At 36.3% G+C, this 288,358-nt stretch overlaps 3 protein-coding genes across 4 annotated transcripts in view; all 3 read left to right on the top strand.

The window, feature by feature from the left end:
• adgrl4 (adhesion G protein-coupled receptor L4) overlaps positions 1 to 10,579 on the top strand; it is a 14,840-nt gene extending 4,261 nt beyond the window's left edge. The window contains exons 3-16 of the mRNA XM_023339158.1: positions 1,071 to 1,220; positions 1,799 to 1,948; positions 2,186 to 2,256; positions 3,157 to 3,336; positions 4,604 to 4,787; positions 4,898 to 5,008; positions 5,597 to 5,796; positions 7,505 to 7,684; positions 8,397 to 8,600; positions 8,799 to 9,019; positions 9,535 to 9,601; positions 9,729 to 9,820; positions 10,020 to 10,188; positions 10,321 to 10,579. Of these exons, the coding sequence (XP_023194926.1) occupies positions 1,071 to 1,220; positions 1,799 to 1,948; positions 2,186 to 2,256; positions 3,157 to 3,336; positions 4,604 to 4,787; positions 4,898 to 5,008; positions 5,597 to 5,796; positions 7,505 to 7,684; positions 8,397 to 8,600; positions 8,799 to 9,019; positions 9,535 to 9,601; positions 9,729 to 9,820; positions 10,020 to 10,188; positions 10,321 to 10,383 (2,042 nt within the window). The 3' untranslated portion in view covers positions 10,384 to 10,579. The remainder of the gene's footprint in view (positions 1 to 1,070; positions 1,221 to 1,798; positions 1,949 to 2,185; positions 2,257 to 3,156; positions 3,337 to 4,603; positions 4,788 to 4,897; positions 5,009 to 5,596; positions 5,797 to 7,504; positions 7,685 to 8,396; positions 8,601 to 8,798; positions 9,020 to 9,534; positions 9,602 to 9,728; positions 9,821 to 10,019; positions 10,189 to 10,320) is intronic.
• A 1,524-nt stretch (positions 10,580 to 12,103) lies between these two features.
• Positions 12,104 to 25,257, top strand: LOC102229228 (vitellogenin-like). The gene is made up of 28 exons (XM_005800479.2): positions 12,104 to 12,182; positions 12,619 to 12,639; positions 12,734 to 12,885; positions 13,517 to 13,768; positions 13,855 to 14,016; positions 14,112 to 14,260; positions 14,336 to 14,486; positions 14,593 to 14,750; positions 15,952 to 16,117; positions 16,224 to 16,349; positions 16,533 to 16,751; positions 17,610 to 17,827; positions 17,908 to 18,005; positions 18,089 to 18,213; positions 18,307 to 18,408; positions 19,230 to 19,349; positions 19,453 to 19,642; positions 19,750 to 19,837; positions 20,226 to 20,411; positions 20,653 to 20,746; positions 20,858 to 21,026; positions 22,567 to 22,676; positions 22,771 to 22,857; positions 23,102 to 23,296; positions 23,416 to 23,561; positions 24,569 to 24,707; positions 24,815 to 24,926; positions 25,112 to 25,257. Exons 1-27 carry the CDS (start codon positions 12,143 to 12,145, stop codon positions 24,902 to 24,904), a joined length of 3,753 nt encoding a protein of 1,250 aa, XP_005800536.1. The 5' UTR covers positions 12,104 to 12,142; the 3' UTR covers positions 24,905 to 24,926; positions 25,112 to 25,257.
• A 57,381-nt stretch (positions 25,258 to 82,638) lies between these two features.
• On the top strand, positions 82,639 to 254,869 carry negr1 (neuronal growth regulator 1). 2 transcript variants are annotated; one of them, XM_023340076.1, is made up of 8 exons: positions 82,639 to 83,455; positions 138,651 to 138,889; positions 170,577 to 170,702; positions 183,762 to 183,893; positions 197,544 to 197,664; positions 201,165 to 201,313; positions 221,932 to 221,973; positions 250,974 to 254,869. In XM_023340076.1, the coding sequence occupies exons 1-8, from the start codon at positions 83,286 to 83,288 to the stop codon at positions 251,072 to 251,074; spliced, it is 1,080 nt and encodes a 359-aa protein (XP_023195844.1). In that variant the 5' UTR covers positions 82,639 to 83,285; the 3' UTR covers positions 251,075 to 254,869. The 2 variants fall into 2 exon arrangements, with proteins under 2 accessions (XP_023195844.1, XP_023195845.1); XM_023340077.1 differs by lacking the exon at positions 221,932 to 221,973 and having other exon boundaries at positions 82,648 to 83,455.
• Positions 254,870 to 288,358: the final 33,489 nt, after the last annotated feature.

Below are 288,358 nucleotides of genomic sequence, written 5' to 3'. Positions count from 1 at the left end.
CTGCCAGCCCAAAGTTCATTTCAAAGTAACACTGATTGGAGGTTCAAGATTTTTTAAAAGGCTAAATACTTGTGTAGGACAATTCTTTGCTTGTTGTAATTTATGGTGCTATTTTTGGACTCAAACAGTAATCTCAACATGAGCTGCTTTTTGTGAGTTACTAATGATTACCATCACTTTTTTGTTGTCAAAAAGCAGGCACACTGTAATAGGCTGGTCATGTTGCATTAAAGCTCAGCAGTCAGTAAGATATTAATTTACTGAGGAAGAGGTAGAGCCAAGATTTTGATATCTCAGCAGAGTAAAATGCAAATCCTATGTCAAAACAAACTGCTTCTTAATGAGGAAAAAGACAAGTGCGATAAGGCTGCATATTGGCCATATTATTACTGGTTACAATATGAAGCCGAGAAAAACTTAGCAGAGATGCCACATGTACAGATGCTGACACGTCCAGGGGGAAATAAAACAGTTTATTACTGATACTTGATTTTCTTTTTGTTTTACAAATCTGTTTTACGTTGGTGTTCAACCATCCTGAGTAAATCATTTGTCAAGCTGCCTCCCACTCTTGATCTTTTCAGAATGTGTCGCTATCAGTTTGACTGGAAAATTTTGCCCATTACACTGAAGCTCGGGTTATTTTTAGTGTCATTGTCCTGCAATAGCATTCTTGCTGCCTCTTATAGATTTTATTTCTTAAAATCCAGGACGCAGGAATTTTATAATTATTAATGGGTGACAGAATAAAGGGGTGCTGTTTACTTGTTTTAGATTTTAATTTTCAAAAAATAACTTTGAAAACCCTATACTTTTTTTAATTTCAAAATTGTGCACCCCTTTGTGCTAATATGTGTTGTAAACATGCAATGCAATACTTGAAAATTAGACATTATGATATGAAAAAATGCAAAAAAGAAAAGAAAAAAAAAAGCACTTAGAACTTAAACTGTTTCAAACTGCTTTGTATAACTTACCAAAATATTTCACTGCCATCCCTCCTACAAATTTGCTGTGTAATTGTAAATTATTCTAATTGTACAATTGTCTACTCTGTCTTCTCACCTCAGATGACAATGAATGTCAGAATGTGACTAACATCTGCGGGGACAGGGCCCAGTGCACAAACACAGAGGGTAGCTACTACTGTACATGTGTCCCTGGATACACATCAACTGGAGGTGCCCAGTTCCAGCCCAATGATGGCAGTGGATGCACAGGTAATCTCAGGGGAAGTTTGTAAATATGTAAAAAGAAAAATCCCACACAGGGATCTGTAGCTTAAACTAAACCGTACTCTCGGAGGACCTCAGTACAAGTACCCAACACGAATGTGTTTTAATGCAGTTACCTCGCAGCTGCGAGGACGTGAGGTCTGCATGAATGTGTGAACTGTTTTCTTTCTCACTGGAGAGAGGAAGATAAATATGCTGAAGGAGATATTTTTTTTCCTCTTCAGCCTCTTGCTACTTCTTTCCCATCTGCTGCCCTGAGAAACCATCTGAGATGTTTTGTTTATTTTGCACCAGGAAAAAATCAGCACCTTTATTGTTAAGCTGCAGACTGAAGAATTCCTGCAGAAATCCAACCGGATGTCAGGGAAACATGCAACAGACGAGTTCTGAATATCTAGCTGCAAAAGATGCTTACAAGAGTTTACTGCTTCGAGGTTTATCGGTCACTGACATAAATAATGTGAAATAAATGATGTAGAAGCAAGTTTTATTCTACGTTGGTGTTGCTTATATTATAGTGCAAGCATTTAATTAAAGCTCTCTGTCTTATTTGCATCCTTTAGATGTTGATGAATGTGAATCAGAACCGGTCTGTGGCCCAAACTCACGCTGCCATAATACAAATGGATCTTTCTATTGCTCCTGTAACCGTGATTACATCTCAACTTCAGGCGATAAACACTTTCATCCAGCGAGAGGTGCAAGATGTAAAGGTCGGTATGAGAATTCAAGAACTCGCACAAAAGCACGCAGCAGCAGTCCTTTGATATGTATCTTCTTTCATCCTATTTTTTAGTTTCTTCAACACAATTTTAACTTTCTTTGAGGATTTGCTGTGTAACATGTTGACGCATTGTGAAAATTTCAGGTTTTATGAGTGCAAACCGGAGAACGTTATACCATGCTCTCTGAAACCTTATTTTTTCATAAATGAAATTGTTGTTTTTCAGAACATCCTCAAAAAGATTGCCATGACAACATTGGATGCATGACACAGGCTGTTAACAAAACACTCGAAAATGTAAGTACCCCTCAGTTGAGGGACAGTAAAACTAGACATGATAAAGCTGCCCCCTGTTGGAGAGAGTGAAGAGTAACATAAGGCAGAACAAGTTAAAGCCACATCACGTACAGCAATGTGCATCATCAGACTCTGTGATGTAAAAATGATCTGTGATTCCAACCTGCAGCTCTGAACTCTTGGTTGTGCATGAGAAATAACACTGAATCCATTTGGAAACATTAAATCACATTCCAAAAACAGCTTCAGTTGAATTGTGACTGGCTGCAAGTACAATAAAAGGAACAAATTAGCTGTTTTGCTAGAAATAGGGCTTATATATGGCTAATTAATCATTGAAATTGAAAGTTGGTTTTAAAACTGAACATAAAGAAATTCTCACATTTAGATCAGATTTCAGCTGTACTAGATGTCTATATGGAGAAAGTGTCTTTATATGGACATACTGCAGGATTACTGGCTATGTGATCAATAACTTTAGTATGTATGACTATTATAATTTATACAATCTACATTTGAATCAGTAAATATGTTAATTATAGATATATGTGTATGTTTGTTTTATGTGTATTAATTCATATATTTTAAATCAATGTGGTGTATACACATTCATCACAAATAATGCAAAGATAAGCTGCTTCTTGTTCCCAGAAACCAACCAAGCTATTTTATAGATAACAAAAATAAGTTAAACATTATTTTAAGTTCAAATCACACTTTACCCACCAGTGCAACATAATTTAAAGATTTTCACAAAGAAGCCTTCGGCAGAAATTTGTGTATATATTACCGAGCTGTCCGCAAGTTTCAACATACTGAAAAGATTTGAAGTCACTTTAAAAGAGTCATTGAAAGTTTAACAGCATTCAGACGTCAAAAAGTACCTCTCTCCCACTTTAGATGAGCAACCTCACGGAGCCACAAAGCCTGCTGAGAGAAATTGCCAACAGGACGTCTGGTGAACTTACCTCAGTGGAAGTGATCGCATATGTTGAGGCCTTGAGTCGATCCGCATCAACACTGGCTGCTGTGGAGAAGGATTACACTGTCAAGCCATCTGCCGTCAACTCCACTCTTTCAGTAGGCTCTGTTTACCATTGTTGTTTCTCAGTCAACACTTGGAGCTATGCCGAAACAGCAGCCATGTTTTGAACTGGTTTAAAAGAACTACTTCTGCTACATGTGCCCTCTATAAAGACTTGCAGTCTCAAATCATTGAATGCCATCATGAGATATATGTGAGGCGTTGCAAAGGTGTTTATAACCCCTTGAACTTTCACATTTTGTTGTGCTACAGCCACAAACATCAACATATTTTTTGTAGTAGTTATCTTTACTGACAATAATCATGAAGGAAACCAGCACATTTGTGTGAAAAATCAGCTAAATGTAGTGCCTAATTTTGGTGTAGAAGGTAAAAGTTCCATAGTTTTCAGTATTTCTGTTTTTGGGAAGAAAATCTTAATTGTGAAGTATGCATTTGCATTCAGCCCCCTTTGCTCTCATCTAGTTAAGCCAATTGCCTTCAGAAGTCACATGTATTTTAAATGGGTTGTCAGTCACTTGTGCTGTTTACCAGAAGCCAAGTTAGGGACACAGCAAATGTGGAAGAGGGCACTTTCAGACCAAGATTCTACTTTCTGATCTATATGAAAATTGCTCGTTATTGGGGAAAACCAGCATTGCACATCACCTTAGACACATTATTTTCACCCTAATACATGGTAGTGGCAGTATAATACTGTGAGGTTATTTTTCTTCAGCAGGTGGTTAGAGCTGACAGGAATATGAAGGGAGCGCCACAGAAGAGTTGTGATGAAGGTTGTAGTAATATATTGGCCCGGTGTGGCAAGACCTGGAGAAATATGTTTACAAGTTTTCTCCCTCCAATTTTACTGATCTTGAAAATGTTGCAAAGGATAGGCCACAAACTTCAGTCTTTATTATATGCAAACCTGTAGAGACATATCTCAAATGATCTGCATGGGTACAATTCCCAAAAGATGCTTGGTTCTGCCATGCTTTGACACACAGGCATTTGATGCAAATACATGCCACACTTTTCAGACTTTCATTTTGAAAACCATGCATCCATTTTCTTCCGCTTCACATTGTTATGTTTGTGTCACCAACATGAAAGAATGTGGAAAATCTAAGGAATACCTTTGCATTGCAGAATGTAATACATAAACACCCAGAGGCACCATTTTTTAAACTGGTTTTTATTGCCTCTCTTTATAACTATAATCAAAATAAAGATGGCTGTTACGTTTAAACCACAACAAAAATCACAGTGCAGTACAAATAAACATTACATCCACATATCATAAAAATTCTTGTCAAACAGAAATTAGTGAAAGCAGTGAGCAATCTGGTGGAGAAGGATGAACTAGTGGCTTGGAACAGAATGAAAGAGGAGCGGCGTGAACACACCATCACCAAGCTGCTGCATGTTGTTGAAGAAAGTGCTCTGTCATTGGGCTCCAACCACAAAACTCCAACTGAGCTCCAAATCAAAGAGTCTGAATTGGGTGAGGCAACTGTGACAGAAAGTCTCAAAATTCTCTCTTATATGAAACTATTCATCCTCGGGTGTATATTTAGATATTACTGACTCTTTTTTTATTTTTGTTCTCTGCAGAACTGAAACTCTTCACCTTTGATGCTTCTCAAACAAAGGCTACACTTTCTGTTTCAATGGGAGGAGATCGCATAACCCTAAACCAAAAGACGAAACCAGAGAAAATAAGCGGTAAAGATGCTAACTTTCATCGTATGAAGCGGAAAGTCACTCTGTCATGAAAAATACTTTCCCTCTTACAAGCTTCTTCTGTTTTTGTTTTTTGTCACCATCATTCTTGTTAAATGTTTTGTTCATTTGTGGATAATGGCTCTCAGTGTGATTTGCCGTAGTCTAAAAGCCTAAAATTTAATTTGTTACAATTTCCAGATTGATAAGTGGTAAATGAACTGAACATATAACGTTTCTTACTACTTAGATCTATACTTAGAGTGCCTTTACACTAGAGCCACATTTACTGACAAGAAAACACTCTCATGCAGATCAGAAGGTCCCTGTCCCAGGAATTAATTGGAATGTGGCAACTAAAATCAAAATATTCAAAATATTATTGAAAAGACATGATGATTATGAGATTTTGGATCTGCATTAAAAAGGCATTTTCACAGTTTATCCCAGAGAGCCTTGAGTAATGTGAGCCAATTTTCTATTATAAAACTATAGGTGCTGACTGGCTTTCTTCACGTAGCTAAAAGTTTGACAAGCAGTACAGTAAGTTTCACTCCGTCTTGTCTTTTTTCTGCCTGTTTTGTCCATCAGGAAGTGTGTCAGTGGTGTTTGTGCGATATGACAGCGTCAGTGACATCCTGAAGCCGAGCAGCGACCCAGGTGTCACTGACTACTCGCGCTACGCAGGAACTGGGGAAATCACTGTCAACTCCCAAGTCATGGCAGCAGCAGTCAAACCTGCTGACGTTTACCAACTTGACCATGTCACCTTCACTCTAAGGCACAATGAGGTAAAAACGAGCAGAGTGCTGATGCCAGTTACATTGTTATTTCCGTCCTCTCATATCCTGCTGTCCTTTTAAAATGAACTCCAGTGGAGTCTGTTAGTAATGAAGAGAATGCCACAGAGGACTCTCTTTACCTAAAAATGTTGACTTGCTGGTTTTTGTTATTGCTCATAAAAAAGATTTGGAGACACACTTGTTCAAGAACACATGAATTATTACCTAAAATAAAACCTATAATGTGTTAAAGATTCGGGGCTGTATTAAAATGTAAACTAAAACAATCAAAGAATTAAAACCTGCCATAATAATAAAAATGAAACATAATGTAAAAACTCTAACGCGGTGTGGTAAAACACTAAGAAACAGAGACTACATCTACAAAGGCAAATACTACAGAGGCAAGAAAGCTTTACGAGCTACATCAACAAAGGTTACAGTGCTGCATCTTGAAATGAAACAAAAACTAAAAATGGATGTGAAATGTTGAAACAAGATGACAAAAATACTAGAAATCAAAGTGAAACATTTACAAAAATAGACCACAAAAGTGCTACAGAATAATACAAAATGACAATAACAAACGGCAACAAAAAGATGAACCACTACCACAAAGAAAATCAAAATCGGCTGCAAAGGAAATCAAAAGACGAACAAAAAGAGACAAAGAAAGCAAGGAGAGACACAGCAAATGATTGACTGTGGCAAATAATTAACAAGATATAGCAAACAACCAGAAACACATACAAAATGAGAAAAGAATTGATAATACAAGGAAGGCAAAGTGTAACTTTTTTCAGACTTGCCACTCTGTCAGAGGGGCTCTCCTTCATTTTTATTTAAGTGGTTCAAGGCTTGTCACATGTTAGTTTATCTGTGAAAAAAAAATCATTACATTTCACTTCTGCAACTTGAAACCATCATTTTTGGGTCAGTTGGACATTTTTGAAAGGTCATTTAATCTTGTTTAGTCAGTTCTTATCTCACATTAATATTGGGCTTGAGAGATATTTGCATTTCTCTTGTTGCACAAATTCTCATCCTCTAGTGTTGTCCTCAAGATTTACATTAAAGTGAAATCTTACCCCTACTTAGCATCTTAGACCATCTTTCTTGTAAAACACAAACAAAGGTGAAAAAACTGAGTGTACTGAGATAAATTACCCTGAAAGTTAATGTTCTGCTATTTTCTTTTTAGATAATTAAAATGTATGAAAATGTAATATCATTATTTTTGTTGCCCCCTAGAGTTTTAAACCCAATGAAGGTGGTGTTGATTTATACTGAAGAGGGAAAATTATCTTTAAATTGCCTTTAAAGATGAACAACCAATAATTTCAGTGACATTCCTTCCTTGTTTGGTATTTTACGCAGAATTTTTTTTTTAATTAACATGTTGCAGATTTTTATTCATTTACATGTTTTTATTAGATATTAATCTAACAAAATGTATATTATTGAGAGAAAATAAAAGAGGTAATATTTAAAATAAAATCATTGAAGCCAAAGCTATGCATTGAAATTATCAGTAGAACTTGTCATAAAACTGAGTCACTCAATCAAATGACTGAAACAGTCATTTGCAATGCCATTTTGATGAGACCCGCACAATCAGTTTTTATGTGGCATCACCACGCACCGCAGTGGTAAAACTAATAAAAACGGCCTCTTCCAGAGTGATAACACTTGCTCTGCTTCTCCTCTGTCCCCAAAGCCCATCAACACTAAAGTTGATGTGACGAAGTGTGCGTTCTGGGAGTATGAAGTGGCCAGCCTGCAGGGTCACTGGTCCACTGAAGGCTGCAAGACTCTCCACATCAGCAGCAACTCAACCGACTGCTCCTGCAATCATCTCACACACTTTGCAATCCTCATGTCATCTGGAAGAGCTAATGTGAGTAATTGTGTTTTTAAATACATGACTAAAGGTTTCCCTGTTTAACTTGTCCTCACAGTGTTACGTTTAATGCAGCTGGAGTTTGATGATGTTTCTCATACTGACTTTGTTGCACCATAAATGTTTGAAATATTCTTGGCATACTTGAAGAGGCAGTTCCTTTCCTTTAAGAAGCCTGATTTACACACACACATACAGTATGTACTATATATATATACATGTATATATACTGTATATATATATAAGGGGTTTCTCAGACTCATAGGGTTAGGGTTTTAAATTATTTTTGTTATGAAACATGAAAACATTGGGAAATTTAACTAAAAAGGAAGATGCTTGCTGTTTTTCCAAAGGCAATACTGTTTTACTGCACTCTGTGGAGTCTTAGACCAGTAAGGGGTTTTATAATTATTATAACTGTAATTTTAATTGCAGATGTGAACAAAAATTTGTCACAAGGTACATTCTTTTAAAACATGGACTAAGCAAAATCAGGGCGTTTAAACTCAAAAGAGTAATTCAACAGAGCATTTGTCTGATATTTTAAAACCAATATAAACCCAATATGTCTACAAGCTGGCATATTGGGGTAACCTCTGTCTACATCTATGTTATATGAAGCGATTCCAAGCAGAAAATGCAACAAATTACAACTCCAACATACCATGAAACTGCGAATGAAACACCTCCCTTTCCATTTGCTTCCCAGCTGGCAGCCCACAATACCATCCTGACCCGGATCACCCAGCTGGGGATGATCATCTCCCTCATCTGTTTGTCCTTGTGCATCTTCACCTTCTGGTTCTTCAGCGAGATCCAGAGCACCAGAACCACCATACACAAGAACCTGTGCTGCAGCCTGTTTATGGCTGAGTTCATCTTCCTTGTGGGGATCAACATGAACTCACACAAGGTGTGAAGGCACTTAAAGAGCAGATATAATCATCTGTCTGACAATTGTGCAATAACATCTGCATTTTATTTATTTATTTATTTTTTATCTACACATAAAAACACAAATTAGATGTTGGAAGTGTGTTGCAGATTTATAAATCTCCCCCATGCAGTACTTGTAAAATCTCTCTCTGTCTCTTGTCTCTTTTCCTTGCAGCTGTTCTGTTCTGTGATTGCAGGGATGCTGCACTATTTCTTTCTTGCAGCCTTTGCCTGGATGTGCATTGAGGGCATTCATCTGTATTTAATAGTCGTCGGTGTCATCTACAACAAAGGCTTTCTGCACCGGAACTTTTACATTTTTGGTTATGGGAGCCCTGCAGTCGTGGTGGCAATTTCAGCGACACTCGGCTCAAAGTATTATGGCACAGACAGAGTGTAAGCAGCAATATATATATATATATATATATATATATATATATATATATATATATATATATATATATATATATATTTTTTTTTTTTTTTTTTTTTTTTTTTTTTTTTTTTTTTTTTTCATCAAATTTGTAGGACAAAAAAAATAAACTTGCAATTTGTTTTTGGTAAATAATGTAGATTTTTTTAAAGCACGGTAAATACATAAAAATCTGGCAGTAAGGAGTAAGTTACAATGTCTCACAGAACATAAAGTATCTTACTACCTTTTATTTGAAAAACGTAGATATGATTAACGTTAGACATTAGTCGTCTCTAATGTGCAAGTATGCAAATCATAATTAAGAGACTTAGAAATAATAGCAGATTTTTTTAATTTTAGAAGTTGTTCTTTCTGTACAGTTTTTTTTTAACCTTAATACTAATAATTAAAAAAAATACAAACAGTACCGGTAATTAATTTGTTGTTGCTATTTTTAAATAGCACCAACATCATTTTCTCAAACCTTGTTTTTCAGGTGTTGGCTGAGTACAGAAAATCACTTTGTGTGGAGCTTCATTGGTCCTGCATGTTTAATTATTCTGGTAAAACAAAGAGATGTATCAGCAATAAACTGAATATGTTGAAACATTCATTCCACAAACAGAAGTGTGATAAATATTCATTAGACTCATTTCTTGTTTGTTGTGTTTGCCTTGTTTCAAACTAAAGGTTAATCTTTTGGCCTTTGGAGTAATCATCTACAAGGTGTACCGGCACACCGCTGTGAAAAAGCCTGAAATCAGCCACTATGAAAACATCAGGTAGGAATATTTATTTTTATGTAGGTCAAAAACAACAATAACAAAAAAATAACTTAAATAGAGTTCTTATCTAATGGATTAGTAGGTGGCACTGCCCTGTTAGAATGATGTTGTATTATAAATAGGTTCTTTTTCACATTCAAAAAGAAAGCTTTCAGCGCTGTGTGCAGTCTAGTTAAATCAGTAATGTTCCCGTCAGGTCCTGTGCCCGTGGTGCTATGGCTCTGCTGTTTGTGCTCGGCGCCACCTGGACTTTTGGAGTACTGCATATTCTCCATGAAACCACACTGACAGCTTATCTGTTTACCATAACCAACGCTTTCCAAGGAATGTTTATCTTCATCTTTCTGTGTGTGCTGTCTAGAAAGGTAAGGTTCTTCCCTCCTTTCTTAGTTTTTTTCATTTCTTCTTTCTTTCTTTTTCAATGAGATTCATATCAAAATTCTGGGTTTAAGTCAACATATTGTATTTATGTAAACCTTTTCCTGCTTTTCTTTCAGATTCAGGAGGAATACTACAGACTTTTCAAAAATGTACCCTGCTGTTTTGAATGCCTAAGATGAAACCTATCAGCTAAAGCTCAAGCATCTGAACTTTAACAATAATATTTGATAGTACAGCTCAGTGATACCTTGTGATTATTATTATTATTTTTATTTTTTTTAAATCATTGGGAAGAAAATACAAATGTCTGATGAATGTAGCATTTGCAGATTTAAAATATTCTTGGTTTTGTGTCTAAATACTAATGATATATATATATATATATATATATATATATATATATATATATATATATATATATATATATATATATATATATATATATATATATATATATATATATATATATATATATATATATATATGATATTTTATCTGACCACATCACAATCTTTATTCAGTACAGTTGCACAAGTTTTTTTTTTACTTTTTTTCCCGCAAAAACATGTTTTAAAAGAGTAGTGATTGTACTTTTGTATTATGTTGTTTCTTACACATCATGTTTTTACCTTTATTTCTGAAAATAATTTCTTTATTTCTAATTGCCTTTATAATTAATTAGTAAATCATATAGAGAAATGTGTCAACGCGTACACATTGCTGATAAACGCTGTCAAAGCATAGCATTGTTCTGATTTTATTGGCCAAGAGCTCCCTCTCCTGGACATGATGAGAAACCTCGAATGGATTATAACTCGTGCTTTTATTTCACAAATTCTTTGCATTGTTTGTTCACTATCATAAGCTGTATGCTTGAGAATAATATTTTTTATAAAAACATGATTTTTTTTTCCAATTACAAATAAATAAAACCGTTTAAAAAGCAGTCTTATGATATGTTTTATGAATACAGTGCCTGAAGCATTGGAAGTTTTACCTTTTTAGTGATTTTACAAGTCAGTCATGATCAACCTAATCTTTCTTCTTAAAAAAGAAAATGTTAAATCAAACACATTGAACATAATATATATTCTGGGTTCTCAGTTCACATGTATCATAAAACTGCTCTCATCGCCCTCTTCTGGCTAATGTTAAAATAAAACGTCAGATAAGTTGACGACTTCAAATGATGCTTGAGAAAGAAAAGGCTCTGATAACCCAGGTAGTTGCCTGAGCATGGTTACACAATAACATATATGTTGCTTTGACAATGTCACTCTGAAAGTCAGCAAGACTAAACATTTGATGTGATTGCTGCTTGATTTCATCACCCTGAAAGTACATTTTAGTGAGGAGCATTTTTTTGGGAGCTCTTGAAACCAAGGCAGATTTTCAGAGCTGGTATTAAGAGAGAGTCACAGCGTTGCTTGTTTGATGAAATAGTTTTGAAAGAGGACTTTTGATTGAGACATGTACTAAAAGTGGGTGGAAGGTATTTTTTTCATTTTCTGTAAAGCATGTGGTCACTGCATTAATCTAACAAAAGATTTTTACTTTATGAAATAGGAAGGCATTGCCCATTGCCTTTTGAAAATTTTTACTGTTTTGCAGAGAGGGCTTTGCATAGGAAACCTTGTGATGGGTTGAGTGCTAGCTGCTGTTAATTCCCTCCTGATGTGTAATTTATTTAATTCTTTGTTGCCTTTGGAATAGTTACCTTATAAAAAAAAAAAAGTTCAGTGAACACCGTCTTTCATCTGTTGTTCGTGTCACTCTGACAATGTCACAGGCTGATGTGACCTAACATCAGAAAACAAATGTTTACCCAGAGTAAGTCAGTTATCCATGCATGTGATCTGTTCTCAAGGCTGAATGTGAAATGAAACTGCTGCACTTATTTAAAGGGCCAGGTGAAACAGTCGCCACTACTCTCTCACCATGCGGGGTCTACTTCTCTGCTGCCTTGTGGCTTTGGCTAGTAGGTTTTCATTCACTAATTTAAACAATGTGGCCTGATTGTCAGATAATTTATGTGTTGGTGTTAAAGCTAAAATATAGTTAATTTTTCATGTAATTCCTATGCTTAGTATAAATTCAGAATTTCCTAATTTAAATGATAATTTCAAATGTCTAAAAAATATGCATTTGTAGAAGATGAAGTAAGGAAGGGCATTTAAAGCAAAGAAATCTTTAATATTGATTTTACTTTAAGGCATATGCATTTAGATATTTACTATTATATGTATTTATTCAAGGTGTTTTTTGCATCCTTTTGAAAATACTTTGACAGATCTACAACATTTCACTCTTCAGGCTCTTTCATTGTACACAGCAGGCTAGCCTAAAATCAGCGTTATGTGACAGTTTTCTTTACAAAAATTTTAATTTTGTTTGTTTCATTTTTAACCTTTCAGCAAGCCAAAACCTACGATATGGTGAGTCTTTTATTGTATCAAATTGTATTATAAAAATTTCACAAAGTGTTTTACAAGTAAGAATGTTAAGTTTAATGTTGAACACATCTTCCAGATAACTCCCTGGACCAAAAGAATACCTATGAGTACAAATATGAAGGAGAGGTAAATTTTGGACTTGGGAAGCCAAACCTGGCAGAGTCTGGGGTGCGAATTACCTGCAAGATCTCAATCGTCGGTATAGGCGAACAATTATTCCTACTTCAGGTGAGAGAGAAAGACACCATAGGTAATGGTCTTGTATTGGATAAGTGGGGTGATACAATATATGGATGGATGGATGGATGGATGGATGGATGGATATGTTAAGTTAAATATATTAAATTCACAATAGTTCAAATAATTTGTCTTCCATTGGACTTTGGCTACTTTTTTACATTTATTTTGCTTATTTTGATGCTTATAGCAGAGCCAACTTATACAAGGATAGAGCAGTGCAGTTAATAATAAAGCATGTAATAGGCTACTAGTGCTAGGAGAGCTTTTCAGACATTTATGTTCTCTGAAAAGTAGTAGTTAGTTGACTAATTAAGGATGATGCATGTCTATTGTTAGGTTGCTGGTCTTCCCATTTTCCATACCTCTTTAGTAACCCAATAGTTATTTTAGAAATTGATTTTCCATTTTATGTTTAAATCAGCAATATGTATGGTGTGATGATCGTGGACATGGAGTAGAAAGATATTCAGGTTTATTCTTGTATTAATACAGGATGCCATTTCACATTTTAGGCTACAAATTTCTCATAAATGTTATCATAGTGGCACTTTTCTTGTTGCAGTGTCTCATGCATGTGATCCAAGCATGACAGACTTTTTTGTTTGATTTTGGTTCAAAGGTCTCCGAAATGGCATTTGCTGAGTATAATGGCTTTGAAGACAAAAATGACTATGAATTCTCCCCAAAAGTTACCAAACGTCTTGCTTCTGAGCTTGCAGAACCTTTCGTGTTTGAGTATGCCAACGGACACGTTGGTGCCATCTTTGGATCTCCTAAGGTTTCCACTACTGTTGTCAACATTATTAGAGGTATACTTAGTTTTTTCCAGGTAACTGTGAAGACTACACAGACCGTCTATGAGCTGAGAGAGGTAAACCATTTTAAAATGAACAACTCTATTCCACTGGTGATAGGTAATGGTCTAATTGATGTCAGAGATTTTGATTTTGTGTGCAGACTGGAATCCATGGCCAGTGTCAGAGTAACTATGCTATTGAAGAAAATGAGGAGACAAAGGATTGGATTGTCACTCAGGTTGTGGATGTGACAAACTGCTGGCAAAGGGCAGCAATGTACAGAGGAATGGCAACTGCTGTGTGGGACAGACTATCCAAAGAGGTTTTTATTCTTTTCTCATTTTAGCCTTCTTTGCACTTGTAAGTCAAATGGATCTGTGTCAGCTCTGCTTGTGTCTCTTTGTTCCATCAATCTAGAAAGGAGAATCTGTCATTTCAGCCATGAAGTATAATTATACCATCAAGCCAACAGCAAATGGAGGTGTCATAACCAGAGCTCAGGGGTTTGAGCGACAGCACTTCAGTGCTTTCAATGTGAAGGGTGGCAGTTTTAAGATGGAAGCAACGTAGGTGCAGAGAAATGATTATTTTTTTAAATATCTGCAATATAAATATTATGTATTAAAAATTTACTCTGGCAGGAAGAACTTGGTGCTGCTTAGCATGAACAACACAGCCAGAGGAAGAACATATGGACCAATAGAAACGAAAGGCAACATTATCTACAAATTTGAGGATGTGGACATTAATATTCCAATTATGATGCAGAACCTAGATAACCCAGTACCAAAGGTGATATGCCTGGTTCTGTATTATGCAATCTTATAGTCAATAAAGTTGCATTTTACAACTTTTTTTAATTAACTGTACAAAATATAACTTTTATGCCCCTTTACAGGCTATTGAATTGATCAAGCGCTTGAGTGAGGCTAATAGTGGCACTATTGATAGTGCCACCACTGAGGACTCTATGAAGCTGTACCATCTCCTGCGAGTGACACCCTTTGAAGAACTGGAAAACATGTGGAAGCAATTAGCTGAAAATCCCAAGTATAGGTGAGCATGTTGTAAAAACACAAGATTAATGTTTTATAGAACAGCAATGGACAATTCCACCAAAGTCAGAGTATGATGCCAACAATCAACAAGCTTAGGCCCATGCCTGCCACCAAACCCACATGACACTCAGTCATGATCCTTCTTTCCTGGATGGTGAGCCCACCTAGAAGGAACTTCCCTCATGTATCTTGAATCTGGCTGCACCTCAGGAGCCATGGCTCATTCATCACTTGCTCTCTAGCAAATTCTCCCACTAGGCCTCAGGAGGGCATCCCGGTCTTCCTAATCCCAGCAAGATCTGTCTGCCTTTATGGCCTTCTATTTATCAAGATTATTGAACCTCAAAGCCTCGAGCTGTAGAGTTCAAGTGTATGGGTGTCTTGTACATTTGTAATGGCAAGGAGGATCAGGAGATGGATTATCCTTTTGAGAACTTGTCTGGAATAATCCAGAACGGTTTAGCTAAATATCAACTCTCCTAATTTATCAGTCAATTCACATTCTAACCCTCATCTATGGTCTAGAAACTGGGATCATGACCAAAACAATTAGACCTTGGATATAAGGATTAGAAATTAGCTTCCTCCATGAGGAGGTTTCTCTCTGCATTAGAGATAGGATCGGCTCTGTCAAAGGGGGGCTTGTAGTAGAATTCCTGTTTCTCTGTATCAAAGGAAAGGGACATGAGATAGTTCATGGTTCTAATTAGGATGTGTATATAGTGCATGTTGCACTCAGGGCCAAATAACCAATAGATGGTCCTTAAATTCTTGCTGGCAGAACCTTGGGATAATCCACTTTCTCTGGGGAGAGGATGTTTAGGTTTCTCTATTGAATCAGTTTTTTTCTGCTAACCAGTTATGGATATACAGTCAAACAGGGAAAAGATAGGTGAATAGTTAATGGACAATGACATTTTATAACATCACACTCACATCACAGCCACTTTCCTTTGAAGCCCAAAGTGGCTTCAAAGTAAACTTTCTGTTCTACGTCATTTTTATGATCATAGTATGCTTCCAGTCAGTGTGCACTTTTCTTTTCATCCAAACAAAATATCAGTATCATATCAGTACAAAAAAAATAAAGTTGGACAGTAGTATTCTCCATTTATGAATTAATGCAAAAATTCTCAATTTTAAGGCAAACCTTACTGTAAGTATTGACTTGTTCAAATTATTATAATTCTCTTTTTCAGGCGTTGGTTTTTGGACTCAATCGTTGAAATTGCCGATGTCAAAGTTCTGAATTTCATGGAGACAAGATTTAAAGCAAATGATTGGACGCCTTCTGAAGCTTTGCAAACCATCTTAATTGCTTTTCATCATCTTGATCCCACACCTGACAATGTTGGAATGGCTAAAGTGAGTTAGGCTATTAAACTTTTCTTAGAACTTATTACTCTTAAAATCAACTGTAAACATTTTGGAAAAGATAATGTAAAAATTTCCTTCTTTCTACATTTTGCAGGTTTTCCTCAAGCTGCCATTCAGTAAATCTAACACCTATCTGTGGCAGACTGTGGCACTTTCCTATGGCTCTTTGGTGAACAAGTACTGTGTACATTATTTGCCATGTCCAGTTAACCCTCTTCAGGTACAAAATTCATAAGGAATCAAAATTCATTTGGAAATACACATCATAAGTAGATACAAATATTTATCCTATGATAACTGAAGAGAGTTTCACTAAGGCTTAGCAACATTAGTACCTTTTCTTTTTCTGAAATTTGAAAGTGATAACCATCTGAAAGCCAAATGTGTGTTATATTTGCACTAGCCCCTGCTGGAAATGGCCACAGAGGCTCTGAGGAGTGGCAACAAAGAAGAAATGGTTATCGCTCTGAAAGCGCTGGGAAATGCAGGGCATCCTAAGAGCATGAAAACCATCATGCGTTTCCTTCCTGGAATGGCTGCCTCTCCTGTGGATCTGCCTCTTCGGGTGCAGAGTGCAGCTGTCCAGGCGATGAGACTCATCACGACCAGAGACCCTCACAGTGTAAGAACATAACATAACTTATCTGGTGAAATCCAAATGCCCTAGAAAGTCAGCTGAGTGACATAGAATAAAATGCTTTAATCTTCAATCTAGACAACAAATCTTGCTGCACGCCAAAGGAAATTACAAAATGGAATCAAAGTGTAATCTAATCTTACTATGAATACACTTCTTTAGTGAAGTCTTCAGCGCAAGGGACAAATCAAATGCGGCAAAAATTATGTTTGGTAATGAAACAAAATTCTAAACTTTGAGTATTTCATGGAATGCTTTTCAATCTATCATCTGAAAATGGAAAGAGTATCGTACACAAAAATCATGCTAAATAAGTTTTCTCATGACAGCTATGAACTGTATTGACCAACCCATAATGCCTTGTTTCCATTAAGCTCATGGTGGTTTGGTATGCTTTCTCTTCTGTTTCCATACCACCGACCTGTATCGCATCATACCAGGGCCTCCATCAGTTCTCCACAAGATAAAGGCACAATATACAGTAGTTAGGGTGGAGCTACTGCAGTCACATCACACAGTCCATTTATTGGGGAATGGAAAAACGTCACCACTTGCAACAAGCATGAGAGATACCAGTGCGTCACATTTGTCATCGTACCAGTATGTTGCCACAATAGGTGTTTTATTTTATCCCCACCTTCTCAGTGAGAGTCCATATGCCTCTGGAAATGCTCTGGACCATAAAACAGCATGTCAAATCGTACCGACCCCTGATGTACCACTCAATGGAAATGAAACTAAAAGTTTCTCTAACACAACAATGGAAGAAAAACTCTCTGTTTTAATAAGTTTGTGGTAGTTTTGTCATTAAGTAATTAATTTTAAAAGTAATTTTGCTTACAGGTCCTAGAGGTCACCCTGACCATGTTTCTGCACAAGCACATTCCAGCTGAGGTTCGCATGCTTGCCTTCAAGATTCTTATTGCGTCTAAGCCTTCAATGGCTCTTGTGTCCATCGTGACAGCTCATCTGCAGGACGAAACTGACCTTCAGGTTGCAAGTTTTGTGTACTCTTACTTGCATGATCTTGCCAGCTCCAGGACTCCAAACAATCACTATCTGTGAGTTAATCAAGAAATCAAACTTGTGTTTAACTGGAAATTTAATGTTAAATGTTAATTTTTAAAATTCTTTCCAATAGTTCGATTGCCTCCAGTTTGGCTGTGAAAATCCTTGCACCCAGATTTGGCCGTCTCTGTCATTACTACAGCAAAGCAAAGCATGCAGACTGGTTCGATGGTATGTTGGAAAAGGACAGTGACACTTTTGTTGAAAAGCCATTTCAAAAACCTTTCCTGAAGATGTATAATTTTTCAATCCAGAGAGGTGGCTAACTGGGATAACATCTGAATTCTTCATGCTAAGAAATGCAAGCAACATCATTCCCTCAGAGATTGTGTCAAGTGGTAAATTCCACATCATTGGTCGAATTATTGAGTTACTGGAGGTAAAGTATTAAGCATAACTGCATACACATGCATTATGTTTGGATATTTCTCTCAAAAGAAAAAAGCAATCCTCTGTCTTTCCTGTCACGTAGTTGGGTGTCCGTGCAGATGGAATAAAGGATCTGATTGGAGCTGGCATTCCTGGATTTAAAGGAGACTTTAGTATGAGTGACCTTATGGCTATTTTCAATGTGGTGAGTGATATATTAGGCAGTTCCCCACAAAACACACATTAGCTAGCATAGTGAAGCTGAACAACATAGTAAATGTATACTATTGTTTACAAATCAATCTCAGTATGGTACTTTTTTTTTTATGTCATTCTGAAAGCTAAAAACTTCCTTTTCATGTAGAGATCTCTGCCAGACTGTAACAGAAGCAGCATGATATCTGTAAAAATTCACATGTAAAAGAACAGCTAAAGTACTTATTCAACTGAATTTAGGTGTGAAAATGAGTAGGAACCTGGAGGCACAAATATATTCTAAGTTCTAACATTTAACTTGAATGTAAGAGGGAAATAAGAAGTTATAATGAAAATCAGAATCATGGGTTGTTGCTGGTACCAAACAGCGTCAGAGCACCTTAGTTTTAGCCTGAATACTGCTGATTTGTTTCCCCAGAACCTGGCAAGGTCAGGAGGTTTTCTACGAAGGTTTTTCTTCTGCAATCAGAAAACCTCTTCTGAACTTCCCAGATAATGAAAATAACAGCAGTCACACAAGACATAATTATTATCTAGTTAATTAAGTTGTTACCACATTTATCCATTCTCCTGTAATTTTAAGCATGTCGTTACTTTGGTAGGTAAAACACTGCAATCCCATTCAAGTTTGACACAATTAATAATAAATATTCAAATATATGGCTGCATATAATTTTTTGACCAAGCTTTCTTGTTGTTTAAATCTACAAATCTACAATTTTTGGCAGCAGATAGTTCAAAAATCATATTTGAGGTTTGTGCGTGGGCGTGTTTTTACGTGTAGTAATCAATACACTTTTTCATTTTCAGCTTCAAAAGTGGGAGAGTCTGGACAATGATAAACCAGTCCTTTCAGTTTATTCACGTATTACAGGGCAAGAGTGGTTCTTCGCTGACATGAGCAAAGACACCCTCCGAAATATCATCACTGTAAGAAACAGAGCTGACCCATAGTTTGTCTCACTGTAGTTTATGAAAAAAATGTAATAGATGGTGAAGTCGACAAGTCTTGCAATTCTTTTTGTTGTTTCAGGCCTTCAGTCCTGCTGCATGGAAATCAAGTCCTTTGAGGGCTATGATTGAGAGTTTACAGAAAGGAACCTCATGGGACTACACACGGGCATTTTTGGTCTTGGAGGCTCGTTACTTCCAAGCCACAACCCTGGGGCTCCCAGTGGAGATCAGCAAATATTATAATACAATCACTGCATTCAACATTAATGGTGAAAAAAAAAAAAAAACAACAACTATAAAACCATTATGTGATGTATGAATGACAAAAATAACTAGAATTTTAAAATAATCTAAACAATGCCTATTTCTTTTCTAGCTAAAGTTGCAGTTAATCCCTCACCCACTGAAAGCATTGTACAGCTCTTGAATTCTGAAATTACAATGGAAACGGATGGATACGCTGGGTAATTATACTTAAAGTAAACAAACATGGCAGCACTTCATATGAGGTATGCTTGTATCGGTGTGTTGCCAATTTGTTTCTAAACAAACACTTTCACATGGACAAACAAAAATGCTCAAAATGTATGTATGTTCCGCATGAATTCTGCTATAGCCTTCAATTGCACAGGTTTGTAACGCTAGTTAATATTGAATGAACTGTCATTAATAAAGAAACATTTCTTTAGGTTAATTAACTGCTTTAGTGATCATAAATTTTACAGTCTTGGTCACATTAATGTCAGACATGTCAAGGTATACATACTTTGTTTTTACATTAAGCAATGCTATAATTGTTGACACTGACACTTATTCTTCCATTATGTTATGTTAAATGTCTCTTTTTTCCAGTTGCACCAAGGACTTTTGGGTTTTCTATGGGATCAACACAAAGCTCTTCCAGAGTGGCTCAGAGTTAAAGATTAAGAGACCCTTAGCGGTACCATGGAAGTTGTCTGCCAAGATAAATGTGCCAGAAAGGAAATTTGAGCTTGATTTCCCCCCTAGCAAAAAGGAAATTGAACTTCTTTCGATTAGGTAATTTTGCATGATGATAAAATGATTGATTGAATTTAATAATGCAAGCAACATAAAAAAAATATTTTACACAGGGGCTATTGTGAACCTTAATCATGACTTGGTTTACAAATTCCATTTGATATATTTTGCATTATAATTGTCTTGCGACGCAAAACTTGAAATTCAATCAACATTTGCCTATTCAAAACATTTTTTATCACCATTCTGATGTAAATCTTTTTTATATTGTTTTAAACAGATCCGATTTGTATGCAGTGTCCAGGAACATTGAAGAGCCCGATTCAGCCAAAATGACTCCAATCATGTCCCCCTCTGCTGACCCCAATGATGACGTAGGGCTTGAGTCACAGCAGATACATTAATTGCTTTTGATATAATCATTCATATCAGTATAAACAGATTCATGTTGTGTGGATTTATTTATTTGTTTTTTGCTCTAGCAGGTAATAGAACCCTACACCTGGCATCCTTCTTCCAAAATGTGTTATGAATACAACATTTATGGAGTGGGTTTCTGCATGGAGTACGAGTTAAAGCGACAGTATTTCCATGAGGAGTACCCACTGTACTATTTCCTTGGATACAGCAACATGGCATTCAAAATAATTCCAGGTATGCAAGATTTTTGTTGTGTGTAAGTGCTTTTAAAAATACAAATATGGCTTTGGGAACATCATGGATGTTTAGCAATTGTTAGATAAAATGATGCACATTTTATGTTTGTCTGTTTTATCTCTCTATTCACGTTCCAATTATAATAAAATATTGTATCACATTAACGCAACTCTGCTCCCTGTGGGTGGAGGAATGATGCAGAAACTTAAATCAACAGAAACATTTTACAAGAATTAATAAAGAACACTTGTTTGCAGAGGTTCTACCAATCAATTTTATTGAAGTAATTACATTATAGAGGAAACCTGAAATAAAATAATCTGCACTTGGTCTTGTTTAGACACAAGCAAGACTTAGAGAAGCTAGGTGCTCCAGGAAGTTAGAAATCAAGAAGTTTAAGATTTGAGTCGTTGTTTAATAAACAATTTACCACTTTTTGTCATGTGGTAGCCATCTGGCAATTATATAATTTAGCATGTACAGTATTTTTAAGTATAGGTCTTGCTGAGAACAAAAGACGAGCATGTCTTTGTAAAACTATATCAAAAGATTTTATGTAGTAATATACACTATGGGTCATTTTAGTGGGCACATCTTTCCTGTACATATAAACCCCAATCTGCCCACAGAACTGCTTTATTTCTCTGTGGTATAAGTTCAACAAGAAGCTGCACAGTGGTACAGTTGTTAGCACTGTTGTTTGTACCATGCTTCTCTCCGGTTTAGCACTGGAAGGAGCTTCTGGTACAACTCACAACCCTGTAAGGATTAAGTGGGCATAGAATGTGGATCAACTTAAAACAGTGTCTGTAACTTTGGTGAGCCTCTGTGAATTGACATTTCAGTCTTATGTTCTTAGCTGACAGGAAAGAAACCTGGTGTGGCCTTCTGCTGCTGCTTCAAGGTTCAATGTGTTGCCCATTCAGAAATGGTATTTCTTGTCCTTAATTGTAAGGAGTGGTTATTTCAATTTAGCTTTACAACTAAATTTGATGAAGTAACTAAAAAGTGACCTTACATTTCCTGAATGTAAAACTTTGAATTTGTTGAAAAAAATGTTATATCGTTCATTAGAGACTTTAGATTTGATACTGACTTGAGCAAAAGACTTAAGATTTGACCTGGGCTTGAAACAGAATACTTCTGAACATCTTCATCATCATTTTTTGCAAGAATACAACAGCAACTACATTCTTAGAACAAAATAAAGGGTGTGGTAACATGGGTTCTTGGCGTCTTCCCTGGAAATCATTTCCTGGATTGAATATGAAAGAAATCCTGATATTCACAACAGCAAACGACCTATTCCTCTTCCTGTTAGTTTGGAACATGTCTCACCTTAGCAACCAAACTATATGTCAATCAAAACAATATTTTCCTTTTCCTTTTATTTTTAAAACAGCTTCTTAAAGAATTTGGCAAAGCTATCATTCAAACTATCATCTCCACGAAAACAAATCTAGTGCTACTATATTCATGTTATTTTGAGACCATTTTTTAACCCTCTGTGCTAATAAAATCTCTGCACTTTTATTAGCTCAGACAACAAAAGCTGTTGAGAAAATCCACTTTGAGCTTGACGTTCTTCCCAGCAAGCATCCAGTGAGTGCACGCCAACTGCTTGGGACTATGAGGAGTCTTTCCAAGGTATTTGGCAACACGTGCAATGTTATTATCACAGCACCTGTTCTGGTGGGTGATCCCATCAAATTTTCAAACTGTTCTAAAATTGTGTTTACAGGAAGAAACACAGCAAATTAATCTATCTTCAGACTCATCTGAAAGAGACAGAGACTTTCCTCACAGACACCACACAATCCTTCTGGAAGTATGGCTTCTATAGTTTAAGCTGAGAAAGCTTATGAAGGAAAATATCTGAGCTGTTCTTTTGCCTCCTCCATAACTTAAAAAATAGTGACCCTGGTTGACCTTTTTTATTAGCATTTATATGACATGTGACAGCCTAGGTGACATACAGCATGCATTAATTTAATTTTACTATTTGCAGTGATGAATATTCTGCATCTATCAAGCAGCAGTTACATGTTTTTGTACTCATTTCTTATGCCCAGAACTCGACAACTGAAGCCATCTTCAACTTCAAAGCTTTTGCCATTTGTGAGAACCAGAAGCCTGAGGGTTATGACGCAGTTATGTACTATTCACCTGAGGCAAGCATTAAAAATGCCCAACTAATTGTGTCCCAAGTTGGAGCGAGCACCAACTGGAAGATGTGTGTTGAAACCAGTCTGGATGCTGAGGCAAAGGTTGGTAAGAAAAAAGGAAAAACAGATCCTTTTTACCATTTGATTTATCAACATTTTAAAATCTGCTCCCTGGTTTGTGCAGTTTTTTTTTTTTTATCATTATCACTTTCTTGTTGTAGGCACACGTCACATGGGGCGATGAAAGTCAGACCTATGACATGTCAATGGAAGCCACTGCTGCATATATTAATGGTTCCAAGCCAGAGCTCAAGGCCAAAGTACAATGGAGAAGGATTTCAGAGTACATGACTGAGCTTGGCAAAAGGTGATTTTTAAAGGAACGCATCAGTAAAGAAAGAGAATATGTTGTGTACAGATGAATGCATAATCAGTATGACTCAGAGAAGGAAAAATAGTGAATTGAACAAATTGTGCTTCTCAGTAAATATATTTATAATGGGGACACTAACATTACACTACAATGTAATGTCAGTACCCGATAATAATGTAATGTACAGTAATGTCAGTACACACTATAAAAGTAAATAACCAAGCAGTCCACACAAAGAAGTTAAAACAAATGAAAAAGTTATTTAGAATAATGTGGCAGTAGGTATTGGAGCTTTATTTTATATTTATGGGAAATTTGTATGAAGCAGAATTTCTTAGTGGCATCTGAGAAATATAGGAAACAACTACTAACACTTATTTTTCTAGTGTGATTTTTGGCCATTTTTCCAAACAAATGTTCTTTAAATCTTGAAGGGTCTGGAACCGTCTTCACTCTGACCTTCGTATTTGTCCACAGATCTTTGCTGAATTTAAGTTGTGTTAAGGACAAGGCCATTTTCACAGCTTTATTTTCTTCCTCTGAGTTGAGAGTTCATTGATTATGTACTTGATATCATTGTTCACATGTTCCATCTTCACATTCTCATCAAGAAATTCCTGGCACATTTAATCATTCCTCTTCATTCAGCTATATGGAGACCAGTCCCTACCATATGCTAAGAAAATAACCTGACATTATGATGTTCCCGTCTTTAAATTTCACTGCCAATGCAGTGCTTTTGTTATGATTTATTATTTTCTCTTCAAAATACAATTTCTAGCACAACATTTTCTGTGTGATTCTGATAATGAAGATATTCACGTCTTCATTATTAGTTTAATTTGTTGTCATTTTTGGGGGTGAATTACTCTGATTCCATGTGGTATAAATTTCACTTCAGTGGTTCCATTGTGACAATATTTATTGAGGAATATTGACTTTTCACATCTGAATAAGGGAACTCAGTATCTTATTCTTACTGCTTAATCTGCTTTTTCTAGAATTGAACGGTACATCCCTGGTGTGGCATTACTTTATGGCTTTTCTGAGAGAAATGAGAGAAATCCAGAGCAGGAAGTGTCTGCAACAGTTGTTGCTGCCTGGACAGACAGCGTTGATGTGGAGATTAAACTACCTGAGGTACCATTAAATATTTCAACTTAACTCTTTGTGTACATTAAACATATATCCTTATATCATATATAAATATTTATTTGCATGGATTATGTTTTCTTCTGTTTGTAAAGTATACAGTGTACAACAAAGCTATGTCATTTCCGGTCCTATGGAGCAGCCAATGGCTTTATCAAAACATGACATGCTCAACAGAATATTAGATTGATATAAGCATGAAAACATGTAAGTACTCTTAGCTAACCGTCAGTGAAAGTGTTCACTGTGAAACCTTTTTTTTGCGTTTCTTTGATGAAATTGTGCCTGTGCAATTGTATGTGTATCTCTGAGTTTCCTCTTAAAGGTAGATGAGAAAAGATTAATGCCAAGAATCTGTTTTGTTTTTCTCATAAAATCTGTTTTTCTTGCAGAAAAACTGCAGAGCCCAGATGGCAGCCAGATGCCTGATGTACCATTGTGGAAGAACAACTGCAGCCAAAACCAGCATTTTAAGCCTATTATCAGACTGTCATCAGTTTTCAAATCATTACTTTGTATTAAACAGCATGTTACTGAACATATTTTCTGAAGAATTGTTTAATCAGACCATTAAATGTAGAGCAACAATTGTGTTTCTTTTGCAGTCATTTTGTGATTTGACTCTGCAATCGCTTGCATCTTCCCTACCATTTGTCAATGGAATAACGGTTAAGAAATCAGTGCAGGCTGGTTAACAAGTGTCTTACAACAATATAGAGTTGAACAATGATCACTGAAGATGATGAAATGGTTGGAAATATCTAAGATGAAATCTTAAAATGTTGCATACGGTATGTGCTGCAGCCAGGGCCGGCCCAAGGCATAAGCAAACTAAGCAGCTGCTTAGGGTCCCAGGGCAACTAAGGGGGTCCTTCAGTGGAGATGATTTTGTTTTTTTGTTTTTTTTAGTAATAATTTCTGTTCTTATAATATCAAAAACACAAAATTTCACTATGAAGTGATTTGTTTTTAAAATAATATATATTTGATAATGTATTTAGAAATCATTATTTTATGGATAAAAAGGGGGAAAAAAGCTCTCCGGGGCCCCTGGTGGCCGCAGTAGGTACCACGTGCTTTGCCTGTAACCTGAGCTGCCGTGCAGAGCATCCACACGTCTAAAGCTCCGGTCAGAAGTTAAGTAAGCAAAACAATGTCTCAAAAAAGGACTTATCCTTCAGGGAGGGAGAAAAGAAAGGGGAAGAATAGAAAAAAGCCAAGATATACAGAGCCATATACTGTACATTTACATATACATATACATATACAGAGCAATGGCTCTGTATATTTCTGAGTTATTTTTGGCTTCAAAACCAAAAATGTGGTTTGATTAATGGACAGGTTTGATAACAATAATTAAAACTTGTCAATGTTTGACATTGCCTAGCAAAATGTCGATGAAGTTCTCTATGCGGTAGTTGATATGTTGTTTGCTGCTGGACATAATCATTTTGTGACTAAAACAAACATTATTTTTACATCAACTTCTAAGTTATGTGAAACTTCTGTTAAAATCATTTGAAGGCACAGTATCAGTCCAGTACCAATCCACATTCTCAGGGGAGAAAAACTCACCTGGTATAAATTACATTTTTAGCTATTTGAGTAACGATTAAGAGAAATTTATTTAATCAAAGAATGTCATGAATATGTGTGTAGAGCTGCACCGATTGCAGTCTTCTGGCTGATCCCTGGTTACCGATCTTTAAAAAGCTTGACCTGCCGATTCTGATTTTGGCTGATATGAATTTTTTTTTTTGTCTGAAATGTTGCTAAATATAGCAAGAAAGTCACTGAGTTGGCAACAGTGGGGTGAATATTGTTAACTGCAAATGTGCAGACCTGACCTGGTGGGCCGGTCTGTCAGTCAAACCTCTCACTGCAGAGCAGAAGAGGACAGATGCTGATTTTTAAACCTTTGCTGACGAAGATAAGATCAGGGGACAAGATGGGCTTCACATCGGCCAATCACGATCTCCCAAAATTAAGGAAATCGGCGCCCAGAAATTAACTGGTAGATAAATCAGTTGGCCAATAAATGCACCCTATGTTATACATGTATATAATGTAAACAGCACTGACAGAGATGCAATAAGTTAATAGCAGGTGTGTGAATGATCTAATGATCGGACTGCTGATTACAGCCGGTCCACATTGTCAGCAGAACTAGAGGGCCCCAAAACCACATTTCGCTTAGGGCCCCATGGAGGCTTGGGCTGGCCCTGGCCACAGCCCTTTCAAATATTTTATTTTGATTGAAAAGGGAATCAATTTATATAATACTCAGTTTACAAAGCATATTTAACCTTATTAGATTTAAGATCTGAACTATAATCTGTGCAAAAACCAAACAAACCAAAAAAAAATCAATATGAATGTTTTTCTTTTTTTGTTAGCTGTCCTACTTTACCTGCCAGTTTGGCAGATTTAACCTTTTTGTTATCATATTCTCTTATCATCTAAATATGTGTTATTAATGAAATTTGGATTTGCAAAATGAATCCTAAGTGCTAATTTCTGAAGGGATGCATAAAGAACAGGGTAAATGTTTGCCAGGTCTCCATAACCCAACATGTTTGTCTGATAGGATGACCCAACAGGACTGTTTGTTTGTTGGAGTACAACAAACAAGATACAGATACCCTGAAAGTTCACTGTCACAAAGGTGCATATGGATCTTTTGCAAATACACAAATAGTGGACATTTTGACTTACATATATCAGCATAATTTTCAGAATGATTATTTGTTTTTTTTTCTATAACTAGTCATATAACTCTGGTAATAGATGACATGAGATTAACATTAAGTGGAACTCATTAACTGGGCAGTCTCATAACAAATGGGTTATGTCAACGTGCCAAAACCAATGATTGCATTCTGAATGAAGACTGGTTGTTCTAACAGCTTCCAGCTCCCGACTGCACAGACTTAGCCAGATGGTGTTGAATTGCAAGCAAAGGCATTGCCATCAAAAGCAGAACGGGATGAGCCTAATTATAACGACAACAATATGTTCCTATTTTCATCTCTTATATCCAAAGGGCTATAAAGATGACAGAGAAATCTGCCGCACCGAGGGCAAGATGCACATCACCTTATGGTTAGGTAACAGATCATGGCAGCCTGACCTTGCATTGATAAAACTTCAGCAAGTGACATCGGCCGGGTGGAGAACATTTGAGACTGACTGATCTGGTCATTTGGAGGAAGTGAGATTGACTGCCCCCTTTTTTTTACTGCCACTCCCTCTGTAATTGTAGCAAGCCTCATTAGGTTGACTATAGGATCCACATTAAAACCCATCTGAGAGGAGCTGATAGGAGAACAATGGCAATGTTCAGTCCAATTGCAGCTCCATGCTTTGTGCACAGAAATTAATCAAAGCTTTTATTATGTTGTCAAAGTGATTTCATATTATAGGAGATAGCGAACGTTACATTAAAATACCCCTTAATTTAATGAAGACTTTGTTTTTGTTGTTGCTTTATTTATAACTATAACTCTGAATTTGAGTCATGAACATATGGGTGTGGTTTAGAATACAAACACTAGAGGGCGCTGGTTTCCAAGTCTTAAAACATAGCTGGCACTGTTGCTGAGAGCTTGGATCCCATCAGTATTTGTTCACAGTTCACAGAGAGGGCTCTGCAGAGGATGTTGACATTTTGAGAATAAATAAATATGTGACTTGGCATATTCAAAGTGCTCCTCTCTGTGGACTTTAGTGAAAGACACATTCTGAACAAATGCAGTCATGAAAAAAATATATAAGGTGTACTTTTTTATTTATATTTCACAATAACACACCTTTCAACATTACATCTGCCTTATAATGACTTATAATATTATATCACATAATCTGCAATATTTTTTGTTCTTATTTTTACCAGTATTATTACTGACATTTTAACTGAAGTTGACTCTGACCCAATACAGCCGACTGTGAGCCTTTCACTGCATGCACATCATTTCCCTCAATAGTTTTACTGCCACATTCACAAAATGAGCTTGTTGCCATGTTCTCCAACAATAATGGGAAGTAGATGTCACAATGTTTTCAGGGGGAGATTAAAAGCAAATTCAAACTGAGAAAAGCTTCGGAAATCACACAGGTCCTTGAAGGAAACTGAACATGTTATATGTTTATGGCCATGTTAATGACATAATTCTCACTTTTATGCTGTTTGGCGTGTTGTTGCACTATGCTACTGCTTTCATTTCATAAAGCAGCCTCTTTAAGGCTTTTATATAAACAGAGTTGGCAACAAAAGTGAGTTTAATGTGGGATCTTGTGCTAAAGTCTGTGAAATTGAAGGCAGCACAAAGGTTGATTTAGATTTGTGCATTACGTCATTGTATCTTACCAGTTTAATGTTTACTGGAATCTAATTCAACTGCAAAAATTAACAATAGTAATAATAATAATAAAGCAGTTTTACATGCCCACAAAGTGTGTGAACCATCCTGGTCAATCCTGTACTGTGCTTCCTTCCTTTTTTCTTTGCGTGAATTGTTTTTGACTCATGAATAGCTGAATGTTAAAAGTAAAACTACAGTGGCAGAATTGTAGGCAGCTTGTGAACCAGCCTGGCCTGTGGTACAACTGAACATAAATAAGGATTAAATATAAGTTATAAGAGAGTTGCAGGAGTTTAATCAGATTGACATGAACCTGTCCATTAAGTTGTATGTGAACCATGCCTGTGTTAAAAGACAAGCTGAAGCACTCTAGATTAACTACATGATTAACTAAAAAAAGGAAAACCTCAACAATACTACAATGGTTACAATAATTGTACTGGAATGTAATAAAAACCTGAATTACCCTTTTAAATTTAAGCTTAAGAAACACTGAACTCATTTGTTTTTCATAGTTAAAATAGAGGGAATGTACGTTTTCTATTTAGACACCAAATATAACAAATTATATTCTTGGTTCCATGTTAAAAATGCAATCACAGGTTTTTTAAATTTTAATATTAGACTTTGACATTTAAACTATAATATTAAAATCAAAGTACTTTAGGTATAACTAATTGGGACTGTTTCTTGTTGCAGTAATTTGTTTTCTAAGAAACCCAGAATAAAATTCCATTATACTTTCTTTATGCATTCTTTTCAGCTAGAAAATTTATGTGGATGATTTCATGAGAATGTATATTTTGAATCATTACTTACTCATCCAACTGGAAAAAAGATGCCTACATTTAATTAGATAAAGTTAAATAACATTGAGATGTAGAAATTTAGTCAAAGTCTGAGAAGGAGACAAACATGGATATACTGACAGGAGTGTCTCCTTCTTAAAATTTTGCTAGAGCAGTCTATGGTCATTATTTTTATTTTGTGAACAGATTTAAGAGCTCTGAAGCAGTTTACTTTGATTTTCCAAGAAATGATTTTGTGAAAGCAGATTGACAGTTATGTTTTCCACCTACAGTTCAGAGAAAAAATGTGTGAGTTTTGAGGAAATGTGTTTTGGCAGTTTTAAACAACTGTATTGTGTGAGTGGCTTCTGAATCCTATCTAGAGTCAGTAAATCCATGAACAGTTTTTCCCAGGAAGCTTTGGCTACTGTAATGGTTTGGGATTATCCCCGGCTATCCAGAAAGAAGATCACAATTCTAAAAACCCTCCCGGTGGTCAGGCTAACTTTGAAGTTCCTTGCAGCTAGTTTGAAGAGAACGACATTAGTCCCTACAAGAAAATCCATAAAGCATGTAATATCAAAAGAAAAGAAGCCATGCACACCTCAGACACAGTTACATGCAAATGCAATCCACACTCACATGTTGCTTTTCATTTCAGCCTCAGTTATTTGAGCTCCATAATGAATTATCTCTATCTCTGTTTTAAGAAGTCCCTCAGAAAATTACATTTAATTACTTAGAAAAATGGCAGGAAAGTGCTTTTTGTCACCCACAGACCTTTCCTTAGTGTTTCTTCTTCTTTATTCAGAATTACCTCTTTAAACAGTAATAGAATATTTTTTTGTTCCAAGAAAATGGCTCTAATAATTTTAAAATTTCTACAATTCAATAAAACTCAGAGCTAGAATTAGGATGAACAATAAACATGAGCTGAAAAGATTGTATCATAGTGTTTAATACATGACATAAAAAATATGAAACAACTCTTTGTGTTTGTAAAATTACTGTACAGAGCTCGAATTTGCAATTTAGGGTTTTTAGGTGACAGGTCACTATATTAGAAACACTGAACCTCTCAAACAGTAAGTATGTTCTCAAGACCCTACAATGGCAGCAATAATACGGGTCAATAATGCAGTATTACAAAATATTCAGCAAGTGCAACTAAATCTAGAGGAAAGATTGGAATGAAAAATGAAATATAAAGTGTGATTTGTGAATTTATTGGTTTACTTTTTGACCTCCTTGCTACTTCATCACTCAGGCTCTCATTCACTACACAGATCAACCGGATGGTGATGGTGTATTCACTCAAAAAATGTGGCACGGCAATATATTGTATGAATAAGACCCTGTGTGTGTGTGTGTGTGTGCGTGTGTGTGTGTGTGTGGTGAAATATGGTTCATACCTGCAAGGAAACATACAGTATTGGACATCTTTTAATCTTTGTTTGCACTTTAACCTGACTGCCGGGTCAAATTGATCCGAACAGTATCTATGTAAAAAGTAGACCTAGAGGTTGGTACAAATGTGTAAAATGAATAAATTTTCAATTTATATGTAGAGTGCACCTATTAAGACAAATAAAAAAAGTTTCATACAAAAAAATACTTCCAACTATTTTTTAAAAAATTTCAAACTTTAAAATGGGTCAATTTGACCCGGAACATTACAGGAGTGTTAATAAAGAAAAAAAAAACATGTATTTTTTTTATAGTTAACAGTTACTGAATGATTTTAACTTTCAATCCACAATCCCTTTAGCCTTGTGTAAGTATATTGTTTTTAAATATGACTTTTTCTGGAAAAATATTGAGAAGGTACTTTAATATTTCAACTTTCAAAGGAGGTGGTTTTAAATAGATTGGACAACTTAAATGTGCAAGTGACCAGAAGGGGGCACTGTTGATCTTGGCAATGATGCAACACTATTCTCCAGCAGCCCTCTCTTCTATTTTTACTTTTTGTGATAATACAATCTCTTTTATCCAGACTCAATGCCATTCTCCATTTTTACCGGTTTGACCCACCAAATGCATGTATACGTGATGAAACAAGTGTCTTAGAAAGTCCTAAACAGTGACTAATCAGTAACCCAGAGAGAATTCCTGCAAGTTGTGTTGATTTCAACTAAGAATACATTTGAGCATCAGTCAGTATGATAATCCTGTAAAGCTGTTTTACTGATTTTTTTCCAGTACTGTATACATAGAAAAAATGAAAATTACAACATCTTCCTTCCCTCTCTTCAAACAGATTCATAGATAAACTGATAACTGAGCAACAGAAATAGAAAAGCCTGTGAAAGAGTAAAGGTGATTTAAGAAGCTTTAAGCTTTTAGCTGCCAAGAACACAACAATTCATTCAGTGCAGTTCTATTAGCTCGGTGTCTTCGGGAAAAGAAGGCCACTGATCTCTGTGACTGTGAGGAGTGGTTACCATAGCACCCTCACAATTTATCAAACCGGCGAAGAGAGCGTACTGATATTCCACACATAAACACACACATACAGGATGTGGGCTACAGTGACAAGCAGCAATGCTTTGAGAAACATTTTTGTAAATTATGAATTTACCCAATCTCTCTGTTCAGCATGTGAGATGGTAAACGAAAACATGACTGCATTCCTAAATTATATCAGCAACTCTATCCAGGAGCTTATATTGTAGTGAGTAAACATTTACATACTGAGTTGAGCAGGTGGCAGAGCGACAGGGTGATTAGAGATTAGCTATGAGTGTAGGCATACAGCTTTGATTCCTGCGAAGATCAGAATTTATAGAGAGCTAATGTTGCGTTTCATTTAGTCATACCATAACAAGAGCAAGTCATTAAATTGCTACAACAGCTAGAACCAAATGTCTTATCTAATAAAAGCTATAGTTGAGTCAGGCTAGAAATCTTACTATTTAAAGTTCCTTATGTAGTTAGTGGAGTAAAGTGAAACAGCTATTAATGAAATGTGCATTTGTATTTCAAGCAAGTGACAAAAATAGCAAGATGGCCGGTACTTGTATGTTGCTTTATCAAGTTCAGAGGACCCTAAAGTGCTCACATTCAATCATTTGTGCACACATTAACACGCTGATGGTGGACAGGTACATTGTGGCCACAGCTTCCCTGGGGCAATCTGACAGAGACAAGATTGTTATACACCAGGACCACTGGGACCTCTGACCACCACCAGCAGATGAAGTATCTTGGGCAACGACACAATGACAATGACACAATGACAGAGATGGACGGAGCAAAGCATCGAACCAGCAACCCACCGATTCAGGGATGAACCTATCGCCGATCACCACTATCTCCCCTGGAAATGTCACATTAGCATGGCATGTGGTGCTTCTAGATTATGAATTCAATTTATGGTGGCTAAGGAGCAAAATAAATTCAACAAAAAATTCACACAAGCAGCAGAAAAGAAACATTAGTATTAGATTCTAACTCTAAAAGGGCAAAAGAGGAATTGAAAAAGATGAGCTAAACTTAGTCTCTGTTCATTCTGTTATGGAGAAGTTAGACTTGCAGCAAAACTAGTTGCTACAGGAAGTAAGAAAATTAAAGAATTTCTGCAAAACTCTTGACTATTTGCTGTCATGCTACCAATTACAAGGCGTTTTGTGAAGTTTTGCCCAGTAACAATTAAGACAAGAAGTAAGATTTTTGAGTCTGGTATATTAATGTTTTGTTTAAAAGCTTTTTGGCATTTGGCTCTAATAGAAAACCTATTTCTCTTCAAATTATCAAAGAAAAAAATATTTATGTGTTAAGGAACAGGGCTGATGTTTTGCCCATTAAAAAGTTTGATACCAATTCCAAAAATCTCACTGTAGCTTTTTTTCTTGTTTGAATTTGATGATTTAGTTTTAAAGAAGCAAGGCATTTTGGCATTTTATTTATTTAATAAACTTAGCATCTTAGAAAACAGGGTGGGATCCCTAGGAGACGAGATGTGGGATTGCTATGCATCTCAACATCTCTCTGGATTGAAATTACTTTTTGTGATGACAAATGTTTCTAGTTAAGGAACTTTTCAGTAAAAAAGGAAATTGCCAAGTTTTCATGGGTACAGCCCACCTACTCTACCATATAAATAAGCCCTCAAATGGGATGTTCTTACAAATAAAGCACCATTTAATGGGGAAACAATTAGAGTTTTCAATAATGTATGATTTATTGCCAAGAAGAACTGAAGCAGCAAAGAACCCCCCCTCCACACACACACACATTTTTTCATAGTTTTGTTGGGTATTATTTCTCTGACAATAAGTTATGTGCTTCCAATGTGTACAGGATTAGCGAGTGTGTGAAAATATGCTTCATGCTCACATATGCATCAAAGGTCTGCTAGTCCTTTATGAAAACTGTTGCTGAATTTTTCCACAACCAGTGTGGAGATGGTGTTATATCTGTAAGCATGCATCCTACAATCTTGTGGTGAGGACAGATACAAATAACCAGAAATAAAGCATATGTAAGACGCAATAACACACTGAAGAAGGGGAGGAGGACACAGACAGCCAGACTCTGTCAAGCTCTCATCTTTAGAAGACTATGTATACAGTTCTGCTCTCTGTTAGCATGTCGAATGCATTCCCACTTTCTATTTCTCAAACACACACCACAAACCCAGTTGTGTATTAGTTGTGTATTTTCCTTTCTGTGTGGGAGTTACTTTAAGTATAAACTCCACTATAACTAGTGTGACTGCTCCTTGTCATTTCTACACGGCTAAAGAAATAAATAATCACCGAAAAAGCATGACAAGCATAACGGGTATACGCAGTGTGACACCTGAGTTCATCTCGCAGTAATTGAGCTGCTCAGCTCACAGCTAATGGAGTGAGATTGAGGCTCAGAAAACACACTCAGGCATTTATTTTGGGACCTGTATGGAGTATTTACCCTTCTTCCTGAAAGATTTTCAGAACAAATGCCGATTTCCTTTCTTGTTCAGTCTTGCATTAAGAGGAAACCCAGCCAACATAGCAGTTGTAGGACTCTTGCCCTTCATCTTGTCACAACAACAACAACAAAAAAAATGGCGTGTTCAATTTGGCATAATTGACAGAAATTACAGTATTTTTAGCCTCACAAGACAGTGCAATAGCTTGAAACCTGCCGTCTCTTTTAAGATATGAAGTGTTTTACTCTTTGTCACAGGTAAGGCAGGTGGTAGCCCTTTTGAGTTGCTACAGATAGCATTTTTCTTTTGCAGTCTTCATAAATATTTTAAATGTGAGCTGACAGCGCAGGCAAAATACAGTGTGCTTGCCATTTTCAGACAGCAACAACCTTCAAAACAATATTGAGATGCAAACATGCTACAAATATGTTCTACAAGTCAGCTTCATTTGACACGGAGTTAATGAGAACCAGCACCATAAATTATTGTGTCACCCATTTAAAAATAAATGAGGAAATTTCAATTTTGTAGCTAGCAAACATTTTTAGACACGCTGAAAGATGTGTCTAATCTGAACTGTGGCTGGCATCTCACTGCAGGTCTGCTGTCATGTCTGCTCTCTGTGAAGCAGAATGATTAAAGAAGCAGCAAAATAACACTCAAGACAACAACCTGACAAGCTGACTGTGGTGGCACTAGCTCAGACGTAAATAGGTTTGAACTGAAAAAAATACTCACACCAGGGTAACTTTTAAAAAACAACAAAACAAACACCCACCTAAACCTCCTGACATATAAATATCTTTATATTCTTACACAATGTAAAGACACAATGAGCTCACCATTTAGGCATATAAAAGAGGTAATCAACTGTGTGACAGTGAGCACTTGTTTTTTTTTATCCCATCAGGTTGTTTTGTTTTCCTGTATGGTATTCATAATCTCCCGACTTGCAGATACAAAGCTAAGCAGCATCTACATTCTGTTTTAAACATGTGTCTCTTAGAGATTCATAGTTCAAATCCCAATCAGTCCCACTGACAAGTTGTCAAGTGCATGGGGATTCAAGTGCTTAAATTGCTTTCCCGTGTCTCAGTGTGCAAATCATCAGGATTCATGCTAATGTGATCATTTTCAAATTCAGATTGAGAGCATTAGTTTTGATTCAGCTGCTGAGGAAATTCCACTCCAGCCCATCAGGTGGCAATAATCAGTGGATGTGAGTTCTCATCAGAATGTGATGCATTTTTTGAGTGAGAGTGAAACTGTCCCACGACAAACCTTTGCAGAGATTTTCCTCACATTACATTTTGTCAAAGCAAGAAATCAAAGTTTGCTCAGACTGACACTGCAGACTGGCAGAGGAAGGATATTATTTTAGCCAAAGATAGTAAAACTTTTTCCTCTACTAGAAAAGCACATTTTGCTTGTATCTTCTTTTTAATGACTCAAACGAGGTTAACTTTTGTCATTGACAAATAAAGTCAACATTTACAGCACATACTGCTGACAAAAAATATGGGTTTGTACCTAAAAAGACATTGCTGGCTGATGCAGATAAAAACTTGCTGCCTTGGCTTAAAGAGTCAACTAGACAGTCAAGCAAATACAGAAAAACAAATGGGGTCTTTGAAACTATTTAATTTCTTGCAACCTTATGCAAATTTATATAGGCTAACAGATAACTTTAAAATCTCATAGACTGACAATTTTTTGTGACAACATTAACACATAAACATTGATGGCCTCCCCTTGGAAAATGTAAATAAATCATACGGTGTGGGTGAAAAATAGGTTCAGACATATATCTAAGACACAATAACTGTTCATTTATTGTCACATATTGAGTTGTTTGTGTCTATGATCAAATGATTGCATTGTATTTCCATCTCTATTAGTTTTAAAGGCTTTTAGTGGTGTCCAATGTAAAGGTCACAAAGTATAAATAACAGAAATGTAAGTCTCTTGGAAGCAGCAAAAAAAATTCAGTAGTGATGTGGCTTTTTTTCCCCAGGAAACATTTGCTATTACAACTGTGTGTCCCAGTTAGACTTCTGTGACCCTTTAATTTTTTTCATACAAACTCAGACCCAACAGTTTTGACATTAGTCACTAAACATCATTCACAAATTACTTTGGCTCAAGCTATTTTTTCAATGACATTCAGAGCATGCCCATTACTGTTTGAATAAATCTAGAAGAATGACAAAAATTATTTTTGGTTTGGAAAAAATGAAAGAGAGGCTATCAGTTTGATTATCCCTCTGTTTCTGTGTTTCCAAATAATATATTTTAATATAGTCACAGTCACATAGAAGCTTCTCTCGCTTACATATTTTTTTCTGTTTGTGTTGCCAGTTTGCATTTTAAGTCTGAAAATCAAAATGTAAATATTGGATCAGTTCATTAGCAATAGTCACTGTCTTTTTTAAAAAGTTTAATTTTATTTAGGCATGGTGTTAGTCAACAAATTATACATTTACATAATTTGAAAATACTGCCTCCACCGCTAATTAGGTTTTAATTACTTGTAGAGTACCAAGAGAAAAGAAAATATATGAACCACAATGCCAGAAATCTCCAGTATCCTCCTGCAAGGCTAGATCTGGACTAGGACTGTGTTCACACAGGTTGCATGCAGAGGTAAGTAACAGTTTCAGTTTTGATGGCGATTCTTTCCTGTGGTCATTGTTGGTTTAAAACAAAGGGAAGACCCCCTCAAATATAGGAACATTTGGATCAGTCCCACTCACAGCAGACCACAAACACCAGCTCTGGTCAGCCAGGAAAAATGCTGTGATAGCTAAAATCTTTTCCAAATTATTCAGGTTAAAGGAATCAAATAAAGCATAGAATTTTGTTTAATGTCACCCGTGAGCTGAACTCTGTTCAACCACAGCTGTAATAAACAGTGTGTATATAAAAAACAGAATAAAAGTGTATATAAAATATTATCACTATGCATAACACTGACTCCTTTTAGCATAACTGGCACATGCACTTAAAGTGAGCACTGTCTTTTCTTTCCTTTGTATCACATTTGTATTGTCTAGAAAAGTAAAAGAAAAAAAAACTTCATACATTTTTATCAACTGGATCCATAGGGTATGTGATTGTTTACTCACAGGATCACTAGTCTCATCTGTAGTTCTCACAGTGCAATCACGATTCTTTTTTATGAAATCTGGGGAGTATAATTTGCTTTCAAGACCGAAACAAACAATCACATGATTTTTCAGTGTTGGGGCTTTAGCCCACTAAAAACCAAACATCTCACCCACACAGTTATATAAGTTTCCCATGCGTTATGCAAGTTAATCAAGTCACCAAAACTGCAGACAAAACAAACTAAAATTTAGACATAAAAGCCTGTAATTATTTTGTGTGTCAATGTTCAGAATTAATGGACCAGTCGCTAATTGTATTTCCCCCTGATTGTCTTCACTAATGTAAGCATTAAGCAAAAAAAGAAAAGAAAAAAAAAAACATGCAAAAACCATGTGCACAAACGGACTCCAGTATAACTACACTGTGTGAAACATTTGCAAACTCAGTTGAATCAGTGAATGTTTACTTTCTATTCCAAATGCTGTATGAATAATATAGGTTATTTGATGGTTTGGTTATTTCCAGCCTATGCTGTTGTCGTGGCTTGTAGGAAGATTCATTGTTTAGAGATTTTTCATAATATTTACAAATGAGATTAAAAAATGCATAAGGTATGCACGGGTAAACAAAAAGTCCTTCTTTTGCTTTCTCTTGGATTTTGAAGTTACACATACAGCTGAAACCTAACTTTTCATACACTAAATTATAAGACACATATATCTTTTTTTCAAAGTCTCGAATCATATATGTCTTGCTTTAGGTCAGTTAGAACTACACAATTTATTCTTATCTCCTAAAATGCACAATAATAGAAGTGTATTTGTTAATTTCATCTCTGGGTATGCTTAAAAGTGGTGGTACTCAAACAGCAACTTATATTTAATATAAACTAATTAAAATGTATTTTAATTAGAATGCATTTATCTGTACAAGAAACTCTTAAATGTTTTTTTGTTTTTCTTTTTATAAGCCAGACTTTTTTTAACATCGCATATTTTCTTCAAATGCAGTAACTCTGTTTCAGTACATTGAAGAGGGCAGAGGGGAAGAAACTTCACAATTCTGGAAAAATCAATGAACAATATCAAACTTATAAATACTCTTAAACGATGAAGTAATAGAATAAACAGCATGAAAGTGAAATTGATCAGCTGCTTCTGTTCAACATAAGTAAGAATCCAGCAGTCAGCCTATCAGTCACACGACTTGAGGGGTAATTTTGCTGCCCTTCTATTTATAGATCTTCACAGAGTTTTTAATACTGTTGATCACATCTTTTCCTGACAGCAAAGGCCTGATATATAAGCCTTGGTTTGTACGTGATGACAGACTTGACTTGATGTTTTTCCTTCACTGATTTTCATCTGGATATCAAAGAGCATTGTTGCTGTTTAAATCAATAAGTCTCTAACAAATTTACACTGTGAATATATCTGACAAGCATTAATTATTCATGTTGATAATACATATGTAATGTAATAATTTAGCTTTGTAAATGATCTAAACTATAAGCAGTTTTTTGAACTTATGCATTTGGTTTGTATTCTCTATCCTGTGTGGGGGAAAGATTTTTAACTGTGGTAGAAAGTATCAGTTTTATCCTTCTGTTCAATATTAACTTGGAGATATTTTAGAAAAAACTCTTAAACTTCTGTTTTTTTCTGTGAGACCGTTATCAGATCCATTTTTTATGCATTAAATAAACATTTCAAGTATGCCCTTCCTTCATAAATTGGACAATCGAACATTATTTTACAACATTCAGTTCAGTTTATTTATATGGCACCAATTCACAACACATGTTGTTGTCTTAAGGCACTTTACAATAAAAACAAGGTCAATTCAATCCAATCATATAGAGATTCCAAGTCAAGTACATTCATTCCAATTGATCCTACTTATCAAACAGGGCAGTCAATTTCAATTTTATTAGTGTAACCCAGTCCAAAATAAGGGCATTTTGTATTGAGTTAAGTTCATGGAAGGAATAATAAGTTAGAATGTGTTAAGCATGTTTGCTTAAATATGTTAAAATTGTTATAAATAAGTGTTAACAAATAGAAATGTATTTAAAACCGTTTTATAGGAAAGTAATCTTCGCCATATTTTATTTTGAAGGGCTTATGTTGTAAGAGGAAGTGGGGTAGAACAAAGCAACTTACTGTTAAAAATATCAGATATTTTGGGATATTCCTCTTCCTCTGAATATTTATGTTATTTCATAAAATTTCTTAAGAAAACTAAACTGATAGAAAGGATTTAGTGTTTTTTTTGTTTGTTTTTTGGGGGTTTTTTTAAGTTGCGTTCTGATCCACACTCCATACCAGTAGGTGGCGGTAATGCACACCATTAAGTTGCTTGCCAACCGCCATTAAAAACAAAAAGAAGAAGAAGAAGAACAAAGCAACTTCACTGGTTTGTGGCTGGCTGAGGGTCAAGGAGAGACAGGAAGTAAGAAAAGAAGAAATGAGAAAGAAATAGGTGAACCGCGCTGAAAAAACGTGGCGGAGTTATTAATAAACGAGTGTTTTAGCAGATATTTAGGCTTTCAACTCGACAGCTATCGTTAATAGCTGTTAATAGCTATCGACTCTACACTCCTGTTTGCAGCTACTGTGATAATTTCAAACCGGAATTCACTGTACAGTAGGTGGAAAGTCATATTTAATGCTCGCTAACGCATTAGCATTCATTAGCACAGTGAATGGACATTGAGTACTGGGAGCTAACTCAGCTAACAGAAGACTTAACGAAGGTTTCCGTCGTGGGAGCGTTCCAGAGTTGAGCTTAGTGCAGAGAGATGAGCTTACACTGAGAGTTTTGTGTCTGCGTTGGATTTTCCTGCCGTTTCCTGAATCCTGTGGACCGAGGGACTGGTGAAGGAGCTGAAGACAACTTGCCAACTGGGACTAAGGACAGGTGAAATTCCAAGAAGGTTCAAGATTTTCCTTTGGAGTAAGGTACCAAATTCCGCGCTTCGTCATCACATCAGGCCTGCAATGGGTTTTTTTTTAATTATATTTTAGTTAGTTATTGCCGGCTTAGGTGAACATTGAAGTGTGGGCCCACATTAATTAACATAGGTTTTGTGAAACCAAAAGACTGAAACATTTACCCTTTCTGTGAATTTATTACTGTGTTCAATATATGTTCAAAATCTCATACAGGTGTGTGTTTGATTTCTTGTAGAATAGTATTCGGAGAATATTATTCTTGCTCAAAGCTATATTATTGGGTGAAAAGAATAGAAAAGTACTGGTGTATTATTACTATAAAGTGAAACTTAACAAAGGGTTAAACACGAGAGTGTTATTATTTGTAATTTAATGGGTTTAATGAACTCAGGGGCCCTTACCTACTTCAGACCGGTATAATTGGGCTACATTAGGCAAAATGTTTTCTATCTATCTATCAGAATGACTTGCAACATGTCTCAGTTCTAGTTGCTTACATTGTGACTTTGAAGCAGCTCCTCATGCTGAGAATGGAAAACGGTGGAAAGGAGCAATCCCCTTTACCAGGAAGAAACCTCCAGCAGAACCTGGCTCAATCAAAGCAGCAAAATATTGAAGAATTCTGAAGGACAAATGGTTTCCGTCTGCAAGAGAACAACAGATGTAATGATTTATTTTTGCAAAATGTTTGGAGAACGTTTATTTTCCAACCAGACAACAACCTGAAGCATCCTGCTAAACCTACACAAAAGGAATGGTTTGAAGACAACGAGGTGGATGTTCTGAAGAGGCCTAGTCAAAGCCCAGGCTTCATCACAACAGATCATTTTTGACTGGGCATCAACAGGACTGTTCACAGCCAATCTCCACACAACCTGACAGAGATGAAGAGTTTTTAAAGGAAGAACTGAATAAAATTGCATTTTCCAGATGTGCATACCTCATTGAGACATATCCACAAAGAGCTGCTAAAAGTTCATCTACTAAATGCTGACTTGAAAGAGGGAAATTTTACCCTAGATTTACACTGTATGCAGCCTCTCTGCTGCGAACCCCAGAGGTGCTCTGATAAGAATACTTGAGAAATGTGAGATTGTACCACAAAGCTAGTGATAAAAAAAGATGAGTGGTGTCGTATAAAATACTGTAGCTCTCAACTTCTAAACTTAATCTTTCTTAATCCCTTACTCTGTCACTTCATCTGACTAAATAGAGTTCAGGGGGGAAAAAAATCCACATTTTGTTTGTATTTGTGCATAGTCACAAATTATACATTTTGAGAGCATATATGTGTAAATATATCCATATTTTATTGTCGTGCTTGTTCATTTTAGTGTTGGTGTCTGGTGATCTTTGTTTAAATGTGTATCTAAGCATGTGACTGAGATGTTGAATACATACTAAAAAACTGTCACACAGTAAAGTTTATTTTCATTATCTTTTCCTTTCTTGAACCTTTGTTAAAAGTATCTATGTATCTGCCTTAGCAGAGGCTGTGTGTTTATTTGCAACCCCTGCTGAGCTAGTTGACTAAACTGTAAAGAATCTCTGCTTTCCATCTTGTTTTCTCTCTGGTCTCCAGGGGGTTTCACTCTCTCTCTGAGCTGCATGATCTACTTTAGCTGCCATAGAACTTCAATGATGCAGCTACAAAGAAAGCCTTCATGGTATTTCTGACTGCTAACAAGTTTAACAGAGGACCATTATCTGGTCAAGTTGATGGTGTCTGCACAATCCACACGGACATCAGGAAGCTACCAGAAATTTATCTTACATACAGAAAAGGATTTGCATTTCAAACATCATCTGTTATATGTGCAAACATTGACCACATGTCTTTCTTTTCCTTGATATTTATTGTAATACTATTTATATTTATTAGTATTACTTGGAGTGAATTTCTCAGCACTTGTTACTCCCACCTTCTATGTATATAATTACAGCAATTTTTGTTATAACTAACAAGGTGTTTAGTCACATTTAAATTTATTTTGAAGATCACTTCATATCCTATGTTGTTATATGTTTAATATTCTCTACTTTGCTGATAGTGTCTATCTCGTTTATTTGCTCCCTTATAGGTCACTGTGAGCTCATTGGTTCAGAAAACACTGAAGACAAATCTGTCCTCCCATCAATCAGCAATTAGTAGACAGCAGAGGTAGGAGAGGCAGTGGAGCAACATGAAACTTGGCAGTAATATTGTAGATCATGAAATAATCTAAAAAGTATTTACAACATCTTCTTAAAACTGAAGTTGCTTACAATTTATGCTTACCTAAATGTAACCATTTGACTTGGAAAAATTACGCTATTCATTGTTTACATTTGGCCACAAACCACATTGTGCTTATGCACAGTGCACATGTGCATAAGCTACATGTGCACTGTGTTTACCTGAAGCATGTGCATCACACTGGCCTCTGTTTTTCTGTCTTGTGACCAGATCAGGTTTCCCTAAATAGAATAAGTTTGGATTCATACATCAAACCAATGTCAGGAACTTTGAGGCAGTGGCAGGGCCCTCTGCTGTGTCTCCTCACGTTGCCAGCTTCTGGGAAAAAATAGCATTGAAACACCCTTGCAAAGAGGACACCCAGCTGACAGTATGGATCCATAAATACATCACTAGGTTGGGTAAGACTTGTTAAGCAAAGCTTTGTTTGAATAAAGTTGTGTGAGAATTTGCTCAGTTTTTCTCATAGCTTCAGCAAGAGATGCTGTGACTGTGATTCAACATCCTCCACCACTCTGATTTAAGAAATCATTTAAAAGTAATTTGAAAATAAATGTTGGCCAATACTAAGTCTTTCTCCAAAAATGTATAGTAATATATGCTATATGTATGGTTGAAAGTTACTTTAAAAGAATCCACAATTAGTGGTAACAATAGACTTTATTTGAGAAATACACCAGTTTGATCGGGAGGAGTGTCTCAAAATTTCTGCAAACTACTGTGAAACAACATGGCGATATCTGTGTGACAACATTTTATTTTAATTTATGAAAACCAAACAGCCTGCGGTATTTTTACTGTTGTAGGGATGTTGTGTTTCATTCCCAACCTCCAAACAATTCAACATTACATCTAAGCTTGTTTTTGTCACATAATTTCCAGAGCAGGCATTTTTTAATTTTAAGGGGAAAGTATTTTTACTGATATAGTAGGGAAAACCTCCTCACAAGACGCAATGCATCTTAAGCCAAAGAAAAAAAAAATCACAAAGACAAGTTATCTGTTTCCCTAGATGTTCAAAGACCTTGGACTATTACTGCCTTGAACTTTGCACTGTTGGACTTTGCTGACCAAAAGCCATTTCAAAGGGAGATAACACTGATGGAGGCCATGCCCTCAATCATTTTTAATTCTTCTATAAATGCTGCTGCAAGTTGAAGTAAAGTAGAGTTGTTTTACCTTTCTGTCCTTGACTTTCATTGCAGAGTGCCTAAACCTCTACAGGCTAAACTGCCTCATGTTTGTACAATAGCACAGCACAACAATCAGCTGGCCTGAACAGTTTGAACTCCTGTGCTTGTTTTATGAGAATATATTTGAATAAATCATATATTTATTAAATCTTCTGAAATTGGATAATCCTGGTGTAAAACTATATAGCATACTTTTCTGTTTTATTCTGAATTTACATTGTCTACTGTTAAGTGTTGTTTTTTTTTATATGGAGATTATGTGTTTTAGCAGTTTATTTTACATTTTTGTAAAAATAAAAACATTTTATTCTATTCTATTTTATTCTATTATATTGTATTATATTATATTATATTCTGTTGTTCTCTGTAAATGTGTCCTTACTGCCCCATAGCTACTCTATAGAAGCAGAGTTTTCCTTTGATCTAATGCTGTCGTAATGATGCAATGTGAAACTTTCTGTGCAACATCTGAGATCTAAGAGATTTCAGAAAAGAAAATGTCATTACTTCAACCAGTTTCTGGTTGTTTTTAGGCACTAGTGGCCTTTATTTAACAGTAATTGTTAAAATAGGAAGGAGAAGGAAGAGGAAGACATGCAGCAAATGGACCAAGACCGGGAATCAAACCCAGGACAACCACATCAAGGACTACACCTCAGACACATGGAGTGCATGTGCTACCAACACATGCACTCAGGGCCCAGATTCTGGCTTTTATGTGATGGGTTTCTGAGTTTCTTGTGGTTGCAAATAAAGAAGTTGATATTCTCTTGAGTGTGGGATGTAATGTTGCCGTAATGCATGCAGTTTGATGGAAGCCAAAACATGCACACAAACACACACACAAACAACTGAGTATACCCTTTTTGAAGACTGACTGTGGGTAGGTCCATTAAAAGCATCACATCTTCAGATACTTTCACTAAGAAGATTATGCTTTCCAGTTTCTTAAAACGTTTATGTACTGCAGTGGTCTCTGAAGGATATAGAATGGACATCTGAAATTGAGTCTTGCATCGAAATGTTTGGATTTTGCAGAAGTTTATTCCACTGTAACTTCCATTTAATGTGGTTGTTCCACATCAGCTATCAGTCCTTTAACAACATCATCCTGTCTTTCACCCATTGCTGAAAACTGCAGAAAGAGGCTGAAATGAAATTTGCTGTTCTAGCGTCCTTGAACGAACACCAGCGCGGCTGAGTATTTGGAGGATAAAGGAGTAGTGAAAATGGATTAATTACTCCGGTCACTTTCCACTTGCAGCCCAGGGGACTCACCGTGGGACTGAAAGACTCACACAGACTCCCACTGCTGCTTCCATCTGTCGTGTCACACCTAGTGTTTACAGCTAGTGCACCACAGCTATTAAAAACCCACAGGGCACAGGAGCAAATTAGAAATACTTGGTTTGGCACAGGATGCAAGAAACTCTGGGAGTAGAACAAAGGTGAAGGCTAAGGGTTATATGCAGAAAGGGTGAGGTTAAAGTGTTTTGACAAGAGCTCTAAACCCAACCATTGTGTGCGTGTTAGTCGCTTCATGTGAAAACCCCACAGCGTCTGACATATCTTTGACAGTAAGCTCCCCACCCGAGTGAGAATGTCAATGCAGCAATGTGGTGTCCTCTGGCCTCACTGAGGTTTGTCAGTCACACAGCTACCCCCCTCTACCCCCCTCCACGTGATAACACACTTCAATTTTCCCTTTTTCTCTGGTTGTACAAGAGTTTTCAACATGGCTCTCCAGTGAGTAAAACATTCGAGTGTTCTCGTGTCAGTGCCTTCACATTTTGGCACTGACCTGAATTGAGAAAAGACCATAGTTATCACAGTCCCACACATCCCAACTCTATGATGCCCTCTTGCCGCATTAAATTCAGAGGGAGCTCAATCACTTCTTTGTGGGTTATAATATATTGCAAGAGTTTAAAGGACATGATGTAAGCTGTGATAATCCTTTTCTGAAAAACATGTTTTCATACTGTCTGCATCATTTCAGTCTACAAATGTTGCCTCTTAATGTGGTTTCGATAATTATGTTCGCTATGTTTTGGCGGGTTTTTTTCTCTGCCACACAGACCAGAATGTAGAAAACCTTATTCCAGTGTCATGTGTCTAACAAGAATCGTATTCAATTGGCTGTCGAAGAGAGGGTCTCCTTGCATTTTATCATCAATAGCTATGATGGATATCAAATCCTCTAGGCAGATATGTTTAACATAAATAAAGAAAAAATCAAGTCCTCATTGATTACTATATATTCTTTCAACCATGTGCTGCCACCAACGATTTCACCGAATAATCTGCCAATGCAGTATTTAGTGAGGCAGTTCTTTTCCTTGACTCTACTAGGTCAAGTAAACACAGGATTTTTGCATATACTGTAGCTTCGCAGGTCAAACGGATAGATTGGACGTAGCTTTTCTCGGGCTAGAGCAGCAAGTCCCAGGCTTGAGATACTAGCCCCCTCTAACCATGAGGTGGTAGGAAACTTGAGAGGGTGAAAGTTTCAATGCTTAAGACCCTTGTAATATGCTTGGCACAATAATAAAAAAAACACAACTCTAAATAATGGTCAAGTATACTGTACAGATCCATAGCAAAAGAATTTTCATATTGTGAAAAATGTCAATTTGTTTTGCTACTCATTTCAGCAATGAAAAATCACATGTTACATAGATTTATTACACAATTAAATATTTTACAATTTCATTGGCTTACAGTTACTGAAAACTCCACATTCAGGTTGCTATAAAAACAACTTTGGCTTCCAGAACATTTCAGCTGTGCCACAGACTGATCCACCAAATGCCACGCCACTGCAGTAATTCATGCAAAATAAGACCCAACCTTGAGTGCAAAGAAAGGAAACATACCTTTCAGAAGTCTGACATTTCTGTTTAAAATATCTTTTTTCACTGACGTTGTGCAATATTGAATTTTGTTTTGTCATTATTTGGAAATCATAATCCTCCAGAAATAGTCTTGAAATATTTCACTCTATGTGTAATGCATCTATATATGAGTTTCACTTGCTAAAAGGAGTGGCAAAATATCTTGAGCTTTTTATAATATTACATTTTTGTAGATATACGGTACAGACCAAACGTTTGGACACACCTTTCTAATTCAATGGGTTTTCTTTATTTTCATGACTGTTTATAAGGCAAGAAATCCCACTTATTAACCTGACAGGGCACACCTATGAAGTGAAAACTATTTCAGGTGACGACCTCTTGAAGCTCATCAAGAAAATGCAGAGTGTGTGCAAAGCAGTAATCACAGCAAAAGGTTGCTACTTTGAAGAAACTAGAATATAAGGGGTATTTTCAGTTATTTTACACTTTTTTGTTTAGTGCATATTTCCACATGTGTTATTCATAGTTTTGATGCCTTCAGTGTGAATCTACAATGTCAATAGTCATGAAAATAAAGGAAACTCATTGAATTAAAAGGTGTGTCCAAACTTTTGGTCTGTACTGTACCTGTATATGATTATTTTTTTCTTTTTGTTTTAACCAAATACTGTTTACAGCACACACCTGCTTTTCCAAAGATGATTTACTGGATTTGACATACTGAATGCATTCACACTGTAACACTATCCCAGTTACATTCTTGATGAGAATACTTATACACATTCATATAACCAGAAAAACTTTCAAAATGTAGAAATGTTTTTGAAAAATGCATGTCAACTATTATCTCCCAAAATTCTTGAGTATACGTCGTCTCTCCCATGTGTGTAATAGCTGTTGTAGTTGTATGGCACTAACTGTATGCATTAGAAATGCATTTCTTTCCCTACATCTCCAGATAGCATGTAACATCGCAAATACTAGTTGACTTGACAGACAAATTTAAACTTCCCTGATAGCAACACATTCCTGAAAACCTCAGTTTTCTCAGAGAAGTGGGGTTCATTCATGCTCGCAGCCTTCCTCTTTCTGACAAAATTACATTTTGCATAGCCTGGTTGATTTGCTCTAAACCAATAAATGGAAACGTGTCTAATTCCCTTTTTTTCTCCTTTCAACATTTAAAAGATTTTCTCAAGATTTGCATGACAATTGGATGGAGTCACAACTACTGTCAAAATAAAACAAACCTGCGACACCAGCTAAATGCTGACATCTGATCCCTGGATAGAAGAATGGCAGCTTAAGGTTGCAGTCAGTTTTGAGAAAACTGCAACCTTATCTTAAATGCAAGGGTTCCCTTTTTCACAATGAAGGGCTTACTTATTAGCCCTTCTAATAATAAGTGCCTCTCTGTGGTTTATTTGTTGAAATCAACAAATAAACATTATCCTTCCTATGTTGCCATGAGTAGATATCTTTGAAAAAAGTAAAACTGTGAGGTAGTATTGCATTTTCCATTTATCTTTATTCAAACAAGAAAATAAAACCTAAAATGTTATTTGAAAAGCTGAGCCAAGACATGGTGCAACATCATTCTTTCACCAAACTAGGATATTTGTTGCAACAAACAATAACTAAAATCCAGCTTTTTATATATATATATATATATATATATATATATATATATATATATATATATATATATATATATATATATATATATATTTTTTTTTTTTTTTAGCAAAATCCTTATTAGTTGAGACACTTTACCACCTGCCTGGCTGCAGGAAATACCTGCCAGACAGATAATGAGTGAAGGTTTATACACTTTGAGAAAACAGTCAGAACCGCTTATCGGCACAGCTGTCAAAACAAGGACGCTCGTTTATGTGAAAGGATTAGAAACGTGTCAACAGTCGTATCAGTAAACACAATACAACTTTCATGATGCAGTAAAAACTCTTTAGACCTGCTCAGTTAGCATTTGCTTGGCATAAAACATACTAATAATGGTTATTGGTCAAAATATCCATTCTTTTCATTTTGCCCCACAAATTGATATCAATGTGTTATGAAATATCTTCTTAGTATTGAGAAAAGGCGTAAGGATATTTGAACCAGAGAAAAAGATAAAAACCAGAGAATGAAGAAACTAATTAAAACAGATAACATCATATGGTGTAACTCATATGAAAACATTTTAATAATGTCACTTATTCTCGGATTGCACAGCCTTGTCCATTCATGCATAAACAGAGCAAAAGGTCGCAATGTATGTCACACTGCTCAGGCCCAGTCGTGAGTAAAAACACTGGTACACCAGAACAGATGCTAATTAGTTATTGTCTGCTGTGTGGTGATAAAATAAATACTCATCTAATACACTATATATATGTATATATATAATGAGTAAAACACATGGGACCAGCTGCCGGATTTTTTCCCTCACAAAAGAGACTGCTAAATGATGGGACATATCAGTGCCATCACTTGTTTGAATTTCATGGCGGTTTCAGAGTTAGGAGAAAAATCAGCTTCTCTTTTGTTGCTGGGAGATAAAGTCCTTTACTTTTGGGGACATCGGAAAATAAAGCCTGCAGGGAGACTTCAATCGAGGGAAGTGTGCCCTCACCGCAGGCAGAAATAAACCCTGACACTCTTCACCAGCTTAGCTCACCATGACTGTCTATGACACACGGTGAAAGCTTTCGGATCGCTGGGCCACCACACCGCCAAAATAAACACTGCAGGTTGCTTTTGCAACAAGACAACAAGTAAAACAAATGGGACCAGCTGTTGGTTTTAACATGCTGCACATTATTAGGATTATTGATGTTCTTGTTTACTATATAAAGTACAGTAAGTATTGTTTGAGAATTTCTAATTTCATAGGGCAAAAATATTTCAGATTTACCATTGGATCTAAGGAAGGTAAAGCCATAACACATTTATTTGCATATTTAGTTATCTACTAAGGCTGCCTGGTAACACACTTGCTGTACCAAAAAGCTCCCAAGTTTGAACAGAACCAGAACCTTTCTGTTTCCATGTTCTCTCCACCCATGATGTTTTTTCCCTATGGGGAAATGGAGTATGCTCCATTTAAGGTTACTCCAGGTGTTGAGGAAAAATGATTATTTTTAGTGCTTCATACAGTTAATCTTACGGCATGTGTAAAAGGTATATTGAACATTCTTATTTTGAACAAATTTCTTAATTTTGAACAGGTTTGTGTTAAGGATTTAAAACTAAACTATTGATGGGTAAGTATTCAAAGACTTACCCATCAAGTCTTTGAATAGGGTAGTAACCAAACCAGCATTTGGTTACTGTACCAAATGCAGTTTGGTTACTGCATTTGGTACAGTAAGCAAATGCAGATCAAAGGGGATCTCTCAATGAGGCTCCTGCTGTGTTACCAGAGGACAAGAGGCCATAAAATTAGCATCTCCTGCAGGGCACTATCACTTGAGCCTGGAGGAGAGAAGTCTGTTTGGTTCACAGAAGATCAAAAGTCTTCCAGAACCAACATCTGGGATGGTGTAAAACTGAATACAACATAGAATGTTGAAACCACTAACATTTAATTTCTAAGACATTTTTCTAAGTACTAATAGCATGTTTTTAACGAAGAGTGTATTATCTAATTTTAGAACTACTAATCTAGTAAATGATGAATGTATTTGAAAATTGTACTATCTGTGACAATATCAGAATCAAATGGAAATTGTTTGAATGAAAATGTTTTGTTTAGTATTAGAAAATTGCTCAGGATTTATGCTAAATGGGGTTTTGTGAAGATAACCTTTCCTCGAACCAAATTACTGGATTTAAGTTTGTCCTGAGAATTTATGTAAGGAGAGATAACGGGAGAGCCTCCGGATTCCACAGGTATCTGTGAAATCTTATCTTATGTTTTTCTTTGCCCAAATGACCGTAGAACCCAGGAGGCCAGGACGCAGCTGTTGGCTCTTTTGTTTTACCAGAGAGCAAATGGCCTTTGATCTTTGGCGTAAATTAGGGGGAGTTCTAAGTTTCTCTGAGTGTCCAAGGTAGCTTCCAGTTGGTCAACCAGAGGTACGCCTTAATTGAATATATTAAAAAGGAAAGACACACCTTCAGTATAAGACTTCGTGCACAGGACTAAAAATTCAGACAGCTGCCACTATTTTGCTTTTTTGCATCAGCTCTCTCCAAAGACGCGTCTTTGCCTTTTCTTTGTTTTTTCTTTCTCTATTTTTTCCTGTCTCGGGTAATGAATGTATATCTCTGTTCCTCTGCAGTTTTGTTGTTAATTCATACGTTGCTTTGTATGGGATTAAACTCTGTAATTCTGTGACGTCAACACGCATTGTTGTTTTCCTTGTGGCCTCACGTCGCCCGCTGAGAGTACCTGGGAGTTTGAGGAAGAGAGAGAGCCAAACTTTTTTTCCAAAGTTAATTTATAAATTATTCTTCCTTTACACAGGTTACATTTCTAAATTGTCTTTATTGTATCCAGAAATGTTTTGGTTTTTTGCCCTGTATATGTCCAAAGCATTTCTGCAAAGAGTTTGCATGATTTCCTTGCACATATTTGTCTTCTTTCCATGTACATCTTCTTGCCACAATTTAAAAACATGCATTTGGTTGATTGAAGACTTACATTTTTTTAAGTGAGTATGCACCTGGATTTATAGCTGCTTGTTCTGTTTTCCCTCATTTCTTTTTGCTGTAACAGACCATGTATCCAGTCCAGGTCATACCCTGTCTCTTACCCATTGATCACTGTATACAAGCACTTCCCCTGACCCTCATTATGTTGTGTGGATTAGATGTAGAAATGGACTGATCCAGTTTCCTGCTCCCTAAACCTCTGCTTCAACTTTCTGCCTGTATTCCTTTCTTGCAGTCAGGTCACCTTGAGTTCAATTAGTTGAGTTCTGAACCTGCCTATTTGTGCATTTTCTTCAAATCCATAACATGTGCCATTAATATTTTTGCACTATTTTACACTGAAAGATTTGTAAAATTCATGAAATCACAATTATAAAATCATAATCACATTACTGCTGTACAACTGCAACTCACATTTAATATATAAGGTCTGTAAATATCCCAGAAATATGTCCCAAGAACAGAGAAACTTTTTTTTATTTACTCAAGGTGCCAAGAAAAATTTTCCTTTTGGCCAGGACATTTCATTTTTCTCAAGTGAAGTAGATTTCCTGAGAAGTCCTCATAGATCCTACCTGCAGCAGCATATATCAATTAAATAAACACGTCCGTTATAATTTTTTGACCAATCCATCAATATTGCAGAATTAAAAAGTTCTGCCCAGACGTTGTATGAACAACAAACTGCAAGGACTTCCTATCCAGGGCTTCAGACAATGTTCTTTGGCATTGAAGTGCTGGGGAATGACAAAAAAAAAAGATCTGTTCCTGCAGAGCCTGTACTGGCCTAAAGATGTGAACATTCACAGCTTCTTTGTTGGAGGGCAAGTCAGAGTTTGAGCTCCAAGCATGTCAGATGTCTTTTCTCCCATTAAGATGCATGGAATCTTTTGGAGTCTCTGAGGTTTTGTGTTGTTTTATTTGAGTACTTTCCTTCTGTTTGTTTTCCGTAAGATTGTTCTGGGTTGGAAGTTTGTTGTGTACTGTGATATTGTTGTTCCACATTTTGATAGCTAGTTTGTTTCTTCATTAGATCTGCTATCTATTCTTCCTCTCCACCTGGTTCTAATTTACTGATTGTACCACCTGCTGAGTGTCTGTCATTATATTTCCTCTGCATCATTGGTCCTGGGTTTGTACTCTGTCAAACTGAATCTCCTGTTGTTATTGGGGGGTTTTTTTGTTTTATTTTTTTTTTTGAGAAATTTGGAGCTTGACATAATTCTACAGTAATCTTTGTTTCTTTTTATTGACAAAAGGTGAATTACTGTTTGCTTTCTTGCATTTGAATCTTCTCCAACCATTTATAACAAAAGTGTCCAAAGTTTTTCTGCTTCAAAAGTAGTACTACTTCTCCTTATAAATGCATGTCGTTCTGACACACAACATATACACTGAACAAAAGTATAAATGCTCCATGTGAAATATAAGAGTTTTATGAACATTTGGGTTACACAATATATAGAGAAACTCAAAATATATTTTCAGTCATTACTGATCTTGATTTCGGCATTGATAACATTGTGGAATGGCCATTTGTGGCGGATTGACAGTCCTTTGAATATGATATGGATCAGCTTGAGGAATTTGCTGAACATTCAAGTTATCTTCTTGTAGGCGGTTATGGACAGTCTGAGGTGTGATGCGTCTGTTGTGCAAACCAATAGCCTCATTAGCTATATGTATCTCTGGTCTTAGCTGATCCCACAGATGGACGAGCCGGATGTGGCGATCTTGTGCTGGAGTGGTCACACGTGGCTGACAAGGACGAGGTCGATTTACAATAGTGCCAGTCTGTTGAAAACAAACTGTTTAACAGCCTACAGTCCGATTATGGACATTGAGCCTTGCAGCTACTGCCCTGGTGGACATCCCTGCATCCAACATGCCAATGGCACGTGCCCACATAACTTGCAACATCTGAGGCATTATGACTTGTGACAAAATTGGACATTTTGGGGTGGCCTTTTATTATCCCCAGTCCAAGGATTGTCCGGTTGTTGCTCATTTTGTCTGATCACCCAGTGGACATACCCACCCATGCACTGAGTAAAAAAAAACAACTCACTGAGTAATGCTCACTAAGAATCAAGTTGGATTAAAAATTATACACAAATGAAGAGAAATATTACTTTTGTACAATAAAATGTTCATTTACAATTGTTAATAACAAATGATGGGAAAAATATTTGACATGGGGCGTTCATATTTTTATTGACATTTATATATTTTTAAATTAATTCTAACAATTTAAGTTATTAAATTTCTGAAACCTTTATGTCGTGGTAAAAAAAATGCCAGTATTCCAGTAAATACCTCATTATTTAATATCCTAAAAACATAAAAGTTCTGACCCATAATCATGAGCTGACTTGAAGGACTTTGAAAAAAGCTCAGTAGAGCTCGTAAACATAAATATGTCAATATCCATGGGGGGCCAGAAGATGGATATTGATATACTCACAAGGAGAAGTATCCATTCTGCATTGAAATGCTGATAAGCAACGAGCCTCTGAAGACTTGTAAACACTTTGAGTGATCACGGTGTATTACAGATAGCGCTGTGTCAGCTGTCATTAAAATGTGTTATGGTGATTGTTGGTGAGAAGAAATATGCCAGCTATAGCAAACAGCTGCTTTAGAATCAGAAGCCACCCTTCCCAATCTATACTATGTACAACGTGATCTGGATATGTGTAAGTAGGAAGATGTGGCATAATTTATCAAAGAAAAAACTCAAAACATATGCTAAAGGATACTCCAAACAATAATCAAATGAGATTAGTGCTACTGAGACAAAGTTAGAAATGTTTTCTCCTGACACATAAATGGAGAACATTGTGGAGATAACATTACAAACCTGATATATGAAGAACAGACAGTAAGATATGGAGGAGAGAGACCTGAGGAAAATTAAAAGTCTATGTAACAGAAATACAAAAGCCCTCATAGGTAAGGGGATGTTTTTATTTTAAAGACCCATTTTTTAAGCTTTTCCAAATGTTACTTTACTTTTGACTTTAAAAGTCACGTGGAAGTAGAAATATAATTACTATGTGCAACATTTGATCATTTTTTTTATTGAATATTTCTGACTATAAAAAGATAGTTCTTACATTTCGACAGTAAGTAATCTACTGAATGGAAAAGACAAATATTTTTGTAAGTCTTATGTTTTTTTCCTCACTGAAGTCCTGAAGGGTAAGTGGGAAAAAAAATCTGTCTTGTGATTTGTTTTTAGGTCTTTTTTTTCTTCTAAACAGGAAAATGAAATGCATGTTCAAGTTTTGTTTTCAAAGTCTTCATTTTATTTATTTTTTTGTTTAAACCTTAAATAGCAAGTTGGGAAAAAATATGTATTTTTTTCTTAAGCAATATGTTTTCCCTTTTCTTGTGTGCTGATTGAGAGCAATTATTATGTATTATGCAAATGATAGCAATCTGAGTGCATTTTGTTTGTGCCGATCACATGTGGAAAAGTCAGACGTTGCTGGAAACTGCCTTTTAATGCTAGCCTGTTACCCCACAGTGGAAGGAAATCTGATGTATTGACTGGTCGTGCTAACTGTGCCATCTAGAATGCCAGGCATTACTTGGCTTAGCGCTCGGAGTGATATATCCAGTTACCTATGGATAACTTTACAGAATTATGTTGTTCCATAAAGCAACTTCGAGCAAAGACTTAATCATTTGTTAATTAATTCAAACACATACCTTTTGATTAATCCAAACACCTGTCTGCCAATTTAAACCTAGAGATGCTGTGACTGACTGTAAACAGACTGTTCAGGCTCAAAATCTCACAAATGTGGCTGATTTACAGCACTTCTGCAAAAAATAATTGATTAACATTCCTCCAAAGCCACTTAAAAGATTCGTCACTAGTTATCACAAATACATGATGGCAGGTGTTGCCACCAAAAGTGGCACAACAGTTGGTAATTTTAGTGTGTTGTCCATTTTTCAGGAAATCATTTTATAAATAATATTTTTTGGAAAACTTGTTATATTTACTCAGCGTTTAGCCAGCCATCCTAATTTGTTCGCTGATATGGAACATTTAAATGACAAAACAGCAAAAACAAAGAAAATAGTCTAGGCAGAAGGATTACTTCTTTATCTTTATCATCATCTTTACAATGCAGTCTAGGAGATAAAAACCCATTAAGGTAGAAATCTGCTCTACTTGCACGGATGTCAAAATATGCTGCTGTTGCTGCTCCACCAAAAATTCTCGAGTGTTGATTTCAGGGAGCAGACATTTCTTTGTGCTGCTGCTGGTTCAGAAATTACCTAACCTGTATTTTTCTTCCAAGTTTCTGGTGGCATTGTTAAATTTGAGGTTTCTGCTCCTTTAACCTGTCTGCCACCAGCTGAGTCTGTTTTGAAAGATTGGGTCAAAACAGGGGCAGCTTAAGATCCTCCTAACTTAAACAAGGGAGCCATTTAATTTTTAGACACAGAGAAGGTCTCTGTGTCTAAAAATGACTGGTAAATGACTGGTTTCGGTGGCACTGTGTTTTCAGCATAAACATAGGCTCCTGTCAGCCTTTTTTTTTGTACAGTCCCAATCTTTTACTTGTCAGACTCGACACAGTTTGATTAAACTTGTCAACACTTCTTGTCTCCGCAGCTTCCGATTCATGATGAATGCAATCACCACTTGGTTCCCCCACCGACACACACACACCCACACCCACGCTGCTGTCGATCCCCTCATCCCACCTCAGGTCATTCTCGAAGAGCACTGCTTTGTTCCTGCGTTGCTACAGCTCACCTCAGCAGCACTGGATATACACTATTATCATATTATTTATGAGGGCTGGCCTTCGGGGATGCAGCTCAAGCAAGAATGCCAATTGAGCTCTCCTGCTGTCCTGCTCCCAGGCCTTCCTCCTGGGTTAGGCACTTACACTTCTCCTCCCCAGGTAGTGTGTTATCTTCAAGCTGGGGTTCAGTGGGTGTTATTTATTTGCCATTTAAGCAGACACTGTGTACACACTTTTACTGCAGGTGTCTTGTTGGTGTCCTGCATTTGTAACTTGGAGGGAGAACAAACAAGCTCGAATCTTGTGTCTGAGACTGTATCTTGCGCCGGATGAATCCCTCCCGGTTAGTTTTCTGTTAATATGAGGATTCGGTTAATACGCCTGACTTTCACTGTGTCTCCCTAGTGGCAAGGCATGGATATGATGTGTTTTCTGTCATGGCTGTGGACAATCCACCAGTCTGTTCACTGGATTGTGAAACACAAAGCTTTCCCTGGTGTTTGGACCAGCAGATTACATTGTTAGCTGAAAGTCATTATTTCCAGAAAGCGCACTAATCTGCCGTGGCTGTCCGAAAGCAAGACCTTTACTCAGCCCCCAGCTAGACGATATTGTTTCAGCCTCCACACTTGGATGGATGTAACAGATGTGACTGAAATGACGTCAGCATCTGAATCCCATTTAACAGCAGGAGTCAGGCGGTTCTATTAGACATTAATACCTGCTGGCTTTCCATCCTGTACTGCTGATTTTTTTATGCATCAGATGTCAGCTTATATCACTGTTCTTTCCAGTCAAATACTTTAATGCAGTTTTTATTAGACTCTAACTCTGTTTTAAAAATGCTGGCATTTTCTTCTTTGCTGGGTCAGAAAAAATACAAATGCATTCATTTTTAAATTTCTTTGTCTTAGAAAAATAAGAGCTCCAAATGTTAAAGTGTTCCCTGCAGGTCTTACTGCACAGGAGTTGCACTCATTGTTGACATGAGTATCTTCAGTGTCTTAATTTTGGGCTTTTGACTTGTTTGAACTATTCTTTCAATTTGCATTGGACTGACAATACACACAAATTTATGGATATGTATTAACAAGAATTTGAAGAGGTTTGAAATGACTGTGAATTTTCTCTGATGGACAATTGTGACAACTATTCAAACTTAAATCCTTTCACTATTTGGATAAATGTACCAGACCAATTTGCAGACAAACTGCAAGATCCTTGATAAATATTCTAGTATTATTTTATACACTGTGCGAAATGAACTCCTTACATTGGCAGCAGAAAAATAAAAAAAAGACAAAAACAAAACAAAAACAATTTTAAAAAATCCTCAGCATGATTCACTCACCAACATGTTTGGTTTAAAAGATTTACATTGACTTCCCTGCAGAATCTCCTTATCATGTTGCAGCTCAATTATCTGACCTACATGCCAAAACAAGTCAGGAAATAGTTCTCAAATGGATTTTTTAAGTCTGTGCACCCACTTCTGTTTTTTAGAACAATTAAAATCATATGTTTGTCTAAACATTAATCAGAAGATATGCGTCATTAAAACTCCAAAATCAACTTTACAATGATCTCTTATCAGTGTATGCAAACTCTTAAGCAGAATGGTAACATCTGAAAAAAAAGAATGAACATATGCAGTGTTGTTTTTGTGCAATGTCTCTTAGCATGGCATCTCTCAATATATAACTACTCTGAGTCACCAAATTGTCTATGCTTGACATTTATTGCCAGCTGTATCTTTCATGTGATTGCTCATGCTCAATGAAGAAAAGGAATCCAGTGTGTTCTTCTGCACAACAAAGAACTGACCTGAAATATTTACATGGCTGAACGGTCAAACTGAAAGGAAATCTTTGGCTTTTTGGAATTATTCACTGAAGAAAAGAAAATCCACTGAGTTCATTGTGTGGACATATGCTGAGTTAAGCTATTGGACAATAGTTTTCAGAAAGACAGGAAGGTATGTGTTATATGCCCTTTGGAAAAATTTGCCCAAATTGGTTTAGTGTCCGCAGTGATGGAAGCTCTAAACACTATAATGATTTTGTAGATATGTACTCCTCATTGAACCTCTTTCTGTTCCACAGCCCCATCACACTAAACACAAACCATAAGCAGGCTGTATGCATGTCACACAGGATGGATAAATGTGTTGCAGGCACTTTGCAAAAAATTGCCTCATTCTCCTGTGAGCTTTCTCTACAACTGTCCTAGACCACAAAATGCAGAAAAGCAAAAGGTTGCGTGGTGGGAGTGGCGTCTTGGGAAGAAGACACTGGCCCCGGTAGCATGTCTTCCCTTCATGCCTCATTCATTCACTTCATCACCCCATTAGGTGAATGTGAAGGTTTGGAGCAGAAGCCTTGTCACCCTGAGACTGAAAGGCAGAAGCTGCACTCTATCATCTCCTCCCCAGGCTCAACTTGTCCCCTCAGATATCGAGATGGATGCGGAGTGGGATATTCATCACTAAGTGATGCACAACAGAAATTGTTAGTTATCTGCAATTCTTGGTATGAAACAATCGAGTGAAAACTTTTTCATAGCTGCCTGTAAGGTAATTGCAAATTCTCTTTCCAAACAACAAAGAGCATGTAATGTGCTGTACCGATCATAAAGCCTTTAGCGGATTTTGGGATTTATGAATAAGAGACATCCTGACTCACCCATAATTATCTTTTAATTTTTGTCATTTTATTTTTATGGCCTTCATTTGTTCAGTAAGATTATACATTGCTTCACTCAATATCTCTGATATTTCAAATTATGCTCACCCAAATGTTATCATCTCACACAGTTATGTCAGAGGTGGAAAGCAATATCCCAAGCAGATGGTGCATATCTTATTCTGGCTTTGCATAAATCCTGAAGCACTTGTAACATAACATCTTTTGGGATACAGCGTGCATCTTAAGCAGTGTTTAAAAAAACAGAGGTAGCAACTAAGTTAGTATATTGTAAAAGTAATTAATTACCAGGGAACGTAACTACCACATTATTTAAACAAAATAGTGTTTGAATATGTCAAACTATTTTGGATTCCCTCTTAGAAGAACTTTAAAATATATATGAAAATGTTTAGCACAAAATGTAATCAATAAATCAGCACTTACAAGCAGCAGTTACGAACAGGAAACTGTGTACACTAATATTGTGGCCTCATTATATCAGTGAAATCAAGCTTAGACAGCTTGGACAGCTGAGTTGGGTGACGAGCTATACTGTATAGGAGCTGTATATAAAAGAGTCTTTCATCTTCCTTTTCCAAAGAAAAATATTTATTTACTTATTATAACCACTTTGTTATGGAAAAGGTTGTATTCCATATTCACAAATGGGAATTCTCTGTTGTGTGTTTTTTCACTAATCATTCAAAACAACAAATTGAATGCCAGGAGTAGAGAGAGATGTAACAAAGACAAGGAAAAAATGCAACACTGACTCAGTCAGAGACAAGAAGACCTGGGTTTGATGTTTCCTGTTAATGTCTTGCAGATGAGACAAGAATGCCGAATAAAATAGCTTAACTCATTTGATGTGGCAGAAGAAAAACAACTGGAAAGACAGCTTACTTCCTTTAGCTATGCTCAAGCTACTCTATAAATGTATTTATTCATGTATTAATTTCTTTTGGCGTTTTTTTTTTTATTTTGCATATTTTTGACAATTCCAGAAATATCAGAAGGAAGCCTTGGAGTAATTTAAAATACACAGCTAAGACCATCTCAAAAAGAAGCACAACTTAAATGCCAAAGGAGAACAAAGAGAAAGTTTCCTTAGGAGACCTACAGGGATGGGCAGCAACCCTCACCAAAATCTCCATCACCATCACCACACACATTGCCACATTTAGTGGAAAAATAGACAGCACCCCTTCAGATGTTTTTGGCGTTATCTGAAAAAAAATAAAAAATAAGCCAATACTTGAGAAGTAATTATTTGTCTATTATCCACAGAAACCTAGAAAGAAGAAAATATGCAACATTTTCTGATTCTCACCAGCGACAGTCGAAGCAAATTATAATAGTAATAAAGGCAGACAAAAAATATGAAGTGACAATATGATAACCCATTTCTTCCTGGAAGAAATTACATAGAGGTTGTGTTTAACAAGCAGACTAATCAGGTGGAAAAATGTATTCCGTTTTGCAGTGAATGTTTTGTGCTTTTAATTATGTTTTGTATGATGTTCCAGGTTAGACTGATTGGAGGATCTGTAATCAAACTATTATCTGCCTGAGGTTGTGCTGACTCAGCATTGTTTTTGGTACTTAATTTGTACCTTGTACCATCTAATAAAATACCCAAACTGGCTTCTATAACTGTAATGAGCTTTATGAGCCCTAATTTGCAGTCCATTAGTCATTGAACCACAAACTCATTTCTCTGTTCATCTTGTCCGGACATAACAACTTAGACGAATTAAAAACAAATAACAGCCTAAATTTTTATTATTCCTTTTATTATTTTTACTTTGTCTCTTGCAGAGAAGCTGTGTACGAGAACAGAATAAACTGTTATGATAATGAATTGGCTTCAGCTTTTTGGTGGAGTCAACAAATCTAATTGTTTAAGATTATAAAGTCAATAGAGCCAAACATGATTAAAAGAAGCATAATTGCCAATCTCCTCTAAACTTTTAACCTGTGGCTGTTTTTGGTTGCTTTCTTTTTGACAACACACCACTCAAAAGAATAACATGTAATCCATGCAGTATTTTGCTAGTTGCACCACCGGAAGATAAAAAAAAAAAGTTTAAATAGTCATAGTTCAAATGTTTTTCAAAGAATATTTAAAATATAGAACATTTCATTTTGCATGTAGAATAATCTATGAACTTATTAGCTGTAAGTAATAAACAAATCAGTCTTCAAACCTAATGGTGAAGATAACAAAAAGGTAAAATTCTCTAATTGGCAGAACATTTCAGTAGAACAGCACGCATCAACACATCCAACTTCAGACTTTAATCAATACTTAACTGGAATTTAATGTCTCTGGATGTGATTGTGGATGGTTTTATTGCTTTCTTAAATAAAACTAACACAGAAATTAAGGAAATTTGTATATGAACAGTTATTTTTCTAGGTTGTTAGAGTGTTTTTTGTATTTTTTGCAAAGTCTGTTTCTGTTAATTTCCCCTAACATGTTGGAAATCATGAGGAAATTGCCTTTGTTGTTTAGGCAGAAGAGGTGAGTATGTGGGTTGCACTGTTGAAAAAGAATCCAAATCCAGTTTGCAGCTCCCTAATAGCTTTTGATGAACGCAGTGTGATGGTGAGGGACTATGTGCTTAATGGAAAAACAGGGCTTTAAATCACTGAAGATTAGTTCAAAACAGAAATAAGCTGAGTTGAGATTCTAAAACCTGTGAAAATCCGGCACCAACATAAGTACTTTTGGCTGATTTATAGCTACAGTAATGTGACAAGACTACTGACCAGCATGTTGTGTGGTGTTTAATATCCAAGTTAACGGTTCTATTATGCACTAATGAGGCTGCCATTTAATATAACATTACTATTACGTCTAGGTCTTTCACACTTCAATCATCCAATACAAGAAATGGCAGCAAATCAAGCAAGTCGGTTGCAGAATTAGCTGTTTAGCTTTGGAATAGCAAAGAGGATGTGACAACATTTTTATGGATACAACTCACTCTGCTGCTCAATTCACAAATGCTCCAGTACATGGCTAAATATTACCAACATCAAATTTTCTAGTGCTGTTAAAATTTAAACTTTTATAGTAAAAAATCGCTTTTTTTAACAATATAGTGTTGTTGCAATGAGAGAAGAAAGTGAAATGTATAACTAATTAATTATGTTTCTAGCAAAGTATTTTTTCACAGTAGTATTTTTTCTGCAAGCTAGCACAAAGTTTTTTGAGGGACGTTAAGTTATGAAGGTTCAAGTTAAGACTTTTTGTTTCAACTAAGAAAATAAATTCACCATAATTATTAGGTTAGTTAATGAAAATGACACGATTTACATATATTCCTCAGCTTAGTTAACTTTTAATTTGCAGTTTTTGTCACTTTGTTAAAAAGCACCACAGAAAACAAGCTGGCACCTAGAAACAGAAATCAAAAAGTGACTGTTTCTTGTTAAAGTGATGAAATGAGGAGCCCTTCCATACATTTCAGTTTTAAATTAACATTTAAAGCTAAATTATTCTTCTGTTCCAACTTCAGAAAGGTGTCAAAGTAATTTTAAAGTGCTCTTTATATTTCTGAAATAGTTCAGAAATCCATTAAACTGAAAGTATTGTGTGATGAGGAAATATGTCCAATTACACATTGGGCAAGTTTAATTAAGAATACATCCGCCCAAAGCAACAAAAATGGTTGGTGTTGCTGGAGAAAAAAGATTTATTGTAATTGTATTTAACAGCAGAAGCATAGATAAGGACAGTTTTAATTTCAGAATTAGTCTTTGTGGTAGAATGGCAAAGAAAAACTAACCCACCCAGAAACCAAACTGAGTGATCTCTATATTACGTAAAAAGTGTAACAGAAAATGTATGTATTTTTTTAATTATTATTATTTTGTAAAGCTATTAGACTATATGACCGGCTTACATCAGAAGTAATGCAATTAAAAATCATGGTTGAATAAAAGATGATAAAATCATCTTTTTAAATTATGTGTCGAATAGAAAATGTTCACCTCCATGGTGAAAATTATTCTTCTGAATAATGGCTGCCTCTGAGCTAAGTGATTGTATAATTAGGTTGGCATTTACAAAATATCATAATCATTACCACCTGGTAGGTCTTCATGTCGGTGTAATTTAGCTAATGACTCAGACTTTAGTCATTTGGTGAATTGATTCAACCCAAACAAAAAAAAAAAAATCTTTTGACACCAGTAGCCTAAATTGTTCCCTTAACCCATCCTTCTAGCAGTAATATTCCAACATCACCTTAATGTCTTAGTGAGCTTTGACAGGTTACATTACTGCAGTGCTCCATTTCAGTGACAATCTGCTGTTGGTGAGCAACTATATTTTTCAAAATTAGAAATAAAAATAAAAAACGTATTAATTGCTAGTCCTGATGTATGACTTGATCTGTAGATGTAGTGGGGGAAGTTCACTAATGTGTGTGGATATTGTAAGTTTAAGAAGAATCTCATAGACCATTTATTGGGCATCCGATCTCTTAGACCATTTCATCCAGTTTCTTAGGTTTTCCTCTGTGGCAATAGTGCTTGGCCTGCTAATATATAGACCATTTTCTTCACTTGGCTGTTTTCTCTTAGAACTCCCCATTGGTATAATGTTTGAAATTAATTAAACCTATTAGCTTTTTGTGTATTTTTTTTCTTTTCACACAAGATATGTGATTTTGAGTTTAGCTTTGACTCTTTCCTGAATGAAAGTCAATGGAACATTTGACACTTAACTTTAAGTCTTTCTGTCTTTCTTTCTTAGAGAAATAACTATTGGCTCAGTGCCAACTCAACTCTCTTTCCTAAACAAAACATTTATAGAAGATATTGCTACCATTAGGCCTTTGTACTCTTTGTTTTTCTTTTGCTCACAAAGTACTTCTGAAACACTGTTTATGTGTCTTTTTCTCTCATTTACGTTCTCTCAACTACCGGCTGCTTAAATCAAGCCTGCTTCGCCTCTGTTGCCACATCTATGCTTATAGGAAATGGCAACAAAGTAAAAAGACCTTGATACAATTAGTTGGACTTTCTTAGATAAATAGGTTTTTACCCACTGACTTGATGTTGATCTGATAACTGTATGTTGAACTGGAAGTAGTGTTGTAAATGCACACTCAAATGAGGAAGTTAAAGATTTCATAACCGTACGCTTGCTGTTGTGTAATAGAAATAGGCCAAGCATAAAACACCTAAAGGGGGAAATCTCATGAGAACAGTCTGCAGTTTTTAATGTGGCTTGATGTTACATCAACTTCAGAGGTCATTATAATCATGATTTTGTGATGTTATTCCAGGTTTTTTTTGGGGGGGGGTTCTTCTGAAAGGCACTTTACTAAGGCAGTGACATCAATTGCTAGTTACATTTGTTGAAATTTTATATGAATGATTAGGTTATTAATTATGAAGTAATAATAATTAATACAAATCTGTATTATACCTAGGACTTAACAGGACTTTATGTATATGAATATTATAATGTTGGATGTATTTGGATTGTTTCAATTTGGACAAACGTAAATAGATTATATTTGGGTGTGAATTGGTTCTGATTCAGAATTATAATCAGAATGCATTTATTGTTATTGTACTGCAGCACAACAAAATTAATTTCAGTTCAGGATTGTTGTCTAAAGTTGTTTTAATATATTTATTGTGATTTGCACTTTGGTATAAATTAGGAATCGCATGTTGATAATGTGCAACCATTACTATTTACAAACTAAAACTCATGCACAAAACTTTCCCCCCATGATGGAAAGAATTTCCAGTCATTAATTTTTTATTAAATGCAAATGAGCAAATATGTGATTACCTGCTGCACAAACACACTATGTACCCAACAATAGGGAGCTTCAAATATTAATAGAGCATCTTAAGTTCATGGCAAAGTGTATTTACTTGGGCTCCTGTTGTATCATTGACAGAATTTTGTTTCTGATTTTTTTTTTCTTACTGTCAGAGAGAGAAACAAAAACTATGTCACAAAGGACTCATAAATCTCAGTTGCAATTCTATAAAACGTTTGACAATAGATGAGACAACTCATTCCAAAAACCACATTAAGCTGATTTTAGCTTTGCATTAGCTGTAAGATAACGAGCAGAGGGAGCAGAGGGAGATGATTCCTTAGATCTGCGATTGCTGTGCAAACAGAAATCACTTTCAGAAAGCCCTTCTTCACCACTTTCAAATCTGAAATATTAGACTGTCCTCTGTGGAGGCTGAAAAATCTCTGGTGTACCCTGACTGCCTTCTGCTTGCTTCTTTCTTTGATAGAAAATCAAAAGATACTTAATTTTAAAATGGTGACACTAACAGTAAGAAATTTTACCATGGCAACCATTAAAGCTAGTGTTTTAATATCTAACCCAGATCCACAGAGAGATTCTCTCAGGAGCCTCTGAGGCATATTTGATGGTTCATTTTATTTTGTCTTGGCTCATAATATTTAGCAGGAGTAGGATTTGTACAAGGCGCAGGCACCAAAACCTTTATGTGTGTAAGCTCATGTCAGATTGCCATATAATCCTTAAGTTACATATTTTAAAGCTGTCCCGGAAACTTGAGATGCCTGCCATGTCAACTTGCAACTTCCAGTCCTCAGCCAATGAGGACAGAGAGGCTGGACATTACGTTTGTTCCAACGATTTGGGTGCTGAAGACAAGATGCCCTAAAAACATTTTCTGCATCTAGGTGTAATACCAGTGGCAGTGGCCTTTTTTCAAGGTTTTGCCAAGCTGATCTGTGTGTTTTTTTCCAGGACAAAGTAGACAAAAATATCTCATAGAATAAGATGACAAATTTGCAACAGAAATGCCACAGAATAAGCTTTTCTTTGCTGACATAACTGTTAGCAGTGACATTTGTGGTGCGATACGATTGATTTAATCTCGCAAGCAGAAGCAGTGTGGTTTCTTCCAGAGCTCTGATGCTATTTTCAGAGACTCTCATAGTCTATTGTGTATTTGCTAGTATACAGAAGCAAACCATTTGTGTGAGAGGGGGTCTCCAATGTACAACTTAGCTAAGCAACCCATCACAAGCAAAACAACTGAACGTCAAGTCAGCATAATAAACTCAGACTGATGAATGATTTGTTAAATTGAATTTATACCACAGAAAGGCTCTTTAATAGGTTGAAAGAAAAACACATCACAGATGTTTAGGGGAAAAAATTCAGAATTGTTTGCTTTGTCTTTATCAAAGTTCTCTGTATGCAATCAATTAATCTACCACCCATAAAAGCACTGATGTTGTTGCCCAGGAATTTTCTGTAAAGTTTGCCAACTTTTTGCAATTTGTCATTGTGTGATTCATGAAAGCAACATCATTTTTGTGTCAGAGACAATCAGAAAAGAATGACAAAGATAGGAAAGCTTTTTAATTCAGTCATCCTGAAAAAATCATTCAGGATAAAAGAATAATTCTTTTATTCTGTAAAAGAAAAGGCCATTTTATTGAGTACATCGTCCTGGTATTGGGTTGGTGCACTTTGACCTTTGAAACTGTCTTTAGGGGTGCTATTAAGTGAAACAAACTTTTTTTTAGTTTTATATTATGTTGCAACGTTATTCCTTCAACAAAATACCTGGGGCATATATCTCCATGGGGCACCCTTTCAGGGATGCCTAATAGCTTGTTCGCACAAAATTCTGCCTATTTCCAAAAGGTTCCTCCTTGGAGATGTAAGCCTCTAGCTGAGCTTCTGAATCACAGGCCACATCTTCCAGACTCTGCATATTAAGAGATGTATTTTATAAAGAGGTACAATTGTCTGTGAATACTTATTCTAAACACAAGATCTTGTGCCTTGCTTCAATTATTGCTCAAGACAGCACAGAGAGCTGTGCAGAAAAAATTCTAGGTAGAAATTTGCCAGATATTTATTTAATTTCTACTGATTGTGAGAAAACACCATCGATGTAATAGCCATGTTGGCATTAGGATGGTCTTGAAAATGCATGTATAAAGGTTTGTGCCAAGTCTGCTGTAGTGAGAATGTCTATCTTGACATTTAATAGTTTAACTTGACGTGCAATAGTAACTCTGTGACAATAGTAGGTTAACCATCACGTTCCAGAGCCTTGTCATTATTATTAGGTGAATCAAATTCTAGAACTCTGACCTTTAAAATATTAAAAAAGATCAATCTCATGCAGAAAAAAAAACTAAGAAAGATTCTTTTAACCAGAAGCAACAATTCCAATCATAACAACCTCGTCTAATCTTCCTCTCCCCTCTTCTTCGGAGTTTGACATTCATTTCATAAACAATGTCATTAATCTGGCAGAAATCCCTGCAATAAAATCATATTCTTCAGGTATTAGGCCTCATCTACATTCATTGGCCATGAATAAGGGAGCTTATCTGAAGTTCAGTCACACATAAAGAGACATGGACCAATTAGTTAACCTCGTTTGAGCTGCTCTCTCATGATAATATTCCCTACAGCGACAGGATTTCACCTGGCTGACAAACGTCTATGTTTTCTCAAAGGTTGCTTCACAAAACTGAGTTTGCTGCGGTGTTGTTCCTCCACGACTGGCGAGCCACATAAAGCAGGCCTGTCCCTCAGGAGACAGAGAGCATTTCATTTCACACTGACACATTCACCTCTATCCTCTCCGTTCCGCTGCGGGTTGCAGGGGTTGTCGACCATGGGGGAAATGAAAGGAAGAATCAAGATTTTTGCCAAAAACAAAACAACGTGAAAACAACAGTTGTGACTGCAACACAATGCTGACAGATAAAATGCTTCCGTCTCTTAAGATGGAAGAGTTGCTTATATGGTTTCATGTCAGGGTGCCTGTTCTATCATTCAAAAAGATTAACTTCATAATACTTTAAGGAATCATAACACCCTAAAGTAAAAAAAATAAGCACAAGAGTTACATGTTATAAGTACACTTTGCAAAAGGTATTAAATTATGATGTATCACCTCATTTTCTATATAAATAAATGAATGTGGGAACAATTCTCTGTAGCTTTGTTTGTCTTTGGTCAAGTGGAGGTCAACCTTCTAATAAAGCACCTAGGGGGGCTAGCAGCAGTCAAATAAATTGGATTTTATATGCTTGTTGTGAATATGAGGCTCATCCAATCTGGAGGCTGCTTTGCACTTTTTAGAGCGTGGATGATACCCTCAGGCTTTTCATCACCAGCAAAGCTTAGGCATATCACTTCTCATTATTTCTTGCTGAATCCTCCAATCTCACCAGTTCGAGGTAAAACATAACTCAGATGTGACTCCCCTGAGGTTGAATTTTTGAGGTATACTGGGCATGGGAGAAAAAAGGGCAATATGTGTTGTTTCTGGTGCTATTTATTTACATAATTTGTTTTTTCCTCTCTTCTCTCAACCTCTGTTAATGAACAGGAAGTCTGTTGTAACTATACAATGTGGTAGTATTTTTGTTCAGCTATGGATGGTTGTTTTTAGAATCCTATTAAATTACATTTTGGTTCTCATTCCAAGTCAGGGGTCTCAAACTCCAGTCCTTGAGGGCGGCAGTCCTGCAACTTTTAGATGTGCCTCTGCTGCACCACACCTGAATAGAATAATTAGGTCATTAAGGCTCTGGAGAACTGATCTACACAAGAAGGAGGTAATTAAGTCATTTCATTCCAGTGTTTTGTACCTGTGGCACATCTAAAAACTGCAGGACAGCGGCCCTCTAGGACTGGAGTTTGAGATTCCTGTTCTAAGTTATACTGTTTATTGCATAGGTGTAATTGATGCAAGAACTGTGTGAGGACATTTATGTACAATGACTTTCAAGAGAAAGAAAAAAAGACATATTCTTTGAGTGTCAAATAAAAATTTGATGGACATGAGTGGGAAGTTATAAAGGAAGTCTTTGGATCAAAGAATGTTTGGGTAGTATAACAATCCAATCAAAGTGGACATAAATCCAACTGAGAATTGCTACTTTGAAAAGAAGATTTGGCACAAATGTCAAGTCTAGATTTGTGGAGTTGGTGAAGTAATACCATGAAAAATTTGCATCTGTAATTGCACAGAAAATTATTTTAGAAAGTAACTCAGGTGGACTGAACACATATGGACAACACACTTATGGTCTACTGTTTTGCCTTATCAAATGAAATCCCAATAAAATACTTTAAAGTGTGTGGTTGAGACAAGACAAAAGGAAAAATAAAGCTTTAAAAATAAAGTGTTGTTGCAGTGTTATCTTTTGAGAGAACACAAACCAGTTCCTATTTTGATATGATTAGCACAGATAAATGTATTTCTAAAGCACGGTCTTCATGTTCCTAAAATAGAAAATACTCCTAACAATGTATGTAAATCTGTAGTTTAAAGGGCTTATGGGTATGCATGTGGATCTGCAAGGAGTTAAGTTCTATTTATCTGCTTCATAAGGTCATACAGATTAAATCCTGCTATGAAGATACCCATTTCCCATGACAGCTCCCTGCAGGAGAGCCGCACAGCTCTAAAATCAAGGTTAAAATAGCCACAAGTGTTCGAGCTTGAAGGTTGAGCGTTTGCACAATGCCTGTTCTCAATTCAATCTCTATCATTATAGCATTGAAGTCTATATGAAAGTAAAAGTAAAGTGATGGTGCTCTCTGAAGATACCAGTGGGCACATTTTTCTTTAAATTAAATAGCACATTTGTCAAAATGGCCAAAAATGAAATCTACTTTCATGTGCCATACAATATAAAGCCCTATAAGTCACTTGAAGCCACACTAAAACACAGCTTCTTCTAGAGAAGAGAATTTCAGTCGAGTGGGTGCTATATTCCCATGTGAACCCTGAGTTTTACTATGCAAGCACTATCTGTTTTTGTCAGCTTTTGAATGGAGAAACATCTCCTTTAGAGGATGGTATTTTATTTCCATTATTTCAATGCGTGCATTGCATTGATTTTACCCGAACTTAGCTGAGTTGCATAATCTGAGAAGAAAATATTCGCAACTACTATTCACTCACTTTTACTTGTATTGTTTTTGTTCAGGATAATAATAATCCTTTTTGTAAAAATAACACTGACCACTATAGAAAGTTATTTCAATCTTTGACTGAACCTCCCTAGTGACTCCTAGTGATTACCTTTAATTATTTGAGGTGTTTTCTTTAAGCATTAAAAGGTCACATCTATCTGTTTAGATAGATGTGACCTTCTATCTACACAGAAGGTCTCAAACTAATTAATTTTGATAGGGATATTTTTGTTGTTTTCTTCAGCCAACCCAAATTGACTTTGATTTTTACACAAGTCCTTTATCACTGAATTTCTGCAGTTATCTGATCATTTCAGTTGCCTTGCCATTTAAACTGATACTTAAAAGTTTCATTTTCACAACTAATTTAACTGGAAACTGAAAGTTTATTTTTAAACTACCTTGAAAATGCCCGCTTCCTTTAAAAAAGGTCACATAAGTCATGGCGTATTGTTTTATTTTTATCATTGGATATCCACCCCTTCACTCTAACAATGCACCCTGGAGTCAGAGATGTTTTAAAAAATTCATGCAGATCTATCAAGGTAGAAATGAAGGGAATAAAGATGTTCACATAAAAATCTTCTCTGTGAAGGAATCAACTGCTTCGAGGGTTGCAACATGTAATATTAACACTGCCTTGAGGCTCAACATGCTCTAGTCAAAGAAACCTTCACTGCTGCTGACAGCATCAATGAAATCGAGTAAGATGTTTTACTCTTTTTTTGCTCGTAGGAAACTGTACACAGAAATAAATTATAATGAAAAGGAAAAATTAAAACCAGTTGAGAGCAAAACAGTCTTCACCCTCACTTTAGACGGATACTATATTTTTCTAAAAGGGAAGATGCGCGCAAAATGTCAAGGGCTACTACTGATTTTGTTTTAGAGTAGGAATAGAATAAAAAATATCCTTTATTTTCATGTCTCTCACTGGGGGTTTTTACCAAAGTGAAGCTTTCCGCTGGTTGAACAGCAGCAAGATTCTCTCTGAGGATCATATTCATGAAAGAACAGGAACATGATCCTGACAGTGCTTGTAGGCTTCTCCAGGTGGGTCAGAGCTCGGTGCAGGAGGTAAATGATTGCATCATTACTCCAATATCAAGCTGGTAAGTAAACTGCTGCAGATCCAATGAAGACCTCACCAGTGGATGGATATGGTTGAGGAACAACATCTCAAAGGTTTTCATCAAATGTGAGTTAGACGATAATGGCCTGTAGTTTGTGAAGTCCTTTGGATATTAGGACTTTGGCATCGATACCATGCAGGAGGTTTTCCACAACTGTGGTACTTTTCCAAGCTTCAGATCCTTGTTGAACATGTATTCCATGATGGCACACAGTTGGTCTACACAGTGCCTCAGAAACCTAGAGCTGAAGCCATCTAGACCTGCAGCCTTTTGTACCCTGATTTTATGAAGCTAATTCCTAACCTGAGGTATGGAAAGAGACAGGATCGTGGAAGGGTAGGCGAGCTGTTGAATGGAGTCCTCTGAAGCAGTGGGACTGGATGATGGCTGAGGGCTGAGAGGTGTGAAGTTCAGGGAAGAAAAGCAGCAGTTGTTAAAGATAAGATGGTTTACAGAAGGGGTGACTGGCCTGAGGGAAGAGTGAGTGTCTGATCAAACCTGTAGAACTGGTTCAGATCATTAACTGACTCTAAGTCCCCCACAGCCTTGGGGGCTTGGTTTGTCTCCTGAAATTGTCTTCAAGCTCTTTGAAATCCCACTGATGTTTTTTTCTGCTACAGTTGGTCCTCCATCTTCTTTTTGTAAATGTTTTTTTTTCATCCCTATGTCCTCTCTGTTTCAATTTGCCAATACTTTCTATTGTGTGGTGCCTTTTGTAAGTTAAGCTGGACCAGCAAGGTTGAAAACCGCACTAGAACGCCCCCTGGTGGATATTTTGTTATGTTTTGGTGACGCTAAAAACGAAGATAGATCCAAGATGGTGGAACGCAACACCGAACGGTTCATGGATTAAGCTGATTATTATCCTTATACATTGTGTTTCAGACAAGATTTGTTCGTAAGTATTGGTTAATTTCGAAAGCAATAATTGTCTCTTTGTTTTATGTAACTGTGGTGTAAATAATTGTACGCTGGAGTCATTTAGGAAAATGTTTCTTTTATTTTTAGCTAGCAGCAAGAATGGCTAATTTGCAATGTTCGTTGGCTAATACTCAGTCTTGTATGTTTCAGTTTACGATGGCCAAAGTGATGGCAGTGGTCAGAGGCCACTCTTCAATAAACAAGTAGAAAATAAACAAGTTTGGTTATTAGAGCGTTGTTGTCTGGCTGTCTAACTGCTGAAAAGTCGAAATTTCAGGGCGAGGACAGCACATATTGTTTTAAGCAACTGGTATTTTGTCCCAGCAGAAGTTTTTTTTTTCTTTTTTTTTTGCTGGACATATTATATTTCAAAATTGGGTTAACTAGGTTTGGAAAACTACTGTAATTTTATGACTGTGAGTTAATTTGTTTTCACATACAAATTGGAGTCAACACATAATGGTGCTGTCTTCATAAATTTCTGTCTGATTCTGCTGATGACACTTCCTTGCAGGACAGGCTGCTGAAGTGTTGATAAACCTGCCTATAACATTTTCTGTGTGGTAATGGTTAATTGTGTGCACACAAAACATGGATAAAAGAGTTTATTTTGCTTGATAAACTTTGTTGTTTGCTTTAAACAACCTTTTTACTGACCTCTAGGGGCCGTCTTACTGGAAGAGAGTTTTTGCTTCTCTCTTGTTTGTTCACAGGCCTACTGACACAGGCTGAGGCACAGCTAGAGTTACTACCGCATCTGCAGTGGACTGCAAAAAAACTTTAGCCATCCAGTGGCATTACCCTTCCTCTGATGCATCTGTGATGTGTTTGACTCTGTAGCTTAATTTATAGGTTGCTTAATATCTGAAAGTAACTCTATGGTTAGTTCCTCTGGTTTAGGTGAACTGTTTTCCTTAAGATGTTTAGGTGGTTATCCATCATATTCTTCCAGCATGTTTCCCCTTGCCTTGTGGCCAGCTAGGAAGCTAAGCATTGTACTTTTGTTAGATAGAGTTTCTATTTTCAGCCAGGATATTTTTGTAGTTTTAGCCTTGAAGACCCTAAAATGTATTGCTTTGCTTAAATTCAAGTCATGTGCGAAACACTGAACTCTGAAAATAAGAGTTTTATACAGAGTTGGGGTTTGTTCAATATTTTAAAGTTGCTGATGGCTATGTTTATTTTATGAATTTTGTATTACGCAGCGTTTCTTTTTGACTCATTGTAACTTGATGAATTGGATTTCAGCTGGACTTTGTTAGACATTTGTTGGGTATTTGATCACAGCATGTAAAACAGATCAAATGATACAAAGAGAGAGCTGCAGCACCTAATCTCTCTTTCACGTTTATATCTTTTCATATTTGAAGAAAATACTTTTGTTGCTGTTAAAAGCACATTCATTAGATTAAAAAAAATGTACCTAGGATATATTTTGCCTACAATGATCTCACCTTAATGGCCTGCTCACTCAACTGACTTGTGTGTTATGGCTCAAGCGTGTAATGTCTAAAATTATAATTACCGTTAGCCTCCATAGCCACCTGATGAGGGAATTTAAGGCAAAACACACACTTGTGTGCAGTATGTGTTTAATGCATCTCCGTTTTCATCATTAGCAAACAGTTAATGAGACAAAACAACAGACGGGACTTCAGTCATAGTTTCTTCAGCAGCAGTTATTTATAATGGAACAAAACGTGAAGGTCTCACACAGTACCAGTGTGTTTAATCTCTTAGAAATTCTCAACCCTACATTTGTGTAACACTCTATACTGACCCTGCAGAGCTCCACTCCATGTCACCTTTAGTTTCTCATTACAGGCTTGATTTTTGAAAGCCCCTGTGTGTGCGACATTTCATTTATACATGACCAAAATGCAGCTCAAAAAGGCTTTAAAACCATGTATAGTAACAACAAGTACCTGGAGTTTGGCTTAGTCAGACTCCAATATCAATCATTTCAAACCACCTTTATTCCTGTTTCACTGCAGCATAATGTGTTGTCTGAAAACATAAGTGGTAAAAAAAAAAATCAAAACCTTCTTCTTTGTGAGCACCTTTTTTTTTATCATTTTCTCTGTGATCAACACATTTGAAAGCCCAGAATTTCAAAACGTAGGTATTATAAATGAGAACCAGCCTATAATGTAGCTTTTTATAAGTGTCATTAAGTAATTTATAATTTCAGAGAAAATTATTTTGAAATAATAGAGGACTAAGAATAGCACTCTTTTTGGCATCCGCATGTGTACATTCATTTATCTATAGTCACAAAGAAAATGACGACACCCTATGGACACCTCTGTGTTTTTTATGTATTTGGATATGTGAATCTTTCATGTTGATTTCAACGTACTGAAGCTTTTACTTAATCTAGCCATTTAATTTCTCACACCAAGTCAACAGTCACATGATTATTTCAGCCATTCTCCCCCTGATAGATAATTGAGATCCACTATTCATGAACTCTCCAGCGTTTCAAAAAAATGTGGTTGTTGTATATCACTGTGCTCTTCTTTTCATGACTAACGGTGACTTACAAATACATCACTGCACCTTGTATGCTACAGTAAAATGTCCGTCTTTGAATGACCGCAGACTTTCTCACTGGCTGGTTTTTATCTATAAATGCATTCTTGGGCATTTTCCTACATATTTATGTGCACTTCTGTCTAGAATCTTCCGCCATTATGGCCTGCACTCTTAGGACATCATTTTGAAGCAGGTCCTAAAGGTCAGAACTGACTGGGTAAAAAGGCATTAAATTTTCTGCCCCTGCCACCAGGAATAATCTGCAGAATGACTTAAAGTTATCATCTCTTGTTACCTTGCAGCAATTCAATTCAATTTTAAAGGACAGAGACATCAGATCTCTTGGATCCGGTAACTGCCCTAATGTCTAATTATGTGATTTCTCTTGATTTTGTATTTTGTGTGTCTGGGTTTGTATTTTGGATTTGCTGTATGTTTTACACTACTGTCTCAGCAAGGTCACGCCTGGAAAAGACATTTTTAATCTCAATGGGGGTTTTTCTGGTTAAATAAATGATAAATACATGCAATATCTGAAGAAAATAGCATTTTATAAAATGTATTTTAAAGCATGTATTTCTTATATCTAATCAACAAAGACCTCCCCCTCACAGAAAATGGATGAACACTATACCATCACATCATGTGCATATGATAAGAACATTGTTACTCAGCATTTTGAGGAAGGCTTGCCCTGTTTGAACCTCAGCAATTTAGTTTTGTGGTCAGATGTGTTCCTGATTGTTGAAGTGAGAGTGAACTTAGATATAAGCAAAATCAAAGAAGGCCTTCATAAAGAAGACTGTAGCAGTTTTTGAGCCTGGTTAGGGGTTTACACGGATCTCAAAAGAACTTGAACTCAGTCTTTTCACTATATGGAAAATTGCTTGCCAGAGAAGAGGACATTCAGAACAGCAGACAAAATGCCCAGGTGTGGTAATCTTAGTAAGTTCACCCCAAAAGCAGGTTGCACGATGCTAAAAGTAGTTCTTAAAAATCCTAAAATCTCAATTATAGAAACTAAATCAGGTTCTTGCTGCTGCTGATTAAAAGTAAATGTCTGTACAAACAGAAGAAAACTGCACAAACCTAACCTCCAAAGGACATGTGCAAGCATTAGACCTTTGATCTCCAAGGTAGAACGAGAAAAGAATTAAGAAGTAGGAAAAACAGACTGATGTTGGAGACTGGTTGAGTCTTACTGAAGAATTACACCAACTATTAGGGGCTAGAATAACCTCATTCTTTCTATCATTCTTGCTGATAAACTGTTTAATTACAAAAAATGGGAACCGTTTTGTAAATAAAAAATAAGGTTGGACATGAACATGTTTCTTGATGAATAACCAAACAGTTAATGCAATGAACTATTTTTCACATGCCTAAAATTCAATAAAACAAATAAGGAGACCAAATGAAGTGGAACTTTATTTTTATTTTAACAAGCAATTTTTATTTTTTACTTCCAGTAATTCATCATTCATTTATGTACTAACAGACACGTAAAGTAGAACTTTGTTGAAGACTGTATGTGAACAGCACTATTGTGAATGTCTTACCTGCAATAGAAAACACAAAGACAAATTCTAGTCTGGAAGATTCAATGTGGAAATGTGGTCTCCAATGATCCTTGCTTTGAGTAGCTGATAGCCTAACTTCCACTATAAAAAAATGTCCTTGATTTCTGTTCTGATTGCTGTCTACCAAAAGTAAAATATATTGGCAGCTCAGAAGAACTGCACTGCACCCAGCTTGTCTTCAAAAAGACTGAGATGTGACTCTGGCAGTCTCAAGTGTTTTTGGAAATAATCCACAAGTCTGGTTCCCTCTTCTTTAAAAATGTTCTTCCTCTTTCAATAATAATAATACTAGCTATTATTATTATTATTATTATTATTATTATTATTATTATAGTAGTAGTAATAAGAAGAATGTTTTTATTCCAGGTCCCAAGTCGGAAACGTTTAACTAGAGAGCAAATAAATGCCTAAAATTCAAATATTATCAGTTGAGAGTTAAGATTTATTCTGCAGCTTCATTTATTTCTGGTTCCCCAAGTCTCATTATTATGTAGCCTAAAGCACATATAATCCACCATGGACTTTTCTGCATCCTGCCAACTGGGCTGTTCTAGACAGCTGTTTCACATTTAAGGGATGACAGTTAAAAACAAACTCAGCAATATCCTATAGGAATTTGAATAATGTTTAGAGATGCACACTCTCAACATATGCTTTCACATAAAGGAATTATTCAGTCCCTGGCTTTGCTATATTTTATATGTCTGGCCATGATGCAAACCCTGAAGAAAGTTCAGAGTATTTTCCAGTCTTGGGGCAAACAGATCAGACTCCTGCTATATGTAATCACTCAAGGGACTCGGGAGAGCTTTTTGAACTACCCACTATGTATAAAGTATGGTTGGTGCTGTCTGAGAGTGCAAATCAGTTATGACTCATAACGCTGTAGGTTTCATGCCATGCCATGTGTTCAATCCAGGAAAAAGCAAAGAAAGTGTTGGCTGAAAATAAATCACTGCTTGTGAGCCGCATATATCAAATGCCATGGTTCATTACAAATATATTTTGTTCACTATATCTGTAAACATTTGAAATCTAACAGTAGGGTGGAGATTGAGAAAAGCATTAATCTCTCAGCAAACAAACAGTTGAAATCAAGTACAATAGAATTTTCTGTACAATGAACTTAAGGGAAAAGAAATCAGATTTTCTGCCTTCATGGGTTTTTTGAAATTATTTAATCAATCAATCCATTGTCTACACCTTTGTATCCTTGCGACAGAGTGTTGGGATCAGTACTTATGTCCCACAGTGTTAGCTATTGGGTGAAAGGCAGGACACACCTAGGTCACTAGACAATCACCGGGAAGTAATGTTTACTTTAAGTTGCATGATTAACAATTGTCTAATGAAAAAAAATCACTATTTTCTTACAGAGAAACATGGGAATGTTTGAACTCCCTGTATATATACTCCAAACAAAATGTGTATATGTAATAGGTATACCTACAGGTTGTCTGGACGTGATTTGATTTTATGACTCTAGAAACAGTGCAGTCGGTGAATTCTTCTGCCACTTTTCCCAAAACAGCTTAAAGTTTCAGTGTCTGACAATTATTCAACGTTATTGTGTGTTATTGTATCCATTGACAGGGCAAACCTCAAAAGTCAGTCTGTGCTGACAGTACAGATCAATTCAATAAATTAGAATATGATTGAAATTATTTATTTCAGGGGCTTTCTTACACAACACATTAGATTAATTGCATAAAGAATGATGTTTAAAAACTTTTATTTCTGGCAATTATGATGATTTTCCACTCAGTTAATAAAAACATAACATTTAGAATTATAATATATCAGACCAATAAAAAAATATTTGAATATAGAAATTTAACCTTAATGACAACAGTGTTTAACACCTACTTATTGATTGGCAATTTTCAAAAGGTACCGTACTTAAATAAGCCTCATCAGAACACATATTCTAGTTTAATAAATAAGACTGGAGAGCTAATAGAAGGAGAGCTGATACAGAATAAAAAAGCGCTTCGGTCAAAATATTGTGAACTTAAATGCTTTTTGATGTCATTGAACTAAATTTAGAATGAGTTCTTTTAAGGGTCAACTGGCTCAAGACCGTCTATAACTATATGTTGTCACAAACAAGTGGTTGTGGCAGCTTTTCAACTCCTTTTGTTTCACTTCTTGGGGGAAAATAATGCCAGCTTCTTCTCCCAGAAGAGAAATGAAAGTACAGACTTTATATGAGACATGTACTTGTTTTTGTTTGTTTGTTTGTTTGCTTGTAATTTTTTCCCCATTTTTAAAGAATTAAAGATAATAAAACATGTCGTCATATCTTTGTACAATGATTCTGATGATAGCATAATTTTAAGATAGCTTTAATTATTATTTGAGTCATTATTTATTCAGTGGCTTTTGTTAACTTCAGCAGTAGGGAAGCATTAAATACAATTGTTTTGTATTTTAGCATTCTGCCCGATCGATTGACACATTTCCCTGCTGGAAGTCAGCCATTATCATAACAGTCTACAAAATCACTAACTGAGAAAAATGGCGATGTACATAACAGGATACAATATGCTTCAATATCTTGCATTACTCTGGCTGAATAAGTTTATTAATCTAAAGCAAACCTTTTATATCTCATAGAAAGATGGGGGAGGAGGGCGGGAATCAAGTATCGCTGTATTTAAAAAAAAATTAAGCATAACTTGGTTCTCTAATACAGTATAGCAATATCATCAGCAACAGACAAAATGTATAACTAATATGTAATAATACTGTATCCGAGAAAGGTTTCAGATCTGACACATCTTTGTCACTTTTTTGTTTTCATGCACGAGTCAAACTGACACTGTTGCCATGAGAAGTTGATTGGCTTTGAAAACTCAAAGTAAAAATAATAGCCAAGGTATCCATCACTGAAAAAAAAGCACTAATGCTGCAAAGATTCAGACCCGGTAGCTTTCATTTTGTTCATAATTCCTGAGGTTATTATGAGTTGAATATTAGAGGCTGTCTAAATGGAGTTATCGTAATTACAGGTTTTATGCATGGGAAGGTACATTTTCCCAGGTAATTTGAAGGGCTCAGAACTGAGGAAAAAAAAAAAACAGCAATAGAAAATATTTGACTGTCGGAGCTCCCAAGCTCCTATGATACTGAAGTATTTCTATTGATGGAATTATCATAGCTATTAACAGCAGAGGGAGCTTGAGTTATGCAAATTACAACAGTGTTTGGAACAAGATGAACTTTTCATTCCCCCTCTTTTATTGTTGCCTGTCATGGAACGCTGTTTTTTTGACTCACTTCCAGAACACTGAAACATTCCCTGTTACCTTTGGAAACCATTATGTTTCTTTCTTGTTTACAACTAACCAGGCAATTAAAGTTGTGTCCCTGATGCACTGTAGTAAAAAAAAAAAAAAATTATAATAAAAGAAGTGTATAGTAAAACTGGAAGCAAAACTCAAGTACAAAGAATGAATTTAAGAATGTATAAAGGTTTCTTTCATGGCTTTAAACCAAAGACAAAACTAAGGCTGGTTTCAGTGGAAAACTAAAGCAAAGATTCTATTCCAGATCTTAACAAACCTGCAATCTTGACGTTGTGGTCTGTAACATTTCATAAATATATTGTATAAAATACCATATCAGCATTAGAAAAATGTAAAAGTAGATCTGAAGCTCATACTTGCAAAAATATAATCACAATCAACTGCAAATTCATCTTAATGGGTGTGCAGATCTAAACACAAAAGGGATTTAATTGTGCCATAATATTTGTTGCTTTAACAACAGATATTATACGAGGGGATGTATACCTGGGACAGTTCTTAAACTGGGTAATGCAGTTGGTCTCTCAGACATCGTTCAGGCTGAATGTTCTCGATTCGACGCCTTCTGTTGTCACACTAAATGCTAAATGTTATGTCCATAATGTCATAGTGTAAGTCAGCCGTACCACGCAAACATGCTGTCTCATTGAATGTATGTCATTCCCATGGTTACGGCTGTACAGTCTGTCAAGTATTATGTAGGTTAAGTCAAAAGGCTTAGAGCAGAATAATGCAGAGGGGGGCTGCTCTAAAACAAACTTTGCAGTTAAATCCTCTGTCTCCTTGTGCATATGTGTATATGTTGGAGTTTTCCAAGCCAACTGAAATCCCCATAATACAAACTATATGGACCTTAAGTAGTGTCTTAAACATTCCATGTGTCCAGACCTTACGTTTCAGTTTGAAAGCAGAATTTCATCTCTCTGCTCTCAAAAATTGTAATTGTTAAACTCAAAACTTCTGCTCTTTATCCCCCCTGATTTTCTCCTCGCTCTCTGCATGGATCAAATCTGCGCTCGCAAACCACTCTGCTCCTTTACGAATTCTCTTCTGTTTTCTTACAGATCGAGTATCACTGCTTAGCAAAATTTCCAGCCAATAGTATGACAGTGTTCCACTGGGTGCACTTCATAATATCTAGAGGTTGTGCTTGTGTGGCTACAATAGATAGCTGCATCTCCTCTTCTGGCAATGTATACAAAAAAAAAAACTTCATCTTTCTGCCCCTTCCTCTGTGTTACAATGGTCAGGAAGTCATGGCATGTTTGCAAAAAGATAATCGTTTGTTTTTGTCAATTTAATGGTTTTCTAACAGGCAAAACTTAAAGAAAGATTTTGGCCATATCGCCTGCTATCATCTGTTGTGTAAATGGAAAACTGATGACATATCTGTGTTCTCTATAGTTAATATATACTAAACCCATCTTAAACACCTACTCCTCATTTTACTGATACTGTTTTAGACCACTTTTCATACAGCAAAGAATGTTTTAGTCCTGCAACCATGTTGGAAATGTAGCCAGTTAAAATAGTAATTTTTTTTTTTTTTTACAAGGTTTAAATATTTTGGACAGAGGTAGGAGGTTGCCCTACAGTCGGTGGGTTGCAGGTTCCATATCTGTCGTTGCATCCTTGGGCAATTTACTTCACCAATTTGATACTGGTTGTGGCAACATAGCAGCCTCGCTTCTGATACACTGCAAACCAGTAACATGGTATTATCAATGTGTGAATGAGTGGATGAATGGAAATGACTGATTTCATTGTGAAGTGGTGCTGCGGGTCCTGAAAAGCACTATATAAGTGTAATGTCATTTCATTTCATAAGAACAAATGGAGTGCAGCATCAAGAATGTAGCTCAGAAACACTGACAACACCCACTGCATCTAAAAAATATCTGTTTATGATGTATTGATAAAATGTTGTTATATGACAAGTAGTGAGAGAGATAGTTGACATAGTGAGTAAGTACTTTTAAATGCTAGTGGTGTCGTGGACCTTTTTAGAATGAGGTAGCCACCATTATAAAACTTTTTTCCCAATAAATACTATCCTGCCAAGGACAGTATTTATTCTTGGCAGGACAGAGAAGTTGGTCTGAGTTGATAGATAAACTCAGATCAACTTCTCCTGCCAAGGATATTATTTATATCCTTGGCATATAAATAAATGTAAATGGCCTCAGCATAATTTTATTTGGCCTCAACTTCTAATTAAAAAAGAAAAGCATATATATTACATCATAGATTAATAGGATGTAATATATTGATTTATTTCACACATTTTATTTATGCTAATTTTCGTAGGTGTTGTTTTTAACTAATGATTATCCAAAATTCAGTTAAGATGCAAACTGGAAAATTACAAGAGACCAATAGAAAAATATTTTTTAGTACAGAAAAACATTATGCTATAGAAGCTGTCTCTTTGCATAGTACTGTATGGAAGCATACTATAGGAAAATTTTGTGGAAGGAAAAAGTAAGATAACAGAGATAAAGCAATAAGGATGTATGTGTGTGTTTTCTTTAGTAATATATGAACATGAATTTGGGTTTAATCTATAGGGTTGGAGGATTAAAATTACACAGAAATAAATGTTTGAACTCTGGTGAGTTTTGTGTACTGTAAATTTAATCAGTTTTTTTAAAATTATATGACACATAAAGAGTTTTACTTTTTGAATTGAATATTTAACTGAACTTGAGAAAACTATCTGATTGTAGTGTAAAGTGCTTTGGCGTCACCTGGACTTGAAAAAGCGCTATACAAGTATAGGAGTATATCACTTATGGTAAAAAACAAACAAACAAACAAAAACTTTTACCATAAGTTTTTGGATATTTGTTTCAGTTTAATAATGTCAACATGCACTGATAGCTCACATGAAACGTTAACACTTCTCCTGGAGACCCAATGGCTTCCATACATTCACAAAACATTAGCAAAGTTTACTTGTTCCTAAGGCCGGCCCTGCTGCAGGTGCACATGTCACTGGCTACTTTGACCACAACCCCCCTTGGTAAAAGGGACTTCCCAGACTTCTCATCCAAGAAAAAAAATGTCCAGAGTTTTCCTTTGGGATAAGTGCCTTTACGTCACTAGACTCCATTTCTACAAATGCGCGGACTCCTCATTTCCTTACGGAGGGATAAATAGAGGGTGGTTCACAAGTCGATATCTTTAATTGCTCCTGGGTTGTATCAATATCTACCGGTTTTACTGCTCCATCACAAGCCACTGGGAACGGGTTGCCCGGGAAACGGCCGCATGGCAACAGGATCAGAGCCTGGGGGTTGTCTGCTTCTAGGTCTGCTCCCATTTTACATCGCATTTCCTCACTAGATGGTGTGCAAGCCACTGGAGAGAACACTTCCCCACACAGCGAGCTGTACATCCAGCTAAACAAACCTGGGAAACTATAAACCACGGAGCGTTTCTTCACGGGGTTCCGAGGCGGAAAAGTCTGGAGTTAAAGCCGTCTGTCGCTTTTCTCTTTCTTTGAAAAAAAAAATTATAAAAAGAAGAAGCTTTTTTGGGCAACAACTTGGGAGAGGAAAAAAAAGCGACCACAAAACAGCTGTGATGGACATAATGATTGCGGTGCAGGATGCTTGTGTCTCTGGTCAGTGGCTTACTGCGATCATTTTCAGCCTGTGCTGCTTTCTGCCGTCCTGTTTGCCAGCCGGACAAACTGTGGACTATTCTTCGGTGGAGAATGTAGTGAGCAGACAAGGCGACACGGCTCTGCTGAGGTAAAACAAGCCAACACAACTTCACTTTCTCCCGCTCTTCCTCTCATCCCTTCCTGCAAAGTTAAACACTCAAACACGGTCGTCCCTTACTGGTCTTCCATAGATGTCCATTAAGTACTTTTTAAGGCGCTTGGTACATGCGATATCCAAACAATAGATAGTTTTCCCTCCATCCAGTCGATGTTTTTCTTTACGGGAGGGGGTCGTTTGTGCAGCGAGCCCCTTATGCAGGACGCTTTGCACAAGTGCATGTCGGCTGGCTGCTAACAAAGTTTTCATTGATGGTTCCCTTCGAAAACAACAGTAAGCATTGAATAAAGAGGTACAAGAGGGGTCTGGTGTAGTTCTGATTCTCCCAGACTGAATTACACCGTTCGCTCTGTGCTGTCTGTCGCTTATGTAATTTTGATTACATTATGTTTGCGCGATTTCCACCGTTTTGAACGCGACGGCTGCTATATAAGGGGACTGACTGTGCAAGCTGTGTGTCAGGTTTAGGAGGAAACACAGTGATGTCGCAGTTTCAAAACCGAGGCAAGAAGAGTGTGGCCGCTGCTGATCTGAATCGAGTTATGGCAGTGACGCGCTATCTCCCTCATTCTCCCCTTTCCTCCATCCATCTATCCCTTCATCCACCTCCCCTTCCCTTCATCACGTAGGCTTCGGTGCCAGCTGCCCAGGTAGCTGCTCATTAAGGCTTGAATTAACAGCTCTGGGTGGGGTTTCGCTCCAGTGCACGCATTTTTGTAGTCAAGAATCTATTCCAACACCCCCCCCCCCCCCCCCCCCCCCAAAAAAAAAAAAACCCACTCAAAACAAATGCAAATAAGTAAATAAGTTCCAAACTCACTTTAAGTCATCTCCTTAATATCAGTTTTATTTTATGTTTTTAAACTCGTGCTAAAAAACACAAGTTAACTCAATAAAAAGATGCAAAACCTCTTGGTCTACCAGTAATAAACTGAGAGGACAGGCCTATATTTCAATATTAATTCTGCCGATGCTGGCTGAAAGATTCTATGTGTGGTGCTGAATACAGAACAGCACCACACATCAGCTAAATCTGCTTGACTTTTAGTCATTGTTGACTCATACTTGATTGTTGAAGCACTGAGGGGCATCTGTGGCACAGGGTGATCTCTGGCAGCCACACTGAGATGAGTATCATATCACAAAGAGAGTAAATATGTACGCAAAGCTGCAACAAAGTGTTTGAAGCAACATAAGTTCTGCCCATATTAAGGGTGTGACAGTACATCCCTGTTAACAAGATGCTTCACAATAATGGTATCATCACTACTTGAAGGGATTTTAGCAATCTGTTTGGGAATAAGCAATTTTCATTTTGTGTTTTACAAAAAGAATAATGGCTTTGTAATCTATAATGGTGGTTTTAAAGAATCTTCATACAATGCAGTATTGACTAGTTTTGGTTTAACAGCTCTTTTAGATTTCCAACTAGTCCTGACAGGAAGCTAATGAAGGGAATGCTAACTTTTGCACTGGCAATGGTTAAAGTTAGCATCTGATTCACTAGCAGCTAACTTAAGTGTGAGCTGCTAATTTTATCCTAACCTTTATTCCCACAGGACTTATATTTAATTTGTTTACTGTCTTACACTTCGTCTTTTGTTTAATTGGGTAAGAAAAAAGTTGATGTCTGGACAATATAAAAGTGGTGTACAATGAACAGCCAGTATTTGCGGGGGTTAAGGACCACAACCACCTAAGAATAATTGAAATTGGCGAATACTTGAGAGTCCCTTCTAAAAATATTTATTTTAATAGTTCAAACACCACATTAAAAATCTTTTTAATGATCCCAAAGTAAAATTAATTGTTGTTTCTCATGTTAATTCAAGGTTCTTCAAAGAGTTTTTGTAGATGGTGATGGCTATAGGCAAAAAAGACCTTCTGTAGCAGTTTGTGTTACAGTGATTTTGAACGGGGCTCTGACTGAAGACACCGTTTTTCTATGACAGTCTCATGAAGAAAATCCTCAGGGTTGTCCTTGATTTCCCAGGATAGAAAAATTAGATTGTGGTCAGGTTTTTCCAGAGGAGGTCTGGTGTTGGTGCAGGGTGGGGTCATATGGCTGAGAAAGTATCATAATATAAGGATTTCATACCAGTCGATATCAATAATTGATTTGTTTTTTTGTTTTAAATATCTTAAATACAGTCAAACTGGGAATGTGGCTTTTCCTTTTATATTTGCAATTTTCTCTTTGGTTCTACTAATTTTCTTCTTTCTCCATGCTGCTGTTTTTTATTTTTAAGCGGCTGCGAGGCACAGTGGCGAAACCTTAAACTCTTGATGCATCAAATTACTCAACAGGTTGTTGCTAGGTCACCAAAGACTGAGTGAATTAGTTGATGTCACCAACCTATTGAATTATTGAATATTGTATTGGATGAATTATCTATTCATATGGATAATGTGTTTATCACAACATATGTTGTTGTGATAAACACGACAATATATGTTGTTGTCCCTCTAAACAACAACATATTGTTTAGAGGGACAATATGTTGTCCAACCCTACTTGGAGATATAGGAATCTTACCAACAACAGAACTGATGACTTCATGCATTGTCAGCAACAGCCAAGGGTGAAATGTAACCGGTAGCCAAAATAACGAATAATGATGAGCTCTCTTTGTAAATAATATGGACGGAAACTTACTGCCAGTAGTTCAATGTCTGGACTGCAGATACAACATTTTATAGTAACACATCCTGGATAACACTATCTGTTATTGATGAGCACTGCTACTCCACCTCTTTTGCTTTTCCAGCTTTACGTCTCTGAAAAAAATCACAAATACTGAATCGCAGATTGTCAAGGGTTTATTTGTAAATTTCTTTGCTGCCCATGTAAATGAGTTTCCAGTGTAGGTGTCCAAAAAATCACAGACAATTTAAGGAGAATGGAAGAAAACCAGTACTGCTTGTTGAGAACAAATACCAACCCACAACACCATCCTTCACCTGCTGCACAGGGCTAGTCAGCTGACTGAAACAAGGCTACACTTTTGTCTCGCTAATAAGAAAGATATTCGACTGCTATGGAAAATCCTGTTTGGGAAGTCACTGAATGGAACCATTCCACTTATTACAGTTTACGCCATTTTAAAACTTTTCTTGTCAAGCTACTAGCATGTCTGTTAGTTTCAGACTCTGCCCGAGCAGATAGCTAATTAACAAGCTAATATTAGTTTGCTATTTATCCATTATTACTCTGTGATGAGCAGAAGAGTAAAAGGGGGCAATATTCCAAGGACTTGTAAACAACTACTAGCCTTATAATTTCTTACATTTTTTATATCTGTATATCAAAATTTGAATTACATTAATTAAAAAAATATACCCTCATGGTATAATATTCTGAAGATGATCATGAGAATCTTGGTCCATCTTATGCCTAGATTTGCCAGTGGCAAATTGGATGTCTGATTCTATTCAAGAGGAAGTCTAATTCCCTGCTACCAGTCTGGGTTGGCAGTGATCAGTGGCAGGAGATTTTCCTGAATCCTGAGGTTTATTGGTTCAGATTATCCCTTTGCTATGAATCAGTCCATTAAACAAGTTGCCTCCCAACCCCCACTTCCCTCAATAGGGCCACACTTACTCTCAAGCAGGTCATCGCAGCAGTAAATGCCACCTAGAAATTTAGATGAAAGGATGTACAGGAAACATTTTCAAGATGATTTCATGGCTAGACTCTCATAGTTAATTAATGGGTCCTTCAGTGCTCACTGTAACCATTCATTTCCCTTTTTTCATATGTTAATGCTGCCAGTATGACGTTAATGCTTTGCTCTGCTTGGACATGTAGACCATATGTAGATGCTAAACATTAATGTTCTTAGTTTGCATCTCATTGCTTAACATTTTCATCAGGGTTGTGGTGACAAAAGCCCCGCTCTGTCTCTGTACTGTCATTTTCTCCAACCACAAGGAAGCAATGCTCTATCATTTTCCCTCTAGATTGAGAGTGCAGCATTGATGGATGAATGAACTATCTCTTTAGGAACTAGCTGCGGAAACAGTGCCTGCCTGTTGAATTTCTCCATTGTTGAGACCCTGGCTGGTAAAGGGCACTTTTACTGTGCCTCAAAGCTGATTGCTGGCTAAGAATGTGAGCATTCTCAAAGACTGAAACGCCTAGAAGCATGCAATTATTTACTGCTTCTGGTTTATGAAGTGGCTCCTGAGAGATACATCTGCTCTCATGTTTATTTCTCCAAACCTCCTTGATTCTTGTTGCTGCATTTTTGCTGGCCTGATTCATGCTTAATCCTTTTGAGAAAGAGTAGTTCACAGGTACATCATCTTTGTAAAGGCCCAGCTTGTGAGAGAGTATCGGCTTTCACAGTGTCTTACTGGTGTATGTTAAAGTTTGGCAAAAAAGGTAATTCCTCTGTGTCTATGAACTTTCTGTGGGGGCACATTGTTCAAATGTTTCAGTCCAGACTTGGTTTGCAGGTTTCATGTTGTTTGGACTCAGATGAATGAACTATTCTAGTATATGACTCAACAGGCTGAGATTTGAAATGGACTGCAAAATGAAAGGGTAGTTTTCAATGCTGCCAGGAAATGCGCAGCATCAGTGCTTGTCTCTTCCATATAGAAAAACAATTGTAATCAACAGTATAAAGCTTATCTGTGTAAATTTAGTTCAAGCAGACTTAGTTCTTTTAAGATGGGACTGGGTCGTACATGAAACTTATTACATTGCAGTCCCTTTTTCTTGTATACTTTGATTTGTGTAAAGCTCCTTTATCTTAACTGCGATTAAAACTCAACTTGATTACTGTTGTGGGTGAGATTTCTATGCATTACAGTTGAAGCAAACAAGGACTAATTACAGAGGTTCCAAATGCTTAATTATGTTTTAACTTTACTTCAGACCCCAAAATACTTTCATAATAACAATATTGTAAAGGGATTAAATAATTGTGATTGACTTTTTTAACTTTTACACACAAAGAGTTCATCATGCATTGTCTGTGTTGACTTTGTGGACTATGTGGCATTCCAATCATAACTAATAAGTAAACTCCCTGGGGGATAGGTAGATTTTTTTTCTGATTACAACTGAATATGGGCTAAACAAAACAAAAAAATTGTAATTTAGCTTTTAAAGCTTTATTTTAAGTTTAAAGCAGAGTCAAGAAATGCAAGAGAGACTATACAAAGAATAACAAGATAATCTTGGCTTATTTATGTTATTTAGTTTGACAGCTGGCCCTCAGCCACAAATAAGGCCTGCACCACAGGCTTTTGTCTCTGTAATGGTGCAAAATTGACCTGTCACTTGTTTGAAAGTCTGGTATTCGTATAAATCTAAAATTATTGCCACACGTCAACAGGCCGCTTGATGAAAACCTTTTTGGGCTGTACACAATTGCTGCAAAGACTGGTTTTGTAGCTCTATCCTGGACAAAAATGGTGCCATGCATCACTTTCCTTTTCTGTGTCATTATTACGGCTTTGAAAGGTCTTGACATTTACTATAAGCACTTGTGCCAGAGACGGCGCCTATTTTAAATGGCTTACTGCCTCCCCCCACACATGTACAGATTCTAGTGGGATGGAATAAGATAATATTAAATGACTGTTCAAGCTTCACAGGATATAATTTAAAGGAGGAATTGTTGACTGTCTTCCTAACACAGACCAAAACTAAAGCCGAAGAGTGTGCTAACTACTTTCAGAAATTCAGCACTTTTTTAATTAGGCCAAAGCCACTTCTCTGAAAGCAGTATCAACAGTATGAACTACTTCATTTCCAACAGCTGGAAAGGTATGGAGCTTATATTGTGTGCTATGAACACATTGGCTACCTGGCAGATATCAGCAGTACCATGCGCTCGTTTAGGTGAAAACCTGTTTTGCCTCTTACGACACATCTGGGGGCACACCTGAGTCTGTCACTGTTAATTAAACGGCAAAATCCTCTCTCCTGTTCAATGCGGCACATGTTTAACGCAATCTGTGCTGCTCTCAGCACAATGTTGCCTTTCTTTCACAGCCTTTCTGCTCCTCGCAGTCTCCATTCCAAGAGGAGCCAATGTTTTGGTTGTCATTTGATCTCTCCTCAGCTAGGGAATAGCCATGATCATGAATAAAACTGTGTGCATGTGGGAGGGGCTCCCAGATGGAGCCATCTCTAAATAGATATTAGTGATGATGGGAAGCTGACTGTCTCCGCTGCCAGAAAGCTAACATTAGGGAGTATCTTCTGTTGCTTAAGGGAGGCTGACTAACTTACTCATTAGATTCATTACTCTGTCTTCTTTTTGTAAGTGATAAGTATTAGTGAGAATGGAAACTAGCTGTCGATGTGACATACAAAGTTTGCCATGGTTTGTGTTTAAGTCCTCAGGAAAACCATAAAAACATGTCTTCAGCAAAGTAGCAAAGTATATTATTTGTTTTTAAATTTTTTAGGTTTTATATTTGAGTAGAAAGGGCTGCACAGTGGCGCAGTTGGTAGCACTGTTGCCTTGCAGCAAGAAAGTCCTGGGTTCGATTCCCGGCCGGGGTCTTTCTGCATGGAGTTTGCATGTTCTCCCTGTGCATGCGTGGGTTCTCTCCGGGTACTCCGGCTTCCTCCCACAGTCCAAAAACATGACTGTCAGGTTAATTGGTCTCTCTCTCTAAATTCTCCCTTGGTGTGTGTGTGCATGGTTGTTTGTCCTGTATGTCTGTGTTGCCCTGCGACAGACTGGCGACCTGTCCAGGGTGAACCCCGCCTCTCGCCCGGAACGTAGCTGGAGATAGGCACCAGCAACCCTCCCGACCCCATTAGGGACAAAGGGTGAACAGAAAATGGATGGATGGATGGATCTGAGTAGAAAGGGGGTAGTAAAATTCCATAGGTTGTCAATACTTTATCAAAGATTAAGTGCCTGCTAATGGGCTAAAGACTGATCTCATTTATCTCATCTCCTAAGAAAAGTACAGTTTTAATTGTTTTGTTTTTGTTTTGAGCTGAGAGGATTTTGATGAAAGTTTGTAGCTTTGTCAGAAAAAAAGAATTATGTTATGCTGTTTACATTTGTCTTTAACCTGTAATTCTAACTGTTGCATAAAAAAGCTACATGTTTGAGTTTTTATGTGTAGATTGACTCTGACATTCACTATGTCAATGATGCAGGGTCACAAACAGCAATGCCTTTAATTTCATCAGTTTTTGCAGATTATGAAACTGGCAAAAAAAACTTTATGGTTTTCATTATATCAGTCAGTAAGTTTACTTAAAGAGTTTTATAAAAAAAAAAAAAATAAGAAAAAAAAAGTTTTCTTCATATGGAAACAAGGACCATAATCCTTGATTAGTCCTGACTAGGTAGTAAAAGTGAAAAATTTTAAAGTTAAAACTTGCTGTAGAATTTATTGTGAATGATATATTGCAGTATTTTTGTCTCAGATTTTGAAATAGCATTTTCTGCATTTATTTTTATGGGAGTGGTTCGGTTTTAACTAGCTTATGCATTGTTTGCACACAGTTTTTACTGTTTTCTAATAAAAGTTAAATATAATAAAATTGATAGATAGATTTTTTCCGCTGGTTTGTTCAGTGCATTTACAAGTTGCTACCTAAAGGTTTAAAAAGGTCTTCATCTATATTGTGCATTTATATGCAAAATGCAAACAAAAAAAAGACCTAACAGAAAGCTACAGTAGGTCTTTTGTCATTCTTGTCTAGAGATTAGCTTTGAACTGCCTGTTTCTTTTGTCTTCATTAGGCCTGTCACGATAGCAAATTTTGCTGAGCGATTAATTGTCTCAAAAAATTATTGCGATAAACGATAATATTGTCTGAAGACCTTTTTACACTGATTTAATGGAAATGACGTAATAATGCATGTGATTTCCTGCCAAAGATAGATACACTTTATTTTCAAAAGAATATTTAACACTGGAGCTGATAAACAAAATAAACAAAACAACCAAAAACAAAAACAAAATGGATTCTCAGTCTCCATTAACAATAAATGTACTTGATAAAACTAAACAACATAAAGCCAAAGTGGAAATAAATACTGCATTCAACCTAAAGATTATGAAGTCTGTATATTATGTTGCCCTTCAGTAATAATTAGATTTAAATAGAGAAGATGGGCACATCGACTACCTGATACAATAATTCACACTACAGATTTTTTGCTCCTATTTTTCCCCTTATGACAATCTTAGATGTTGATCTTTCTAAGAGTGTGTGGTGTGTTACGGATCGTCGTTGCCGCTCCGATCTAAATCAGGGTTTTTCCCCGACTGGGATCTTAACGCAGCCTGTTGAATGTGACAGGTAGCCAATCAGAAAGCGCGGATTCTCCTCCATGTTTTCTGAGGGGAAATTACGGAGGGGAATCCCAAACAGCTGACACGGCTCAACCCGAAGTCCAGCGGACATTGGAGATGATATGGGGAAACAACATTAATGTTTATTCAACACGCAAAGAATATAGAAATGACAAGAGGAGGAGTTGGAGCGAAATTGCTACCGCAGTTGATAAACCCGGTAACTTTTCAGCTGTTCTTCGTTAACGTGAGTAAACAGGTTATAATGATTTTCATTCAGTCAGGACTTTAGCTGACACTAACCACATGCATTGCAGGTAGATTGTAGTAAAGCATTGATTAATGCCTGATTTTAAAATTAGTTCACTGGACTTGCAGCCATTATTTTGTGCCCATTGTTGGACACCGCAGGACCGAACCCGATCGAACCGTTATATCTAGGATTTCTGTCGGCTAATGTTTGGTCTGTCAGGTTTTGAAAATGGGCCGACAATCGGCCGACAGCTCTAAGATCGTGTAGTGTGCGCTGGGCTTTACAATAAGGAAATGAGGAAGGAGGGTCAGTGGAGAGCACCGGAGTTGAGCCTTTTTTCATTCGGTGTCATCAACAGAAAGAGAAAAAGGCCGGAAGAGATGATAATGCCGATAATTGAAATGACGTCGATAGTTTTAATTTATCGTACGATTAATCGATTTATCGTTTATTGCGACAGGCCTAGTCTTCATTGACAAATGGTCCAAATAGTCCCAGTCAGAATGGAACGTTATTTCCATGATTAATCATGTTTTACTTAAAGATTGGAACTTGGCCATATATTAATATATTTCAAAACCATAAAAAAATAAATCTAGTGCTAAAATTAGAGGAGAGAGACACTTAGCTTTGTCGGCATGCAAAGCAAAATCTAGCTTTCTATAACCTAATGGTAAAACTATGAAGTGCCACTGACATGCATAAACGAACCAAATTTACACACTATGAGCATTTTTCAAATGGATTATATTTGTGGCCATGATTTTGCAGACAAATCATTCCATTGTACTTTCTGAAAATTAAGCTTTTCTATTTCTAATGTATTTCAATTAGTTATAAAGTGATTGAGTGCCCTGGTAAATTAAAGCCTAAATAGAAATGCTTTTTCAAAGTAATTTTTTCTATGGAAATAGATGCTATGTTAGGCTTTAAAGCATCTTTCTAATACTCTTATAATCACTACAATTATGGAGGATAGAGGAAATAATTTGGGATGGAAAATGGAGCTTTCACACATTTGAGGCTCTAAGCGTCCATATCATTATAATAATTTGGCACTAAAATATCACAGAGGCATTTTTATGCTGTGTAAAAAGGCAGTGCATTGGAATTGAACTCAACAGAAAGTGTATAGGCACTAGCAGATTATATCATCAGTTTAAGTTTAGAAAGAAGGAACTTGAAAGATAATTTTTCTGAAGTTCATGTCTGCCTTGTTGGTATACTACACTTTCTTGTAATGTCAAATACACTTAGAATGTTGTACTGTTAAAGTAATTGGGGCACCATTTCTCCATTTGCTATTTATATCTACAGTGCAAATACATTAGATCAAGTGAAAGGAGTTCTTACAGACTGCTTAAGAAGATAGTTGGTGTGGACTGACTTGCAGAAGCTGAATCAGAAATAGCACTGTTTCTCTGCATGTTCCTTTATTGGCAAATCATTGCTTTGTTGTAAGATTTTGCTACTCTCCGATGGCTTCTGCAGAGTAAATTTGTTTTACCAGCTCCTTGTTGAATGCTGCAAAGCCTTCTTAATCATATGCCAACTCTTGCAGCCTTTAATCACTGAGAGAACCCATTCCTTAGAGCCCCTTCAATTACAATCCTTAATCAATCAGTTAGCATCTCCTCGTGTTCCATGATAATTAGTTGTGCTACTCTGACAACATTTTGTAATCTCATCACTCCCTCCCCAGTAGAGCAGTATATGGAAAGCCTGGTTATGTAGCTCATGTTGGCAGGTCATTGACAGCATCTACCACCATCCACTGTAAAGTTTAGATGCTCTGACCTGAGATCCACCACACACTTGTCTTTACTTTTTTCAGTGTACCTCCGTGACCTAGACACTAAAGGTGGGACTTTTCAAATTTCTGGAAAAATATCACCTCTGCTTTCTTCATGGTAATATTTTTCTCATGCTTGAAATCTTAGATATTTATAAGAAGTGGGTGTGAGGTGGAATCACCATCAAGACAATAAATTTCCCTGTATAGTGTGGCCTATGACACTACCAGCCATGGTTGATATTTATGAGTGAGCATGGCTGGAGGGAATGGAGCCAGACATTAGTCTCGTCCCATGGGAATATTAAATCAGATGTGTTGACACATGGATGTCTTAACGATGTCCTTCAGTGAATTAAAACCAGCTAAAGAGATTTGAGATCTAAGCTGGAATGTTCTTGTGGTTTAATGAAATTCAGTCCTACCTATATATCTTGGTTTTACATTATATTATGCACATGGATAAGTGTATCTTTAATACCCTCCAATGATGTCCTTCAAAATATTAGAGATGGCTTGAAGTTTTCCCACAATATGTTGGCTGTAACGTGTCTCAGTTACATTAAAATGCATTTAGATGCCTTTGAGCTTATCACTGTGTACATCACAGTGGTAAGCTCAAAAAGATTAATACCCTTGGCAGATTCAGGTTTAAAGTAATCTTATCAGTTTTCATGATTCCTTTGACTTCATTCTTAAGCTTTGATTGCTTCCATTTTACATTTTGGACTTGAAATATTTAATTTAAAGTAAGGCTGTCAATGTTAATGCGTTAACGCTAGAGGTGTGCCGATCGATCGGCCACCGGTCATCATTGGCCGATTTCCGTGAAAAGGTGTATGATCGGTGATCGCCAATTACGCCAATCTTGTTGCCGATCACCTGTATCTCGTTCGCAGCCTGCGTGTGCAGCTGTCTCCTCTTTCCTTCACACAGCGCAAGCGTGCAGCAGTAAATCCTAAGCAATGTGGTGTGGAACTTGAACGCTCTGAGAGTGAACGGGAAAGTTTGCGTGTTGCAGTGGAAAATTACCTCCGGGGTGAAGCATGTCAAAATGCATCAACACAATAAATCTAATGTGACATTAGAAACAAGCACTTGACAGAGTTTGGCTATACATCGAGGCTCAATGCAGGAAAAGAGGACATCCGGAGCGGCCAGTAGCACAACTACTAACACTCACCCGGATTAGCATCACGGTCAGAAAGCTAAACAAATAACCTGAAAAATAATTTAAATCTTCGAGCTAGCGGTGTAAGATGCTGGTTCTGTTCTCGTTGTTGAACTGCTGCTACGCGCTACTGGTAGTAATATTTCACAGATGTAACGCCGTTTCTGCTCCACCTGCAGTGAACTCTCATACCGAACTTCTGCTTAAAGCTGCAGCACGTAACTTAAAAAAAAAGAAAAGATTTTAGATATGTATTAAAACTTTCGCTGCCCTAACACAAAACAGATCATCTCTGAAAAAATAATCGCTGTCTTCTGCCTCCTCCTGGGTTCTGCAGAATGACTTTGCTCGGTCAGAAACAACCAATCAGAACCAACATTAATCAGCTAGCCATGCTATCAGGAAGGATCGTTTATTTTGATGCAGCCTGCGTTTGACTTTGAATGAGTGTCTCCTTTTTTACTTGACATTATTTGATACAGGCAGCATTATGAGATTTATTTGATTTATGTATAAATTAGGCTGTTGAGAGCCTTACTGTTAAATATTGTTTTACTGATTGCAGGTTTTTCAGTTGTCCTTTTGACTGAGTAGCTGCTGTATTGCGCCTGCAAGTATGTTGCATGTTTTATGCCTTATTGCCAGATCATTTTTTTATTTTGTCAGATCACATAGTAGCATTTATACCTAAAACAAAAAATTAACAGTCAATCCAGGTGATCGACAGAGATCGGCCTCATTGGTGATCGGAATCGGCAGCAGAAAACCTGATCGGAGCATCCTTAGTTAACGCATGCGAATAATCTGAAAATGTCCTCGATTTAATATTGCGTAATGCAGATTTTGACCTAAAAGTTTCCCTTCCGCAGAGGGTTACCTCGTTCACAGGAGTGTGTTATGGGCTCGACACATGGGATGTGAGAAACAACAATGAGAGATTAACCTTTTACGCTGATGCAAGCATCAGGCATCAGGAAGGAATGGGACACCCAAGAACTAGAAAATAAAATATGTCACATCTGTCAGTTGTGCCCTGAACAAGTTTGTTACTACTTGTATGCATGTGTAGTGGAGTAGGTTTCCCTTAGTTGCTGCTGAATACTGGGAGGCTATGTTACCTGCTTTCTGCTGAAAAACAAAATTAAAATAAGAAAAAAAGTAATAAAAGAACAACAACCGCACTCATATTTATATTTCACGATTACAAGTTTAGGCATAGTGATTCATTGTGATTAATCACAGCGTCACAGTGTGATTAATCTGATTACATTTTTAATTGATTGATAGCACTAGTTTAAACATAAACAAGAACAAAATAATTTTCAATATCTATGTTGTATTTGCAAAAATAAACACTTTAGACTTGTCTTAGACTTGTGTTCTAAAGTGTTGAGACTTGAATTTAAGGCCTGGAATTAAAGTTAAATAAACAACTATTTAAACTGTATTTATTCATTGCTATCATCAAGAAAGCATTTAGAATAAGGAAGCCACAAATGGCTGCAATGATTTTAGATGTAAACTATTTTCTATTAAGAATGTTTGATTTATCAATCTGGAATGCTTTTGGACAGTGGACAATTTATACCTGAGCAAAAAGGAAAACAAATAATAAACAGCCCTTGGAGTTTTGAATACCCATGCATGGCTGAATGTTCTGAAAAAAGATAACAACTGTAAGATGTTAATGGTAAAATTATGCTTAAGGTTTATAAATTGTGTCCAGTCTTATTGGGAGAGAACACAGCATGCATTTGATGTGAGGATTTTTTTGTTATTCAAGATTTGACACTTGACTTGAGCTGGAAGAAACTGGCTTTTCTATGGCTAATATATGATCACTTTAAAAGACAGCTACTTTCTTTTCATTTCCAGTTGTCTATCATCGACATTTCCTCAAATACAACTTACAGACTGTAATCACTTGTACTGCAGTCATCTCTGTCATATTTTCACAATGGCTGCTCACTCACAATGGAATAGAAGCCACACCAGCTAAAGGAAGTACATATTGTCATAATTCATTTGTCTCATTGTTGGCATGGCTAAAGAATTTTAATTGGAGTTGTTCTCAGAAAGTTATGGTGATGTTTTTTTTTTCTTCTTCTTTGCAGCTTCATAACGTGCCAGGATTTCTGATTGCTGTAAATGTTTGTTAGAGCTGAGTAATTAGAGAGTCTGTGTTGATAATAATTAGTAAACATAGATGGAAGTGGGAGAGCGAATCAGAGTCATTGAATGGTTCTACATTTTGCTTTCAAAGGGGTGAAGATAACAGAAGTGTGTAAAAGACTCAAGAGCTGATTAAGGAGAATTTATCTTGGAAATATTATAATACAATGCTGCAAAGGCTGGAATCAACACTGGATTTGAAGTAATATTTCAATTCATTTTTACATTTTTATTTAGTGTCCAACAACATTTTTAGAATCACAAATCATTATTTTTGTCAGCTACTATGTTTTATGGAAGCTCCTTGTGGAAAGAACCCAGGCCAGGACTCAAACACAGGATCATCTTGCTGGTAATAATTTATAAAGACTACAAAAGGGCATTCCTGTGATAAATATTATACCACTTATATAGTCACACTTCGACCAGTTGAGGCATGAATGAAGAACGTCCGTGGCAACCCAGAGCTTACTGGTAATGCTTTAAGAACAGATCTACTGAGCTTTCTAGAATGTAAGGTGGAATTTCTGTGGATTGAGTTTGGTATAAGAGGGACAGTAGGCAGCATATTCTTTTACCCTTTGTAGAATTGAGGAAGTAATGAACAAAAATTTAAACATGCAGCTTTTACTAACAAAGTATAGTATGGTTTAGCTTACCAATATTATATTTGAATATTTGAATTAGATAAAGTGTAGTAAAGCGTGTTTGACCTTAAATACATTTATTCAGCCTTTTCTTTTCGTCAGACCTAAAGTTTTCATATCACAAAGCACAATTTGACATTTGATAACCTAAGTGAATACAAAATATCTGTCATTCTCATGCTAGCACACAGAGGACATTAGACAGCTTTATAATAGGTATTGTTACCCATGTTTTATTTTCTTATTTTATGTGCATAACATAATCATAAAACACTGTAGACTATATGTATATAACCATAAGTTTGCAGTCTCGTTTACCTCTAAAATTTATAAGAGTGATAAATGCCCCTGCTGCGTTCAAAAAAGCTTTGATAAAATACATAGTGAAGGATTCAGTTCATTATTGCTCAATAATTACCGAAAGTCACAGGGGAAGAAACAAAAGTCGTTTCTACGTTACGTCGTGCCCTCCGCTCAAACTGACTGACAGGGCTGACATGTTTGGAACTATTGAGAGCTATGTGAACCACGTTATCACGTATCACCTAGTTCAGAGTGACATAACTCTCTATGGTGATGCTTAGTCAGTTATCAGGCCTGGGTGTAGCTTGCAAAATTGATCCAACTTTCCATTGTGTGCGTAATGTGTTCTTTCATGTTTTAAAAAGGATAATACAATCATTTTAAAAGTAGATTTTGTTTTTACACAGGCTATATTTGCGATTAAAATGTGTTTTAAGATTAAAACATGTAACTGTGACTAAAATATCTGTACAAAATATGTACTACTCCAAATGTGTTTTCACATCATTAATATTTTTCACTTAATGAGGACCTATTATCTGCTATAATCGCTGCTCTCACACATGGCATATTTGAAACATATTTTAGTTCAAAGCTGTAATTTTGAAGTTGAAAAAAGGAAGTTGTATTGTTTTTCTGTTTAATACCAGATGTGCAATGTTCAGATTGTACACATGGTTTGTTACTGTAAAATTACACAACCGCAGAAAAATAAAATAGCTGTTTTTCTATTGGAATGCAAAACAGGCCCTTTAGAACTTGAGATATGTGGCAGCTTTGAAAGAGGTCATTAGTCAAATGGTCAGTACTGGGCTATTAAAAAGTGTTAACAGTATTATACAGTATTCTTACACAAAAGTTTGACAGTGTTTTATTATAATAGCCATCAAATCACAGCATATCATTTAGTGTAATGAAAAAAACACTCTACAACAATGTGCACATGTTTAATAGTGAATTAATCAACTGATCCATTAGACTGCTGCTCATTAGTTTTCTAATTTTAGATGAGGGGGTGATGGAGAGCTAGGCTTTTAAGATTCTATGATTTCCTCTCACTTCTGTCTTTTTTCAAGCTCTTTGGCACAGTCTGATATACTTTTTTATTTTTTATCTGTCTTTCTCACTGCTGTTTTCTCTCCCTAATTGCATTCAGAGGTAAGCAAATGCAGTTGTGATCAGCTTCTACCCAGTGATGGATGAGCTGTCTGGTGTTCTCGGTGAACCCTCCAGAGTTTGTTCAGTTGTATTTAGTGATATTCTATGCTGTTTTGTTCTGTCTGATGCTTAGTTGAGAGGAGAGCAGACTATCTTTGCAGTTAAGAAAAGCCTTCAGCAATGTTCTTTGCTCTTCAGTCAGTCAACAAATACTCCAGAGTTTTAATATTACAGACACTTAAGCAGCATATACGCATAGCTTCAGGCTAGGGAGGATTGATGGTGATCACGCAAATCTCAAGAGAACCCGGCTGCTTCACAAGATAATTAGAAAGTTTAGTATTCATCCAAAATATGATAATAGCTTATCTAGATGACACTATTTTTCAGACTACATTCTTTTGGGCTCGTGACATTAGTTGGAAGTTTTGAAGTTACTTGGTTCGGAGAAATGCAAAAAGTATGCATCCATAATCAAACAAACATCCATGTACAAACTCAACTTGTGACCATATTTTTTTAGTGCAATTTCGCAGCTTGCATTGCTAATAGTTGTTAGAACCTCAACAATTATAAAATCCCACTGGTTTTTATGCAACTAGAAAAAAGCAGAGCGCAATATGAGAAAATCTTTCAATAGCTTCCAATGCTCTCTGTAGCATTGAGCATCATCTGAGTCAGGAAACGGCATCTGATGCACCAAGATTTAATTCAAAAATTGAATTAAATTTCTAGAAATTTAAAAAAAGTATTCCCATGGCTATAGACTAATTTCTTGCTGTGGTTGTACTGGGGCGCCTAACCTTTTTTCATATGGGCATCCAAATTTTCTACCACATCACTTTTAATATTGTAAAGTTACTGGTTTATTACTATTTAAATTACTGTCCATAAATACAATATTGACTTGTTATTGATTAAAGCTGCAGTATGTAAAATTACAAGTGGAACATTGTTTTTTCATTGAAATCTGAATTATTTGTATATAAAATAGTATTATTAAGAAAAACAAAAATAGACTGAGTTAGAGTTCATATCCATGGATTAAATCATGGATTAATTCATTTTAGGTAAAATGACTTGTGCTGAACCAATGTTTGTCTTAAATCTTATTCACATAGATATAAAGCATGTTTAAAGCAGGATGAAGGAAAGTGTATTTGGACTTCTTCATAAAGTCCTTACACCATCACATCCTATACCAGTATACAGATAAAATGTAACAAAGACAACTTGTATAACCTTGTAGCATAAGGTAAAATGATCCCCCTTTGAGAGAAATAAATGAAATAAATTGAATGTAGTTCCATTCAGCAGCTTAAAAAACTGTAGTTTCCTTTTTTTTAAACTCATCAGTAGCCTTAAGGTAAGCCCCTTGAGATACTCATGCCTGGAGCAATGAAACTTGCTGACTGTTTAACCTAGGGATGCAAACAGTTAATCAACGTACACTTAATTGTCGAGTAACGGCTTATTAGATTAAAATTAGTTCCATTCGATTAACTAGTAACATCACATTAGATCTTCTTTCAGTGGCCACCATCCAGGACATGATCGTTATTCAATCGATAAGATCACTCAACTTTAAATTAACTCATTAATTGATAACTTACATCCCTAAGTGCACAGCAGAGATGCATGAGATGTAAACCGGGTGATAGACAGGCGGGCGTGTTGCATGAAGTAGTAATACTAAGAACATCCGCCAATCATCATCATCGATTACAATGATGAATTTTTTTAATTGAGGCAGAGGCAGGAGTTTAATGTTATTAATGCTAACCACACTAGCATTGTGGTTAACCTCTTAGATGTCTTGGGCATCTAGTTTCTACAAGATCCCCTAGACATCGTAAAATGTCATCTTGATGTATTTGTTCTAAAATTATAGTCAAACTCTGCTTTACAATGCCTCCTGTTTCACACATCGTATGGCATCACATCTGTTACCAACATTAGACATTTATGAGAAACAATGGTGGCTGTAGACTGTGAAAAACATATTTTGATTACTGTTAAATTAATCTGCTGGAATCGGTACTAACAGGTCAAAGCTTTACAAAACTGTCAAAAATCTGCCACCTAACTGATCTTTGCATCTCTTTCTACAGATGTAGATGTAGATCTTTACAGACCCAACATTAAATTACTCTGAGTGCTTCACAGCATGTTTCAGTTCCACATAATACCAAGTTAGTGTTATCAAAGGAAGGATTACACTCCAAGCTAATTAGCATTCAACCCTTGAGGTAGGAAATAATGTATTTCTATGTTATGCAGTGTGTGCAGCTATCATTTCCTTGTCATGTAAAAATGTTCTTGCCAGTTTTGGATTTCATACACATACTGATTCATCTTACTGTATTTTGGATAAAACCCCATTTCACAATAATACTTCCCTTAAGCATGCAATCAGCTCCCAGCTTCTATAGCTCATGGTGCAATTTCTCACTCAGATGTCTTTCTTGGAAGTGAGTAGGCCACATCTTCTGCCTCAAACCTCAATCCAGGCAGCGTCTTTGATTTCAGTGCAATGCCCTAGCTTTTTTCTCTGCACCGTTCGAGTGCCACTTTCATTTCAGAATATTCACCCCTTGTTATTACCAGTGCAGTTGCTAATGGGTATGCTTTTCAAAGCCTGAAGATGATAATCCTGTCATCTTTGTTTTCATGGTCACCTCAGGGCTATTCAACAACTTCAAAAGAGAAAGAAAAAAAAAAACCTCAGCACTGTAGTGTTTGAGGTTTGTTCTTGCTGTTGCGTTCCATATCTGCCATGGCAGGCAGAGCTTCATGTGGAAACAGGTGCTTTGCCGAATGACTTTGGTGGTGTGCACTGGCTCACTTAAGGGAATTTGTGGGCCAGATGTTTTATTATGTTCTGTTAGTGTTGTTGTCAGTGTTCCCCACTAGACAAAGGAGTAGGGGCAAGACGTGGCTTGCTTTAAAACACTTGCAATCTTTAAAATAATAGCTATCAAAATTATTTTTTTCCAATTTCCTTTTTCCAGTGCAACACCATATAAGGCAATCGAAGTAAACATGAAACCAATCAGATATATCCAAGTTTATGTCACACGTTTGACTCAAAAAAATTGGCTGTATTTCTGTTTTTGCATCACCTAGAAGCAGCAATTTTTGATTTGATTGTAAAGACACTGGGAGAGGAGAGTCTTCTTAATTTGTTTTGGTGAGTAAATATTTGTAGATTGCATGGGATACATCCGTGAAATACAGATGCTCAATGAATCTTAAGTGTTTACAGTAAATACAAACCAAGGCTTCTTCACTTATCTTTGTACATGACATGAATTCTGACACTGACTGAATTAACTTTAAGACTCTGGAACAGAGAAATTGTAAATGTATGCTTTTCTCTTCACAATGCACACTGTGCTCTTGTTTCACTATGACATTTTATGAGTAACAAGTCTTCAGAATCTAGCGGCTGTTCATCAAAAAACACCATTGTAAGCTCAATACAGTGATTATAGATTTTTGTACCTGCGCATGCATTTTACTATTTATATTTTATGAAGAAGACAATGATATACTGGACAATAATGGTATACAGGTGTGTATTGAGGACAGTGTAATTATTATGTTTTTGCAACAGTAGCATGATGTTTTTGAACAGCTGGGGAGCCACTTTGCTGAGACGATAAATATTTGATATTACACATCTAATTTGCAATTTGACATCAAAATTGATGAAGATTTTCTTCTCTCTTAAACGCCAGAATTATAATAACCAAATTTTTATACAAAAAATCTGATAAATATAAAATAAAGGTAATATAGTACAGTGAATTAAGAATAATACATTTTTTTCCTGTACAAGCTCAGGTTTCAAGGTTAAACAACTGCTTGATTTTGGAGTTTGAAGCATTATTTACATAGATATTGTTATAAATTGCTGTCTGATTAATTAGGATGCATTTTAATCATTAAAAAGAGGTCTGGATGTTTTACCTTTAATGAAGATCACTCCACTTTGCTGTCTATTTGAATATGTGCTCTTGGCAACAAAGAAATCTTGATTTTGGATTTCCATGCATTTTAATGAAAAGCCCCAAAAGGCTTTCAGACTGTCTCTCTCAAAGCCTAATGCACTATTATCTTTCTTTGATAGTTGGACTTATTTTAAAATTAAAGTCATTAGTAAGGACAGTTTATTTTATCAAAGAAAGTTAATTGGAGATGCAAAAAACATAATGAAAAACGTTTTATGCTTTATAATAGCTGTATTTACCCATTTGTTCTTTTTTTGGGTATAATCCTTGCATCTTACTATTCTAATTGATGTGACAAAAAAATGCACTGTATGGATTACATATGTGTTGTGCGTGGTTCCTACATTTTTCTCTTATTGAATGAATGAATCAGTATAGAGGAGCCGTCTCATATCTTGGAAATTGTGAGTTTGATTCCATCTTCCTCTTACGATGTGTAAGTTGCCTGCTAACTTTGTATCAGTGTATGAAGGCGTGCACGTTTATGAGTGCAAGTATGTGAATGTGAGAGTACAACGAAATAATTGTTTTTTTTATAATTGTGTCTTTGATTTGGTCTTAGATATTCGAATTAGCAAAGACTAACTTTAGACATGAAAATATAAGGACTGGATAAAGAGCTGTAAGAACAAAATAGTGTGCTTTATGGTCTGTGTGTATGTGTTAATGTGTGTGTATACTGATGTCTGTCTCCTCTGTGTACTGTAAACATGTATTAGCAGGACGGTTTTGAATGTGTTGACTGACAACTACTACATGCTATATTTGTGCTGTACTTTATCTAACAGAAAACACAATTAAATAATTAATGTTCAGAGCACATGCAATTGGCACTTACCAGTTGCTTCAAATTACATTTCTTTTAAATCTTCAGATTACGTTTGTACTTTTCTATCAACTCAGCTGTCATTTGACAGACTAATTTACTCCACAGATTTATTTCTTATCGGAAACTTAATGAGTAGACAGAGACTATATACTGCCCAATGAATAATTCATTCATGGCTTTATAAATTTTAAAATAGAATTTAGAAAATAATGCTGTAAGCTTTTGTAAAATGCCTTTAAACTGATAATCAACTAGCGATCCTGTATAAGGCAAGTCAACAGCTAAAATGTTGAGCTGAGCTTCAAAGGTGACTGTTAAGCCCAGATGATTCAGACAGAGTAAATTTAAAGGTCTCTTTTTATATTATCATCACCTCCTCCTCGATCTTAATTCTTGTGGTTTTTCACTTGGATGTGACACTTTGGAGCCTCTCCTGGGTTATTCTGGCACCAAGGAAGTGACAGGTCCTAATTATACAGCCATGGTGCAGAGACACTTAAACATTAACAATTAGGTAGGGATGAAAGCAGAACATGAAAGAAGGGTAATAACGAGTAGGGAAAACGAGAGAGGGAGAAAATGAATAAAAACAATGCATTTTGATGGGTTTTCTAATATAACAGGCAGGAGATCAGGTTTGTGGAGGACAGATTTGGAATTTTCATTAAAAATCCTAATCAAATTTTTAACCACATTCATTAAATTTTACATAAAACACTTTGTGTGTTTTTTGGTAGTTGCCAATGCACTGCCAGAATTTCTCAGCCCTTGTGTTGAACTTTTGTCCTTCATTGAGAACCCAATAACATACAACAGACCGTTATTAGATGCTTCCCAGCCATATGGTTAGCAAGCATAGTAATTGCCTCATTCGGCATTAGGGAACATTGTGGATGAATCCGTGATCTGATAATGCCGCGATGTTTAACAAACAGTTCGAAAGGACACTGGCCTTCTGTTTATGCTGCCAGCTGTAACCCTCCCAGCTCTAAATGGATTAATGATCCCGAGGTTGTCAGTTTAAACCCGGGCACAGAGGATACAGCTGATGTGTCCTTGAGAGAGTCACTTAATCTAAATTGTGTCAGTTAATATCCATCTCCGTAAAGGCTTTACACACATATCATAGGTTATGTAAGTCGCCCTTTATCAGGTAAGGAGAAAAGAACAATGCAACATCATTTGGCCACTTGGCTCAACATGGTCTTGGCAGTGCCAAGCAGCCCTGGCCAAAATTAAACTGCTTTGTCATTGGAGCTATAATGTATCATATATGCACAAAGATTTTCTTTTTTGTTTGTTCATATTGTTGATACAGTGACTCTCATAACTGTTCACATCTCTGTGATAACAACAACAACAAAAAACAAGATAAATTTCAGACAGATTTGTTCCACAGTGTGTAGTTTGGTATAATGCAAGTGACAAACAGAATTTGTTGTTTTTTTCACTTTTGCACTATCTGGCTAAAGCAATAGTGTGCAGAGAGGGTAGAAAAGATCAGAAGGATGTCATGTTTAAAAGTATTAATCAGAAGAATGGCACAATAAGCTATATTTTCGTACTGTGGTGCACAAAAAGACATTCAGATAATCACCTGAAGAGAGCTGAAGGCGAGACATTTTCTCACAATCTCAGAGATTTGGACCTTTGCAAGATGGGGAAAATGCCAATGCAGATGTGGCATTTTGCTACATTCCTACCAATAAGGCTGTATTGCTAAACTTAGTTTAAAATGTGTATAGATGCAGTCAGATTTATGCATCTGGGTTATTTCACCATTATTGCTTAAAATGACTATTTCTGAAAGATTTTTGTTTCTCTGTTGATCTGTAGTTACTACAGTATATGAGTTAAAAACTCATAGAAATGATTCATCATGGTCATATTTCTGTATGTCAGACAAACCTGGGGTCTGGGGTGTATACACATTCAAGAGCCAGTTCATATGCTTCACCTGTTCCAAATGTAAACTCACAAGTACTTCTCTTCTGTCACTATCATGGCACAGTATCTGGCAAATGTACAGTACACAGTAAACAGTCCCACAGTGTGTTTTCTGTGTGCAATGTTTAATCAAAGCAGGGTAGCTCAGACACTTTGCTGAGTGGGTGGTTGGCTCAGACCTGGAGCCCACATACGCAGGGCGGAGAGTTTGCAGGGTTGCCCAATTAGTGCTGAAAAGTGTAGCACTGTGAGAGCGTGTCAGCAGGGAAGTGTGCACCGGAGGAGGCGTGTCATCAATCATCACTTCAGCTCCGGGCTTTTTCCAACCCTTTCCCCTGTCTGGCAGGAGGAGAAGGAAGGAGAGGCAGGAATGACAGCGGCCAGACCATTCCAACAATGACAGCAATGACGGCTCTGAAAGTGACTGCATTGAAGACTAACTCTGGGCATCAGAAAGGGACAGTTACATCTTCTGTTGGTCCTTTTTATTGTTTAAGATACTTAGGCTGCGGTCTGAAAAATAACAGTTGATTTGAGTGTGAAGGATGTCGGTTTAAACTGGAAGAGCCAAGTCCTTTGAGCCATGTGACAGTTTTAAGGGAAATGAACAGATTTTCACCTAAGCATTAAGGGCTCTTCCTTTGTCCACATTCTACATCTCAGCTATGTTTAATTAAATCAGGGCTGGTAAATTTTGCTGACAGCTACACAAACTGACAAGTAAAATGCACTGAAAAGATAGCTCAGCCTCAGCTCTCACCTTGGGCAAGGATTAAATCAGCTCATTCACATTTTTGCACTTGGAGGCATATGGCTGAATACTTATTCACATGTAATTAATAATTCATATGTACCAAATTTCAGCACAGTTGAGAAACAGTGCCATGGAAAAGCACATATATCCCTTGAATATCTTCAGTTTTTTTATATTACAACCACAAAACTCAATGTATTTCATTGGGATTTTATTTGCTAATTATGGATTACATGGAAGATTTCACCTGAATTAAATTTTTTTCACAAATTTTATAAGAATGAATTGCACTTGTCTTCAACCCCCTTTACTCTTAATACCCTAAATGGAATATAGAACAACCATCTGTCTTTGACAGTGGATCTGTTTGTAATTTATTCTTAGTATTAATTACAGCTCTTCTCTGAAAGCTATGACATATAGAGTAATAGTAGAGGAAAACCTGCTAAATCTGCTGCAAAAATAAATTGAGACGGAAATATTTTCATCTTTTATCAGACTATTGGGCAGAAATGTACAGCTACAGTAATGGAGGGCCTTAAGATCAATGCATAGTCATGTGCGATAATGTCCTAGGCCAAATCCTGACCTTAATTTGGTATTTGACACATTCATAATTTTCAGACACTATCCATCCATTCTACAAGTCTGAACTTTTTTTTTAACTGATTCAAACATCAGTTTCTAGATGTTTTCTGAAACCCACTTAACTCTACAAAATGTTGAAGCTGAGAAGGCAATTCAGTGGAAACTCTAGACAAAAAAAGGCAGTTGCTAACAGGAAGAAAATCTCTTTTTTAGCCTTCTTAAACATATTTGTTGAACAAATATGCAGAATTTTGAGTGCAGTCAAAATTCTGTTTTAGAGTATGCAATACTGATGAAATAGAATAGAATAGAATTCAACTTTATTGTCATTGCACTGTCACAAATACAAGCAACAAAATGTGGTGTGGAAAGCTTTTATCTGTAAGGGTTTTCAGTTTACAAGTACATTACTCAGATGTTAAATATGTGCAACCAGATTTTCATTTAAAAAAATATTTTTTTTCCCCACACAGAATCTATACTCAAGTAGAAAAGAAGTCCAGATGCAGCACAAAATATTCACTGTGCAAAGTTTGGTGCTTGTGTTGATTTGTACGTGCCGTTAGCATATAGAGCAATGTGTACAAGAACTGATTGACATTGCTAAGACCCTCCTCCTAGATCTGATTGGTTGTTTCTGACCAGGAGAGGTGTATTTCTGAAGATGGTAGTAGGACAATAGGGAGAAGGCAGAGGAGCTTGGTTGTTTTCCACAGATTATCTGTCATGTACTGTCATGTACATGGTGACAGTAGTAGGAAATATGTAAAAACATGTTGTTTATAAAAGTTATATACTACAGCTTAAAATATGTAAAAAAAAAAAAAAAAGAAAAGATAAACAGGCTTAGCGAAACACAATTCAAACCAGGAGGTTTAGAATATTAATTATTAGTTGAACCTGACTGGAATTATACAGAAGCCATCATAAAACATTATGGGACTGTGAAGTGTGTGCAGCCATTGTTTGTCTTCAGCAAACACTGTCAATATGCAACACCATGCACCATGACCTCTGACAAATGTTTTAAATTCAACCTGCCAAATGTTTACACTGCCTCTCCTCCCTCTTGTGTCTGGTATCTATAGCCAGCTGTTCCTCAGGCTCAAACACTGACACATAGTGTCACACCGGTGCAGAGATTTGTAATGTTTCCAAAAATTGGAACTTGGCTCCGTATGTAGGGTATAATGATAATGAAATGTTCATCATCTCGTTAAAAGCCTCTCATTTAGGCAGACGTCTCGCTGCGTTGTCACAGTCTTTTACAGAGCCAATTTCAGCTAATAAAAGCTTAAAAAATCCTCTGGATGTAATCTTCGAGATATTTCATCATATAGGAACCTGTAAAAATGCTTTTCATTACAATTAAAAGTATGGTTATCTTTCCTGGCACGTGTCTTTTTGTTCATAGTGTGCTCTAAAAACCTCTACAGTAGAAACCATCGATGTGGAAAATGCTTTCAGGTAATCTTTCCTTTGGGAGGTGTACATTGATATAATACGGGCCCTCACATAAAGGGCTGTGGAAGTGAAAGGGGTTTGCAGTTACAGGCTAAACCAGCCTTTCACAATATTTGCATAAGTGTAATTAGAATTTTTGTATGTACGATCTGGTCCTAACATGATCTGTGGGTTAGTGTCCAAATGTCTGACAACTACACTTCATAAACCATTCATCCATTGTAGTGAAGCATTTTTAAATTTAGTTTTGTTATTCGGTTTCTCTGTCAGGAATCTTAAATGTTTTTTCATCATTATATAATTTGCACTAAATCACGGAAAATTAAGCTTCATCACAAAAATTGTATAGCAGTGGATCTCTGCGTATTAGCGGATGAGTATTCACTATTTTTTTTTGGAACGCAACTCTAAATTTTTCAAGGAAAATTTGCTTGTAAGCTTCTTAATACTTGACATGGTATTATTGACTGGTGTTTACAAAGTAGATAATCCAAGAGTGTCATTAATTATTCCTTGGGGTTGATTGGCTGTACCCCCAAGAGAAGAGATAAGAAAGACCATGGATGTTAGCTTCTGCTGGAAAGCCAAGACAATTTCATCTGTGCCTGTTAATGTTATGTCCTGGGTTGTTTGGGTTGTTTTTGAGGTTTGATTATTCTGTGTTTCTCAGTGTCTTTCTTTGATTAGATCAGCCTCGTTTCTGTTTTACTTTAGTTTACTCCTTCTTAGTGTTTGTAGTTATGCTTATTTCTTATCTGTAGTTGTTCCTTGTTACTCTAATTTAATTATGTTTCTTCAGTCTTGCTATTCTTTAGTGTTAGATTCATTTCCTAGTCTCTTGTGTACTCTTGCTCGCCTCCTGTGACATTTTCTCACTCTCTCCTCACACCTGCAACCGGTTAGCTAATCAACCCAGGTCTTTCTGTTCCAGCATTCACCCTCACAGTATTTAAACCCCTCTCCTGCTCACACTCCTTGCTGGTTCCTCCTGTTATACCCTGTTATTGTCCTGGTTTGGCACTGTGTTTCCTGTTGGCAGTTGTCTTGGATTTATGTCTTTTCCCTGCTTTGGCTTCCTGTACACCCTGTGTGGTTTTTTTGTAAGTTTTTTTCATATTTTTCATTAAAACAATCAACTTGCTCTTTTCTGCATGCACAAACTCACTCTTCATGACAGTTAATACATGTTAAAGTATATTTGGTGTTTGAAGTCATAAAATAGGCAGCCATGCCATTTTAATTGTTCACAGGCTGTTGTCTCTAACTTGGGCAAATACTGGGAATATTTGCTTAAGTTATGGCAAGTTATTTATTGGAAGCTCAAAACACTGTCCTGAGCCGTATGCAACGAAATTTCGTTCTGTACACACCCTGTGCATGCAAAATGACAATAAAGTCAGTCTAAGTCTAAGTTATTTGCAAGTTGTATGGTTCTTTCTTTACAAAAAATTAAATGACCAACATTATGCAACTTTTTGGGAGGTATTTATTTTTTACCTTTTTACATTATTTGTTTCTACACAACTTTATAAGCTTTTAGCCTCTTGTCATGAGACATTGTAGATTAGGAAATGTTAGCAGTCATTTTGGTAATATTAGATTTATCTATGATTTAAAAAAGAAAAACGCATACAAGACTGTTTTAGTATTGCTAGCTGCACTAATGTTGCTGTCAAGAACAATTTTATAAATCAACTGCAAATTATTTTGTTTAAAAATAATGAAATCCTATTATGACTGCTTACTTATACACACACTGTGTGACATTAATTTTGCTCTAAATGTATTTATTTGGTGACTATTTATGACAAGATGACTATAAAAGAGATATATTATGAATGCCGTTTTTACCTCTTATTTTTCATAAAGAAAACTTGGAATCACATAGAATCTGGAATAGCAGGTTGAAACGTGAGAAAACTAGAGATATCACTGCAAAGTTGTGATCGATGAAACTTTTTTTGCCTTTATAGTCAGTTTGTATGTTAAAGATGTTAAAATACCTTAAAAAAACCCCAAATACATCAATGTACTGCTTGAAATCTATTATGGGGGCAGAAGCTTTCTGTTCTCAACAAAAAGCGTCTGTCTGGGGGGAAAAAGAGCTCGGATCTAACTGGTTATAACCTCTTTTTTAACTGGCAGTTGTAAAAGGCAGAAGTGACCTATATGCTGTAAGGAGGATTCCTGCTCTCTTGTTAGCGTGTACTGGTGTGGAATTGAGGTCTTTTCTGTCAGGAGGTGATACGATGAAGCTGTGGACTATTTCAGCAAAGCCCCAGGAAAAAAAGAAAAAAAAATAATGAGAGCAAGCTCTGAGAGAAGGGGGCAAACTGTTTTTAGTTCACGCGTGCGCTCATGTATGGTTGTGAGATGTTTGTGTGGTTGCAGTGTATGTATGTTGATGCATTTGTGTAAGAATCGAAGGTCTGACTGGCTGCCCTATCTCCCACAACTCCATGGAGCTCCATGCATCATTAATAGTTGACAAAAATGAGCATTCTGCTGTATCCTTTAAAGGCTGAAAGACTTTACTGCCGTCTTTTCCCAATTGTCAGCCTGTGTGCATGTGCGTCTTCTTTATTCTTTGTGTAGGTGAGGACTCACTATAAACTTGAGGTTTTTGACCTGTGTGTTTGGTCCGTTGCCACTATGATGGATGACATGGTTATCAGAATCTCTACTTCAGGATGAGGGCTGTCCTATCATGCTGTCAAGGTCAGTGGTTACCAGGCTCATAACAGAGAGGCAAACCGGTGAGATCACTAAAATACACCCTATGTTCCATCCAGCATCCATCATGTCAGATGTCAGATTCAGAATGGGGTTCAACTCCAACAAGTAAGCCTGCAATTGGGAAAGTCTGACCCTGAATCGGTGTTGGAAGGTGTTGACCTGTAGAAGTGTAAATAATGGCAGTATTTGTGACACCCATTAGCTGGAGGACATTATAGTGAATGGATTTGTTTTGTAAATCAGATGTAATAAGGGGAATTTATACACTGGCTCCTTGTACATTACTTGTCAGAGTATTGCTATTTATCCAAAGTCTAACTTTGGGAATTGATCTGATACTGTATGAAGGTACACCAAGGCGCTACAAATGGGATAAAGCTCCAGTGTTTGAGGGTGAGTGTTCTGCAACATGTAGAAGTTGCAGAACACTCACCCTTGGGTGCCTATAGGTGCTTTATTACACCTGATTAGGTCATAAGTGACCTGCATGTTGGTAATTTAGCCATTTGGTTTGATGCATGTTTGACCAGGGACAAACATGCAGACATGCGGACAAACATGGTAGCTGCTAAAAGTTGCAGTCTACCAGCCCTCAAAGACTGGAGTTTAGGATTCCTATTCTAAAAACCAAATTTTATTCAAATAAAGGAAAACCATTAAAGAGCAAATTTAGAAAACACATTTTACTGTCACTGGTAGTTTCTGTATTAAGATCATCTGCTTTTTTGATGTACATTAGATCTATGGAAATATAAAGTTTTAAATTAACAACAAACTATGGACATACTGTACATAAAAATAAACGGTGATGTTTGCGCCATCACTTTCAGCTTATGTGTAAGAGGGATGTTTTTTGACAGAGGCACATGATTGAGTGTCTGGTGTTATTAGGACTCCTACAGTGTTACTTATTGTTTTTGGCTTGATTTGAATTTCCTCCATGGTGCTGGTTAAGAGCAAAATGTGACCAGATTTGTACTACAGTTTTTTTCTTTTTACCAATTAAGTTTACATTCAGATGATGCTGATTCCAGTGAGTAATTGAGTGCAACATCGAGCAGACTACATACAGTGTTGTTGCATGATGCTTTCGATTGTTCCACTTTGTTTCCCCATCGTCTCTGCAGTAGAAAGAGAAATTTAACAGCCGACTGGTGGGGTGCTCCTCGTTGGGGCTTCCCATGCTGTTTTGTTTTATAGCTACTATATGTGTTACATGCTGCTATTGTTTTGTATTAATGCACAGAGAACAGTGTGGCTCATAAGATATCAGTATACGTGTAACTCCACTCCCACCCTCCACTTAATATGAAGGACTACTTGTTCAAAGAATTTAGGCTGATCCAACACTCTCTGTAGGATTTATTCTGAATTTACATGGCATTACAATACATGCATAATTCTGGGTGATGCTCTTACGGAAGTTTTGATTTGTTTACTTCAGGTACTTGCCCAGAATTGTCTATAGTTTACATGTCCTGATACGAAGACTTGCGCATGTTCTCGCCAATTTGTTTTGACAAATCATACTTGTCAAGTTGATGACAGTGTGTGCTGCTGTGCCGAGAATGCACAGGTGTTCCCGCCAAGAGGAGAAGGTGTTAAAAGAAAATCTCTGCTTGTGTAAGAGCTTGGAATAGCTTTAAGAAAACATTCTCAAACTGACTGCCATCTCACTTTATTCTTAATTTACAGAAGAAAACCTAAGACAAATCCGTAAGTGAACATAGTGTTTCAATAACTGCTGTTCCAACATTTTTGCAGCTGCTTATATTTCATTCATTTCATTTTCATTTCATTCAACACTGTGATCTGATTCTGGAAAATCTGTTTTTATTGCAGATGATAGCTCTGAAAGGTTCCCCTGAGTGACCCTGAACAAGATAAAACGAGCATAAAAATCTGAATGCATGTTATGTGACTATATTAAGCTTCCTTACTCATATATGCTGTCTAATCTACAAGTATTTAAAATATGTTTCAATGTAGTTAAGCTGAATAGTAAAGGCTGATAAAGAAGAAGAATCCAATTTACAGTTGTTGTTTTTTTTTACTCTGAGCCAAGGTGCGTTTGTAACATACCTCTATGAATCCAGGCTTGTCCCTTGTTGTGCTTTGTTGTAACAACAGAAAAGTATCTATTTGTCATTTGCAAATGACACTCCTCTAATTATCAATAGGTCTGATTGCTTGTGACTTCTGCAAGCAACCAGAAGTCACAACTCTGCTCTCATAAATGCAATTTCTGGCCAGCTGCATTTTCACATGCTTTTGAATTGAACTGGTTGCTGTGTTTGGTGATCAGTACATTTTTGTGATATCACCCACACAACTGAATACTTCCAAAATTGCTATTTCTAATTTGCGAAGAAAAGCCTGACTTCCCTGCTTCAGCACGGCAATATTAGTCATTAACAGAAAATGCCAGTATTATATATCATTTGTAGCCTTTGTGTATAAAATACAGAGGTATAATTTTTTGGGGTCATATCACCCCAAATGGTTATCCATTCTGCTTTGTAAATTTTAGAATAGAGGTTGAATGGGATCATTGAGCTATCCCTGGTATGGTAGGATTGTAGCCATGGATGTAAGAATTAATGGAACTGAGCACTCAAGCATGGTGGCAATTAATATTAATGACAACTAATTATTTGTACTTTCTTTTTAGTTTAAAGAATGATTTCAGCGTTGCCATTTTACTTCAATACAGAAAATACAAGTTTACTTTTAAGTATTTAGGACTATCTTATACATGTTTAGGTGTCATGACTGGAATTTCATGTGCTTTAATAATTGTATGGCAGTAATGAAATGGCAATCCATCAAATTTAAAAGCATGCATATTTGGATTGACTGTTACCAAATAAAAAAAAAACATTTTTTTTTCAAGATTATACTCTTAGGTTTTAGGATTTGTTCACATTAACAAATATTTAGCAGAAATATTTGTGTTATTGTATTCTCTGGTTATTTAGAGACTATTCAAAACAACACAGAGGTCAACCTTGTTTGGGCCTGTGATTACATTTTATTCTGGAAAGTTCAATGGTCGAGCTAGATTTAGATTTCTTTTTTTTCCCCACATTTCTCTCCCTTTCTTACAACCTATGTTCCCATTAACGTTTAAATATAAGCGTACGTTAGTAATATGAATGAGAGGAAAAGGCAAATGCAGGTCTGCTTAATAAAATAGGAGTAAATATCCCAAGTGCTGTAGCACAGGTTTCGGTTTATGTGATTCAATGTTCTGAAAAGTGTGATTGACACATATCTAAAGTAAAAATGCTACTAGAAGACAAGGTATTCAATAAATAAGTGGAAACATTACTACATTGTATGCATTTTACACTTTTTCTTTTAAGAGGTTTATTTCTGTAGAGGCATAAACAGAAATAAATCTCTTAATTCTGAGGTTTATTTCATGGTTGGTAGGTTATACCAACCATGTACAATATAACCTCACCTACTGTATTTATTTGGTACTTTCAGATTCTCCTATTTGCAGCTTTTTCTGTGGAACATCACTCAGAATCATTTTTTTGTAGAGCATATATAAAATATGCAATTGGAAATACAGGGTGGGAAGCTGTAATACCTAGGCACAATGTTATTGGGTGTATTGCAAAGCAGCCAATATAGGAATGACATTCATGTTGCTGATCCACTGTATCGACCTAGTATTCTAGGTCGATACATGATTTCTGATGTGTGGTGCTCATAGCTTAATAAGTAAAAATATAATTTATATCAGCAGACTGATATGAACTAAGTGCACAGATGTATGAATTGCAGTATTTGTAAATAACACAAGGAAGCTGGACACATCTTCCATTTTTTGATTACAGACAGTGTGAAGAACTTGGTTTGTTGATAAAATATCCTAGCCCCCCAAGCAAAAAGCAGCCAACCTATACTGTTAGCTTCATCTGTTCTGAATTATTTCTAAAACAGATTCCATTAAGCCCTGATTTTTCTATTTTTCATAGTGCAGATATGATTTGTTTGGTAATGTAGAGAATGAACGCTTGCAGTAACTCTTTCTCATCAGCAAGGCTAGGAAGATTGGCCTCTGGCTCTTTAACCACCAACCATCTGAGATTTATTGTATGTTAATTATAGCTTGTGCAGTGCTTATTCTTTAATCCATTTCTTCCCTCTACGTTGGTAAATTTAATCCTTAAAGTAACAGCATTGTTTCTCTTCATAATTTGCACTGTAACTATATTAAGAGTAAACGTCTGACTTTTGCATTTATAAATTGTTCCAAACAACTTTATCCAAAAAACGGTTATTTAATAAACCTTGGTACCATCTCAGTTAATGGCAGGGTTTATAAATTCATATGAAAAAAGTCAGAGTATAGAGTACAGTATGTAGCTCATACATTTAATTTAGAAAGACACACTTCTTTAACAATCTGCTTAAAGGGCTGAGTTTTTTCTTAGCAGCTTATGTATTCTATACCCTGGGGTTTGCAGGGTTTGATTTAGTGTAGAGAACATACACCGTTTCTGTGATCCCAGTCATTTATTTTGTGACAAAGAACTCGTCTAAATAACAAAATCCGTTTACTGTGGTGTTTTCCTGTCAGTGTCTTGATGAGTTGAGCTTGTTGTATCATGTGCAGAATCATCAGTCCTTCCCCTCATACCCCAGAGAGCACAATATTGTTTGTGTGCATGCTCATTTTCCATTGGCTCGTTTGAATGTGTGCAATGTCGGTAATGAGCAGGCAGACTTGGTGAGGCATAATAATGCCCAGGGAGGGGAGGAGATGGATTCTCTTTTGGGTGTTTCAGTTTTACCATTATTATCCTGGTTGCCAAGATTTGAAAGTCCCGGATGCTGCAGTATTTACATGGACTTAGTGAATCTTCTCACTTAGACATGCATTCTCCTGCTAGTTTCCCTCGCTACTGGCACATGGGTAGGAGGACAAGAGCCCAAATCCATCATTTAATGAGCTTTAGATAACATCGTAATAGTTAATATTTTTTCTTGCAGTTTGGTTCTGCATTTTAAGTGATGGGTGTGTTTTCGCTTTTGATTTGGTAAAGGCAGTCCAAGTGACCGAATGTTAAAAGCAAGAAAAAAAAATTCTGAATTTCTGATCGGTTTTGCCGTTAAGTAGATTAAGGCAGAGAGTAACAATTGATCAGGAGGTTATTGAATTAAATCAGATAATGCTTGACTGCACTTGGATTATTTTTGTTTTAATGAGTTGGAGGATTATTGTCACTAATGGAAAACATATCATACAATTTGCTCCCCTACTTACTGTCATTACATTTATTTCCTTAATCCAGACACACTGGGGCTTTCTCTGGGAAATATTCCCAGACAATAGAAGCAATTTCTTTTTCAGGACAATCCTTATTTGTCTCCAGCTTTAATTCTGCTCTGCAAGGTCATTTTGTAACTGGCATTTGTCACTTAAGTGACAAACGGGGATTTGTGTTAAGACCATCCTCACTTTTGAAATGGAATGACGTTTTTATCGAAGAAAATTTCTCTAAAACGCTGCTTTCCCCTTTGGTATTCTCTGACAGTAACAGTATGGTTCAAAGCAAACTTAATTGCTGCTTTACAACAGCTCTGTGCCATGTCAACAAAATACTGGACTAATAGCTCCTAGTTATTCTCACCCAATTATTTTTGTCAAGTTTTCTATATTTTTATGTCCAGGGCAAACACTTAACCTACCTTCCTACAGTAGTGCTTGTTTGAAGAAAAGTCGTGGACAGGCAGAGAAGAGGACAAAGAACCAGAGTAAAAGCTCTAGCCATAAGAAAAACACACACTTGTCTGTCTGACTAAACTAAGTTTCTAGCTAAATTTTGGGTCATGATGTTTGTCAACTGTATATTGGCTGTATCTATGGCAGGATAAAAATTTGCATTTTAATGCATAAGTAGGTTTTTGCATTTTAAATATGGGATTCAAGAAATATCCTCTTGGATATAACAACTAATATAGATGTAAATTGATACAAACTGAAGTACAGATTTATTTTTACCCCAGTAGATTAACATTACCATATGTTTTCTTTATTTAGGTAAATACACTCACCTACCACTCTATAAGTTACAAGTTAAATAAAAATGTTGAATTAGACCCTGCTTTGCCCTCAGAACTGCCTCAATTTTTGGAGGCATGGATTCAACAAGGTATCAGAAATATACCTGAGTTTCTGGTTTATATTGACATAGTGGCATGATGTAGTTGCTGCAGATTTGTTAGCTTCTGTTCTACCAAATCCCAACGGTGCTCTATTAGATTGAGTTCTGGTGACTGTGACATACTCTGTAAACCAGTTTGAGGTGATTTGATCTTTATTACATTGACTGTTATCTTGTTAAATGTAGCCAATTGAAAATGGGTAGACTGTGGTCATAGAATGATGGATTTGTTGAGCAACAATTTTGTGGTAGACTGGCAGATATGATGCTTATTCAGTACTAAGGGGCCCATAGTGTTCAAAGAAAATACACCATTACACCACCAGCACTAGACATTGAAGTAGTCTAATGTTGTTATATATATAAGGGAGCTTAAGAGAGCAAGCCAATAAAAGGTACAAGCAAGTTAAAGCTAGACTTCATTAAGCTTCAGTGATCTTTGCTGACATGCTGGAGTGGGTTCATTGAAAAGCTTCACATGTGACCTTTTGATCTAGACGGTACACAGGCTACCATTGCTTTGACGTTAATACAGTTGAAAAGTAAACAAGGGGAAAACTCACCCAGGAAGCAAGTAACTTAGAAATCATCCCCCGTCCATCATTTAACTTAAATTGTTTGGTCCTGCTTGCCTTGCACGCACCACCTGGAGCTTTGGATTGTTTGATTGCCTCCTTAAAACTGTATACCAGTGTTGACACTCCTAGAGGAATTGGGTTGCTTTTCACCCTGCTGACCACCACTTCAGTTAGTTAAGTGCAATATAGACTCTGAGTCAAGGTGGAGTGAGATAAATAAGTGCCTCTCTGACCCATGTTGTGCCCCCTGTTGGCTGTCATCTGGAACTCATGCTCAGACCCTTGGACTATTAACTAATGTCTTACTTATTTGTTTCGCTGTGCTGTCAAGTATATCCATTTAAAACCTCTACGTTCTCTAGAGATAAAATGACAGCTTTAATTAAACTAATTGTACTTTACTTTTCCTGGTGTCTTTTGTGGTGATCTCTCAGTGATTAAGACAGTCTATTACTCTATTAATAAAATTAGTCTCTCAAATCGGTGTTATGAATCAGAGACCCTGTTTGTTGGACAAAACCTGAGCTGTACATAATCCTTGCCAAATGATCTGGCAATTAGCTTAACTCAGGACATTTTGGTTCCTGCCAATGCACTGGCTCTGCATTTTAAACAGAGGAGCATTCACTCAATTTCTGTATTCATCCAATCTTCTGCTGCCTCCTCCCAAACAAACAGACTGATGTGCAAGCATATACATGCACAAATTAAACCATAAATACTGAAATTTACTCTACTAATTATATTGCATTTAGTTAATAGTCTTGATACAATAAGGTATTGATTTAGAAGTCAGCTGAATTCTGTCATTGCAGTTAGCTAAACTGGTCTCAGAGAATCTATACACATCTCTTTTATGCTGTAGGATCTTACTGTTAGCAGTCCTTCAAGATGATGTATTCTGTAATGTTCTGAAGTAAAAGCAGGATGTTGGAGCATTCCATGATGAACAACCCAGTTCTTTCACCCTCTCTGTTACCCAGTGGAGGAAACTTGCGTGCATGTGTATGTGTGTTATACCATGAGCCAGACAGGGGGAAAAAAACTGAAAAGTCCCTATAGAAAGCCAGGAAGCACAAATAGGGCATGTAAAATATGACTTTACCCAGAGGGACTTCTCCTTTGCACAGTGTATTTATTCCAATATTTGCAGATGACTGAAAACAGTTAAGTACTGTGGCAATTGCTTATTTCCCTTTGTCAGAGTGATGGATGCGGTCCCACCTATCGTACTGTGCAGAGGTTCCAAACTGCACTGACAGTGAAGGATTGTCCATTTGTGCCATGGACAGAGCACATCAAAAAGGCTGGATAAAGGCCTCCAGGAAGCAATTATAAACCCTGGCTTGTTACAGTTGTTGTTTATAATAGAGTTGGTTTAAAGTATGGCATTTTCCATGTCACATGTGTCCTTTGAAGACTTGACACCAGATTACACTTGACCAGACATGCAAATATTTGAACAAATATGAATTTTTAGCTGCCTATATGTACGTAACATACATTTGGAGCAGGAAATGTTGTCAGTAACTGATATAGCTGCTTTTTCATTTTGGACTGAGAGCCTGCAATGTTTTGTATTTGCTAATTCGTCATATAGATTTTCTTCAATACTTAAAAGTGCTTAAACAGACACCTTGAATTATGTGAAAAAGCACAAAAGGTATTTGGGATAAACATCATATATAAGTGATTGGTAATTGTGATATTATTTGTTTAAAAATGGGGGGAAAAAAAATTCCTGTGACATTATTGATAAATTCTAATTAGTATTTGCTGACCTACCCAAAAACTGACAGAGCTTAAAGAACAAGATCATTACTGAGTCTTGTTTATTTATATATATATATATATATTTCAACATATGATTAAATGACACTTCTCAGCACCACGGTTGTGCTATGTGGTGAAACTGTTATAGTGATTTACCATTTTTGTTATATTTGTTATGTATGATTGTTTTGACTTATTTTTGAGGTTTGATTATTCTGTGTTCCTTAGTCTCTTTCGTTGATTAGATCAGCCTTGTTTCTGTTTTACTTTAGTCCTTCTTAGTGTTTCTAGTTATGCTTATTTCTTCTCTATTTATTCCTTGTTACTCTAAATTAATTATGTTTCTTAGTTATTGTTATTCTTCACTGGTAGATTCATTTCCTAGTCTCTTGTGTACTCTTGCTCGCCCCCTGTGACATTTTCTCTCTCCCCTCACACCTGCAATCCGTTAGCTAATCAGCCCAAGTCTTTTGTTCCAGCATTCACCCTCACAGTATTTAAACCCCTCTCCTGCTCACATACCCTGTTATTTTTCCAGTTTCTTTCCTGTGTTCCCTGTTGGAATTTTTCTTGGATTATGGTTTTTGTTCTGCTCTGGCTCCCTGAGCTCCTTGTGGTTTTTGTAAGTTTTTCAATCGTCACCTACAAGCTGCCTCTGCCTCCCTGCATTTAGGTCTACCATCAAACATGCATATCATAACAATTTTTGATCACCAAATTGAATTTTTAGAGTTGTATTGATTAAAATCGGTGATGTCAAGTAGTCATTTATTTATAGCCAAAAAAGTGCATTCACTTTTAAATTATCTTTAACATTAACTTTTAGCATAAACTCATTAAGTACCACAACATTTTGTGTTAATGTGTGTATTGTCCTCTTCTACTTCATGCACAAAATATATTGAAATCATTTAAAAAATACCGTAGTGTTCTAATGAATGAAGAAACTCAAAACTTTTGTGATATTGAGTTTATAGGAATGAGACTGAAATTTAACAAAATTTGCTACTCTGATGTCTGCAACACTTGGCAACATTTTTTTCTTACAGAATTGCTCTGCCAGCTCAAATTTAATCTCCAATCTATTGATTCAGTCAAGTTTATTCATTTAGTGTTGATTCACAAGAAAACATTCTCTCATTGCACTTTGCAAGAAAAACAGATCCAATTCATATACCAACATACATGGTTAGTTCAATCAAATCAACAGATTCAAAGCTAGTTACATATATGTTCCAAAACAATTGTAGTTTTAAATGCAGCCAACTCCAGTTCATTATGCCAATAGGTAAAAAGCTTTCTATTGATGGAAATCCAGTCCCTATTATTTTTCCAGCAATCCCTCCTGACCGAGCAAATAGCAACAGTGGACAGTTGTTTGCATGCAGCAATTCCTAATACCTACCATGCATGTGACAGTAGAGAACAAAACCCTATTTGAGATGAAAGTGGCTGGAATTTAAATAATTCCAATAACTGTGCAGTGTCTATAAATGTGCTTGGTCAGAGTAACTTGGTCTGATTTATTAAATAAAAATCTTTTCTTATTTGAGATGTTATTTTATTTAATCATTTACATTAATATTTGACCATACTTAGTTTTCTAGAGATTGATGATTAATGTATCTGTGGTCTGCATAAATACATTTTATGCAGACCACATTTTATGTAGACCACAAACATTTTAATGGAAACATTAAAATGTTTCCATTTTAATGTTTTTTTTAAATCATTTAAGGAAAAATTCAACAAGAATGTATTGCGGAAATGTTTCTATTTATTGACAGGTTAGCTAGACAGATATGCAAAAATTTATCAATAAAATAGTTGGTTTATTAGGTATTCTTTATGTGCATTTGTTGCCTTTTTTTTCTTCCATTTAGGAGTAAAATACATTTCAAAAAATTTATGTACCCTTATTGGTTTACGAAGTAAACACAAGTGGTTGTGACTCATCTGTTTCCTCTCAGTCAGTAAGTGCTGTTGTAGAGGGCTATAAACTCATCTGTAAACCCTAGTGGTTGCAGGCAGTGAGTGGCAGCATACCCCACATCCAGCCTGACCTATCCATCTGACTCAAGTTCTCCCGGTCTCCCTGGCACACTGCCAAGCTCGACCTGTCACTTGGGTAGTGAGTTGTGAGGGTAGACAGCAGTGGAATTCCCAACTAAGAAGATGCAGACATAAGAAATCACCTCTGATGCTCATGCATACTTCAAAGCACGAACAAACAAGGTGAAGAGACTGATCTCTTTATTTAGAGAAGAAGGTGTTGGGGTATAACGTTATTCTATAAACGAATCCATGTTTTTAAATTGTCTTTCTCACTAGTTTTCAAAAATGATTCTTTCATTTTGCTAATAACTTTTGATATAATAGAAAACAAATCCTTTCTACAAAGGCAAACAGTAGTTTGGTATCATTTACTGCTGAAAGGAATTGCTAAATATGTAAAGGATAATATATACAGTATATATACAGTACAGACCAAAGGTTTGGACACACCTTTTAATTCAATGAGTTTCCTTTATTTTCATGACTATTGACATTGTAGATTCACACTGAAGGCATCAAAACTATGAATAACACATGTGGAAATATGCACTAAACAAAAAAGTGTAAAACAACTGAAAATACCCCTTATATTCTAGTTTCTTCAAAGTAGCAACCTTTTGCTGTGATTACTGCTTTGCACACACTCTGCATTTTCTTGATGAGCTTCAAGAGGTAGTCACCTGAAATGGTTTTCACTTCATAGGTGTGCTCTGTCAGGTTAATAAGTTGGATTTCTTGCCTTATAAATAGTCATGAAAATAAATAAAACCCATTGAATTAGAAAGGTGTGTCCAAACTTTTGGTCTGTACTGTATGTATTTTTTTTTATCAGTCATGTTTCCAGGAAACATTAAAAAGTAGCAAAAAACAAACAAGCATTTACCATAAAAAAGTTTGTTTGTGAACAAAGTGTTTGTATTGTGGTCCTTTTCTGTCTTTCACTTGAGTTCTAATCCTACTGTTGCCTAAACTTTGCATGTGTATGAGAGCAAATATGTACAGTCTGCATTTGATGTAGTAAACATTCGAGCTGGAGGACGACATTTGAAAAAGGAGAGCGAGAAAGCTTGACAGAGAGAAGGGATTAGGAAGACCTGGGCACAGATGGCTGTGGGAGGCAGATGTCCCTGCTGAGCTGTTCAGGGTACTCCCTGCCAGCCCAGAGATAGAAACACAAGTACACAGAGCAAATAGACTAACGCAGAAGAGGAAGACAAAATTTGTGAAAACAGATGCTGAAAAATGTGTTTAATGATCGCAAATGTCACCAGTAGCATTATGGCGGAATTAAAGCAGCCCCTTACACTAGAGATTTTAATCCCCTAAAACACAAGCAGAATAAAAAATAAATAAATAATTGTAATACCTTTTTGGGTTGTGGTAAATTAAAAGCTAAGGGCTCATGTTGTTAGCTAAATGTGAATTTAAGCATTTCATCTTCAGTTATATAATTTACATTCAAATAAATGAAAAGCAGTTGAAAGACTATTCATTGATTGTTCTCTGAGAAGTTTACACGATTTTAATGCTTGCTAGCAGCAGTGATGTATAATCTAGATCAGGCCGACTCAAATCCAGGATTCAAGAGCCTGTGTCCTGTAATGTTTGGACGTCTCTGCTTCAGCAAACCTGGGTCAAATAGTGAGGTTAGTAGCAGGACTCTGGGGAACTTCACTGCATACTGAGGAGGTGATTCAGTCGTTTGATTGAATCACCTGGACCAAAGACACCTAAAAGTTGCAGGAGACCAGGCATGGGGGCCTGGATTTGAGAACCTATCATCTAGATGATACAACTTTTTGTTAGTTCTGATGAGCAGCAAAGGTGCCTCTGTGACCGTCTGGCTTGTGTTAGTTGTTTGTTTACTGTGAACTTTAATTGGATCTTTGAATCAGATTAAACGGGCTTTGGGGATTAGATGTTTTTGGTCATTTCTACACAATAGTTACCTTCTTACCTAAGCCAAACCTTTTCTAGTGTTTTTCTTTTGGATTTTGAATATCAACATGAATACTCCTTACACTTTATAACATTATGTCAAATTATAACCAGAAACCATCTTGTATTTTGATGAGGCTTTAGATGAAAGGCCAGTAGAAAGTAACACTTTTGTAAAGTACAATGATTTTGACATACAGTTTTTACAATAGTACTTCATACATATACATATTTGTATACTATATATGTAATATTATGTATTAACTTAAAATTAAAATAAGCAAAGTAATAACAGACAAGATGTCCCAAATTACCATTGCTTGTTTTGCAAATCAGAAATATAAACAATAACCACAAGTAAACAACATTCTTTGCAGGAGGCTTTGCTGTGGTCTTTTTTCCAAGAAGATTTATTTAGTGTAGATTCACTAATGTAGATAGGAAGCACTTTTGCTACTTCTGACTTCAAAGGTATTATTGTGATATCTACATGACTTTTTTTGCGACATCTGAAAATTAACTTAGATTGCTCTGTGCTACCTTTAAATACAGTATTTAGCTCATCTTTCATCAGATGAAACAACTTCATTGCCATTTTCTGTTTCCACTTTACTACTGCAAGAACCCAGTAATGGTTCTTCCTTTGAGGTGTAAGCTTCAGCGCAGCATAGTGAAGATTGCTATATAAAGTAAATGCTTTTTGAATAAAATTAAAACAAACCAAATACCCAGATCAGCAGACACTACTAGACAGATCTTCTGAGCATGTGGTCGCATTAATTCAACTTAATCTGGTCAGATCAGCTACATTTAAGGCAAGAACATGTCTGTTACTTTGAGTATTTGAAAATGGAAACAGTTGACAAAATAATGAGACAGGGAAAAAAAAGAGAAAACACAGTAAACCCTCGTTTTTTGCTGGGGCTGCGTTCCGAAAAGAACCCGTGATAGGCGAAATCCGTGAAGTAGTTACCTTTATTTTTTACAATTATGATGCAGCATAATTCAATACTCTACATTGAAACCAAAGAACAAAACCTGTTTTCAGGCCCAAGCATTTTTTAAACAAATAGAACGCTTTCTTACAAATGACTACAGTGAAATAATCATCTTAATCATCAATACGAAGTACAGTAGGACAAATTGTGATTCGCGTATTTCACTGTTCCTCTGACTGTGACGCTGCGGCCTGACTCCGCTCTCTAGTGTCTTTTTCTTCTGAAGCCAGTGGTGCAGGTGTGTTTTTTCGAAAGAAGGACATAGTTATCGGTAGTTGTTGTCATTCTTTTCTTCTGGGCAAAAACATTTAACAAAATTTTCTGCATTACGTTTATTTAAATACCGTTATGTTATTGGCACACAGGTAGAGAAGAAGTGCAGAGACTGTTTAGCAAATCAGGACGCAGAATACATTGCACTGTGGAAAAAAAAAACTGCACAAAAAAATCTGCGAGGCCGTGAAAGGTGAACCGCGTTATAGAGAGGGTTCACTGTACACAACTCATCCCAGCCTCTTATTAATGGCAGTCTTAATTATACAACGGATATTTATATGGGCAGCATTACTCTTATGTTCCACTTAGTAGTGGAAATCTGTGGTGCTATCACTGGTGTCTCATGAATACAAACTGCAGGAACAGAATGATAAAATTATTTTATGGTTTTTAAATCATAACTTTTTAGAACCTTGGTACTGATTCATGTAAGCAGTCCACATGAATCCTCAATATCTGTGAGTTCGTTGAAAATAATAGGAAGATTTATCATTAAAAATGAATGAATGACTTCAGTTATGGAGGACAGAAGCCTCACTAAGTGATCTGGTGTTCTGTTTTCTGTCTGCTTCTAATGGCATTTTGGAAATGAAATAAAGCGTAATTAAAGAGCTCCCAGGGCCCAGACTGTATTATAGCACCCAGAACTCAAATGTGTTTGTCTGGGATTTGTTGGCCACCCACGGCTTGCCTCGGTTTGATCTCTGGGTCTTTAATACGAGGCAGAAATGCAGTTATTCACCATATTTGCATTCTTCCCTTTTTTCCCCCCCTCCTGCTGTCGCATTAAATTCCATCTCCCTTATTTCCATAGGAGAGACAGAGTCTCTCATTGATAGTGAATGTCACATTCAGTCATTACAAGCTCATAATGAGGCATTTATGAGACAGTGTAAAAACGTTCTGGTGATAATGTATCAAGCATTGTCAAAGAAAATGTAGTGAGCTTTGAGGATCTATATCTGCAAAATAGTTTAAAAGTGTGTCATGTTGAACAGCATAGGTCAGCGGTCTTCAAGTTCCGGCCTTGAGGGCTGGTGTCCTACAACTTTTAGATGCGTCTCTGCTTCAACACATCTGAGTCAAATAATGAGGTCATTAGTAGGATTGGAACATTTGATGACATACTGAGGAGGGAGTTCAGCCATTTAATTCAAGTGTGTTGGACCAGGAATGTATCTAAGTGTTGCAGGACACCAGCCTTCTAAGTCTGGATTTGAAGAGCCCTGGTTTAGGTAACTGTGTCATGTATGAGTAATCACAATCTTCACTTAGCTGTGTGAATACAACTAGATGACATATTATTAACTGAAAGCCTTTTTCACAATTTTTCCTTTTGTGTTGTGTTCAGGCTTGTGGCAAGTCCCATTCACATGGGCAGCTTTTTTTAAATTTATTTTTTATAAAAAGTCAAGGTTTTAACTGCACAGAAATAGTGTTTTCTAAAGTCTAAAGAACTAAAGTAAACATTTAATCATTTCCTATTTGAGTGGAAATATGTGGACAGCAAAATTTCCTCTTTTCAACCTCAGATGCATTGTACATAATACCAACAACAATGGCGGATTGTATGTTCATCTTGTAGTTTTTTGTAAAATTTGTAATCCAACACGACACGGAGCAGTTAGATTTTGTTGTCACTCCACAGACTCCACTTGTGCTTTGTTGTTTGTCATTCTTGTATACTTTTTGTGATTACCGTTAACCTTGTGTGGAGGCTTTTAGTGTGTGTCTCATACTCCATGTGTAGCACCACTTACAAGCCTTGGGGAGTTAAAACTGCTTTGGTCTGTTTTCAATGCTTCCATGTGGATGAAAACATTCCCTGAAACAGTCCCATGTTGATGTAGGTGTTTTTGAAACCGACAATCCGTTACAGAAAAAACGATCCCATGTAGACAGAGCCTATGATGGTTTTGTTCATTTACAGGACAGAAATCAAGAAACATCTGAAAAATTGTGAAAGATGGATGTAAACAAAGAGCACCAGAGAACTTGGCTGTAAGTTGCTAAAGAGAATGACACATGGGCAACTCAAAACAAGTAGTGAAGTCTCCTGCTCCAATACCTCATATGATGGTTTAAATGGCAATTTCTTTTTTCTTTTCAGTGAAAAGGGGGAAGTCATATGTGTGTTGCCTGATAAAAATAACTGGGAGACATAACAAACCAGCAGCCTATTCAGGGATTCAAGAGCTCTCACTGAAAGCCCAGTCTCTGTGTGATTCACCAGAGTGATGAATGAGGGCTTGCAGCAACATCATTACATTACATTACAATTCTGGCTTCATTCAGGTTCAACATTAAATGTTTTCCCAGTTCAAAAAACCATTTGTATGCTTCTCTAGGACACCAGCACTCCCATTTCTCTAAACAACTTTATGCTGCGATTGTGCAAGTCTTCTTTTGTACATGTGGATTGATCTGTTTTACTTAGGAGGGTTTGGCGACTACATTAATTTAACTGTCAATGTTATTTCAAAGACATCATATATTACACCATTTATGCTCCATATAGTTTTCCTACATGTAGTAATTATATTTGGCCTTTTAATATTTTATTAATTTAACAGTATATGTTATGAAGATGCAATTTGTGTCTTAAGTAGGTATGTTTATTCAGGTCCCTCTGGTGATCTCCAAGACATGTCCAGTGTTCTTTCTGAAACTATGAATTGATTCATTGTTGACATGTTTTTGCAGTATGTAAATAAACTATTGGAACTAAACTATTCCAAAAACACAAATCATTAAAGGAAAGTATTTGTGCTTCTATGAACTATCTGTTAAAATTGTGTATACACAAGTCGTGACAGTCTTAACTTAATTGCCAGTCCGAATTTCTGCTGTAACCACAGGAGGTTGGAAGTGCCTAGTGTTAAAGCAGCAGTTTTGAAGGACAAGATAATTTGATTTCAGAGATAATGTACACTGCAGGTGACTCTTGCAGCCAACAGAAACCCCAATCTATTCACAGATAGCTGAGTGAAAACAACTCCGTGCTCATTTTGTGTATTTTTGTAATATCTCTTCTTTGAGGCTGGCACATTAATAACTATATAATTGGTATGTACATCCTGAAAAATTTGAATAATGCATACAAATATACAGTATGTCTTACCACTCATCTCAGAAAGTGAAACTTCTATATTATATAGAATGGTCACACAGTGATCTATTCCAAGCCTTTGTTTCCTGTCATTTTGATGATTATGATTTACAGATAATGAAAACGGCCAATCCTGCTCTAGAGCACTTCATGCCTCCCTCTGCTGACAAGCTGTATGGAGGTGCTGCTTTTATGTTCCAGCAGGACTTGGCACCAGCCTAGCCTAACCATTGCCTTCCCATGGTATTCTGCTTGATTCAAATCTTGCTTCATAGCTTGAAGTCTGGGAGAATTTTAACCAGGTCAAAACAGAAGGAGAAGTTGTAAATTATGAAAAAGATTTTCTGTGGCATCTTAGACTTGTAGCCTGCCTGTAAGTTTAGCAATAGCAGCAGTGGCAGTGAACAAAGCCGTTCAGTCCATGTTGGCCACACTTCCAAATATTGTATTCATATTAACAGCCGCCTCGTTCGGCTTGGCACTTCTCTCTTTGCAGTGAAGGTTGGTTGTTTACAGTGCAGGCAATTTCCAGTAAGCTTCATAGCGTCGAAATGGCAAATTCCATACATCACGGGCAAACGTTAGCAATCGGGTAAAGTTTAAAACTTCAAGACAATCTATTCCTCCAGGAGACCATTGCTTTTTTCAATAGCTGAGAGAGGAGTCTTTGGCCTTCAGCCATATAATTCAAGTATAACTCTGTATGAAGCAAAGCATAGGACAAGAGCCTGGTTTTTATCAGGCTAGCACCAGTCCACAATGCCAAAGTTTCCAAAATGTGGTTCTTTGGTCATGGTGTTTAGGTTCTTGATTGGCCACCGTCTTGTCTAGAGGAAGATGAGACACCAGCCACAGCAAGGCAGATGACCCAAAGGCAGCTATCAAATTCACTTGGGCTTTCATTACACCAATGCAGTGCCACAGGCTAATGGCGTCTATGCCAAGGCACATTGATGCACTAATTCATGCAAGAGTGCATTGATGCACTAATTCAGTATTGAGTCCATGGAAATATACATAGTTTTCAGAAGTCTGACATTTGTGCTTAAAATATCAATTTTTAATTGGTCTGATGTGATATTCAGATTTTCTGACACACTGAATTTTGAAATTCTTTACCTGTAAGCCATAGTCATTAAAGCTACAACAAAATAATGCTTTTATTCTATGTGTGTGAATCTCTATGAAATTACTGTTTCACTTTCTAAGATGACTGGCAAGAAATATGATACTTTTATGCAACATTCTAATTTACTGAGATGTACTAGCATAGACTCTGGTGATAATATCAAAGGATATCAATCAAACACTTACAAAATGAAAATGTCCTTTTTCATTCTCTTTCAGGTCTGTTAATAAACAATAAGCACGCTGAGGGAATATGGCTGAAGGCCAAAGACTCCTCTCTTAATGCTCTCATCTGCATGGATACAGAGTACATGGTGGATCTTATAATTTAAAGTAACACAAATGAAGTGATTTAAAGTGGGCTCTCAGTCTGCAGGATGCTTTATTTTCAATTTGACCAAAGAAACAGGACCATTCATTTCCCCAAGTGCTCAGTGTGACAGTGTGAGTGAATGTTTAAATGAGAACTGTTTATCACTAAATTTAGTCAGAGGCCACCGTGCCTCTCCTTAGATTCTGCCACACATTTCAGGAAATAGCAGTACTAGCAGTAAATTTGAATGATGATTTCTATGTTATATTCTGATGTGTACTAACTTCAAGTGTTTCTTTGCCATTAGCGATGCTCCTGCCTCATATTATATTGCTTACATTTTATTTAGAAAATGCATCCAAAGACAATTCTTTATTTAACTCAGACTGTCATCAAGAGAGCGACTTATTAATGTTTGCTTTGCCGTAGTGTGACATTTAAGAATGGGTGCACCAGCCACAGTTCTATGCGCTTCTTTTATACTGATTCAAATCAATTGTCTGTGCAGAGGAATAGTGGAATGGCTACTGCCTGTCCTGTAAAGACTCCGGTTCTAGACAATTTTGCAGCTGCTCATTTGTGAACCTCATTAATTTGTTTTTCTCTCAAAATTGTGTGTATGTCATCAACAGGAACGCTTGAAAAAAATACCAAAACAACAATCAATAATGTGAATTAATCCAGAGATTACTCAAGTAGCACTTTGAATGATTTTCTGTACTTGAATTATTTGTAGTGGAAAGACTCGTGTTGACTTGTTCTCAAACTGACACAAACAGCTTGTAAAATCTTTGTGTCTGTGGTTGAAACAATTAAAAAGGAGCTACAGACTTTTACTTGTATTTCCAAGTGGGAAATAACTTTGTTGCAGAACTTAAGCACATATGAGCAGTTCACACAGTGCTGTAAAATAAATAGAAAGTGCCTACAATATCTTGGAATTGCTGCTATAGTAACAACACACTGATTATACCTTATGTGTATGAAACATTCTGATTGATTTCATTATGTTTGCCACAGTAAGGAGATCTTTCTGTTTGGCTTTCAGAATAAGGGCGCCTTTCAAAAAGCACTTAAGTTAAAGTGACATTTTGGAAATTTTAATTGAATAGTGATGAAAGAGTATCTGTACTCCCTCTGTTTCTGTGACGTTAGATGCTTTCTTTCATCGTTGTGTCTATGTGGATTAGAGCTGGAAAGCCTTCCATGTGTCCCTTCGTTGGTCACAGTCGGACAGATTATATTCGGGATTAAGAGCTTGATGCTCTGTACCTCAATTTTACAACACTGCACAATGTCCTTATTCTTGCAAATCCGCTGACACATCCTGACTGCCAAACTTTACCATGTGAAAAGTTCCCATTTAAAATAAGTGTAGAGAAAATTCGTTAAAGTAACATCCTGCCAACATCTGAGGCATAAACTGATTATCTATAAAATCTGTGCTCTTATGTTGTAGTTATCATCCTATAAATTTTTAAAATGATGCTGAGGGTTCGCTGTCAGGGCCACGTTGAACCCTCACCAGACAGGAGCTTGATGCCTGTGCATTCCAGCACCGTCTGTTTTGTGATCACATCTGTTCACTTCACCTATTCTTTGCTGATAGACTTTATTTTTATTTTTTTTAATTGATTTAAAAAAATATATATTTATACACACCACTACAGGTGCTATCAATTTCTCCCCTTTGTCCTTGTTTTGGTTTTCCAGGTTTGTTTAGATAGAGCTGTCTGCTGAGGGACACTTTGTGCAGAACGTACACTTATTTTTACCTGCCAGGGTAACAATTCAGACCTGTTTTGATAAATGACAAACTAAATGTATTTTCTACAATCTGCTCATTGTCTTATGTTAGGAAATTGAAGTATATGGACTTAATAAATACTGTCTACCAGAAGGAGGTTAGTTAGAGTTACTTTGGTTTCATTTGAGGTCACGATTTCTTATAATGTAACGTAGGTCAAATGGGGATGAGGACCATAATAAATGGGAATAGAGTGCAACTCAAGCTTTTTAGATATTAACAGATTAAAATCAAATATTAGTGAGATTTTGGCATTTTATCTATATTTTTATCTATTTCTCACCTTCATAAATTCTGAAAATGCTTAAGTACAAAACAAAAAAAAAAACCCTGATATGCTTAAATGATTGGCTTAAAGGTAAAGGCATGGACAAAGGAAAGGATGAAATTGCCACTGTCTATGTACATATTAACAAAGGGACAAATTGACCCTTAGCTGCCATTTAAAATCTTTGTCACTTATTCTGGTAATGATATGCAAAATCTCTTCAAAGACATTAATCTTTTTTTAAAGAAACTGGGACGTAAAATTGTGTTAAAATCTGAAAAATGATAATATTTATTCAATCTGTGATAGCAAAAAGCATGACACCCTTAACAATTGTTTTAAAGTAAATGTAGTTTTATGTTTATAATTTGACCAGTGATTAGGAACGTCCATGTCTTTTATCACATTTTATCACATTGTCTTTAACTGAAAATGTAGAGAATTAATATCTTTCCACTTCTTTGAAAAGGGCAAGACAAGAGAGCCTGGTGTTCACATTTGGAAGATTAGATGATTGGTTAATAATCAAATGATTCAAGCTAATCTATTGATACAAATAAGATATGAAATACAAATATTTTTGTATCCACTATTTTTGTTAAAATTACTTTCTCGGCAAAAATATATCCATTTTGCTCATTTCACTGAATAAAAGAAGGCCTTTTTTTAAAGACTGATCACTCCTGGTCTCCTTTCACTTGTGCTTTAACACCCAGTCAGTCAATATGAAATGCATTTTCTCATTTGATGATTCATTGCACTCCAGGGCAGCAACTTGCTCCGTAAGCTGTGAAGAGAGGGGTACAGTCACCTTTTATGTGTAAAATGCCTAAAATTCAATGGACCATTTCTCTTTAAAGGTATAAAAGTATTTCTTCCACAAACTAATTTTTGTTCAGACTATACATGAAACTGGTCTTGATGTAATGAATTTAATTTTTTTTCAGACAATTATATTATGAAATTAGGATCTTGACACAGAACAAACAAACCGCCACATGCTATTGTCATGAGCCAAACTGTTTTTTAACTGTATAAAACCTTTGATAACTTTATATTTTATTTATTAAGCAAAAAAAAGTAACATTACCTACTTTATTTTTAGTTCTAGTTCTACTGTTGTGAAAATATACTTTGCTAACATGCATGTATTTCTTACAAATCTGAGCAAGGCATAATGGTAATAATATCTGTTTTCCTTAAACTCAAGATTCATAAAGTATACCCGGACAGTGTTGAGGTTTAAACAGTACGGGTTATGTACTTGGATAAATAGTAATTAAAAGGACACCTAATAAAACCTAGAGACCTCTCCTTAAATATAGCCATTTACTCTGCCAATTGTCTTAGAAAAATACTGCTGACTGCAAACTACGAGACTTTAGATGAAACATGAGAAATCTGTTTACAAGTGGATATATGTGGGGTTGGTGCCAGAAGGATATTTATTCCTCAAGAATCCAAAAAACTGTTTTATTTAGGTAGGAATCTGGGTCAGAATACTCTGAGTGTTAAAAATGGCATCAAATCAAAGAGATTCAGTGAGTTTAGCTAAAGGAATTACAGAGTGTACCTTTTACCTGCTGCTGTACTGTAATTAATGGTTTGTACTCATTTGGTATTAATATAAGGCATTTTAATACCATCTTATGACTTTTTCTCTCCATCATTTTAGTGTAATCACCTCCTGATCTCTGTTCCAAAATCTAATATATTGTATATATTTAAGTTTTGAAGAAAATGTCTTGTTGTAAGCCTGGTGCCTGAGCAGTCACTCACATGAAGCAGGGATGAATAAAAGTAGTAATTAGTGCATGCTACAGAATGGAAACTTCGATGCCTGAGGACTAATTGGGCAGAATTTATTCAAGACAGAGGCTCCTGAAAGAGAGATTGATGAAAGCAAAGACCACCAAAGTTATCGGTTCTGTGCTGCTATGCGTGACTAAAGGGAAACCCCCAGAGAAAGTGGCTGAAAAAGACTTACCTGATGGCAGAACTGTGGTTTGAAACTATAATATGCTTATTTATGTGGTGGCAATATTAAATGTCACTTTTTGGAAATGTGATTTTGGTTTTAATTTTATTTTTAGCTACAAGTATTATAAAAAAAAGTCAACAGAAGAATCAAACGTAAAAAAAAAAGTCCCTTTAATTTTCAGTGAATATCTTATATTTAACTAGTATTATTGACATTTCTACGGGCAATTTTCCAAATTGAATTTTGTGCTATTTGTATCACTGAAGCAGTCATGCACTTGGTCTCAAGCTAAACTCCACTATGTTTGAATAGCTAAGGCAGAACAGAATGATAAATATGTGTATGAGTACCTTATCCTTTTCCATTATAGAAAAAGTCGAGTATTGTGATGACTTTAGAAAAGTAAATTTACTGTATCAGCAGCAAAGTGCCAGTTAAACTGAAGCACACAGATACAGATAAATGTACACAGTGTACACATAAAAAGAAGCCTGAGACTATAAAGTGCAATCAAATATACAAATAAAGAACTTTACAGTTGTGAATGGTAGCAGATGCAGATTCTAAGAGATGTGCATGTAAATAAGATAATTGTTTTTATATATTTAATGAAAACATAACTTTACAAATATATGAACACCTGTGTAGATAGTAGCTGGAAAGTAAACAACTTACTGAGTTTTTTTGGACCAGAGATGATTTGAAAAGTTATTCTACAGTAAGACACAGTTTGCTAGAGCTTTAATTTATATTATTATAGATCACAGAATTATAAGATAAGGTATGTAGATGTTTATGGGACACTAGCCTGTAACTCAATGCTGGCCTGAGTGCTGCAGTGTGTCCTTTGATATGCAAAACTTTTTCTGTGGTCCTGGAAATCCTTTTTTATGCTAAGTCAGTGTTAGGACAGCAAAGCTAAAAAAATCAGGCCACCTTTTGTAAAAAGTTGTCTTTTAAGCTTGGTAATTGGGGTAGTATACGTTTTTTGCTTTCATTTATGTTAAAGATTTGGCACTTCTTCATTTCATATTACACCCAACATAAGTTGGTTCAAGCATGTTGTGCAACATTGACAATTGTTGTTATACGGATTAGAAAGTGCTTTCGACCAGATTTTGCTCTAAGATTTTACACAGATGATCATTTCAGCCTCAGCTAGCAGCGCTAGCGTCATACTGCTCTAAGTAAAATGTGTGTTTTTGGCTGGTTTGATGGACTATGACTGGCTGTTTAAATACATCCATCTGCATGACTCTGTGGTGAGAAATTTTCAGAAATGAATGGACCAGAAGTGCTAACTCAGTAAGAAAAACATCAAAGAAAGATTCTTCAAATGTTGTATCTGACAAATATATCCCTGAAAGTTGGTTTATAAATGCTTTTCAAAACTACAGAAAAGCAACAGCAAAGAGCAAGTTATTTAACCATCTTGTTTGAAAAGTTTGGCATAGTTTGAATAAATTTGATTGGAATGGGTTACTCAAACTTCATAAGTTTAATTATTAACACTTCTCTCCACATACCTGTCATGTATTTAGGGCCACTACTGCTGTAGCTTTCTTTGAACAAAAATAGTTTTCAACAGTTACCCTTAAACCTTAGTAAGAGAAAGTATTGCCTTTTAAAGAAATGTACTTTGAAAAGCCGGCAGAGAAATCAGGTGGAATCAAACGAGACAAATGGAGAAAATTTATTTTATACTTACGGTAATAATATAGTGATAACAGCCCAGCAAGTTGTTGAAAAGTTATTCTTGTCAGGCTTTGTGCTGAACAGAGGTCAATGGTATTTTTTACTTTCTCTTGCTCCCTCACCTGCCTTTTAAATTACGAGTCCCTGAAGATGTGTGGTCAGAAGTATGGGTGGCAAACCTCACCAGAATGTGTGGTGATCCAAGTACTACTTAAAAGCAGGAAAACACGTAATTGCAAAATTAAAATATGTGGAAAATGTCATCACAGCAATCACATGCTTTTTATAATGCTACGTAGCATGTTTCCACAGGTGTACGGATGATTTAAATCTTTGGTGATGAGCTCCAAGTCTTTGAGGTTTGAAAGTCAGCCTTATATTTTGCTCCTGCCATGTATTCGGTGAGATTTCAGTTTTTGCCCTGCTTTTGCCACTCAAAACATGTTAATTACTTGGAGTCAGAAAAACATGTATTCAAAAATAGCTTGCTTAAAACTTTAGGCTGGCAGGGAGATGAATGATTTGATGCTTAACAGTATATTTTGACAATAAAAATTGTCCTTAAGCATTTGAATTCAGATAAAATGCTGAGGAAATATGTTATTGGCCTGTAATGTTTTAACTCATTAGACTGGTCACTGACCACAACAGATTGCAAGTTGCACTGGTTTTCTTATTTGTATCTTCTATTCTCTGTCATAGGTTAAATATCAAGCACATTGTATTCAGCGTTTTAGAACAGATTAAAAAAAAATGTTGCCTTAAGGAGAAGGAAACCTTAGCTCAAGGGATGTATGAGTGTCTGCATTTCTGTTCCTGACTTAAACGTTCATTTAATTTTTCTACCTGTCCATTGTCTATGCTCTCGGGGGAGAAGTTAGCTACATAGACTATTGTCCTCTATCCTTCTTCCTGACAGACGCTTTCTTGGCTGATGGAATTGGTGCTTTGTTATTGTGCCAAACCGATTTCCTTGGTGGCTTTTCCACCAGTGCCGACAGTCCTGCATGGCATGTCGACAATAGCTCAAGAGCCAAACTTGATTGCCTTTTACTGCTCATTATCACAGTATTTGTCATGGAATATGATTGGATTTCTTCAGTTCATACCATTCTGAAATTTCTAACAAAGCAAATGTATATTGACCAAAGAGGTTCAGTGTTTAACAGATTGTCCAATTTATTCAGTAGCTTCTATAGATAACATAGCAGTTGCATAGTTAGACTGAAACTTTGCAGAGCTTTAGCAGGTTTTATATTTCATACTGTATGTTGTCGCAAGTTAGAGACATACTTGTTCAAAACTCAGAATGTACACAAAAACTTTGTCCAGTCATGTTTTCATAGGAATACCCTATTGCCATGTTTTCTTGTTTGCAGCCTAAAAAAAACTGTCTGTGTGGAGCTGACAGAAATATCTCAATTCCTGAAGCGTTTTGCATAGCAGTTTTTGGAGAGGAGCTAACAGCAATGATGTGCGGGTGCACATCATGATGAAATATGGAAAGCAACAGAAACTTTGTGTTGGTGTGGCATGATGCAGTTTTTGCTTTGGTGCTCTGGAAATAGTAGTGCCTTCCCTGCAGAAGTTTGTCTTTCTCCAGCTGCTAACACTGCTGTGAGGGTCACATTTTATTCCACAGTGGGTTATTTTTTCTCTGTCTAGATCCATTATGTGATTTGAACAATTATGTTTACTAATAACTACTAATTTGTCATGCTGCCTTTTAATTAAATTTTTTTAAATGCCTGTTTGTTGTGCATAGCAATTTTCTTTATTTTTCTGAAGTGGGAAAAATATGATCAATGGTGTTGTGTGCATTTAAAAAAAAAAGTCAGATGAATTAATACATTTTACACCTTACTGTCTTGTGAATTTCTTATGATTTCATAATAATACAGAAAATTAATCATGAATCACCTGAAGGTCCAGTGAGGCTTCAAATGTGTCAGATGTTTAAATTTATGTTAAAATTAAGGGAACATTCCCTGTCACCTTTCTCACATAAGACATAGAAATGTCCTTAATAACCTGAGTTATTGAGGGTTATTAGTAATTATCAAAAGAAAAATAATGAATAATAAACTATCACAACTAATAAGTTATTTTAACAAAACCAAATTTACTAACAAATGATTGTCCTAAGCTACTTAAAGCTACATGTTTTTTAATTTAGAGAAATTATGTTCCATAAACTCCAGTCACTTTTTGACATCTTGTGCCCATTACAGGACATCTTGTGCCCTATATTGGACACAGAGTCCATTACAGGTCTCTGTGTAGCCCTGTCATGGATTGGTGACCTGTTCAGGACATACCCCTCTTCTTGACCGATGGTCGCCGGACATAGGCATCAGCTCCCGGCAGGAAAATTGTTTTCAGATGATGGATGAATGGAATTTTATTTGTAGATACTTGGCCGTGCAAAATTATTCATACAATTTGAACTTGTCCAAATTTTGACGGACAACAACCACTCACTTTAGTGGGATTTGTGCAATGTTCAGTATTTTATGGTCTATAGGCACCACATTTGTACTTGAGAAAGCAGTTTTGCTCATTTCACTCATATCTATAAAAATAAATCACTTTTCACTTATTTTAACTGAAATTTCGGCATGAATTTAGATTATTTGATCTACGGCATGTCATTTTAGGACTGGCTGTTTGTTTGATATTGCTGTCCTGCTGGAAGATCAAGCTGTGCTCCAGTCAAGACAGATGATTTTCCCCATGACTAACCATTATTTAGCTTTATCTTTCACTTTGTCTGAAAAGCTTCACCATAGAATGATCACAGAGAGTGTGGTGTGTAATAATTGACAATGCGCAAACAAACAAATAAAATGGACAGATGGATAAACTATAGTTTTAACTTCAAACATTGTAGCCATATGTAAAAAAAAAACCAAAACAACATTTTTGTTCAGTTTTATTTATTTCTCTCAATCCAGGTGCTACCTGTTGGATGGGATCTCTAAAGGAGCCTGGCTGAACCGCTCAAGCATCATTTTCGCAGGGGACGACAAGTGGTCTGTGGACCCACGTGTGTCCATAGTGTCCAGTGTTGGAGACAAACACGAGTACAGCCTTCAGATACAGAAAGTGGATGTTACTGATGACGGCCAATACACATGTTCGATTCAGAGCGAACGCAACCCACGGCCGAAGCTACTCAACCTCATCGTAAAAGGTACATTGGGAAAGCCTCTATTTCTCTGCTGTTGTGTATCTTCTGAAAGCAGACATTTCTTCTTTTCATCTACAGTGTTGAAATTCAGTTGTCTGCATGTCTGCCATTTGTGTGTGTGTGGGCGTGGGGCGTGTGTGTGTGTGTGTTTTGAAGCATGTGCTTCTTTTTATTATTCCTACCCTATGTCCTGTTTTTATTTTAACACCTTATTTGTTGCATAGAAGAGCTGCTGCGGAAGAAAGCAAAAACAAAGTGACATGGTGCCTTTAGGCTACACAATATAAAGTAGAGGCTTGCTGGTTTAAATGACTGGAGGCAGACTGCAGCTTTAATCAGACCTCCCTGGGTTTTGTCACAGCAGGTACCTCAGAAAGATGTGATTCATATGACTTCAGACCTGTGTGTTGCACTATCATCAACATGCTATAAACAGTGTTATGACTGAGTTTGTGTGTCATTTGAGAGTGCTATAAGCTAGAATCCATAAAAATCAATCTTTTTTCTTGTTCTGTCTCTTTAATAGGTTGATATTTTTTTTCTTTTAAAGATTTCCTGACAATCTGTCAAAAGAAAGCACGTTTTTTTAGGTCTCACTGTTTATTTCACAGTACAGGAAACACATTTTTGCAATTTCACTTTTTTTTTTTTTCACAGCACAGTTTGATGGCTCAAATTCACCGCTCAGTCGCATAAGTTATACTTCATCTATTCAAAAGAAGCCAAGCTTAGTGTAACTCTGCAAAGAAACACAACGTTAGAATAACATTGTATTAATCCAAGGTGTAAGGGTCGGGTTTGCATCTTGAAGAAATGTCAGCAGCGCTGTGTGATGTAAACAGGCGTCCAGCTGGCTGCTCTGTTACAGCATATGTTCGGTTGTGAAATCCATCTTCGTTGTGTGATTATACTGTACCAGCAGTTAGTTTTGTTTGGTGTAAATCTTTGTAAATATATTTGGCTTAGTATTCTTTATGGTAAATTACATCATTTCAGTGGAAGCCTTTCATCCAGTATGAAACTATTGTCGAAACAAATCGCTTTTCTTCTGTGGTATTTGCTTCTTCTTAGAAAGTGCCAACAAAGGGCCAAACATGAGTAAAAAGCAGAATGCATTCCTGTTTTTTCCTGTTGCTTCTTTACCTCAGCAGTTTTAAAATTGAGGCTGATGTTTTAAGGTGGAGATGACAGCTGAAGTGAAAACCTTTCATTATCTTGTTTCGATTGAAATGTTCTTGTAGTTCTTGGCATCCACGTGGATGATACAAATGACACATTACTGACACAAGACCATGCACAACCTCACTCTGATTGGAGTGATCTGCCTCAGCAGGTCAATTCACCATGCCACCCCAGGAAACAGATAAGGAATGACTCAAAGAACATATCAGGATTCTGGCTGGAACAAGCCTGGATTCTTGTAGACCACACCTGGCTGGCAAACCAAATAACATGAAGTGTATTAAAAATGATGAAAGATCTGAACATTTGAGTTGTGAAAAATATGGAATTTTAACATGAAATTTGTGTTTGTAGGTAAGACTCTTCTTCTGGAGAAGTAATGCAGTGTTTTGTTTTAGCTGTCAACAACCTACTTAGGCCTATCTGACGCTATAACTAAATGTACTTTTTTTGACTAACCTTTTCAGTTGCTTGTTTAAGATCTCCAATATCAACATTTTCCAGACTACAGTTTAGGTAGCATAAGAAATGTGATTTTACACATGAATACCCGACTTAGTATCTTTCAGAATTTTTGAAAATCTAATGTGAAGATATTTGCGAAGAATTTATGGAATTTAAAACAATGCAACATTTAAATGGGTGCTGCATTCAAGCAAAATGTGGTCCAAGAAAGTACTTTATTTTATTATTTTTCTTCTCATTATGGGCTGCAGGTGTACCTTTGCTTGTTCACCAAAAACAGAGCTCTAATTGCACCCACTGGCTCTTTAGAGTGCCACTTCAACTTTATAGTTACAGTAGCCTCTGTTTAAAAAATCAGACCAAAAGTGGTAGAGCAAGTATGTGTCAAACCCAACAGCACTTTAACTTGCCACTTCCTGGACTTAACAGGGACTTGACTAGGGCTCCCTCTGGGCTTGGGGTAGGGCTTTCAGCCCAACAAATAGCCTCAGGGTAGAAGGAGCAGACTCTGATACAAAGTAATGTCAAGGTGAAAGGTGACATTGATTGATATGGAAAATCATGTTGCAGAAGAACGTCCGGCCGCTCATCAATCTGATTTTAAATTTTGCTTCAGGGCAGGTTGAAACAGAATCTAGTATGAACTGATGTCTTTTCCCCAAAGCTACTGTTGTAGTATTTTTGAACTGTACTACACCACAAATCTAGCAACTTGGACAAGTGAGGAAATTTGAATAATTTGAATGGAACTCTAATTATTCAAAGTATTTTTTTTATTTATTCAGCAACCTAAGAAGTTCCTATTTTGTTGCATTTTATAACTATGTCTACATTTAATAATCTGAGAAAAACACTATTTTCTGTTTATTCAGTCAGTATGCAATACATCTTACACAAAGAATATGTTGAAACACAGTTATCTTCCACTTTTTTTAATTCATATGGAAACTTTAGCCCTTGAAGCTTGGAAAGACAGTTGACCCATTTTATACTATAAAAAACTCAGGTTTTTAAGAAAATGATTGCTGTAATTGTTAGCCAATCAATAAGGTCAATCAACTTTAGACCAACTCATTAATCAATTATCATCTATCAGGAAATGTCCTGTAAGGTAGTTAAGGGGCTAAGTGCCTGTGTGTCTGCAGTGTTGCTGTGCAAAACTGTGAGCCAGCTTGGGGACATGATAATGGCTCAGTCTATATTGATTTTGGTATAAATGAGCATCTTAAATATTTTTCTTTGGGGATGTTGGCTAACATAATTATTATTATTCTGATTATTTTTTATCACAACCTTTTAGCTCATCAGGACTTTACTTTGTGTAACAATACATTTCTTTTTCAGTATTTAAATTTTATGAGCTGACAGACAATGAAAGTATCAGACTGAGAGTGGGCACTGATAGAAACTTAACCTTTAATGGCTAGGATAATTGCTGGACATCTACATTAGAACGCCCGCAGTCTAAACTATTGTGTTTCAGCTGTTACAAAACCTACCCACTTTATTTAAACACACGGTGCTGATATAAAGTCCAGCATGCTTTTTGCTGTGCTGCACTCAGACTTTACAGGTGCTCCATGCCTCCAAATGTTGTTGTGATAAACCTGATTAAGCTGTTTGGCAAGCAGTAGTGGTCACTCCATGACCATCTTGTTTTTGGGGGTGTTGGCTTTCTGAAGAACGCTCTGTAATTTGAAACCTACCAGGGGTTTTTCAGGTCATGTCAGCTCCGCACCGCTGCCCATATGTTCCCAATCAAACAGAGGCAAATGTGCCAGCTGTCAGCTGTATATTATGTTTTGCAATGGCTGTGCTCCTGATTATTGTGACCCAGCGACAAGGATCTGGCACGAGGTTTGCCCTGTGAATACCAATTGTTTTTCTCAAAGGGTAGTTTTAGTTTGTGATGTTGGTAAGCTATTCTCGCAAAAAAAAAATAAATAAAAAAAAAATCCTAGTTTGGATAAATAAAGCAAAAATATTGTAATATTTCACCTTTAGCTTCATATTTATTTTAGTCTTTTTTTTTTCAACCACCATACACTACTCAGTAAAATATGATTTACTGTTGCATTTATACAACAATTTATAAAAAGTGCAACATGATATATTCGTTTAAAATCAAAAAACTAACTCCTGCTAAAATATTACATATTGGGTGTCACAAGGCAATGTTTTAAATATATTTACATATTTTAATATTTTACTTTTTATAGATTTAAAAATAGAAAATTAATTACTGCCAAGTTTAGTTTTATTTTTAAGTGTTTATAATACAGACTTTTTTTTTATCTGCTGTCTATAGGTCAGCATAGCAAGCTCATACTTGGCTTGTTACAGTGCGAACTGGGAAGGCAGATTTTCCAGTCCTCCCAGTCGTAAGGACAAAAAAAAGACCACAAAATCAGAATTCTAGCTGCAGAAAGTCATGAATTGTCTTTCAGCCCCAATTTCTGCATTGAGAAATGTAGAGTAATGTAGAAAATAGTGAACATTTTAGGTATGAACTTGAGGGTTTTAAATGACAGTAAGTAGATATATTTTGTTATCTTGACGATGTTCTTCTTATCCAAGATGCTACTTCAGTTCTGAAATCAGGCTTTTTCAGTTGTTTTGCAAAAGTTCTGCATCTAAGACATCAGATGCATCAGACATAAGATGCCAGTTGTTTAGACAGAGCTGTGTACTGGAGTGGTATCTGTAGGCAGGAAGCATGTGAAATACAGATGGTACACTCTAAGTGATAGATGCCTACAGTCAGGTTTCTGACAGCCTTTGAGGTAGTTAAATTTTACTTCCACTCACTCTGAATCATAAATGTAGCATTTTCCCTTGTTGTGCTCACATGGCATCTCCATAGAATCACACTTAAAGGTACCTTTGCTTATTTGCTTTGTCAAAAGCCAGTCGTATTTCTGAAACATTACCTGTCACTGTGTGGCACTTGTGTACACATGCTTAAGCCCACTCATGGAGAACACAAGGATTACTTTACAGATGAGATGTAGCAGGGGGAGCAGCACTGTTATGTTGCTGAGGCTTCTGGGAGCATCCACTTTTTTTCTTTTTTTTTATCTGCTGGAATAAAAGAAAAAAATGCAAAAAAAATGAGCTGGCACTTTAATCTGGGCTTTTCAGTCCAAGTACACACCATCTATTAATACTATGATACGACAAATGTTACAGTTGTTGTAAAAGGATTTCACATTATTAGAGGTTTTGGCACTTTTAGCTTTGCAAGATTGCGCAACGTGAGGAGTATCTTGGAAAATGGGAACAAAAACAGATTACTGTATACGTAAGAAAATGCCAAGGTCTCAACCTATTTCAGTTGGATGACAGGATCTCTGACTCCCTGATCCACTGAGTGATTATACTGATCTGGAAGTCATATCTTGTCCTGTTCTTAAAGATTAGTCAAAATATACATTAAAAAAACTGTTTTAACTTGCATAATAATCATTGAATAGCATGGATCATTAAAAATATAAGGGAGAAACTTTTTCAGAAAACTATGTTTTTATATTTTACTGGTAATAAAAGAGGGAAGTAAAATGAAATCCAACAGTGATAATGATGATGATCAATAAAAACAAATCACAATTTGCAAAAATCTGATATTAGATATAAGACTAAACAGGTTTACAGGGTGAAGTGTGGACTTCTACAGTTGAAAACCTGATATTTACATACCCCGTTAAAAAGGCAGCTTTTCCCCTGACTTTCTGACATTTCAGACTACAGTTTCCTGTTTTAGGTCAGCTGGGATTATTAAAGCGTTTTCTATTGGCTAGAATAAGGAAAAAGATGTGACATTGCTTTTTCCTAATTCTTTCCAGTCATTCCCATCTCCACACTTTTATATGTTGCTTTAAAGAAAGATTTTAAGATCTTTCTAATATTATAACTTCAATGCTTTTCTATAGAAAACATTCTTGTTATACTAACACATTGTAGCGTCACGTAAGTCCCTACTATAAATAATAGTAGGGACTATACTATAAATAATAACATAAATAATTCTTTGTTATTGTTTACCGTCAATAACAAAGCCAATGAATATGACATTTTCCAAGTCCTTGATAATAACGACTTGGAAAATGTTCACGTTTGCACATGAACATTAAAAATGAGATTTATCCTCCAATCCCATGTAACCAAGAACTTCAAATAAGAAAATAATCTTTACATGGATATACAAGAAACTGTTTTTTTCCCCCACTGTAATCACATCCCGTGGGGTTTCTCGTTTCCAGCAATCTTACACAACAGGAATCCCTTGTTAGCATCACCCTTTCCAACACCTGAATTACCTGCTGCTGAATTAGAGATGATGACTGTTACTTCTCTGGCATGTCTTAGAATAATTTTGTCACAGTGTGACATTTATCCCCTCGGAGACCTTATGTCACCGTACCCGATTCCTGTGAATAGAGCTTAGTCAAACATGGCCCATTTGCAGTAATTTTACCTTACAGCACCACACTAATACTTTGTTGATTCAGATGCTCTTCAAAGCTCTAAAGTTGGGGTATGGCTGTGCACATATAATTCTCTTACATAATCTCCGCCAAAAGCAGAAAGCCGTTGTTTGCTGAAATAGCCAAAAAACGTCTACGTTTTTTTGGATATGTTTTTGACATGGTTTAGACACGTGTCTAGTCTGTGGTTAAACCAAACTGTTTGTTTACTCTTAATGAATACTCTGACCCCTTACATAGCTCATCTTTTTTCTTTCCTGATCATATTGTACAGCTGGTCTTCATCTGTATATCCTCATCGCTGCTTTCACTGACCTATTTACAGCCTATCCCCAGCTTTATCTGATGAAGGATACAGAGGAATGAGAGATTGGTATCAGGCCCAAGCAGTCCTTCCGTACATCACATGACTGTCTTCCCTCTCAGCTTCTATTCTTTTCCTCCCTCCAGCTTAATTAAGATTGAAAATGTGATAATGCATTAAATATGCACAGCACCTCTCATCTAAGAATATCTTGTCCTGAGGAGAAACTGGGAAAGAGGCATTCTTTCCTCTTTTCCACTTGTAAATGCTTGCATGACTGTTGGTAATTTGTTTTTACCAGTTATGGTTATGGAATGCAAACAAGAGTTAGGATAACTTATATATATATATATATATATATATATATATAGCTACTGTCAAATATTCCCTGATAATGGTGCATATAACTAAAAGGGTCTTCAATTAGGCCATACATCTAAAGATTTTAAACTTTCCACCAGTGTTGTTTTTGTCACTGTTTAACTATTGTGCAAATAGCTTGGGATCTTTAGACACTCGTAAATTCATATACTACTGTAACATAATATATGTTACAGTAGTATATGATTACCCACTTAGCCACAAGTTTGGTTTTTTTGTTTGGGTTTTTTTGCAGGGAGGAGTGGGAGGGCACTACAAAAATCTTTGACTACTTGTACCCATCTTATAAAGCGCTGTATGTGCCAGTTACATAGGGGCTGTGCAAATTTTGCAGCAATTAGTGTATATAGATTAAATCTCACTCTGGAAAATGCTTAAAAGTTAATCTAAAAAGAAACTAAGAATAACATTGAAGCATTGATTCTATGGCATAAATTCAATTCAAATTTTGAAAAACATGTATTATATTGACTCAATATACACGTTGGTGTTCTGTATGAACTAAAATGTTTTGGATGTTTATATGGATCAGAGCAAATCCACAGTGGAAGTTTTTTGCCCATGTTTGAATACTGAGTCAATTTAGATAGAGAATTTGTTATTAATAAGTGAAATGGAGAGTTAAATCTGCTCCTTGTAGCGTGTATCTTTAACAGCAGCATAAGATTAGAGTTTATTTACAGAATACAGAATTTTAAGTGTTTTATTATAAATATGTTATAAAATGTTTTGGTCTGCATATTCTATATGTCCTCAGGCAATCATGAAACAAATCACCAACATAGTATGTTACTTTACATTTGACAGGCTAGAGCACCTTCCCTATTTCTATGGAAGAATATTTTTTTTTTTTTATTGTTTTACATTCTAGTGACACAATCGATGCCTTCTGATGAAAAATAATCCACTGATATAGAGTTTCTGCAAAAGGAAAAAAAGAATAAGCCTGTTGTATTGGCTGACTGATTAATCAATCACATACTCTATCACTTTCAATAATAATTGCGGGGGATTCTTGATCACCAGAGTCCAACAGCGCTGGCAACTACCACTAAAGCAGCTCACTGAATTGATCAACTGAAGTAAGACCTTCAAAATGTCATTTCCCTCTCATTTACAGCCAAGAGTTTCTCTTGTGTATTAGTGGCATCAATAATATTAATTTAAAGAGTAATTGGACTTTAGCTCAACCTTGTACTTCACACAATTTAAAATTGATTCCACACTGTGAACATTTTGTTGAACAAATTTCCATTTAAATTTGGTATCAAGTCACTTTAGAAGCTTAATGTTAAATTCTCCATATTTAATTTAAACTAAAACGTATCCTGACATTTCGTCAAAGGTGGCTGTTGCTCAGTTTAATTGTGGTGCTGCTGTTCCCTTGATAGTTTACTAAAGTAGTATATAAATGTTGTGAAATTAAATGGCTGGAAAGTACATTTAACTGAATTTGGATGACTGCGAATTAGTTGCTAGATTCATTCTTGCAAAAAAGATTTTCTGGGTTTGATTCCAGCATTAACCCCAAGTTGCCTACTGGTATGCATATTGGTATGTGAATGTAAAGCATTTGAGTTGCCACCAAGACTAAGAAAGTTCAAAACTAAGAATATATATTCACAGTTTAATAAGAAACTGTTTGCTGGTTGTGAATTGTTCCTTACTGGATGACCTTTACTTCATATGAATGCATGTAAGTCATTATGTTGATTATTAAAAATTATACAACTGTTTTTTTTTTCTTTTGACAAGCAAAAGAACATTTACAAGATAGTTAAGTTAATGTCTGAGAGGTATTTTGGGGAAAAAAAGTAAGACGTGTAGCTAGTGATAAAGAATGCCTTTATTTAGAATCGATATGGAAAAAAGACAGACTCCTTGTGTCTATGTGTGATAAGACTTTTTTGTGTTGTGAGAAGAGCTGAAGTAATTGTGTATCAGGAGTGTCAGTTGAATAATTAGCATTCAAACAATGTGTTGTGCCAGTGGTATTACAGTGGAAAGTGTACAGAGAATGTGAGTGTGTCTGCAGAAACAGATTTGCTATTATGCCGAGTGACATTTAGTCAGCCACTAATCATTGTCATTTGTGTTTTGGTGTGTGTGTGGGGGGTTGGCGTGAGGGCATGAGTGAGTTTGTGAATCCTACTCTGGGTCTCATTTTTTTATCCTCTGATGTGTTTAGACATGCAACCAGCACTGAATGTGTACATTTTTGTTCAAATTTACGCATGGTTGAGGGTGTGTTTATGCACGTTAATGTGTCCTCATCACGTAAATAGCTGATATTAGCTCTGGTTAATTAAAATGAGTGAGGACAAAGGTCAGCCACTCAGCTCTCACGTCTCTCTTCTCTAGAGAGGGAATAGATACAGCTTGAGTGGAGAAGTACCTGGCAGCTTTTATTTGGGCCTTTGTAATGGTCTTTAAAGGTAAGGCTTTGAGAATTTAAATGCATGTTCCTTATGTAAATTGAAACTAATTCTGTATACAAATATACGGCAAAAATGTCAAAGTGATCTTTTGGAGAACAGTTGATGCAAATTCTAGACCTAATTTATTCACTATAAAAACATCACGTTCTGCACACTGTTTATGCATTTTTGACTTGCACATCAGTAGGAGCTTCGGATTGCAGTTATAGAATTGTCTTTAAACAGAAAATGCAGATTTATGAAAGGGTATTTTTATATTGTCCACACGAATGCCTCTTGTTTTCCAAACCCAATATTTTCTACCCAGTACTTGTGGATAACAAGCAGAAACAACTATAGCAATGCTAAAGAAGGTACAGAAGCTCACATGGAAACACATATTAAAGTGTAACTGCTTAAAACCTATTAAAAGACTGAGGTATGTGTAAAATAAACTATTTAGTTTATTTCTAAAACTAAATAGTATCTTAATTATTTTTTATGCTTTCATTGACTTTAGTAAGTAATTATTTAAGGAATGTTAAAAGGTGACCAGCGCTGACTAGGCCTGTCCCGATAAACGATAAATCGATTAATCATACGATAAATTAAAGCTATCTACGTCATTTTAATTATCGGCATTATCGTCTCTTCCGACCTTTTTCTCTTTCAGCTAAGGCGACTGAATGAAAAAAGGCTCAACTCCGGTGCTCTCCACTGACTCCTCCCTTCCTCATTTCCTTAGTGTAAAGCCCAGCACACACTACACGATCTTAGAGCTGTCAGCCGATTGTCTGCCCATTTTCAAAACCTGACAGACCAAACATTAGCCGACAGAAATCCTAGGTTTAACGGTTCGATCGGGTTCGGTCCTGCCGTCTGGTGTCCAACAATGGGCACAAAATAATGGCTACAAGTCCAGTGAACTAATTTTAAAAACAGGCATTAATCAATGCTTTACTACAATCTACCTGCAATGCATGTGGCTAGTGTCAGCGTAAAGTCCTGACTGAATGGAAATCATTAGAACCTATTTACGTCACGTTAACGAAGAACAGCTGAAAAGTTACCGGGTTTATCAACTGCGGTAGCAATTTCGCTCCAACTCCTCCTCTTGTCATTTCTATATTCTTTGTATGTTGAATAAACATTAATGTTGCTTCCACATATCATCTCCAAACTCCGCTGGACTTCGGGTTGCGCCGTGTCAGCTGTTTGGGATTCCCCGACGTAATTTCCTCTCAGAAAGCACGGAGGAGAATCCGCGCTTTCTGATTGGCTACCTGTCACATTCAACAGGTGGAGTCTAGATCCCAGTCGGGGAAAACCCCTGATTTAGATCGGAGCGGCAACGACCACACACTCTTACAAAGACCAACGTTTTAAGATTGTTGTAAGGGGAAAAATAGGAGAAAAAAATCTGTAGTGTGAACTATTGCATCAGGTAGTGGATGTGCCCATCTTTTCCATTTAAATCTAATTATTACTGAAGGGCAATATAATATACAGACTTCACAATCTGCACTCTTTAGGTTGAATGCAGTATTTATTTCCACTTTGGCTTTATGTTGTTTAGTTTTTTTTTCCAGTACATTTTTTGTTAATGGAGACTGCGAATCCATTTTATTGTTGTTCTTGGTTGTTTTGTTTATTTTGTTTATCAGTTTCAGTGTTTAAGTGTTCTTTTGAAAATAAAGTGTATCTATCTTTGACAAGAAACCGCATGCATTATTAAATCATTTCCATTAAATCAGTGTAAAAAGACCTTCAAACAATATTATCGTTTATCGCAATAATTTTTGAGACAATTAATCGCTCAGCAAAATTTGCTATCCTAGCCCTGACACTAGCCAACCATTTAAACTATCTGTTCATCAATCCATCCATCAATCAATCAATCAAATATCTCTCACTTATTCAGGGTCGGGTCATGGGGGCAGCAGCCTAAACAGAGAGACTCAGACTTCCCTCTCCCCAGCCATTTGGACCAGCTTGTTTGAGGGAATCTCAAGGCATTCCCAAGCCAGCCAATAAGCATAGTCCCTCCACTTGAGTGTTGACGTTGCCAGGAGAACAAGGGAGTCCCAAAAAAACGGCAATCCACCACTTACAAGATGGACTCCTATGTAGCCATCAAAATTTTTTGCTAGATTCTGATCTCAGTTTCTTGAAAGCTTTCACCTGCCAAGCTGATATTGGCTTTCATAAAGAAATTCAAATTTCTTTATATAACTGTATTATTTATTTAAAATAGCCATAGAGGTAACATTATTCAGCATTTTGTCTGAGAATATATGCAAAACTGATTTATAGTGGCTGTTCCACAAAGACAAATGATTATGCAGTAAACATTTTAGGCTGTCTTTAGCATTTACACTAGAGATTAGGATGGTCACTATTGAACCTTTTCAGAGCCATCACACTGAAAACTCAAGAATAAAGCAGAGTGCTTTGACTACTTTGTTCAGCCTTTCTGTTACCTGCTTGGAAATATTGTTCTCTTTCTCACAACCTGAATAAACTCCAGACATGTTGTAAAAAACAGTTTTGTTCTAATTTAGTCTGTAAACACTTCAGTTCTCCTGAAAATGGCTAAGATTGAGTTTTCTTCTCTTAGTACAAACTTTCACAGTTTCCTAACAGAATAGCAGAATGTCCTAACAAGTGTTGTTAAGAAATTCTGCTTGTGGCTATCTATTATATAATTTTCCCTCTGCTTGGAAAAAGATTGAATTTTAAAGTTTTCAGTTGGTCAGGACCAACTAAACTATAAATCATCTGCTTCTGGTCAATAGACCATTTTTGTGTCTCTCTATAAGTAACTGCTTCTTTGTGCTGCCTGTTAAAGTTAAATAAATTATGTCTTATGAGATAAAGTTAGAACTAGTTGATAGTTTTACAAAGTGCTTTGTTTTTACTCCTTCACAGTAAAATTTATACAGCACTTATCTGTAATTTTTTGTTTGCACTTGGCTCCTTTTTCTGTACATTCATAAAAAAGTTGGTATATTGAGCCAAGGATAGTTTGCCTGGGAACTTGAATGTATTCCTGGGTTTTGGATCGAACTGCTTATTTGATTGGAAGAGAAACCAATTACCTACAATTGCCCAACAGATAAATATTGACATCAAAGTTAGTGTGTTGAGTCAACAAGTCTTCCCGGAGGGCGCCCCCATAATGAAAAAAAGGTGGTCTGTCCATTTTATATGTTTAAAAAACTGAAATAGTGTCTAATTTTCTTTGGGTTTTTCTTAATTTCAAGGTTTTTACTAAGGTTTTTACTAACTTGTTGCCTTTTATTTAAAAAACAAAAACAAAACAACATCCCAAATATACTTAGCTTGCTGTAATCCTTTTTCAGAAAGGCCTTTTTTCCGGTGATTTCTACACTGCATTGTTCTGCAGTTGAATCCTTTATTGTTCTTTTGAATTTTCTATTCAGTTCAAGGATTTTATGTTTTTAGTTTATAAATTTGCAGGTTTAGGTGATTGCTAATATTTGTTACTATTCGGTCTGGCTTTAATGCTCATTAAAAATACAATTTTTACATAAAAAAAAAAAAAATATATATATATATATATATATATATATATATATATATATATATATATATATATATATATATATATATACAATTATGTTAGATATATTTTAATAGGCGTTCTGATGGGGCTGCTTAGTCATTTTAAAAGTATGTTTTGAATGACAACCATTAAGCAGCAACATTTCTGGTGTAAAATTTCAATATTTTAGAATTCACATCAGTTCTATTATTTGGGAGTAAATTTGACAATTTTTCTAATTTAGACAGTGGTGAAAGTGTTAATACATCTCCACACAAGATCTTACAGCATGCATTTCAAGCTCATGTTGGTCCTGATGTTTATTATATTTCTTCCATCTCCAAGCATTATTCGCAACAGTTATTTTTTAATTGTGTATGCACAGGTTTTTCCTGCAATGTGATAAAGTGTGACAGTCAGGCTTAGCGTGCAAACAATCTATATTCAGATGTTTTATCAGTCAGTGGTGTGAGCCCTTGGCTTTTTTGTGGTGTTAAACAGTTGGTTGTCGGAGGCGCAAACCATAACTGAAACGTGGGTTCTCTCACCACTTTATGTGGATCCAAGAACAGTAGGCGCTTGTGGCGGTGTTTATCATACAATGTAACCCTCATCAACAGAGGCTGTGAAACAGATTTCCAGGAGGTGAAGCACTGGCAGACATCTCAGAGATACACTGGCCTTAATTGGGCAGATAAATATCACAGGTTGTGCTCCCCGGCCCTGCAGCCCCATTGCATACATCACCCTGAATCCAGTCCAGCAGTAGCAGCAGGGTCTCGCCTGCTTGTCTCATCCTTGAAATTTGTCTGTAGCCTGTGGTGCACTGAAAGAGCACTCTGGGCACTAGAGATTTCGTTTCTCAGTCTGCTTCCCATGGTTGCAGCCATTTTAAGGTCAGATTTCAGAGGCCCTCCTGCTTTTTTTTAATCGTCTTGTAAGCATCTTTATTCCCAGAATTAGAGTCAGATGACACAGGATGTATTATCAGACATATTGAGATTGTATACTTTATTATCTAAAAAGATCAGAGCCACTGATTTCCTGTACGAACACCATTACTGGTCGATACCAGCTCTGTAAGTAAATTCCAGGAATTGACATCTGCATTCTACAGAGCAGCTGAGGGTTCTTAATAATTAGCATTGTTTTGAATATTCATGACTCTGGCCTTTCGAAAGCCCCCCAGGAGCTGCGAATTACCCTGTATTACCTATGTGTTGTTCAGTCCAAGTCTTCTCCCAGCAGCCCGTGGGGCCAGCTCTGAAGATGCAGAGCTTCATTTGGGAATAAATGTGGCATCAGACCCATACAAACTACAACAAAGCACGCTGTATTCAAACACATTTACAAACCCACACATCAGACACACACAAAGTCAGAGTAATCATTCTTCCTCCTTAGTACTTGCACCATAGACTAATGACTCCTGCTGAAGCAAATAAATCAAGACAGACGGAGAAGGAAAGAGGAAAGCCTTACCCAAGATTCTCATTCAACACAACTTTTTGGTCTAGTCATGCTTTCTGAAGAACTCAAAGTCTGAGTGTGCTGCATGTTTTAATCATAGATTTATATACATATTTAATCTTAATGGATGAATTAAGACAACGTATTGAGCTCTCATTTGACAGTGATCTTCTGCAAGTTCAGTCCAAAGTATGTTGCAAATATAACAGAAGACTCGATTCAGAACTCATAGACACTGATGAACTATGACAGTTGATCATTTTTTACATCTAAAATAGATTTCTTTATGATTTACTAATTTAATTTCCCTGATAAGCAAGAACAAAAAATGATTAAAAAGTTGACTGTTCATGTTTGTGTTATGTGTTGGTGGTTATCTTTTACATCACAACATTTTACAGTGCACCAGTATAAGATAGTAGAAAAACTGAGAAATCATTTGATTTGAGAATATTTATGAATCTGGGGGAAAAGTTCCATGTTAAATAATAAACTGTGGTGCACAAAGTCAGAATACTTTTGTTTTAAACAGATTCCTCTTTTACTTTAGCTGTAACTATTAAGAATAATAATGCCTAAGGAAATGTGACTGAAATACTTGCTTATAATGCTTTCCTTTTGTAAGTTTGTGAGTGTGTCTACAAATCCGTCCATATCTGCAGGCTATAGCTACCATTGAACAGGTGCCTGAAATTGACTTTTTAAAATGGGGGGAGGGAGGATTCCCCATGGGGGACATTTATGCACAGGGCAGGTTGACAGCAGGTTTTATAATTTCTAATATGCAGCTCTATTTTTATTTATTTATTTTTTTACCTCTTTTTACTTTCCTAGTTATACTCTTTGGTGCTCTCTCTTGTCTACTTATCAGTTTGGCTTCCTCAGCTTCGTGTCTTTCCAGAATAATGTTTTATGCATCTAAAAAACTAATAATAATAATAATAAAAAATATAAAAAAAACTAGAACTTTTCCTACATAAAGCTTGACTTTTGAAAACCCACTCTTACTGTTAAGTATGGAGTAGGACATGTGATGTGTAGATTTTTTTTTTTTTTTCAAAGGCCCTAGGAATGTTATTAGAGTTGATGGTGTCATGAAATACCATGCACTTTGAGCTATTCAGTAAGATAATATTGCAAAATATATGGCCAAATCAACACAGCAGTGGTTTACCAGACACAAACGTGATCTTCCCAGACTTAAATTTTAAAGAAAACGTGTGGGCTAAGTTGAAGAGAATAGCCCTTTAAGTGGGCATTGTGTACCGATTGTGCTTAAAGCAGTGGTCAAAAATCATACTCTGTATGCTACAAACGTGTGAAATGTTGTAGAAGAGGTCCGAATGTTATCCTGTTGGCAAAAACAGGGTTTTCAAAGTATTGAGAGCAGGGGTATCAATAATATGGCCACTATTGAATTATTCAAGTGTTTTCTTCTAAGTAAATAAAGATGTTCAAATGGACATTGTTTTTTTTTTTTGTTGTTGTTCTTTTTGTTTTTTGTATGCTTAGTGTGAGATTATGCTCTCAAAATGAAAGATGAATAAATATTAGGTGTTTTCAACATCTTTAACAGAATAATTATCCTGGGTCCTGCAGATAAAACCCCCAGAAAGAGTTTAATTTCAAGGTAGGGAAAAGACAGCTACAGAAGTTTAGCATTAGCTTTTGGCCCATTTTGTTCAGATAATGATAACCTGTGATCATAACTACTGCAACAATTGCCCTAAAATTGACTTTAATCTATTTTGAAGCAGAACATGCTTGGAGCATGACAAATGTCTGAGCAAAGGGCCCATAAAGAGCAGATCCAAACACCCACTGAGAGGTGAGTGCCTATCCTCTGACTGAGAGAAGAGTGTCTCTGCTGGCTGCCAGCCGCTTTCTCCCCATTAATCACAACCCAGGTTCTAAAGTTTGAACTCTGACCTTTATGGCTGCATCAAGTCCCAGTGACAGATGGAGGCAGAGCTCTGTGTCTTCACATGAAATTATTCAGCTCACATACTCTCCCTCTGTCTCTATCCCTCTCTCTCACACACGCACGCACACAGACAGATTCTCCAATAGCAAGGGTCATTTGGTCACAAGCTGATATTTTGTAGTTGGAAAAGACCATGGACTGCGATGGTCTCTGTGTTTCCTTCTGACAAGCAGCAGTTTGAAATGAGGCCTTTGTGTGGCAGTACTTATTAAGCACACTTTGTGCTGCTAATTGAAAAAGCAATGATCACCCTTGAGAGTGAAAAGCGAATGCCCCGTGTAGAGGAGTTTTGTTTATAGGCAAGATGCTATGGTTGAAAGATGCTGATTAGCATGAATAAATGAGATAGCTTATCTTTGAATTGCATGCCCAGTGCTGCTCTCCTATTGAAGATTAATTGCCTCTCACAAGGTGTTGCTAAAAGTTCATTTTCATCAATTGATTTCCCTTAATACCTAAATTCCCACAGAAGTGCATTAAATTGGTAACATAACCACACTTCATGCATCATTAATTTTGTCGGCAATTAGTCACCACATGTATTGCTTGTGACGTTAGGTGGAAGCATGTTATTTTTGCACCGTTAGGTAGTGACGGGAATATCATCATATACTAAGAGTTGGTACAATTCAAACATTTATGGTGATTAGAGCTACACACTGTATCGAGAATTTATTGTCATCCCACTATTGGTGTGCGCAATGTTGTAATGAAGTTCTTCACCAGCATACATTTTGTAGTAATAGAAGATATTTTATGAGGCCATTAAAATGTTTTGGTAAAGTCATAAAGGTATTTTATTCTCAAGCAAATGTTTTTTTTCATTGCAAGTACAGCAGCTATAGCAAGGTGCATCAAAACAATTGAGTAGAATGAGCTGCAATGACCCACAACTCAGCTCTTGAAATACTAGCAAGAACAAAGCTATTGTTGAAAGAATTTGTTTGAGGTTTGCCGCCAACCATTTGAATGACGTGTCGTAGGAAAGACAAGGAGATTGGTGAGACTAAAGCTAGATCTTTTTTTATTGCATGTAAGATACTAAGCTAACACTGACATGTGCTTTAATTTGGTAATGGTTCTCATCTCTAATAAAGGAAAATAAAATTACCCTTTATTAGAAGGAGAAAGTTAGGATTTATGCCTTTGTCTTATAAACACAAATGTTTCTCAGATATATCATAAGCTTTATTATTATATGACATTGGTCATTGAATAGCAACAATAATAACTTTATGTTTTCACATAATATTCAAATCTATTTTTTATAGAAGTTCTCAAAAGACCTCATTGTAGTTTTCTAGTTATTGTTGGCTTTGAGAATTAACTTGTTTATCTGATATTAATTTAAATTATTTTAACTATAATAAAAACTATCCTGCATTTAAAATATTTAAAGTTTACGGCCATCAGAATACATAATGTGCATGCTCCGAAATCAATTGAATGTTTTATGTTGGAAACTTGACTTTTTAGAAGTTAAGATGATATTTTTTATTTTTGTTAGTTTCACTTTATTTTCAGGTAAGACTTTGATATAAGCAAGACTTGAGAAAGTCCAGGATTGGCTGAAACTTAACCCAACCCTCCCTCCATCCCCTGTATTAACTCTGGCTGAAGCAGACCAGGAAAGTAGACAGGCAGAAATGATCTGAGCACAGAGTTGAAGAGAAGATTTGATCACAGATAAGACACAACATGCCTACAACAAGGAAGAGGCATACAACAGAGCATGACGAGAGCGCAAGGAGGTCACACATAAAAATAAATTCAATCTGCCAAAATATAAACTAGAAAGAGAACTCAGTAGAAGAGTAGTTAGCCTAGTGAAAACTAGCCCCTTGTAATACACTTTGTCCGGACTTTCGGCTATTGAGAAACAATTGCTTCCTGGAGGCGTGGACTCTGTAGAAGTTTAAATGTCACCCAGTCACTAATGTTAGTCATGACGTGTGCAATGCAGTGTTCACTTCCTCCGGTGCACTCCTAAAACTACGGGCAGACTACAATACTAAAACGGAGCAGAACATTCATATCATTGTTCACAACTTCTCCTTCTGTTCACCGAGTGAAATTCTACGAGAGGTATTTCTTGTAAATGGAAAACCCAGAGTGTCTGTGAAGCGAGATTTTAAATTGAGCAGAATAGCACACAAAGGAGTTGGCCAAGCTAAAGAGTAGTAGAAGAAATTTTAAGTTTTAGTGTTTTTATTTTTTTAGAGCATCCAGGGGGCTACAGAGTGGTACAGGTGGAGACAGGTAGGTGGTAGGACAGTGTTACTAGGAAAATATAATATTTGTAGCAGTAAGTCCAGTTTCTGCTTTGAATGTACTAATCCCATGATAAAACATGTTAACAGTAGCATCATCATGCTATTGAAAATACTTTTCTTCAGCAGGGACAGGAAACTGGCCAAAGCTGTTTGGAAGATAAATGCACAGAAAGTCAGGGTAATCCAGTGGAACTGTGTTGATGAAAGCATATTCACGTGCTAGAAATGCTCAGTCAAAAAATAAAAAAATCAGACCTAAATTTAGCTGAGCATCTTTGACCATGCTTGAAAATTTCTATTCACAGACACTCTTCCTGTAATCTGAGGGGAAATTTCAAGCCAAGTAAAAAATTGTGTCCTCAAAGCAGAGGCATTACTGGTATCCAAGAACCTCAACACATAAAAAGAAAAAAAAAAAAACATTCACAAGACTCCTCCACATCTGCCTATTACTGAGAACATGTTTGAGGCTTGCAGGATAGCTGTCAGAGGCTATTCATCACCTCACCACTACATAATCATTACTGTAGTATTGGAATCATTTTGGATTCCATTAGGCGCAGCTTACCTTGAAGCCAAAAAGTGGGCTATTGAAGTAAACTGAGAAGGACATACTTCAGCGGTTACACAGCAAGATCACATCTGAACTTACATATAATGAAAAATGTCACGCAAGGATCCTGTTATAAAACTCCACTCAACATGTTTATCAAAAAAAAAAAAAAAAAGAAAAACTTCACTGCATGAAAAGCACATGACACAGCAGACAGTGTACATCATAAAAATATACCGGTTTTCCTAAACCATCATAGACTTCTAAGACCCCCAGGCAAATTCTGACTTCCTGTAGAGCATTAGTATGGTAAATCACTGGATTCATCATGCATAATGATGTCATTATGGAGTAATGTTCATCAGCTAATGTGCACTTGCCAGGAATCTATTTGTGTCTTTAGCCATTTGCTGTCTCCTACAACTCTTTAAATCTCAAAAATTTTTTTATTAACTTACCCAACATCTTTGCCACAAGGAGCTCTTACAATATGAAGAGATGCCAAAATAAGACAAGCAATAAGGGCTGATGAGGTTTTATGATTTTGCACTGCTCATTTTTTCTTTCCTCCTCTTAGTCCATCTCTTCCAGTGCTTCTGGGCTGGAATAAATGGGAAGAAAAAGAAAACGTAGTTTTTTTCCCCCCTGAACATTTTTATTGCTTTTTATTATTGGCCTGTGTTTTTGTGTGTTTCAGTTGAAAATTGAGATTAATATGTTTCATAACATTGCAAGAGGCATCTGAAATTGCACATATAAGTCGATTGAGTTTCAAAGTTTACGTGCTGGGAGGTCAAGTGTGGTTTTTCATTTGTATAAAAGCAGACACTGCAGGCTCATGAGATTTCACTTGTGTGGTCAAGGCATAAACCAACTGTTGCTGGGCATTTTTGGATGTGTGGAATGTTAATTAGAAAAAATTTAAAACTTTAAAAATGATGTAAAATAATATAAGTCAGCATCTTGACAAATTAAAAAAAATAGGCTGCATTTCGCCGCCCGGTGGACGGGCGGCGAAAATGCGCGACAGCTCCTGCGGCGGCTGGCGGGCGGCGGTGCTGGAAACTGCGGCTGAGCTTCTGCGGTGGGGAGCGGGCTGCGGCTCTGGAAAACGTGCGAGAGCTTCTGCGGTGGCCGGAACCCCCGCGGTGGCCAATAGGCCGGAGCGGCGCTTGCTGCGAGAGCCGCCCGAGGCTGCTTGCAGCTTTAATTACTTTCTACAACTTTCAAAAAGGAACATTTATAGGTTTTACATATTTTGTAAGTGTTTTAAGTTTGTAAGTTTTATGAGCGTACTTTTCAATTTTGGATTCATCTGTGTGGAAGAAATAGAAATAATAACTTAGGAGAATATGTGTTGTGCAGCTTTGTACACTTGAGGCTTGGTTTACAGTACTGTGAAAAGTATTTGTACCATTTTATATATATTCTGTTTTTGCTTCATTGGTACATTTAAATGTTTAGGATTGTCAAAAAATTTTAACTTACCTGGCCCACTGTGAAATGTACTTGTCCATTTGCAGATCATGAATTAACTGAATAACTATAAAGTTTTCAAAAATTAAGTCAAACCTCTCTGTTAACATGAAGTATTCTAAGAGATCTCAAAAATCATACATCACAAATATCTACATCCACAAATGGAGATAACTTAAACGATATTGAGCCTTGCCTTGAGTTGCTGGCCTACCATAATTACTCCAAGATCATATTGCTGACTCATCCAGAAAGACAAAAAAGAATCAAGAACACCACCTAAAGCAGTGCATGCCTCACTTGCCAAGTGTTGATGTTCATGATTCAGTAATAAAAAACAGACTTGGTAAAAATCGCATTAGTGGAACAAGGTATGACAAACATAATGCCTGTCTCACATTTCACAAAAAGAGAGAAATAATTAAATAAATAAAATAAAATAAAAACATCTTGATGATCCACAAAATATTGTGTTGCCTGATGAGACAAAACTGGAAAAGTTTGGAAGGTATACATTTCAAATGACTGATGTAATACTGATGAAGCAGTAGAGAAGAACACTCTGCAGATAGTAAAACATGGTGGTAGCAGTGTAATGGTGTGGATCTGCCTTGCCACCAAAGAGCCAAAGGACATCTGGAAGTCTACCTCTGGATGACTCGAAACTTTAAATTAAAAAATAATTTAAATCTTGCGGCATTGCCTTTTACATGGTGTTTATGCTTATAATTCACCCAATGTTATTGAATTAAAACAATTCTGCACCACATATTAGGCTTGGGAGGCAATTTCTTTTCCCCACATTCTTCTTTCCTTAGTGCATGAAATATTGATACATAAGCTGCATTTTTATTTAATAGGGCTCTTATCTGATAATAAAATTAGTTCCATAACCTACAGATTAAGTAACACCAAGCAAAATAGCAAAAGAGCAAGTACTTTTCATGACACTTTTGAGAATGTATCTTTTACACACTAACTCAACTAGGATTTAGACTGAGGGTGTACTTTCTTTTCTGATGATAATCTTATATCTCCTAGCTCCATGCCTATGCGTATGCCAACTTGTGGCCATACTTCCACTCCGAGCTCTAATTGGAAAGTTTGATGGCAGTGGGTTTAGCCAGTAATGGGGTTCAGCAATTTGGTAGCAGACGTTATCCCAGAGAGGCCTGTCAGGATTTATAGTAGAGCCCAACTGTGTGCATCCGCGCCACAGCTGCAATAGAAAACTCTCTTGCATTTTAATAGTGCAGCTCTGAGCATTTTCGTAATTTAAAGTGGCGTCATTAGCACTTTATTTATTCAGTCGAGGCATCTTCTATGAAGGTGATGATGCCACCCTGATCATCTGTGGCAGCTCACTCGATGCACCTCCTGCAGAGCTGGAGAAGGGAAATTGGAGAGGTAGGGGCAAACATGACAATTAGTGTCATTAATGAATTAGTGTGGGAAGGAGACAACAAGCTGCGTGTGAAGGTACTATAGTGGGTGGATGGGGAGTTATGTTTTGTTGTTGAAGGGGCAACAAAGTCACAGCTGTGTGCCACAATGTACTGAGAGGAGAAAGTCTAAATGGGAAAATGAAGGGGAAAAATATGCACAAAGGTGAAGTGATCTGTAAAACCATTTATACCAATTGAACTTTGATTCATCTTGTCACATTGAAATGACAAGATGCGGAAAAAAAATTAAGTGGAACTTCAAACTTTTTAAATAAATGTTTTGTGTTCAGAACGGTTTGTATATGGATACAGACATTTTTACTTTAACTGCTTTAAGTAAAACCCAGTGGCACCGAAAACCTCTGAAAGTCAACAAAAAAAAATACTCTCAATATAACAGCTGATCTGCAAAGGCCTCAGAGGTTTCTTAGAGAACAATAGACAAGGAACAGAATCATGAAAACCAAGGAACACAGCACATACAGTAAGTCAGACAAGATAAAGTTGTGGAGACATATAAAGTAGGATTCTAAATAATATCTCAGGCTTTGAACATATCACAGAGCCATGATCGAGTTGCTATACAAAAATGAAGAATATGACATGTTCTTCTTTGTGCACCTAAGCTACAAGCTTAGGTTGCTCAATCATGTGCACCTAAATGCAAGAAGCTAGACAAGGAAAGCATTATTCAGAGAAGTGCTCAAGAGGCCCATAGAGTAGTTGTGGAATTAATGGTTTAGTGGAGAGAATCATAATTGTATGTACAATAAATATGTAATTATTTGTAATCAATATTTTATCATCTATTACAATTTATTACTTATAATGAAGTTGTGTGAATTAAGCAAGAACAAAAAAAAAACCTTTGGCTTGTGGATTGTTACGCCCCCAAGGTCTAGGGGTTCAGGGGCGGTAACATAAAAATGTGTCCAGAGAAAAAGTGGAATGTAAAATGATTTATTACAAAAAAGATGGTTTCACAAAACCAAAACACTATACAACTTAACCCAATTAAAACAAAAGAAACGGGCTAACAAATTCAAGAATGTTAAGTGCAAATTGAATTACAAAATGTTCAAACAAGTCAGTCTAAAGTAAACAAAAAACAACCCAAAAGAAAGGACAAAAGGAGCACCAAACCTCCCAAACACAAGCTTCTAGCTTGTACAAGGTTTATCTAAAGCAGATTCAAACTACTTAACAAAATTAAGCAAGAACAAAATAGTTCAAAGCTGCCCAAAGCAGTTGTCAAACACCAAAGGTGGGGGAACAGCTTTACAAAACCTCTTCCTGCTAGCTGCCCCCACTGGAGGAATGATTGCAGGAGCCTTTTATATGGTGCAGGTGGGCCTCATCAACGTCTGATAGGCTTCACAAACCTCTGCTGGTCCAATGAGGTCGCGGCTCCTCTGCAGCCTTCAAGCAGCCAATCAGGAAGGTTTTCTGTCACAGCTGAACCTGCATAACAAAAACAAGCCTGCACAGCCTCAAGAGGCCAGGGGCCATAACAGGGATAAAAGAAAATTCACTCGCAAATATTTTCTATACTGACTAATTTGAGCAAACATTTGAAAACCATAAATCACTACTGTGTGATTGAGATATAATTCTCATTTTTAAAGGTTCAGTGCAAATAAAAGATCTCATTTTCACACACCAACGGCCTTGGGCCATCTTCTTAGTGCTGGACATTTGTTAGCAATAGCTTCTATCCATTTAACCCGTCATCCTTTTGTGTGTTTGTCTGTCAGCAAGAACTAACAGATTTTTTGAAAAAAAAAAAATGCTGATTTACGAATAAAGCCTTTCGCACATTTACAACCTTCCAGTATCTTACTGGCTTTTTTTTGGCCAAATCTCTTGAGCACTGAATGTACCTGGATGTTGTCATTTTACACCATTCCGGTGCACCAGTTTCATTATTTCCAGAACATTTTTGCTAAATGGAAAAAAAAAAAGTGCAGTTTTATATAAGCCTACATGTGCATGTTTGATTTCTCAACTCTGCATCTCTCCATTAGGCTGTTATGAAAGAGCAGTAATGGTGTTAAGTGAGATAATGGTAGACCATAACCCCATTGCTGGTCATTATTCTCACTAAAAGGTTAACATCTGTTCTGCTGTGTAGGCATGACTTAATGCCATTTACAACATTACTGATAAACACTTTTTCAGCAATTTGGGGTAATATCAGTAATGATTAGAAAATTTCTTTGTAAGCACTTATGTACAAAGAACTGAGCATTGAAAAGTAAAGTCTGCAGTAAATTGATTTTTCTCAGGCGTGGGTGTTGAGTTTGGACTGAATTTACATTATGACCCTGTTTAGAGCTGGCATCAACATGCTTTCTAGCTGATTCAGGTAGAAGTTGACAGTTTAAAGCACGAGTGTTCCCAACTGACATTAAAAGCAATCCTGAAGGATTAGGTCATGGTTACCTGCTCTACATGCAAATAAACATGCAGCCACGTCACACAGTGTGCTGAAAGCTGAGCTGTAAAGATTTGAAGGGCAATTTATATTAGAGGAATGCCTTCTAAGGCAAGAAATCTGTACATTTTTGAGAAAGGCCAATTTCAATGCAACTCTCATTTTAGTAACATTTGATGCTGCTATTTACTGAGTTCAGTGTTTTGGGGCCATATATATATATATATATATATATATATATATATATATATATATATATATATATATATATATATATATATATATATATATAAACATACAAAAAAAAGAGTACGCTCTCCTGGTAATGCATGATTGAAAATCTGGCTTTTTTTGTATAAACAAAACTGTTATGTTTCCACGGTTGTTAACAAAATGTTTTTTTTACACCACAAGGAAATGACTCGCTGCTTGAGAGTAGCCACGTATTTTTAATAGATTGTCCTTTTGTGTGTCGCTGGACGTCTTACTTGCAGACTGCTAATCTAATGTGAATTAATTCTTCCCAGATTTACTTTTTGAACGTCTTCAATTAGTGCAACTACACCTGTACTTAATGCAATTTAAACAGGACTGGATTTCCTAGGAACTATTTTAGTGTGAATGAGGCCCAATTCCAAGTTTCTTAAACACAAATCCCATGAAATCAACTATTTTAAGAATCTATTATATTGGGTGGGGAGAGGTGTGAATAAATTGCTGTTTCAGGGCTATTCAAGAAACTGGAGGAATGTCATAATTCTGATTTCAAAATCATTTGTTTCTTTCCAAATATGATTTTAAAAACATATGTTTTGGTGCAATTTTGACTTGTAAAGTATCTTCACGAGCCAAAATTGCAGTCTGTTATAGTTACATGTATGTCATATTATAAAAACACAAATTCTATTGTTCAACTGTGTTGCGGACCTTATGAATAAACCTAAACTAAATCTTAATGAATGTATGTCATACAACTAAATTTGTTTCCGCAATTAATTTTTTATATGACCTTTTTTTTAGCAAAGAAACAGTGGTACAGTTGCTCCGAATTGGAATAAAATGAATGTTCTTCATACAAAACCTTTGAAAGTCTCCCAGTCCTTGTCAAAGAGAGATAGGATCAGTAGACAGCCAACATTTTCAATTTTGTGCTATCAGACACTGAGGAGATGTGTCAACACTTGGGTCCCTCTGCAAGTAAACACATGACTCTGACAACCAATAACCTAGATTCAACATCACCTCTGCTCCTATCCCACTGTAGGTCCTCCATGTTAATCTAATTTAGATCCAGATCTGTTGATCGAAACGGACTCCTATCCTCCCCATATGATAGAAAAATTAATTTATGTCATTCTAGGTAATATTTTAGAGTGACAGCCTGTGAATCAGAGTATTTACTTTGTCTTCAGAAGGTCCACTTATGGGAGTAGAAGCTTTCAATGCTATCTTATACAGAGGAGGGCTGTTGGCTATTGGTTCCTACAATATAATTAAAGCCCACTGGTTTACTAAAGGGCGTACAGAATGATGCTTTAAATTAAAGATGTTAGAGAAGTTATATGTTTTGTGATCTTGTATTGTAGTTGAAATCAGATCTTTACATACGCTGTATGGTAAAAAAATAATATTCCCAATGTTTTACAGTAACTAAAACTAAATCTTCTCATACTTGTTGGTAAAGGTGGAAAAATATTCCTAATTACAAAATAGCAAAAATAATGAGTCAATAAGCTTGTAACACTGAAATAAACTACTATATAAAAGATGAAAGAACAATAAAACTAATAAACAACTTAAAGTAAAACTGTAAAACTATACCAAATAAAAAGAACAGAAACAGTTAAATGCTTAAAAAATGTAAAAATCAGGATGACATGCAGGATGACTGACTACCTTTTGCCTGTTTAGCTACATTAGTTTAGCTAGAGTTAGTGTTTGAAAACAGTTGACATTTAGTGTGTTTTTTACTATTTTATATAGCTTACGGTAGTTGGAAGAGAAGAAATGAAAACTCTGGTAAACTGGAGTAAACTCACAGTGCATCACTTAAATAACTTATCAATCAATAACCTTATAAAACATTGCTTATACCACAGACTCAATGGAAATTGGCGTGTACCCAAGCAGTCTCGTAGATTAAAATTCTGCAGAACACAGCAAAGCAGTGAAACAGAGAATTAAACAATATTAAAATAGTTTATCCTAATCTAACTTATCCGTGCAATCCTTACTTGATCAGTTTTAAGAACCAGTGAATCTGCTGTGAATGAGCCTCCTGGTAAGAAGCAGTAGTCATCTCCTCATCAGCGAAGTAGAGGAGGAGGCTGAAGACGGTCTCCCTGATGCTTAGCTGACCTAAAACAGGAATGGTTTAGACTGATTTATTATCAGCCAGTAATAAAAACACAATTATGTTTTTTAAAAGAGTATATGTAGATATCTGGATTTGACTGTAACAGTGTTACTTTTAACTTGTTAAATATTGTGTTTTTGATCAATCTTTTTTTGAACAAATTGGCTGCATTTCAAAATATTTTTGAAAATTTTGTATCTTTTCTTACCAAATTGTCAAGGCTAAATTCACAGTACTTTCACTCAAATTAGTAAATAGAAGCAAGTGAAGGAGATTCAACACAATCACAGCTTTAAATTACAAAGAACACTATGTAATGGGGAAAAATATTGCTGGTATTAAAGAGGAACTTCAGAAAATTTTGAATGAACTTTTCCTTTGTTTTTGATATTTTTTTTTTTTAAGTCAGGCATCAGGCAGAGTCACAGAGTAGAATAGTTGGACCCAGATGACTGAGAATCCATTACTGTAAAGCACAGTCCACTGCAGAAAAGCTCCCTCCGAGATTAAATCTTGCAGTTTAAAATAGTGGTTCATAAGCCATGTGTGGGTGTGTGTACCTGAATGACTATGCCCATGCCCATGCATGTGTGTACAGCGAAATGTGCTTAAATGCCTTTGTGGGTGGCTACATGTGTGCCTCTGTGTTTTCAGCAGCCTAAATACCGAAGCTTTTAACATCAAAGCTCCGAGAGGATTTAAGTGGCCTAAAACTTGCCAATTATGATTATAAGTGATGTCCAGCAGGGATTGCTGATGAGCTCCCATGTATTAAAAAAATAATAAAAAATTTTTTCTTCCTTGGCTTTGTTATTATTCATTATAAATGCCTAAAGTACGACCTGGTTTTAGAGATAGAACAATTTCTATGTTGCCATAAGTTCCAGTTTAGTCACTATATGTAGCCTGAGAGACATAATAGACAGTAAGAAAAGCCAAACCAGTCTTTTCCATTTTTTAACATTTATTTCAAGTATTTGGTAAATTTCGTTTTAACTTTTTCTAACTACAGGCAGTTTTAACTTGTATTGCTCAACTTTTCAACATACGTATATTTCTTAAACCTGTTTGAATGATTTAAGTAAAGAACAGCTTGAAAAGAGATTGTTAAATCAGGCGGATGAAGTGAGAACCTAAATGCAGCAGGGCTCAGAAGGTAGTTGGTTGGTACATAAAAAGCAGAATCTTGAGAAATGGTTCACAAATCCAAAGATCCGAAGTCACAGGCAGAGAGAAAAAACTAAGCTGTAAGGCACACTAACAATGAAAGAAAATGAACATGCTTATTGGAGACAAGAGAGGACTTGTAAGCAATAAATCCAGCACCAGCCTAGCTAAATCTTCAGGCGTAAGTCAAAGAAAATTCAGGAAAAAACCTTTACGCTATGGAAGCATGGGTATGAGGATTCTCGCTTATGGCAAAACTACTACAGTTCCATTGTACCACAGTTTGTATGACATGATCTACTGCCACAATTTTTAATGCAGATTAAAAAATAAATCCCAATGACTTCCGTAGAAAATGCTTATTTAAAATAAAGTTGTTTATGACAGTCTTTTTAAAAAATGGAATAGAATAGAATAGAATAGAAGTAATCTATTCTGATTCCAGTTTATGTAATTTCTGTTTTTATTTCCAATTTTTTACCAACTATGTCTTGTTTTAGATTGTTTTATACCGATTTATGATTAATGAAAATATGTTGTTGAGTTTGATTAAAAAAGAACAACCAAAGAAAAGTAACATTTGATGACCATCTGCATGTGTGTTTAGTGGAGTTAAAGGGGACCATAAATGAAAACCACCTAAATTCACTCCATACAAATTAGAGCTGTTCATAGCTAAACTTAGCATTTAGTTAAGGTGAGCTTGCCATCAAGTGAAGTAATACCATGATGAAAAAACAGGTATCAGGTCTGAAGTCTTGCAAAATGAGCATTTCCACAAAACATGACCAGAGGTAATTGATGCCCTTAAGCATCTGTGTTTACTTTTTACTTGATGCAATACAATACACCAGTACCACAGAGAGCATTGCCTTCATATCGTCGCTGAGCAACATCGTTGTCCTTTTTCTCCTAGCCTAGGTAAAATGCTTCTACAGTTGTCTCTGGTTCAGGTGTGGTATTCACACCGAATGCAACCGTTACATTCCATTTCCATGACTATGTGGTGGCTGTCGAAGCACTGACTTCAGCAACAGACCATGCCTTTTGATTTCCCAAGCACTTGAACGAGCTTTTCTTCTCAATCTTTCCAATGCAGCGGTCATCTGTAGTGCTGGTGCACATCTTTTTAACCACACATTTTTCTTTCACTCTGCATTCCATTAATATGCTTAGATACAGCACTTGGTGAGCAATCTTCATCTTCAGCAATGGTCTTTGTGGGTCAATGACCAGCCTCTTTCAGAAAACGTTTCAATCATAGAAGACAAGCTGCCTTTGAGCTGCCTCTGGCCATTCATAAATCACAAGTGGAGACAGTGATATGCCGCACAAATGAGAGTTTTTAAAAACCTCTCCTTTTTCCACATTGTTTATTTCTAAGCACCTCTGAGGTACAGTAGCACCTCTGAGGTACGGTGGCAAAACCTTAAACTGCTGCTGCAGCAAGTTACTCAACAGGTTGTTGTTAGGTAACTAAAGAGTGAGTGAGTTAGTTCATCCTACACCTGGCTGATCACGTCATCAACATATCACTCTCTCGACCAGTGAAGCTGGCTTGACCTCATGAGTCAGCTCATATGGGGGTGTGACTGCCTCGCTTGAAGACAAGAAGCATAACATAGGAGGGCCTACTTCCTTGGTTCTCTCATAGAACACATAAAGACAGCACAAATATGCCTTAATCCTGCTTTCATGTGTTTTGAATGAGTGGTTGATGTTTGTTAGCAAAGGTCAGCAGAAAATGATTGTGATGATCACCCAACATTTCTTGTAATTGAAATGCCTTGTTGTATTATGTAAACTGTAATTTTCTAAGACACAGATTTTTATTTCTGAGATGTAAGTCATAATCCTGAAAATAAAACATTACTTCTAAGTTGAATAACCAACAAAACCCCAATAATCAAAGATATTCTAATCAAAGATATTCTTATCAAGTTGCACCTGTGCATGTGTAGCACTAATTTATAAGATTTCAGGATTCTGAGCTGCCTTTTGTTCATTGTGTGAAAAACTACAAGACAAAATTAAGAAAAGAGACTTTGAAGAAGGGTTTCAGTACACTTGTCTGCCTGCAATGTGTGGTTGGATGACAGATGGAGAACACAAGTTGTGAAGCCAAGTTGCATTAGATATCAGATCAGTTTTGTTGTTAAAACTTCACAAACCTAATGCACTATATAGGAAACATGGCCATATCTCAAGTCTTTTGGATCTGCTATCTATCTTCCTCTCCTACATAATAGCTATTATGCTCTCACACATGCCTCCTCCCACATAATGAAATTTGGCACAAATCTAATAGAAAAGATTTGTGTTAGGTAGTATTGACGTAATTTAGACAGTGCGGTTCCAGCTATTCAGTCAGAGTTCAGTCCTCGACCTTGATAATAAGACACTTTCTGTCTCCAGTACGGCTATCGCATAACCTGATGTGAGGGGGTGTGTTTGCATGCACACACACATTAGCTTTCTGAATTTCGATTTAGCTTGATGTACTAAGCAAGCTTTTTTTAATATTATAGTGAAGTCTTATTGAGTGTATTGAACTTTATAGTTAATTAATTGCTTAATTACCCTGTTGGTCATATCAACATGCTTTGTTCTCAGTGGTAGAAATACATGAATAATTTTATGGTTGTGTTTAATTAAAGGCAGCAGTCTTGTACACTTAATGATGTAAGACATTGAAACTCCTAAATGTCTCTCAATGCAAAAAGCTAATGACCTAATACATGTCTTTACTATCCTTAAACACGTTTTAATGGTTTACTGGAGCATGTCACCCGAGTCAAGACAAATTTAATCAAAAGAGGTTGTTATAATTGATGGCAAAAAAAACAACAACCTACCCCTATAGAAGATTTCTACCAAGATACCATGCTTTCATTTAGAAATATGCTTGAATAAATATAGGAGGGTGTTTTTCATCTGCTTTCATTCTTAATACTGCATGTGTATTGTGACAGAAGGGGTGAAAATCCGTTTTGTTCAATTAGTTAGTTTCCTTGACATATGAGATTAGAAATCAGTTGATGCTTAAGGATTGTGATTTTAATGCTCTGAGTCCGCCCAAGGTTGAATTTCTTAATACATTATTAGTAAAAATTTATTAAACTTATTAGTAAATATTTATTATGCAGATATTAACCAGATACTTATGAAATAGAAGAAATAAGTGAATAATTCAAATTATAGTTTCCAAAAGATTTACCAAAAGAATTAAATTGGGAAGGGAAAATTGATTGGGAGGGATATTTCAAGAACTTCCTCTGTGGTTGCTACACACTTTACATTTCAAGGATGGTGAGCTGAGTGAGAACAGCTTAGTGTAGCAGGAGATTAAGTAATATTAAGTTTAGGTCATTGCTGCAGTACCTTCCAGTTGCATTGATTCTGCAGCAGTGGTACAAAGGGTGGCATAGCATGGTGTGTGAGAGATGTGACATTTATTTATTGTGTTTTAAGGTGATACCTTCCTACACCTTTAAAACAAAGGTCAAGTACACAACAGTATGCCAGGGGTATTAGTATGATTTTTTTTGCCGTGTTTAAATTAATGAGGGGACAGTGAAGCTTCATTTCCTCTCTCAAAGCAGAAACACAAGTCATGTCTTACCCAACTTCCTTCCATTGCACTCTTGCATGCAGATGAGATTGTTGCTTGATTGAGAGGTTGCGATTTGAAACTCTAATCTTATTTCTATCTTCTTCTTTATTTTGTCTTCTAGTTCCACCTAAGATATATGACATTTCCTCTGACATCACAGTAAATGAGGGCAGTAATGTGTCGCTCATCTGCACGGCCACTGGGAAACCTGAGCCGATCATTGCCTGGAGACACATAACCCCATTAGGTGAGTTCATCCCACCTTTCATGTGCACTGATGGACGGATGGACGGATGGATGGATGGAAGCAGAAATGAGAAAAGGGCTACATGATCAATAAATGATTAAATGAGAGGTTGAGGAACTGCTTTTAGTTACATTGCAGTGAGAGATGTAATTCACTGAGATATTTTAGCGCAATCAAGTTAAAAATTGTAGTATTAGAATAACTGTTGATGGAACCATGATTAAACCACAGTTGATAGCTGAACTTTAATGCAAACAAAAAAACATATATACATATTTTAAATGAAATGTAAAAGTATTGCAGAAGAGCATTTTGTTACTATAAATCAAACAGGGTAGTTAAAATTTAATACACTCTGCTGAAGGTAAATGTTAATTAAGTGTGCATTACAAATTATATCTTTATTAATATTATCACTGGGTGCAGACACTTAATTAATTTCTTCAAATCCTGAATCTTTGCTTTGAAAACTCTTTCCAAAGCATAACTGTTACACCAAACCCCCCACCCAGTTACTTTTAGTCCTCCCTCATTTTCATATTAATGGATTAAAGCATGCAGTGCTTATCTGATGGCTGTGAGGATGACTGTATTTATCTTATGGCTGTCAGATCCCCCCGCTCCGGCACGCTGGCCCTGATTGCGTTAGAGGAGTTTTCAAAAGATGATCAAAAGAGCCATCCTCGGAGTCCAAGTGGCAGTCACTCATTCTACTTTGAAGTGTCCACACTTTGAAGTATGCCAGGGAAGGAAATGATATGCTGGTCAAATGAAAGGGCCCACGACGAAATGTAATCACAGAGTGTCTCCCAGCACATCAGAGGAGAAGCCCTTTGCCATGGGATGTCTGAATCAGCTGAAGTAAGGGTGATTTGTCTAAAAGACCTGATACAACTGGAAGGTTGTAATAGGCTAATTACCTATCCATGGAATTTCATTAACTCTCTTGGATATGCAAAACAGGCTGCCTCAGCTAGTGTTCATGAATGCCATGTGAATATGCAATCACGGTATGACTAAAATATATATGATTTCTTCTGCTTTATTTGCTAAATGAACAATCAATTAACAATGGACCTTGAGTTAACTAAAGTGAACTAAGTAAGTGAATATACATGTAGTCTATAAATACTGGTAATTACTTCCAGGGTGTGAATGGACTCCTAATATCATAAAGTGATTTATAAAATCAGACAGTTTACGAGTTCATTAAAAAGAAAAAGAAAAAAAAAAACATACTATATTTTACCAAGGGTGGCCAAGTCTAGTCCCCGACAGCTGCTATACTGCAACTTTCAGTTGCATCCCTTCTCCAACACACCTAAATCAAATGGTTGAATTGCATCAGCATGTCTTTCAGCCCTGCACAGGTGATTCAGGTGTATTGGAGAAAGGATACATCTAAATGTTGGAGGACTATATATATTGAGGACTGGACTTTGACACCCCTCATATGTATGTAGTATTTTGTTGATTGATCCAATCGATAGATACGTCACCTGTCGATTGAAGTAATTTTCTACCTCTTTCAAACACTTTTCACTCTGTTGGAGTAGAGACTAACAGGCTACTACACGCCTGTTAGTGGGTATCTGGGTCCTGCACGTCCTCGCATTTATCAACTTGGTGTCACATGCAAAACAGTACGACGTGAACACTGTTTCCCACCGAGCAGTTTACTGTGCAGCACTGAGTGTGCATATGCGATTTATAAAAAATTATCTTTGAGTGGTCATGTCCAGTAGACTTCTGCATTTAATTCACCTCGAGGAAATGGTTGGAGTGATTATGCCTGTAAATAAATTGGTGACTTATTCCTGTAACCCCAAAGTATTGCATGGTTTGTGACTTCCAGACCAGTATTTCAACATGCACACAAACGCCAACAGGGGTATTTTACTTATTAGCCTGGTGTTTTCCAAGCTTTTATAATTTGAATATTTGATTGTTTTCAAATGATCATTTTAGCTGCAGGCAGAGAATAAGGTCAGGCATGAAATAATCATATAAAAAAAGATATTTGTCTAAATTAAAATCCAGTTATTTCAAAAATACAGTTCAACCACGTATGACAAGCTACCAAAGCAAATAACTTGCCAGATTTAAGTTAGATATACAGTAAACTGAATTAAGTTCATGTGAATACTACACCATTCAGAATATCATTCATTATATACTGTATAAGCAGCTAGCAAAATTTGTATTATCAACAATGATAGTAGACCATAAAAAAGTTTGCTTTTCTCTGTTTTCATCCAGTGAACAGTCCCTTCCTTTGAGTTGGGTTAAGCAGGTGCAATGGCTGCAAAGTGGAAAACATTTTTACCTGGCAGGTTTGATGTTTTCGGCCTCACTCTCCTTAACAATCAACTATTTTGGCGGGGAGGGGGGTGGGGCTTTTTTTACACTGTAGATAGCTCCACTGCAGCAGTCAGTGAAGTTTGACAGGATGATAAATTGCCCTGACTGACTGTCAAGTTCTTTTTCCCACTCCGACTGTTTTGTGTTTGCATTTTTCACTCTCTTGCCTTCTTGCCAACCACCAAACTGCCAGCTAATAATAAACTTTGCGCATCCAGTGAAGTGTGCCCATAAACTGTTTATGGAGACAATAATTTGGCATAGTATCTGTGCATGCAGAAATTGGATGCATGTTTCTTGATTACAGAAGAGCAATGTGAAGCAAATGCTTAAAGTTTGTAGAATGTTTTACGTAAGAAGGAGGATGGTATGTCTGGACTGGAACTGTAGATATAAACATTGCTTATTGATGTTTTAATTAACTGTGTAAAGTTTCTTGTTCATTTTCTTGTAAATTTTTTGAGAATTTTGGAGGAAATTTGAATGATAACAGAGCTTTATGTTTGCAAAGTATATTAAACTGCATCTATTAATGGATGTACCAAGTGAATTTTTCCTTCCTCTTATCCTATCCTATAGAATATTAGTCCAGATGTCAAATGATTTGTCATGGTTGCCACTTAAACTAATATATAAATACTGTAAGCAATTTAACGACTTTTCCCAGCTGCTACTTATAATCTAAATCGAGTTATATCGGTAAATTAAATGCATCCCTAAGCATAAAATATCATTAGTGAAATTAGAGTTTATTAATCACATAATTCCTTTGTATTATTGCACTTGTCTGACTTTCAAGGTAATGTCAATCTATGAGCACAATGCTGTCTGCTTGCCACTCCTTCATAGGTCACAGAAAGGAGGGGGTGAAATAGCCTTTAACATGGTCTATTTCAGTCTGGTTTAGTTCTATGGATGGTGCGGGGAAATTGCTTTGATAAGCTTTTCCCATTGAGATTTGAATTCATCGGATAGAAGTGTGACCTTTGAAAAGGCTGACTAGAATGCTTGAGAATGTGTTTGATTTTTTTCTTGTGACAGAAGTCAGCCTGGGCATATTTTTCTCTTCCTTTTCAGTCGCAATGCATTTATCAATACTGTACATGTTTCATTTTATATTTATGAATGTACAAGAGCCGTCTCTTGTTCTGAATGACACTAACAAAGCAAACATCACCATAGCAACTCATTAAATGTGTTGCGTCTAACATAAAACTTGATCCAATAAAAGCTGGTGAGCTACACCACTGTGATGCATAATGCAATTTAGGAACCACTAAAATTGTACAACAGCTGTTCTGTTGATGTTCCAAACATTTTTGTATCTACATATAAATTAGGTCTAAAATGATAAAAAGCAAAGCAAGATCCTCATAAAGATTTTCTTTGTGCCCAAGACACGCATTTTTTTTCTTTTTTTATATCATAATTAAACTATTTTGACATTACCATGAGATACACAAGACCATGAGAAAATAAATTATACAAGAAATTGATCAGAATATCTGAATTGAGTCCAAAAATGTCTTCTATAAGTGTTTGGTTGACCGTGATCCAAACTGCCAAGGTATACATATACAAATACACTAAAACAAACAGAAAGTAAATACATAAATACAGACAATAGAAGGGTAGTGGTGTAAAAAGTTTTTGCCTCCTTTCTAATTTTCTATTTCTTTGCATGTTTTTCCACACTTAAGTGTTTCAGAATATCAAACCAATTTAAATAACACAAGTCAACACAGAATGCAGTGTTCAAATTATAATGATTATTATTATTATATTAGAGAGAACAAATATAAACTTGCATGGCACTGTGTGAAAAATGATTGCCCCCTAAACCTCAAAACTGGTTGGGCCACACTCACCAGCAACAACAGCAATCAAGCATTTGCGATAAGTTGCAGTGAGTCTTTTCCAGCGCTGTGGGGAAATTGTGGCCTATGCGTCTTTACAGCATTGTTGTAATTCAGCCACACTGGAGAGATTTTGAGCATGAACTGCCTTTTTATGGTTATACTACAGCATCTCAATAAGGATTCAGGTCAGGACCTTGACTTAGTCACTCTAAAGTCTTCATTTTGTTTTTCTTCAGTCATTCAGAGGTGGAATTGTTGCTGTGTTTTGGATCATTGTCCTACTGCAGAACCCAAGTTAGTTTCAGCTTGAGGTCACAAACACATGGCTGGACATTCTCCTTCAGGAGCTTTTTGTTGACAGCAGAATTCATGGTTCCATTTATCACAGCAAGTCCTCCAGGTCCTGATGCAGTAAAATAGCCCCAGACCATCACACGACCTCCACCATATTTTAAAGTTGGTATGATGTTCTTTTTCTGAAATGCAGTGTTACTTTCATGCTAACTGTAATGAGACCCCCCCCCCCCCCCAAGAATTCAATTGTCTCGTCAGTCTACTGAAATCAAATCAAATAATTCTTATACCTTCATTTTATGTTGGATTTATAAATATTTCTTATAGGAAAAAAAATGCAGCACATGTTTTTGTTTATGGTCGGTGTTTGTGATCGCTAGCTGTTGAAAAGATACATTTACCCAAAAGAGTTGTGTGTGTTACAGGCTGCAGAAAAAGCCTGCATAGGTCAAAATAAATAAATAGTTTAGACCTTTAGATAAACCACAAATCAGTAAAGGTTAGAGGCAAAAATAATTGACCCTCTGGTATTAAGCAGTTCTGTTCTAGAATAGCTATAGATCTTTCTGTTAAATGCAGTTTGCCAGTTGTACCACTAAGTGTCACTGCTGTGTAAATACTTTTCTGTATGTAAGTTAGGAACTTTAGTTCACAAGTGGGATCTGTCAACTAAATTTTTAAATAGCTAGTATGAGGTATTCTTAAACAATAAGCCCTTTACATGATTAGATAAACACATCTGAATTTTTCTGACTTTGCTGAGACAGGAGCTATAATCACTAAAGTGGCAGGATTCAGTTAAATCTAGTGCTTTCCTTTAGGTTGATAACAGTTAATCAGTTTACATCTATTGTTTGGATGGTGTTAAGATCTTTATTAGCCTATCACCTACACTACTTCATGCTCATTAGCCATTGTGCCATAGCTGTTGATGAGTGAGGATGCCATAGAAGAAAGTGTCCTATTTAACAAAATTAGAGTAAAATGGCATTAGTCATATTTACCTTCTAATTTTAGCTGCATTTATTGTAAAATTTGATGTGGGGTATTGTATCAGATTACTTCTGTGTTCAATTATCATGCCTATCAATATTGTTGACATCTAGAATGCTGATTAAATGGAAACGTTTTAATTTATTTTTATCAAAAAATGCTATAAATATTTTGCAAATATGTCTATAAATTAATGATAAAATAATATATGCTGAAAAGCTTGCTTAGCATAAACAGATTTTTTTTTTTTTTTCCAATTCCACACATATTTCTCACAGCCAACTGTCTGAAAATGTGTTTCCCTGCCCAAGGAGCATTACCAAAATGTATAAACATAGAAAGTAAGAGGAAGGTAATCCAGCAGGTTGCAAAAGTGAATGCACAACCAATCAGACATGACTTAAGGCCCCTTTGACCCAATTCCTCTCTCTGGAGTTTAGCACCCTAAGATTGACAGCCGGGGAACAAGAAAGGGTTTATGTATCAAGGTACTGTAACAGCCTTTTTGTCAGACAGCCCCTCCACACAGTGTGCTTTTACCCCTACATCTGGCCCACACCTTAAGTTGGGACCAGAAGTCAACAGTATACAATGTAGCAGTGTGGGCTGTTCTCCCCTTTCAAGGGTTAAAACGATAAATTGATGTAGAAAATGCTGCTCTATGCTATAATAGAATTTCAGCAATGCCTGCCCTATCTGTGCACTGCAGCCCTGAAGGAAGTGTACCCCTCAGCTTCTCTACACAATGTGGGAAATTGCTTACTGCAACAGAACTTAGGCAGTCATTGGCACTGAATACACAATCAACCTTCCCATGATTTCTTTAATTTGCTGCGAGTGAATTGTCCCTCAGGTCAGAGGAGCCTCTGTCAGATATCTCCTAGCATGCTCTCACACTCATCTGTGGTAGTCCCTTGGTGGTTTCATATTACACCACATTAGTTTATTTTTCTTGTTTTATTATGTTTTCAAATGGCATATTGTTATCACTGCTTTGTTTTCCATAATATAAGGGTTTAGTATGCACAATGGAATGATCTTCAAACAATAGATCAAGGAGAGGATTCTTGTTTAACAACTATGACCTTTGCAGAGCTCCCATCCTTCTGTAATCAATAGGAATACCATTTGCTGTATGAGCAGGAAGATGCAACCAGATCCTGCATTGAAATGATGTTGTTGCGTTAATGCATTTGGAAATGGCTGCAGTCTAATGAGCCATATTTTAAAAAAGGAAATTCAATGTTGTTGTTTTTTTTATTTTTCAGAATAATTTGTTTTCTGTGTTTGATAATTTCTTCAAATGAAATATTATGTGAGCAGATATCTCAATAATAAAATGCATAATCAAAAGCCTGTGACATACATCATTGGCAGAGTATTATTATGCTACGAAAAACAAAAACCACTGGAGGTTTTTGTCAAACAAGAAAATAATTGTTTCTTCTTTTTTATTAAATGTGTGAACTACGACTGGCCTAAAGTCAATTAGTTATATCTAAGCAAAACATTAGATTTTCTGTGTTCATTTAAGACGCCTTTGTGGTAATCAATTTCTAATTCTGTCAAAAATCAGAAGACATTACGCCTTCAAAATAGTGTCTTGTATTTTGTATATATATATATATATATATATATATATATGTTTTGCTTTTCACTTCCTTGGTAAACTTGAGAAAAAGGTGAGTATGCTGAAGACAGCTTATCTAAAATCTTCTCAGTTTTTATAGTAATTAAATATTATGTACAATATAAACTATGCAAAAATTTTAATTATTGGTCCTTAATTTATCTTCAATGACTGACCTAACAGATTCCCGTTTTAGCTCAAGTAGAGTCAAAAAAAGAAGCACAAACAAAAAGCTTGAACTTTAACTGATGCCATGGGAAATCAAATGATGCGACAATGGAGGTTGTTAAATCCACTTCCAGAACTGTGGTGATTTTACAACCACTGATATAATCAGCTCATTTTGGTAATGGCCGACGCAGTCCACCATGATCAGCATACATTTGCCGACACCTGTTGATAATCAGGAGTTGGTAATTTAGCCGAGACTCAGCCCAGCTGCTTTTTGTTGACCAATAATCGGACAAAAAGAACATGAACTTTCTCACTTTCAAAGTGTTTTAAAAGACCTGAGCTGATGCTTTGGTCAAATCTGCCTTGTTCATTAAAATAAACTCAAACTCCACTTTTTATCATTCTTCAGGCATTAATTGCTATGAATGTGCCTGCCATATGAGACTGTTTCCCCCCTACTGGCTCACAAGCAATTCATTGTGTTTTCTGCAGAGTGGAAATCAGTTCTTGTGGCTGCCAATGAAAACCAAAGCATTTGATTCAGCCATTTGGCAAACGGTATTGGGAGCAACAAGAATAGTTGCCCTCATGGGTCAGCGCTTTTGATTTTATTGCCCTAATAAAAGACACAAGTGCACACAATGGATTTCTACATCCTGGGTATCATAATTTCCCACTGCAGTGAAATACACTGGAGCTGTGCTTCAAGGGCAGTGTTCAGGTCAGCCATTTAGTGCAATTATTTAGTGAAGTTATTCAGCATGTGTGTGTTAAAGTGAGGATTTTTCCCCCCACTTCCTCTGTAAATAAATAGACTTTGAACAGCTTTTATCCAGATATAAATTACAGGGTATTGGTAGAAAATAAAAGTAAAAAAAAAGTCCCCTGCTATGTGTTATACTTTGGCATTCTATCCTCTCTAAAAGCCACAGAGAAGTCACTAATGTTAAATAAAATTCTACTAAAGCAAAGCATTTATTTAAATGTATATATCTGATATTATTTTTGTTTTGGGCATGAGAATATTCCTCATACGCACCAATTACTGTAGGAAACCATTGTACTCTACCATATGAGTTGTTAGTAGGCTTTTCATGATCAAATTCTTTTCAGTGCACTCATACTTGTGCTAATACTCCAAAGATGTGCTTTGTTTATGTAACCTCCCCAAAATTATTCTCTTTTAACTGTTTACCATTGTAAACAGTAAAAATTTGTTATTGATCTTTGCACATACTTTGTCCTCACGTGAACTTTGTAGATATAAGTGTATTACCTTACTCCCTTTTTGCTTTTATTATTCCATCACGCAATGATCCGATTATAAGATTATTTAATTTTAAATTATAGATCATCTGTCTGCTCTCATGAAGATTCTCTCACCCCGGCATGGATAATGTTTCACACTGAAACTGATACCATGACTTTTTTTTCTGAGTAATTTGGCTAGTAATTATTTGACTTCTTGGCGGATCACATAGAGGATTAATCTTTAATCACCAGATGGTCAGTAGATTCTCAAAAATGGATAAAAAATTTATAAAGTTGAATAACCCAACATCAGGCAAGTGAACATTGAATGTAAGTCCATAAATACCAATGGGCTTGCACTATTTAAGCTGAGAGTGCAACAAAATCAACATACATATATAGAGATGCAGGTCTTGATGTTCTACAAAATCTGCTTGGTTTTCTCATGTTACGACCTAAACAATGAGCATTTTCTAAGCCACAGACAACTCCTGTATTTCTCCAATACAAATGCAGCATAGAAACATCCATCCATTGGGTTCACAGTCTATGCTTTCTAATCTGTGCAGGGTCTATTGCACGAGAGGAGGGCATGGTCTCAGGACAGTTCCTGAGACCATCACAGGCCAACATGTGATGGACACACAGGACAAACTCACACACTCACCCCTAAATGCAATTAGAGAGACAAATTGACCTAACATGCAACTTTGTGAACTGTGGGAGGAAGCCAGTAAATGTGAAGAAAACCCACTTATTCATGGGGAGAAAATGCAACTCAATTCAGAAAGACAACAGGCAAGAATTTGAACCAAAGACCTTTTTGCTGTAGGGCAACACAGCTACCAACTGCTTCACTGCAGCCATTTAAGAAATTAATAAGAATATATTTTTGCAATAAAATCATAGTTTATATTGACAATTAATTCAGATTGTCAATGTAACTTCGCAAAAATATTTGGCTACCAAATTTGGTAACCAATATTTGGCTACTATGGTTCATATCAATATCTGATATCTAACATTTATGTAGTTTTAACATAGTTCAAAATCTTCTTGCTTTTTCAGATATGTTTTTTTTTTCAGTCTATGAGACAAGTCCGATGTATTTAACAAGGACTTTAAAGTCAAGATTACTCTAGCTGCACCTCATGTCTGGTCCCTTGTAAAAGCTGCAGCTAATTTAGTTTAAGCTCTGTGTATCTCTTAAATTCAGAGTTCTATTTATATTCCCTGATTAAAAAAAGCCTTCCTGAGTCAAAATCTGCTGCATATTCTTTTTAGAAGAAGCAATTTCATAACACATAAACTGTGCAGTCACAAATAGAAGGTGCTTAAACCATGTTTACATAAATTCCTGTTTCGTCTGAGATCACACTTGCTCTACACCATTTGGTTACTCTATTGACTCACTGGACTGCACTTCTCCTCCCACATCAGTGGGATTAGGTACAGATAGTCTTCACCCACTGAAAATGCTTCTTCAAGGGTGCCAAAGCCTGGCTATGTAAGGAAGACAGCCAACAAAAGCGAGAATTAAGAAATTTGTGTTATGTCTCTGTTTTCTATTTACAGGTTTATTTTGAAGAGATAAATAAAGTGTGTTTATAGAAAGTTCTTTGGACATTTTCTCTACATTGTACCTTTGTCATTTTACTAAGATGTTGCCACCTCAAAAAACTTATTAACAAAAGTGTTGAAACCCAACTTACACACAGGGACAATTTGATGCATTGAATGTAAATGCTACCAGTTCCCATATGCCTCTGTTTTATTCTGGTTCGTCTTTTAAGTCATGTCAGTATTATGTGCCTTTGCCTTTCTGAATGTTAAGTTCACAAAACAGAAATGACATGAAACAGATATACAACTACTGATGTTTCTGGTACAAAAATAAAATTATATATTGCTATTATCCTTATTATATTTATAGCTATAGTAATGGAATGTTTGTTCATGATTATTGTTGATGGGCAGATTCACGTGGAAAGTGAAAAAGCAGGTGTGTTCATAGTAAATATTATTTATTTAATGTACTCAAAATATCAGAGATATAACATCACAATGTTATTTTGCATGTAAATTACAATCACAGATTTTAGCACCATGGCTGATGTAAAAATATGTCTCTTATAAAACATTACAGTGTACTTTGGCTAAGGAGTATATCTGCACAGATTTTTACCAATTTATATATTGAGTATCACTGACATTTTAATGATTTGAAAAACCCTCAAACTCACTTTTTAGCACTGTTCAAACCTCATGTTCTAATTCAAAGGCGAAACAACAATAATATGCAGATAAAACACATGTTTGTTACATACAAGTTTATTTGTAAAGGTAAGAGAAAATGGAGGAAGATAAAACTAGAACAACAACAGGCACAACAAAATCTGCCTCATTGACAATTTTATGATGTCTCTGTTTTGGATGATTGTCAACATCTTTTTATTCTTTTGTGACCAAGATTCACATTTCACCCAAAGAAGAAACACATTTTCCTTCATATATCAACCTGCACCTATAATTACAAAATTACAACACGATTAAAGAGACCAAAAACATTTCAGATTTGTATCTGCTAAATAAAAATCTTGATTCATCATTAAGCACTGCCATGACTTTATATGAGCTAAAGCAGCAAAAAGTGGGCTGGGCAATTTTAAATACATTTTTTATGCTAAAACAGGCAAGGAAAACTGTAATCTAAAACCTAAACAAAAGTATTGAATAAACATGAGCCAGGTGTAGTTGACATTTTGAGTTAAGTGTGTTTATTGTACACTTTATGTGGTTTTGATAACATTAACTGATTCGCTAAGGTTAACTGCTTTGCTAGTTAGCTAGCTGTTTGGTTAATTAGCTGTTTCCAGTAGCCATCCCACAGGGAGCGCTTTATTTCACCAACAGACATGCTAACAATCAGAGCGTGTTGCCAATTAGTTTAAAGAGATTATCTGCTAAACAGTTTTACCCTAAAGAGTAACAGGTGGGACTTCTTTTGAATTCAAGCCAATTTAGTGGAAAAAAATGTTTCAAGTATATCTGGCATCTCATTAAAGTGAATTTCAAAGTTAAGAAGGAGATGATAGAACGTTTTTTCCATGATTTGTGGCCATTTAAACTGGAAATTAATTTGTAAATGCTGTTGCAGTCTTTTCTGTTTTTACATTATGGGGTAAAATAATGTAAATATGTATTTATTTTTTAAATACATAAAATAAATTTATGTATTTATTTTTAAAGTTGCATTTTTTCATTTGCAATTATCCTATTATGACTGGTGTGCATTTGGAAAGTAACATTTTGAGCACTTATGAGTGAATCACTTTATCGCATTTCACTAAATGAATAATTTCTCAGGTGATTTATTACTCTCTAAACATGTCAGAAAACAATGAAATTGTGCTAATCTCTTAACCTTAGGTGATAGATGTACATAATCAGCGTAAACGTCACAGATGGTCAGTTTGCTCGCAACCTTGCACTTGAAGCAAGGTTGTCACATCAGGAAGGTACTAAAGAAATCACTGTCTTTATTAACAGACCTTAGAAATAGCAGGCAATTAACTTTAAATCCATCAGTGAATGAACCTATTCGTTTTATGTTAAATAATACAATAAGTGGCATATTCTCAGTACTGCTAGAAGTAAACTTCATTTACATCCTTTTGTTCTGAATAAAACTGTGTCGAAGCCATTATTGCTTTCCAGCTTTTGTTGTCTCTGTCTTTGAACAAGCAAATATGCGCAGCATCCCCGCCACCAATTTGTGTGTGCGTGGAAAACAAATTATATCGTGCTTGGTAGGAGCCAAGGTTAAAAGGAGCTGTACAAGTGTACGCCATTTAAATTATCTTCCTCTGTGTATTTATATCTCCTGATTCTAACTGAGTTATGGTGCACACTGTTCTGTATCTCACTGTTTTCTCATTACTTTCCTTGATATGCAAGTGGGAGCTTAAGTCTATCAGCTGTGACAGTGTTAGTATGTTTTAATTTTCTGTTAATTAGAGCTTTGAGCGTGCACGTTTGTGCAGATTTTCTCTTATCAAGTTAAGTATGCAGCCTGCACGCCAGTTCTGTTGCTTCGAGGCTACAGCCTTTGGCTCATCCAACTATAAAGCACTGGCATTTGCATTGAGTCATCAAATCTGTCTGTGTGTCAGGAGGTAGCTGTGTGCTTTGATAAGAACAAATTATAAGTGGATGGCTGGGAACACAACATTATTTCCTGCCACCATATCAATAAAAATAGATCAATTCACTGCTGATGTGCTACTTGAGAATGCAAAGAGGGGAATGAGGGGTTCAATGCGACGTCTTAATTGTTATGCATCTTCTGTTCAGGCTTAAATTTGAAAGCAATTTACTACAAATGAAATCTACCATGGAAAACGGCAATCCTTGTGCAATAGATTGTGATTTGTGTGATGTGCTTGTATTCTGTGTGGACACGTTGTAAGTACTTTGCTTCCATTTTCCTCTTTCCAGCCAGGAAGTATGACAGCAGCGAATATCTTAACATCACCGGCATCACAAGGGACCAGGCTGGAGACTACGAATGCAGTGCTTTAAATGACATTGCCTCTCCTGACACCAAAACAGTAAAAGTCACAGTCAACTGTAAGTACATCTCTTTCTTCTTCCTCTTTTTTTAGCACGCTTCTTTCACCGACACAAGGAAAGGGACAGGGGCAGCCTGAAGTGCCACCGGTGTCGCATCAGTGCCACTGCTCTTCAAAAAAGTACATCTTGTGGAAGTTTGAGAAAGTAGAAAGCCAGACAGCGAAGTTTCTTAATATTTAATGTGAGAATTTCCTTTTTGTCTGTGCATGCAGGTGATTAATTTGCGCAAAAGAAAGGTCTGACTGTTCTAAGCGCTATTCCATTATGCAGGTAATGAGTCTTTCAAAAGTGTAAGGAGACAGTAATGAGGAGCCCAGGCATTAATGAATGATACCGGGCTTTAGCTGTCGTGGTCACATGGAATTCAGCACCACTAGGAATGAGCAAGAACAGGGGCTTGACAATTACGGTCGATCCTTCTTTCTTTATAAGTGCTCCTTCACCGCACTGTTGTTCAGGGAGGTTTTTGCATAAAAATCCTGGGTTGGATCTCTCTTTTCGGCATAACTTATCAGCCAGCGTGTTACATAGATGTTAGGGGAGGGGCAGTAGTGAGAGAAAAGAGGTTCTTTTGCTGATTCTGAAAAGCTAATCATGCACGTTTTCTCATTTAACCTTCAGGAAATAAGGTTATTTTATATTATACATTTTTGACTACCTAATTATTTTTTTACAGCTTTGTGTCTTGCAGCTCCTGTACTATATTTTCACCTCATTGTGTTAAGATAATTCTTATTTCTACCTCCTTATAAAACCAAATCCTGGCACCATTATTTCAGTCTAATGTTTGGCTCTAATGAGCTGGACATGAGTGCAGTTACAGAGACCAGTTATTTATAGCTCTATTGAGACGTGGGTTCAAGGATGAAAAGTGCTTTGACAACCGGTAGCGTCTTTGTGTTAACAGAAGAAAGGAGATATTCTCAGTAGTTGATAGGGCATGTCGCAGCCAGACGCTGCATTTTAAAGTAAGACTGCAGGGTTTTGTTGCGTTAGTCTCAAAACTAAGTGAATAGATTAGGCATAATTTCCTTGGCTGTGAGACAAAGTGTGCACATCGCAAGCTTCGGAAAGACACTTGCAGCTGAAGTTTGTTGCAGCTGGTCAAGTGTTGAGGCACTTGACCAGTGCCTCAATAAAGCTGCCCTCATAAAGCTGCAGAGCTCTCTTTGTTATTGATTTGATGCGCTAAGGAGAACAGCGATAATAACAATTTAAATGGTATATTAGAAATTTTATATAGTTTCATGTTACCTGGTAATTTATCACATGTTTAACTATTTTTGCTTTAATTAAAGTCCCAAAGAAATAAAGAGCTTGCTGTGTCATTTGTGATGTGACTTCCTCTGCCATTGCTCATCATTACCTCGGACAGTAACAACAGACCTGAGCACAGCACAATGCTATAACACTAGCGCATAAAAATTACATCATTTGCAGTAACAACTGACTTTATATTAACAACACATTATATTAGGAAACATTCCTACATTTGCCTAGCACTTCAACAAACTGCTTAGAAATATGCTCAGTACATTGTGATGTGTGTTTGAACTCTCTGAGTTTAAATTAAATAATTCCAAAACCCGGGAATGGTTCTGATCATTACTGGGTTGTAATGTGTTCAAGCCTGCCATGGATACCCGCATCTTAAGATGCGGGTATCCATTAATAATTATTAATATTAATAAGATTGTAGGTAGAATTCTACCTACAATGACTGTAAATGAAAACTATTGAAATAGAAAACATTGCAGTAAATATTGGATGTATTCTACAATTATCACTCCAGTTAAAGTTCAGAAAACAATTCTTCAGAGGAAGAAAAATCTTTGATGAACTTACTTTAGTACAAGCACGCAGCAGAGATGCAGTTATTAGGCCAGAAGAACAAGGTACTAATGTTGCAATAAGTAAAACTCAACAGACAGCTTAATAGTTCTTACTTTTATAGATTATTTTTTTCTTGATTGGTTTATCTTTAAGACCTGAGTTCCACAACTCTCCTCCCATTCCTCTTCACATGTTAGCCAGGACCTCAAGCTACAACTGGTTTTCTGTCCTGATGTAAAATCAAAGCTACTTTATCACAAACAATTTTTCAAGAAGATGTTTGTCCAAAAGGCTTTTTTCACCAATTTGTGATTAATTTTCTTTAGCCTCAGCCGTACCTTCCCTCAACTTTCCCACTGACTCGGCAATACGGACATATCGGTCATAGATCAACTGATCAAAAACTGAAGTAATTTTACAAATCTTGCAAGCTGATCTGGAATCCGTGCAAATAGTTCACCTGCTCATTATGCTCACCCTGTCTGGACATTGGCTAATCAAGAAGATATTCCAAATGAACACTAAATAAAATCTAACCAAACAGTGTTTTTTTTTTAAATAGATTCTGATTAATTCAGCTTTTTAAGATTACTCCTATTTTCTCATCCTTTTCAAAGTATACCCTTGCGAAGCACTTTGTGATCTCTATGTCTGTGAAAGGTGCTATAGAAATAAAAACATACTAACTTATTTTTTACCTCTCTTATTTTTTACAAGGAACCCATATGCACATTTCCACTTTGCCCTTACAGTAGATCCATGCTAATCTGGAGGTGACATGTCAGAACGTTATAATATTTTTTCCAACCTAGATAACCCCCTTTTGGAGCAGGGAAGGAGGACTAACTTACAAGAAACTGCTGGAATGAAATATCTGTTGCTCTCAAGATCAGAAAAGAGAGATTTCTGCATCTGGGCAATAATCAGTTACAGTATGACACAGTATTGTACTGCGCAGTACAACACTGATGAAATGCTGTGTGTATGTTCACTTCAACAGGGGGACTCTTTTTTTTCATCTGTCTCTTTTTTGATAATTCATTACAACAACATATTTAAATTTAAAAAGTGTGAAGCATCTTAATAGGTATATGTTAAGCAATGCCAAGCCACTTGTTGTTTTCTAAGTTTTCCAGGCTATTGAAATGCTTTTTTGAATATGGGTATGCATTTTTTGTTTTTTACATGCAAAATCTCTCTTGCTACTCTTTCATTATATGAACATGATGTTTAATGTAAAACATCTCAGATATCATTTGCCTAGGTGATGCTATTGTATGCACATATAAATGACTCCATTTATTTATTATGCTATAAATGTTTCACATTTCTTTATATACTGTTAGAGTTATGACCACCACTGATTCAAATATAGTCAGTTTTTTTTTTCTGCTTCACAGCCGCCTCTTACATGAAAGGTTCTGAGTTTTATTGCAGCTGTTTAGCATTCAAAGTGCTGTGAATCCATTAAACCCAAATAAACAAAACATTTAGCTGACATTAAAGAAGAGGAACATTGGTATTTAGTGCCTTTAAATGGGAAAGAAAGGTATTTGTAAGCTGCTGCTTTCAGTCTGTTTAGAAAATATATATTAAAAAAATTCAATATACATTTTGTTTTTAATTAGGTACCTTCAGTGACACATATGCCATTTTCCAACTTTATGAAAGCAGAATGAATAAATTCCATTTGTCCACTGGAGTGCCTGATTCAGTCATAGCATATAAAGCTGCATTCATGAAAAACTCAAGCGTAGTTATGTCTTTAATGAGAGCTAGACTTAGCCAAGTTTTTAAATTATTATTAGCTTTTATTTGACTTCAAACAAGAACACAGTCCTACAAGGCAAAAACACACATGTTTATATTCTAAAAATAAAAGTAACACTGCTCTTTTTGGCTTATTAAATAAGACTCTTGATTTGCTAAAATGGTCTCTAGAGGATTTTACACGTGTCGGATCTGTTTAGTCAGTCAACAATGTAAATTGTTCCATTGAAAGGATTTCAAAGCGAATAACATCTAGATACAACTGAATGTGGATTATTTTTCTTTATTTCTCATATATACCTAGATAATGTAAGTAACCTTTATGGTGTGCACTGACCCCCCCCCCTTTCACCATGTTAGCATTGATCTGTTGTTTTCTTTCTAATAGCAGTTTAATAAAATTAAGTCATAAAGATCAATTTGTCAGACCTGCACCAGTTATCCTTAATCACGCTATTTAAACTGCATACAATTCAGTGGCATTGACATTTCATGGGTTAACAGATTAATTAAATACGTATATGTTCCTTCAAAAACAATGTGGGGCTTTTTCTAAGTTAAGAGTACAGTTGACCTCGGAGCTAATTGCAGATTAAGGACACTAATTAAACTGAGCGAACCTGAGTAAGGAAAATAAAACTGAGCTTGAGCATATTTCCAGTTTTAATAAGAGCAGCCTGCAGTTTGCCTTTCTATAATATGGTGGTTTAGAGACTTTGTCACTGTGCATGTGTTGCAGCACTTGCAACCTCAGCTTGGATTTCTCTAAAGCTCGAAAGACCACTTTGATTAAATTACTTGCCTGAGTGGGCTTCTTGCCTTTATTCGCACAGTGATAAATGAATGCCGACTGAATACTTTTATCAGCTAAAGCTGAAAGATGGCAGTCATACAGAAGGTCGTCCTGGAATCAGATTGGATGAGGGCTCCTGCTTGGCAAAAGGATATTTCAACTGCGAATTTACCCAATGAAATTCGATCTCCGACCTACTTTTCAAATTTACATATTCATCTTCACTGCAGGTGGGTCCTGTTATTGGCTGAAATTCTCACGACACAGTAAGATTCAAAAGCATAAATATCACATCTCAGCAGCTAAGTTGCAGGGATGAGTGAGAAGGAAACCACGGTGGAACACCTCCGCCTGTGATCAAAAGCCAGCATTTCATTAATTAATGAAGCCACCTAGTTCCAGAATCAAGGCGTTCATCACTAACTATGTAGATAAAACATTAACAGCAATCTGTTTCTCTTTCAAGATGAGAAATCAGAGGTGTCTGACCTTGCTAAGCAGTTTACAAGGTTCTTCCTCGCACACGGATAAGTCTGCTGTTCTACAAGATTATGTTGCAAGGTGAATTTGACAGTGTGCACAACATTTTTTTATTATTATTATTTTTCTTCCCACAAGTAAAAGCAATTCAGACATTAATCTGTCTTTTGCTTCACTTTATGCCCTTTTTGTTGTGGATTGTATTTGCATGCACACCACCTGCTCTGATCATGTTTGTACACTCATGTAGTATTCACAAAACTATCACAGATGAGTTACCAGAAGAGGAAAATGACACAATAGCTCGGGCACTCCTCACAACTGTATCAGATACAGATACATAAAACAGGTTGTAGTTTTATAACTAATAATGTATGAAGCCCTAAATTTGCATACAAGCAGCACATACGAATTATTCTCTGTATATTTATGAAGCTGTTTATTCATATATTTCGTTAATAAATCTCATGAAATTGCATGAGAGCACAAGCTATATTTAGAGATATATTGTTGCACATGAATAGAAAGACATTATGTTCCCTTAATTAATCCTTTACATTTAAAGTGTTGTTTGAACCACATATTTAGAGGCATGATGAAGTAGAAGTAAAGAGAAAGCATCATTTGTATGCTTAATTTGACAGTGTGAAAAAAAGGGAATTGGCTTTATTTTGTTCACAGTTTCTGAAACACAAATTGATCAAATGGAAATGCAGAAAATCCAATCAGCTCAGTGAGTTTAGAGTAAATTAGCCTACCGAAGTAATAACAAAAGAGACAGCTAACTTACAAACAAAGGGCTAAAATTCCCATCAGTTTTCAGAAAGACAGAATCAAAGCTATGCTGGAACAAACTTCTTACACAGCTCACCGAAGCAGCATGTGGACGCTTAAAAAGGAGCCAATAATCATCTTGAAACAAAATATTGCAGTAATCTCCAATTACTCATCATGTATTGAGGAGTTGTTTCTTGGCACCTGTTGTAAAGATGTGTACAAAAGCATTAAAATAAAGTGTTGTTCTGGGAAGTTAGTGACCCCAAGTTGTCGCTCTTTATTGCAGTGCACTTATTGCAGTGCACTAGTGCACTTGTTTGATACAAGTGCAACTCTAGCATCAAACTAGTGGTGACAAGTGTCAAAGTTGTTGTTTTTTTGTTGTTGTTTTTTTTCTTTTTTTAGCAATTTTTGTTATTGCTCTGATATGGACAGTGTTAAAAAGGAAGATTTTCAGGTGATGCTTGAGGATTAAAACACATCTAGTGACTTCTGGTTCTCTTGTTTTTTCCACTTTGAAGACTGAGAAAAAGGCCTTTGTGCCGTTTTGTATTTATATCTGAAGTAAAAGTCAAGTCATAGAGAACAGCGTTAAAAGATTATTTAATTTTTATTGACTTCAGATGTCTTTGCTGTGGACATCAATACTTTAGAAAGGTTCTGTTTTTAAGAGATGTGAGATTATTTTGTAAAATGCTGGACAGAATGCAACTAAAATATTATTACCAGATTTCCCTGTGACTCTTAAAGGTATCAGTTTTAACTTCTAACATCCGGAGCACCCTGATGTTATCTGTTTAATATTAGACTTTTTGAAAAGTTCTGTGGCGTCAATATTTCCTGATGTGCTCCTTAGTGGTTGAGCAGCTTTACTATTTACAGGATGGTGACCATGAACACATCAAGTCTGACCTTTCAGAAATATGTAGATCTATCCTTCAAGTATCTTTAGAGTGCCCTTGCTGGACTTTTTTCGGCAGTGATATTAACTACTCCCACACTGATGGCGTCCTGAATGACTCTTTTCAGCAGTGATGTCCGATGTTAGTTCTGAAGGGCTGGATGTTTCAGGTGTTTTCCCAGATCAGGAAAACTTCTGAAAATTAATTTTTATTAGAATGATTATGTGTGTGAAACCTTTAAGAAGGAAGAAGCTCGAGCAGGAGCAGCATTTTATGTAGAATTATATATTTTCTCTCCTCTCTATTTTAAGGAATGCAGCAGAGAGAAAAAAAAAGAATAGATTCTGTTCTCTCATTGGCTGTCAAATGTAACACGGCACATATTGTCCAAAATCCACGTACGATCTGTGACGAGGCTTTTGAAGTATTTCTCCCCAGATACTGCTGAGCAGCTGAGGGTTATGTGCTGATTCACAGAAAAAAAAGAAAGATAAATACAGACAGCTAAAAGGAAACATGGATGAATTCAAAACGCACATGGCCAACATGTGATATTTCTATTGGGATTCATATTTTTGTGCATAAACTCTAATTATGTTTTATTGACCTCAAAAATACTATTTTTCATATGAATATGTTTCTGGAGTGATCCACAATCAGAAAATTATCCAACAAATACCTGCTGCATGAAGACATTCAGGTTGTTTCATGGATTATATGCTAAATGTAAATTTATTAAAAAATCTTGTTTTTGATATCCAGAATAATTGTGCTTCTTCAAATGCCTCCAGAAGATATTTCCATAGTATAGGTTAACAGCTTTATGATAGAATCTGAGACTGATTATTTATTTACATTAATAGAATATGAATTAGGCCTGAAACATGCTATAACCACAATTTAAAAGAAATAAGTTGATCCAATGTTTGTTTTGTTTCATATTAAAACCTTTTTTTCTTTAAATGATCATCTGCTTCACCATATCAGGCTTAAATCACTTAAAGAACATATAGGTATGCTGATGCTCTGAAGAATGGAAGCAATGCACTGATTTCCACCACACATTGTCTCTTTATAAGCACGAGTTAGTGTGTTAGAAAAGACTGTGTATGCGTTTTGCACATGCACATTGTGTATGCATCCACCCTCTAAAGTTTTAATTGGATTCCTCCGACACACTGTCACTCTTTGTTTTACGTTCTTTTATCTATGCTGTTTTTATGCACACTAAAGTGTCTACACAACTCTTTCCCTTCGTTTTTTTAATTATGGGTTAGGGGTTTAACTTTGCACAGATAGACTTAAACCTTTTTACTTCATGGCACAGTTTCACTTGCCTTGCAAGCTGTACCCTACTTGGTTCAAAGTTTGCCAGCCATTTTTACGCCTCCTGCCTCCCCCAAGCACCCTGCAGCTGTGAATTCTGCTCGCACTTTCACAAACACTTTTTTTTTTTAAAGAACAGCCTTTTTCCTTGCTTACAGTTATTTCCCAACAAAAGTATAAACATTTTAAATAATAATGAGGATGCATATTAGATCTGTTGTAAGCCTTTCAAGCTATACCTCTGTGGAGGGTTTGCAAAAAATAAGCCAGCAGTGTACACTGAAAATTAGTCATTCTGAACATTACTTTGTCTTTTGTTTGTTCCCATCTTGCCTTTCATTCTAGTTCTCTTCTCATGTATGCTGTTTGTGACGCAGACGTTGCTGGTGTGGATGCTCCCCCAGCATGCACTTCTGACTCCGCGGAAAGAGTTGTTCTGGGAAGTCATGACCGACTCACATAAATAAGCAGCTAGACCTGTTTGCCTAGCACGACCATCCAATATTACAATGTCAAGTAATGATGACAAAGTAAACAACTATTAGCAGAGTGTGGGTGTGTTTGGACAGTATTTCACTGTCAGTCATTATGGACTAATAGCTGCATAGCTCTTCATTTGCATGTGACAAAATGCATGCCCTGACTGTTGTGTGTGTGTGTCCAGTGTGAGTGCAGTGTTGGCTTGTAAGGTTGGATCAAAGGTAGGAGAAATGTTCCTTCCACGGCTCAAGGAAATCAGGTGTTGAGAGTGTTTTAAAGTAAGACACAAAGTCTCTGTTGAGCATTTGTCGAATACTCAGGCTTACAATTCAAAAGAGAAGGCTTCCTAGAATTGGTTTCTGATCCAATCCTAAGTAGAGTTAAAGCCAGTGCCCTCAAGCTGCTTGGATGTAAATCCATCTCTCTACATCTCTCCAAAGCTCTCGTCTTGATTGCTATTTGGATTCCATGCTACACGAGGGGCATGAATAAATGAGTGAAACCTTGATCTTCAGCAGAATAAATATTCTTGCTAGTATTACATCAGAATTTATTGGCACACATCAACTTCCTTTTTATGCTTCATCTTTGGTTTTATTGTTTGATTTTAAAGCTGAAGTAGTTGGCAAAATCAAATATCTTTAAAAGCACAAGTTTACGTAAAAGTCTGAGTTTTATTCCTCATTGTATTTCAATGTCCGAGCTTTTAAAAAAAAAACAACTCTTGGCTACAGGCTACACCATGTACATTTATACATGACTCTTTAACTATCACTTCTATGGTGTGAGTGGTAGTTATAGAGGTGGTCTGACTCAGTGCAGGATCCCACCTAGTGACTCAGGTTTGGGGTATAGGTGGGTGAGATGACTTATCCGGTGGGATCTTTGAATAATTGTCGAGACTCAGTAGTGGATGTGGTCTGATAGTTATCCCTTGCTTGACAGTTGTGTTGTGGGGGTGGATTGCTTGGTGTTGTGTGCTGGCACATTTGTGAAGAATATAGGTTGTTGAGTCTGCCAGTCTACTTAGTGCATTTGATCTGCTTTTTCTTGTCACTCACACTGCAGCCCTCCAGGCCCACCACAGTTTAGCTGCCAGGTTAGGACATTTAAAGAGAAAGGTAATTTGTCAGGAAGTTTTACACATTGGACTATTTAGTGTTAAATACAGACAATGGATTAAACCCCTTCTGTTGGCCCAAACAGAATGGCACATTAAGCTGGTTATTTTTAAGCCATGCATTGTATGAAAAGCAGGAGCACATTGTTTGCTTGCTGTTTTGAATTGAAAACTTAATGAATTAATAAATCCTGGCAGCAGACTGACAAATAAGCTGGACAACGAAGCCTACAGATGGTAGTAGGGAACACTGTCTCTGTGTGTATGCTGACAAGTCATGCACTGATGAGTCTATTTCTTAATTGCTGGAAAAACCTTTTTTTTCAGATCTGACTCTAGATATTGGATATTAATTAATAAGCATCCATTTTATGAGTTTGCTTGGTCAACAATTGCACTCTAGAGAGTAAGTCTTGATCATAAATCTTGTAGAGACATGTGGGGCATAATCTTTGTCGTGTTGACAAGCTTTGTATAAAACAGGTGCAGCTGAAGTCAGTTTGTGATCAGCCCACAACTGGCCATTTGTCACCCCTGAGGGCTTCGCATGTGCTCATTTTTCTGCTATGCCCGTGCTATTCCTGGACCCAACCCTTCACCCCCATCTGGTAGAGTCACTACGACTGCAGGTATGATTTACAGCGCTACCCCAGCATTCTGTAGGTACTAAATTACCTGGATTATTGAATTTTTATGATTTTTAGTGCACTACTTTGCATTCTCCTCCAAACCTCCTGGTGTATTGCACGATATATGATGATATAAGACATGCCAGCAAGTTAAAATTGGAATTATTGGATTTGACTAGATTTTATGGCTGTGATCCGTCATAACAGAATCCAGTGCCAAGCTCCAAATTGAAAGGATGTGATATTATTGATATGCATAAAAGCAATGGCCTTCTGGACCACCTGCAAAGGTGTATGGAGTTTTTTCTACTTTCAGTGCTGTAATAGTGAAATGATTTTTTGAACTCTGCTTATTTGCTGTAGATATTTTAAACAAGACCTTGAGATAGGCAATATAATGCAAGAACCTTGAATTTATTTATTTTTTTGATTACACTACTGCAAAAAATAACTTGTCCTTTTGTTGTTCTTGTTATAAGCAAGATAACACATTATTATCAGACCAGACAAACATTTAAGACACAAAGCATAATGTCACAATGCTTTGACATTATTATTATTTTTATTTGTATTGTGGGTAGTATGATGTTAGATATGGATATTTTAAACATACATCTCATCAAAAGAGCTATACAGAAATAGTTTCAAGTATTAGTTTCAATTGTGCTTAATTAAATGAGGGCTTTATTTGAAAAACCAAGCTTTTTAAGTTTTAATCTAAGTATTTTGCATAAAATTGCAATCATAATGTCTTGTGCATTAAATTAATATTGAGTTATAAACAAAAAGATTTGTTTAACTTAAATTGGATGAAATACATTTTGCTTTACTCATTCAAAAGGATAACTTTATGCCAAGAAATGTCAGAAATTGTCCTAGGTTCACCTTGTACATTTCATTTAGATTTTCTAAAGCATTGTGGAGTCTGATGGTTCTGTTTGGGGATATTGTCATTCTGCAGAAGGATTTGGAAACTCATCAGACACCTCCTCATTGTATTGTGTAGTGGATAAACACCTAGAGTGACTATCGCTCTGTGTAGGACTTTCTATTTGCTAATCCCTTTTGTTGGCTCAGTCTAATTTGCTTGTCAGGATTTTAACAACTTCTCATGGAGAAGAGTAAACCACATTAACCATAAATAGAAAATCATTTTTCTATAGAGAAAACAGAAATCACTGTTTGTCTTAACAAATAATTGGTTGTAAATAAAAGTGAAATGAGTCAGTGCATAAATCGAGCATGGTTTAGAAAACAATTGGGATTTTATCTACTTATTCTTACTAAGAATTACTAATATGTATTTGTTAAAGTATCTTAGGTGTGAGGTTTCGAGTATTGACTCTCCTGGCTGAGCCGCAGTGTTCACTGTCCTGGTAACTGTACAGGATGACAGCTAGGTCACCCTGACACTTTGAGAGCCTTCAGATAATCAATGATGCCGCACAATGACACCAATGGAGGATTACGAGGACTCGCTAAGCCGCTGTCGGTCAGCACGCTGCATTGATTTTGTCACAGTTGTTATTGCCATGTATTTCTGGGGCTGTCGAATTTGGTGGCATTTTTTTTAGCTCCCTGTTTTATTCCTTTGCTTTAAATGTCATTCAGACCTCCTCCATCTAAATGCTTATCACATTAATTGAATTATGTAGAGTCTGCTCTTCCTTAAAACTGCTGGTGGAGTCTTCAATTTTTCTTGTTTTTATTGCCAATAATGCTTATTTTTCTGAAAATACATTGAAATTCTGAAAGTTTGAACAAACTTGTCAGATTTCTGAAATGGAAAACTGTTAGTAGTATTACTTAATATTCAAGCGTAGACACAGACATCTTTGCCCTAACACCTTCCTCAACCTCCTTTGTATGGTGTCCAACATTTTACACAGTGATAAATGAACACAAAAACCTTAAGCGTTACCTATTGCTTAAGGCACTCTTGAAACCTTGGCATTATACTGCTGAGCCAAAGAAGTAAAAAGAAATAGCTGTATAATTTGGTACAAATATAAAAAGGTGGAAAAAACCACAAAGACCAGGCATGTGAATGCACTCATTAGGATGCAAAGGAAAGCTGGTCAAAGGGCATCCATCATCCCAAAGCATGCTGTCACTTCGTTATGCTTCTCTCATATGGATATACACAATAAGTACAAATTTCTCTTCACACCTTTTTTGCACAGATCTGTTGGATCCTACCTCATTTATCTGTGCTGACTTTCAGGCTTGCTGAAATATTGCTCACACACTGCCTCCATATTGCTTTCTTTTAATTAAAACCAAGTCTATCTCAAACAAATATTACATGTGCACATACCCAAACCATGACTGCCTATTAGATACATTTGCTGTTGTCTGCAGTTGGTGTAATTTGATGGGAGTTGGCATTTGTTGCTGTGTTGGGAAGCTGCTGCAGCCCAAGCAGAGGTCATCCATCAGGAACATCTCCAGATCCAATTGAAAGGAGAGGTTTGCAGGCATTTAGCCAAGCCTGTTCCACTTCGCACAGACCGCATCTCTGACAATCAGGTCATTCTGAAAGGCTCATTGTCAGGGTTTTATATAGTCTCTCTCTCATATCAAACACAACTGGGTATTTTACTGATGAATGAAGGAGTGACCCTAAGAGTGTAAACTTTTTCTGTGGCATATGCTCCCAGGCAGAAAATTGGATGGATGTCACAAAGAAACTTTATTTATTTATCTACTTATTTAATTGTTTTAATGTCTCTGCATCTGCTTGGGCAGAAGGGCTCAAAGTCAGCCCAGACTGTAATGCAATTTTGGATCTTTTGCCCCATGAACAAACTTTAGTTCTAGTTCACTCAGTCTGTAATATTCTGGCTTGTGATTGTAGCACAAAGTAATGTAAAAAAACACACAATGTATGAATATATTTGCACGATCATTTCCCTTTTTATTTAAGCTAGTCAATTTAGCACAATAATAATGTATAATAATAATAATAAAGAAACTCTAAAGTGAAACCTTTATTACTATTCTAAAATTGTTTTGTTTTTGTTTTGTTATACATTAAACAAAACAGTTATTTTCTTAAATTCAATTTTTTTAACATCAATGCCTTAAATGCTTTAAAGGCATTGTTGTTTGAAAGCTGTGTGAATGCATAAAGTACTGAAGGATGGCGTTGCTTTGGAAACTGCCCATATGCAGAGCTGCCTTCATGACATTGGCAAAGAGATTTACACCACATTTCAGTACATGAAAGGAATCTCATTTGCCATTCAAAGAACCTGCCTCTACCAGCCAGTCTTTGAACTTCCATTAAGCCATTTATCACCATGCTGTGCAATTCTTTTTTATTTCCCTTTACTCTAAGGAAGGAGGCCGTTCTTCTCAATTCAGCATCTGTTGACCCTGAGCATTCAGTTTGTCCTATACAAAATGTTCAGAAACCAGAATTTTAGACGTCATGAAATCTAAAGCACCATATGTACTTGAAGCTATTCTTATACAAACAATAGAACATAAATGTCTCCTTTCTTTTCAAAAATTTCCTGTAATCTCTTTCTCCAGTTCCACCGGACATCCATGAAATGAAGAGTCACGGAGTTGGTTTGGGGCGCACAGCACTGCTGCGGTGCGAAGCTGCTGCTGTGCCTTCTCCAACCTTTGAGTGGTACAAGGGTGAGAAAAGGTAAGTGTTGTCTGATGGCGTGTACTGTCACATCACAACATGTAGTTGCATCACTCTCCTACATGTGCTCTGGATGTGGCTTTCGTAGTACTAAGCTCCAGCATCGCATAGTGTCAAACTAAAGGGTTTACTATCTGATAACACGCAGTTAATATATGGTTGCTACACAGTCTTGGAAGGTTTGGATTTATCCTTTGATGCATATGAAAAAAAGCACTTAATACTGTTTTTCTGTTTTTACAGACAAAACTAAAAATGAATGCAGTAATTTTACAATAATTTATATAAAATTGAAATGGGTATCTTCAATTTTTCATAGCTCATTTTGGTTAAATTTTGTTGACAACTCTTTCAATGAGACACATGATTCTATTACACTATTTCAAATCAGCTCAGATTTTTTACTGTTTAGAAATGAGCAAACCGACATGGAGGCATAAAAAGCTAGGTCCTGAATCCTCATGTTCCTGTAAAGCTTGAACATTTCTCCTATTCTTGCACATATTTTCTGTGAGTGATCTTGTCTCATCTCACAGTCCAAAACTACAGATACTAGGTTTAACTAGCTAACACTTTATTGCTTTTATTTGAGAGTGCATATGTAAAAAGTTGTCCATTCTGTGTCCAGAGCTCTGACAAGAGTGTGAAAAAGTTTGGAAGTGTCTGAAATTTCAGTTGTATATTTAGAATGGAAAACCATTTATGTTTCCATTGTGTAAACGTTAGATCTTTCCATCTGCCTATAAATTCAGTTTCTGGGTTTCGCATGTTCCTTGTTTTAAAGTCTAACCACTGAAAAAGTATCTGTGGAAAAACTACAAAGTTAAGTATTGTATAAAATATGACTGAGAACTGTAGAAATGTGAGTCTTGAAAGGCATGTAATTTTGCTAACATTTACTGGAACTTTTTGTTTCTTTGAAACAAAATAATGCTATATATATATATATATATATATATAGCAAGTGTTTCTATATATATAGAAAGTGAATTCTCATTGAATTCAATGAGAAAGTGTGTCCAAACTTTTGGTCTGTACTGTATATGTAAGATTTTTAAGTAAGCTGTGCTACAATTTATCAGTGTTTATTTTTGTAATGTTTAAATAAGTATACACCCCTTCTTTTAATTTGTTCATGTTAGCATTGAGGCAAAACATTTAACATTGATTTTAGACATACTTTTACATGTATGTCTTATGTACATGCGTCGACCACAGCTTACTATTGTTGATGCGATGAGTGGCCATATTGAAATGTGAAGTCAGCGAATGAAGACATAACTGGGAGTAGTCAGAGTTGCTCCCACTTTCCCTGTGGGAAATTTGACTTCAGTGAGGGAATTTTGGTTTATTTTTCCTACTGGGAAGTCGGAATTTCCCAATAGAGACTACAACCAGAGCACAGCATAAGTTCTTTTTATGCTTGTTTTGTTTATTTCCCAAAAATAATGCTTTTCTTTGTCACCCCATTCATCATGCCTCTGGGGAGAGCCGACAGAGAGAGAGTCATTCTGTCATTCTGCCCACTCCAGCAGGAGTCACTTGTAGCTTTTTCTTACCTTGCATTCTGATAAAATATTTGCAGGCAACTGGCTTAACTCATTTGTGACACATACATCAATCAGTCTAGATTCAAGTGTTAGTTCTTGAATTTAAAAATCAAATTATACCCATTACCCATCATTTACCCACTCCTGGTGAGCACAATTTCAGTCATCAGCTCACACTGTGCTAATTGTAATTATGGGGTGGATTCAGTTTATTCAAATTGCTAAGGAGGCAAGTTGGCATAATTCTGGTCTTTTCTTAAATCAAGGACTCATTCCTTCTGTGACTTTTCACATGGCTAAATTGTGATTTCTTCTTTCACTTGTAATCACAACCAGAGCAGTAGTGAGAGGTCTGAGGCACAGAGTTCAGATTTCGTCATGGCACGTTCATTGTGCACATGAAGTAAAAGCTGTGTTTTAGCTCCGCTTTGTGCAGCTTTCCTTTTAGTTTGTCTGCATCAGACATATTGTGACAGTTTTGACAAGTAAACGTTTCTCTTGTTGTGTCACTGCTTTTATTATTTGAGTGGAAGTGGGTGAGTGTTTGTGTGTACATCTGTGAGGGTGGGGAGCTTTCTTTCACCATGACAGGGGGAATCATTGACTGGTCTGATGTTAAGCTAGTAATGGGGTGAAACACATGCTGAGATTTTCAGAGCGTCAAGGTAAACTTTGAAGAGGTCGCAAGCAATGAGTCAACGACAAATTTTGAGGGTACTGTTGGAAACAAGGTCACACGTAGAGTTTTTTCTCAGAATGCCTTACAAACCAGCTTGAGCCCATAGCTCCTGGGAAGTCATAGTGAAGGCAAAGTTTGGAGGATTTTCAGAGTTAGGAATAAGTTAACAACAAAATGAACAAAACTAATCGGATTAAAATCAGTAGCATGTGCCTTAATGGAGTCATGTTTAATCTTTTCAGACTGTTAAAGATTAACACCATCAACGTACAAACACCTTGAATCCAGATGTTGAAGTCAGATATTTACAAATGCTGCATAAAAAGACATATAATCTTGATTTTTCTTCACCGTCTCACAGTAAATCTAAGTAAACTTTTTTCCATTCTATTCTATGCCAAAATTACTAAGACTATTTCTATTTGCTAAGATCAATTTCTTTTTTCCTTTATAACTTTCCTTATACACTATGTTAACTTTAGGAGGAATGTTTGTTAGTCTACTATTACATTTGAAGTAAAAATGAAGTTGTTAAAGCAGAGGTGAAAATGTGTGTGAGCAAGGCAGCCTTCATACAGTTCAGGAGGGATTGACTAAAACTTCAGGAAACTGTTGTGAGAAGCTTGTGGAAGGAGCCTCAAAGTGTTTGACCCAAATCTGTTTACAAGGCAATCACAAGAGTTACCTATTAAACAAATTAGAATTTATGTCATTTAAGACAAAATTAGCTGAAAGAATATCTCTTTCTTTCTTTCTTTCTTTCTTTCTTTCTTTCTTTCTTTCTTTCTTTCTTTCTTTCTTTCTTTCTTTCTTTCTTTCTTTCTTTCTTTCTTTCTTTCTTTCTTTCTTTCTTTCTTTCTTTCTTTCTTTCTTTCTCTCTTTCTTTCTTATATAGAAATAGTAAATAATTACCCTAGTTAAATATCACACAGTGAGGAAATAAGTTATTTTCTTATACATTACATGTACTGTACATATCTGGTTGTAACTACTTGCTATATTCATGTGCACCTGCAACAAAAACGAGTAAAATGTCAAGTTGTACCCTGCTGCTTCCCCTCCGGTTCTTTCCACTCTTGTCTCAGTCCTTCAAAAAGCGTCTCTCGAAAGCAGACACGATGAAATAAATAAATGCGCTGAAGTGCGTGGTAATGATGAAGATCCACTTAAGATGACATTTGCTCCATTCTTGCCTCTTTTCCCACTCCAAGCTTTTTGTAGCAGGTGAGAAATCAAAGCCTCATTTGTCACATTTACATTGGTCTTTTCAGGATCATTAGGGGACACGGTATTGACATCAAGAGCCTCAGCTCCAGATCAGTCCTCACAGTGACCAACATGACAGAGGATCGTTACGGGAACTACACGTGCGTCGCCATCAACAAGCTGGGGAGGGCCAACGCCAGCGTGCCTCTTATTCGTAAGTTGTCATTCCACTTGTTCTTGGCTGAGTGGAGTGGTGGAAGCAACAGAGGTCTGAAACTATCGGCTTTCTGTATATTTACTGCAAACCCAGCTAAACCAAAGCAGCCGCTGGATAAGGACATACTAGCAGTTAAGCTTAAATGTTTGTTTTTTTTGTTTGTTTTTTTCAAATTTGTTGTCTGCTGTGGTTGCAGAGTCTGCGTGGGTGTCTGCTTTGAAAGTCTTCATCTGCATGTGTAATGGATAAAAACACCACCTGAAAGCAAAAATTAACTTTGGTGTAATGACATCACAATTATGCACATGACTGCAAAGGTTATAACTGGTAAAATCAAGGTTAAGCCATGTGGCTCAGATTTGTTTTAAAAAATGTCTGGGAGTCAACCTTTTTATAATTTTCAAAGCTTTGAGTTCAAAAGGGGCCAAAACATCAGAAGCCATGCTGCAGGAGCATCTGTGCTATGCTGGGCTTTCATTTATTGCTGATCAGAAAGCATTCTTGCACAAATGCAAGAAAAGAAATAGGAGAATATTTGCTAACACCACAAAACAGACAGCAAAAATTTTCAAAACAACAATACAATGCGTTAGTTTGAAGAATTTTACAACAAAGCACCGCACAGCAGATATGGAGAAAAAATCTCAAGTATGAGAGGCACTTTGTTGCAGTTATTTACTCTATTGTGAACTGAAACAAAAATAGAGCAATAATTTCTCACTGCAATTTTTCCAGGAGCTTTCCTGTACATACTTGAATTACATCTTTCCCCAGACTTTCCTTTGCATCTTTTGCTTTGTGCTTTTTTGTCAGAACTGGAGATGTAGCTTTTATTTGTGTCATGTAGTGCTGAGTTGTAGATGAATATTATTCTAGACTTCAGTAGCAAAGGTTTGGTAGCAATGTGCTATAGTGGAGGCATGTAAGAGGGTTTGGATATTTTTCCTCTTATTAATTTGGAAGTCAGCTTTCATAAATAAGGGGGAAACCATATTTAGAAACCTAAATAAAAGTATTTTATTGCAAAATGATTAGTTTTGTAATCTACAAGTGTATATCAATACACTTGAATGCAATTAATTTCAGTAGTCCTAATTAGAAAGGTTAGAAAATCTTGTCACTTTGTCTTGTTTTTCTTGTTTTTTTATTCTCTATTTCTATTACAGCATTAAAGGAAAACGTTTGGTTCAGTAGTCACTGTTGTAACGTGATGGACTAATAACATTTGATTGATTTGATTGATAAGGAAGACTGTTAACTATAAAGGTTTTCAGCAGAGTCATTAATAACCTCCAAAAGCAGTGTAAGCTACAGTGAGTCAAGCTAAGAAAGCTGGTTGTTCACACAGCACTATATTAAAACAAATAAATAGAAAGTTAACTGGAAGGAAGACAAAAACTTATTTAAAAAAAGGTGAACAAGGTCCAGGAATAACCACAGTTTTGACAGGATTGTGAAGCAAAGCCATGTCAATAGTTTGAAGTAGAGATAGAATCCAGGTTCAAAGTTTTTTGAAATCTAGAGTTACGTTTTCACAGTCAGTAAAACTCTGTGATGCCATGTCATCTGCTCATGACGATCCAAAGACAGCACTGCATCTATTAGAACATTTTAGAACACGTTATGCTTCCCTCGACTGACAATCTTCATTCATTTAATTTTCCTCCAGAACTTAGCAGTGTGCTGCTGCTTTAGGCAGCACACTGCCTAAAGTAGTGTGCTGCCTAAAGGTTTAATGACCATGGTATCCCAGTGTTTCATTGGCAAAGCGTTGTCTAAACCCTTACAAATGAAGAATTTTCAAAGGACGATAAGAGAAAGCAGACTCAACAATGCAGATGATTGTGTTACAGGCAATAAATATTGCCAGTATAGCAACATCGGGTTCCTTTATTCCTCCTTGCCATACTGCATTTATGCAGAAATTAATGTAGAAAGAGCCCCAACCAAGTACAGAGTGCATACACACCTCTGGCCATGGACATATTTTTCTATTAGAATGACACTTCTGTAATAAACAGATTTATAACGAAATTATGGGTTTTCATTAGCTGTAAACAATAATTATGAAAATTAACAGAAAAACACAGAAAACATCACTGTGTGTAATAAATATGTGTAATCTCAGTTTCACCTTTTGGATTTAATAACTGATACAAATGTCATGTTTTGAATTAAAATGTACTAAAATGCAAATGGTTCATAATGTAGCAGGAACATTACCCAATGAGGAGGTGGTATTATTTTGTGAAAACATGTAACTGGTAGGTTTGATCTTTATTTTGAAACCAGGTGAGGTTCACTGAGTTCAGCTGGAAAATGCAGGAGCCTCACATCACTTCTCCTGGGATTAGTCATCCGTCTCTTAGATGGCAGTCATTTCAGTGCTGATTGAGGTTATTTATCAGCAAAATCAAAGGAAATCACAGGCCCACACAGGACACAGCCTGATACTTAACATCAGAGGTAAAAATGAAAAACAAGAAACAATGGAGCCAAGGTAAAGCACAAAAGGAGTTTTTAATGTACAACAAACATAGTACCATAGAGAGTTTGTAATGGTGATTGTAATTCTCCATCCTGATTAATGAAACAGAAATAGCTTTTTCTGTAAAGCAATACAGAACCAAACTCAAAGTTAGTCAGATTCTCTTCCATCAGCAGCAGATCCCTGCTGCCACTGATGAAAGTCTGTAAAAACCACCAGGTGTAAAGTGGTCACTGCTGAGACAGGTGTTATCCTCAGCTTTCTGTCATTGTGGCTCTGCACAAAATCAATGCTCTGAACATCACCCCTGCAGCCCTGACTCTTAGAGTTTGTGAACAGTCTCATAACACCCGACAGCACAAGCTACTTAACTTGATCTTTCGGCCCAACGTAACTCACACTGTCAGAGAATCTGCATTCCACATCTACACTGCAGATTCTCGAATTATCCAAGGGAATTTAGTTGAAAAATTTAGAATCTTTAAATTTGTTAGAAAATTCTTGTTTCAAGGAAAGGTATATTGAGACATGAGAACTGATATTACTTGCAGCACTCCACTGAATTGAAATCAGATTAAATGCATGCACCTCTAGAGCATTAATGAGAATTTCTGACTCACTGAAATAAAGTGAAATAGAGACGATCAGTAACAGTTGTGCTGTTTAAGCAGACACCAGAGCAAAACATTTTCCTATTGACATTGATTCCTCTAATGCTTTCCTACTCATATAAAGTGCTTGAAAGCAAATCATTTTTTTTCACACAGAGATTCAGATAAATGTAAAAAGTATTTGCAGAAGTCTAGTTATGAAAATAATCTTCCTTCAGACCATCATAGGCATGTGCTGACTAAGGCAGAATTCTTCTACAGTGGGTAATCACAAGCATATTGGATTTGTTAACCGATGCTACAAAATTTCAGTTCTAAGGAAGAAAATTCCAACAATGACTAGAGCATTCTAGGAAAACCTTTCTCTCAAACAAGTGTAGTTTGTGCTTACTTTTACACTGCTTACCCTTTTCTCTCAGCCACTAAGCAATAGTGTGCGCATCCATATTGTAATTAATTTTAATTATGAAACCCGTGGATGTCCAGTCTACATTAACACATCACAAGTAGAGTTTTAAAAGTCTCGACATGAACATTTTCTCACCAAAAATGCAGCTTTCATGTGTACAAATGTAAACAGAAGTTACTGTTCACCACTATAACTTAGAAAAAAATTAATTCAGTCAAAGGAGGCACAGCACAGACAACCACAAGAGGTCCTTCCTGCTTACAGTTCTTACCTGTGATTATTTTATGAAGAAGCTTAGACTATGACAACTCGTGTGTCTATATTCCCTTTGGGATTAATAAAGCAATATAGGATTGTATGATGTACCACCAAGCAAGACAGTGACAGCGCTGTGACAGTCAATACCTGCAAGTGTTAGCCTTCTTCTTGTCTTGATGGTGTGATATAGAGATGAGGAGGTTTGTGCAATTCACCAGAATCTGGAGATCATCAGTTAATCAAGCATGACTTTATCAAAATAACGCATTTAAAAGTCTTTCTTGTAAAACAGGACACAAGATAAGACGTAAGTGTACCTTGTATTTTTCCTCCCTTCCAGGGGGTCTTTTGTGGGCTCTAGTGTCCCTTATATGAAAGTAGCCTGACAGGAAAGGAGAGGGGGGAAGACATGCGGTAAATGTCACCAGGTTCGATTCCCGGACCCTGCGACCCGGGAATCGAACCTGCGACGAGGACTCGAGGCCTCCAAATGTGGGTCGCACTATCCCCTGCGCCACCACAGCGTGCTCGTGTACCTTGTATTTTTAAATGGAATTGGAAAATAATGGGTTTTCTAATAGTGTAGGTTCATGTTAATGCAAATGTGTTATATAAACTAAAACAGTGTGAGTTAACATGCTACATTGTGTTTCTCATTGTCTTTTGTCACTTTCAATCTAGTCTGAGTTTTTTTGACACCATTTGTTTATGATGCATAGCATGTTCTTTCTCATGAAAGCAGCCTTTCACCGTCCTGTACCTTTAACATTTTGAGCACCTTGTATGTTCATCACAATGAAACAAGCTGCCTGCATACATTTACAGTATATCTGCTTGAGGAAAGGACTCATTATTGGGCTTGTAACCAATTGCTAATGTTTAAACAAATAACAAATAAAGTAATTCATTATTCACCAAGTTTGTAATGCTACTCCTCTTTCAATAATGGTCACAGCTTACATCTTTGCTTTGTGTCATCCTTTGGCTTTCTCTGTTTGTAACCCCTTAAGTAAACTACCTCCAAGTAACATTTTTCCTTTTCAACTAAACAGGGTCAAGTTGTGCTATTGTAGTTTTAAACATCCAACACATGTGCTTATGTTTCATTTTAAGCCGTGATTGTTCAGGTGAGCTGCTGCAAGAGAGGTTAGGGGCGTGTGTGTGTGTGTGTGTGTGCTGCTGTGGTGAAAACAAGTCCATTAAGTTACTTATAAAGGAATGTCGAGTGTTTTGACAATTCTAGCAGACAGATGTGCTTGACTTTCTACGTTGGCTCATAGGATTAAAAACATACAATCCCTTTTTATGTCTTTTTTGGGAAATGAATAAACATTGCAGGAGTCCAGGCCTCTTTAGCATCACCTAACCTGGAGTTCTCTGAAATTTTAAATGTCATTAGTCTGTTAACATTTCAAAATACTTACAACTTAATTTCTGTGTTTACTTTTGGCTCTGAACATTTAAAATGTATTTAAGATTTAAGCATCTAAAATATTGCTATTTAGATCATCATTTTAGTGAACACTTTGGAGACTCAAAGAACATTTCCACCCACTAATGCATATGCTTATATATTCATGAACTTCTCAACTATTTCTTTTGCTTGCAGCCCAAAACTGTATGTTTGCTTGGTGTGTTAAATCCCTGCATTGTCAGATTGTTTCATTATTTTGTCCACCTGCTGTGCCATTTGAGCAGCTAAAAAAGACAACAACAGTAAAGGGAGGTGGGTACAGTGTTTCAGAGTGTGGCTGGGTAAAAGAATTTATTTTAATGTATTCAGTGATGAAATAGGAACAGGTACATTAAAATATTCACCAGTTTGCGATACTCCCTCTGATGGTAACATTGTCCCTATCAGGCCAGAGACTGAGAACAGAAAAAAAATGTCTGTAGAGTTGGCTATTGTCAAAGGAGCACTCCATTCCCCTGTTTGTGTATGCACAAAGAACATCAAAGGCCTCTCTCTGATTCTCAAATGGATGATCTTAATGTGACACTAGCAAGAGCTCAAAGGCAGAGTAGTGAAAAAAGAAAACCCTAAGAATGGGTAGAGGAGGCAGCTTCCTGAGTTGCCACCCCCAACTTCTCTCACTCTTCTATTCCTTTTTATCTCTCTGTCGTTCTCTCTATCATGCCTGTGTCTGATTCTCTTATCTCACACACTCCTGTCGCTCCTTTTCCTCTCTCTTTCTCCCTTGTCGTTCATTCTTCCTCCCTGTCATTCTGCTTTTCTGTCAAACATCCACACAATCTGATGCATTGCTCGCTTTTCTCTCTCATGATCTCAGTTTCTCTCTCATGATCTGCACTAATGGAAGAGAGGCCAGTTCTGATGTTGCTCTTAACAAGAAATGGCAAGCAGTCACCAAGGAGCACCCCGCCACCACAGAGAGGGAAATAATAAAAGCCCAGGGGCAAATTTAGTCACAGGTGAATTTGAATTGATGTTTTAAAATGAGTCAACAGCTACTGATTATCAAGATGCAAAGGGGGGAAAGAATCATGCATATTTTATAGCTCATGATATATTGAGGTGAATTTTAAGTAAGGGTCCCAAAACGTGTGTTCTAACTACTGAGGGATCAGCCTCCCTGAAAAAGCTTATCCCTGAGTGCTGGAAAAGAGGATCTATCCAATTGTTGAACCTTGGATTTGAGAGGAAAAGTTTAGCTTTCATCCTGGTCATGCAACAGTGGACCAAATGTTAAACCCACGATATTGTTAAGGTGGATTGGCTGCACAGGCCCCCTGCCGTTCTGAAGAAGCTTACGACCTTGTCTTTTGAGATATTTAGCAAAAGATGTAAACGTATAAGGTCCTTTTGTTCCTTTAAAGGAGCCATTTGTCTGATCCTTCAATAATCAAACAGTAAATCATGCCTGGGTCTTTGGCACAAAGTCCTGCATCTTCCAAGTCAAGATTGGGCTGTCCTTTGTCATAGACTTTTTTGTGGTCTTTGTTCGTGGAAAGAATCGGAAGGTGCGATCTTGAGGAGAACAGTGTCTAATGTGGGAACTTTAGAAACTCTCCATGAGACAGTTAGGAGACCCTGATGATCAGGTTCTGTTGGCATCTTCAAGTGATGACCTTTAGTATGCACAGCAGGGTGGATTGCTCACTGCAGGTCGGGGATCGGTACCTGCTTCAGAGAAGGAAATCAATTATTTTAATTTGTTCATTAGTTATTTAGGGTGTATTCACAGCTGACGAATTTGGTCCACTTAAAAACAAACCAAAGTTAACTTCCTCCGGTGGTCTTCCTCCGGAACCTTTTGTTCTGTTGTGAATTCATGCAGGCGAATCTGGTGTGGGCCAAACAACTGGACCGAGGCCCACTTTTTGAGGTGGTCCAAACATACATGAATACAGACCTGCCTCTATCCAAACCATTTACAAGAAGTAACATATTTTGGATTTCACGAGCCATTGTTGCTGGACATCGTGGTAAAAATGAGGTCCTTAGTGTTGTTAATGTTACAGCTGCTTGTATTGATTTTGCTGAAATCATACCTGATCTACCATATTCTGATTAGTGATACTGCTGCCGGCATGTTGTGGGTCAGAACATCTTGTCTCATTCAGCTAGCAGCACACATTTGCCAACACCGTTCCGAAATTAGAACAAGCACTTCGCAAAACCTATGTTTAATGAACTGCTCTTGACATTTAAAATGGTATTCCAGTTGTAATAATAGCACAAATGTGCACAACAGAAATGCAACACAAAGTTCTTCAATGTTTGTTTTCTCTCTGGGTCTGCGCTCTGCTGTGTCATTTCTTTGCAATGGGTGCAATGATCATCACCTCTGTGGCATTGTTGGAAAAGTTATAGTCCACTTACAAACAAGCGCAATGTGAAAGCAAACCACACCAAGCGAAAAAGAAATAAAGAAATAAAGTGCACTTATGGTCTGGACAAACAAGTGGACCAAAGGACTTTCCTGGTGTGAATACACACTTAGAAAAGAACAGGAGATGGATAACATACAATCAGTTTAGATTATGACTTTCATCTTTGGCCTTGAGATATGGATTCTGACCAAAGGACTGAGATTCCCAATGTAAGTGCCTGAGATTAGCTTCTTCTGTAGGGCGGCCTGGGGTTGAAGTAGAATCGCTGCTCCTCTGAATTAAATTGAGTCAGTTGAGGCAGTTTGTGCATTTGATAAGAATTCCACCTGAGCACCTGCATTTGGAGGTTTTTCTTACCTACACTGCAGTGGGGGAGCTCTATAGTGCAGACCAAAAACTCACTGGATGCACTGTTCATCTTTTCTGACTGGGAATACCTTGGAGTCTCCCACAATGAACTGAAAAAAGTCGAGTTTTTCTTCTAGACCTGTTAGATTTTAAAATAGCAATACAAATTGTGGGCTTGAAAGTGTTTTTTTTCTGTTAAGATCTAGTTTTGACACATAAGGTAAGTGTTACAAATTTCCAAAACAATAAAAGAATTGGTTTCAGTAAAAGAACGTTGGTAAAACCAGTGATCTCTCTTGACAGTGCAAATATTACTTAATTGTATTTGTTCAGAAAATCTCTTATTATTCCTCATTGTGGTGTCTGTTTTCAAATGAAATGATTAAGAAAAAGATCAGCACTCTGTTTTTTAAAATAATCAAAACTAAGAACTTCCACTGTTTTTTTTAACTAAATACATAAACCAACAACATGTACTTTGATGCACTTCTGTTGAATTTAAAAAAATCAGATAAGATTAAGGAACAGATGCTCTGAGGGATAAGCAGATTTTTTTTTCCTTTACCTGTTATGATTTTAATTTATTATTATTATTTGATATTTTTAAATCAAACAAAATTGGAAACTTAAAAAAAACAAAAAACTAATATTAACAGTTATCTCAAAACAACAGGCAAATTTTTAAAAAGGTAATATTCACCTTATTTTGTGGCTACAGATTGTTTTCTACTTAAAGACAAAACAATATTAATCCTGTTTTAAACGCAATCAGAGATACACCTTTTATTTTGACTGGTACTCACAGATGTAGTTTGCTTTTCCTCCGCTAAAATAAACCAGTTTATGTTTTAACCGGTTTTTAAGACAGTCAAAACATAATGCACCATCCCATGACTTAACTGCAGAAAACCCAACATGATCTCACAACATTCAATTACCATTTTATTTCAGTTTTAAAGAAAAATTAGGTAAAAACCCAGAATACAAACATGACTTGTAAAAGAACGTTGGTAAAACCAGTGATCTCTCTTGACAGTGCAAATATTACTTAATTGTATTTGTTCAGAAAATCTCTTATTATTCCTCATTGTGGTGTCTGTTTTCAAATGAAATGATTAAGAAAAAGATCACCTATCAATGTAATACAAGTCATGTTTGTATTCTGGGTTTTTACCTAATTTTTCTTTAAAACTGAAATAAAATGGTAATTGAATGTTGTGAGATCATGTTGGGTTTTCTGCAGTTAAGTCATGGGATGGTGCATTATGTTTTGACTGTCTTAAAAACCGGTTAAAACATAAACTGGTTTATTTTAGCGGAGGAAAAGCAAACTACATCTGTGAGTACCAGTCAAAATAAAAGGTGTATCTCTGATTGCGTTTAAAACAGGATTAATATTGTTTTGTGTTTAAGTAGAAAACAATCTGCAGCCACAAAATAAGGTGAATATTACCTTTTTAAAAATTTGCCTGTTGTTTTGAGATAACTGTTAATATTAGTTTTTTGTTTTTTTTAAGTTTCCAATTTTGTTTGATTTAAAAATATCAAATAATAATAATAAATTAAAATCATAACAGGTAAAGGAAAAAAAAAATCTGCTTATCCCTCAGAGCATCTGTTCCTTAATCTTATCTGATTTTTTAAAATTCAACAGAAGTGCATCAAAGTACATGTTGTTGGTTTATGTATTTAGTTAAAAAAAACAGTGGAAGTTCTTAGTTTTGATTATTTTAAAAAACAGAGTGCTGATCTTTGATTATACCCAATAAGAGGAAAAATAACCAAAACAGAGTTTCAGTTTTGATCATTGTATTCACAGCTCTTGCAGTTGTATTTACGCTTAACTTCATTGTCAGTCATTCAGAATAAATGAGAACCTGCAGTTTTTCTTTGAGGATCTTGTTTGTTTCTGAACAAATCTCAAACTGTTTCAGATTTAATGGAAATGTAATTGCAGTTCATAAATTACAAGAGTTATAAACAATTGCTGTGTATTGTGTACCTTCATGAACACAGAACAAACTTGAACTAAACCTGTTTACTCTATGTTGATGGATGTTCTTCCATAAGCTATTTACTAGTCCCATTACTGAAACCAGAGCATTTAGGCATTCGTCAAATCCAAGTCCTCATGTGTCACAGTTTTGTTTTTTTGTCTGCTTCACAAGTTGCTTTTTGCATTTTGTAGTTAATTTAAGTACATAGCATAGTTAAATATATGTCATCAGAAAAGGACTGGCCCTTAATAAATTGAGTCATTCTCAATTACAGAGGCTCACTGACCTGTCGCAGTCTATGCTTCTCATTCTGGACAGTTTAATTAAGATGTAAACAGTAAATCGTGTTTCTTTCCTCAGTCAGGCTTCAGTTCAGATATCAGGTCACAGTTTGCTGCTTGCTTTTGTATTTGTTTGGCCTCAGTCTTTGCTGTGCTTTTGTGATGATATTGCTCTATTTAGTCATCATCCATATTGTCCTTCCCACTCAGCTTATTTTGGGGTGTTCTTTCATATTTCAGATCAGTATGACTTCTGGAGGCTTATGTGAAATGTTGCTCTTTAAACTGCTGAATACACTTTTATACTTAACTATGTACTTATTTTGCTATCTGTTTAGCCATTTGCTTAAGTTTCATCCTTTATCAAACATTCTAATCGCGAGAGGTGCTGGTGCCTATCTCTAGTGGTCAGCAGGCAAGAGGCGGGGTACCCTGGACAGGTTGCCAGTCCATTGCATGATAACACAGAGACAGACAGGATAAACAGTCATCCATTCACACACCCACACCTGAGGAGAATCAACCAATCAAGCTGACAGTCATGATTTTGGACTGTGGGAGGAAGCCAGGGTACCCGGAGAGAACCCACGCAGGCACAGGGAGAACATGCAAACTCCATGCAAAAAGACTCCATGCTGGGAATCAAACCAGGACCTTCTTGTTGCAAGGCAACAGTGCTACCAGTTTGCTTTAGAAATAATACAAAATATGTTTGTGTAGCAGCTGCTGTTTTAAGTTCAAGTTGAGATCTGATGATTGCTTTTGCCTCTACATTCCAAATTGTATTAGCTCGATGTTGTTATTTGTGTTGTCTTTTAGCATCTACGTGCTACTTATCTTACGTGTTGCACTTCAGTCTTTGATTATTGTCACTGTAAAACATGAGAAATGACCCTGCACACATGCATATGTTTTTCCACAAAGTCTAGGTGCATTCTAGATACATTGTTACAGCCTTAGATAAAGATACTGTTAGTATCATGCTGTAAATTTATTTTCTGCAAGTCAATATTATTGAGCTATATCTCAGATAAGAAGGACACTCCAGCGATAAATATAAATTGGAGCATGGTTTGGTTTCTCATAAAATAGGCGTATTATAATTTAGCCTTTTTGCCATTGAATTACAGTGTTGTCAGTATTTTATTTTCAGTTTATATAAACAAAGCCGTTGTGCCAGTGAACCCTGTTTCTTATTAGAATCTCTTTAAGACCATGCTTGTTGCAGTCATTTGTCTTTTTATCCTGTTCTTGTGCTTTAGGGTTTTGAGTTGTCCCTTAAACAGCGTAGTCCTTCAGATCAAACTGTATAACTTTGAACAGTCAGTTCTTTGACACACTGTAGGGGTTTCTGACACAGAGTACTGGATGATTGATGCCGGCTGACTGCAGGGGGTTGGTAATACTCTAGAGCAGTCAAACTTTAATGTAGTTTTTTATGTTAAAAATAACAGTGCTGTACTTAGTGAGGTAATACATGCTATTACATTAAACATGCTGCACATGGATAAGTTAGCGATGAGGTTTAATTGTCATGCAAATTTCTGCTGTTCCTGTAGAATCCTATACATATCCATTATTTAAAAGACAAAATGTCATCTTTACAGGGAGACACCAAATATGTATGTTGTTGCCATAAAAGTATTACAGGGGCAGTATTATGTACACTTAGTGCCATTTTGTAGCATAATCAAGTAACAATGGTACTTTCAGTTGTTATAAAAATACCGTATTATTTCCTATATGACTAAAAATAAATTTGACTTTGTAATTTAACAGCTAAAATTTGGGTCTTTGTCTCTTTGTCTCGTTTCTGCTTTTTCCAACACTCCGCCTTCAGGAGTCATAACATCGCTCCTCTATTAACCTTTTAAGAACGTATTTACTAGCATTGCTACTGAGAAGTAGTTCGTATGTTGAGCTCAGAAGACATGCAGTTCCACCAGGTGTTTGATAATTGTTGCTGCCACTATTCTGAAGGAGCTGAGAGTGACAGGTTGTGCTCTGTGAGTCAGAAACTCCAAAACTTAAAAACTGCAGCTCAGAGGAGGAGCTGTGTCTCAAAGGTGGTGCTTGGTTTCATTGTTTTTTGTTTTGCACAGCTGAATGGTTACCATGGGAAATTAAAGGATTTGTCAGACATACATGAAGGAATTAATGCAACACAACTAATGCAACTCAAAAAAGTAAATTTTACGTAGAACTGCTACTTTAACATATCATTTTGGCTACTTTATAGTCTATAATCAGTAATTTTTATAATCAGTAATTGACTTGCTTTGTCTGAACTGAGCTAACATCTGAGTCCTCAGATGTTGTCAAGCACTACTCTTGATGGTTGCATAAAGTTACCAAAATAGGGTTGTGCACAACTGGTTAAAATGACAAAACATTCTCCCTTGTCTTAGTTTGCGCGCTTGCGCTTCTAACAGGGGACAACAAAAGTCAAACAAAAGAGATGATCGGTTTTTCATAAAGGCAATTCATCTAGGCGAAAAACACTATGTGCACATTTTGCAATGAGAAAGGTTTTGACTTTGGTACAAATAGTTGTATCTAGCTGAAAAACTGCAGTTCATGAAGAAAACATCCCCAAACACAAACCCAGGCATTTTTTGTGTTCAGCAGAAATTTGGGATTTACAAGCAGATTTGTGATTATCTGTGGCATCTGTGACTTAGTGGTTAGAGTAGTCGTCTTACAATCGGCAATAGGTGCTCCATTGATGCACTTCATTATCAATATGCATTGGCACAATTCAAAACAATGTGCACTTAGGGAACCATCTTCTCTCTGTGCCTGCTGGTGTGTGAGGGCAGACAGATAAGACGGCCAGTTATCTGCTACCGTCCTGTCCCGTCTGAACCCAGCTGGTTGAATTTATCCAAACCACTCAAACAAAGCTAATTCTCCACACATTCTTGTAATTTTATCCTGCATTGTACAAAAAAAAGCATTCATATCCTTTCTATAGTTATCCAGGTCCCCCTTCTGAATTTTAATGTTTCTACCTTTACAGTACATTTTGAAATAACTAACCAGAAGAACAAATCTAAGAAAAAATCTGCAGGTTGAACTAAAGATGCAAATGCATCACCTTAACATGCATCGTGCACTTTGGAATACTCAATTTGATCACCAGCAGATCTAAAACTTTGACACTGCATATACTTCATGCTAGGATGTGCAGACGCTCTGACTGCCAAGTGAAGCTCACCTCAAGACTTTAAACAATCACACATTTACCTAGTTAAGAATTATTTCTACTATTTATAATTTAACTTTTTAGGGGTAAACATAAATTGTGTACAGTGTATTAATCATTTACAGATCATTAAGCACTATAAAATAATCCATCAAAGCCAGATGTTGCTGAGCATGGACTTTCACATTCTTACTCGTATAACATACACTGTGCAAACTGACACACTTTATGGTTCCCAAAATATACTTAATTTCTTTATGTTTAGTTCTCATAAGAAATGTTCTGAGATATGCCAGTATTCATGGGGAGATAAGATACATGTGATAAGACCTTACTCAACAACAACATTAGTGGGTATATTCTAAGCCAATAGACTCCAACAGACTAAATAATAATAATAATAATAATAATAATTTTTGCTTTATTCATCCCAGCAGGGAAATTATTTCGCAGTTACAGCACACGACAGGAGCTGTGTCTGCAGGCAGCCAGCTGAGCCGGCGCCATTTTTTTTTAAGAGCTACAGAGAAAATCAAAAAGTGTTTGCATTGAGTATTAATTAGACTAACGTTTTGGATGTACAGTCATCAGATTTATATAAGACACTGTCATATATTTCCATATAATACTTTTTTCTTGAAATGCAATAATAGAACTGTTGTATAAATACTCTTTCTCCACTATGTATCTATGCAACACAAACACACGTCATGATATCAGTTAAGGTTTAATAGTTGACAAAAAGGCAATTCTGGTTTAAACTTCTTTTTTCATGTGCTAGATTAAAGTAATCTTCAATGAAAGGACCAAGCTGACTTTCTCCAATTTTCTGAGAACTCCTTCTGCTTAATTGGCCAATCTGTTATCCCTTAAACCCACCTCAGCTTAGCCCCAGAGGAAGATTTTCTCCCCCTTTTTCCTCTGTCTTAGTTTCCTCCTCTATATGCCTGTAGTCCCAACCCACCTTCTCCCTCCCCTTTTCCTGTTTCTACTCATCTTCCCCTAGGCAGAAGAGACATTGCTGGCTACTGGGTTAATGAATGTTGTGTTCATTTGTCACGCTTATCAATCATTGCATGTGTAGGTGTCATTTTGACACTTCTTGTCATCTGGCATTGTTGCTGATGATGTTGTTTATTCCCACACTGTGTGATTGTACCTGAGTCATAGAGCAGAGGTGCAGAGGATAGGTTGCTAAAGGTGAAACCTGAAACATGGGCATATTGGATAACAGCTTAAAATGCTGGAGAAATATGTGGGGATTGGATGGAGAGGTGATGTTACTCTCCGACTTAACTGTGCTTCCCACATTGTTGTACTATGAAATAACACTGTTAGATTTTAGCTTGTACAAAGAAGAATACAACATTTATAGACTCGACATCTTTGAGATGCTTTATTTTTGAAATACTAACATAAAAGATACGTTCACCATATATACGGTATGTTCAATATTTGGAAGTAGCAGCGTCCCTATTCTTATGCTTATGCTCACTGCAACATTTACCTTTTATTTTCAGGGTTCCCATTTCCATATTTAGGCAATCAGAAAATCCATTAACATTTCCCTGTTCATGGCAATAAGGAAATGTTTGATACTTTGGTGCTGAAGCTGAGTGTTCATTTAGAAGCCCAGCAGGCACTGGGCTTTTTGTGCACCCACACCACACCCACCCTTGGTGAGTCTGGCAGGAGGCAAGATGTACTGCCATAGGGACCTTTGTCCCTGGATGATTCATTCCTGTGTGTGCCCAAAAGATTATACATTCACTGGCCAGCATTAAAAAATCACATTGGACCAATAACTAATTAGCTGGCTCAGATTAAAATACAGACTTTACAACCTACTGTTCTATCATCACTGAGGCGTAGGTCAGGTGGATGTTTAAGAATTAGTTATCTGGTGAATGGAAATGGGAATAAATGTTACTTCATAAGCATTACCTTTAATTTGGATACATATAGTAAACATTTTTTGGATGCCTAAAGTGGCTCAGACGAAAAATCACTGTAATGTGATAAGGTGAATTTCCAATGAGTATTATTGATTCAATTATTTTATTGAATAATATATATATATATATATATATATATATATATATATATATATTTGTTTTCTTTATTATCACTTAATAGGTTTAGGCAAAGTTACATTTTGAGTTACTCTGAAAACCTTGTTTAAATCCTTATCCAAATCTGAGCAGAAACTAGAACAGTGAAGCCATGTAGCCTTTTTGTTGTCAGATGTTTAAAGAAATTCTCTGAAGCTTGAAGAAAATCATTAGAAAGTTAGAGAATTCTTAAGAAACAAACTCCAAAGTAAAAAAAAAAAATCAAAGAAAACCAAAGTTAAAAGGGTAGACTTGTGCAAAAGCTCAGACAGCAGGGCAAAAGTTTATCTCAAATAAGAGGCTTTATTCTGCCTCAAGTGATGGGCAAAAGCCAATTAGTGCCACCAGAGACGCTGAGTTTTCCAACTATTTTATATGCAACATATCTTTACCCACTAGTTTCTCTTATATTTTCAAGACGTCCTTGATCTATAACCCAATAAACACCATTCTTGGTATTGTAATAAAGATGGGTTAAACAAAGACTTCCTGTGCTGGTGCACGTTACTTATGAACTTATTACCTTGATGTCATGATAATTTCTGTCTTAGATTCTCTTCCCATCACTTTTATTCTTGAGTAGGCTCTGTAACAATTTGACTCTATGGTGTTGACCCACAGCTCAGTTACAAAATGTTAATGTTCCCTTAGAGTTTAGGTAGTATAAGCTTGCATTTAAATACTTTATTGATGCTCGTACATGTTAGTATTTGCACTTTAAAGAGATTCACAACTCATAATTACTTCAAAAATGGCATTTTTATATTTTTAACCAATGGAGGTCACCATTTTTTCACCTACTGGACCAATGATGTGGGTAGGTTATAGTGGACTTGAGCCGTTTAACAAAATAAAAAAAGTTAACGTCATGAAGGCGGATAGGGCCAGCCCACAAAACATCTGGCTTAAGGTCAACTGCTTCAACATTCTTATGTGCTGTTTTGCACAAGATACTGTATCTCGGAATAGACAAATGGGATCTGCTTGTGATCTACTATTTACTATATTAGCTAGAGCTAACACTATTAGCAGAAGGTAATACAAAATCAAAACAAACTCGAAGACACTGAAATCATGTTTAAATTGAAGCAAATGGATATTTTATTATTTGACGCTATTCTAAGAAATGAGAAAATGTTTTGACCGCAATGCTTACCATAAACAGCTTGGGTTAGAAACTAGATCTTGTTGCAATATACGCTCTCCTTTCGGCTTGGCATTTCTGAGCACCAGCTCCATTAATACCAACTTTTACGGCTGACTTTCTCCTCTTGATCAGTTTGGTCCTCCTCCTTTTCATTTACCTTCGTCATTTCTGCATCGCCTTCTTTATTAACACACTCCAGTTCAAATTATCACGTTTTTGTACTGTGCTTCTTATTTGTATTTATGACATTGTGTCAATGTTATTTTTGTATACTATGTTGTCTGTTTATAGTTCTATCAATGGAAATTTTCTAAATTTCTAAATAAACAAAATCTCTCGTTCTGTCTGACCGGAGCTGGCTTCATAGTACCTCACATACATTATTACCCAGGATGCATTGCAGTGTAGCCAACTTGTGAACATATTTTATTTAAATTTATAAAAACTTCCAACAGCCTTCAGTATTTTTATTTATTGGTTTTACATCTGAAATAAATGTTTCTCAAATAGAGTCTAATGTTACTGCCAATTGTGGATCTTTTTAAATCTGTTATCATGTTATCATGGCACCAATGCTAATTGTTAGCAATGAATTTGTGTGTTTAAGGCTTCATGCACATTTAACCTTAAAAATGTGATTGCAACATCACTTTTGTATATGAGCAAAGAAGCCATTTCTTTTCCGTTAAATATTGTTTGTCTATCCGCTAAATTGTGAATACATCCATGGTAGGAAGAATAACAGTCTTGGTTAACGTTGTGTGTATTTTGCCAAGCAACGTTGCTTTTGAGGGTTCTATTACTCAATTCACCACTACTGAGTATTACTAGTCATTCAGTACTCCTTCTGCAGATGAAAATAAATGTATTAGAGACCCTAATACATTTGAAGTGGACTTCCTTCCTTGCCCTGACATTAATATAATTTCCTAAGGTTTATGTCCTATAAATCTCATATATCGTTCCATCTGTATTTAATAAATATACATTACACAGTTTGAAAGATAATAGATTTTAAAAATGTGCCTTGTCTTTCAAGCGAGCAGGCTGTGCACAACAAAGAAATGCATCTACAGATGTAAAATGATGTGTTGCTCTCTTGAATGAGTGAAACAGTTAAAGTCAGAGTGGAGCTACATGAGGGAGAGATTGTATGTCAAAAGATATGCTCCACGGTAATGGAGGAGTGTCTGAGAGCTCCTGAAATGATTCACTGGCAAATTCATTTTCAAGTATTAATCAGATAGTACCCGCTTGGCTTTTTGAAGAAAAGGACTGAAAAGAAACTGCTTCCGCATATCGGCTCCCCCAGGAGTGCTTAAAGTAGAAACATTTGTGGAAGAAAAGATGAATCCGACCATTTTTTCCACATTATAGCAAGGGTGAAAGGCATATAATTTCATGTATGAGCACTCATTCCTTCACAATTTTTCCTTCAGACAGAATGATGAAATGAAATGAAAGCAAACAGTTTATTGTTGTTGGCAAAACAGTGGTCTGTTTAACAAGAACACAGTCATTACACAGTTGTTAAGCACTACAAGAAAGTGACACAGATGGTCCGATTTTGTGAATTCCATTGACCATCTCTTTTGGACTGCAAATGGAAATTGCCATATTGAGTTCCCATGTAAATGGATTAAAATGGAGAGTTGAAGTGTGCCTCTGCTCTCTTGCCTGGCCTAGATACAGCAGCTCACATCAACAATTTAAAGTCATATTCTTTTCAGAGGAAACGTGTGAGATATAATCACAGTTACCATGGTCTTTCTTGTGACAGACAAGCTCCTCCTCTGCCATGAAGCCTTTTGGAAGGGTATGGCATAACTCTAAAGTTAATTAATGTAGCTGCAAGTATTAGATGTGTTGGACACCAGAGCAAAAATGGGAGGACACTTAGGGCCCCAACTATCGCTTCTTTTTGTGTTAGTCCATCATGATGAAGAACAGCTTTGCTTTGCAACCTACATTTGACTCATGAGACTCATTGGACCCAACTGAACACAGTTTACTTATTTGTTAACTAATTACAAAGGCATTCTGTCTACATAATCATGTTTTGTGCGTCCATACATAATTGTCACAATGCTGAAATTCAACAAACAATTGTGACTGAGATACCTCATCCTAGCAAAGATTGTCTTTGCTAGTATGAAATTGGACCACCTTTATATTTAGCTAGTTTTGGAAACAGTAATAAGAGATGTTGTTAACATGGAAATGATAGCTGTTATTGCAGATTGGTTGGCTGCGTATAAAAAAATGCAAATCCTTTGTTCCACCACATTCTAAAGGTGTTTTTTTTTACCAAGATCTGGTAAGCCATGGTGACATGGGTGGTTGTGTTTAACCAATCAGTTTGAGTTGATTTGAACGCTACGAGATGACATAATGCTCCAAAGTCATAAGAAGATGGATACAGTACAGTTTAAAAAGGGTGGACAACTCAGGTAGGCTGCAGCATTTAAATTACAAATGATGCGTAACCGATGCTTAGGGGCCCCAAGTGTTTCAAGACAACGTTTTCCATACCATTGCATCATAACCACCAAACAGACATTTATACAAAGCAGCATGGATTCATGCTCTCATACTATTTTTGGCAAAGTCTGTCCATCATAACTAAAACAAAGAATCGTCGGACCAGGAGACATCTGTCATTGTCTGATTTTCATGAGGATGTGTGAAATATAGCATCAGTTTCCTCTTCTTAGCTGACAGGACTCGTACACCGTATTGTCTTCTTCTCCTGTAGCCCATCTGATTCGGGTTTTCCATATTCAGAGATGATATTATGCTTTTTCTTGGCTCTTCTTGTCTTGTGACCATGCAATAATTTTGTCCTGACATCAATAAGGCATTTTCATCCACACATCTGCTCCTCTCCTGAAATTTCCTTATTTTCAGAGCTTTCACCAACAATCATGCCATTAACAAAGTCCCTTTAATTTCCTTTCCTCCCTGTTGTGATGGTCGATTTGAGCATAAGCAAGTCATCTTCATCACATATTGATGCCGGGTTCATACAATGGGATTGGTTGATTTGTTTGCTTCCATGCAATATAGCTTATGTATTTAATAAAGTTGTCAGTAATTGTATATCTCTGTTTAAATAAGCTACAACCTACATGGATATTTGTAACTGTTGGCATGATCAAGTATAAGACCTACTTTTGTGACATTTTACCCATTGACTTAGGGAGGAAAGGGCCCTCTCAGGCTTGGTTTTGACACACTGGGTTGAACATTTCATGGTCTCACACTATTCCATCACTCAAATGCCACCAGTGGCTCAGCCTGAAATGAGTTCATAAGTTAATCAGATTGAGCCTCCTGACTTCATTCCTCTGCGGGATCAAACAGAGACTTTGAGTTCCCCATTTTCTGCTCATTCTCTAGTCACTTCATACATCCTTAAAAGGATGACAAAATCGAAACCGGTGGCTGAATCTGTGACAAAGAAAGATGTGATTTAAGAACTACCCAAGAAGTGCTGTTGAAATTATAGGGTGGTTCCAGAGATCGGTGTGTTTAACCATCAAAGCAAGAATAAGTCCTTGTTTAGCAAACCAGAAGTAAGATTTCACATCGCCAAGAAATCCCCTTAGAGTTTTGAAGCAGCAACAGTTTCAAGGTTCATCTATTTCCTTTTTATTATTTATTTTTAATTCATGCAAATCTCAGAGCATTGGGGCAGTGGAACATGTTGTTTATGAGCATGTAAAAGCTGCATCTTGCTACAGAGACTTTAGTCCTTATTGCATGGGGAGGGTTTGTCTCCATTCCCTGTCCTTTTTGTCCTTGCATGCATTTTTCTTTTTTGTTTTACGTCTCCATTCTGTTAATAATACATGAATGTCCTCTTTCCCTTCCCCTCCCTCTTCCCCTCCTCTCCTCCCCTGTAGCAATTATTGAGCCCACCACCACTAGTGCTGTCTCAAGCCCAGGTCAGTATATGTCACTATACTGTACACCAGATTAGTAAAGAGGTCCGCTGCCTCATACTAACCCTAGTCAGATTCCTTCCCTCCATCTTGGTTAATTTCAACTGGCTGGAATGCCTGCTGGGTGTACAGCTTTATTTATGTCATCTGTTGATTTTATTTGCATTTATTTGCTAATTTTTGTTTAGCTATTAATCTGGCCACATTTACTTCCAGCAGCCTGCGTCATTGCAGCTTTACGCCCCCTACCTGTCATTACAGCCCCCATCACCACCACCCTTTTGTGGAGCAAGCAGTAACATCATCAAGTGGCTGTTCCATATTTGTTTTGGGTCTTTGCTGCTTTTCATAATGCTAATGCCTTCGTCTTCTTCTCTTTCTGGCTTTTTACCACCACTCCCTGCAGTACACGTCACAGGCAGGACACTGTCGGTTGTAAAGGGCCTTGGTTGTAAGATTGAATCTCTTGACGTCCTTGTTCCTTTATCACTCCCTTCCTGTCCAATATTCTTCCTCTCACATTTCTTCTACTTCTCTCTATACCTTTTCTTTCTGTTCTTTCCTTGTTTCTAGAACAATCAGTTGGCGCTTTGCCACTGTCTTTCACCTGATATTCTGCTTGTGCTGTTGTCGTTGCTACACTTTCAATGTCACCCTTGTTTCCCCTCCTTGCTCTGTTTCCACATTCCAGCCAAGAGTAATCCCCTCTCCCTGGTCGTCTTTTCTCCCTTTGTAATGGTTTTAAGCAAGTCTCAGAATGTAATCTCTTTTGCCGGTTACATTATTTTTGCTTAATACTTTCCACGTGTCAAAAACACAGACACACCGAGAGGCTCTCTGTGGCTAAGGCACATTAAAATTAAACCAGCATTCAATAGTTTCCACATAACCACATGCAATAAGTCTTATTGCATGATTAATTCGTTAAGTTTTTCTTTTTTTTATTGTCATTTTGAAATCACTTTAGTGGATCGAGACAACTTTTGAATGTAATTATCTATGGAGATTTAGTGAGATCACAAGCACAAGCCCAAATAATCTCATCAACAAAAAAGCGGCCCTGCATGGCCCTTAACTTTCATTTGATAGAGCCCTTGCAGGACAAATGACAATTTCATGGTCCAGAGGAACACCAGGGGTTTCAGTCGTTAAGATAAACTCACTCAGTGGGTCACTGTTCCTGTTTTTTTTCCCCAAGTTGCTTTAAGTTTTTTTTTTAGTTGGTTTATTTTATTATGGTGGTGCTCTAACTAAAATAGAAATAAGTTTAGATTCTCAATACTCATTGTTGGTACTTTGCCCTATCTATTGTTTATATAATTTAGATATGTTTTATGGACAGACTATACATGTATAAATACATATGTAACTTTTTCACTCTTTCTTAACATCTAGAAAGAGATGTTAAGAAAGAATGATGTGCATCATTTTATGTCAAAAAATAACTAATCTTTTAAAGTTTTTTAATACTGATATTGCCAGCAGTTATTACAACAAACAACTAAAAACTATTCAATCAGCCAACAATGTTTAATGTAGACAAGAATTTAGTTTTTTCAATAGGTCATCAATTTCCTTGATATCTAAACAAACAGCACCGACAAATGTAGTACTCCATACACATCTGTGCCATTAAATACAGTTTGTTTAAAGACACATGAATATATGTGTCTATGAACAGTTAAGTGGCATTTACTCAAAATGTTCTGTCAATTGAAAACAATTGGAACTAATTGTGATGACATGTTTGTTACAAAAGCATGGAACTTACTACAGTAAGCTACAGTATTGACCTTACCACTGCATAAAGATGTAAAATTTTACCCTTTACCTTTCCCAACAATTTATGGCTTATAAGATTGAATATACAACCCCTAACACCCATGGAGCAAGAAGACTGGAGTCCAGGCATCTGTTATCAACTTTGACGAGAATGGTCAACAAAAGTCAATGGTCAGTAGACAGTCCCTCATCAGGAGAGGACACAAGACCCTTGGATATGGCACTTCAGTCAAATCAAAATCAGAGAACAGAGAGGAAGAAGATGATCAGTGTTCTAAATAATTCCTCCTCCTCACTCTATGATGAACTGTGGCAGATGGACATCACATTCAGCCACCAATTTATCCCACCAAAGAGCAAGAAAGAGCAGTGCAGTCATTTATTTGTGCCCACTGCCATCAGACGCCTCAACAGTCAACAAGCCCATTGCCAAAGCCAGCTGTGGCCCCTCACCTCCTCTGACTCCCACTCAGCCAGAGCTGTCACACTTATTGCTCTCTTCTCTTCAGCTCCACATTGAGATTCACTGCTCTACATGTGATAACCCTGAGTCAAAAGGAGTAGTTTCAGAAAATGTTCATTGTTGCCATTAAGAGTTTATTGATACCACTGTTGTGTCACCTCGTTAAGCATAGTGGTAGTCACATTAAAGATTATGTAGAGAATGAGTTTTCTTTATATAAAAGGACAACAAAGATGTTTTTTTTACATTTTTCTTTTGGCTATAGCGTGAAACAGCAACATGAGTTTACTTGTCTCCCTTCTAATCAATCCTAACATTGCTATCTTTTGCAACACGATGTTTGGAGCTGCCGTGAGTTGACTGTCAGAAACAAAAGAAGACAAGAAATGACTGTGGGTGATACTGGCTCTTTTGTGTTCAGACAAAAAACAAAAGCAAACCAGTCCACAATTCTTGCTGAAAGGATTGTATGGGTGTGCATGGGATGTTGTTGTTTTGCTTTTATAATACACCAAACATCCTTAGCCTGTCATATTATTGGGATGATACTGAGCAGCCACAGAAAAGCCCATCAAGTGACATGCTATATCATTTGTTTAAGCCATGAAAGGCTTAAGTGTAAAAGTGACAAAATGTGGTGCTAGTAGTCAGGATTTGTCATTTTTAGAAACTACAGGACTGTTTACTTTATTTATAAGCAGAACTAAGCAAACTATCTCCTGCATATACAGATGAAAATGGAAGTTATGTTAATTGTTTTCTATTTACTATATGCCCGAATAATGGGCAAGATTTATGCATTTTTGAAAAAGTCTTTTAAATTCAGTTGTTTATGTACTGTACTGTATTTGTATTTGCTAGGATTACCTTTAAACTCTGTGTTACTTTGATCAAACATCTTATGCAGCCTTTCACGCTTATCGCATTAATTTGAATTTTATCCCATTCCTTGTGACAGAACTAGTGTAAGTCAGTCATTAATGTAAAGTACCTTATTCTTTACACAACTCAGCTCTTCCCATACATTTTCTATGTATTAATATTAGAGCTTTGTAGTATCTACTTTAAAACGTTGCCTTTGTTATTCTTATATCACTTGTTTATTGGTATGCTTGGGGTCATACCAATGACCCCAAGCATACCAATAAACAAGTGATCATTGGTTTGGAAGACACATTTGCTACCAAGCTTGAACATCTTGGCTCATATCTTGAGCTGTTGCCTCAATATTTCCACTTAATGTTCTTTCCTCATAATGTATTCTGCAAAGTGAAGCACACCAGTTGCTTTTTACTCTCTTGGCCTCCTAGGTTTTTGGTTGGATTTAGTCTGAGTTGCTTTTAATTTAATGGAATAGAAGGTCATATGCTTTTCTTAACTTTAACAAATGGATTTATGTACATTTCCCAAAACATAAAACACAGCTGAAACGCTCTAAAGCAGCTGGCCTGATGCCACCCTGTCAGCCAAATGAAATGTAGATCTGTGATTATAGCATACACTCTTATAGACTGCTACCTCTGTTTATTTACACAAATCACTTGCAGCTGGTAAAAGTAGTCTTCTCATAACTGTGCTGAGTCACAACTATTGTTTTTCAAGGCCCAACTCTGCTGTCAACCTGAATGACATGAGCATTTAACATAATCTAGCTCTTCAGTGTTTCATGGGTCATTTTAGCCTCCATCATGATTTAAATGTGCACACTGAGAGTCTAGGGAAAGAAAGAGCATCCTCATCCAACTTGACTCGAATTACTATCTGTTCTTCTGCTTCAAAAGAAAAAGAAAACTTTTACATTTGTACATTTTGATAGAAGTAATCACTGAAAGATTGAAGATGGTCTGCATCTTAAAAGGTTGACGTGTCTCGCATTATTTATAAGCATTTACTTGCTCCTCCTTTGACCCAGCATGAAGCCTAAGGAGATGAGAGGAAAAAGATCAATGAGCAGATAGCCGATGTCTGGATATGTTTGAGAGAAACCCATAAAAAATGCAAATGATGGACCAAAGCCCACAGATTGAGATAAAATACGAACTGCAGACACACATTGCTTTCCATCTTTGTAAAGCATCTAAAAAACCCTGTAGATTACCAGTCTTATTAGACCTTGCTCTTATTGCTTTAGACTGAAAGAATGTCATGCATAATATTTCATTTCAATGTCCAGAGCATAACATCAAAGAGATAATCAAGTATTCTCCTGAACATTTCTGAAATTCAAGTCTCTCTCTCTCAGCTCCAGGCTTGGGATGATGTGTTAATCAAATTATCCTTGCAACCATGTAAAGCTTGTACAATTAAATGTTTATTTATTACCTAAAATGGGCAATTTGTCAGGTATTTTTGCTTCTAATCATTTGTTCTTGTTTCATACTTTTATCTGATAAAAACTTTCTTAAGGCACATTTTATTGTAGTTGTACATGATTATACCACCTCAGTAATTATATATCCTTTGCTGCAAAGTTTTCCATTATTCCTTTATCAGGTAACTAACTTAAAATACCTGCAATGGTTTCCTGAGCATTTGAATGGTCTCTCATTCTGGTTCAGTATAGTGACCACCCATATAAATCAACAATATTAGAGTTACTGATCATACAAAAGATCCAAAAGCATTAAGGATGCTGAAGTAGACAATATATGTGTTGTGTATAACTCTCTTACTGGTAGCTAATCCACACAGGACCTCTGAACTGGAGTGATTGCTTTTTATTAACAGACAGCTCATAAAGGTTTTGGTTTTAGCAATACAAATATATATTGTTCATTTATATGTCTAAAGTCAGACACACAAGCCAAAAGTGCTGTTGTTAAGTCATGTCAAGTGTCAATTATGTATAATTGCGAAAGCGACTGCTAACTGCTGGGGTTTGTGAGTCACTCCTGGATAATGTGTATATAGAAACATTTCACTTATGAATTATTGAATACGATGGAGTATCGTGATTCAACAAGCTTTTACTGAGGTCTCCGATGAGTGGGCTTGTACCGTTCATCCCAGAGGACTGGACTCGTTGAAACCAGTGTGCTGGACTTCTCGAGGAGATTCTAAGGCAAACAAACCAGCATCTACTTCACCCGGCATTCTTGTCGCCAGACACGCTGAGCTACCCACAGATAATCCTTTTTGGCAGTGCATTTTCTCCCAGCCTTATCAGTTATATGGTAGCAAGATCAAAAACCGTGCAAACAACTTCCACACCCTCAGAGCACCTCCACCTCAGCTCCTGGCCCGCATGGTTTGTTTTGACTTGATATGCTGACCTTCATTTTTACTGAGTGCTAACTCCACCATCACCTCTGGAAGAGTCTGATAAGCAGATGGCATATCATATATCATACTTGACCCCTTGATCCCTGGATGATGTAAATAGGCAATGGATTTTGTCCTGTGGACCTAGAAGCCTGCAAGCTTCTCCAATCAAAACAACAACAAAAAAATCTTCTTGAAATGATAGGATGGAAAGGCGCATAAGTATGCTTGAAGTAAGACCTCCATCTCCTCCTTCACTTAAATGATCATTCTATTTCTAATGAAAAGTAAACAGAAGCACAAAAGCCTCCAGTGTCTGCATGTAAAATATGCATAATGCACATACAGGCAAATACATCCGGCACTTAGTGAGGCTAATTTTACTGCTCCGAGCAGCTTTATAGCATGATTCTCAGAAATATCAAAGCTTGCCAGAGTTAATTTAATTGATCAACAGTTTTCCTTTTGAAAACATTTGCTTTACCATACTGTGTAAATGTGCTTTCATTAAACAAAAGCAATTACTGTAATCTTAGAATAAGATTGCCATATGATCCTCTGTTTTCTTTCTAATGAGTATTAATCGGGTTAGATCTGTGTGCAGTTGTTTGTGTAATAATAGTCATTACAAGCAAGAGTCTGCTTTGCCGTTGATGCTCTAGCTTTTTATTACAGTGCACTATCTCACACATTTACCTAATGTGGGAAACAGCCACACTAAAATAGACATTGTATTTCATTCTGCTTATAGGATGCTATAAAACAAAGTGATGTCTCTTTCCTCTCTCATCTTTTATTTTTGCCATCTACCATGCCAGCATTGAAGTTAAATGGCATCATTCCTAAGTTAACTTTTAAGAAATATTTAAATATAGTGAATAAAACTAAGATTGAAAGCTGTTTCAGGCCTTTAAAGTTTGGTCTTCATTCTGTGATGTTGTTTTCAACAAGAACATTTTTCATGGTAATGGCAGAGACCCCCACAGACACCTCCACAGTTCGATACAAATGTAAGTTTTTAAATAAAAAGAAGTTAACCGTAATTCCATTGACTATGTGTTAGTCATATTATATAGAAATTTATTACATGCAATAATATATCTAAACTATTTACTTCTGTCAATTTTGATGATGGATTAGATGTAATAAAAATCCACAATTCAGTCCCTCAATAAAATAAAATCTTATGAAAGACCAATTTAAAAAATATTGAGAGAGCTGATGTTGCTTTAACAAAGACTTTCAGCCCATCTGCATTGTTTGGTCTGGTGCCTCATCTTTTTCTTGACAGTAACCTCCAGATAGGCCAATTTCAACAGAGCTCCTCCTTGGATCTGCAGTCTCCAATCAAGTTTCCGCTCCTGTCCCACGCCCACATCGACACCTTACCATCTTAGCTTTTGCAGACTAGTGGCAGCAGCAATAAGCAAACACCTGGGGGAACTGCAAATCTCCTGAGCTTATCATAAGAACTGCTTCTCAGTCCAAAACTCCTAAGAGCAGTGAAAGTTGTGATGACATGCTGAAAGTTGAGTGTCAGAGAGAGTAGGAACTTCTGAAAGAGACCAAGGCTGATCTCAAGTCAGCAAATTGCAAAGTCAGATTTTCTTTAAGTTGTGCTTGATATATAGCGTTTTTATACCAACTGAAGGTAACATAGTTACTTGATTATGCAATAAAATGGCACTATGAGCCTAGAAAATACATGATAGATTCTCTTTTAAAATATGTTTTTCTAATGGTGCTATGTGATATTCTAATTTACCAAGACACTTAGTGTTGGGTTTTCGTTATTTTTTTTGGATTGAGAGACAAAAGCATGAAGTATGTGGCTCAGTGTGTAAAGACTCTGGTTTCATTTTTAAAAAATTACATTTCCTAAATGAATTAACACTTTGATGATATTCCAATTCATGAGCTGATCAATGGGACAGCAGAAACAGCACAGTGGAGACTAAGTCTTTGAAATTATTATTATGTTCACTCCAGTTACATCAAACATGTCAAACTCATATTTATTGATCCATCAAACAAAGTTGTTCACACTTTAAAAGACTGCAGTTGAACACACACTGGGATATTAAAATTAATCCACTCTGTGAAGGTGTACTTGAGCATTAATCCATTTTTTCCTAATAATTTCCAGACTCTCATGAAGCATTCAGAATACATTCTAATCATCCACAGAGGCCTGCTTTCCTCCCATCCCTCTAATGTTAACTACATAAACAGATATCCTTATTTTATGGGACTTAACCTTCCCTGTTCATCGCTGCTCTCTGCACACACTCATTTTCAGGGCTGCCATTCACCAGTTTGTCAGCCTCTTATATAAATGGTCATGGCGTGCTCTCTCTGTCAGCATATTATTTTACTTACCTCACATCTCTGTCAGAGCCGCTCTGTTTCTACCTTTCTTTTGCCAGCTTTGTTGCTCCCTCATACAGTCTCTCCTTTTCATCTCTCCCACTTCACATCTCATCGGTGGGTGCCAGCCATTAAATGCAGAAGTGGTCACATTGACAGTCCCGCATGCACAGAGAGGAAACGCAGCATTAAATGCATTTTCGCATATTCAATGATCCATAAGTGTCTTCAGAAGAATACGAAAATTATTTAACAGCCTTTTTCTGTCATCTTCTCTTTCGTGGATATTTCTCAGTATTTATTACAGAATCATAGCAGATATCAAAACCGACTCCTGCTGGACCCCTTGCCGTTGTTAAATTGTGCCAAAAAAATTTTGTTCTTTCATGTGTTTATTCCCACATCCCATTTGAATTCTCATTGCAGACAGTCCTTTTATCCCTGTCGGTCACTTTTTTTTTTCTTGGTATAACTTTTCAGAGTTTGCAAAGCACCAAATCCAACCAGAAGATGAAAGCGCATAGTGAACTATAATTTCTTGAAATCTATTACATCTTTCACTATTATTTGATGTTGCATTTACAACTTTGCTTTCAAAAGCCTGATTTTCTTTTTTTTCCAGTTCTGAAAGTTTTCAAATAAATAATACAAGGCCGCAAAGAGAAACAGCACTACAGAGCTTTGGAAAATAAATGTAAATCTTAGGCTAACTTTAATTGGCACCTTCACTGCAGTCAGGGTTATTAATAAGACAATTCAGTTGGAAAGATGAGTTTTTGGTGCTCTGAACAACAGGCAGGACTGCTCGGCCAGCGTGTGAGAGCTGAAGCAGAAAATGGATAGTCATTTCCTTCTACAGCTGCCGTAGAGATTCAGTCTTGGCCTATAATTGAGACACCAGGGTATATTCTGTTTCTGGACAGACTCTAATGGTTAGTGCATTAAGGGGGATGATTGAAGAAAGCCACAAACGTACAGTGGAGGCCACAGTAAATCAGAAAAGATGGCTTTTTGGCGAATTTGGAGATCGTAGTGAGTTCTCATTGTGCAGGGCTTTGAGTCTTTCCTCTCTCTTACTACTACTAAGAGCACTCCTTTGAGGAGTTAAATGAGTGTAATTTTAAGGTAAAAAAGTGAGCAATTTCAGCAGTAACAGAGTAAGAGCTTTGGACAGGTCCTTGTCTTTGAAAATGTGGTTAATGGGCTGTTTTGCGCTCTGTTAGTAGACAAGCAGGTCTTCTCTGCATCACTATGATTCTTGGATTAAACTCTTGAGGAATAAGGACTTGCAGCAGTTTGTATTTTTCATGATGTCTGCTGGAGTTGTGCATTTTCCTGAGTTTCACCCAGCGCATCTGACACAGTTCTAAACTCTTCTTGTTCCTCAGCTGACTCACACTCATTACAGCAATAAACAGCTCAAATTATATTTTAATGCAAGTATTTCTATTTTATCTGCTCACGTCCATTATTGCTCTGTATTTTTTAGCCCAGTTCTGTTGAGTAATATAGCTGTAGCTGCCTTTTTCTATGGTTCAAGAAAAATATGCTGGATAATTGCACATAATTCTATTTATACAGTAGCCTACACTGTGTCATCTGAAGGTGAGAGTATGAATTACAAACATATTGTAACATAGTAAAGTGAGTGATTCAAACTAGTGAAATTATCTATCCATGATTATTTCCTTGGGTTTTTTTCAGTTTCTTACAGTTGTGACTTTTTCATGTCAATATCAAAGGCACCAATATTCCTAATGTGAACAAAAGGATGTAGTTACTTTTTACCAAGTATTTCCCCCCTTACATTAACTCCTAGAAGAATAGACTGGTTATAATCCATTGTTTAATAAAGAACTGGAAGCAAAATAACAATTAGTTTGTTCTAATTAGCTGAAAATAAATCTAGGAAGTGGAGATACTGTACTTATTGCTTTTAAAATCAACTCCCATGAAAGATTGCCATGGACTTGTTTTACACAAATCAAACATAATTTTGATCTCTCACTACAAAATTAAGGAAGGTAGTTGGTTATATAAAGAACTTCAGTTCCAGTATTACTAAAAGTTTATGGTTCACATATTTGTACAAAAAATATCCATGTAAGCCCTGTGTGTTTGGTAAGCAGCTGTTCCAAACAAATACAGTGTTGTTTTATATGTGAACATATGCAGAATGTTTATGTGCAGAGCGAAGTGTGCCATTCGAAAAAATGGAGAACTTCCAGATGTCACTAAACTACTAATTCAGAACATTGAGGTTTCTTATTCATCTGCAGTGGAAAAAGGAAGGTGGACTGCACAAACATTTTTTTGTCAACATACAGATTTTTCAACAGCAATCAAATCTGTGCCTGTACTTAATCAAAATATGTATCTGAATTGCCAAGGTAAATGTTAACATTACTAGTCCAGGAGACTAATCTGCTGCCATCCAAATAGCTACCTGTAGCATTCAATGAGGAGAAACTCCATGTGTGCTGTAAAATGCAAATTGGAGGAATTTCCATTGATGATCATGTCTCATAAGAACATGAGAATGAAACATGTTTTTATTCTCTTATATAAATGGTTCTTAATCTTATTGAAATGATTTTAATTTTAGTTTCTAAATGGTTATGTTATAGCATAATCTATTAATCCATTGTTTTTTCTGTTAATATTTATTTCACTTCAAAAAAGTACAGCCAAATTTCCTGTTAGTGCTTACCTGTCCACTTTCAAAGTTGTAGATCGTAATAAATTCAACTTCATTTCAGAAACTAAAAATGATTGTTTGCTACCAGCCAAATAAAAGAAAATCTATATGTTAATGTATTATTTAAAATCTAGATGTAAAAGTACCAAAAATGTTTCAATCTATAACTTTATTTCTATAGCACATTTTAGCAACAAGGAAGTTCAAAGTCCTTTTTCATAAAATATATAAAGTATTACATTAAGAAAATATCATACACATGACAATACTTTTAATAATGTTATTGGGTTTTTGGTATGTAATGTGGACGTGTCTGCTTTAAGTATCAATTTGAGACTTTGTATCTGTTAACATATATTTTTACTTTACTCTGACTAGTTTCAGGGACCAAAAAAAAGTCATCAGTTAACTCTACGTTTCTTTTAATTTTTCTGTATGAAAATTTTATGAATTACTTTTATAATTCATATGAAATATGAAAGTAATTCATATTCATATGATGTAATACCATTATAAATACTTTTGCTGACTTTATTGATTTTATCTGTACAAAGAGTTTTATTTTGTTATTGTATTCTTTGGAAGCATTTTTAATGAATTTTAACAACAGTTGTTTGCTTAGGTCCTTGAACTAAGAGAGACAGTTGCTTTTTACTGCTCACTCAAAGAAACATTTGCCACAATGCCGGCATAAAATCCCTCGTTATTCTTTTGAAATTGTTGAAATGTTTACAACTAAAGTGAATTTTTCATTCAGCTCTGGGCAAGTATGAAATCAGGTTATTTTTAATCACAATAGCTGAAAGTCACACATTTTAAAGATATTGTCTACTTGGTATGCGAGGTCATACTGAAGGAAACCTGATGGGAGGGATGATTTGCCATTGTTTTTAAGCAGAAGTTTCCACACTTTCCTGTTCTTCTGAATTCAGAGGGATTCTCAGTAAATCCTATTTATGTTCTGTGCTTGTTTCACCTTCGATAACATTCTGTTATCAATTACATGGATCTAAACCCAATGACCTTTTGACAAAGCAAGAATTTTACTCCATTGATTTCTCAAACTCTAAAGCCCTTTAATAAACACCCTTTCTGATTTTTCTTTTAACATCTACTGTTATGTCTTCAGTCTTGGTCTTCTGCACTTTCAGGGTAAACTATTGAACAGCGCCGTTTTACTCTGGCAGACTATTATCTGGATGATGTCTGGGGTAGGACCTAGTAGTCAGGGCAATTCCCCACTTTGTCCTAAAAGCCTGGACTCCTCATCACTTTACAAATGCCACTCAGTCTTTACACACACACTCTGATAACCCTGTTGTTCTTTTCACTTCATCTTTGTTATGCTATTGAGGCTGTTTATCCTAGCTTTAAAGTTCATCAAGCCTGCACACTCACAGACACACCCCCACACACGCCTTCACAGCTTCAATCACTGTAATGTAACCAAACCAGCTCAGTCAGATCAACAATATGCAATGGTATGTACATTAAAACCTGCTCACGTGTGTCATTTACCATTCCTCATGTGTCTTCAAATTTGCTTTATTGACAAACCACACCTTAACGACCTTGGAGGGTTTTAAACGCGGTTAGAAAAGGTCATGACATTCAGAAATGGCATTCTCTTTTGGGGGGAAATGGCTCAGATGTCTGCCCGCTAAATAAGGTTAGTTCTATCGGCTCGATTTCGAAGCCTTTTGGCACTTCTGGCATATCTAAAGCATGGCTTCACTCTTCCAATACTAAAGGCTCTCTGTAACTTGGAATCATGTCACTCTTTATTATGGCCAATAAAGATTTCAAAACCGGCTCAAACACATGCACACACACACACTGTAAAAGTACTTGAGTATGCTGTTATGTGTACAGAGAAATGCATTAATGGGGGACGCGTGCATGTACATGCACATATAAACAGAAAAACAAACCACCTGAATACACAAACACTTTTATGCATCCTGTGCTGTTAACTGCTATCTCAGCTCCCCAGTCTCTTCCTTAGCTCTGTTTGTACATGAGAGGAATGGAAATGCAAGTACTTAGCAGTAAAGCCTCTAAGGTTTCAAAAAGGAACCATTAACCCTTTATTATTTCCCCTAGCTTTTAAGATGATGAGTTATTCAAGACTTTTGACAAGGATCCACCCTCTTTACATCTGCAAATAATGAACTGAGGTCAGTGAAAGTGCTGAGAAATGTCTTTGGTGAAGTAATCTTGAGATTCAACACACCAAGGTTGTAACAGCCCCAGAAATGATGAACGACCCTTTTTTTTTTCATTCAAGTCCCTCTTTCCCGCTGTATTACTGTAATATGTCTGAAACTATCAATGAGATGAGCATCTCACAAGTCCACAGCCTGTCACAGACGACAATGTTAATTAGCGGTGAGGAATCCCAGGCTCCTTGTCTGAGCTGTTTTGAAAGGAGCAGATCAGATTAGACCATTTTGCTCTATATTTGTTCTCTCTAATACCATCTAGCATGTAGAGATCATAGTAATGGTGGGTGGCTCCCTGCGGGCCCACAACACCAGATTTGCATCCCAACAGAAAGAAACTGCAAAAGACCAGAAAAAGACGTATAATAAAATAGTTGGCAGTCCACACTCGGAATGGAATCATAAAAATATATCCTACTTCAAGGATTATTAATTTCCACACTAATATGTGCCATTAGTGTGCTTTTCTTGTTAAGATTGAAATGACAGACCAATTTGAGATGAAAATCCGTCACAGCCACTAATCAAAGGATGACTCCACTTATCCTGAACCAATAAATAAATAAGAAAATAAATGAATAAACTGGACGAGAATGTATTTCAATTACCAGTTTGCAAATATCATAGGGAACAGTTTGAATTTCTCAACAAAAAAAATCTCAAAAAATAGCAAAGTTTAAAACATAAATTCTTACTGCATTTTTAGCCAAGTAGCGAAAAACTTTTAACTTTTTCCTTACCATTTATGGAAAATGACATCGCAGAATGACAAAAATCATGTTGGTACTATAGTGAGCTAAATGGAGCGGTTGTTATTATTTTAAGCATTTTTTTTCAGTTTGCTTGTTTGTTTAGTTTTTTATTAGAAATATTCCAAAGTGTTTTGCTGCTGAGTTTTTGTGAACAGTATAGTGTTAATAAAAACGAACTAATCAGTATCTGTTGCATCCCCTGATCCTAAAGCATGAGCCCTCTGCTTCAAGCATTTAGTTCAATGTCAGTTTAGAAGTGCCTATTGTTAAGCAGAAAACTACAACTCCCTTAACAGATATTAATCTTTGTTGTACTTGTCCTTTTGGCACCTCCCAACACGGCTTTGCCAAAGCACAGATTGGCGCCTGACACAGAGCAGAAAAATAAGCAAGTCTGTCCTCTTAACCGACTGGCTAACAGCTAAGCTTTTCAGTGAATTCATTTCTCATTGATTCATTCAAATTCTATTATAAGAAACAACAAAGTTTAGCCATTGCTAAAATGGATTTATTTGGTTGATAATACTCAAAATATTGAAAGAGGTTCATAATTTAACTTTATTACCCTACTTTCTACAATTTTTTTGTACTCACCAAACATGTTTTTAACCAGTAATGTAACATTTTGTCTTTTGTGTATTAATTTGTCCAATAAAACAGAATGTTCATCTGGTAGACATTGATATTGTATCTTGTGTGAGGTGTAAAAGATGTAGGAGGGAAGTAGCTATTCCCTCCAGCATATAGCAGGCTAGTCTCCCTGCTATATGTGATCAGCAGGGAGACTAGCCTAAGAAATCAGGTAAAATAACAGATATGAACTTCATTGACCATGCCAGTAGAAATAAATTAAGGTGAATTATTAGTAGGGGTGGTGCAAGTTCTTACAGATCACAATATTGAAATATAATATTCTTGCTATTCAATTCCTGTTAGCGTTGTAAATATTTTTTGAGACCTGAAAATGAAAGGATGAGGATTTAAGCCTGTGACATTTTTGTATGGATTTGGAAAACCTGTACTTTATTTATGTGAACAGTAATGGTAATTGGTAATCTTTTCCCAAACATGTTGACTAATTCTTGTTTGTTCTTGTTCTCATGAAGCCATTGTCTTGTTTCCTATTATTTTCTGAGCAAGCTATATATTTACCCCCCTATTTTATAATGTGAGTTTGAACTATGTCAGTCAGCTTTTAATCAAGTTTTTAAAAACTCAAATTTCAATTAGATTTTTTTTTGCTATAAAATAAATAGGGAAGCTTCCTGATAAAGACATGAAATCCACATTCACAGAAACCTGGAGGTTGGTGGTATTTAGGTATCTTCTAAAAAGGGGAAGACGGATTTTGAAAATCAGAGACATAGCATTGTTGGTTAGGATTAAGGCATTTTGTTCCTTTTCATATAATTTGCCCACAGCAAATTCAATGAATTCCAGACAGACTATTGTCCTTGATTCAGCTTTAAAGGCATTAAGCTGAATGCTGAAAAGTGAAGAGAATCGTCAGGTTTTACAACAGAAGACAGACTGGTATTGTTATTCATTCTGTAAAACACTCTATGGTTTAGCTTAACAGCTGGACCTACAGAGCATATTTTATTCAAAAGAGCATTGTTTGACCATCACATTTACGTCTGAGTAACACATTGATAAGCTTTGTTTGAATAGAAGAACTTTACTTATGGAAAACCAAACTTTAACACTGTGAGAAGTCTTGATGGAAAAGAGCAGATTCAATTAATCTTGGTTAATTTTTCTTTCCTCACATTGTACTTGGACAAATTAGAGCTGATACTGCAGAGAGACTGTAATTGGCTTCTGGGTCTTACTAGCCAATAAAACAGCATTTTAAAATTGCTGCTGGAACTTCGGTCATTATTTTCTAGACATATGACACTAGTCGCTTTTATATGGGCACTTTGTGACCCTTTACATTCTGCTGTAATTGCTCTTAATGTTATGAATGCAGTATAATTAAAGTGACATTTCCCACACTCACATTTCCTGCCATGGGGGCAGAAAGTCAACTTGATGATGAATACTGTATGTAAATGTAAATCTGTCTGCCCTATTTCTGGTGACTGAGTGAGATTTATGTCTTTGACCAGATGTATTGATGTTTCCTTCTCCTGAAATCCAGCTAAGTTGAACCAGAGGTCAATCCAGGGGACCAATTTGTTGGTAAATGCAGGCTCATTCCCCTCACTGGTTCCAGTCAATAGTGTCTGACCTCATGCGAAAAACAAGAACATAGAGAGCGGTATGCACATAGATTTGGGAGGTGCACTCACTGATCCTATAGTCAAAGATGAAAAAGCATGTCGCCCTCATCTCTTCTGTTATTTATGCAGCAGTAACAGTTGCACATTGATAGTGTCAGTGTGGTAGAGAGGATGGAGCTCACTCAGGAAAGGCTAAAGTGGATTTAGAGTGGAGGGTTTTTACAGACAAGCAGATAAGGGTTAGGGCTTTTTTTTTAGGGATCTCACACATTTGAGTTATTGTCAGTCTCTTATTCGTAAAGCTTAAACACTTTGGAGTGTTCAGAGTTATTGTGACTGTCCAGGGCCTACACAGATGAGTAGTTCCAAATAGCGGTTTAAATTCTGGAATCCACTCACATAAAATTGGATGTGACTTTCTAACATACTTGCTACTTTTATTTTACTGCTTTTTTAGTGTTTCAAACAACCTCAACCTAGGTGCTCTTGAACTCTTATGATTGTTTTTGAAGCATCAAAATTGGAGCTTCACCTCTGTAGCAAACTGAGGCTGTGCTCAGAAAAATATTGCTTCTGTGTATAGCATCTCATTTCCATTTAACACCCTTAAATGAACTCAACTGTGTTTCAGATGGTAAAATTGGATGATGCATTTTTCTGAGAGCTATGGGTTCTGTTGCAATGGTCATATTAGGTTGTAGGTGTAAATGTGAAGGCTTATGAAATAATTACTCTTGTACTTTTGACTAAAAAGACAAAAGAAAATACTAACTTTTTAGTCAGAGTATTTCATATAATTGAAATATATGATATATGTTAAATATTAGATTTTAAAACATTTACATTAATGAGATGTTATATATACTACATACATTGATATGTATTTATTACATACATATCAATGTATGTAATAAATCATACATTGATTTATTTTCACTTTTTCGCCTGTAATATTTTCTTCCTCCTGTTTTCTTCCTTGTCTGTTTATTTACAGATGCCTTTTTTATTTTCCTGATGTTCTCTTATGTTTTCCTTCAGACTCCTTTTTAGAGAAGCTTTGTGGGCAGGCATTCAGAGTCAGCTTCTCTCCTATTGATCAGCGTCAAAATCCAAATGTGCGCTAATATAGAGTATACAGGACATGACATTTATCTTAACTCTCGTAAGAACTCTCTGAAACAGGCGTTCCCCCCAACTGGCCATAACTGTGTGATTCCTCCCAATGATAGGTTTGTGAACTTCTCAAAAGAACTGTGTTGTGCTGAATACATACAGTATGCAACACAGGGCACAGATTCCCAACTTTTTTCTCTCCATCCAGCTAAAAAACACATGGGTTGCATAAAGTTTTCATTTCATAATGAAAGATAAATAAATTTTTATATCCAACAATTTGTGATAATGCGCGTCAAGCACCATTATTACACTCAGAGCTACACTCATAGGAGCTTGTGAGTTTAATGGAATTGCAGATAATAAAGTATCTTTTGAAAGAGCACTACAGGCTCAGTTTAAAGTCATTTACATAAATTTTAAGTTGGCAAATTAATCTTCACTAATAATGGTGGAGTGGTAATTTAAAATCAAACTTATTTCTCTCTGAAATATATCACCCTGAGAGTTTTAAATTGTATATGTTACACACAGTTTATATATATTTATGTTTCCCAAGAAATAAAACAGTGTACACCTCGACATAAAACTGTACATTAAAATTTCTCAAATTGCATACAGGTTATGATTGAGAACCATATTAACAGGAATGATTTTTTTATTATTATTTTTTAAAGAGTACTTCAAGCAAGCTATATGTCATCTATGTTTCTTGTACTTTTCTTGAACTAAATGTGTTAAATTAAATCCCATTTATTGTGTGTACATAACTGCAAGGTCTGTCCTGTTTTTATTCTCCCATCTGCAGTCAGAGCCTATTCATGTCAGAACATATGCCTCTCTATGACACATTTCAACTCCCCTCTCTGTTTATGCCTTAAATACAGACGCCAAATTAACTACAGCTGACATTGGTGTCTTAGTTTTTAGCCTTTTTTCGTGCAGTCCATTTCCAGCACGACAGATGGACGGTATTAAGAATTAATTACTAACCCTACAATTAGTTTGCTAGTTTCAGTGTAAAAGGGATTCATTCTCATTCCTCAGTGTCAAGAGGGTCACATCATTAGCACAAGGGCTGTGTTGTTTTGTTTTGTTTACTGTCCTCTGGGTTGTTCCAAACTTAGTAACAGAATATCCATTGATTTTTACATGTATTAGTGTTGTTAAACTGATAGATGCCTGAGAAATTAAAGTCTTCATACACATAGATACCAGACTACACATTCAATGGTGTGTGTGCAAAGCTTTTGCCCTCTTAAAACACAGCAAAGAATCTCCATCGAGATCAATACTGATCACTTCAGGACACTGCAACTTTTATCTGAACCTCCCACAAGCTTTCTGAAACAAGGTGGGGAAAGTGGCTTCACTGCATGAGGATCTATCTTGGCAAAATAAAGAGCTATTTCATGTGTGACACTCAAACAACCTGTGGGCGTAGGCTATTAAAAGTAGACTTTGACTCAACATTAAGTAACGTAAAGATAGGGCAAGTGCCTCCATTGAATGGTGCCTGCCATCCGCTCAGCCTTCATTCTTGTGCAGTCCTTCAGTTCGAAGTAATCCACTGCACATGCTAATCACTCGGCAATTGATTGAACCCCTTTTGCTCCACCAATTTCTGTAAACCACAGAATTGATCTGAGGAAAATCAATTAACAGCTCAAGGAAGGTAAATATGAAGAAAAATTATAGATTGCTCTGCATATAGTGTGACCATCCGAGCAAATACTGGCAGCAGGGCCGTGTGCTTGTGCCAAGATGCTCAGCGTGAGCACATTTCAATCAGGTTTGACTAGCCTCAGGTGAACAGTGATAACCAGACAGTATGCAGTGATAAAGTTATCTTATATCTATCATGAAGAAAATGCACTTACCCCTCCACATTCAGCTGTGCTGCTTTATCAGGACCTCAATGGAAATTGACAAAAGGAAGCTGTTTTATCATATTCCCATATACACTACAGCTGGGAATCGACATGACAACGAATGGCTACAGGTGAAAGAAATGAGTGCATGAGAGCCAACAGAAAGTGTATCGACGCAAAAGCTCACAGAGATTCAACCCTATCATAAGACTTTCCTCATAACTGCTTAGATTGTCGCTGACATCATAGAAACCAGGCAGCCTCCTGACTCAGCAAAATACTCGAGCCTACGGCTGGACTTCCAGAGAAATAAAACCTTGATAAGCATTAAAAAGAGTAAGGAGGAAATGGGCACATGGGGAATTATCAGAGGGAGTGGGGGAGAGAAACGCAAATATGAAAGTGAGATTATTACACAGACAGTGAGAGAAGAAAACGGGAATGTGGGAACTTACAACATGCTGACGCCATTTGTTTGCATCCCTGTGCATTATATTAAACCTGGAACATTAAGGAGATTTAGTGGGAGCAGCTGAAGTCATGGAGTAATTATGCTGTTGGATCTGTTGTGATTAAAAACAGTCTCAGGGCATGCTGTGTTGTATTCTTGAGATTTGTTTTTCAGAGAATATGTTGATTACTATTTATCTTCAAGATTTATAGAAAAAGACCTTAAACGGCTGGGGGGAAAGATTTTTCTGTTTCAGAGGGGGATATAGAGAATATTACTTGAAAGTTGATTAATTTTCTATGTAGTAAGGACAGATCTATAGATCTTATCTTTTACATACCTTAATTGCCTTTCTCTAAGTATTTCAGGATATCCCCTCATCCCATATGGATACCAAGCTACATCTTCAAAATATGCATATTTTATTACCCTGATAGATTGTGTTCAAAGAATCACTAAAAGGTGACACAATAAAGGCTCCCACATATTATGGTCTACTTCTCTCCCCATAGCTCCTTACATACTTGAGGTGCATGTCTGCCGGACACATCTGTGCAAAAGTCATTTTTTTACAACCTCATATGCGTACATTGTGTCGCACAGTAAGCTGCTCGGCTAGAAACAGTGTTCACATTGAACTGTTTTGTTTTCAGCACCGAGCTCATAGATGTTGAGAATATGTACCAGCTTGTGGACAAAATGGAGTCAAACTTTGATGAGCGTCTGAATAAAATAGAAGCTTTAAAGAACTTTAGTCTGCAATAATGGTCTTTTGTACCACGTTCTTTCCTATTTTTAAGCTGAAAGGCAAAATATCAGTCCTCCTTGTACTTTACTACCATGGCTGAATTTGTGGGAAATAAAGAAATAAAGGAAGTTGATATGCTCGACTATGAAATCTTTCCTTTTTAAATATGTCGTCCTGCCTTTATTTTACAGTGGTCAGACAGGAAAGCGGATTTTGAAAGAAGACATGCAGCTAAGGTCAACAGGCTGATATTCGAACATGTGACAGCCACGTTAAGGTGGGAGGCCTCTGCTTACTGGTTTCACGCTTTACCGCTGCACCGCAGACAATGTATGCAGAGTACTTGTGACTCACAACATATGCACAGTACACCAAAGTATGTGGTAATTGTTAATCCGGTGTCCTGCAACTTTTAGTTGCCTCTCTGCATTAGCGCACCTGCTTTAGCAGAGCTCTGTAGTATGTAGTAGCCTGCACCTGCATGCTAGTAAGGCAGTTTTGCCATTTAATTCACATGTGTAGGACAAGGGATACATCTAAATGTTGCAGGACTCTGAGCATTAAGGAAAGCAGTTTGAGACCACTGATTTCAAATTTCTTCGTTTTGTATCCCTTCCAAACTACCCCTCATATATAAATATTTTTATTTTTTTTAACCCCTCCAGGGGGTCTTTTTGTGGGCGCTAGTGTCCCTTATGTGAAAGTAGGCTGACAGTAAAGGGGGAAGGAGAGGGGGAAGACATGTGGCAAATGTTGCCGGGTCCGGGAATCGAACCCGCGACGGCCATGTCGAGGACTCAAGGCCTCCAAACGAGGGTCGCGCTATCCCCTACGCCACCACAGCACGCCACCCCTCATATTTTTAACACTTAGTTTTATGTATTAGACTTGAAATCTTGGCATTTTTTGCCCTGTAATTGTTCTCTGTAGAATTTTTTAATCTCTCTATTTAACTTACTTTTTGTTTCTTGTTTTATTTATTGTTTTGCTAACGATAAATTCCAATGAAAATGTTTCACTCCAGAGAAAATAATTAATCCTCCAGAGAAAATGTTTGATATTTTCCTATAGATTGTGGGACTAATTATGATGATTAATATACTGTAGTTGAACATAGTTTGAGCTTTCACACTTGCAGAAAGCATGTTCTTGAATTAAAGATGCAATGAGGTCAAAAGTCCCAGATTGTCTCTAAGGACACATTAATTTCAAATAACAAAAATGTCAGAGGAGGAGGGAATAAGGTGCATTACAACAGAGGAGCTAATCAGTAGGGAAAGGATCAGTAACTGTAGAAAAGGTGGAAATGTCTCCTCAGTTAGGATTCCCCCCTCTCGTTTACACTGGGCTGAGGTCTCTCAAGTGTCCAGATACCCCACAGAGGTGTTGATTAAGTCAAGCTGAAGGCCAGAGCTTGCCTGCGTTCAAGAGCCTCCAGCTCACTCAGTGAGCTATCAGGTGACCCGACACTTGCTCAGTCTCACTCCTTTCAGATACAAATGCTGAGAGGAGCTATTCTAGCCAGCCCAAAAAGCGTTCTGCTGGGTGTTGATAACTGACAGGTAACAGGATGTGGGGAACGGGGGGAGCGGACTGTGAGGATACGACAGTGCTGGGAGGCACAGGAGGGTAAATGATCTCTGAAGGCCATCTTATTAATGGAGGCTTTTCATTACTAGCACTAATGCAAATGATTGGTGGGGCTAATGAGCTCCAAGGTGTGAGTGAATGAGAACTCTGTGCAGCAGCACTCTGTGGTAATCATAACGGGAGACAGAGGTGATGAGTTTGAACATCATATTTGGTCATGATGAACACTTTGCTTGTACAAGAACAGAAGGAATAGAAAGAGAAATGGATGAATGAGCTGATGGGATGGCGAGTCAATTGTGCGCCAACTTAATATGGCAGCCTGCTACTGGCAAGAGGCAATAAGATGAATGGTGAAGGGGGAGGTTGTATTTCACTGTCAATGGGGCTGAAGTGAGGTAAGACATGGGAAATGTCTTGATCACCTTCCATGAAGTGCTCTCATGCTCCTTTAAGTACTGAGCAGGCGATAAAGCTTGCCGTATCATTTCAATATTTTGCTGCTCCTTGTTATAGGTCTTAAGTGCTGCATGATATTCGTTTATACTCTCCACCAAACAGCAGCACATGGCCTAGACAAGACAACTTGTATGTGCCTTAGACACACTCCTGGTGGCTGCTGTGAACCTTGCATGTAGGGGGATTTAGCCCGAGTTACACCATGGTGTGTATAGGATCAGTTCTGGCTCAGGAATGTCTCTTGTGGCCTTCCTCTGGGAATCTGTGAGGGGAGAACTAGAGGCCACTGAATGATGGTCAAGGACATTAAACCCCTCCTCCAACTCCTCCTTTCACGAGCCCTTTCTGAAGCTGCCCATGGGGGATTAGGATGATGCCTGGCTGGCTACCATGTATGTACTGCTAAAACAAAAAACCTGCTTAGAGGAGACAACTAACTAAATGAATAAACTGAAAGAGAAATCAATATGGAAATGCTCAGTTCCTTCTATAACCTACCAGAAACAAGTAGGCATTCCTGAAGTTAGTCAAGACAAGTCACAACATGTGCGTACATTTTATTGCAAAAAAACCCCCCATATCAATTATAATTAAATAAGTCATAAAAATTTGATTGAAAAACAGATAAAACTGGACCAATAAATAGACAAAAAAACATTAGTGGATAACACCAGTAAATTCAGAGTAAACCCTGACTACAGGTGCTCAAATAATGGACTTAATTAGTAAAATTATTAAAAAAAGATTTTTTTTTCTAAAATTATGCAGTCTGTCCTTTTTCTATGCATGCAACTGTAAAAATAATTCACAATAACTATTAGCAAAATCTAGAATGTTTTTTTGCAAAATTCCAGTATTCATTATGAAAACAATTTTATATTATTCAAGGTTATAAGAGTTTGATCAATTAATTGACAGGCATGTTTTTATCATAGTAGCATAAACAAAAATCCAAGTAAAATTTATTTTAATTAAGTTGAACAGCTTTATTAAAAGTATTTATCACAGATTAAAATATTAGTAAACAGTTTTTAAATATTACTAAATATTGCGGTTGACTAAGGATGAGCATTCTTTTCTTCCAAATAGTCAATAGCTGTATTTTCTGTTTTTGTGTCAACATAACAAAATAAGTATTTTATTGGGCTGTAGTCAAAATGGAACATGATTTGTTAAAGAAATGTGTTTTTGTACAAAAGTTCATGTAAAAATTAAAGCAGGGCAAGGAAGCAGCACACATTTTCTATGCAATGTAGGATTTTCCAGTGAATAACAGCATGGTGCAAGATAAAATCTGCACTTTATGTCACTGTTGCATATGTATGTTTGATTCATTTTCTCTTTCAACAGTCACTGAAGTTCGGGGCCTTAGCATTTGTTGTACATATGATATGTGGGTGACAAAACTGCTGTCGACGTAGATTCGGAAGGCATCGGAGAAAGGGAACAAGGACGGGGGGAATAAGTGTGGCTCATGCTTCAGCAGGCTATTTAAAGCTAATGGCTGCTCTCCAGATTCAGGGGAAAGGACCATTGATTGTAATTTTCATATGACTTCAGCTAGGAAGCCTATAGTTATTTTTTTTCTTCTCTTTTTTCAATTTTAATTCTGTTGCAAAACAGTAATTGAAGCGTGTCGCTTTCATCTCCACTTATCTCCTCTGCTGCTCTCCCTTTGGAGTGCTGCTTCTCCTCCCTGCATTGGTGCTTTGTGACGCTGTTGGTTTCTCTGTGATGTGTTGTCTGGGATTCTGGTGCGTTATTGTAACTTGGTGTTGATGTACATGGCAATTAAATTCTAACTCCAAAGAAGCAGAGCCCACTCCCACTCGCTCTTTTTTGTGTTGTTTTTTTGGGGTTTTTTTTTCCTCTTGTGTCCGCCAGACGCCGGTGCGCCAGCTCCGTTCTTGAACCCCTTTCAATCAATGTCTAATTTTTCCCAGTTCTGTCTCTTTTGATGAATCCTTCCGCTGCCTCTATCTCCCTTTATTTCTTTTTCAGTTTCTGTGGGTCTGTCTCCTTACCTTCATGTTAATGAGTAGAGTGAAGGCATAGCAGGCAGTTCCTGGTTGGGGAGTTAATTAAAGTGGCAAGTTACAGCCCACACAGTCAAAACAAAAGGAGGCTCCTGCTCTTTCCAGTGACATCGGGAAATATTAAACACCTCGAAACTTAAATGCTGTGAGGGGGCAGCTGCACCAGCATCACCTACCTCTTCCTCTCCTGAAGCACTGAGGGGTTTATTGTTACGCTCTCCAGGCCTGTCACTGCAAACCAAACCAGTGAACCAGTAATTACTTACCAAGCGTCTTAAACTGCTGCATGAAAAGCAGAGATATGAAAGAGAACCCTGCGACCAGAAAACTGCAGACACTGATCAGATAAGAAATCAAAGTAGAGAAATAGTGAAATCTGCCTCTCTTTTTATTTCACCCCCACCATGCCACCTGAGGTGCACACAAGCACACGGAAACAGACACTAACAGATTTGTTCGAGCACGGGTAGCTCTGTGCAAGCGTACTCAAGCTCGAGGTACGGTGGGTCGGCCGAGCAGGACGGGAGCTGTTGCCATGGTTACCGTTCCTCAGCTCACTCTCGCAGCCCGGGAAAACTGTGTCATTATCCTGTACTCTGGACAGGAGGAGAGAGAAGGGATACAAAGAGAGAGGATGGGGAAAGAAAGGGAAGACAAAGATAAAAAGGCAGAGAGGAAAGAGGGGCAGCCATGCATCCCACTAAATCATCAAAATTTGCACCCATATGTGGTCCTGTATTCATTTTTTCCCTCCTATCTCTATTTCCATCTGCCAAGCGTGCCATGTTATCAACGTAAAAAGGTAAACAACTTCAGTGCTGACAAATAATGCTTGAAAATGTCAGGTAAAAGCAGAGCAGTGTCAGGTGATAATGGGATCTGTTATTGTTTTTTTGTTGTTTTTTTTTTTTGCCTCTGAATACTGTTTGCAGCAGGCTATTGTGCTGGTGACAAAATCAATCTCTTAATCATCCTATTTATTTTGATACTGTAGCAGACATGTTCCGCCCTAATAACAACCCACACAAGTTAAATGAAAACATGCTTCACAGTAGCGATTGTTCAGTGGGATAACAATCTTCGTCTGAAGAGAAACAACCGCGAGTCGTTTTCTAACCTCACAAACACAAAGAGAAGAACAATCTGCCCAAGATCTCTTGTGTTTGCCTGCGCTGTACGAGCGCAAGCGCATGTGAGGTTATTTTGCTGCTTGTGCAACACATCGTCTACTTCAGAGGAGTTACTGTACATTGTGAACTAATTACCTGGCAGTGTAAATAGAGGCGCCCTGCTGATATGGGCTGTTCGCCACATGATTTCCCTTGGTACAGCAGAGCCTGTTTGCACCGCCTTGCTGTGCTCCGTGTGCAGGCATGCATGTGACCTGTACACGCAGGTATATGTGCGCATTGATGGAGAGTGTTCTTTGTAACCCGCGAGGTGGGGTTTATTGAGCCGCTGGCTAAAAGAGTGTGTTTGTGATGGAGGGGTTTTGGGGGAGGGGGGTATAGGGGCAGCAGAGTAGCCCCTCCAAATGAAAAGCTGCCCTCTACTTCTCTGTCCACCACACGTAGCTCCCCAGAGAGACCTGTTCATATTACCGTGGCTGTCCGCTGGTCAGAGAAACACAAACAGCACAAAACAAAAGCCTCCTTTTGTAGCAGTGAGAGAAAGGAACTTGTGTTGCCCTCATTTATCCTTCTCTCCTCTGATGGGGTCTGTTGGCCAGCAATATGAGGGGAAGGAAAAGGGGGAATAAGTGTTTGACTCACAACTGAAAACAGATGAGATGGAAGGAAAGTCAGTTTGACACGTTTCCAATTACTTCTGCCTACTTCATCTCAAGTCAGGTTAAAGCGAGGTGTCACATTTTAACAACAGTCATAGCAGCTGGAAAGTAGTGTAAGCGTTTTGTCTGCTTGATGTGGGAATTTCTCCCATATTAAAAGTTTCTGATCTCTGTTTTTTTTTTTATAAACCTTGAGTAAAAATATTTTTAAAGAGCTATAACATTCGAGGGTATAGGAGATATTCAAACATCCTTACCAGTGTGAGAATCATTATTATTTATATTAGCAGCAGATACCACTGTGTGGGAAAGCAGGGTTTTGCTATTGTTTTAAGAAGAAATGATTACATCATTGGCATTTTAAATTTGCTTTACAGTCTTATTTTAATCACTAGGATAATTAGCACATTTAGCATTGCAAAACCCTGATCTCTATCTGTATGTTCTACAGTAAAGGTCGGCAACTTTAACGAGCCAAAGAACCGATTTCACCTTTGCTGTTGCTAAGTAAAGTTGAAGAGCCCCAACAACATGATCTTGATGACTGTAAGAAATATATATAATTCATCCAGTTTTACTAATAAACTGGAATAAATGAAAACAAAGAAAATTCATACTTGTTGAAAAGGGGAAGAAATGCATTTTCATGAGTAAAACAGTTGAGTCATTGAATGGAGGTAACAAATAAGTAACAAACAGAAAATAGAAAATTAAAGCATATGCTGTGATGACTGAACTAAAGTATTCCTTGTTCTACTAGTGCCATTCAATAGACAACAGCATAAGTAGACATTATATGAAAACAGATAAAATGACTGTCTTTAATCTGCCTTTATATTTGAAACCAGCAACTTCTATATTATTTTTTTATTAAAGTCAAGCTCCATCATGGAGGGTCTACAGAGATGCCTCGTCATATCGCCTGAATATGAGATTCGTAAAACACTCCTATCATTTTCAAATCCTGCATGTTCTAAGACTGACAAAGATCAAGAGCTCAAAACGATAAAGTTACCAACTGTTCTGGCTCTTTCCCTCACTCTGAATGAACCACAGACATATCTCAAAAACAGCCTCTTTTTAAATAGGTTCTTGTATCTACGTGGTTCCCCTGACTTGATTTTTAAAATCTCCAGTAACAGACTCCACATCAAAGAAAGTAGCTCACTATATGAACTCAAACATTTTTCCTCACTCAGTGTTGGATCTTTTTATATTTCTATTCTAGACTTTTTCTGATCTTTAAGGACTCTTTGGGTGGGATAATCTGAAAATGATGAATAAGAATGATGAACTTCTGAAAATGAAACTATCTTCACTCACACAGCAGCAGCAGCTCTGTTTATAATGTGTCACAGAACGTAACATTTCATCTTGGTGGACAAGCATCATTGTAACATTGGTGACACATTCAGGAATACCAGAGAAAGCAAGAACATAGTGATTTTTTATGAAAATTTTACATTTAATTGACATTTTTGATGACAAATATAGCCTGAGTTAGGTTTTAACCTACTCAACATGCAATACAGCAGCACTTGAAACTACCAAGTGTTGTCAGTGGAGCACACAACCAAGTCACATCTAATTGGGGAAGAAACTGTGAGAGGCCTACACTCAGGAAAAACATGGCTGTTTTCATCCAGAGTGGAGGCTGGTGCTATTGCAACCGCTCTTCGCCTTGTGAACATGTGGATAATGACTGCTATGCTCAAGTGCAAATATGTGAGTCTTTCAATAATTTAAACTCAAATCCACTAAAACAGAAGTGTCAAACTCACTTTCATTTCGGTCCACATTAAGGTCATGGATGTCCTCAAAGGGTCGGTTGTGGCAGAATGCATACATAAAACTATCAATTAACAAACTTAAAATGTTATGGCTTTCTCTGCATTCGATTTGTACTTAAATATTTAACATATTTTCCAGTTGATGTAATATGACCCTATACAACTAAAAACTGATTTGATTTGACTGATAAAGTAATATTTAAGTACACAAGTGGTTAAGAGAACCACAGTCTCTAAACGTCGACCGTCTAATCGAGCTAGAAAACCACAGTCCTATTTCTGTGGTTCTCTAGCTCAGAGGGCCACAGAAATAGAAATTAGTTACGGTGGGCTGGATTTGACCCACAGGCCTTGAGTTTGACATGTGCTCTAAAATATCTGTCAGGAACAAGCTGATTTACAAAAGGCATGGACAGACATATACAAAAGGCATGGACAGACATATACAGTATATATATATATATATATATATATATATATATACATATATATATATATATATATATATATATATATATATGGAATTATGGAAAAGTGATTATGGATTTCCCCATATTATGATTATGGAAAAGTCATGCTGGCCAATACCTATAGTTTTATGCTGTCTATAAAAGGTTTCCTTTTAGTTTCCTTTTATGCTGTCTATTCTGAAGAATCAAAATATACTCTGGTTAAAGTAAATGTGCTAGAATACTACAAAAATATTTTGACCCTGAGAATGTCATCAGGACAAAATGTCCTGTCCAGTCAATTAAGCTGTCAGTCATTCCTCAGCTAAATGTACCAGAGACAGTAAGAAAAATGGTCCAGTCAGGTTCCATAATCATGTGAAAATGTCTTGGTGACTTTCACACAATAATACAATATGCAGTTAATGAATAAACACATGCGTCCAACCACTTTTATTTAATAAACAACAAAAGTCTTCCTTTTATTCTCTGTCATTTTTCAAATCCCATTATAAATCGTATTTAAAAGTTTTTGGTATATTTGTACATTTCAGTTCAGAGACTGATTTTCATTGCTTTGTATTTTTTTGTGTGTGCAATATTAGTTACTATGAGTTTATTTTTGTTCAATTTTCAGAGTAAACTGTCTCTAGCTTGGGTCTGCAAACAGCTAAGGCATTAAAACATTGATTGCACAGAAAAGTATAAGTATTAAACTCACCTTCAGTCCTGTGAATAACTCTGTGAATAACTCTGTGAATAACGTTCCCCTCACAAACCAGCTCAAATCAGTGGTAGTGGTTCTGTAAATTGCCACTCTTGCCGTTCTCATTTGTAAGCTTCAAACCAAGCCTGCTGTGGATTTGGAAATAACGGGTGTGGAAGAGTGAAAGTGCAATCACAACTAATCAGAGCTTCTCTTGTTTCCTGCCCACAGCACCCAACACTGCACCCTATGGGAGCACAGGAAGCGCCCATGTCCCGCTGGCCTGTCGATACCTGGTCCTGGCTCTCTCCTCCTTCATCAGTGTGTACTAGCAGAGGCCGGCGCAGACACAGTGACTGTCCAGAGCATTTATGAGTCCTTTTTTTGACATTGCTGATGGCTGAAATTTAATCTGGCACTGTTTGTTAGAAAGCTGAGGTGGGGAAATAATCAGCTTCTTTTTTTGTGGGGGAAATATATTTTTTATTTTATTTTTATTTTTTTTGCTTTTTGGTGAAAATTCTGTCATGTAAATGCTATGATGTTATTTTTTATTATTATTCTAATTTTCTCATATCCTATTTTATTTTCTGATTGACTGACCACATTGTGAATTAGTGCTCACGCCCACCTCCCGTCTTATCAACAGCCTCTCAAACGAGTCGCTTTCATGCTTTTTTTTTTTCTCCTGTGAGGCGATGGCGCAAACTTTTCCATTCATTTTTTGTACATGGTTCAAAAGAAGCAATTGTGCCAAGTCTCTGAAAACACAGATTACCATACCAATGTTGTATTGAATGTATTATGGGCTGTTGAACAAAGGAAAGACATTTAGATTCCTAACAATAACATTTTTGATTATAGAGTGAGCTTAAAAAATACAGGGGAAAAAAGAGGAAAAAAAACAAAGAACAACAAAGGCAAGGTTTTTTGGGTTGTTTTTTTTTTGTTTTTTTTCCGGCACCCGTGTTGCCATGATTACTCAGTAGGTGGATAAACAGTATCGAAGGTGTGCTTTGTTGTATTTTGGAAATGGGTCCGTCATTTACCATGCCTGCCTAGCAGCTTTGATCAGGCAGCAGTCAAAGTAGCAACATATCCTGTATCGTATCTTTATATTTTAATATAGTGTAGGTTTTTGTTTGAACGTGGGACCAGCTTCGCACATCCAACCAGGAGCATTAACACGAACCATGACTTTGTACAGTATGAATGGAGGGACATTGCTGCGCTTTTGTTTACATTTTTCTCAACAGACAGTACTACAGCCTATTCGTCATGCTTGTTCTGATTGCTTCAGCAGTTTGCTTCGGTTAGGAGGAAAACTCAGAGCTCGAGTTTAACTGTTTAAAAAATTGCAGTTCCTTAAAAGTAGTATCTTTCTGCAGGCGTCAGAGCAGAGACATTTTTTTTTTCACTTGGTTCTTTCTAGCTGAAATCACACAGCAGCAACATACTGTCTTTTTGGCTGCAGGTTGTACCAAAAATATTTGGATAACCAAATCAGAAAAAAAAACTCTGCAGCACAAATTCCCCCTCCTAACAAAAAGTAATCTGAGACTCTGAACACTTTTCCCCTCACACCACAAGGGTGAGCAGAGATGATCAGTCTCTATTAGAGTTTAAGCCCAATTAAATAATGGAGCAGATTTTCCATTTCCTTTTTAGGAAAGCTTGTAAGAGCAGCATCCTCATTTCTAAGTACAGTGCCTTGCAAGAGTATCAAAACCCACTTTTGTATTTTTACACTTGTTGATATAATAACCACAAACTTGAGTGTATTCATGCTGTTTAATACATTAAAACCAACACATGATAAACAAAGACAAAGTAGTGCAGAACTATGATGTGAAAGTTAATGATTGGTTTTCAGAGTTAAAACTAAAACAGTTGCAACATTTTGGAGCCCTACCAGCTTTCATCTATAGACAGAAATGTTTACACGTTCTTTCTTACAAAATTCTTACAGAACTGTGCAGGTTCCCTGTCCCTGTTGAAGAATAACCTCCTCAAAGCACGATGCTACCACAACCATCTTTTTTTATAGTGGACATAGTGTGTTCATTTTGTATGTAGGCCATTACATTTTCTTCGGTCTCACCTCATGTTTTTGCCTTCTTGTGGTCTCCCTGAAATGGCAAACAGAAGAGGGTCATTAATTTGCCCTTTAAAACTTCAGTAACCTTGTTAGTCTTCAATAGAGGGCCAATTTGTAGAATGCAAGACATAGTTGTCCTGACAAAAGATGTTCTATGTGGAGCTGTGGATCTTTGCAGCTCCTCCATTGTTGCCATGGGCTCTTGCCTGCTTGTCTCTTTAGGTTCTGGAACATTTGCCATTGTGCTATATTTTTACCATTCTCAGAAGAGATTTGAATTGTGCTTTGTTTCATAACCTAACGCTGCTTTAAACGTACCCAGAACGTTCTCCCTGATCTGTATGACATGTTACTTTGTCTTCATGATGCAGTTTCTTCACTGATTATCTCTAACAAATGTCTGATGCCTTTACAGAGCTGCTGGATTTTTACTGAGGTTAAATGCTTTCAAAGGTGAACATTTGAAAGCATTTAGCTGCTTTGAAATTTATTCAGGGCTATCAGAGTGAAAGGGGATGCATGCCACACTTTTGAGATTTGATATTTCGCTTATTATAAACCATGTATCATTTTACTTCTGCTTCATAATTATGCGCTACTTTGTGTTGGTTCCTGTCATAAAATCCCAATAGAACACATTTAAGTTTGTGGTTTTTAAGTGGAAAAAAATTGAAAATGGCTATTTTTGGAAGGCATTGTACTCTCAGCCACATCACTAAAACAGAGATACTGAAATGCCTTAATATACCCATATACATACATTTACCTTTCCTCCTAAAAGAAACTTCCAGAAGCTCTCACCAAGGTTCTCCTCCTTCCTGATGATAGAATATTCAGTAACCATCACTCAACATGTCTTTGAGTATAAGGAATTATCCTGGGGATAATTACAGCCCTCACAATTTTTTTTTTTTTTTTAATGAATCAGATTCTTCATATACAGATGCTGCGTTTTTGGTTGAGGTCAACATGTTTGTGAGGTTGTTTGAATTTAAAATGTGTTACACTTTACCCAACAACTGAGGTACTTACCCGTCAGGTTCACAGAGTATTTTCAGAGGTGACTGAAAATCTGTAGAACAATAGCCATCGCTGTTAAAAGACTTAAAGCACAAACACTGTCATTATTTACATGGTGGTATTTTGGTTATTTGTTTTCTTTTTGTACGGAAATTATGTTAAGTTTGTTTTACCAACGATAAATTTACTGCACCATATGATTTTGTTTAAATGTTAAAGTATAATGGAAATGGTTCAGACGTATATTTATTCTCTTCCTTTATTAAAATGATGTATAAACACTACGTTTTGAAACATGTAAAACTGGATATGTGACATTTATTTGAATGAGACACAGTATGGCATAGTTTCTAATGTCGTCAGATTTCTTTAGATGCCATGACTGCTGTTGATTTAGGTATGTTTAAAAAGAACAATGTTTGCAATGAAATTTACCTACTTTTTGAAACAGAGGGTGTGAACCAGTATATCAGTATTATAGAACAGAATCAATGTGTGTATATTTGGAGAAAATAGGTACCTTTTGATCTGTAGAGCCAGTGTGTAGTCCTAGTTTTCACACACTCGCGTGTTTGACGATGTGCAGAGAGTATGGTTGTGCTGCATGTTCAAAATTAACCCGTGTTTTTAAAAGGTGGCCATTTTACAGACCTTCAAACTTTCTAATGAATGAAAGAAGTTTTCATTTTGTTCTTTTACAAAATCTTGTTTCATAACCCTGGTCTGAAAATACATACCTCTACAGATCACCAGGCTGTGTTTGTATATGATTTTATTTTACTTTTTTTCAATCAACTTGCTCTTGAGTTATAATGATAATGATTGTTGTGGCACATTGTGGTGACAGTCTGGAGTTATGCTGGTTGCTTGTTTGAGCACTTAAGACCATGCTAGTATTCCATATGAAATGTACTGGATGTTGATTATTATTTTTTGAATATGGTATTAACAAGTCCCTTTTACCGAATCCGTATAATTTGCAATAAAAGTCTTCATGTTACAATGTAAACCCACATCTGAATTAATGAGCAGTAAAAGGCAGTTCTCATAGGTGATGCCAAATAAATGACAGTGAGACAGCATCCCTGTTGCTAATTTGACCCCATGAGAACAGAATCAAAACACCTGCTTATGTTTTAGCTATTGTTTTTTTTTTTTCTTTTACTTTCAGCATTTGGCATGATTTAACTGATCAACAAACATAGACTGTCTGGGTTAGAAAAATGCAATTAAAGCCAGTGTTGATTACTTCAGCTATCCTAAAGCCTGGTTCACACAGCAAAATTTTTAAATTGTCGGCCGATTTTCAAATCATGAGAAACTACACGCATGACGGTAGAAACTGATTTCACTAATCAACATTCAGATGTCCGATAGGAAATCTCGCAAAACCTCTCATGACCAAACTTGACCTTAGACTAAACAAACACGGTCGACAGGGAAGAAACAATTGTGGACTGCAATTAGCCGAGAACTATAGAAGAAGTCGTCCCCAATATCCACTACACCTCTTTTTTTGTCTTCTATTTAGAATCCCCTCCATGTTTCAATCTCCTCACTTTCTGCTTGGCTACACGTCACATTCATCAGGCAGCGTTCTCATTTGTCCTCCCTCGGGGAACATCACACACATACTGCAATATCGGGCCAAGACAATCCAACATGTTAAATATACTTAAGATCTTAAGAGCCATCCCAATAATCGGGACGTTCTTAAAATTGTCAGAAGGGGAAAATTGGAAAACGTCGACATAAAAATCTTGTTTTGTGAACTAGGCATAACACAATAACAACTGGCTGAAAGTTATCTCACTCACAAGGAGAAATTGCTAGCAAGAATAAATCCATTTGGACTTTGCTAGAAGTCACAAAATCATGCACTGGTTATTTGTCACAACAACTGAGAAACACAGAAAGGGGTTCAGATCAGGAACTCAGTGAAGGAGGTGATATGATGATATTTTAGTGAGCTACATGCAGGAAGCAAAATTAAGAAATTAAATGTTATTGAAACTGTTTTCATGACAACTCACTGGGGATGAAGTAATTCAAAAGATTTGGTTGACAAATAGAAGCTGGACTAACTGTAGCTGCAACGCTAAAGTTTTCTTCACCTTTACAGTGCTTTGCAAAAGTGTTCACACTCATATTTTGTCATAATAAAACCTCAGACTTTATTGAGACTTCATGTGATAGACCACCAGAAAGTAGTGAGAAACTGAAGTAAAAAAAAACTACAACCTTATCCATGACCTGTCTGCTGTGTTCCTTGATGCTGTTGTTCACTAATGTTGTCTAACAAACTCCTGAGACCTTCACAGAACAGCTGGATTTACACAGCAACCATTTTAAACCCAGACAGACTCTTATTTACTAAGAAGTGACCCCATCAGGTAATTGGTTGAACTGGATTTTATTTAGAGGTTTAAAAGAGATAAGAGACTAGATCCAAATATAACCTTCAGATTTTCATTTTTTTTTAAATTAAATATAATGTTTCCTCTACTTCATAAATATGCTTCGTCTATCATAAAAAAATCCCAATTCTAAAAACATTTTGTTTAAATTTAGTAAAACTTGGCAGCGGCAATTCAGCTCCAATATTTGGCTGTTTTTAAAACATCTTTGGAACGTCTTAGTCTGCATTATAAATCTTAATATAATCATGTCTGATACTGACTGGTTCAACATTATTGCTAGAATTGAAACATTTTCATGAGGTAAAATAAGTAAAAAATATTTGATGACATTTCAGTTTGAAAGCAACAAGTGAAACCTGCAGGGTGAGAAGTCCCACACTGAGCAGAGGTGGCAGCATCTCTGGTTTTAAGATGATATAAACAATTTATTTGTTTTCTTGTAGTTTCATGATAACTCCAAGAAAAAACAATGAGAAAAATATAAATTGTAATTTGAGTACATTTAGTTAGTGGAAATATTTTGGGGCAGATTTATACTTATTAAAGCCTTTTATTTTAAAGGTATGTAAAGGTAATAATGCCAATTATTTGCTAATATAGATTTCTTTTTTCCTCAAATGTTGTGAAAGTGCTCAAACTGAAGGCTGACTTTTTCTGTCCAAATTGTTACTCCAATCAAGAGTTAATTTATTTTAAGGATTTTTTTTATTTTTTTTTTACACATTTTTACCTTTGAATGAGTATTCACTTAGTTCCTGAGTCATATTGTCTTCAATAAAAGTTCCACATTATGGCAACGAATAACATCTCACTGCTACCATGTAATTATGTTCCTTATGTTTTTGGGGGGTTTTTTCTCTTGAGATTAGTTTGCAAGATCACATATCTAAAAGGAAAATTCTCTTGCTTTTAGAGAAAAGGAATCTTATTCCGATAGAGCAGATAAAATTGGTGTTTTCTTTTTTGCCATGAGATTTTTTTTTAAGTCAAAAACATACCGTAGAACTGAAAAGCTTTGATATACTGAAAGTTGTTGTTTTGAAAAATGGGGCAAAAGCTTTCACTAGTACTTTTGGCATCTCCTCAGTCATAAATTCAACAAAAATATCCAGGTGGCCTATATGTGGAAAAAAAAAGAAAAAAATGCCTTTATTTCTTCTCTACCAACGGTGTTGCATCAGATGACTTATTATGTCCAAACCATAAACAGCTGTAATTGAAAACAGGGACTAGTATAGATTAAGTTTATAAAAAAGCCCATATTTTAAGCTATAAGAGAATAACCCTGTTCTTTTTCTCCCATTAATTTAATCAATATTTATTATTCAAAACAACTTTCCCAGCAATTAGCTCCTGGCTCAAAGTGCTCTAAGCTGAGGGACATATCAGTGTGTTGCAGTTGGCGCCTGAAGATATCAAGTCATCTAAATTGTGCAGGATCATGCATATCTGATTCTCTCTTCCCTCTGGCCTTGCATACTGTCTGCACATTCTAGAGCTTAGATGGCCATATGCCACGGCACATACAGAAGGATCAAGCACCGTTTACTCAGCATCATCTTTACTGGCTCAAGAGCATCATTCAGCGTGTGGGATCTCTACAAAGATAAGCCACTGCTTACTCTATCCATCCCACAGTGCACCTGGGTTGGATCAGACCGTAAAAAAAAAGAGAGTGCACAGCTTTCAAGTGTCCTATGACCTGAATTGTCTCTTGACTTAAACATCCTGGATGTGGCATGCCTCAGAGAGAGAAAAAAAAGACGTGTGATGTGCAGGCTGAGAAGAGGCCGTGCCACCCACCTGCAGAGACGGCTGCCTCGCCTCATGCTCCCAGTTGACAGCCGTTTAAAAATAAAATCCCTCTACTTTCCATGTTTAAACTAAGAAGATTTCTAAATATTCATGTTGATGTGTATTATTATTATTATTATTATTATTATTATTATTATTATTATTATTATTATTATTATTATTATTATTATTATTAATGTTGTAACTATAATGGCCTCATAATATATATATATATATATACTGCTCAAAAAAATAAAGGTAACACTCAAATAACACATCCTAGATCTGAATGAAAGAAATATTCTCATTGAATACTTTGTTCTGTACAAAGTTCCATTTGCACAACAGCAGGTGACATTGATTGTCAATCAGTGTTGCTTCCTAAGTGGACAGTTTGATTTCACAGAAGTTTGATTTACTTGGAGTTATATTGTGTTGTTAAAGTGTTCCCTTTATTTTTTTGAGCAGTGTATATATATATATATATATATATATATATATATATATATATATATATATATATATATATATATATATATATATATATATATATATATATATATATATATATATTTTTTTTTTTTTTATTTTATTTTTTTTTTTACCACTTCTGCTTTCAAAGTTTTTTTTCCTCACTCCAATGTCTTTGAGTTACACTGTTTAGCTTGAATGCATTTCTGACTAGTGGCTTTTTAATATCAGCTCAACAGGTATTGTACTGAATGTGCCTTTAAAGTATTTCATCAATTAGTGTAATCCCATAACCCAATCTTTCCTACTTTCCTTGCTGCCATGTATTATTCCAAATCTTTTAACAAAAATTTTCAATGGCTGACAGAATTTTCCAACTCTTCAGCTTTCTTCCCAGTAAACATTTTCTAATGCAGTTATTAGTATAATATTTATGCCAGATGTCAATACAAATCCAATTAATTGATACATAATAGATATCAAAACAAATGAAGTGGAATGATACAAAGAATCAGTTTTGAAGATGTGTTCTAAAAAATATTTAATAGATAATAAACAGATTCAATATGTATCTTGTACGAAGAAACGCAACAGAAGGTTTCCATGGTTATGTATTTAGCATCATTGTCCTGTGCACTAATTTTGTGTTAAGCAGCCTGGAAAAATACAAAAAATATATATATATCCTATCACCGACGACCCTGTACATTTCTTCAAATTTATTTCTTCTCCAGTGGAGTCTTGTGTTGTAAGCTTTCATCACTATGACTTCATTTTCTCAGAAACAACTCGACCTGCTTATTCCAGATATTTCTAAAACTTTCTCTGGGTCATTCTTGGCTCTTTGACAGCTCTGATTATTTTTTCAATTCTTCTGTCATTAATCTTGTGTGGAGCATCTGGTTGTTACTGGTTCACGGTTGGATGAGTTTGTTCTTTTGAATCATCCAGAAGTTTGCAAATGTTTTGAGAGTTTTGATCTTACCTATCACAAGTTTCTTCTTATGTGAGACCCTTACTAAAATTTTGATCATTGCTTAGAACTAAGCCAGCTTTGAGCCAGTTTTATAGTTATTTTTATTACCATAACACGACTTCTCAGCATGAACTCATATAAATTTCTAATATTTTCTTCTACGATAGTCCCTCTGGTAAATCTCTGGCATTGTTTTCATAAAATGTAACTTTTATCTCTCCTGCCATTTTTCCCACAAATAAGGCAAAGTAAGAAAATGTCTTTATAATCCAAGTAATTTTGATCAACAGCAGTTTTAAGAATTAGGCTTCAACTCAAATCAAACTTCAAACAAAACAACTGGTTGTTGTGGTATGTCAACATTGTTGTTTGTAAAATAATATTTGCACAATATTGTTGACATACTGCCTCCTACAGCATCTAAAAGAACACCAAGTAGTTTGGATTAACTCATGTGGGACAAACATTGTCCACTCTGACAGTTTTCTGTTTTAACGAATAAAAGAAGAGTTTTGTGAATCTGCCATCAATGCCTTTTTTGTTTGTAGCTCCTCTGAATTAGTTTCCCTTGCACCACTACCCCTGCATCTCAAAGTGCTGGCCGAAGAAGTGATTAGCATTGTATCGGGGTGTTGTGGCTCATCACAAACAGCGTTCTGTGGTCAGCGCAAACAGGAGACGGGAGGCGGCTGTGAGAAATGGGGATTCCTCCTGACCTTGTAGTTAATGAAGCTCTTCCTGTGCCTCTGTCAGTTTTAAGTTGGAGATTGTGTCTTGTTGCACGCCAGGGCTCCTGCAGTCACCAGACCTCTTCCCTGAGCAGCATACTGAGTTGTCAGTATCAAAAAAAAAATCCTCTCTGTTTTCAAGAACATGCAGTTTGGTAGATACGTTTGTTGCACAGCAGGCAGAATCTATCTCTCCTGTCAACCCTTTGCAGAATGAGAAAAAAAAATACTCCATATAACCAGTTTTTCTAAGAAAGTCTGATTCACTTCTAAATAGAAATATATATTTTTTCAAACAAGACTTTTTCATTTCTCTCACAATGTGTGCACAGGAAGTGAGTAATTTACTGGTGTGATCCGCTGATTTCTTTTCAATCTGTCTGAAAACACTGCAACTCCAAATGTGAGAGGGTCTGGAAAGAAAAAGAAAGAAAACGGTTGCATGAAGTATTTGTCAACCTGTCCCTGGTTACTTCCAGTGAACTGGAAAATAAGTTGCCAGCCAATGATGCAGAGTCCAAGATAATGCCTGGGTTTTAAAGCGAGCTATCTGAAGCAGGACCCTTCATGAGGCTGATGACTGAATCACAAATTGTATTTGCTGTTTTTTCTTTTTTTTTTAACACGAAGCCTGAGGCAACTTTTTAACAAGGATTGAAAAGGATTGGCACAGAGAAAAGTCATTATTTGACTGACAGCAAATGTAATCCTATTTTATTTGTTTTTCACCCTTCCAATGGCAGATTACACGTAGTTTGGCGCTCTCTGACTGACACAGGAAATTAGTTCTTTGTAGCACGGGCTGTATTGTGTTTCTCCTCGGTGATGAATCCAATGTCTGAGATGCGACATTTCCCCTCTTCATTACTATAGATGAAATGTATTTACCATCATTTATAGTTCTTTTTGCACAAAGTGGGAATGGGATTTTCAAACACTGTTTGGACTTTCATCTTTTCTGACTGTGTTATATTTATATCTTATTGCTGAAAAAACGTGGTGGGGATTTAAAATGTTTACTTGTGTTGGAGAGTCCTTTGGCCACCAGGGGCGTAGTTGTACATTCATAAGCTGTAGGTCAGAGGATTGATATGTAAGCTTTTCAAGTGGTAATGATATATCTCTATATAAAAAATATATATAAATGATAATAATATATACTGATATTTGTCCAGAAATGAGAACAATTCATGTACTTTAATTACTTTAAAGCTTACATTGTGTATAGCACGTATGCAAGTCCATTTTCATGATGTTTGATGTGATTTTGTAGCAGTGGTTTGATACTAATAAATGGCACTTAATGATGGAATTGTAGAATGTGTTTGTATTGAAATGTTTGGTCCTGAACAACTTCAATTGCATGAATTGTAATAATTTATACAATCTAAAAATATTCCACCCAAATTTTCTTTTAATGCATCCTGACTGATGTACAGAACCAAATTCTAGGTTTCATTCAGGCACAGTTTCATTATAAGATTGGAACTATTGGAAAACCTATTTAAGATTTTTGTTAAATGTGCAATATATATATATATATATATATATATATATATATATATATATATATATATATGTATATATGTATATATATATATATATATATATATATATATATATATATATATATATATATATATATATATATATTAGACAGTAATACATACAACATTATTCTAGCTTTTTTTTCATACAGCACACAGGAAAGTTTGAAATATTAGCTGGCTGAATAAGAGTTTGAAATCCAAAAAAACTTCACACAACATTAGAAAAAAATGAGGAGGCCAACAATTTTTAGTATTCAAAATTTATTAAATACTTGTAAGTTCTTCATCTCATGGAAATCTCGTGGATTTCTTAGAAAACCACTAGTCTAGATTAAAAGCCATTCAGGCTTTCTGAAGGTTTATCAAATATTGTCCTTGTACTTTAGCTGCTTTCTAATTATTTTTTCCTCTCGCATCTGAGCATTTTCTGAATAATGTTTTGTAATGTTTAACTGTGGCATACACGGCATTCGTTGTTGTTTCAATTGCAAATACAAAACAGAGTAAATTCTAAGATCCCACAATAGAGTTCACTTAAAAAATACCATAAAATAAAGATGATAAGAATTCTTACTGGATGATCCACATTACTAAACCAGTAGTTCTGACAGAAACCAAGCAGTCACTGGGCATTGTGAAGTTACACCACATGAGAATTAAAAAATATGCTTTTGGTTAAAAAATGTAACAAAATGTCATCAGTCACCTTTTTAAATAATAACAACATAATTGTTTCCAAATAAAGATCTAGACTGTCAGTTTGTATATCAGCCTCAATGGCCTGGCTGTTTTAGGTGTTCCTTTTGATTAGAAGTTTTCACAGTAATTTAAACTAGTAAAAAAAAAATCATTGATTGCATAAAAATATGTATAGTATGCAATAGACCAGTCTCTAATTAGTCTGAGGGAATGGAACGTTGCTTTCAGCTTTACTTAATATTTTTATCATGTTAAATGATCATCAAGAACACCAAACTTAACCCACCTTTACAGACATTAAATTATATTTTAGTAAATATAAAGTTTTTCTAAAATAGCTACATACAAAAGTACAAAAAGTACACAAAAGTAGTCATACTTGAATGTTTTCACATTTTGTCATGTTACAAAAAGATATCTCAATCAATTTTATTGGGGTTTTCTTATGAGTAAGTAACACAAATGAGCACGTAAGTAAGCAGTATGAAGAAAGAAAAGTGAAATAAGGTTAAAGTTTTTCACAAATACAAATCTGAAAGGTGAAGCATGTATTTGAATTCAAATCTTTTTACCCAAAAGATTTATTAAATACCATAAAATAAAGTAACACTGGACATCAGCAGGATGTTCACAGTGAAATATGGTGCCTGCTGTGGAGGAGCTTTTCATCAGCAGAGTTAGTAAAGCTGGTCAGAGTTAAGCTGAGTGGTGATAAATACAATGCAATACTGTGGATTAACACACTGCAAAAGACTAAAGACACACATAAACACCCACAGAGTTTTAATAAATAAAATTAAACAAAAAAAAAAAAAGACTTTGTGAACATCAGGGTTTAAATCCATTTGAGAGTCTGTGGCAAAAACCAGTGTTCACAGATTCTCTCCATCTAATCTGTTTGAGCCTGAGCTATTTTGCAAAGAACAACAAAAAATTCCATCTCTGGATGTCCAAAGTTTGTACAGACGCATCAAAAAAGAATGAAAGCTGCAATTGACAGGTGGCTGTACTAACGTATTGAGTAAGTTTTCTTTGTGAAAATAAAATTGAAAATCAAATATAATTTTCCTTCCACTTTGCAATTCTGTATAACTTCGTGATGACCTATCACATAAAACCCCTTTACAGGGAAGTCACATCATTGTGTTTGTCATTTGACAAAACATGAAGGTCCCGGGGTAGGAATGCTTTTTAAGGGACTATGATAATTAACATACAACAAATACATTTTTCCAGTCTTTTTGTTCTCTATCTTTCAAACGGCAAACTTTTCACCTAATATTGATATTATTTTTCTCTCCTCCACCATCAACACATTACAGCAAGCATCCAAAGATGAAAAGAAAACTTTGAAAGACATTCAGAAAGCCAAAAGATCTACTGATCACTACAAATTTAAAAGATTAACAGCAACCTTTGCTGATAAAAAGTCAGCAATTGTTGAAAATATGCAAATGTTTAATTGTCTTTTTTTTTTAACTTACATTAAATAGAAAAATATTTTTTGACCATTTTAGAAAATGTCTTTTATGTTTTAATTTAATTACATGAAGAGTTAGAAGAGCATTCTCTTTGAAACTCCCTACCTAAATAAATTCCCATCAGCCTCAAATCCTAATCAGTCTGTTGGCTGAATGGTTCATTCATTTCATCTTTAAGATTGATCAAGTGCTGCAAACTTCAAAGCTTCAGCAGTACTCTCAAATCATGTCCTGACAAGCAGCGGGTCTTGGCTCCTCTAAGCTGCTGCTCACTACTCTGAGCTTTTGAATAATTGATGCTTGAAAAAGCCAAAAAAGTTGCCTAAAAGAACATAGAAAAGCATTTTAAAGGAGCGTTGCTCAGTTTGTAATGCAATTAGGAAATCTAAGTTAACAGTAACTGGAGGTCAAATTAAGGTCTAAAGGAGGAAAACATTCAAAGAGAGCTTCTAGGAGGACAAATCTACTCCCCCTTCAAATACAAAAATCTGCAGAGAGATTTAGCTGAAGAACAGAAACTGGTTCTCTGAACTGCTCTGTAGCTACACTGGAAAGATAAAACTTTTTTGCATGCTCGACAAGAAAAGTAGGTTCAGATGTTTTAAAATGTGTCTAAAATAAGCTGAACGCACTAAGTACACAATAGTTTGTGTTGCAAAATGTGTTTGAAATCACATGAAGAATCTATCCAGAAGTCTGCTGTGATGCTTTTCTATAATTTGTCAAGATGGGGTAGTTTAGCAAGTTATTCATATGTTTATAACAATATTATCGACGGCAACTTTGTGCTTTTTGGTTTCAGTTTCTTCCATATTAGTTTTGTTTTTGCAACGCATGACAAACACATGGATTAATTGCTCAGAATCAGTTTCACACTACAACTAATTAAATGGCTGAGCATTCAGACTTCAAAGCATTCATCAAGTCTCTTTAATGTTTTTACCCAGCAATTCGCAGGCGGTTGTGGTCCCAAACCTCTGCCAATAGTGGATGTCAACTGTACTATTCTGAAACATCTTAAATTTGCATCCAGCTTCTCAAGTAATGATCACTGTAAGGGTTGAATTTTAAGGCTCTATTGCATCTCTAGTTTTACTTTGATCCAAATCAGTTAACGAGTTTAACTTCTAACATTTTTCAGGTGGTTTGGTTTCTTTTCAGACAAAGAAATCTCCAATGAACTAGAACCATCACTGCCAACCAGGTGAGAACGCTCAGTCTGCTGAGTCCAGGATGAATCCAGGCACGGAGTACTGAATGTAAATACAGGAAGCAGATGCGGTTCTCTGAGCCATTAGAAAACACATCGTCCATCATAACATTAGTGAGCATTATTTTAGGCCAAATTATCTGAGCAGTATAATGGAATATTTTTGAAAAAAAAGACTCCAAAGTTTCACAGCTGCTAAATGATAAGTATTGCTTATTTGTTTGTTTACTGTAAACCTGCCTATGGAAAGGCATTTGGCTGAAGCTTGCAACATAAACCTGGCAGCCTGCTGGATCGAGGTCTGATCACATTCACACCATAAACAATTCCCCCCACCCTCCAACTCCCATTCTCACCCCACCCACTCGTGTGCAGTTCACATCCGAGGGGGAATCGAACTGGTTTGTTTTAAATGAGGTAAACACCTCAGGTGCGAAAACACCCCAAGACTTTGTGGCGTGTGGGTGTTGATTAACATTAGAGATGTTTTTAATTACTGACATATTTCCTGCCTTACATCTGGTCCTTTGAGGCTTTAAATGCCCATCAAAAACCCTGCTGATATCTGACGCTCACTTATAATTAGATAAACACTTTTTTTCTCTGTTAGTCTCGGTTAATCTGTGCTGAACCTAATGGGTTTTAAAGGGAACTGTGAGTGTGCACTCAAAGATTATTTTAATCTGTTTCGATATAGCTCTGCCACCTCAATCAGGCTGTGAATCTGTGTAAAATGAGGACACTGAGAAGGTTTGGTAAAACCCAGATTTTTTGTGATTTTGGATTATTGAGTCATTAAATGGCTCTTGGGTCAGATTTACAGTGAATGTTTTGGGAAAACATTTGGCCTAAGGTTTAGTCTCTCATTCCAGCTGGAAAAACAAGCCAAAGCAATTAAAGCTTTGAAAGTTGACGTTTTCCAAATATGAAATTTTTGCTGGAGTGGAACATTTTTCTGCTTTTTGGTAAAATATTTACAGTGAAGTGGTAAACATTTTGTCTGCTGTCATAATCATTCTCTCAGACAGCATGGTCTTAAAGGATTTGAGATTCTCCTGCTTTTAAAAAAGTGTCCATGCTGTTGCTGACAATTCTGTCTAATTCCTGGAAATAACTTTTTAGCAAGTATATTTTAAAATACAATTATTTTTTTTCACTGAATTGAGTTACAAAGTGTCAGTTTATATTGGTGGAAAAAACTGAGTTTTGCAACAATGTTTCAACTAAAGATGAGCCTAAAATTGAGTGAGTTTGGGTCATTAAATCTGCTCCTAATGTCTAATTATTACAGGCTTTTTTTGTTTGCCAGTGAGTCAGGAGGACAACAGAAGGAGCAGAGTGTATTGAAGATGTGCTACCAGGTTTTTTAGAATGACCAATTCATGCCGAGCGCATGAGGACAGGTCACTCAGAGAGTGAGTAGATAAAGAACTGTATTATCCGGAGGATCTCCCACCTGAGTTGTGGATCTCTGCAACTCTTCCAGAGTTACAAGGGGCATCTTGGCTGCTTCTTGGATTAAGGCTCCTCTGCCAATTCACTTTAACAGCTGTAGTTTTGAGAGGTTTGCAGATAATGAGTTCAACAGTGCTAAAGGCAACTTGTTTTACTTAAGGGCATCAAAGTAAAAGACTTTTAATACAAATTAATGCAACACTTTTCAGAGTTTTGTTTTTAAAAGAAACTAAACACATAAATTATTATTCACAGCTGAGCACTATTTTGATTTATACATTCAAATTTCCAGTGACAAAAACAAATAAACTTCAAGTGTTATAAAAATTTTAGCAAGGAACTTAAGACGTCATGTTTACTTAGCAAGCTTTAATCATCAGTCTAGTAGTTGGCGTTCAGTCTACTGCTTTTCTCAAAGTTAATGGTTAATTTATACTCTTCAACTTTTTCAAGTACAAACCCTGAAAAGTTTTACTTTGAAAAGTACATCAAATAAAGGAATTGGAGTGCACATATCTTTCTAACACTTCTGTGAAAAGTACATCAAAAGACCCAAACCAATAACCGCCTGGGATGCTGGAAAAGCAATGTTAACATTAATAACTTTAAAACATTTTTTAGCTCAGTTTGAAATTTGTAAAAATCCTTTCATTTCCTCTATTCTTAACTGACCGGTGTTGATGCAATGTTTCACTCCAACAGCTCCTTTTTGCTTTTCCTCCAGTCACTCCAAGAGCCAGTCAAAGTGCCAGAGGGGAGTGTGATGTGATGACAAATGGTTAAATCCAACAGCTGAATTATTGACTGGAACCAAAATGTGAAGACAAAATTCCTGTGGGACAGGAGTTGAGTGGAAGCTGCTCTCCACTCTAATTGCTCCCCGCCCACTAACTCGTTTCTTTCTTGGCAGCCCCGTGTTGAGAGTTACGGAGCGCTGATGAACTCCACAACACACTTTAAGTGTTCCAATAATTAAAGCCCAAAGAGATTGTCAAGGTAATGCACCACACAACAATTGACTACATAAATTCAGGAGACTTAAGCAACACTTTCGGCCATGTCGCTTAATTGCTGTGTCTGTGCAATTATCTTATCGAGAAACTTTTTTTTTTTTCCAGTGACGGTCTGCCCTCTCACCTGTGGAGACAGCTGGGGCCAGTGCAGACTTTGTGACTCTGGAGAGAATATGCAAATGTGCAGAGATGGAGTTTATCATCCAGAACTGCTCTGCTCAATGATGGCACAATAAGTGACAGCAGCTGGAGTTAGGAAGGAAGAATTTGCAAAGTATTTTCAAATGAAAGTGAGAATAATGAGACCTGTGTCTCTGGTGGATCTCCGCTCCAAAATCACAATTGGAACAAGTCCGACAAGCTGGATGGCCTTTTGGCTGATGGCATTGCCTCAGGTCTATTATTTTATAGGCATCTTCGGAGAATAAGTCTCAGTTGTTTATTATTTATTTAAATATCTATTCTAAAGATCTTAAAATACTGATGTTGCTTATAAAACGTGAGTCACTAAATCAGTATATTTGTACATTTTTTCTTGTCTCTGATTTAATATGCTTGGTGTTTTTCTTTTTGTTTTTCAAATTCCATAACAAATAGTTTGTTGCTAATGATCATCTGCCAAGAGATAAGAAGAAAGAAACTTTTATGTTTCGTCAAACTTCTAGTATCAAAGCTGCTGATTTTTTTTTGGGGGGGGGGTTCCATCGGAGCTGTGCCATCATTGGAAAGGACAGGTTTTAATTTAGTTCATCTACAGTACATTCATTTTTATAGCCCACCACCGACACAGTTCCATTATGAACACATTTTTGTTTAGATACCTTTTTAATTTTACAGTTTTAAAATATGTCTTTCTTTATATAATCCAACTATTAGCACATTGACTAGAGCGTGTGCCTTGTTGAGATCTGTTCTATTCTCCTCTCTTCTATTTGCTCATATAACCTGTACACTGTTGAGGTTGAATTCTCTACTCACCTGCTTTCATTTTCATATTTTAAGGCCACTATCATCAGAAAGAAAAATGAGTCGCTGATGATTTTGACTGACAGGTGGTTAATTAAGTCTATGTTTGCAATTGTAATTGCTTTTGAAGATCTACAAAGTCAAAATCTGAAATCCTGACGCTGAAAAGTCTGTAATTATGTAGACAACATATGTGATGCTATTTTTGGTGTCTTACCTAAATGTATGGTCTCAGAAAAATGTTAGAAGCAACAGATTGCAGTAAGCTCAGGCCTCATTTCTTTGATCAACTCTGCTTAATTCTTATTTCTTGGACTCCGGCTGTGCATCCGTTCTGAAAAAAGTAATAAATGTTCCTCTCAAAAGAATCATAATGTACATATTTTCTGTGAACTGGTTGAACTGCATCACTCTAGGCTTGAAATGGAAAAAAGCCTCAGTATTGTTCAGCTTAGATTATCAAAAATGTGAGCTCCACTAATGAAAAACTTTAATGTACAATGTGTCTTGCCGTTTATATTGGAATATCCAAAACTTGCATCACAGGGTCTAAAACTATATAGGATAAAATAGATGTAAAATACTACAACCTTTCAAATGTATGACATGTCGGTAAGGTGTATGTGTTATTTACTGTGTTGCTAAAGGTCATTTTTTTATCAATAATTAATTTTAAATTTGGTTAAGACAGGTTAATGTGAATTAAATCTTGTTTATAATTTGACACCTAAATATGTTTAAACTAAGTTCAAAGTTTCCATAATACTATACAAACTCTAGAGAACATAGGCTACACGTATATATCATTACTTTATATTCAGTTACAAGTGACAAGAGTCATCTCCAACCTCTCTATTAGTTCAGTAATAGCAGTCAAGCAGCTTATGGAGTAGTGCATTAGGCAAAGCACACTGTGCAATTTCAAAAAATGAACACGAAATACTGAAAGCTCAGTGTCATAGGAACTCATGTCACACTGCAGAACAGAAGGTTTAGCCTGTATGATTTCTATTCCACCACAAAACTGCATGACAAAGGTCAGAAGAAGACATGAGGGCAACAATGAAAGGACAGGAAGTTCTTGGTCGCCATGCATTCAGCTAATCGGATGCTGGGAAAAATGTAGAGGAGGATGGGGAAAGGAGATGGTGTGCTTGTGGGCAGGCATTGGAAAAGTAAATGAGAATTTGAAATATTCATGTGTTGCAGAATTTTCCTAGAAAATGTCTAACATTGCCTATTATTTGTCATAAGTAATTTTTGCTCAAAAGAGGACTTCAAGGTGTCTGAAAGTGTCTTCTTTTTCAAGAACTTTCTACCATCTCCAATACTCCTCCCTTCAGCAAATCATCACAACAAAGCTTCTTCGTCTGATATGTAAACTATTAACTTAGCATATGGATTAATGGAAGGAATGAATTGGATAATAAGAAGTTAAAAAATATTGAGCGAGAACAGCTGTCTAGTCAGATCTTTAGAATAATCAGTAACGGTCTTCAAAAATAATGTTAGCATCTATTCCAAGGCAGAATAGATGCTAACATCTATTTTGCGGGTTTGGAAACAAACACACAACTTTCAGATTGCAAGATGAATACTCTATCCACTGAAGTACAGCTGTCCTCATTAGCAATGCAATGTGCTACTTATTTATCTTTTTGCATGAAAACAGTAACAGTAAAAAGAGTAACAACAAATATCCCAAACAATTAAAAACAATCTTATGGGACGGAAAACCTAGGCTGCGGAAAATAAAATAAAAAACAAATGCACAGAGAACAGCTTAGAGAACTCTTCCAGGGGGAGCACATAGTTGTAAATTCAGATATTAAAACACATAAACTGTGCTCTGTTGGCAGCATTTGCACCTTGTTAATTTATTCGCATGTTTCTTCATTCAAGTCTAACTGGCACCGTCGCTACAACGTAATCCCTACCTACACCTAGCAACAGGAGGGAAACCAATTTGATTAAGAAGATTCAGAAAATGAGGCTGAAATTTTCATTTGGATGAAGTTATGCGGTTAGATCATCAAAACCATCTGCTGAGCTGGTTGAGTTCCAGGGTGTTTGTCACCTGTGTTTTACATGAGTTCAATATAAAACCTGAACTTTGTCATCATACAGTTCTCATGCCAACTACAACCAAAATTTTGATTTAATGTTTTGTTTCTCATTTTAAAGGGGCAATATTACATAAAACTGACTTTTTTGAGCTTTACATGAAGTTATTTCCTCATGGTAGAAGAAACTTCTCAGGAGGAGAACCGGGCTCACTACGAGCCATGACTGACTATGGGTTTGAGAAGACAGAACGGAACACACAAAAAATAAACTGTGGATCTGACGTAGGACTACTTTCTATGTTAATGAAAAGTAAAACGTTAATAGCAGGAGAGCATTAGTATCTCAGCCAATGCTCTCCTCCAGGAAGAAACCACTGCCAAGCACAGCGCCAGGTATAGCTTCTATGGAAAGAAAAACAAACTGAGAGAAAAAGTAAAGTTAAGAGTTTAAATAATAACAAATGAAGCAGTTGGAGAGTAACAGAATAAGAAAGTGAGGAAAATGGGTCAGTTTGGCCTCCAGCAGGCTGAGCCTATAGCAGCATATCTACAGACATAACTCAGGATAACTTCGTAACTGTATGAAGACTTGAGAGCCTTTCAATTCATATGTTTTTTTTTCTTTTCTTCTCAGCACTGACACATTGAACAACTCGTCTGCAAGCATGCAAAAGAACCCACACTTAGATTCCGTCCAAGATGTGGTGAAATTTATAAAAGCACAGAGTCAAAGCATCTTACATAACCAAAACCAAAAGTGCCTGGCAGGCAATGTCATCAAAAGTGTGTCCACAGCCACCTTCCTGAGATGAAAAACAAATGAAACACTTTGAGACCGAGCTGATTTCCCTCCTGCTTCGCATCTCCATCTGTCACTCCTGGTGACTTATTCTGAGCAAGAGTGCTTTCCTGCGTGACCTCCATCATGGGGTGCAAGATGAACGAGGTAGGTCTGGTCTCTGTCCTCCGTCTTCTCTTTGCCAAGGCAGCAGGAGCACTGAAGCATCGAGAACACCTGCAAACCCAGAGTAATGAGGCAGCGGGCCACACAGCCTCCCCTCCTCCCTGCACTAATCAATCCTGCTGGCCATTAAGGGAACCAAGAGCAGAAGCTGTTAGAGAGAGCGTAGCTTCGTATGTATGCACAAAATCCATGGCCCTGTTTTCTATAAGTGAACTTCTGTGAGATGGTCACATGTTTAGTGTCCATTGCAGATCTTGTGGCTTCTTTTTGCCAATTATTAGATTCAGAGTTTTCATTAGAGCTGCACCACATTACCAGATAAATAGGCATCATTAAATTTAATTTGTTTTGTCACTCTTAGGCCAAATTAACAGAGGCTAGAGCCAGAAAACAGAGGCCAGGATGCCTAGATTTAGCAAATAATTGAGTTTTCAAAATATATAAAAAAAATGGAACTGCATCAACATTAAATCAAGCAGCTCTCCATTCACAGCTGTAAACATATTGACCTATAATATATAAAGTGAGATACAGTCTGTGACAAAGTGGCTCAGTTTGTGTTCACCACTTGTCCCTTACTCTTATTTCTGATTCACATACTTTCTTTAGTTGGTTATAATGCTTAAATTTAAACCTTAATTTGCAATGTTTAAATTACGTTGCTTCACTTACTATCCTGGGTTTGTTTGTGTTAGCATTATGTTGGAGTTTCCATCTATTTATATGTTTAGGTTAAAGCTACTACTTCTGGATTATTGGTTAAATTTGTTTATTTTGTTTTAAAGTATATTTATGGCATTTGTTTTCCTTTTTACTCACCATTGTTTGTCCCTTGTAGCTGATGCTGTTTTTTTGTTCACCTTGCTGATCCTTGACCACACTACTTTACAGTCTTTTATTTTACTGTCTAAAATTAAATCAGAATAAACCTTTTCTTATTTAGGTCACTCAGGATAGCCAAATTTATTTCTGCTCTCTAAGTAGCGGAGTCATGATTAATTAAACACTCTTCAAACACAGAAATGCACATATGCTAAAATACATGCACATTTAAACAGTTTGAACAAGCCCAGCTGATGTCATGTGTCACTAACACTTTCAGTTTCCCTGACGGTGTCACTTTAATCTGCTCAAACAGCATTATGCAGTATAAATGGCAAATTATACATGGTTCTCTTCCTGATATCTTGGCTGATTTCTTTCACATTTTTTTCACAAAAGGAAGCAGTACATTTGAGGTTTTGCCTTAAGATACCTGCACCGGTGGTACAACCATCTCAACCGTTCTGAATTACTAATTCAGAAGCTTAGAAACCCCTGACTGTTCAAAAATTGTTTAAAAGAATAATATTTGTGCGTGAAACTCCTGACATCAAAAAAAAAGAAAACCAAATTCTGTCTGTTAATGTTCTAGCATTTATCAAACAGAAATGTCAAGCAGCGAGAGAAGAAATGTGAAATGTTCGTTTATACTTAGTCATAACGTTTGAGTGTTTCTGAATCAAGTTACAGTTAAAGCCCCAGTATATCTAGTTATTTCTGTTCTCAAAGTTAGGAGAAAAAAATCCTGTTTTCTGAACTGAGGATGCAACTCTGCTCTAGTTCTTTAGCAGTCAATCTATTTTCCTTCCTTAGCTTGCTGCTCATTGAGTGTGAGGATAAACCTTGTTTCTCATCCAGCTACATATGGCTCAGTTGCAGCTGTTTTAAACATTGCAATCGTTGCTTTGAATGATGGTCAGACTTAAACCAGTAGCTGTTGTTATTTTTGACGCACATCTGCCAGACTGAAATGTTACATTCTCTTTTATTTCAGAATTTATTGAAAGATTAAAGGAAATGAGCATCTGTGTAGCTCATTTATTTAGGAGGGGAAAAATCATGACTTAATTATAGTTGTCAAAACAAGGAATGTTGAAAAGATACAAATGTATTGTTTTAAGCATTTGAAAGAATTTAAAAAATTTTCTTTGCACTTTTTTAAAAGCGGTGACTCTTCTCTATAATCAGCTGGTTAAACAATAAATAATAGGTGAGAAAAAACTGTGCAGTACAAAACCCAAAAGTATAACTAGCTGTGCATTAAAGATCTGTTCCTCCCACATACAGTACTTACTGGCTGGCTTTCAATTCATGCCTTTCCTTAAATACTGAGTTAATTTTCAGAACACTTTATTGAATTTTGTCCTTCTTATAATAGCAGCAACAATGCTTTCTGCACACAGCTGCTAAAAATTAAAGCACATCTTGTTATAGACTAAACTTTCCTCAATTATTTATCATCAAGCTGCACAATAGTTACCTTGTTTTGATGTGATAGGTGCTTTAAATGTGTCACTTGAGACAGAATGAGAAAATAATGCTGATTTAAGGCTCGGTTCAGGCACTGCTTTCTTTATTCTTTTATCAACTTTTTTGTCTAAATTACAAAGGCATTGTGAAATTCCCTGTTTGGGAAAACTGTATTATAGAAGTCAACAAGAAACAGCATAAATGAGGAGCTTGTCTGAAACAAAAAAGAACAAAGAACTGGATAAAAAAAATCACATATGTACTGTAATGAATTGCTGATGGATATTGTTTTTCCATTGCACTAAAATAAACACTATTTAATCCTATTGTTTCATAGTAATGAGTAAAAATGTGTTCATGAATTCAAGTAGAAACATCTGCCATGTGGAGACATCAAAGCTAAAAATGTGACTTGGCTGTATTTACACACACAAGAAAACAATTTAACTATGAGGGCTTTCTGCAGAATTAAAGAATTTAGGAGAAAAGTCATTAATTGGCAACAAAACATGGCAACTAGGAACGTGGGACATGCACAGTGACTTTCCAGTTCTAACAGATTTATGAGTTGTTGTTTTTTTTTTACTTGTGACATATTTGCAGTATCAACTGGACAACTGACCTCAAGTAACAACGGTCAGACAGTATACATACTAAATACAACCAAGCTTTCATCCATGCTCCATTGGTTTGTATTTATGCTACTGTTCACTTACCAGGTTCAGTGGACTTACAATGAGCACAGTCCCCTGTTAAAGTCTCAGGCTTTTGAGATGGATTAAGTGTTTATTGAAATCAATTCCATTTTTTTTCCTTTTAATGTGACATACCCTCACTGGCAACTTGAGGGTATGTCAAGTTGCCATATCACACACAAGACTTGTGTGTGATATTTAGTCTTTGTGTTCTGCCTCTAAATACTGTAGTGTGATACAGAACTGTCTCACTGATAGAGGGCAGTGTTGAGCCCCATCGACACAAAGAGCTTTTCTTCTATACGTTGAAAAGACTGAAAACAGTCGAACCAGGCCTGAACCGGGATGACTCCCCACCCTGGTGATCCTCTCAATTAAAGCAGCCGTACTGCCTGCATGCTAAAGAGGTAATTTAGTTATTTAAATCAGGTGTGCTGCACTAGGTTTCACCTCAAAGCTTTGCAGGACACCAACCCAGGAGGACTGGAGTTTGAGATCTCTTTGGAGATTGCTACCACATTTCAGGGTTGTGATATTCAAAAATATGCCTACTAGCAGGTTTTCTGTAACTGTTACTAAACTAATCTTTAGCCCATCCTGAATGCATGCAACATTTGGCTAGCGTGGATAATTTTTTTTTTTTTATTGTTTTGAAATACATTTATTCAGGATTTGAAACATCAACTGCATATTTATAAATGTTAGATAAAGTGTCACACTTGCCGGAAGTCTGTTTCATCCCAAAGACCCTCAAGCACTGGTTCTCAATACATCAATAGTATACACAGAAATATATTTGAATATATTTGATTTCAATTCAAATGTCCATTTTTTCCACCTCTTCATTGCTGTCTCCTTCTTTGCATTTGCCACATCTCACCCTGCCAGCCTGCACAACGGCAGCCAGAAATGCGCTGGAAAAGACACGCTGTCACAAGGTGTACCTCTTTCCTCCAAAGAGGAGGAAAAAAAATCATGCCAACATGTCATTACCCAACCTACACTGTTCTGAGTGATCACATGTACGGAGCATTTCTCAGTTCGCTTCCCTGCACAACAAGTAAGCATGGCTAATGGAAATTTAATCAGCAACAAGAGAGGACAGCAGGCATAATGCAACACATGATAAATAGAAGAGAGATGCAAATGGTGTTTGTTTTAGACAGACTGTGCTGACAAGCCTGATAATGCATCCTTTTGCAGCTTCACCCTGAATCTGCCTTTTGCTCCAAAGTGCTGTGCATCACATTTCACATCCATAAAACAAATTGTGTTACACACAGAAATATTGTCTGATCTCTTATGAGCTGCAGGACCTGGGGTCCAAATTAATAAAGTGCAATGTAAATTTCTGCAGTCATTAGAGGATAGAAGTGTTTTAGAATAAGAAACATGCAGCACTTCTTTAATATTCTAGCATTGCAGAATCTTCACTTAGAGTTGTTCTGTCATTTATAGGAGACAAAAAATCAAGATCCAAATGCCCTCGTTCCAAAAGAACATACATTTTGATTACATTAAGAGTTCACAGAGAGATTTTTTTCTGCAAATTTGCCCATATTTCAATGATACACTTAACATGAATCATGCCTTTGCTGCCCACACATGACGTCAATTCTGTATTATCTCAGCATGATCTCAGTCTGGGTTTAGGCAACTGCACAAAAGTATTTCAGAAGTGAAGGCATGTGGTGAATGTATGTTTGAAGCTCACTATGGAGCTCTGACATTCAAGGTTTAATTGCATACATTTGCAGGTGATTTTCAGATGTCTAAAAGGATTAAAGCCTCCTTTTTCTTTCTGCAAATGTTTGTCAGAAACACAACACCTGTCACTGAAGCAACTGTAGGACTGAGATTTTCCTGAAAATAATTTGGCAGTTGCAACAGAAGTGAACACAACAATCTTATTTGTTAGAAGATCAAAGTTTTGGTAAAATACCTGAATGTCAGACTGTACAATGTTGTCAACACAAAGGTATTTTTTCCATTACTCGACTGCTGCTCCATTTCCCTTAAAGTTGGTATGAATGTGAATAGGCCACACTGCAGTTGGTAGAATATACTGTATGTGAAGCCGAGTGTCTCTGAGGCTGTTTTTGTTGTTGTTGTTGTTGCAGACCTTAGCTACTTATTTACTGCACATCCCAGCTCAAATCCCAGTGCTGTGCAGCGTGACATGCAGATATTCAAATTTCTCAATTAGGGACGAAATAAGGGATTGGCTCCAACCTGATATTGGATTTTCTTTGAGTGTTTGTGTTGAGAAGGAGACCACAACTGAACTAAATATTGATTATAGCAGAGAATGTTTCCATGCTGCAGATGGAGAGAACTTTCTTTCGCATCTTCAATTTGTAGGTAGTTATTTTTATTCATGTTTGCTAGCAGCATGTTGTGGTTTTTGTTGCACTGTTGTTATGATGCTAAAAACCTGTAAAATGGTGTGAAAATCTCAGCAGGAATCCCCACATCCAAAATAAATGTGGAGGAACGTCTAGGAATGTTGTTTAAAGAACTACGCTACAGTTTCAGTGTCACTTCCTTAACAAAAGCATTTTAAAAACAAATATATCTGTGGACAGAAAATTTGGGGCGTTGTCTACAGTAATGCCATCGCCCCTGCAGTCTGTCATGGAGAAGAAGGATCTGAACCGTAAAGCAAAAACCTCAAATAAGGTGTCCGTCTATGTTCCTTTCCTCACCAATGCTGCTGAGATGTGAATCATGACTGAAAGAAAATGAGCTTCATCTGTAGGGTGGGTAGGTTTGGCCGAAGGCTCGAAGTAGAGCTCCTCCGCATCAAAAGGAGTGAGTTGAGCTTCTGATCTGGATGCCTAATTGAATTTGAAAAATGTATAAAGGTTTCCAGTGTCTTTCAAAAAGTGGATTGAATAACCAAGACACTACACCAGTAAAATATAGCAAAATCTCTTGTCTGAGAAATCCCAAATGACACATTTTGACCTATTTTAATATGTCAGTAAACTTGCTCAGGATCACTTTTTATTAAATTTGCATAGTTTGTCAGGAATTACTCTGATAATGTCTAGGCTATGTAAGGTGTTTACTTTTGGTCACACATATTTGGCCAGATACTTACTGGAAATCCTAGCTTTGGTTTGACATCAAGACTATACATAGAGTCGCAATAGTTATGGATATTCTACCTTTATTTTGAGAAAGTCATTTCAGAGGCAAAAAAAGCATGCATCATAATGACAAAGTGCCACTCCAAGCTTCAAACCTGTAGTATTGATGAAGCATTACCAGTATAAGAGAAATCTGTGGTGCTCCTTAAGTTTCCACATTGTATTTGTCCTGTTTTTCTCAACTGGAAATATTGTGGGTAAAAGAAAAGTGTAAGAGCTTTTTTGTAGACAGCTGAAGAGAGTGGGCAGCAATGAGTGAGGAAGAGGGAGCACAGCATTACTCTATGCTTCACAAAAACAGAAGAAACTCCAATAACTCTCGCTTTGTGATCTGTGATTTCAAAAAGGGGACTTTACACTGTATGGAAGAAATGATGGAAAATGGTGCTCATTTGCTGCAGGTTCGCTAATAATACTCTGCTCTGCCCATAGAACTGATGTGAGGAATTTTTCCATCTCTATGTGGTCTTGTGTATTGTGCTAAATAACACAGGTGTGAATGAAGCAATGTCCTCAGTATGAGGCATGCTTTGCAGTGTGAATCATAAAACGTTGAGCTGTGGCACATCTTAGCACACAGCAGTTTGTGTCATTTGAGACTGAGCCACCCCAGTGTTTGTTTATATGAACAATGGGAACCAACTGCAATCTACTGTGCTTATTTAAATAGTTTAAGAGAGGGATTGGAGTCAAAGTGATATCTGACTGCATTCCTCTTAACCAGCTAGTATTTATTTAGAAGACCTTTACAAAGTGATATGAATTAAATAAAACCTCTGACTGGTCTGGCAGTTCAGTACAGTCAGAGAGTCAGGAGGAAAGGAAAGGGAAGGAAAATACCAACGACTTGGAAAAACTTAAACACAAGAGCAGATTAAAGGTTGACCAGAGAGATGAATATACTGTAACTCCCCACATTGCACTCCACGATGATAATACATAACCAAGCAATGTATTGATGAAGACTAAATGGTCCATGGGTTTGTGTTTATGAACGTTTAAAATAAATGTAGGCGGAGGTCATGGAGAGCCATGGGGCTGGATGAACTTTCAGGTCAGAGTGCAAGGGAAAGCAAGAGGAAGATGAGGAAGACTTCTTACAGCAGCTGAAACTGAGGGAGCACATCCCCACTGTCATACTGAAACATCTCCCTGTTTTTTTCCCCATATACTCTGTAAATCAATTTTTTTTTAGAAATGTTCGTAATTTTGAGAGTGTTTCACATTGAATACATTTTTTCATGATAGTAGCAGTTAGAGTGGTCTGCATGTATTACATGTTGTTTTTGACAGACAGATTTTTCATAAGAGCATTGATATTAGAGATAGAGAGACCTGTTCTCCTGTACAGCTTTATAGAACCAGCTTGGGGAAAAAAATTAAAAATTAAGACAAAAAAGAGCAAGTGGAATTTTAAAATGGAAATGCTATGGAACTATTACCTCTCAAGGTGATAAATATTGAATACTTTAAAAAGAGACCTCTAATTTAACTTAGAATAATTTAGATGTGAATTAAGATTTCATTATTTCAGTAAAACAAATGACTAGTTCAAGGTTTGATTTAAATTAAAAATATCTGTTGAACAAAAATATAATATATGGTCTGAGCTTTCAGAAAAGCTCAAGAAACATAAGTATTACTTAATGGATTTTATATTAAATAAAATACCAAAACAATAATTTTGATCTTACTGGCCTAAACATGAAAGAACACTTTACATTCACAAATGATGAACAGATTCTTTAACTGTAAGTCTTTACAAGTATTATAACTTCAAATGGCATAGCTTTGACAACGCAATATTTTAATAGTGTGAAAACACTATTAATTAATTTCAACCTACAGCATGGCTGGACCCTGCAAACACATAACAGCAAAGGTTTTCCATGCTCCTGACAGGTTTAGGTTTCTGAAAAGAGTTTATTTTGGTCAACATGGTTCCACTGACTGGAAGTAACACAAACATTTTGGAGTTGCCCAGTCAGTCATGACTAGAATCTGAGGGGAAAGCTAAAAATTAGGGCGATGGCAGGGAAATGTTCCAACCTCATATACTTGGAACACACTGACAAAGACAAATGGCCAAAATACAGTGGAAATGAACAAAAAGCTGTTTGAGATTTTAAAGATCAATGATAAGACTTCTATAAACACACTTGGATTGACCTTTTCCCTTTTGAGAGAGAGAGAAATACCTTATTTCCTATTAGAAACAAACTTTAAGGGTAACTGAAAATCATTTTAATTCAAATATTCCCATGAATATAAATAATTTTTGATTTAAATACATTAAATACCAAGTTGCATTTGATAAATACCAGGTTAGGGACATCTGATAATTAAAAACACTACTTTATAATTAAATTTTGAGAGGAGAAATTACCCTGTGGAGTGAAATCTCCAAACAAAAGCTGGAAGCTGCAATTACAAAATAAACGCAAATACAATATGACAACATAAACAGCATTATATTAATGTAAGTTATCAAAATATAAAAATAAACCATCCTTTGTGTTGTGCAACATACTTCTGTTCAGGGAGTGGATTGAGACTGTTAATTTAAGCGCCAAAGGTGATGACAAAGGTTGCAAGTTTCACAGGGAGGTGTGTGTAACAATGGGTGTTGTCAACACAAGTAGGTCAAGTGTGAGTGGGTGATGTTTGGAAATAAAAGTGTGGGAGCTTGGGGATGGGCTAAGGGCAGTGGTGTTATAGTGAGACAGACACAGAGCAAAAATTGTCCTATCATCTTGTGGGTTTTGTGGTTTGGTTCAATCTGGCACACTACGTGAGTAGGCAATGAGCAGACGTTATCTTTATGGTAGCCTTGACAACTGAAAACCCTTAGGAGTACAGCTTTGACAGCATGATTTTCATAACCTGTAAAAAGCCACTGTTGTTGTTTTTGTGTTGAAATTTAATGTGACATAAACATGGTTTACCAAGACAGATTTCTTTGTCAAACAACAAAGTCTTGGGCGTCACATTAAGATAATCCAGCTTGATGCAAATGTTACTACTTTAAAGAAGCAGAAGCAGCTTGGAGACCTACCAGAACCAACCAGTTAAATCCTGTCCAACAAGAAGACGCTGCAGTGGTTGACAAGGGAGGGAATGTGGTAGGATCGGAAACTGATGCTTTCTGACGTATCTTTATCTGCTACTATTCTTACAGTGTGGACTGCTGTTAATACCTGACACATCATTTAACTGATAATCTGGCTGATGACATGGTGTTGTGTATAGAGAACTGTTGACATGGTGTTGTGTATAGAGAACTGTTGACATGGTGTTGTGTATATGCAAATAACCCTTTTTTAAAATTAAGATATTAATAGATTTATATCCAGAAAAAAATAATTCCAGAAGATCAACAACTTTGTGGTGGCCAAAAACAAACGAAAAAAATACTATTAATTAATCAACTGTTATTGATTCATTTTTAATGACTAATTAGAGCAAGGAAACATTACTCATATCTTACATGATCAACTAAAACTTTAGATGTCCCTAAAACTTAATCATGTTGAAATACATAGACCTCCAAACCAGAGTAACCTGAATGACTTCAAGTGCCTCATTGCTGTACTTTACAGTTGTGTAAATGTCAGTCTGTGTAAATGAACCTTTTGAAATTGAGTTTACTTTATGAAATGTCATTTGATATCTGTAACCTGTTAAACAAAAGGGGCTATATGCTTATTCTTTAAAGGTCATCTTATATATATTTTTTCCTGTTTCCTGTTTTCTTTTATTTGTTTGTCAATTACAAACTTTTATTAGAGAGTGCTTGTAGCAGTGAGACCAGGAATGATCTACAAACTTCTACAGGCTTTTATGCAAGAATAATACTTTTCTTCGGTTTCAATCAGAGCCCAAGCTAAAGAAACTTGGAAATCGGCCATACAAATATCTTGGCAGCAGAGACACTACTTGTGTACCTTAACCCTCTCTCATTTCCTTCCAACAGATGTGTTTCACTAAAGTACATAATCCACCAACATTAAAACAGTTAACGAAACCCTTCTTGTTCTTAATCATGTATGAACTGATATCTTTGGAGACTTTCTTCATTTGAACATGAGGTTTTTCAACTTTGATTTTTTTTGCACGCTTGAATCTTGTGATCCTCAGTGATGTATGATAATTACTCTCTAGCAAAATTATATTCAGAAGGTGGTTTAAAGAAACATTACAATGCTCTGTTTTATATTTCATTAATCCCAATGCTTATTTTGTGTTTATGACTTTGTATAAGAACTTAATCTTTATTTCATTTAGTATATTATCTCAAAGAATTGTTTCATGTATTTGTTTTAATGTTGAAAAATTGTGGATGAATGTTTCCTTTAAATCTTGTTATACATTGGTGTGATAAGAGAAATGGAGGATCTTAATGATTTAAGGATGTTAAAATCACTACTGGTAAGAAAGCTGTGTAACACCAAGAGTAGTAAACATTTGATTGTCAAATCCTTCTACAACAAACTTCATGAGTTATTGGCTGCAGAAAAAAGTTTTGCAGTTGTTATTGGGTAGTTTTCAATGGAAAGTGAGTTAGAATGTGTTGCAGAATAATTCAGCTCAGTAGAGAAAAGGAAAGAGAAAACATGCCAGAATATGAATCTCAGAGAAGCAGAGGGAGGACACAAAGCAACAGTCAGCAAAGAACAGACTGAAAGTAAAATGAGGAGAAAACACTGGATGAGCAAATCTTGCCAGATAAAAAGGCAGAATTAGAAAGTAGAAACCTTCTCAATCTTTTATCACTTTCCCCTTTTGTCACGTTTATCTTCTGTAAAATTTCCAGCCAAGTGACCAGAAACTGATCAGTCATCCTGCACTTTTAGAAACATTTTCACGTTTTCCTACTTTGGAGCGTTTGGCTCTGACTTTTAATTCTGAGATATCTACTTGTTTCATTCAGAAGACTAGTAGGTAATGCAAGAAGGTCCAGGCTATTAAGACACTGGTGGTGGCTGTATCTCTCCTTCCTTTATGAAGATTTAACCTAAATCTCCATCAGTTTTATACTCATTACATCATCACATGTACTTTAATAAATTAGATGGTTTATTTCATAAAAGCTCCCAATTTCCATTATTTTCTCTGTGTTGTTTCCAACCTTTATTGCCCTTTTCTTAAACATCAATTTTTAAAAAAAATTATAATCTGATAAAAAACCTTTTCAGTTGTATTTGTCAATAAATATCCATGTAGATTTAAAGGTCATGTGTCTTGGTGTGAAATTAGACTTTCAAAGTGAGACTGAGATCCCATTCTTAGCATAATTTGCATATTAAAGAGATCTTTTTGTACTCTGAAAATTTCTTCTTATGTTCAAGCAATCAGGCAATAAGTGATCAAACAGTAATTTAATAACACAAGCATAGAATTTAGCTTATTGTTTTCCATTGAAGTAGATAAAGATATTTACGTAGATTTATTTAAACAGAGAGAATGATAACATCCATTTAGAGGCAATCAGCTGCCAAGCATGTTAGAAAGATTATAACATTTATTTTTTGGTATTTATTGCATGGCAAGATTTAGCTGTTATGAAGACATTTCTTCCAAGTCTGACTTCATTGGTTTGTAAATACTTGGTTTATGTTTAGCTGCTTTTACAGCTTTTTAGGTCTCATGCATAACTTCATAAATATGTAGCAGTATGTCTGTGTGATGCTGGTAAATGACATCAAAGACTGCTCACTAAGAAGATCTGTGTTGCTCTTGCATGCACACACAGGTTGATGATTAGTATAGTCCTGGCAGCTCTGAAAGCAGAACATGCCCTCTCTTCTTTCACCAGCAATAGAACTGGAGCCGTGTTTTATCTGGCCCGGCTGGCTCAGCGTGGTCGAACACCGTTGTTTGAGAGGTACTTATTCTCCAGGATAATTCTCTTCTCTTTCTGAAAAAACTGTTTAAATTTAGACTTACATGGGGAACTGAAAGTTTCATTTTTAAACCAGTCATTCATATCCACCCAATTTAGAGAAAAACTGCCGTAAGCTTCACTTCAAGTGTTCACTCAATAAGCTTCAGAGTGGCCCTTGAAAGAGAGATTCTTCAAAACAAAACAAAAAACAATGAACAAATATTTGTTAATCAGATCAACAGTGATGTATAAAGTGAAGAAACTTCAATTATGTAGTGCAAGCCGTGTGTTGTCTTATCATTTTTAACAGATTCAGGACAATAGTCATGGTGAAAACTGGGTTCAAGAATTATTCAAACAGCAAGTTACCCAATTAGAAGAAGTGAGCATTATTCTAAACTGAGTGAATCTTCACAGCACAATTACACATGAATGGATGTCATTGCTCTCCCCTTAACCTGTAAGCCGCTATACTTGTCCAGTAGTTATCATGTCCTTCAGCCAAGGTGTTTCTATGCCACACAGTAACATAGCCTGTCATTAGCACTATTATAGCTGACAGCTGAGCTGCAGTACTGCTGATTGGGATGAGGTTCTGATCAGCTGCTTTTCCACACCTGGTCATTTTTTCCTCCAAAGAAATATAAAACAGTCAGGGCTTAAAAAATGAACACATGAAGTTAAGTTTGAAACAGAAATTGCTTTAAGTTTAAATGAACAAAACTGGATTTTTAGGTTTTAGCACATGTGGTTTGTGACTCAGTGGTTTATGGAGACACGTTGTCTTAGGTAAGTAGATCTCCACTATCACCTTTCAAGCACATACTTCTTTCTTCTTTATCATGTTTTACATTTCATTTTTTGTGTTTGCACTTCCCATCTGCACTTAAAATAAGGTTCAAGGCTAGAGATTTTAACATTTTCTTAAATTGAAATTTAATACAGTTTGTCATGCACATGTGAAGTAAATGTTGAGACTATTAACAAAGACAAAGAAGCCAACATACACTGGCTTCAAGTGCTAGATAAAACAAAAATAAACTCGTTTTATGGGCTTTCCCAAATCTGCCTCATTTACTTTTGACTCTGTTTCCGTAAACTTGGGGCTCATACAAATATGAGCTGAAAATATTAATGACTGAGAGGAGAGGTTTACACTGTGTCAAAAACAGAAACTAAACTCTTACAGGGGAATTTTGAGCACAATAGTATGTTAGCCATGCTCAGGATCTTCTATTAAATGCTGACATCATTCATGTTGATTTTATTGGCAGCTGCTGGTGGAAAGTTCGCATTACAGGTTTTTTTGAAAGGACTCTAGAGGCATTGATTTTCTTTTAAACTTGAGGGGAAAAAATATTGATTTAAAAATAGTGGCCAGGGTCCTGCAGCAGGGGTTTAGTGGTGGCTCTCTTGTCATCCCCTGATGAGATGCTGCCCTGGGCATCTCATTCTGGGGTTCAATTGAGAGCAGTGAATGAGATTCACATGAGTTCAAGCAGAAATTAGATAAAACAATGTTGTAGAGGAATGGCAGATAACTAATAGAAATTTAGTCCACTTTGTGTATTTCTTTCAAAGCTAGAGATCCGAATTTTTTATTTATCAAAAAAATGTATTAGGATCAGAGATACAAATGTATCGTGCATATAATTTTACATCCTTGTTTTTTCTGGTTATTTTAGGTTTTTGTGACAGACAAAAATAATTTCATCTATATGTTTTCAAAATAAAATAAAAAAATCCAGTTACCAAGGAAAACACCTACACTCAGAGATAATCTTGCCAAAACAACATGAATCTGGGTAAAGCCCTGTTGTCAGTGCAACCATACCGCAGGAGACAACAGCATCCCTGCAGAGCTGTCACTAATCAAGTTTCATTTTGGTTTTCACCAGCTGCTGGTTGGACATCACTGAATAGCTTCAAAACTGTCAATGCCGTCACAGTTCTCCCTGAACTGGCAGTTCCTGAGAGGAATTCATTAGACAAACCCTGGCTGTGCACGCATACAGCTTCTACGCTTTATTTAACATCACCATGTACTGAAGAGAAACCGCTTGATCCTGAACAATGTCTATAACGTTCAGAGGATAGTGTTCTTAAATCTGTATTGTATCTTCAAAGTGTAACCAGCGGGGTTATGTAAAGACCAAGAGCTTCCACTTACTGTACATGCTGCTGCAGAGTCCTTTGACAGTGATGTATAATCTCTCATAAACACCACAGATTAAAGAATAATAAAATGCCACCCTCGCTCTAACTCAGACAATGTACATCTTCAGCAAGAATCCAGAATTTCTAAATGAAGATGAAATAAGTGAAATGTAGCTAGCATATTGGTCTGAAAAAAAAAAAAAACACAGAGAAGGGTTGCTGCGCGACATCCTGCTGAGATAGCTCGTTTCCTTGATATGTTGTTGTTTCCCCCCCTTTTCATAACAGCAGTGTGGCAAAAACAAAACAATAGAGCTGTTTTTTACACGGACAAGAAATCACATGACATAAACTCTTACACCGATCAAACTGAGCTGTGCCACATTCTGGGGAGTTCTTTGTTTGGATTCATTCTTCTGTGTCCTGCTTCAAATTAATGTGAAAAACCTGTGAAAGAGCATGTCATATAACACGAATTAACACAGGCTCACATGGATTTAATTCTCTTTTCTTACATGATTTAGAAGTTTTCATAAGGCAACACTTACTCGTGTTTTGGTGGTTTCCCACAGATTAGAAGGCTGCCCATTTTATCAACTTTTCTTTTTCCTTTTGCTGTTAAATGCAATGCGCACCTTTTTGTGCAAGAGAATGGATCCCAAACGAATGACATGCTGTTACAGTGGAAACAATAGCTGAAAGTGGTAAGGAAAAAACAGGGGGTGGGGGGTATTGTTTGAGATAAGAAGTGTGGCACTTCTTAAAGCTCACAGAAAGGATATTTAAAAACAAAACTAGTATCATTGAGTACAAGCTGGTTAATTTGTTGAAAACTATAATACTTCTGTAATGTATCAGGCCGTTTGTGCTGGGTTATAAAATCACTGTTGTCAAACTCTGTCTGAAATCAATTATCTCAATCCTAGATAGTGTTTATTATAATATCAGACAAATATAACCTTTACCCAGCTACCCAAACCAACTTTGATATATGTGAAAAAGTCATCAAATGTTTATGATAATTGGGAATAAGTATTTTATATCACTACGGATGAAAACCTAATTTTCTTCAACCTCTAAAAGCATAACTCGGTGTGAAAAAGCTTACCATAATGGCTTATTATTCCAAAGAGTTGCTTCATTAGTTTTAAGGTGGATGAGCAGAAACCACCCTGAAATATTGTGGCAGGCAGAGTTGTGAGATAAAATAAAGCTTCATAATTATGAGTATGATCTACAAGACAATATCAGTACATTGAAACTTTTTGTTGTTTAGATAGTCGTAATGACACATAATCACAATTCTGGTGTTTTTATGAGTGAAAGATTTGCTGCATAAACACTTTCTATCTATGAAGCCAATTAAGGAAAACACATTTGCTTGTTTGGTATTTTCAGGAAATGCAAACATATTTCATCTTCACATTTTTCAAGAATGTCCCTGTACACTTCTTCATTAATCTTTCCTTTAATTGTATGAAATTTGCCAGTACCATATGCTGTAAGACATACCAGACTGTGATGTTTCCACCTGCAAACTCCACTACTGGCATTTTTTTGGGGGGGATGATATTCAGAAATATATTTCCTCTTAGAAAGGTGTATAAAATGACATCCATTAAGATAACATTTTCCAACTACTTAACTCACTTATCCAAATTGTACTATGGCATAGAGACCTTTGTGATGGAGAACACAATGTTTTCAGAAATTTTAAGAGGGACCAATGTGATTAGTTGCAAGATAAAATTTTCCTCGTCCCAAATCATTTTCATGGCATCAGTGTCCAAATCTTTCCAAATTCTTACTGACTGCCTTATTATATGAAGTGAGGTAACACTGAGGTCCAATGGTTACCTTGGTTAGTTGCTTAAAATGTATGCATTTCCGAATTGGCTATGCAGGCCACCTTTGTAGTTTTAAGAAAACACAACTACAAACTGGCCGAAAGTTGATATAGATTTTGATCAGTATGATATTTCCAAGGATGATTACAAATCTCTTTATTACACAGTTTGCTTCCTTTGTGAAAATCGTGTGATGAAAGGTTTAATCCCCTTTAGCCTCTGTTTCTACAGTGTCATTCTAAAAACGACAAGTTTAATCCTGGCAAAGTCTTATCCACTCTGGTGTTGGCACAAGTATAATATTGCTTATGTAGATTGAAAAGGAGAGGACCTGAAATCTTGCAGAGTTTAATTCTTTTAAATGTTCCCATTGTGAGGGGTCCACAGTATTTATGTAAAATTTGTGAAATGTTTGTTTTAGATTTCACGTTCTCCACAAAATAAGAAGAATAATGTCTTTATCAAGCTATTTTGATCATGGGATTTTGCTTTTCATAGTTAAAATTCTATTGTAAGAAAGTGGGAAAATGGACCCAATCGGGACCAGTCAGTCGAGCGGCTTAAGAAAGAAACTTTGAATTTAAGTTTCAGATATGGCACTCAACACATTGTCCCCAGGGCCCTCTGTCATCTTGATCCAACCCTGATTATAGGCTAAATGTCATGTTCTGTGTTTTC

The sequence above is a fragment of the Xiphophorus maculatus genome, chromosome 9 (genome assembly GCF_002775205.1).
Source record: "Xiphophorus maculatus strain JP 163 A chromosome 9, X_maculatus-5.0-male, whole genome shotgun sequence".
Classification (NCBI taxonomy): domain Eukaryota; kingdom Metazoa; phylum Chordata; class Actinopteri; order Cyprinodontiformes; family Poeciliidae; genus Xiphophorus; species Xiphophorus maculatus.
The sequence above is the reverse complement of the archived record's forward strand: the minus strand, read 5'-3'. Positions and strand labels throughout refer to the sequence as shown.

Bases quoted from the DNA above. Each gene is read 5' to 3' on its own strand.
- negr1 (XM_023340076.1), top strand. From the start codon at position 83,286: ATGGACATAATGATTGCGGTGCAGGATGCTTGTGTCTCTGGTCAGTGG. The intron at 183,894-197,543 runs GTAAGTACATCT...CTCTTTCTCCAG, and splicing joins AGTAAAAGTCACAGTCAACT to TTCCACCGGACATCCATGAA. The intron at 197,665-201,164 runs GTAAGTGTTGTC...TGGTCTTTTCAG, and splicing joins TGGTACAAGGGTGAGAAAAG to GATCATTAGGGGACACGGTA.
- LOC102229228 (XM_005800479.2), top strand. From the start codon at position 12,143: ATGCGGGGTCTACTTCTCTGCTGCCTTGTGGCTTTGGCTA. The intron at 12,886-13,516 runs GTGAGAGAGAAA...TTTGGTTCAAAG, and splicing joins AACAATTATTCCTACTTCAG to GTCTCCGAAATGGCATTTGC. The intron at 17,828-17,907 runs GTGAGTTAATCA...TCTTTCCAATAG, and splicing joins ACTCCAAACAATCACTATCT to TTCGATTGCCTCCAGTTTGG.